Consider the following 278,865-nt stretch of genomic DNA (forward strand, 5'->3'; position numbering starts at 1 on the left):
TTTTCGGCTGAGGAGCAGCCTTCTAATTGTCAGGAAGACAGAGGTTCGGTTAGAGGCTGCTGATAGACCTGGGCCAATTGATAACTCCAATATTATGGATAGCAATAGTTGTGAAGACAATAGTCCAGATATTTGCAGAATGTTGGTTGAGGGGGTGGATTATGTTTTAGTTCCTCAAAAAGTTGGGGAAAATTGTTTGAATGGTAATATTTTTTACCTTTACTGCAAATATGATTGCTGCTTTTTTTTATCAGGAGAAGTGCGTAGCATGTCTAGATGAAAGAATGATTTAATGCACCTGTAGTCTTAAAAGGATGCAGATAACAATACATTTTATCTTCATTGTTGTATTTTCAAGGAGTCACATGATTAGCCATATTTTAGGACATGATGCAATTAGTGACAGGTTGTTCTAGGGGTTTAAGGCTACGCAATTTCTGATGTTGGACTCTTTTAGTCTCTTTCTAATGGGCATTCAAGGGGCATGGCCAACTTTCTCTCAAAAACTAACTATTGGGGTGGGAGAATGAACCCACTTAAATCCATCCTGGTTTTAGTTCTTAATGCTCAAAATTCACATCAAACATTCCACTAAAAAAAAAAAAAAGACACATCAAACCTAAGGATGTCTTCGACAAATTGTGCGGGTACTAATCAAGTTTTCTTCTTAGATGATTAATATTGCTTGAGTTCTAGGATTAACTGCTTAACTACAACTGTCTAGGTACAAAGGTGGACCAGCATTACCAAGGAAGCTGATTTCACAGGGTATTGGGCACAAGCAATACAATGTTGAGGTTTACCCGCTTTGTCTAAAAGTGACTGATGCTAGAGATGACAGCATGTCAATAGTAAAAATGAGCAAAAAGGTAGAAACTGTTTCATTGTAGGCTCTTTTGTTCTTAGTTTCTTCACTCTGATTCTTAGAAAAATGGCTGCTTTGGACTCTGCGGATGTCACAGCATGCTTACTGTATGAAGTGGTTATATCTATCTGAAAAATTGCATTTTTCTTACATGTATTTGAGATTTATATCATAGATCATCTTGTGCACTGCTATTAAAGCATGAATTAAGTTTTGACGGATGAATATTTTAAGAGCATGGTCTACATGATATGATTTTTTTGATTTGGTGTACAAGGCCTTTTACTTATGTTGAATCTTGAAACACAAGACTGCCGATTGAATAATTTTTCCATCTGGTCTGGATTTTTTCTCTTTCTTCTAAATGAGTAAATTATTAGAATAAATAGATTATCATTGTGGTTCTTATCTTAGTTACATGTGATGTATTTCAGGCTACCATAAATGAGCTTTATGAGACTGTGTGCAAACTGAGAGGGGTGGAGCGACAAAAGGTGCTTTCTTCCTTGCTTTCTTTCTGGCAAGTGTTTTTGTGTGTGTGTGTGTGTGTAATTTGTTACAAAAATCTTATAGTGCGAACCATGTAGCGGTCTTTCTTAGTGGGATAAGGCTTCTTGTTATTATTATAGAATGTTACAGTTCCTCATACTTTGTTTATTTGATTTTGTTGGTTTCAAATAATATTAACAGGCCTGTATTTGGGACTACTTCAATAAGGAAAAGAGTTCATTGCTGAATTTCTCAGACCGGACATTGGAGGATGCAAATTTGTTGATGGACCATGATGTAAGTAGCCTGGAGATATGTTTCCCTTCACAATTTATTTTGACTTGGTAATGAAACTAAATCTGATTTGTGTTATATGATTGGTTTGTGTATGTCCTGTAAATGATATGATATTCCCTATCATTTGAGTCGTGCATTTTTATGCCATTTGAATCTATGTTTGAAAGCCAAAATCTCCTTTAATCAGAAATGAAGGGGAAAAGATAACGAGATATGGAAAATATTTTGGTTTTGGTTCCTCTGTAGAAGTTCTTTTCTTCCTATTGATTCTATAGAAGTTGTAATGCTCCTGATTTTACTTTTGCTCACAGATTCTTCTGGAAGTCCCACTTGACAGGGATCAGTCTTCTCATTCTGGCATTGAGTCAATGGGAAAGGATTTAGCTTTGGTACCATTAGAACCTTCAAGGTCATCTGTGTCAATTGCCGGGGGACCTACTATAACAAATGGTCATTCCGCTGGATCTAGTAACTATTTGTATCCGGGAACCTCTTTAAACTCAACATCAATGGATATGGATCATAAACATGATGTTTTAGAGGAGAAAAGAATGGACTGGCAGGATTGCAGAACCTGGGCAATACATGCTTCATGAATAGTGCTATTCAATGTCTCGTCCATACTCCACCTCTTGCCAAATATTTCCTGCAAGATTACAGTGAGGAGATCAATGTGGACAATCCTTTGGGAATGCATGTAGGTGATTGTTTCCACATGCTTTTGGTCACATCAGTGTCCTATGATTTCATGAAATGTTGAATAAAATGGTTTTGTTCCAATACACTATCACATTCTGAATTCTAACATATATAGCTGATGCGCAGGGTGAGTTAGCCATTGCATTTGGTGAATTGTTGAGAAAACTGTGGTCCTCTGGTCGGAGTGCTGTTCCACCCCGTGCATTTAAGGGAAAACTGGCTCGATTTGCTCCGCAATTCAGTGGTTACAATCAGCATGATTCTCAGGTTGGTTTTCTCGAGAGAAAAAGAAAAGAACTGGGAGAAATTCAAGCAAACTTTTTTTGGTTGATAATTTTGATAGTATGAGAAAGAAACAATTGCAAATAAAATGTTGTGCCCCTCTTCGTTTGGTAAATTTCAAATATTCAAGACACATATCTCGTCATGAAACATAAGCCAGAAGGTTCCTTTCGTTACATTTTCTATGTACTTGATTCAGTTGAATTGCCTTTTTCTAAGAAAATGTTTTCTGCCGTCTGTTGTACCTTGAGTATTGGAGAAGTCATTTATTTAGTTTTAGAGGCTCTTTTAATCTGTGTTTCTCTGTTTTTTAAGAATTAGAGTGCAATTACTTTCGGAAAGGTCTGATGTACCCTGGTTTTGCTATTAGACCATCACATATTGTGAAAACACGGTTTTGGTCTTTCTCCCTTTCTTCGTAAGTATTACCCATGCTGGAATAGACCTTTAATGATAAAGTTACTGAGGATTAGCTATATTTTGTGGAAAAATTGGCAGTTATTGGCCATGCATGTGTGATGCTGTAGTGGTTTTTGATGCTGACAGGGTAACGTTTTCAAATAAAAGCTTAAGGTATTATTTGGGATGTTTGCTGGATATTGTTGGGTGGTTTGATTCTGTTGACTGGTTGCTAAACGACCAAGTGACTGGAGGGTTGAGAAACTCAGTGAATTTGATTTTCCCTTGATTGCCCTTATGTTTGAGAAATAAATTGTGTTCGAATGTGTCTTCCCTTGAGAACTTAGTCAGCACTAAGTTAGGTGGTCTAAATGAAATGCAATTACTGATTGAATTTTAGCCCTTTTCTTTAATTTTTTTTTTTTTTAAAGTTTCCTATATCTTTTCAATGTAGAAATACTTCTTGGTCATCCTGTCAACTACTGGGCTTAAAATTTCAAACAAGAGTGTTATTTAATGATTATTCTTTGGTTTAAATATAGCCATGATTTCATCTTGCCATAATTGTGCTGTCTTTCTTCAGGAATTACTTGCCTTTTTATTGGATGGGCTGCATGAAGATTTGAATCGTGTGAAACAAAAGCCTTATATTGAAATGAAGGACTCAGATGGTAGGCCAGATGAAGAAGTTGCATATGAGTGTTGGAAAAATCACATTGCTCGGAATGATTCATTGATTGTTGATGTATGCCAAGTGAGTGCTTCTATCTATCCCCCCAATTTATTATCTAAATTGCAGCTGCCTTCTCAAAGAAGCAGAAAATACATCAATTATGTTTTTAGTCACTTGTGATTTCTTTTAGCATCTACTTTTCTGTACCTTTGTTCGTGGTCCTTATTTTGTAGATTTCACTGTGATTTGCATCCTTCTCTAGAATCTGTGAATTTGATTTGGGCGACAAACCTTGTTAATTTTTAATTAGTTCTGTTAAGCTTGACAAGATAAAGTTTGAAGCGCATGCAGGATGCCTTTGCTAAGGCTCATTATAATTGTTATTTGGCGATACTATGTTCAGGGTCAATACAAGTCAACGCTGGTCTGTCCTGTCTGTGGCAAAGTCTCAATCACTTTTGATCCCTTTATGTACTTATCTCTGCCACTGCCTTCTACCATTACAAGAACTATGACATTGACAGTCTTCTATGGTGATGGAAGTGGTCTTCCAATGCCATACACCGTGACAGTTTTAAAACACGGTTCCTGTAGAGATCTTTGCCATGCTTTGAGCACTGCGTGTTGCTTGAAGAGTGATGAGATGCTTTTGCTTGCAGAGGTAATACATCTTGAAAAATCATGTTTAGTTTTGGATCTATGTATGGCATCGGTTCTATTGTTTGATGTTGCATATGCCTTGCTCTTAGGTTTACGATCACAAGATTTATAGATACCTGGAGAACCTGTTGGAACCACTGGCTACAATAAAGGATGATGAACATATTGTGGCTTACCGATTGAAAAAAGGAGCTCAGAAAACAAAACTAGAAATAATTCATCGATATCTAGATAGGTAAGCTTACTATTTTGGTGCATGGTTTCACATTGTTCTCTTGAAATATCATAAAGCTCTGGATTCGTTACCATTTAATGGTATTTTTTTATCGTCTGAAATAAAGTAATTGTTGATTCAAACCAAAAACTTTGAGGAGATATTTATCTAGGTTATATTAACTGAAAGGCTTTCACTTTGATCCTCGAGTGTTTATGCTGTGATAATGTGATATAATGTGGATATTCAGTTATACATAGTCATTTTGTTATATAATGTTGTTGGGAGCCAAAGTTGATTTTGATTTCTCAAAATGCAAAAGGAACTGATCTTGTAATTTTTCAGAACTTCTAATTTTTAATAATTCTGGTATGCTCGTTCCAAATAGCCTCTTTGTGAGAGCAGAAACTGTTATTCAATCTGGAAGGTGGTCATGGCAGATGAATGCTACCTGCCCCTTTCTTTGTGAGAGCAGAAACTGTTATTCAATCATCTTTCACGGCAGCATGTGTCTTGAAAATAAGGATTTCTGGGCAAATAGGAAACAAAATTGAAGTAGTTAATTTTCTAATGCATTATGGTGAGACAATGAGCGTACAGATGTGGTACCTGCCTTCATTAATATGCATCTCCTATCCTTCATTATATTTCTTAAAACTGCAATCTGTTGGAAGATTATTTTCCTAGAATATTTATAATGCGCTGCTTAGGGTCACCGTTGCTGGGTGTTTTAAGCTCTACAGATTCTTGTAGGTGCCATTGTATGATTGAAGTTGATACTTGCTACTCAGGATTTCTCATGGGACTCTAACCACAAACATATGCTTATGAGGCTTAATGAGAGAGAGAGGAGAGGGAGAGGGATGTTTTCCATAGCATGACTGCAGAACTGAATGTTAGAGAGATTTCACTGACTTGTTCCTGATGCATTTGCAAAGCATATGCTTTCATTACTTTATTCTTGGTTGATCTAAATGCTTCAATTACCCAGATGTTCGCTGGACAATACCAAGGGTGGAGAGAGGAAGCTCTTTGGAACTCCCTTGGTGACTTATTTGGCAGAGGAGCCTCTATATGGGGCCAACATTGAGACCTATGTTGACAGAATGCTGTTGCCTCTAAGAAGAGCTTATTCTTCTAACTCTCATAACGAAAAGGAAAATGGTTTCTTAGCAGGTGGTGGTAATCAAGTAAATGAATCCAATACGGAATGTGTACCAAGGTACCAGACAAGTGACGGCCAAAAAAAACCGGGGAATCCCAGTGGGGAGATGTCTTTCCAGCTTGTTTTATCTTCAGATAGACCTTTGAGCTGTGCTCTCATAGAGAAGGATTCTCCTATAAAACCTGGTCCAATTATTAGAGTTTTTCTTGACTGGACTGATAAAGAACATGAGTTATATGATGCCAGCTATCTCAGGGATCTGCCTGAGGTTCACAAGACAGGCTTTACTGTGAAAAAAACCCGGCAAGAAGCCATTTCTTTATTTTCATGCTTGGAGGCATTTTTAACTGAAGAGCCTTTGGGCCCTGATGACATGTGGTAAGAGGGGCTAAATTTCCTTTAATTGGACCTTCATGTGATAACGAGCTTTTGGAAAATATATTCATCTAACCTATCCTTAAAATATTTAATCAGGTACTGTCCTAGATGCAAGGAGCACAGACAAGCTACCAAGAAACTAGACTTGTGGAAATTGCCAGATATACTCGTATTTCACTTAAAGAGATTCTCATACAGCAGATATTTGAAAAACAAACTCGACACATTTGTAAATTTTCCCATCCACAATCTCAATTTGACCAAATACGTGAAAAGCAATGATGGACAGTCTTGCGTTTATGACCTTTACGCAATCAGCAACCATTATGGAGGCCTAGGGGGTGGGCACTACACTGCCTACGCAAAGGTAAGTGATCTCTTGATTTTTAATCCTACTGGATTTTGTGAAGGTTATTGCTTTTCTAACCTGTGTCATTACACCCGTTTGGTATGCTTTATTTGACGCCGCTTTTCACTAAATCAATCTTGTACAGTTGATCGATGAAAACCGATGGTATCATTTCGATGACAGTCATGTCACCCCGGTGGCTGAAGCGGAAATTAAATCTTCAGCCGCTTATGTGTTATTTTATCAAAGAGTAGCCTCAACGGAGGGGGAGACATCTAAGGGTCACACAATTTCTTGAAGGCAATGACTGATGACTCTGCGTTATTCCCTGATTTTCCTCCTTGTCAGGATGTTGGAACTTATGCCAGTCAGAGCATAGTTTTCTGGTGCATAGTTATGTCGTTATTCAGTGCAAACTGGGTCGCCTAGATCCTGAAGACACAGTACCATTGCGCTAGGCATGGCGGTTAGTAAAATTTTTTTGGCGAGGATCCAGCCAAAACATGGAGGGTTGGTGTAGGATTAATCATCTATTCCTGTATGATTGACAGAATTTCTAGTTAGAAAAATTTTGGCAGCCTACGAAATTGCTCATTGATTGATTTTCTGGTATTTCATTTGATTGTATGGGGCAAAATATGATTATCGCTGTTATAACAAGCATACCCTGAATGTAGCTTCGCGTTTGAGGAAGAATTTGTACCAAACTTTTCCTTATTCTTGGTTTTGGGGAATCTGTAACCGAACATATGTTAGCCTACTTACAATGCATGTGAGATAAGCAGCATCTAATGTGCTATTTCTGTTGGTTAATATAAAAAAATTAATAAATTACTTAATTATTAATATATATTACATGATTTTTTTAAGGCAGTTGTATATTATTATATTATATATGAATTAAGGTAGTTGTATATTGTTATATTATATATGAATTTATAGATGAGCCGATTTAGTTAGGAGAAAAATGAACTTCAAAGTAATTGAATAATTTTTTTGATCTCTTCCAATTAATCATTTGAGTTTTATATTAATGAGTTGAATTATTTAATTTGAGTCTAAAGGTGCCTTGGGACAAATGCCGCAACCGATGTTCCCTTAAAGGGGACTGTGCGTGTCTCGAGATGGCACAGACAGACGAACTCAGAATTTAAGGAGTTGAACTGATAGGTTCGAACAAACAAAAAACTTGAGTCATGATGATACCTAAGAGAAGTTAGAAGATGCTGAAAGAAGATTAGATTAAATATTTAACAATATTTTAACATAATTTGTGCTCTTAAATTGTGGAACGAAAAGCTGACTTATTTAGCAAAATGTTTGATGATAACTGAGTCAAAAATGAGTAATACTTTTTATTTTCACAAGCGTAACAAGCTATTAACTGAAGCAGATCCCCCCCCCCCACCTGGACAATTGAAGGAGAATACGCTATCAACCGCTTTAGTTGCTCGGCAGTGATATGAGAATATTTTGTGCTGTGTCGGGCCATGAAGTCCAAAGCATGCTTTTCGAGGAACGTTTGTTTCAATAGAGCTAGAGAACTCAGCCACAACTTGGGAGTTGGGATTATAACTGATTTAGGGAAATATCTAGGGGTTTCCCTGCTCCATAAAAGAGTGACAAAGGCTATGTATTTCCTTGTCACTCAGCGTGTTCGTGCCCGGCTAGCTTCTTGGAAGAGCAACTTTCTCTCAATGGCAGGACGATCAACACTTATTAAGTCAGTTATCTTCGTACTTCCAAGTTACTATATGTAGACAATGCTTCTTCCCAAATGTGTCCTTAAAGAAATAGAGAAAGCAAGCAGGAAGTTTTTATGGAACCAAAATCCGACAGGGCAGAAAATGCATTTAATCTTGTGGGACAGAATTAAACAGGATAAGATGAATGGAGGGCTAGGAATGAAAGATCTTCAAAGGCAGAATATCACTTTTATTATGAAGCTGTATTGGGGAATCCTTATTAAGCCTGGAGCACTGTGGGTGCAATGCTTGAGAAATAAATATAAATGTAGTGATGGAATGTACCCTGTGGTTTGCAAAAAACAGAATGCCTCAACAATTTGGAATAGCATCGCAAAAGTGTGGGACCAATTCTATCAAGGTGTGGGGTGGCGCATTGAAAGCAGCAATCAAACCCACTTCTGGTGGGATCTATGGACACCGATAGAAATACCACTGATACACCTAGCAGGAAGAAATATAGCAAACATTACTCCTGGTGAAAAGGTGAGCCAATTCATCCTCCCTAACGGTCTTTGGAACATACATAGGTGGAGGGACTTCTTCCCATGAAGTTGTTGCAATGCTAGAGAAGATGAAGGTACCGAGTAGCAGTGAGGAAGACAAATTCAATTGGTGACCAGCTATTGATGGGAATTTCAGTGTTAAGACTGCCTACAATATGGTTTTCAAAAATGCTCACACAGATATTAGAGCTCAGTGGAAGACAATTTGGAAACTTCCGGTGCCAGAGAAAATGAAATTTTTCATTGGGCAAGCAATTCAAGAGAGACTTCCTACCAATGCACTTCAAAAACAAAGAGGCATCCAAACTAGTGAAGAGTGTCCTTTTGAGTGTTTAAGGGAGGAAAACACTTTACATATTCTAAGAGATTATGAAATTGCCAGAGAAGTCTGGATGAAGGAGAACCTTTCAAAAGGAGCGGGAAATACGTACTTCTCAAAGTGGATATGGGCCAAGGTCTCTACCACAACATGCTGGCTCATTTGGAAGAACAGATGCAGAGGTGTACTTGAAGGTTGACGATACTCAGCCAAGGAAGTTAGGCACACAATACTCTACTAGTTAATGGAGACTACGGAAAGAGAAAGACTACAGCACATAATTTTTAGTCCTACAGTGAATAGCGAAGAAACTTGGAGGCCCCCACCAGAAGGCTTTGTGAGACCTGACGTAGATGGCTTAGTTAGTCAAAGATACATCAAGTAGATGGTGCATAGGTTTTCAGAGACGACTGGGACTCCTCCCACTGACTGCGACTGAATTGATGGCCTTGCTAAAAGGTCTGCAGATGTATAAACAGCAAGGATTCAGCAAGATCATGGTTTTCATTGATTCTATAGAAGCCATTAGGCTGATTGAAACTGAAGGAGGAGCAAATCACTTTTTGCATACTGAGATAGCCGAGATCAAAGAACTAATCTATTCATATTGGGATATTAGCATCAAATATGCACCAAGGAATGCACTCTAATATGCAAATCTAATGGCCAAAAAGGCACCACTCATATATGAAGAAATGGTCTATTAGCAAAACCCCCCATAGGAGTGCTTAACACGACTACAAGACGATATGGCTTTAGCTAATATGTCAGCTACAAACTATTAAATCAAGTTTTCTTGCCTTGTATTATTCAAGAAGAAGAAGAAGAAGGCGGAAGCGTGCTAGCAAACTTTTTTGTGGGTTACTCCAGTGTGGGCAAGGGAAAGCTCAATCACTAGAGGCTTGAAACCGGAGTCTACCTGGACGATGATGAAGGCTATAATTCAAATATGGATGATGGATCATTGATCAGTGCATGTTAACGGCAATTTTTGATGATGTTAGCACTTATTTAACAGCAGGGATTTTGAAAGTTTAAGGAGTCAATAAAAAACAAAGTGTAGGGACTTAATTCAAAATTGAGGTAAATTATAATGACCTCCAAATTCATTTTCACTTAAATTAATAGTACAAAGTAAATTTAAAAATGTAACACTAGACTCCCTCCCATCCATGGCCCCAAAAAAAAAAAAAACTCTGATTGTAAAATGGAAGTCAATAATAAATAAATAAAAGCAGTACAACATTATTTTACTTCTAAGACCCAGACTCGTGGCAAGGTATAACTGCAAAGTCTAAGTATCTGGAGGCCCAAATCATGATGACGCAGACTTCCATTATGAATCCAAGTGGGCAACGAATCCAATGACGAGTTAGTCGCGCCTTGTTACCCGGGCTTGATAAAGTTCAAGAACACCACCAGTAGCGTACAAGCAAAGGAAAGATGACAGTATGGCTCCTCCCTCTCTCTCCTCCATTCTGACTCACCACTTTACTCTCTCTCTTCTTTTTCCACCGCCAACACTAACACTGCTATTTCTTTTTCCGTTTTTTTTTCCCCAGATTCTGACAGCTGGATTATGGAAAAGAATGTTCACAACCTGTAAAAGATCAGCTTCAGCATCGCCCATGGCAGCAAAAAGGATACAGGCCAAAACAAATGGTAACTCTCCTGAAACAGTTCAAGCAAACATAAATGTCAGTCCAAGAAATTTGCAGTTTCGGTATCAAGAAGTGATCTGATTCATCTGAGATAGATATAACAAAAAAAATTAGTATGACAGAACGGGAAACTCTGTTTCATTTTGACTCAACGATCATCAACTTCGTCACATGGGGGTGGGTGGTTTTGTTTTACCAAATCTTATCGACACTTCCGACCTAAGACACATGTCCACAATTACGCTCCATTCAACATCTGATTTAAATGGTAAGGCATATACGTAGGACCACTAGTCAGTAGTCTCTACGACACGTACCTAACAGTGCCATGTGCTACAGAGCCTAGAGAAAAAGTGAACCAAAAGAAAGGAAAGGAAGCGAAAGGGGAATCGAATCCTGCCTAGTTTTTTGCTTTGAAAATTAAAATAATTAAAAAATGGCAAGCAACTGAACGAACCTGAGCGGAGGAAATGGCCATGTAACCGGTGGAGGAAGTGGTAGGCAACGGCGGAGTGCCTGAATCAGGGGTGGTGGTGGTGGAGGAGGAGGAGGAGGATCCGGCAGGAGAAGTGGGGGAGGAGGAGGAGGAAGTGTTGGTAGAGACGTCACTTCCAGATAAGCCGAGGGAATACGCCGGAGTGCCATCGGGATTAAAAAGACCGTAATTCCTCTCGGAAGTCGGTCCGGGCTTCATATTCTCATTGAAGAGCGCAAAGACGTAAATATTCAAATCGCTGTTAGGCTTCATGGGCGTTCCCTTCTTCTGGTTGTGCGCAATGAGCTTGATCAGATTGCCATTATATTTCTTGGCATTCTCCGGGGTGGCGCCGGCTTCGTCATCGTCTCCTTTGGAAGGCCAGCCAGTCTCTGAAATATGAACTGACAACTTGCCGTAACCCAAAGATGCCAGGGCTGAGTAAACAGCATCAATCTGGGCAAACAACATGTTATCGTAATGCAGATTCGAGGAAGGATCCACAACCCCTTCATTAGGCTGAAACAGTACAAAATCAAGGTCCACTTGCTTGGGATTGGCCTTGTAGGCGAAGTAAGGGTATGCATTTATGAGAAAAGGAGATCCAGTTTTGGCGTGGAAGCTCAAGATGGGAGTGAGGCATGAAGTGAGATCGGAACGAAATGCTCCGGCGGAAGGTGGGTAAGAGGTTTCCAGAACCGCCAGAGAGTGCGTGGTGGTCACCGATACCTGCTTGTCAAGCCCGAGATTGACGAGCGCCGTGTGAACACCCTGCATCGCTGGAAGCAGGCTGTGGCTGAGAGAAGTATCGTTGAAGGTTAAAACCTCGTTTCCCACGAAGATGCAAGTGATCTTGGTGTCCGGCAAGTATGGTTGCACGTTTGATTTAATCCAGGCTTGAGCTTGCTTTGGATCTTGCATCTTTGATAGGTACTCATTCCCCAGCCCTACCATGAATTCAACTCCAGTATTAGCAAATGCACGAAGCACACGCGGATCCGCGTCGTATAGCTTCACCTTGGTGGCGCCGACCGACTTTATCAGCGGCACCACCTCGTCCGGCGAAGGCAGATTGTTTCCTATTTGTCCATAGTTGATCCCAACTGCAGCCACCATTTCCATTTCTGCAAGCACAAATCCTACACTCACCCATGAAAAAATCAACAATGAGATTAACCTTTTCACACGCATAAACGCATCAAACCAAATCATTTACCTTATCTTCGATCACATTACCTGAGATCAAAATTCCTACCGTCCAACAAGAGCTGCCAAGGAATCTAGCAAACTCCATGGATCTTTATTTTGTAGAAAGGCAACAATGAATTGAATGAGTACTATAAATGGGAAAAGAAACAGACACACAACGGTCAAGACGGAAATTGGCAAGATCAGTGAGTACGACAAATCTTCCTAATCTCTTCAATGAGAATTGATCATGAACAACTTAGATGTACTGATCACTGACGTGAATGTGAGACTGGAGAGCAATACTAGTGCCTCTGTCTCTGTCTCTCGGACCCCTCCCACACACACAGCTTGACAGACAGAGACAGAGTAGTTGCAAGTTATAACTAAAACTACGGAAGGTGAAATATTAATAGAATAAGAATAACATTAATTAAATTGTTCAGAAACAGATGCTGAAGGGAAGGAACCAATGAGACTGCCAATCTAATCTGTCTCTGGTTCAGAAAGAAGAAACTTAAGGAGAACAAATTCCCTTAGTCTGATATTATTGTTTAGCGCTCCATGATAAGATATTTTAGGCTCCTGAGAGGCGGCTATTAACAGGAAATTCGGAGTTTAGGATGCTGATCATGTTGACGTGGTTGTGATGGACGGTGATGATGACGACCATCATAATCATAATTGTAACAATGGAGGTTTGGACGCTGCTCCAGTGGGACCCAATCAATTTGTTCCCTCACCACTTTCACATGATCGTCATTTCTCAGATCAAGCCGGCTGTTTACGCTTCCTTTTTTTCTCTTTTTTTTCCTGCCTTTTTGATTGGGTATAACTATTTTTGGGCCATCATATTATTTAATACTCCTTTACAGTTAAGAAACTTGGTCCTGGAGTCCATGGATCATCAGCATCATTATGCTATAATCACTTTGAGTATGTGCGAGGATGGTGCATCTCGCACCGCCTCAAGCCCTCCAGAGTAACTTCTTTCCTTGTTCTTGTATGTTTAGATGAATCCATAGCTGTTCCCAATAAAGCTATATTGTAATTTGTATCCATAAATTTCTAGCTGCTTATTAGCATGAAGCTTTATTTGTACGTTGGATCTGATTAGCTTAGCATTGGAATTCTCTAGTTGTTTACTGTGCTCCCCTCTTTCTGGATTGGGTTTAAAACTAGTTGGCATCAAATGCGAGATTAAAATAAGGCACACATCATATCTTAAAAATAGAGCAACTCTGCAAAACGTACCAGTTCTTAATTCACTTCCAAAAGACCTTACAGCTCCAAGAAAGCACACGACAGCTAGTAATAGCTTTATCCTTTGCTAAGGCCAAAAAAAAAAGAAAAAAGAAAAGAAAAGAAAAGAAAACCCCTTACTGGTTCACCAACCTAAGAACTCGGCGGTGGTGAATTATGGATGGCTAATTATGGCTATATTACTTACAAGTCAAAATGGTAAAGGGCCCGGGGGGGGGGGGGGACGATGCAGTTCAAGGAGTGGCAACGTTTTCCTTAGCAAGTGGAGCAATCTCCGCGCCATCAATTCCAGGTTCGCTGCCAGCTACCTCCATGCTCAGTAGCAGCTTCTCCCATTGCTTGGCTGGTTCCTGTATCACACATTTCAACTGTTAGTTAGAACTTGGATGAAATATGACTCATTTTCCTGATTTGGTTCTGTGATTTGATCACAACACTGACCTTCCATGAAAAGTCCTGGGCCATGCAGTTCTGGATCATCTCCTTCATGACAGGTGTACCGTAGGCCTTGAGGGCTCTTGTGACTGTAGATGCTACCTTGTCCACGTCAGCTGGATCGACGGTATCACACTGTAGAAAACTCAAGGGTTAATAGTCCATTATTTTCACCCCCATCATCAAGAGACAAGGGAATTTGTTTCACTTACTTCTACGTGGAATAGTCCCATGTGGAATCCAGTGTGCCCTTCTTTTACAGTGTCAACAAGTCCACCAGTTGAGGAAACAATGGGCACCTGTTGTGATGCGGCAAACATGAGTGTATAATTAAACATGGAACAGACTGAGAGATGAGATTGATCAGGAGAAAGACATAACAGCCCTACCGTTCCATATGGCATAGAGTGCAACTGAATGAGACCACATGGCTCAAATCTACTTGGGATAATAATGAAATCAGCTCCAGCAATAATCTTGTGAGCCAGGGAGCGTTGAATTTTGCCACTCCTATAGCCTTGTCCGGATACTTCACCTCTAGTTGCTCAAGTTCTGCCTCCATGGGCCTCTTCCCAGTTCCCTGAAGAAATTAGGGACATTTATCATCAGCATTGGCAGTATCAGTACTACGGATGAATATAAACGAATAAGGAGGGTTGTTATTATTATTATTATTATTTTTGGAGGAAGAGAATCTAATGACTTACAAGAACTACGATCTGAACATTCTGATTGATGAACTTGGGGATGGCAGCTGATAGAATGTCTGAACCTTTCTGCTCTTCTAGCCTACCAATGAACCCTATCAAAGGGATGTTCCTATCAACGGGCAAGCCAACTTCTGCTTGAAGGGCTTCCTTCAACAGAGCTTTTGCTTCCATGACCTAAACAGGACAATTATGATGAGCACTGATTTCCTCTGCTCATGACAATTGTGAAGGCAAAAAAATCAGAGGAGGAACTCACAGTTGTTGCATCGTATTTCAAGCCAGTGTACTTGTCAGTTCCTGGGTTCCATTCTTGAATATCCATGCCATTAACAATACCAGTAATGCCAGTTTTACGAATAATGTTGTCCAACTCCACACCCCGTTCTACTCCTGAGATAAGCTCCTGAGCATAGTATGGGCTTACAGTCAAGACTCGGTCTGACTCTAGTATTCCAGCTTTCATCCAGTTAATTTTCCTTCCCTTCGCAGGCTTATCGTATCTGTCAAAGAAAAAATAACCCAAAAAAAAAATGAAAAGAAAAGAAATCAGCACATTTGGTGATAGAATAGTTTACTAGTTATATAAACACAGCATTAAGACCCTTGTTCCAATGAATGTATTGAGAAGTTTTACGTATCGTACCCATCAATAAAGTCAAAGGAGCTCTTGAATTCATTGGGTAAATTGAGAAGAGCAAAGTCGGCAAATGCGTGTCTGCCCTGGTAAGCTATGTTGTGAATACAGAAGACAACCTACCAAGATTGACCAAGGATAGTTAGATTGCACAGAAGTGAAGGGTAAAAAGGTCCAAATGGGAAAATATATATTTGATATAAAATATTCCCTGAGAAGAAAGGAACCCTTACCTTTGCATTTTGGTAAATCCCCCTTGATTTGTACATTGATTTCAAGTAGCATGGAAGAAGAGCACTGTGCCAATCGTTAGCAACAAAGACTACATCTTCCCCTGCAGGACGATAGGAAAAGCTTGTAAACTTCTTTCAGTGATTTATCATAAATCAAAGTTAATAAGGTCAAGGAATCAACAAGGAATGCGCACCATATGGTCCTGAGAAGTATTTACTGCTGTTTAAGTTCAGAACCCTAGGTGCCTCAAGTGCAGCCTGAAATTTATTAAACATTTTTATATAATGAGATGTAGAGTCCAGATGAAGCCAAATACAAGTAGCACTAAACCTATAGTAAGATAGTATAACCATGAAACTCTTAAATTGCATTCTTTCCTCAACATAGAGGTCTATTTTATGAATGTACTCTGCAACCAACGTGATAAAATTAACCCAAAATCGAGTGATCGTATCCACTGCAGTGGGACTAAATACTGAAAGAGAGAGTAGGAATTTATCTCTTTCTTCCCACACCAACGTCAGCTGTTGGGATAATGCAATTCAAATCTGTGCAGCGATATTAAACTCTTGCCTATGCATAGAATAACTTAAGTTTACATCATTTACGAGGTTAGTCAAACGCATTATTAGAGTCGAACCATAGAGACGGCACACAACTCAGAGTAGATTGAAAATAGTGCAACTATGCAGGGGCAATGCAAGCATCAGAACATGATTAGGGGTACAAATCATAAGTTCATAACATATATAATGTGTTAAGCAAAATAATGACCAAGTGAAATATAAGCTAGACGACTTTTGGGCACTTGTCCAAAGAAAAAGTATGGTTTACCATGAAGAATATTAAGAAAGTAAAATTTTTTAAAGGGCATGGTACCTGGCACAACAAGCTAAATCTCAGCTGGTTATCCTTGTAATCCAGTCCAGTCCTGGGACCATAGAGCTTGGACCCGGTTTTGCCCCAGACCTTTCAAATTTGAAATGAGGGAAACATCAATTGAACTGTTCCAGGCATACCAGTCCTGAACCCCATAAATTTTGGTATCACGAAAAATGGTTGATGACAGTAAAATAACTCAAATAACCTTCTCCAAGAACATAGGATGATCAACGAAAACACGGTCCACACCTCGCTTGTAGCAGTGGAAAAATCGGACAGTTTCGTATTTATCTCCAACCTTGATCTGAAAATTGTGTGTGCATAAGTAAAATCATGAACGAGAACATAAGTTAGAAAGCACCAAATGGGCCTAAATATTTACCTCAACTAAGACACTCGTGTCCCATGCGTCTTTGTACTGGTCATAACGGGGTGACACAGTCATAACACGGTGTCCTTTTGCCTGTTTTCATTTGCATAAAGCTTGATCATGAGAATATACATAAATAATCACAGTGAACAAATAGAATGAAATGGGAAGACAGAGAGATTGAAAACTGAAGGAAATCAATTACGGCCAAAGCTGGTGGAAGTCCCCCAACAACATCACCAAGACCACCGGTTTTGCTCCAGGGTCCAACCTCAGCTGCCACGAACACCAAATTCATCCCATGGCCACACAAAATTTTCCCAACAGGCTGTTCTTGATCCTTGCCAGACTCATCTTTGTTCATTCTTGCATTAGCTTTGATTGCATGGGTTCGAACCTTAAGCACGTTCAGAGATCTCAACCCATCATGGGTCACAGCCTGGTTGTAAGCACCAACAAGACATGAATTTGCTTTGGCCTCTGTTTTCTGGCTTCCTTGTTGCCTCAAGCAGGGGCTTCTGGATATTAAAAAGGAGGATCCAGTGAAGGTTGCCATGGATGATATCGTGAATGCGGATCAAGAAGCCTTCTGCAAAAAATAAAAATACAGATTAACAATGATGCATTCTTTAGCAGAGCAAGGAACTCGAGGGGTATAGTATAGCAGTAGTGATGAAAGGCAAGAAAAAATCGAACGATAATAATCGTAGTGATGCAATATAATGGTTGTGATGAACAAATGAAGGAGGGGGGGGGGGATACTAGAACAGTACGTTAAGCCTGAGGTGCAAGAGTGATCAGCGTAACAAGTAACAAAGGTTTAATATTTGTAAATAATGAAGTGAATGAGATTTCAAATATGTGATTCAATTAACATGAAACGAACCCCAGAATCGCAGATTACAAGAGAAGATAGGATCAGACCTGCAACTGCAAGATAATGTAGCTCTGCTGAATGACTCAGGAGAGTATGGAAACGGAAGCTGTGAAAGGTGAACGGCCTCAAACAAGTGTCTTTGCCTCACTCCCACTCACTCACCCTCTCCCACCTCATGAAAGATCCTCCTTTTGTAGAGCCCAGTACCTCGACACGTCCACTCGTGAGTGGTTTTATGATAGGCAGCCTCAAACGTATTTCTCTTATTTCAGTAATTACTTGACTCACAATTAGGACAATCATAATTATAATTCATGGGAATATGCTAAAATGCAAATAAAATATCTCTTTTTTTCTCAATCCCAACCCATTTCCACTGGTCTGCTCACGTGGGCGTGGGACTGTGGCGTTCAACAATTTGCGTACTAACAAGTCTATTCGCGCCCTTAAAAATCTGATTTCTTTTTTTAATGTTCAAGGCGAAAATCAAGTGGCCTTCGATGTGTGACTTGAACGATTCTCAAAAATCAACAACCCCTCACTTAATTTGTTTTGCGATTCCCAAGAAGGAAAATGAAAAATTGCAAAAACCTAGAGAGAAGACGACAAAGTGGTAGGGCCCTCCGCCTCAGGAACGGACGGCAAGAGTGAAGCGAAGGGGAAAGTGGGGGGCCCACTTCCCGCAACATCATAAGAAAGGGACGCCAGAAATCCCACTCATGAATAGCCCCTGCTCTAAGTCTAATTTTCCAAAAATCTGAATTTTGATGGGCTATTTATTTTTCTTATTTTTTGCGGATCGCAGCACAATTTGGCAGAGACAGCCAAATAATTATAATAATACAAACAAAAGAAAGAATACAATGCATTACAAGCTAGAATATGGGACGCACAGAGCAGCGGCTACCTTTAAGCTAAGGGCGCTTGACAATACTAAAAAGTGTTTATAAAAAGTATTTTTTTATAAAATGAAACAAATTTTTTTGTATAGTTATTTTGTCTACTGTAACCAAACACCCTCAAGACTCTTTACCTTAGGCTCACATGAATTATAAGTTCATTTAAGTTATAGATATTTAAGTTTCATTTCTGTGAAGGACATATTAGTTAGTACAAGAAGTATCAAAACATATGAAAAGTATGAATTTAATTAAATGTAAGATATTATAGAAAAATAATTTTTAATATAAAAAATTTTAGGTATAAGATCACACTTTTATTTGATTTGTTTTGTGTATTAGTAGTTTTTAATACATATAAGACCATTTTTTCTTCTGCTCAGTAAAAAAAAAAAGTGATAATATATATATAATTTGAACCCCCACAATTTTAGATCATGATGAGTTGAAAAAAACTATGTGACACGGATGATCTTAATTTATTTTCATAATTGAAGATATTAAAAGAAGTGTTAACAAAAAAATAATAATAAGCAAAAAAAAAATAATACTTCAATGGATATATGATATAATATAAAAAAATTAAATTATTTTTTAAATGCATATATTGATTATAGGATGATATTGATGATATTTGAGTTGAGAGAATTTTTAAATTGTCAAAATTTCACCTAAGATCAACTATATTAGAATATTAGGGAAAATTTGAATAGATTAAGTGTAATATTTATTAAGAATAAAATTTTAGAATTATTGTGTTACAAAAATTGATGAATGATTAAGTGTAATATTTACTTATTCGGTCTCCAAATTTGTAGACATAAGACTCGGACACAGAGGGATTGAGGGATCTTCGCCGGGAAAAAAGATCCAATCATGCTGTATTATGATTTTCCATAACAATAGTTTTTATATTCACAGTTAAAAAGATATCAGTGTTCTTTAGTTCTTTCAACTGAAATTTTGCTTCACAAATAAGCAACAACATCTTTAATTTTCAAAATGATCATCAAGGCTGCATCAGCTCTTTAGAAGCTGACAGCCATTTATAGTTTATACTAGATTATTGTACACTATTTTTGCTCTAAAAATATGAAATGACTTTCACGTTACCTCTGGAGAGATTTTATTTCATTTTATTTTCCACCCCAAGATGCATAAGATATTTGAAATTAATGGTATAGTATAAAGGAAGGGCCAACAGAAGCATCATGAGATTTCAGACATTAAAATCAAAGATCTTTTCCTTATCACGAGCAGTAAATTGACATCACTTCAAATTTAGACCATTACTAAAACATAAAACCAAAAAAAAAAAGACATTTCAGCATTCAGTCAGCATTTTGTTTCTTTCAAAATACATAAATAGGCGCAAATGTTAACAAGAAAATATATATTATAATCTTGCCACCGACTAGTTTTGGCAGTAAAAGTGGAATGGAGCATGCATAGTAATCAAATTTGAACTCTCCGAAATCCTTAACAAACGATATATACAGAGACATGTGAGGCATTCAAAATCTAATGGACGGTCTCAATCTACTTCTGCCTCTTCTGCGGCGTAAGATCTCCGTTCCTTTGCCTCTGAATGCAATCCTCATAACGAGATTGCGACCCAAAAATTTAAATACTCTGAACTGCTCTTTGATAATCCAACGCCAAAATAACAATATACAGAAAAGAAAGTGTCTGGAGTAAAACAAATATTGATGTTATTCCTGAAGTGTGAGATACCTTCAATTACAAAAACAATATACAAGCTCCCTTCCTGCACTTAAAAGCTGCCTGCCCATATGAAATAAAACTAATGTAGAAAAAACAATGCCAACGAGCAGTTTCCTGAAGGCAATAAATTAGGTGTGTTTCCCTTTTCCTTCGGCAATATGACTTGAACGCTCCTTTCCAGTGATGCAGAATGCATTCTGCATTGCAACTTCACAAGCCTCTTCCAATTTTGGCAAACCTCCTGGCAACTCCAAATATGACTGCCTTAGTCAAGAGACCTCGATCAAGGGTGCACGCAAGAGCAATAGCTCCCCCAACAACTAGAAGCTTCGGTATGGTCTTCCCAACTGGTTTGCTAGAAGAGTCTTGATTCTCAATCTCCAGCATATTGTTGTTACTACTGCTTGTGCTTTCCAGATATCTCAGATAGTCTGCACTTACTTTTGTGTTGATATTAGCCATGCAGGCAGAAGGAGATAATGGAGCACCTGAAGCCCTCTCTTTCTGATACGTTCGTAGTCCAGGGTCAATCTTCTTCACAGCTCCCCACATTCCCTGACGAACTCCAAGCTTAGCTATTTCCCAGGGTATACCCATATCTTCATGGTGAAACAATAACACTTCACATGCAGTCATCTCACCAGTTTTCTTTGATTCAACTGATCCATATATTAAACAGAGGCAGATATTAGTCCTCATAGCATTTTAAAATCAATATAGCAGCAAACAAATACAGACCTTAAAACTGTTATAGTCATCCCAGACCCAGACCCTAAGGCCTCCTATGACAAAAATATAAAAAAGATTGCTCCCCTGTTCCGTCACTTTGAAAAATAAAAAAAACACTACCATTGAGTTCAAGTTAGATTGCAGGGGTTCAAGGTCTGATTAGGTTTTGAAAATAAATTGTAGGGGTTCATGCATCAAGGAAATTCAAGGGAGATTGAAGTATCTAACACATATTCATTCGCTTCCATGGGCAAGATCTCTGTTTCAGAAAGAAGTTTGTCTTTTTAATCCAATAATCAAGAATTGAAAACAAACAATGCCCTGTAGTAATGTTTCCAAACAAATATTGGTAACCTTTTCAAAAATCATAGTTGATTATTTTAGTAACAAAAAAAAAAAAACTCTATCTAATCTTAAATATAAAAACTAGATCACTAATTCACGGGTTTTAAGGAAAATACAAGTATTATGAAAAATAGTTGAGTTCATTACTTGTGAAAAACTGTTTGTTAGTTTCTTTAAAATACCCCTTTAATCATTTAGATTGAAAACTACCTTTAATGATGGAAACATCTCTTTATTATGTGCAATCATTAAGGATAGCATGAAAAATATATATATATATATATAAATTTAGGAGACAAAGTAAATTACAGTCTTACATTTAAAACCAAAATAAACCCCTCAACTAGCTCTTATATTTAAAATTAGAGGGATTTTTTTTTTTTTTGGGAAAAAATAGCAATAGTATAGATCTCTAAGATACATGTAACATCTTACCTGCACGAATACACCAGCTAGAATAGTATAGATCAACTCGTTTAGGTTTGTTACGTCTAGGCACAGAGGGGTATGGTACTCCCTGAATAAAGAAGGAACGCCCCTAGTTAATCTCACAACTAGGCAACATTTAGATATAATATCTAGGAAGAATGTGCACAAATATATAAAATTATCTACAACTCTCTTCACCACAATGAGAGACATAAAATATAGTTCCATAAGAAACATTCTTCTCAATTGTTTTGTTATTTTCTTTTAAAAAACTGTCTCTTTGCAGCAAAATGAAAATGCAATTTACAACGGAACAGCCTATAAAACCAAAAGCTGTGTGCATTTCCGTAAATCATTCTATAGCAATTTCTTTTCCCAACATAACTGAACACTTGGTCCACCTTGGTCTCCTAAAATCATTGAGAGCACATCAGACTATCAGGTGCACTGAGACAAAATTATGAATTAATATCAAGGATTACCAAGCAACATCAATATCATAATCATTCTTCCCATTTTTATGAGAAAAAACACCTTTTAGAAAAAACTCAAGCATTCTAATATACCATCTGAAGTTTTCACATTGTTCACTTCTAAAAACTTCAAACCATTCTTTTCATGAAAAATACAGCATACGTAATAAATGCAATTTATTTAGATACAGATATATTCTATTATCGTTAATCATAGAATGACCACTTTTTGATGAAATTTCATAAACAGCAAGACATACTATCATATTCGTATTCATATTTTGGCATTAATAGTGTTTCCACAACTTGTTTCATAAAAATTAATGATAGCTTTTCTTCTCATAATTCCTAAGCATGGCTCGTTCATCTAAACATAAGCAATTGTCAAACTCAGTTGAGAGCTATTTTCCTTCTGCATGTTAAAACAGAAAGTTAAACTTGAAGCTGCAGATAAGCATGGAAGACTTCTAGTCACTAGAACCAGTAAAGCGCCATCATAAACACTTAGGAGTGTAGGCTATGGAGGATGGAAAAAAGAAATGCTATTGGACAAGTAATTTTCTAGTTTATAAGTGTTCTTAATGTCCCCAAATGGGGGCGAAAAACCGTTAAGTAGAATATGTAGTGGCTATTATATATCTCTCCTTTCTATTTTCCAATGAAGAAAGAAAGAATTTCCGTTAATTCAACCAAACAACCTCTTAAAGTGAAGCTCCAAGAAGTAAGACTTTGAGAAGCATTTACATACCTTTGTTACACAGTAGTAAGATTGTCCTGATTCCCAAATTCGACGACCTATCACATATTCTCTATCACTACAAAAAAAGGGAAACTGCAACACGAACAAAACAGGAACATATCAGCCACATGCCTAAGAGGCAACTGAAACCATCAAAGATATAAGGAAGCAGTGTGCTGACCTTGCGCACCCAGTGCACTACCATTGTTCCGGTAACTTTGCATTCTTCTAATGTTGTAGCATGTATAAGCATGTCATCCCACTTCGATCGGAATTCATCATCCCAGAAGAAATCTCTAACCAAGTCAGGAGTTGCATCTTCAAACACAGTCCTGCTGCGATACTGGGGAGGTCCATTCTAACAAAGGGAAATTCAATCAATCATATGGGATCCAACAAAAGGGGAAAAAGAAAGGCTACTGGTCGAAACCATTAAAAAGCAAACTAGAACAATCGAATAGCTACCTCTGGATCTCTCCTCCAAGCTTGATAGCTCATGCGTGGGGTAGAACGGTCCATCATCTGAATCCAAGCATGGCCTCCATCTTTTTCCTCAACCAGCTTGCATAAATGCTCCAAATCTTGTTCTGTCAAGAGAGATTTATCTTTTTCAACCTGCGACGAACTGGCCAATTGGGACTCAGCGGTTAGGGAAAAGAAATCTCACTTCCATCAAATGAAATAGGCGCCATTAAAATTGAGTGAACTACAAAGAAGAAAGCAAACCTGCACTCAGGGGAAGAAGACTCCTCCTGATACCCAACATTGGAAGGCCAGGCAATGAAACCAGGCAACTTAGTCTTGAACAAATTTAAGCTGGGAATTGAGGCGAAACGCGTGGACAAGGAGGAAGATGAAGAATTATTGTCATTTGGAACCAAGCTATCTAACATGTCCCTGCCAAAATTAGCCCATTTGGGTTTCCATGCCCAACCAACCAGAACACCAACAATAACCGCAATCCAGAGTGAAGCAATAAAAATAAAGAGGTCGCCCAATATATCGACCACTGAGGATTTCGCCAAAATTCCCAGCAAAGCCGAAAGCAAAGCCATAGATGACAGCACTACTACCGGAAAAAACCAGAGAGGGGGAGGGGCGAATGAAAAATTTAGGAGAAGGGGGGAGAAAAAGAGAAAGAAAAATCACCTGCTTGAAAGGAAAAAGCAGGGATGAAGAAGAAAGGAGGGAAGAGGATGAAAAAAAGAGCCCCAAGAACCAATGTCCACTCGAATTAGAGAGAGGAAATCAGAGAAATGAGATATAAGGGATAGATATGGAGGCTGTGAAGAAGCAGCAGCAGCAGAATCAGGGTGAATGAAGAAGACGACGGAAATTGGGTCAGTAACACGGATAAGGAGGATCAGATGGGAGGTTGCGAGCCGCTTTGGTGGGATTAGCGTAGGCCCCGCTAGATATGCCTTTTATTTCTTTTTATATTATTTCATGCTTCATATTTTATCTTACTTATTTAATTGATTTTTTTGTCCGTTCTTCATTTTTCCTAAAAAAGAAATTTATGTTTTTAATTCCTATTTTGCTCTATCCTCTATCCGTCAATTCTACGTCATTTCCTTGAAATAATTATCGTGCTTGAAAGTTAAATATGAGTCGTTTGTAAAAGTCTCAATTAAGAAGGCTGTATATTTTGGCAAAAAAATTAAAGTTCCTCATATATATATATATATATTCTTATAATATAATGGGCTCCGACCCCGAGCCTTTTTTCATTTTTCACGTTTTCTGACTTGGCATGATATAACGCACATGATTAGGTTGAAGACTTAAAATATATTTTTGTTGTTTAATTTATTTCAAAATATATTTTATTTTCCTCCCTTGCTTCATCTTATTTTGATTCATTTTCTTAGCTTATAATAATCATTCAATTAGAAACCAATCGTTGGCTCAAACTTTATTTTAGATTTATAATAAATAAACTTAATTTCTCAAAATAGTTTTCTGAGTTAGAAGCCGAGAATAGAGTTTTAAAATATCATTCTTTTGCAAGTTAAGAGTCTCAAATTAAAAGGTTTTTTTCCCTTAAAAATTATGATTATCAGTCTGTCCAGCCTTATTTATAAATTTTAAATTTAGGAAGGAGTGCGATCTATTTTATAAGTTTTGATTTGAATTTGTTTTAGTATTTAATACATCTTTTTCTTATTTTTTATACTCTCTCCTATCGTATTTTCCAACACATTCTTTTTTATCTTTTTTTTCATTTATTAAAAAACATATTTTAAAATGAAAATATATTCTTAACCTACTTATTATTTTTAAGTAATTTTATCTAATCGTTCGTTATCTATGAATGAGTTATTTAAAACTTATAATAAAAATTAGATAGAATATTATTTTATTAGGCATAGGCATCCTCCAATTCTGTTCAAGACATTCGAATTTGTGAATCCCATTACCAGACCCAACCTCGTCATCACCATCCTCCTCCCATAGAAAAGTTAATGGGCTCCGACCTCGTGCTTTTTTGTTAGGTATGATTGCAATGGGGCCCGACCCGATGCCTAACTTCCGAGTTCCGACCTTTTCTTTTCTTCCGTGTTCTTTTTGCTGGTTACCTTCTTTATTCTTTTTCCCGTGCCTTTCATTTTTCACGTTTTCTGGCTTTTTCCATTTGACCAACGCGCGATTTCCGACTTCCGGTTGATACAATCAACGTTGTTAGGCTAAGTTATTTTTCTTTTTGCTTAATTCATTTTAAGATATAATGTTTATCTCTTAATTTTATTTCACTTCAATCACAACCACCACTTTCTTTACCCATAAAAATCATTTAGTTATTTCCGTTTTCATAATCTCCAAGGTTGGAATTGCAGTTTTAAGTTTACAGTACATGGCAACTAATTATAATAAATAAATTTAAATTCGCAAAAGGTTATTAGAATTAAGTCAAATATAAACTATAAAATCCACGAAGTGGTTTATTTTGGAGGCTGAAATCTAGTTGTTGCAGATCACTGCACTTCATGACCAGAAACGTGAAAAAGCAGCGGCTTTGAACAGAAACTAAACTGCTTCATCTGTTGGTCTAAAAGGAAAAGCCGTCATCTTAACTGAAATTTTATAAGCTCATAATCAATTCTTTTCTTTTCTTTTCTTTTCTTTTTTTTTAAGGAGCAAAAATGTGGCATAGGAATAGGATGAGGCTAAATCACAAAACCATATTTCATCCAAATGGACAAAAGGCATAATTGATAACAGATGATAATAGGGTTTTTTAATTAAAAAACTTGAGTTGCCAGATAGCTGCATCCCCTTCTCCACAAAGTTGATGTACCTCCCCCATTCTTTCTGCTGATTTACAGATCCCATTACAGCTCCAATCAAATGATGCACCACATGGATTTGCTGCTTCTGCCTTCCATTCACAATCTATCATTCAAACATCACAAACTTTCTCTTACTTACCACTCTTATATCATCATGCATCTCACTAAGCCCTTGGATGAGCCCAAGAACATAGCATTTTCAAGTGTCTGTCAAGTTTCAAATCCTAATTTAACTTTACTAAACTTAGATAATGAATGGTGGTACGTAACATCTCATGCCCCACGTTTGCACTGAAGACTCTTATTAGGTACGTACTTAATATATGAAGTCCTCCTTCTCCATTGTAAAACACAGGTTATACACACCTTTTGATTGGTAAAGTTTCATTTCTCAAAGACTCAAACAAGTGGTTTAATAAGGTGGTGCATAAATGTATAGACAAGAGGACTTATAATCAAGTATCATACCAGGAGTCCCACAGCAGAGGCTTCGCTCATCAATATGCTCGACATCTAGACCAATGAACCATGAACCAAGAGAGACGTCCTCATTTGCATATTTGTGAAGTATATGCCTGAAAGGAGAGCAACCAATGATCTTATACACAATAAGGCTGCAAGCACCAATAGAAGTGAACCTACCCATTAGCTGAAATGTAGGTTGCTAAATCTTTCGAGATCACGTATATTTGCCCAGCTGCATGCCTGAAATACTTGTTTCCCTCTTCTCCAAATTTCCAGTGCTCAGGTTCATGGTACTTGACGCTTCTGCATAGTTTCAAGGGTGGTTATAAATGGCATGCATGATCAATAATGGAAGTTCATATGCTGCTAGCTTACTTAGTTGCAAGGACAAGTCCAGACTTCATACAACCAATATAAACACGTGGTTTGGACCTATGGCGTGCCAACATTGACCCAATCACACCTGCAAAATGTTGCAAGTTCCTGAGAATCCCCATAGACACTTGCAAGTTCTTCTCAAATTGCAAAGAATTACACACATTGCAAAAACACTAACCTAGATTTACATGTACATCATCATCAACTTTAATGTAGAATTCAGCATCCCACTTAGCAACAGCTGTTGAAAAGAATGTTTGAGTTTTGGAGGATAATGTGTGGTATCCCTCCATGTGGCTCTGTATCAAAACCATGTAATTTTTTTGTCCGATTATTTAGACTGAAGAAAATATGAAAACTTTCTTAAAATTACAAAATGGAACAACCAACCTCTAACCTAGATCTGTCAAAAGAACAGCAACAGCTATAAGCCAAGAACATAGGGGCCATTTTGCTCCATATGAAAAGAAATTATGCTTTTTCTTATTATTGGATCAACAATAACTGCTGTTAATTGACTTGTAAAAGGATTTATATATAGCCTTTCATTCATCAGGTGGATCTTCTACCAAATAAACACGAGATAATAGGTCAATAATGTCAACAGAGGCTAGCATACCAGTCGCAAGAAATCCTTGCTCTTACCATCTTCTTCGTCAATAGCCTGATCTAAAACACCACCTGGAGTTGCGCTGCCAGTGCCAACCAGAAACCGTGATCCAATAGTAATAATAATAAAGTTCCATGACACAGGAAAGTAAGTATAGTATTGTTTCCTGCATGCAGTATAGTGCATACCAACCTGTGACCAATGACAAACCGGATTATAATTTTCTTCTCTATTTCCAGCTTACTCAGTTCCTTTCCTGAGTGATTAAATATAGTATGTTATTATTTTGCTTCAGCAGTTATTCAGGCAAATATCAGACATTTTTGCTCTAAGGATAGAAGTGAACCTTGGGGCATCCATGTTTTTCTGATTGAGTCCCTCCGCTTTCTGCCACTAAAAGCAGTAATAATTCCCATAACAAAGAATATTTTCCTCTCATCCTTAATTTGCTCTCCTTCTGAACTTGCAAAAATAGGATATTGTTCTTTGTGCTTATTTTTGGCAGCTCTGGCAGCAGCTAGTTGCATCTCTAATGAGGACATTGTTTTGTCCAGTTGCCTGTGTTTAACAACATGAACTGTTATAGTGATCATTTCAAGTATAAATTCTAAGAAATTTTACTGACAAACAGTAATATATGCTTATCTGCTACATATATCAGCTTTTACTATTGACATTTACATGATAACGTCACGTGTCTGTGAAACTCGAGAAAAGATGTCCCCTGCTTGAACAGATGTCTCCTGTAATATCAATTGGGATAGTAAGATGCAAAGCCTATGCATATCATAACTCTATAACTTGGATGGTTATCTTTCTCACTCTGACTTGCCTCGTTACAGTTGACCAAGGGATGCAAAGCTCTTGAGTGGTAAGTTTCCCTAATTGATGTCTCCTTGACTAGTTTAACTGAGTGATCACCATCCCAGAACCTGTGAATCACAATACAAATGAACAGCTCTGTAGCCTACGCTCTGAAATAAAGAAATTAAGGAATAGAGGAGTTCATCCTAAAAGAGCAGCATTTACATTCAGACACTCAAAAGTTTAAGAGTTTCTGCACATTGAAATTGGCAAATATATATCAATTGTACGTCTGTAAGGAATTTCCATAAGGAGACTAAACTTATGTACAATAACATGAAAAGGAACTGTGTTTGAGGAAGCTATCTAGCAATAGCATTCATTAGCAATCAGTTCATAGAGTCAAACATATCATAATCAACAAGCAATTGAGGAAACCTTGATGGAGAATGACTTCAAATATTGAGTGGACTGAAAAGTCAATTACACTAGCATTTATCATGCATCACTATGACCACCTGGTCACCCAGTCATGCGTAATGACTCAAACATCAAACAAATTACTAAATTATAAAAAGAATGGAGGAAGAGATGGAAAAAATATACACACTTGGCAAATCATTGTTTTATCATAAATTCACTCTTTTTCTGGTCCTATCGTTTGAGTTTTCTGGCAATGATGTCATCCTCTAGTGTTTTATTTTCTGTTATGTCCCTTCTCTGGAATCGTTTTCACCATGTCCACCGAAAAAAATTGATTTACTGATATGTAAAACAAGTGCAATGAATTAATAGCATCACAATGATGTTATTCATGCTCTTCTCTGACACAAATTTCCACAATGAAACCCAATTTGTAAGAACTCCAAAATTCTAAAACCCCAAGTCACTCAACTAATGGAAGATGGTGGAGTTAAGAGGAAAAGCTCATATTGGAATTTATCATGTACAATCCGAATAGGAAACCTACAGAACTCATAAGTAGTGTGTGGGTTTCACCCGTTACTTTGAAGACTCATCTTACAAAATACTATCTCGAATCCTAATTATAAAACCTCATTTGTAGACGACAAACAAGGTCTTATAATTAGGATGGGAGATAGTAGCTTGTTAGGAATTAGTAGCACCATAAGTTCATAAAATGCCAGAAATCCAATTTAAACATAAGCAGATATCAAACAAAAGATGAACATTAAGGATAACATTAACACCTCAAAAAATAGTTTCTGGGGATACAGTTATAAAGTTCTTATATTTTTGGAAATGGTGACGAGTGTAATCTCCTTTCCTTGATAATGTTGCTTCTGATTCAGTTCCTTAATATTGTTAAACATCATAACATGTCATGACAAAGATGGCTGTTGATAAAGTCTAGATATTCACAAAACACGAGATAATTCCTCTACAGATTTTCATTAAATTGAATCAAATATGAGTTTCTTTCTTATTTATGCATTGCATCTAAATGGTCTAATTATTAATTTTTGCACATTGCTGTCAATGTCATTATGCACGTGAAACACTGAGTTGCAGCGTAAGCACTTTGTTGCAACTTTATTGTGTCTTATGAGTTATGAAGTATTTATGTTCACATGGTCCATATTAGAAGGACTCTGAGTTCTCTGAGTAGCCTCTGGTGTGATATCACGTGAGTTTGGAAGCGTTGTACCTACCATGCGTCTGAGGCTGAAATCTCCTGTAAACGTTCAACACCAGAGGTATTGAAGATCTGGTGTATTGTTCGGTACATTTCAATGTGTGGGTTTATTTGGTCTACGGCTCTCAACTCGCAATTCGCAACAGACACAGTAAAAATACAACAATATTTACTTCCACTTCATAAAAATGAGACCAATACAACTAGACGCATTTAATTTTAACTAAAAACATCTCTAGCTATAGGGCCATAAGAATCCAAGGTACTGCTAACCAGGAACCAAAGAAATTTGTGCAGCAAATGACTTCGATATCAGCAGGATCCAGGTGCTTAAGTAAAATATCAATTATAGTAACGAGAAAGATCAAATATCAATGACCTTCAAAGCCGCAAATTGAAGGACAAAACATCCTGGTATATGCATTTGCCAACCGATTTCTCGCTCATGAGAGCTCGAAAACTGTACCCACTAGACCAACACTCAATAATTAAGTAAATGAGCCAGGATAGGAAATCAGTTCAGCTTCAGCTTAAAATCGAAAGCTTCAGAATTGTTCTCTATCGTATTCTTCAGACTTCCAACCGATCCAGTTCATGAATACAGACACTCTCAAGTATATGCATAATGAAGCTAAGCAAAGGAATACACAACTGATTTTGGGGGAAACAGTATAACACCAGAAGGTAAGAACCCGAGCTGGAGAAACAAAGAATCCAAAAGTTCAAGACTTTCGTACCAGATCTTGGCGGTTTCATGGGGAGAGATTGAAGCTGAGAGCTAACCTGTTGACGACAAGAAAACCCAGGAAGAAGCTGGCAATGCAAGAAAATGAAACCCATCTCGTCGAGAAGCCATTGCCGACCTTGTGTTGTCTGCTCAATCCCATCTGAACCAGAAAGCTTAAACTTTAAGGTAGCTTCCTCTTCAGCCTTCTGAGCGTAGTGACGAGCATCACAAGGATAAACTGGAGAATCACATTAGAGCAAAACATAAAGCGGAATGAGCTAAATGTTCGAAATGCACAGTTTTAACTTTTAAGCATCAAAAGATGGAAAGATGCATGCTAGCTCAGACTTCGATTCAAACTGCCGTGAGAGGATCCACATTTTATATTGATACGTCTTGATCGGTGATCACGCATCAGTCATCAGTACAAAATTCCAAAACAAGATCATGGGGGAATTAATAATTTAACGGGAATAATATAATATTATTACCAAAAATGGCTAGAAGCAATATACCATTTTAATTATACCTTTCTCAAGGTTACATCTTTCTTTATAATCCTAGTCTATCTAAGGAAACTGTTTTCTCCTTCAAATCATCGCGATCGTGCTCTCGCCTTCTGGTTCGAATTTATTTGACTCACGAGAAATATAATAATAACAATTATTATTATTAATTAGAGCAGCAAAATCTTTCCTCAAACTTCAGTCACCCACCCTTTCGGCCTTTCCTTTTTATTTTCTCCCTGTTTTAATCTTTTTCCCCCCTTATTTTTTTGGCCTGCACTATTTTGATCATGTTTGCAATCATCTTTGTCTCCTCTTTTTCTTTTTAATAAAACATCTCTTCTTTACTGTGGACATGAGACTTATTTTATCAATTTTTTCACATTCTGTATATATTTTTTCATCCTCCAAAACATGACCCGTGTCTTGTAAAATGTTCCGTGAGCCCTGTGCTGACATGACGTTATTGACTTATTCTCATTGTTATTATAACGAAAATCCATTGTTTTTGGGAAAAAAAATCTTAAAAAATGATTGTTAAATTTTAAAATTTTAAATCAGTATTAGTTACTAAGTCATAAAAAAATAATTACATTCAAAAAGCAAATAATAACATATTTTTATAATAATTTCTTATTTAAAATTTTAAAATTCAACAGTTTTTTAGGAGTTTTCCTTGTTTTATTTATCAAGAGTTTGTTTGGAATTATGATTTGAGCTTTCCAAAATAATTATTCAATCATGATTTGTAAAATAAATTACAAAAGTTTTGCCTTAACTTAATGAGAATTTTTTTTTTGGACCAATGAATGAGAAGATTAAAATACCTCTCTTGTACAAGTACCAAAAATTTCAATCATACTTCAATTAAGAGATAAAGTGCAATTTCCTTTAGTCGGCCATGAGATAAACTGTAATTTCATCCATTAGTAGTTATTGCTTTGGGATAACAGCAACAGAAAAACTATTTCGAAGATATCTACACTATTTTGTGATTTTTAATTTGGTACCATGTGTTTTTTTTCCTAAGGAATTTTTTAATTTTACTCCATTAACATTGTTAATCCTTACACAAAGACTATCAATACTATATAGCAAAGTTTCAAAAGCTATTAAGCTAACATTGCTAAAAGAGCAAAATTAAATGATTTAATTGAAAAAAACCAAGTAGATACCAAATTCAAAATAAAAAAAAGTATAGGTACATCTAATATAATTATTGGCAGATTTTTATTTTATTATCAATTAATGTGATTGTTAATTTTTTTATAAAATATCTAATATCTAATGTAATTAAGTAAAATTTAAGTACTATCGGATATATATGGAGCTCTCTCAAAAAAAAATTTCGAATGGACTGTTGATCATTTAAAGAGCTACATTTTAGTTTGTGCCATTTTATACATACCATATTTAGGCTAACAATAATTTAGTGTGTCTTCTATTAATTTCGATTTGATTTTTTTTTTCAAACTTTATGTTATATAAAATAAACTTTTGATGCAAATGAATCTATTTGTTATTATTAATTCATTGTCCTCAATAATCCTTTTTTTAATGAAAAAGAGATATTTATATAAGAATATACCAATGATAATTGTCCCCTATCTAAAAAAGTATTCAGACTATAAAACACTTTTTTATTCTGACAAAAGTGTAATATTTCTTTTTCTTTTTTTTTTTTAACCTGACTGATAAGTTATATATATTCCTATATCTAATAATTATACACAGACACATATTTAAATAAATATTTTTAAAATTTTAATAAGTTAAATCTACGATTTTCAATACAAAATAATTTCTTTCGTAATTATGAACATAAATATTACTACTAGTATTATGTTTTAAATTTAATTTAGTGGAGGACTTGAAGCATTGAATTTGGCAGCGTAACTGCGCAAGAGAATGGTGGGTTAACTGGTTTCATTCAGGCCCAGGAGCCTCAGGAGGGAGACGATAGGATAAGGGCGTTTTATCCAAATTGATCGATTGCGTTCTCTGTTACGCGAGAATCACCCGTCTTCTTCCTCTCAACGGTTCAATGTCGTCAATTCACCTTACCTGTCAACGCCCTCTTCCTTCACTGAGCTACTCTTCTTCTTCGTCTACCATATTCTCTTTCAGCCCCACCAATGTTTCTCTGCAGTTCTACAATAAAAGACGCTCTCTTCCCACTCTCCTGCCACTTCCCCGGCGACTCAGTGTTGTCGCCATGGCTCCGCCTAAGCCCGGTGGGAAGGCCAAGAAAGGTACCACTCTTTTCTTTGCCCTAATCCACCCCCTGCTTCTCTTCTAACCGAACAGTGCTTTGCGTCTCTCTTAGTGATTGGAGTGATAAAGCTAGCTCTTGAGGCTGGGAAGGCCACGCCTGCTCCTCCCGTTGGTCCTGCACTTGGTTCCAAAGGTGTCAACATTATGGGCTTCTGTAAGGATTATAATGCCAGGACTGCTGACAAGGCCGGTTATGTCATTCCTGTGGAAATCACTGTCTACGATGTGTGTTTATCTGCTCTCCTACCTTATTTGTTTGGTTGCCTTTGGAATTTTTCCCTGATGGGGTGTCTTTCTATTTCTTTTATTTTCTTGTTTCTTCACGATTATACTATTTTCTCGCAGGATAAAAGCTTTACCTTCATATTGAAGACACCGCCAGCTTCAGTTCTGCTTCTTAAGGCAGCAGGTATGATGTTTAACAATGCCCGGAAGCTGTTTGATGCCGTGTATCTTATTGTACTTTATCTGTTGTTATTGCTTTAGCTACCATTTCTTTGAAATTTCAATGTCCTATTGTTATATTGTGAGCTATACCAAGTGAACAAGCATCCGGCTATTTTTAACTTATATATGGAACAGTTTGATACCTTACAAAGAAAGGCTTAGTTAAAGAAGCTTTATATTCTGAGCCCAGCCTAGCAGTTTCCTGGGTAATGAGACATTGTCGATCTTAGCTTTGTGGTATGGATTATATATTTGTTGCCCATTGTTCTTTTTCATATTATGGATAATAGGTTATTGTAGGTAATTGGGTAGAAAGAGAAAATAGTTGGTTGTTTTCTTTTCACGGGAACTGATAGATTGGATTTGGTATCATAGATTAATGATGTTGGTTGGCTATGTAGGGGTGGAAAAGGGTTCGAAAGACCCCAAGATGCAAAAGGTGGGAAAGGTCACAATTGATCAAGTGCGTGCAATTGCTACTGAAAAGTTGCCAGATTTGAATTGCACAACTATTGAATCAGCCATGAGGATTATAGCAGGCACTGCAGCAAATATGGGAATTGATGTTGACCCTCCTCTTCTTGAACCCAAAAAGAAGGAAATCCTGTTATAAGGCCACATTTCAATGCTTGATTTACTACTACTTCACAGAAGTCACTAGCACGGCTAGATCACTCAAGATATTTAGTGTATTGTCTCCTTCCAAAGAGCTTTTCGCAAGTGATGGTGCCTGTCTCTCTGTTAATCTTCCCTTGCCCAGTCATTACAACTCTGTTTTGTCACAGTAAATGAGAGAGCCGTAACCAATTTTCTCAATATTTAGCCGGCGTAAATTTTTCAGTTCTTTCAATCCAGACGTTGTAGTTGTTGTGGTGTTATACTTAAATTTAAACAATGTCCTTGCAAAGAATTTCTTCTCCGCCTTCTCTTCCATTCTCTTAATCACATAATTGAACTTTAAATGTTAAATAAGTTCAACTCCAAACAATAATCACATAAGTGAACAATGTAATGAATAAAAGTTCTTAATTGGGGTCGCATTTTCCGATGTAGTTGGTCCTTTCCAGTCATCTTGGTAATTGCTGGGGTAATCAAGAACAGGAATAGAGTTCGCTTCTGTGCACGACCAGAATATGCGCTTGGCCTAGCTTAATACCACAAAATGGACTGACTTGGAAAGGTTATTGTTATGTGATTATCGTAAGAGGATTGACTCTAAACATTAAAATAACCAAAACCTTAGGCTCTTTTATGCGGAAGCGAAGAGGAATTGTGTATGTTTCAAACAAAACGTGATTGAAGTCAATTTCACTGAAGCCATTTGCAGGAGGTTGACGTTGAGGAAGACTTGAAAGGGAAACAATCCAATTTTACTAGCCGAAAGGCGAGAAAAGCACAAAACCTATTGAATCCCAGACGTGGAATAGAAACTAACGGTGCTTACAAGGAGGAAAAAAGGGGGAAATTAAGGGTGAAGCAAGCAGCTCAATCTCAAGGTTTAGTGAAGCCATTAGGCCAAATTCAATCCAATGTTGAATGATAAATAACACAACACGCTTTTAATCAGGATGTCAAATTCATGCCTTGTAAACGAATAGTTGATACCACCAGACCGAGTTTTTTTTTCAGGAAAAAAAAAAATTGTCTCGGATATATAAGGGGAAGCAAAAGCATTAAAAAGGCCATTCTACAACCAAAACTAAAATTTTTGTTAGCGCAATCTCGCTTGACAAATGTAACGCCTATGCTGATTGTCCCAAGTCCTGGAAGTTTCAGTCTAACCAAACTGGAATTACACTTCCACAAGAATCGAAGAGTACTTAGCCGTCATATAATCAAATCTCAATGTGAAGGATAAATTATGAAAAGGATTACACATCAGTATTGACCACATACTGAGCAACTCTCGTTTTTTAACAAGGGTGCCTTCTCTTTTATCGAGGTCCAGAAAATAAGGCTTTGCTAATTATGCCCGTGGCCTCAATATATCGTTCCACACATCTAGAGACGCAACTGCTTTCGCTTCCACTTAAGCTTGACCCTGGTTTTGTGATGCACTTCTCAAAACACTTCCCCCTCACTGTCTGCAAAATCAATAACAATTCGAACATAAATGGCAGTTAAGCAAATCATCTTTGGATAAAATTGTTGCCCAAAGCAGCACTCAATTATCAACCAACATTTGTAGCATTGTAGGACCTTCTTAGTCCATAGCATTGCTCTTCCCTTGCAAATATATGAAAAGATCCTATTATTTTCCCAAAGGCACTCTCTTTTAGTTAGGAATAAGCTATATTACCACAAAATAATTTCATGACAAATTTGTGAGAAGTAATGAAAAAGAGCGTGATAAAAAATAACTGCACAAACTTATCCTCATTCGAATAATTGCAGTCAAATAGATTAATGTTGATTTTTGTCATCAATGATATTCACAGAAGCATCACCTTAATAACCAGTTATTCTGGGTAATAATACCATTGCACGAGCCTCGTTCAACAAGATGAAAATGCCACGGTGCAATCCTTTGTGGTTAGACCAATATATCCTCATTAACAGTGGCAGCAGGTAAATTAATTTTCTAAGTTGGCACTTGAATACTTGATATAAATCTGGTTGGTGTCTAACCAAATTCTCCAGCTTTAGAACATACATATAGAGAGAGAGCGAGAGAGAGCACTTTTCGTGCGAAACAATTTAAACAGCATACGATATCTACGCAAATCAAATTTGATGGGTCTCAGAAGCTAGCTAATTAGGTTAGAGAACCATTCCATTTAAATTCCCCATTGAGCATCATAAAGAAACTAAGGTATTCCATACTACTTTCAGACTTCATCAATTGGCCTCCTTAGAAAGGGGGCCTCCCATTAACTATCTATCTCATTCAAATCTCACACTAAACTTTTGACATATGGTTATCATATTACTAACTGAAGGATGAGAATACTTAATTAAAAAAAAAAGTAAGAGAATTTTTATGGATCAAAAATATATTCTTTCTGTAAAATAGACGCTCGTGTGTCATCACTTGACATTGGTTATACATTTTTTATATAAACAAAAGCGTGAAATTATTTCAAATATACTCGTTGAGCTCAATATCAATGTAATTATTCAGTTATGGCCCGCATGTTGTATCGACTATGAGGACACTATATCCAATAAATCAAGCAGAGTGGTTCACAATGTTTTGCAGCCACATTTGAGGGGAATATGAGTTCATTGTTTCATAAACAATGAACGAACAACCAGAAAAAGAAAGAGCAACGATCATTTGAATAGAAAAGGCACAGCAAGAGAGAGAGAGGGAGGGAGGGAGAAGAAACCTCGAGGAATTCTTCGGCATAGGCCTGAGCGAGCTGTGTCTTGAGCTGGTCTTTGAAATCCTCAGAGTTGAAATGGGACGATGATCCACTCGAGGGACTTGAGAATGAATCCATTTGCTTCGCTTCTCTCTCAAGTCAATCTTCCGCCCAACCCCTCTGCCTCCACCGCTTTACCACTGAGCTAACCTAGCAGCAAGCTCTTCCTGATTTTGTTCTACGAATTGGTTCATCCGACCCTCAAATTAATCAACAAGCTGGCCTCAATCTAGAATGGGCCTAGGCCCACAAATTATTAGGCCGGTTTGATTTCACTTTTCTATTTTATGTTCATACAACGCGCACGGGACTACTCAAGATGTTCTGGTGATCAATGGGGCATTATCATCCGTGAACCCTCTTACCCTCTGTTTAATAATATCATATTGAGGGGATAATTTTGTGGGTGAAAGACATATAAGAACCAAAAAGATAAAAGAATATCAAAATGATTTCTTAAATTGTTTTAATTTTTATGAAATTTTTAGGAGCTATTTTAAAATTATTTTTTTTCAAATGACCTAATTGTCCTCATATAAATGTATGGATATGGATATGAAATTTAATCCCGCCGTCTTTTGGTCCCAAAAAATTTTATGATCGGTAATTTGTTGATATTTCTTAATAATATAGTAGAAAATATTATATCAAACAACTTAAATTATATTACCTCCAATTCTAATTATAAGACCTCATTTGTAGACTATAAACTATAAACGAGATCTTATAATTAGGACCAGAGGTTGTATGTATTTCTCGTCTTTATTGATTGCATAACCAGAAATTTTCAATACACGGATGGATTGTCATTATTTTTGGTCAAACAAATAGCAGCATCATCAATATTAGATTGAGTGTTTGATTTAAGGTATTTTGAGGAAATATGTTGAAGAAATTTTATCTTGTAAAACGACTTCTTTTTTTTTTGGGAGAGATCGCCAAAATGAGTCTGATGCAATTTCACGTGATGAATATTGCTCCATAGTTTTCCTCCACATCCCTTGAACCGAATAATAATTACTACTAGTGGACATGACCTCAAATGCTTGGACCACTTCTTATTTGGACGGTAACCATTATCTCCGCACTACCCTTGACTCACAAACCATCTTCATCACTAATAAAATCATATATGAAAAATAAATACGTTTACATCACTTCTAGTTCTATTTCATGTTAATTACTACCTCATATTCTAATTATAAGATCTCGTTTGCAGACTACAAATGAAGTCTTATAATTAAGATCGAAGTTAGTACATAAATCATTTTTTATTTCAAAACTAATGCTTTAATTTTTTTTTTTTTTGGTCAAAAAACTAATGCTTTAATCTTACGTTTTATCATTCTTAACAAGATATCCTTAGAAGATTCTGAAAAGCAATTGGAATCCTAGTAACTTGACTTTGCCTATTTTCACTAAACTGAAAAGATGGACAGAAAGGAACTTAACTTTAACATGGAAATAAGCTTCACATATAAGTAAGAAAAACTTTCGAACAGAAGCTCTCAAGTCTTTCTCTCTTAAATCTCAGCCTCTGCAACGCAGTGCAGGAATCCATATCCATTTTTCATAACATAGTTGTTTTCTGATCACTACGAAACCCTAAGTCCATTACATGAAGAAGCTCAGTAGTCAAGTGGTGGCGGGTTTGGCCGAGAAAAAAGCAAGAGCCCCAACCAGGGGTGCATTGATATAAGTCGCCGGCTCCGATTGCTGATAGTTGTTGCGATCATCAGAGAACCGGTCGGAACTGTCGGGTCCTCCGACGATGGCTCCGACCAACAGATTAGGATTAGGAGAAGAAGAATGGAAGTACTGAAAGCCGTCATCGCAGGAAATACGTTGAGGGTGATCACGAATGGAAGGCACAGAAGAACCCCTGTGGTGAATATTCTTCGGATACCTATCTCCAAAACCCACCATGTACGACATTTTCTCCGGATTATCCCCTAAAATGTAATCAACTTGCTTTCTAGCCAGCCCAACGAGGCTCTGTGCCGTCACGGTGGAGCCACCACACCGCACTCCGATGGAACTCGAACCCAGATACTTTGCGTATGTCAAGAGCACCAAGCTCGTAGATGTAACATACTGCAGATTGCTCTCGCTGCCTTTGTAAAGAAGCCCACCTGCAAAATCATCACTTCAATTACTTCTCTCTGAGTTTAAACCAACTTCAAAAACAATATACATATCAGCAATGGCTCTTCTTCAGACCTGGGGTGTACTGAGCCTGGAAGCCTGGTGATCCTGGTACTAGTGAGCAAATGTAATTGTCAGCGTGTGCTTTATATAGTTCAAGTTCTTGAGTGTTCTTCTCCAAGAACTCCTGTGACAGTATTTGTGTATGTTAGCAATTAGCACTGAGCCGCAGATGAAGAACAAGAAAGAAAATTAAGCTCAGGAAATACCTGGGAAAGCAATACTTTGGTTCCTGCTCGCTTGTCATCCCAACTGAAGGAGTAAGTATCATCATCTGCACCTAATACGTGCCCATTGGACTGTATATAATTCATGAAGGAACTAATTCCAGAGGCTTTGTAAATCCACGAAGCACCCCACAGAAGCTCATCCTGATCACAATGCATAGTCATATACATATTATTGAACGCTTAAGACGAGGTTGCGTTGAGAGTGAGACGATAACCAGGCAGGTATTGAACTTACATGATATCCAGAGTAAGAGCAATAGAATGGACAGACCACGGAGTTAAGAGAGTCACTATAAGATCCCCTGTAACGGTCTGCAAAATCGAAGACCTGAAAAGAGCGTCACGAGATGAGACGTGGATACATACATACATGCATACATATATATAAGCATGGCAATTATAAGCAGGGATGGAAGGATGGAAGTCAAATAGTACTTTGATGGCTGCTTGAAGTAGTTTGGAGGAATATGAAGGGTCGGATTGCTTGAAGACTAAAGAAGAAGCTGCTAAAGCAGCAGCAGTCTCAGCTGCTACGTCTGATCCTGGGCTTTGAGGTGTCACTTTGTACACGTTTCTTGGAGTGTCCATGTCTTCAGGCCTTTCCCAACACTTATGATCCATGTTAGGATCTCCTACCTGCCAACCCACAACTATGCTTGATACATTTCTATCACTTGTTCATTCTTAAACAAAGCGCGCGTGTATAAATATGTATATATTCTCTGCAATAAGTGGGGCTCTCTTACTTGGACGTATAAGGTATCAGGAGTGGAAGTGGCTGCTTTAAGCAGATAATCAGAGCTCCACTTGACAGCAGCTCTGGCATTTTCAATCTGATCCCCCATTGAGCTTCCGAATTCAATCACACTCCATGCCAATAACGTAGTGGTGAATGCCATTGGAAGTCCAAACTTGACGTTATCGCCAGCATCATAATAACCTCCCACCAAGTTCACCTGAACCAACGAATCAAACGTGTCTTAATCTCACAATATATATCACACCAAGTGTTTTTTACTCAAGAGATTACAGAATATAAGGAATATATGTATATATAGACACAGACATGATAGGAAGAACCATCGGACAAGGCAGAATCACCCCTCCAAGTGAGGTGCTGGTTGGAGGGTAATTTGCCAGAACGCTGGCCTTCAAAGAAGAGAATGGATTTCTTAAGGGCGTCAGAGTATTGCTGGGAAGTGAATGCATGAGCAGGTGAAGCTAGTAAAGTGGACAGAATCATGAAGCAGAGGCACAGCCACATTGTGGAGAGAGAAGGAGGAGAAGGAGAAGAAGAAGACAACATTGTATAGAAGTGTGTGAAGAAGATTATATGCATCTGATGATTCGAATTGAATATTGGTGAGAGGGCGAGGCATGCAATTTATAGGGAAGAAGAAGCTGAAGGAAGTTGGATGGCAGGTAAAGTGGCCGTTACAACTCTGCCATTGATTGGTTACAGTTAACGGAATCAACTGCGCCAAACAGGGCTGGATCTAATATGTTTCTGAGGGTTGAATTAAGTGAGCCCGCGCAAGCATACCAGATTCCTTTCTGATAAGGACAAGTAAAAATAAGCGCATGGGAACTGTTCTTGATGCTTATTACATGGAAAGACTATTAAAGTTTGAGTCTTTAGAAATTATATATGTTTTAGTGACCAAGTCACGGGGCACACTTAAGAGACTATGAAGTCACATGAGGGTATGATCGGTCAAGTTGATGAAGGGAACGAGTTTTCTAAACAAAGGGGTAGGCCTGCAAGAACTTTGTTGAAAAAGCAGAGAACAAGGCTGAATTAGATAATCCTTAATGTGTACCATGTGATAAGGATGTACTCACATGTATTTGTGGATTTTTTCCTTATTCCTTTTCGGTGGGGCTGCGAATTGCTGCCAAAAAGAGAGAATAATGCGCCTTAATTTTTGGCTTATTCTAAATTCTCCTTTTTGGCTCCTTCATTTCCTCCTAATTCCGGCACATTGACTCTGTCTCAAAGTTTGTTGTAACTATCAAGTTTGGCTTTATTTATGCATTAAAATCTGCAAATGCAGAGCTACACGCAGTGGAAAAATGACAGTACATGCCTTAATTTGGGACTTTTAATGAATCTTGTTTACATTTTTCGTCGTCGTCTTCTTTTTTCTCCCCCTTAAATTCAATACTAAACCTGTCAGTACATGTTTGTGTTAATTATTTTGTTATATAACCTCCACAAAGCCTGCTCAGAGACTGCCCTTTCTCCCCTCTGAACAACTACTCCCTCCTCCTCTCTGTTTCGTTAGTTACGGAGTTTCTTTCTTCATTGGATTTTCAAATATGCTTTGAAACCCTTCATTATTAAAGTAATCATAAATAGTATTAAATGCCCAAGGAGTGGCGTTGTTGTATTGCAAAGCCTAAAATGAATCCGAATTTTAATTTATAAAATCATCTTATTTTTCATTGGGGAATTACTTTTTCCCAAACTTGCCGATTCCATTGTCTCTCAACTATTCCCATCCCATGCTTATAGGCCATGCCTCCTTCGTCACGCCATTCATGTTAGTCATTACTTACACCAAAAGTCAACCATCGTCCAAAAGAATAAAAGCGAAATTACTTGAAAATTTATTTCCAGCTCCACGCCTGAATTTAAGCACATAATGTAACAAGTAACCTCTCTAACATGAGAATGTTATTTAACCACATAAGTCTTGTCAACAGCTAATTGTCTTAGTGACAACACCATCCGTCATCTTTAAACAAAACTTAACATTAATATCTTTGTGTGTGTCTTTAATTATATTATATTAAAAAACCACACAAATCTTGTATGCTTAAACCACATTACTTAAAGCTTTGTTAAATATTGATCTTTGATTCGTAATATAAAATCCACTTTGAATAAGATTTCTTTTAGAAAAAATGACAAAAAATACTTATTAAATTTTAAAATGATAAATAAGTCATTTTGATAGACTTTGACTTGTTAAACCCACTGCAAGAATAGTTAACACGATTTATTTATCTTTTTCAAATTGAAGAGATAATTTTCTGTCATTTTTTTTTTATTTTTACAGATGAATCTTTTTATAAAATGACATCTAATTCTTAAGATTCTTTTTAGTGCAAGGATCGGAGGTATTACTATACTTTATAGAGTTTAGTAATTACAGCCTCCGCGATGTAATGCAGGAATTCGTATCCATTTTTCATAATGTAGGTGTTTTTTCATTACTACAGAATCCTAAAGTCCGTACATGAATGCGTAATCAAGTGGCGGCGGCTTCGGCGTTGGCTGAGAAAAAAGCGAGAACTCCGACCATGGGTGCGTTGATACAAGTCGCAATCTCGGATTGCTGATAGTTATAGCGATTATCAGAGAACCGGTCGGAACTGTCGGGTCCTCCGACGATGGCTCCGACCAGCAGATTGGGGTTAGGAGAAGAAGAATGGTAGTAGTACTGATATCCGTCGATGCAGGAAACACGTTGAGGGTGATCGTGAATGGACGGTATAGAAGAACCCCTATGATGAATTTTCTTTGGATACCTATCCCCAAAACCCACCATGTACGACATTTTCTTCGGATTATCCCCTAAAATATAATCAACTTGCTTTCTGGCCAGTCCGACGAGGCTCTGAGCCGTCACAGTGGAGCCGCCACACAGCACTCCGGTGGAGCTCGAACTCAGATACTTTGCGTATGTCAAGAGCAGCAAGCTCGTCGATGTAACATATTGCATATTGCCCGTGCTGCCTTTGTAAAGAAGCCCACCTGCAAAACTCATTAATTATTTCAATTACTTCTCTTAAGCTTAGTACATCAATTCCCACCTGCAAACTCGTTAATTATTTCAATTACTTCTCTTAAGCTCAATAAATCAATTCCCACCTGCAAAACTCGTTAATTATTTCAATTACTTCTCTTAAGCTTAATAAATCAATTTGTAAAATCATGAGTGCTTCTTCTTCAGACCTGGGGTGTACTGAGCCTGGGAACCTGGTGATCCGGGCATTAGTGAACATATATAACTGTCAGCGTGTGCTTTATATAGTTCAAGTTCTTGAGTGTTCTTCTGCAAGAATTCCTGTCACAGTATTTGTGTATGTTATCAGTATTGAGTCATAATTATATAAAGAAAAAGAAAGGAAACTAATTAAGCTGGATAATTAAGTACCTGGGAGAGCAATACTTTAGTTCCTCCTCGCTTGTCATCCCAACCAAAGGAGAAGGTACCATCATCTGCCTCTAACACGTCGCTGTTGGACAGTAAATAATTCATATAGGAACTAATTCCAGAGGCTTTGTAAATCCATGTCGCACCCCACAGAAGCTCGTCCTGATCACAGCGCACATATATGTATGTGTGTGTGTGTTAGGAAATGTTTGAGACAGAGTTGGGTTAAGACTTGAGAGGGAGACGAAGCATGTATTTATTATTGAACTTACATGATATCCAGAGTAAGAACAATAGAATGGACAGACCACGGAATTAAGGGACTTACTATAAGATCCCCTGTAACGTTCTGCAAAATCAAAAACCTGAAAAGTGTGTCACGTGCATGCAAATGACGGAGAATTGGAAGTATGGGATACCAAATCCCATGTTGAGTAGAACGAAATATTCAACGCGATATTTGAGTGGGTTGGTTATTCCACCTCAATAGTTATAGCTTTTGGGATAGAATTCCAATCCCACTTAAGTACCCATCAGGAAAAAATAAAAAATAAATGAGAAGGTGAGTGTTGATATTTACTTGAATGGCTGCTTGAAGTAGTTTGGAGGAATATGCAGGGTCGGATTGTTTGAAGACTAAAGAAGAAGCTGCTAATGCAGCAGCAGTTTCAGCTGCTACATCTGATCCTGGGCTTTGAGGGTTCACCATGTACACGTCTCTAGGAGTGTCCATGTCTTCAGGCCTTTGCCAACACTTGTGATCCGTGTTAGCCTCTCCCACCTACGCAGCAACAATTCCATGTAATTTAATTTTCCATCACTTTGTTCATTGTTAACAATCTATCTACGTATTTGGTTGGTAACTGAGTACAATGGTGACGTGTAATTCATGTAATTAACCCCACCAAGTAGATAAGGTTTCTCATTCACTTACTTGGACATATAATGTTTCAGGAGTGGAAGTGGCTGCTTTAAGCAGATAATCAGTGCCCCATCTGATAGCAGCTCTGGCATTTTCAATCTGATCCTGCATTGAGCTTCCAAACTCAATCACACTCCATGCCAATAAAGTAGTGGTAAATGCCATTGGAAGCCCAAACTTAACGTTGTCCCCAGCATCATAATAACCACCCACCAAGTCCACCTGAACCATCGAATCAGATGTGTCTTAGTTTCACAATACAAATCACCAAGTTTTTTGACTCGAGAGACCAGAAAATAGAAAGAATATATATATAGAGACACAGACGTGGTAGGGAGAGCCATCGGACAAGGCGGAATCACCCCTCCAAGTGAGGTTCTGGTTGGAGGGTAATTTGCCAGAACGCTGGCCTTCAAAGAAGAGAATGGATTTCTGAAGAGCGTCACGGTATTGCTGGGAAGAGAATGCTGCGTGAGCAGGTGAAGCAGAGAGGATTACGAAGCAGAGGCATAGGCACATCGACATTGTGGAGGGAGAGGAAGAAGCAGAAGCAGAAGCAGACAATGTCAGTGAATAAACTATAAGTATATGGTTTGCAGAGAATATTCCTATTCATGAGATGGTGATGAGGAATTGAATTAATTGAATTTATAGGAAGTTGGAAAGGCAGATAAAATCCTAAAGGCTTAAATTAGTTCCCTACTTTGTGACCCTGAACAATCGGGTATACCACATTACTTCAATTCGATTTTGGTATGACAGAAGAGGTAAAGCAAAGATTATTTAGTACTCTTATGGTGTTGTTTTTTGTTCAATTATTCGCTAAAATAATATGGCGTGACAATAGAGGCAAACGAGTACCCCGCCCCGCAAGAATGATAAATGTTCTCTTAAATTATTATTACCAGACCCATTCTTCTTCTGTTTCGTTTTGAAAAATAATTCTTTTTTTCAAAACAATTTCGAAAGAAGCCATCAGTAACGGATGGTAAGGGCTTGGCTTCTCATTGATTGGGCTGCCACAAAAAGTTTGGTAGCTTGCAGGCCAACACTTCCATTTTTAGTCTATAAAATCGTTTTTTTCCCCCTCCTCTTTACCAAAAAAAATCGTTTTTTCCCTTTTGTTCTTTTTAATCACGGAATTACTTTCTCTCTAAGCTTGCCTATTTTTAATGACACATAGGCCATAGTTGAAACTTGAAAGAAAGAGCCTCAATTCATTGCCCCATGGGTATCTGCGAGTCCAGACCCATATATTATTGGGTGCCATATCTCAATTATTTCTGATGCTCATAGGCCACGCCTCCTTCATTATTCTGAAGGACGTCAAGTCATATTATCAAACACCAAAAGTCAATTAATCACCACCCAAGAAAATTAACCTAATAATATATTTCCGGAACTTAAATGCGCATAATGAAGTAAGAAAAGTCCAAACTTATACACCACCGGACTTCACAGTATAATCACAATTACCCGATTCTACAGATGAAGGATCCATTTGCTGCCAATCATTCAGTTGGGTCATGCTTATTTGGGCTATAACTTAACTAAGAAAAATGAACCTAGATATGTAATCCCATCACATGTAAATTAGATATTAAACGATGAGAAAAACTTGTGTACGCAGAATTCAGTTCCTTGAAGCAGACAAGCATCATCACTAAACCACAGTGACAAAACCTCATATATCTCTTTATGTTACATATATACAAATGGATAAAACAAAAACAAAAAACAAAAAAAAGACCAGACATGTGCCAGTGGATAATGCTTTACAGTATGATTACAATATATGATGCTGAATATTAAGGCTCATCTATTTGTGACTGTAATAACTATTTGAAAGAGAAGAAGAAGAAGAAGAAGAACCAGATATGTAGTTGCAATGTATATGATATTTCGTGATGCATGACTCAACTGGGAATATGTGCTCATGCTTGTAGTTTAGGACAGAGAGGAGAGTTTGGATTTGCCACAGAGCCTGCAAGTTATTAGTCAGATTTGTAAGTAAGTTAATTTCTGATTGATATCACAAAAGGAGGGTTATACTCACAGATTTCAGCATAACAGGGTTGTTTAGAAACTGGATCCTCTTCAAATGGAGGTGGAACTTGGCCATACACCATCTCACAACTCATATCTTCAAAATCTGATATCAAATTAGCCAGGCTTCATTTTGGGAGTCCAAAAATCCAATCAACATTATTACTCCCTCCAGTCTTTTATATCAGACAGAAAAAATGGATAGTTCTATACTCCTCTGGTCTTATTTATAAGGCACTTTCAACATGTTTCACACAGACCAAGAAAACCTTAAACTGTATTAACTATTCATTAAAATATAGCAACTTTCCAATTTTATCTATATTTAATATATACATATTTCAAAAAAAATAACTATCTACACTATAATAAATAAAGAATAATATAGTACATTCATGGTAAAAATTTAATGAAGTGACCTATTAGACAAAAAAACACCTTCTCTCTTTATCCTATAAATAGGACCAGAGGAGTATATATTAGTCACCTAATGGAGGATTAATTAAGTTTTCCAAGATTGTCACTCTTTTCAATTTTTTCCAAGTACACTTAATCATGAATGAGGATTTTTTCCCCACTTCATGCTTTCAAATAGAGGTAATGTGGATTTTTTTTTTTTTTTTCATTTACAGACAAAGTTAATAACTTAACCACTTGTCTTTAGTTCTAATGAGGGTTTAGACGAGACTTATATAAAGACCAGGGAGGGAGTAATTAGCATTCAAACCTTAAAAAAGGGAGTTTCACAACGTACTAGGGATCATTGTTAGTGGAAGTCCAAACTCATTAGTGAAAAATCTTGGGTAGGAATTTTGCACATATTGACACACATGCCAACGCAGCCACTGTTCTCTAGGTACCTTGAATTTGATAAGAAGAATAGAAGAACTATTATTAAGGGCTTCAATCTTTATACAAATTAACAGCTGCTACTAATTTTATTTTCACTTGATTCCCATACCTGCACTTCTTTATATGCACACCACTTTTCTGCTTCACCCCATTTACCTCTACTTCAATAACCTAAATGCATCTCAAGAAGTTGAATATCAGTGACAGCACCGTACAGAGTCGTAAGAGAGGGAAACCTAGGATGACTTGAAATAATTAAAAACCATGCAATAAGATCAAAGAATCAGCCAATAGTCCAAATTTTGTTACACCAAGGCCTTGATAAAGATACGTGCGTATCATAGAGTATATGTCTCAAATAACCCAGCCAAATCGACGAATTTCAAATCAAGTTTACTAATCTAGTTTTGGCACAAACATTTCATGATAAAGCATCACCACTTGATGAAGCAAACGTCAAAAGATTTGATAAAGCATCCCCACTTGATGAAGCAAACGACAAAAGATTAACTACTCCCCCAAAATTAGAAAGAAAAAAGAAAGTTATAGTTTCAGCTTCACAAAAAGCATGATCCTAAACAGAAAACCATGAGTCTGACACTGCTTAAAGCACCGAAAAGACACATTAGTAATTAGCAACCTTTGGTTAATCAGCGTTTAGCTTCAAAGTAAGATATAAAAACCAAAAGAACTAAAAGATGTAACAACAACTACATCAACATCAACAAGAACTTGCAGGCATGTTGAATCCAGAATGGTATGATGATGAGGCAGAGAGAGGAAATAACCTCAGAAGGGCCGACGAGCCAGTGGAAGAAAGGGACAGTCAAAGCAGCATTGAACTCCGCAGCCCACTTAGTGGGTGGGAATAATTTCCTGAACTAGAGTAACACAGTTAACCAGAAGACTTCACAGAAGAAGCTAGAAAGAAAGCACAGTGAAATAAGAAGAAAAGGGAAGGGAATTGGAACCTGAGCAGGCACCAGGAGGAAGCATGGACAAGAGAACCTCTCTGACCACCTTGCTGCTGCTGAAGACGAGACCTTCCCTGCATGACCCGCCTCGACACATCCACGAATGACTCGTAGTCATAGTCCCACTCTTTCTTATTTTTGTTATCAGTACTGGGCTTTCGGGGAGCGAACTTTTCCATCTTGCGAGCAAACAGAGTCATGAATGCCTTCTCGAAAATGCCGTCATTGTAACGAGTCTTTTGTCCCAGGGGAGCCGGTTCGCCTGATGGCTCGGCAATCCCACACCGAACCACGCCCACCGGTTTCATCCCTTGCCGATGGGGATATCGGCCGGCACGAGTAGGGCCGGTTAGCTGTACTCCATGGAAGCTTAGAATCGCCATGAATTCCGACTGCTCAGTTTCACACCACTCTGCGTTCGGAAGTGGGAAGCCCACGTTTAGATAGGCTTCCACCTGTCACCAACGCTCGATTTTTAACCACACAAAATATTTCTTCTCTTTCAACGCCACGCAGCTACCACGTTCCCAGCTAAACCAACCTCACGTTTCCCGTTCTTCTCTTTTTCTTTCCCAGTACTTCTTCCTAATTCGAGCAGCTTTCATATTGGGCCTCCATCGTCACAAATCCACACACTATCAAAACTCAAAAGATGGGCTTCTTTTTTTAGATTTCAATATGCACCATTTTTTCAGCTCATGAAAAGAAAAGTCTTGCTTGCGAAACCCATATCAGTTTGTAGAACCCAATCCACTTATTTTATGAGCCCAATCAACAGGTCCAGTACCACGGCCAGTCGCCGCCCACAACCGGGCAATAACTGAAGAGAAGATTGCCTCGTTTTGCGGCAATCTCTGCCTCTGATCAAATCCGATGGTCCCGACAGGCTACTCACAGTCGTTGATTATTAAGGACTTTGCTGATGCCAAATGATGTCCAGAGGATAGGTTGCTAATTACTACGATCTTTAATAAGACCCTATTTGACTTTTATTTTGGTCTTAAATATAAGACCGAATCCACTTTGTCTCTCATATTTATACATTTTTTTCCAAGGAACCCTTTACAATAATAGTTTTAGTCAATATAATTGATTAGTAAAGATATTTTAAGGAAACAACACCTATTTAGGACAAATAACTAACTCAACTTACTTCCTTAATCTCCTCAAATTAGTTAATTGGTTCTATAATTAGAACTAGAGGTGGTATTATTTATGAAATATGATGTAGTATATTAAAAGAGATTTATCTCAACTTGTATAAAATACTTATAAATCACATATCTAAACAAGCCTAAAGAGGTGACGTCTAACTTCCACTCTTCTTGTTGGCTTGAGTGCCCATTGATAACATTAAAAAAAAAAAAAAAGGTCAAAATGAGTGCTTCTGTTTTAGAGAAAATTCATCATTTGATGATTTGGTCCTCATAATTTCTGAATTTTTTGACCATCAATACATAGAAAGCTCAAGTATATATCTTCGCTTTAAATTCAATCATGAAACGATATATTAACAATAAGGAGCAGTTTTATAATGAACCCATGCATAATATAATGCTGCATCCAATTTATTTGTAAAAAATAATTTATTAATAAATGTAAACTATAAGTTGTTCCTTATAAATAGGTTATAGGAGGTAACGCTTCAGTGAAAACTAACGGGTGTTTAGAATGATAAGATTGATTAGCATGCTAAGAAAATTAAATCTTGTGAATAGGAATATGTATATGTGTATTAAGAGATGGCCTGGCTATCCCATTTGAACCTACATGCATGCTCGAATTTCAATCAAAGTGGTTAATTATTAGCATTAGCACTAATTAACATAAAAACTATAAGTTATTCTATGTAGTTATTTGTTACAGAAGGTAAGGATAAAAACATACTAGACTTTGACCAAATAGGCTCGAGCCTGTTACAGGAATTCAAGTTTGAGCTCAGATAAAATAAATTTTAAAAAAATTAATCACGCCAAATCTATAGGATATTTCAAGCTAAGCTTTAGATTTAAAAGCCTAGCCTATTTATCTTAAAAGTTTTCTAAATAGGCTTCAGGATTGACTTATTAGGCTTTAGGATTGCTAAACATGTCAGGCCATATTAGGCTCCTATTGGCTATTAGGAATCTAGTCTTCTTCCATTCCACAGAGAGAGAGAGAGAGAGCTATATATAATTATTAGGAGGGGAATGCATTAATGGAGGAAGAAGAATAAGCGAAGTGGGAGAAGGGATTAAAAAGAGTGTTAGATTGGAAGAAGAGCATGTGTGGAGATGGAGGAGGCACATGGGCTCGTTACCAGAAAAGCAAAAAACAACAAAACAGACAGATGCATATGGTTAGTAATGTTAGGGAAGAATGAACGAACAACACTATACAATGAGACCAATAAAAAAAAGACAAACAATTACAGAAATTCTTGGAGATATTAAGGACAGCCAGCCAGCCAGCCACACACAGCCTCCTCGTAATAACTCACCGCTCATTTAAAACAGAACAGTGATGAATCAAATCAAAATATCCAAATATATAGTACTATGCATGCATGCAGTTGCGCAGTATCAATAAATAATAACAGCAATTCATTCACACACAGTCAACGTCCACGTCCACATCCACGTCCACGTCAGCAATATCGAAAGTTCTCTCCGTCTTTACCAGAAGCCCTTGCTTACAACTTGCTCATGTCCTCACTATATAAGTCATCTTTAGAAACAGTTTTTTTATCCCAAATACAATTCATCCACAGCCTCATATTCATTACTTTTTTGTGTGTCCCATTTTACTCTCGTCACTAGTTAATTGAGGGTTAAAATTGAAAAGTTCCAATCACATCGTTTAAAGAGGTCAGAGTTGGAAAAGCCTATCGATTTAAAACAAAGTAATTGACTTAACTGCCATGTTACACTTAGCATGCGAGAATTAGTCAGAAGTGCCCTACAATAAGGATAAGAGGAATTACGAGACAGAAAGAGCGGGCATTGGAAAGAAAAAGTCTAAATATAAGCAGAAATCCAAAAAGATATTGTGATTTCTAAGCAATGGTAGAGGCGCGTGTATATATACATACTTCCGATCTTAATTATAAGATCTCGTTTATAACTTATAAACAAAATCTTATAATTAGTATCAGGGTTAGTATATATCAACGATGGGCTCAGTGTGATTCTTCATTGTTCCTATGATCTTTCATATTGTTGAGTGGGCATTCATGTGTGAGTCACGAGGGACTACTTTGACTCTATCCTTCTGCACCAATTAAACAACATCGCATAATTCTCCGATCAATGACCAAACTCATCTGTGATGTGTCTCTGTTTGCTTGGGGCGCCTAACCCTCTATTGACTTTTCCAACCGCTTTATTCCCTATTTATTATTTATCAGTGCGGTACTGTGTGCTCTGAAGTTACCATGCATGACTCTTTTAATTACTTCTTCACAGTAGCAAGATTCATTTTTGGTAATGTGATTAATGCGACTCCCATTAATTTCACGGTCATTATCAGTCACTACCATCATGTGTACTAATAACTGAGGGCCAAACTGTTCGGTGGTTTTTTTCCCCCCCTCCCTATTCACAGTTGAACGTGCAAGAGTCTGAGAGGCTCCTTTGCTTGGATTGGACGGCCCGGGGATCCAATTAAGGTCGTTGGGACATTTTCAAAACAAACATATGTGCCGCTCATCATCGCATCATTCATAAATCCAAATTCATTACATTCACACTTTAGTGGACAAGAGTATAACCTTAAATTATCACTTCATGAAAATTACTACTATTGTTATCTTGGTTTGACTTTTAGAAATACATTACTACAAAAAGAGAAGGGAAAAAACAACGAATCAATAACAAAATTTGTAAATTTCATCACAAAAGAGACCATTACTAATTAAATAGTGACAGAATTTCATTGCTAAACTGATTCATTACAAGAATTCCATTGTTAAATTTTGTTGCTAATTCGTTATTTTTTATACTATATATATTCAAAGGTCTTTGTTGTATACTAAAAAAAAATTCACCATCAATCAAATTTGCACTCAAAAACTGTAATGGATAGAGGCTAATTAAGCTTGAAAGAAATTGTTGGCACTAAGGCCTAGCACTCTCTAACTTAATAGGTCCCAAAGTAATTCCTCATTTCATTGTTATAAAACAATTCTAAAATGTGAGATGGGTGCATAGTTTCAGATTTAAAATTTTTAATATGTAATTTTTTCAATGATACATTTATTTTTTCAAATAAACATTAGTTTAGTTATAAGATTATTTAGTTTGAATTTTGTATATGTTAAAATAAAAATTTAATTGAAATATATACAAAAATTAAATTTAATCTAGACCATCCAAAATTAACGTGGATGGTCCAAATTAAGATGAGCATTTCATTCTCATCATTGTAATGAGTATGAAATGTGCTCCCTTAAACATTTGGTAATTGCAAACATATCAATAAAAAAATATCCAGCTATCCTCATAAGAGAAGATGTAGAAGAAAATCATATTAACTTGGATTAAAATGCATCTAGCACCTTATCAGGTGCATCCCGTATCCTGAAATATTTTGTGATACATCTAATGATTAGAAGTATTTTTTTGAGGTGCGTCCAGCACCCTGACGTACTTTTTTAATGCATCTAGCCTAAAATAATTTTTTTAGATATGTCCAACACCCTAAAATATTTTTTTGTACATCCAGTTAGATATACAAAAAAATATTTTAGGGTGTTGGACGCACCTGAAAAATATTTCAAGGTGCTGAACGCATTACAAAACACTTCAAGGTGCTAGGTGCACTCAAGAAAATATTTTGAGGTCCTGAATACACCTTAATCCCATTAATTTTGATGAGATATAAGTCATTAAGCAGCTTATGCTTGTAATTAATCATGGCCACGCTTACAATTCTCTACTATGTAAGGCTGATTGTATATAATACCACCTCCAATCCTTAATACAAGAACTAATTGACTAATCTGAATAGCTTAGAAAATTTTAATAAGTTACTTATTTGTAATAATTAGGTGTTGTCTTTCATAGAATGTCCTTGCTAATTATGTGCATTAGCTATAACTATCATTTAATGGAATCCTTAAAATATGAAACTATTACAAAACTACTTTTAGAAAAATAGATAAATATGACAGATAAAATGGATTGGCAAGGACCGAAGGTGATACAAGATTAGTTAATGAAACAAATTAAGCATGTCTAGATAATGAGGGAATGATTTAAATTTGTCAATTAAGGCCTAACATCCAATGATCATGATGACATATGCATAGAAATACATGTGTGTGCAAGCTACATTAAATATTACATCCGATCTTTAACACAAAATCTACTTAACTCATTTAGTAAGTTAAAAAAACTAAGTTACTTATTTTTAAAAAATGTATGCTGACTTCCCTAAAATGCTCTCTCAAATCATTTGCATTGAAACTACCACTTGATGCAAACTTTGTTAACACATGCAATTAATAGGAATATATTAATAAAATATTGATAAATATGGGGGCATTAATATCTTATATTTAGGACCAAACCAAACATTTAACCAACTCTTATATACTCCTTCGGTTCTTAATATAAGAGTTAATTAAAGAGTTGATATTAGTCCTATATATAAAACCCATTTCACATGTTTATCAAAAAAATTTCAAGTTAACCTTAGTGATATTTCTCAAACAATAATCAAGTGGGAGAGGAAATGAGGAAATTAAGAAAAATGCTTAGGTGTTTTAGAAAAAACATATCATATTAACTAATTTAATTAACATTCTTAACCTATTCAAATTAAGTAATTAAATCTAAAAAAAATTACTACCCAGTCCTAAATATAAGACCTATTTTGTAGTGTAATTTACATTACAAAATCGATTTTATATTTAAGACCGGAAGAATAGCACATATCACGGACCGGGTGTAGTATTTTGAAATGAGCAAGATGACATACCGAAGATTCAGGCCAATGAAAATACTGTATCCTTTACCCAAAACCATTCCTCAGTTTCCCCGTTTTGCAGGTTTAATTTCTGTCTTCTTTCTTCTGTTCAAAATAAATATAAATACATATAGTCAAGTCAATGATCAACGTTGAGGTGTGATTATGAGATTATTAATTACTTGCCTAATTAACTGGCTGGATCATCAACTTGCATATCATTTTTTAATGACCAAAATATAAAAAATCTCCCCAAACTTTATGCCACTTCTATGCATAATCTTCCCTCACTTTTAAAAATTTAAATTAAGAATCCTAATGTTTCATATTTTGATTATCAAACCCATTTTATTAAAATAACAGTTTTTGCCATGTCAAAAATTTAATATTTTTTATTATATATCACATCATTTAAAAAATAACACTTAGCATTTGACCTATACTTTTAAGTGTTTTTTCAATACTTAAAATAAAATACTTAAATACTAAGAAAATATAAAATATTTAAGTACTTAAAAAATATTTGAAATATTTATTTGACTAAGTCATTTTTAAATAAAAAAGTATAAATTATTTAAAATTACTGGTCAAATGTCAAGTGTTATGTTTTAAATGACATGACATATAATAGAAAAAATATAAAACTTTGATAAGGTAGATACTGTTAACTTTAACGGTAATTTTAACAGTAATGAGGTTAATAATCAAAATAAAAAAGATTCAAATTTTTAATTTAAATTTTTAAAAATCAGAAAAGTTATACAAAATTGACTCAAAATGTAAGAGTGTTTTGCGTATTTGAACCATTTTTAATTATTGTACAAAGTCATCATCGAAATTGATCCAACCTAGCTAGGAAAAAAAATAAAGAGTGTTCCAGCCCGTTACGTCTCTGCTAAAGCTAGATTAGCACAATTCCCTAACTAGTGAAATATTCTAAATCATAATTAAGAAACCTAATACTTTACCACATCTTGCATAATTTGTATATTAGTATATAAATATAAATGTACTTATATAGGAGGAAAGAGAGTATTTTATATATTATATAATTTTCAACCTCAACACCCTCGTAATTAAACCTTATTAACTCCATACATCCTAGATATTTTGCTTCTTATCTCTCATATGACAAAAGGAATTTACGCATCCATTATGCTCATGGAAGTCAAATTCACAACCTCGTACTTCAGTACTCATAGAGAAATTTTTTTGGTCATTTTTCACCAATAGAAAGAACCCAAGTGCCCATTATATCTACGAAGATTGAACTCGCAACCTTAAATAACACTTAAAGAGATATTTAACATTAATTGGGCAGATGTATGTTCAGAAATCAGAATATGAGTTTGGGAAAACCAAACAAATTAAAGTTATGGTTAGCTTAACTGGAACCTAAATTTAGGCCCTGTAAACAGCAACCTGATCCAAAACATGAATATAATAGAAGGTAAAGCGATGAATAACGAGTGGATTAAAGACAAAATGGCTAGAGGAGATCAAATTGCATTTCTTTTCAGAGCGAGAAATAAAAATCTTGGAACTCTTCCTTTTGTCTGGGTGTCTCTGTACCTTCGTAACGCATTTCTTCTCCAACAAACCAATTCCCAACCTCATCCGATTATTAAAAAGTTAATCCTTTTTGCATCATCGATATCAAACCTTTTCCAGATATTCCCAGGCAAGTAATGTCCCATAGATTCATTGTTTGCTCCCCTATCCCCTTAATGACAATTCCCTCCTTTCTACGCAATATATTTTAAGATTAATGACAACATTGTTTTACATGTGCTCCAATGTGCTTGTGTTTGAAAATGTGTTGAATTTGGCCAAAACCATGTTTTAACCATAATAGCGTGAGAATAGTTTTGTCTCGTAATAAGTTGTTAAATTGATTTGGCAACGTGGCATCAAACAAGTTAAAAAGCCTTGTACTATGATTTGTAGATCGTCTTATTAAAATTTTCGAAAAACCAGACGGGTTAAAACCATTAGGGGAAAAAAAGCCTAAATGAAACCATCAGCAATCATCAAATGATCTTTACTATCAGTCTAGATGGCATCTATATATGAAGTAAGCCTGATTAATTAAATAACCATTTTTTCTTTTGGGCCAAAACCTGATGATCGAACTACCTGATTAACGTGCCTTTTTGTTAAATCTTTCTAAAAACATGATGTGAGGTAATAATCTAATCACTTATAGCTAAACATTACTTGGTGCAAAGTGAATCTAACCACTTGACAAAGTCCATATTAGGAGCTGTGAAAAAAAGTTACGCATGTAATACTTCATATAAGTGCATGTGTAATTTTCGTCACACCATGTAACAGCTATTATTATGCCTAGCTACAGGTTAGCTAGCCTCTCCATGACCTAAAACTTTATATATATTCTCGAATTTTTTTAAATAATATGGTAAGAGTTAAAGGGCATGTAGTCTAATGGTATTGACATTTTCTTATAAGTAAAAAGTCATGGATTCAATCCTGTTTATAACTTCAAATAGTTAGTGTTTATCCTTTCAGTTAAAAAAAAAAACAATATGAAAAGAAAGTTATCAATAAAAACCAAAAAAATGCAAAGAAAGAGTAAAAGACTACCGAATCTTTCATCAGCAATGGTGAGTTTCAAAAAAGACTCGCAAATGAACAAGAAAAATCCGTTAGGCTCGTCAATCAATATTCTATCCCGCTTGTATCTGACTAGCCCAGCATCTTACAATGAAGAACGCCTTATAACGTGTATTATACAAACATCTGTACGAACACGCATAGGGGTGGTAACATGTCAGATCATGTTAGGTTGTGTTTAACAGGCCACTCTTGTTTACTAACAAGCTGGTCTAAGCTTAGTTTGTGACCTGTTATAGATTTTTTTTTTTTTGAAACGGAGCTTGATCTGTATAAACTATAAAGGCTTGGCTTAGCCTAAGCCTATTTAAAAAACTTGTAATTTTAAAATTTTCAATTTCAAATGCAGAAAAAAAATACATAGACTAATAAAAAAGGTCAAATATACATACTACATACTAATTATTTTTATTATTATTTTGATTTAATTTTAATATCATAAATAATATTTTAAATCTTAATTACGGTTAATATTATTGAAAACAGATTATAAGTATATACTAAAATTTGAAATAAAACTAGATATAAGTATAAAATAAAAATTAAAATTAAAATAAATAAACTGGCAAGCCTAACAAGCTTAATAGGATTTTGAAATGACTAGACCTGACTTATTAGGCTAAACAAGCCATCAAAAAATCTAAGCCTTTTTCTCTTTTGAAACAGTCAGGTTATGGCCTCTGATAGGCCGCTTGACCTGTTCCGTCCTTAGCCATACAGTCTGATTTTAAATATAAAAATTAGTTTGTGGTGCAAATATCACACATAACCCTAGGTCCTCACTCTATCAGATACGCTTCTTGTTAGTCTCATCTCTTGTGCTATTTGAGGTCTGCTATTGCTAATTTCCAATAATTACATGGAGACGACCACTCTGTTGTACAAGCAAATTAATTATCTTTCTGTACTTCTGTTGTTATTAAGAGATCAGAATATTCTGTATATGTGAAAAATTAAATAAGTAGAATTACTTTAACATAACAGTGCGAGGATGGGAGGACAAAGAAATTTGATGAGTTGAAAATAAAGTGAGGGATAACCCTTTAAAAAAAAAAAAAAATGAGGCGCTGTACATTCTGAACAATCCATGTGTCGTTGTATTTCCCGGTAAAATTAAAGAGAAATATCCAAGAAATAGAACATGAAAGAAAAGTCTTTGTAGTTTGACGAAAAGCCTTTAAAACAGTGGCAGGAGTTTGAGAGGAAGAAGAGTGGTAATTAAATCGGTACCTAAAGGCATGGTGGTTCATGTGGCAAACACAGATTGCATTGAATGGCAGAGGGTGGAATTATTATATTGACCCATTTAATAATCTTGAATTTACGTAACCGTTGATATTAATGAGGTAGGCTTTTGTTTTTGCCCTGCGTCGATGAATTGCAGGTCAAGAAAATCAGTAGGAATGAAAAACGGTGGCCTATATATAATTTCAAATTGGCAAGAAAGTGACTAATTCCGTGGGATTTGGCTAACTTTATTAATATGTTAATTTGCTTTATTGCTTTTATCACTTTCTAAGATTCGTGGGTCATGTAAAAACATTTAGCCAACCCATAATAGTGTCCTTCTCCAGAGAGAGAGAGGGAGAGAGGAGGTTCAACCACCAACTACTTTTTTTTTATTGGCCAACAAATGTTAAATACATGTGTTTGTGTTATGCGTGGTGTTGCGGTGGTGTATTTGGGTTTTGGCTTTTGCCTCTAAGTTTTAAGAAAGGCATTTCCACACGCTTTGATCAGAAACCTCGAAACACGGGCATGGGTAGTGTACGAGTGTAAGAGACGAAGAAGCCCTCCTCTATCTCTTCCCTTCATTAAGCTTTCTGGAACAAACAGAACGGTACTAAGCACCCTCCACACCCACACACACAGTACACACTGTTAGAATTATATGAGAAAATGGGGGACACGGCGAGGAGGATTGTAGCATCAAGTGGGAGAGTGATAAACAAAGGAGTGAGCTGGTTTGTGTTTTGTATTCTTGATCTTCTAGATATTGTACTTTGTGTGGTGTTTAAGGTGGTGGATTTGGTGGTGGAGGGAGAATGGAAGCCTTGTTATTGCTCGTCGGGATCTGCGAAGGAAGCCATCAGAAGCGGAGGAGGTAATATCTTGGTGTCGGAGCACGGCGGCGAGTCGAAGATCCTGTCTCTGACGACCTCCTCGAAGATATTGCAGCTTGAGGATATCTCCGACACCCTCTTCTCTCGTCCTTCCTTGGTGTCTCAGTTGAAACGCCTCCACATTGATTCCTCTCATAAGAACAGCAATACATCGTTCACCGTCAACTCCACCATCGTCGAGATGCTCGGAAGAAGACAGCACGGCCAACACCCCGCCACCGCCAGATGGTCCGACTGTGATTGCACGCTATGCACAGGTTGGATCTCTCCTTCTTCCAAAGGCAAACTCTTCGTCAGAACTCAAGGACCCATCATGACCACAGGTTCAAAACATAAATATCAAATATTTTTCTATTTACTGATTAGAGTAGTCGGAGTTGACTGATAAGTGTGTATGTGTGAATGATCAGGGGGGATGAGAAGAGGAGAAGATGTGTTGTTTATACATGGATTTATATCGTCGTCGTTGTTCTGGGCGGAGACATTGTTTCCGAACTTCTCCGGCAAGGTGAAGTCGAGTTATAGGTTGTTTGCGGTTGATCTGCTTGGGTTTGGAAGAAGTCCGAAGCCAAGTGAGTCGCTATACACACTGAGAGAGCATTTAGAGATGATTGAGACGTCGGTGTTAGAGCCTTACAAGCTTCAATCGTTCCACATTGTGGCTCATTCTCTGGGATGCATCCTCGCGCTGGCCCTCGCCGTTAAATACCCTCGTTCCGTCAAGTCCCTCACCCTCCTTGCCCCTGTATCTCTCTCTCTCTCTTACTTTTTTCCGTTCATTTAATACATCTTTGTTTGTTTCTCTCTCATGTTTCATTAATTAAATCTGTGATGTTTCAGCCATTTTATCCGGTGCCGAAGGCGTCGGCGGCGCAGGCGACGCAGTATGTAATGAGCAGAGTGGCGCCGCGGCGCGTGTGGCCGCCGATCGCGTTCGGGGCGTCCATGGCGTGCTGGTACGAGCACATTACGCGATTGATTTGCTTCGTCATCTGCAAGAACCACCGCCTGTGGGAATTTCTCACCAAACTCATCACCCGAAACAGGTCATCTACTATAAACTGTCACTTTTCCGCCTTTCTGCTTACGCGCATTTTGGTTCTTTTTTTTTTTTTTTTCCCCCCCCCTAGTCCTCGTATCACTTCAATTTGACCATCTCTACCAACGATGCTAAATATGTTTCAGAAATTATCTAGGCGATCCAACGGCCACAAATTTATAAACAATTGAACTACACTGATTTTGATTCTTTTCGCTACATATCCTCTCAGAGGTAACATCTTACAATAATTCGAAAAAGAAAATTGATGAGAAGTTTCTATTTAAAAATTTCATTCGCTAGACTCACTCATCTTTTTTTTTTGGCTTAATATGAATTTTGATCATTTAAGTTTGTTCTTATTTTGGATTTGTTTTCTCAAGTTTCAAACTATAAGTTTTGATGCCTCAAGTTTCTTTTTATCTAGGATATTGGTTCCTATAATTTAATAAAAACTCACATCATTTTGTTTCTTGAGAGACAAAAACTTATGATTTAAAATTTGAGAGGCCAAAAACAAAATAAAGACAAATTTAAAAGATCAAAGATTATATTAACTTTTTCTTTGCCAACCATTCGCTAGACTTATAATGTTTTTATACAAGAAAGTATTAGTATTGTATAGGATTTCAAATACAGAAAGTACCGGTACTTGAATTCATGTCATTTCGGCCACTAAAATTTTCAAACAAGTAGTTTTTTCAACAACAAAAAAAAAAAGAAATTGACACATATATAGAAAAGATGTGCCTAAACTTAGAGCCAAGATTAAAAGTACACATTACCCTTCCTATATTTCTATTGTCTTATCTCATATGTGGTCTTAAAATTTTATAGATGAGAACTAATTAATCCCCAATGAGAAGCCAAGCAAATTATGCATGTCAAAGAACTAAAAAGATTGATGCAAAAATCTCACACCACACACACACACACACACAATTTGGATTAAATTTGGGTGGTGAAGTGTGTGTGGATATAGGAGGGGAATAGTGTAGGAATTAAATAGAGGAGAGTTAATACAAGCATGAGGGCCACACTGTCTTATCATGGAGAAGGATGGGAATTAAGGTGGAGACAGAGATGGGGTACCATGGGAAGTGCAAGTCAAAAAAGAATAGAAAAAGGTGGCAATTTTGATCTTGACAATAGCATAGGTGGCATTTAATTGGCCTGATTATGATTATTACTATTATGAGACTGATTCTGACACCGCGTTTTGGGTGGTTTGATTTATAATTCATGAATCGTAACCACAGGTTAAGGACATTCTTAATGGAAGGTTTCTTCTGTCACACTCACAACGCAGCCTGGCACACCCTTCACAACATCATATGTGGCACCGCCGGCAAGATGGAAGCCTATTTGGACGCCGTGAGGGACAACCTTAACTGTAAAGTCACCGTCTTTCACGGCAAAGACGACGAGCTCATCCCTCCCGAATGTAGCCACGAGCTCCAGACAAGAATCCCTCGTGCCAACGTTAATGTCATCGATAACAAGGACCACATTACCATCGTTGTTGGTCGACAGCAAGTTTTCGCTCAAGAACTCGAGCAAATCTGGACCACCACTTGATCGTCGTCATCATTAAACTCACCAAACCTAGCTATCTCCATCTCCAATTGTGGCAATATATCACTACGCATCTCTTTCTTTCTTTCTTTTTCCTGTTCATTTTTCTTGTTCTCTATATTGTTCTCTTACAGCTAAGCTAGCGTCTGAGTGATCTCCAAGATGTGATGGGTGCCAGCTACTGCAATATATAATAGGCTTGCAACCAATTAAAGAAGGAAACAATAATGAATGAATATGCGTTGGAAATATATCTATCTATTTTGTTTTGAGTAGCTCTACCTTTATTTAACTGCTTTATCACATGGAAATCCAAAAATGGATGCGACCATATCACACGTTGGTAGGTCGAATGAGTATTTATTAGCGCCCATTTTGTGTTTGTTGAAAGTCATGGCCATAACATTTATTCATGTACACGCCTCCACACCAACCCAGTATTAAAAATTGAGCGTTATGGTTCAGACACATCAAAGAACTACTATATATGTACCTGATTGTGTCAATGTCAATCTGTACACTCTTGTCATTCATAGATTCAAACCCTGTTCACCAACATCCAGCGACCATTTCTGTTTCATAAATCATATGTAACTGAATGCTGCGAGGTCATTTAATTGTATCAGCAACCACCTGCAGGTTTACAATTTACTTTAGTTTACTGTTATATGTAGTTGTAACTTACTGCATTATTGTTACTTGTGATTCTGATGATGCTACTTTATTATCCATTGAAACTTTTTTTCCTTCCCCTTAAGGTTAAGGGTTCTGGTTTATGGTTTTAATTATGGGCCTGTACGCTGTACAGTACTTTGAAGTCAGGTTGGTCGTTGGCGTGTGTGGTTTGGGTCAAATTTTGTCAGATTCTAGTCACCCACGTTGGACAATTTCCAATCCGGAGGCTAATAAAAATCGTTAGGTAACCTTACACAGAAGACATGCAGCATTCAACACGTGGCACACCTTATTGTGGTTTTTGTACTATTTTACATCAATCTCGTCATTGTCCCTACGTCCGGTAGTTAAAAGTCTAACATATTTAAATCAGATCCTAATGCTCGTACATAATACATTAATAATCATCTCTAATCAGTACTTTTACAGGTATGTTTTTATTAATACGCCTGAAAATTAGAATGCTGCCGCCATATATATATATATATATATATATATATATATGTATGTATGTATGTATGCTCTTTTTCAACCTCCATATTTTCAAATCAGCCCACTAGTTTGTTAATAACTTGACATCTACATGAACTATTTCTGCTGCGATTGTAAATAATGCTGTGTTTTTTCAAGAACAGAACAGAGCAGAGATAGAAATAGGCAAGCAATGAAATGAAGAGGGGTTTAAACAACTTTTTGTTCGTACCATTAAGATTACAAGACGATTAGTCTTGAAAAGTAAATGTAGGTAGAGGGACCTGAAAGAAGAAGAGGAAGAAGAGAAGAGGGGATTTAATTGTTGGTGGGGAGGGGATGTTGGTGAAGAAAGGAGATAGGGTTTTGGAGAAGATGAGACCACTTTAAATTCAAACCTACCTAGCTCCCCTTCCAATTGGGGCAATGTGTCACACACGTTTTGGTTCGAATGAATATTTATTAGTGCCCACTTTGTGATTGCCCCAAGTTATGGCCATTCCTACCATTTACTCATCTTCTTGTCTTCTTGCCTACGCCTAACCATTTATTAATGGTTTTGTTTTTGTTTTTCCATAAAAGAAAAAGAACAAATGGTTGGCATCACGAAGCTCTCGGGCTGCATCTGGCTCATTCCTTGCTCCAACCCATCTTATTAATCCATTCACCCATAACGGTCATGTGTATTTATTGTAATTTTTGCTCTTGCTAATGTTCCTACTTCCTAGTGCCTCCCCAAATATGATAGATAATTTTGTTAGTACATGTTCTAAATATAATACGCATTTCATGATTATACAATCTTCCATACTTAATATAAGAGCTACATAATTAATTTTAAAAAAATTAGTTAAGTTAGTTAATTGTAACAAGTATATATTGATTTTTCTAAATTACCCTGTTTGATCATGCATATTAGAACTACCCGTTGATGAATTCCCTTACAATCGATAAAGATATTTTGAAAAAAAAAAATTTGAAAGACAAAATACATTGAGATCTTATATTTAGAACCAAATTTAACTCCCAACTATTTTTTACATTCAAGGCTAGAAGTAGTATAAATTTTTTAAAAAAATTCTTTTAGAAAGAAAAATAATGTGTACTCTTACACAAACAATCACTAAAAATCTCATAACAAGTATTAAAATGCTTCTATTATCTTATGCTATTTCAGAATTTATCTTCTTATAAAATTTTTTAGTGATTAAATCCATTATAGGGGATTGTGCCATAATATTCCCTTGTAAAAAATATTTTTTTAAGTACAGCTATCTTCTTTTTAGAAGCAATTATGTTCGAGATATTATCGAACATTAAATATGAGCACATCTCTTAATAAGGATTCGAACATTAATTCACCATATCATGAAAGACTAACTCATTTCGCTAGACCTAACCTGTTAGTAAAAACACATCATTTTCTAATGGTTTGCTCCCCAACCTTAATAAAAGATATTTACAAAAGATACTTATTTCATTAGAAATAGATAGATTAGAAAACAAATCAGACAAAAATAAATTCCTTAATCTATGTATAAGTATAATTATCTACTATATTTAGGGATGATTCTCACATTTGTATCCATTGTAGAATTTTTGTTTTGGCATTTTTGTTTTCTTTTAGATTTTATTATCGATATATATAATTAAAAAAAATTAAAAGTTTCACAATTGAGGACAGATCTAAGCATGCATGCATTATGTTGGATATCGAGCCAATATTGTCGAACACGAGAGAAATTGAGCGTGGATGTGTAGGTTATAATAGAATAATTCACATAACTTCTGTAAAAAATAAAATTTGCTAAATTATACTTAAAATGTTTATTGTTGCAAAAATAACATTCCTGCCTTTATAATAGTCAATATACCTTATAAAATATAACTTTGAATTTAATTTTTATCGTTTGGCAAAAAAAGTAATTTTTATCAATAAAATTAAATTTTCAAAAAACATATTACTATAATGTTTCAATATGATTATTAGGCAACAAAGTAACTGAGTAGGTTATTTATACTCCTCCGATCTTTAATATAAGACCCATTTAACTAATTTGATTATATTAAAGAAGTTAGGTAAATTAGTTAATTATAAGCAAAGTGATACATTTTTTCTAAAACACCATAATCATCTTCTTTAATACCCCTTTATCTCTTCCACTTGATTATAGTTGAGAGAGTATCTATAGGGGTACTTTAAAAAAAAATAATAAATATGATAAATGAATCTTATATTTAGGATCAAAACTAACTCAAAAATTGAGACTTATATTAGGACTGTTCATCAAGCCCGCTAGCCCGGTATGTCCGCCCGAGCCCGCAAGAAAATGGCCCTGCCCAGCCCGGAAAAAAAATAGCCCAAAGAAAAATGGGCATTTTGGGCTGGGCATATTATGGGCAGGGCAGGGCTGCGGGCATGGTATGCTGCCCTGCCCATTTGGCCCTGCCCGTGATATATATATATATTTATAATTCTTTTTTTTTGCCAAAAATACTTATAATAATATATAATATATAATATATATTATTCTCCCCTCTTTTATTTGCCATAAATACATTTAGTGGTATGCGTAATTCTTCCTTCTTAGTATCTTTTTAATTTTTTTTACTTTGGTTTAGTATCTTTTAGTTTGTTTTTATTGTTGGTTGTCTTGCAAAGATGCAAAAGCAAGCTCACTTTAGTGTTATATTAAAAGATATATCAATTTAAGACAAAGCAAAGTTATTGATTTGTTGAATTTATTGTTTATTCAAGTATTTATTTCTTTATAATTGTTATAAGATACCTTTACTTTAACTAAAAAAATTTTCACCAAGGTATCACTATTTGGGCTTGGAAGCCCACCCTGCCCAGCCCGTTATTGCCCAACCCGAAAATGGTTAGGGTTTCTATGGGCAGGGCAGGGCAGCGGGCCGCAAAATGCAGCCCGCTCATTTTTCGGGCTGGGCATCGGGCAGGGGGCATGCCCTGCCCAGCCCTGCCCATGAACACCCCTAACTTATATTAAGGATCGGAGGAGTACTGTAAAAGAATCAGGCAAATTGATAAAACGCAGAGTTTTATTGCGTTTAGACGCTTTTGCCTCAGAATTATCGGATCCCTCTGGCGTTCGGTTTCTGCTCCAGCCTCCAGACCTTACCTTCAGTTCATCACCATCCAGCCTCTGCCTTAGACATCGCCGCCAGTGCTCGCCGTCGTCCCGTGCTTCTCCGGCCCTTCAGGTTTGCCGTCGTTCCTTTCTTTGTCCATATTTTTTTTCCGCTGCTGTTCTGTATCTATTTGGCTCTCTCTGATTGTACGTCACCAAAATAAAATCCCATCTGTTTTTAATCCGAATTTGAATCTGAAAGCTACGTACTTCTCTACGTGGAAGTTGATATTCTCTATGTGCTTATGAGCTTATGAGCTTTGGTGGTTCTTCTCAGTTTACTGATTGATTTTTTTTTTTCCAGTCCTTCTTGTTTTTTGGTAGCTTCTCACTTTGCTTGCTTTAGTTGCTTATACACGGCCATCATCATTTTTTGAAATTTCCGTTCGGCTTGAATCACCGTATAATGTGGGCTGCCTGGCAATTTGTTACATCCGACCTGTTGTGTAGTGCCTTTTTCTTTTTTTCTTTCTTTTTCGTGTGGTTTGGTAACTTCATTGAAAGGGGAAACCCCTTGAATTTTCCGGATTTCATGTTGTAATCGTTTTCACTCTGTTCGTCCTCAAAAACGCATGATTTGAGGCTGGTATGGTATGTTTTATCCTTATCAGTAAATTTAGCTCAGAACCCAAGAATGCCACTTTTTGAATGTGAATATATTTATGATAGATTGATCGTTCAATTTAGTAAAATTTCTAGCATGTTGCTCTTACCGATTGACTATTTAGTGTGTGTTTTGTGTGTGTGTGTGTGTGTGTGTGTGTGTGTTTTAATTGTGCGCCAAAATTCATCATATAAACTTTCAATCCCTTTGGAAATGCTAAACTTTATCTGTAGTCATCCAATGGTGTTCAATGTTTGAATCTTTATTTTCGATAGCTGAACTCATGATTTTTAGAGATAATCATTTTTATATCTTGATATCTTGTGGATTTGATAATGCATGCTGGCTTTGTATGAAATTGGGTTTTTCTCTTTGAAGACATTGTTCAGATGATATGTCACGGCTTGATTTGTTTGTATTAAAATTTAGTCTGAAGCTGTTTTACTACTCACAATGTTTGTACTGAATCCTTATGTTTGTTGGTGTTGGTTCCAGAAAATTCAATCAATTTTTAGATTTGGCCTCTGGAGTTAAATCATAAACGTCTGTAATTGTGTCCTTATAGTTTGGAACTTTTAATTCTAAATAGATCCCTGTTATTCACATTTCCTATCTTGGCATTCTCTTTTGCTTGTCCTCAAGTATCTCCGTTTCCTTTGGGTGTGGGACTGGTCTTGCTTAAGGTATTAAGGTCCTGTTTGGTACTAAACATTAAAAATGAGGGATAGGACTAGGATTGCAATTGAAAAAAAATTATTAAAAAAGTTTTTAATATGAATAATTGCTTGTTATATGGGATTAGACAAACCCATGGAAATAAGATTGGGAAATACCACTTCCTCTCATGGTATTCCTCAATCTCACATACACGAGCTTGTCTAATTCCATGTAACAAGCAATTTCTCATGCTAAACACTATTTTCTCAATCTTAATCCCAATCCTTATCCATCATTTTCAATACTTCATACCAAACGGTAGCAAAAGGTGACCCTCCCTAAAATTGTTTATTATGTGGGATCTAGCCCCAATCATTGCAAAGACCTCTCAAATGTTGCGCTCAAGCTTGCTTGCCATTCAAACCACTCTTTGTGGGACTATCTGGAGATTCTAAATATGCATGATCCTATGCCAAGTCTCCTACTCACACGTCCACGCCCTTGTGGATTTAAGTATAGTCAGTCCCATTAGATAAAGTATACTAGTCTCAATTCTACTTGAACTATAGTTCAGAAGAATACGTGTCTCAATTCTGCTATTAGTTTGCTTTACTATGAATACTGTAAAAAATGGCATGGGGTTGGTGTCATCCACAAAATTTGATGACACACTAACAAAAATTTACAGACAGAGACCACTGAAAATTTTTAAAGCTGTTTAAACTCAAGCTATTAACCTGTATACATGGACCATATTGAGAATTGGATGAAACTTAATGGATCAACAAAGTAGTTTAAGCCCAAAATAAATGAAGCCTTGGATGATCATAAAGAGAGGTCTTTGATTCTATTTTTGGACAGAATAGGCCAATAAAGAATGGGTGACAAGAAGAAGAAGGCTCAAATGTTTGTTCGGCTTGTCTCAGCTGCTGGGACTGGATTCTTCTATGTCAAGAGGAAACCTAGGACGTTCACAGAGAAGCTTGAGTTTCGGAAGTTTGACCCTAGGGTTAATCGTCATGTTCTGTTTACAGAAGCAAAAATGAAGTGACAAAGATACCTAGCAAATTGCTGCTGCATTTTGTGGACTTTTTGCAGTTTATATTAGATATGTAATCTTATAAACTTTTCTACCATTCCGCCTCATTTCCTTTGAATTCAGATTGACTTTGAGTCCTTGTTATTGCTTAATGCTAAGGGGTTTCCAGTTTCCACTTCTTGCTGCTTGTGCTTAAATTTAGATCTTTTTAGACTTGAGGGAACTTGTACGTTGAGTTCCTTAATAATTATGTATTATCATCAAAATGTAACTCCTTTATGTACAGTTTCCCCTTATTAACTATTTCTTCTGGGAACCACTGAATATATATCCAAAAAATTTTGTGGCGCTAGCGCATGCCTACTTTGTGATGCTGCTTTCTTTTCTGCCATTATAACTAGTATAATATGCTCTGGTGTTTAAACAAGAAGCAAACGCCAGATCCATTCAGATTAACTGGGCTTCTTTTAACATATTGATCTCCTTGACATTGTTCCTCTTTCCTATCATTTCCATGTCATGATTTCAATTTTGGGTCTGTAGTCACGTTAGCGTTTTGCGTTGGTGATGTGTTGGGATTGGCGTGTTGTGGCTTGGCTTAAATTTTGTCAGATCCTCGTTACCCACTTTGGAGAATTTCCGTGTGGATATAAATTTGGAGGTGTAAACCTAGCTTTGCAAGTCTAATATCCATTTTGAATGCTTAAACCTCAATTTTCTTTAAATACAGAGTAGAGTTGATTTTGTAAATTAAGCTTTTCTAATGTCGTTTAAGAAACAAATAGAAAAACAGGCACCACAACTGGTCAGGTGACCTAACAATGAAGACAGGCTGATGCACCGCTCACCCGTTCGTGACTCGACACGTGACTCGGCATCAAGAGATTTCAATATTCCACATCGATGTGGATGGGATCGTTGCCTCATCTCCAAATGTGTATGATTTGGACAGGACTGGACTTATATTGCAATGCCCATACGCAGTCCATAAGTCAATCATTATATAATTAGGACAAGACTAATTGAGCATATGTCAATTATTTGACATTACGTTAGATTTATACAATTATTCTCTGGGATCTTCATTTTTTTTTAATTAAAAAAGATCAAAACTGAAAACTTATCCTCACCAAAGTATCCCTGTAGTAATTTTAAAAATGGAAAATGTTATCCCCCACTTCTAACCGTGTAAAAAGGCTTGTTTAGAATAACCTATAAACAGTTTTTTAATCATAACTTGAAAAATACGGAATAAGTATGTAAGATAAATTTTATTTCAATTTATGTGAAATGTGTTTACGAGTACTTAAATAAGCAAATCCAATCAATATTGACTACTCATTTTGTTTCAAACCTACTGAGAGGTCATCAATATTTTTAACTTTATCTTTCTTTAAGGACATGAAAATACTAGCAAACCATATTAAACTATTAATTGGATGGGTTCCCGGTTTGAAGGGTTGACATGTTTGTGTGTGCGTGTATTTAATTGTATTATATAAAACAAACCCATATTAGTAATTCTACTATACTCTTACGAGTATATATTTTAGGAGAAAAGATATTAATCACCTTTAAAAATTCGTAAAACGCCTTATATAAACAACTAATTATATTTCAGTCAAGAAAAATAAAAACTCCCATTATATTTGAAACGGAGGTAGCACTAAATTTGACACTAGCGCACCTAAATTCTTTTTTTTTTCGTGATTTTTAAATTAGTTTAAGTTGTAACAAAGTTACAAAAGTTTTTTTATTTTCAATAAAAATTTTAAAACGTAGCAATGTTGTCCCACTCCAATAAAAAATCAACTTTAATTGTTAAAATATTAATATTGATCCGTAACATTTGTAATGCTAAGAGACAATATTATTCTATTTTAACACTTTCAGAATAATCTTGGACTTGAGAAATTTTTTAGGACAACATTATTCTCAAGTGAAAAAGTCCGAGAAAAAATTTGGGCCTTGACTCTTTTAGATTTTTTGTCCCTCTATTATTTCAGAAAAGCTTGCACAGATCTCTCTATCTTTATCCTCGACCCTATGATTGGTTACTAAACTTGGTTCTAGCACTAATGAATTTCCTTCTCGTGACTATAACATCTGTTTCATAATATAATAAATACTCCTCTAATTCTTAATATAAGACATATTTAACTAATTTAATTAGATTAAAAAAGTTAGATAAGTTAGTTAATTATAAAAAATATGACATATTCTTCCTAAAATACCATAATCATTTTTCTTAATATCCTTCCTCCCTCACTTATTTGATTGTGGTTGAGGGAGTATCTATAGGGGTAATTTAGAAAAAACTGATAAATATAAAAAATAGATGTTCTATTTAAGATCAAAATTAACTTAACAATTTGATCATATATTAAGGATAGGAGAAATAGTTTGGAGGTTGCAAGGTCACGAAGAAAGTTTGGGGGTTGAGTTTGTTTATAAAGATAATATTTTAATTCATTTTGTCTCTCATTCTTATTATTTTATTTTTCAAAATATCTCTACTAATTGGAGTTTGCATCAAAGGATAACTTCAATGCAGAAAATTGAAAAGAATATTTTAAGGAAACAAATACGTGTTCTTGATAAATAACTAATTTAATTAGTTTTTTTAATTTATCCAAGTTAGTTAAATAGCTCTTCAATTCAAAATAATATTAAATTTATGTCGTAAACACTTGTGTAAAATATATACACACACACCAATGATGGTTGGGTTTAGCAAAATAGGCTAATCCCGTACAGAGTAACGAAACAAAGTTTAAATACCTATTGAAAAAGATAACAACATTTAATATACCACAGTGCCTCGAATATGATGAGAATACGGGTGTCTACCAATATAATATATATATATATATATATATATATATAGTCATTATTTCTTGATCCAGTCCCTCCGAGTTAGCACAAGAAAATATTTAAATTTGAGTTTTGCGCTAATAATGCCTTTTCAACTTAATGGTATGAAAGCTACTTTAAAAGTAAAAGATTAAAGGTTTAATCTCGTTTTTGTAACATCGTTCGTTGATGCTTGCCCCTCTGGTCCTTAATATAAGATCTTGTTTGACTTTTATTTTGATCCTAAATATAAGATCCCAATCCACTTCGTCTCTCATATTTATGTATTTTTTTTTCAAAATAGTCCTTCTAACAATAGTAGTTCTACCCGATACACTTGATTAGTAAGGATATTTTAGGAAAGACAAAACTTATTTATTACAAATAACTAACTCAACTTATTTTTTTAATCTGTTCAAATTAGTCAACTAACTCTTATAATTAGAACCGGAGGTAGTACAAAAAAAATATATTAGTGTGTTTGAAAACAAAAGGAGGGTGTAACGCCCGAAGGTTTACACAGTACGAAACCAACATAATGTTTAATAAGCAGCATTTAGTTAATTTTTTTCCTTCCAAATCAGTCAAATTAGTCAGCTCGAAATCTCTCCTCTTTTCTTCTCATCTTTTTTTCTTTTTTTTTTTCCCTAACCATTGAACTAACATATTTCAACATGTTAAATTTTATAAACTATTTATTTGAAAAATTTACAAAAAATTTAATACATTTACAAACTATTAGAATTAAATTTTAATAGAGTTGTAATTTATTATTTATTTTTATAATTTAATATTTTAATAATATGTGTTAAAAAGATTTAAATATCAACTATTAAAATATTAATTCTATAGTTAGAAGTAAAAGAAAAAAGAAGAGGATAGGGAGAAAAGAAGAGAGATTTGAGCCACTAAACGAGCAACATTTACAAGGCAACAATTTTATGCGCCGCGGCAATAATCGCATGCACAAGGGACGCAGGAGACGCCACACCAATCCGTCCTCAATAATTTTCATCTACACACTAAAAAAAAAAAAAAAAAAGGGGAAACTTGGCTATTCTAACAGAGTACTCACCGAGATGATGAGTTCTAAATCTGGTTCCATAGTGCATGGGATGGGAGGTATTCCAGTGCCGTTCGGCGTCATATCATCACACGTCACTCAGTTTATTTTATAGCGTATAATATTTTATACCAAACGGGCCTTATCTCCGGGTTATCATACCCTTATTTTATACGTTATACCAAACTGGAGGCCCTGGGTATCGATGAGAAGGAGGAGGAAGAAGAAGAAGGATGATTCAATTCTTGCTCAGGAGGCCATGTTCTTGAAGAAGATACACTGCTTTTTCAAGCTGAGACCATCTCTGCTCCAAAGTCCCCACATATCCAACAGACAACCTCACCAGCCCCGGCGAGATTCCGGCGACGCTCTGTTCCTCAGAACTCAGCTCACTACTCGTACTGCTTCCAGAGCACGACATGAGGGTCTCGTAGTACCCCAAGCTAACGGCAATAAAGCCGAACTGAGCATGGTTCTGCAGGATGTTCATGAAGCGGTTGGCCCTCTCCTCTGTTTCCATGTCCACGCAGAAAAGTCCGCCATAGCCATACTCCTTGTTGGCCATCGACTTCAGAAGATGATGCTGCGGGTGGTCTTCCAATCCTGGGTAGATCACCCTCAGGCCCAGTTTCTTCAGCCTGGTGGCGAAGGCCAGAGCTCTGGCACAGTGTTCCTTCATGCGAAGGCCCAGGTGTGGGATTCTTTCAGAAAGCTCGAACGCCACCTTGGGGTTCATAGTCGGACCCAGAAGCATGAGAGCCCCTTGGTGCAGATCCATCATCGAATTCACAAACCATGCTGGTCCACACACAGCCCCTGCGCCAGTCATCGATAGTAATATAAACTACGTAATATATATATGCACTGTTGCTTCACGAGGACAACAACTGTAAATTTAGAAGTGAAAAAAATGGAGGGTGTGGTAACTGGTAAGAGATCAGGATGGATATAAGGATGAGGGATGAGGGAGACTGGACATACCTGCGATTATGTCGGCCGCACCGCTGATGAACTTGGTGATACTATGAACCACCACGTCGGCCCCAAGACGAGCCGGTGAAAGCACCATGGGGGTGAATGTGTTGTCCACCACCACTTTCACTCCCTTGTCGTGAGCCATCCTACTCAGCTCCGGTATGTTGGCCACCGTCAGAGTGGGATTCGATATGGCCTCGAAGAACAGCGCTTTGGTTTTGCCCTCCACGATGGCATTCTTCACGGCGGACACATCACCGATGTTCACAAATGTGGTGGTGATGTTGCAGGCCCTGGGAAGGAAGTGGGTCAACAGGGCGTGGGTTCCGCCGTACAAGGCCGTGGAAGCCACTATGTGCCCGCCGGAGCTGCAAAGCTGCAGCAGCACCGACGAGATTGCCGACATGCCACTGGCGGTGCAGTAGGCGGCCTCTGTGCCTTCAAGGGCGGCCATCAGACGGCCGAGGTTTAAGACGGTGGGATTAAAGTGACGGCTGTAGATGAAGAAGTCGCGATCAGGGCCGAGCTCGCCGGCGAACATGCGGCGCATGGTCTCCGGCTCCATGACGGTGAAGGTCGCGGAGGCCTCGATGGACATGTTCACTCCGCCATGCTCTCCGAACTCATGGCGAGCTCTTGCTAATGCAGCAGCAGGGTCCCACTCCCAGTCCAACGGCGGCGACGCCGCCACCATGCCGAATTTCTTCTGGAAGATAGCTGGCAGATCATCTGTCTCCTCCACGGCGGCGCTGCTGCCCTTCCATACGGCGCCACCAGCTCCCAAAAAGCCCGGGCTTTTTGTGTCCGCCATGATGTCTACGTACAATTACTTTTAATTTGGATTGGATTTGAGATGAGAGGAATCGGAGGATACGATATGCATATATATTGCGCGCGAAAAGGTCATTATAAGAAATAAAAAGGATTGAAAAAATAAAGCCCAACATTGGTTATACGGTAAAAAAGCACTCAGCACCGATTTTTTTTTAGCTACAATTTTACTCACCATCTTTTCTTTGATGTAATTTTACTCATTTATAACTGTCCTCTAATTTCTGTTAGCACAAACATGTTTTTTTTTGGATAAAATGGCACTCAGCACCCTGATCTTTTTTTAGTGCAATTTTACTCACCTTTTTTTTGGGTATAATTTTACCCATTTGTAACAGTCCTTTAAAGTCTTCTCGAATATGTATTCGAGAAAATCACCAATTCTCTAATATATATTCAAAAAAAACAATTCAGAAAAAAATAATTTTAATGTTGACCACGAGTTGAAAGTTAGCTCAGGGTGACATTGTTACGAAATTTATACTTTCAGGGCGATATTGAGACTCAAAAAACTTCCAGACACCCATAGCTTCTACATGAACACTTCTGGGATAAAAATGCACCTTATCCCAATTGATTGAGGTCTAACTAAAGACTGTAATTGGGATAAGGTGCATTTTTGTCCTAGAAGTATTCATGTAGGAGTTATGGGTATCCGAAAGTTTTTTGGGTCAATTGATTGAGGTCTAGCTAAAGACTGTAATTGGGATAGAGTGCATTTTTACCCGGAAGTGCTCATATAGGAGCTATGGGTGTTCAGAAGTTTTTTGGGTCTCAATATCGTTCTGGAAGTGTAAATTTCGTAACAATATCGCCCTGAGCTAACTTTCAATTCAGTTAACGTTAAAATTACCTTTATCCAAACTGTTTTCATAAATAAATCTTAAGGAACTAGTCTTCTCAAATACATATTTGAAACTGGACTTTTTTTATTAAAAAAAAAACATGTTTATGTTAACAGACGTCGGAGGACCATTGCAAATGGGTAAAATTGCATCCCAAAAAAAAAGATGGTGAGTAAAATTACACTAACAAAAAGATTAGGATGTTGGGTGCTCTTGAAATAAAAGATTGAGGTGCTGGGTGCTTTTTTACACTTGGTTATGTTATGGTATTTCTTGGGTGTATGTATATGGGATAAAATGTTTAAATATTCTGAAAAGTATCCATGAAAAAATCCTCATTATCTAAAAGCTTTTTTTTTGTTCTTATGTATCATAAAAGTTTATTTTTGCAGCAAAAATACCTTAATCATTTTTTGTCATTAAGTTTGACGGTTAAATTTTGTGGTTTGACAAGTATCTTTAATAGTCAAATTTAACAGTAAATAACAGTTCAGGGTAGAAATGCTGCAAAATAAAAATGCCAAGGTATATAAAAGCCAAAAAAATTCAGATACTGGGTATTCCTTCATAGATACTCCCTTTGGTCCTATATATAAGTTTCAAATAACCGAGTCACGTTTAACGAATTAGTAATTAAAATTAGTTTAAAATAATAAATAGATGAGAAATATAATTTTTTTAAAATTTGCCCTTGTTTATCAAAAGAGTAAATGAGAGAGGCAATACTGAGTAAAGAGAATACATGGGGTTAATATTAATAAGAGAGAGGGAGCACTAAATATAATCAACCAAGAGGAAAATAGGAAAAAAAAATAAATATTCAGGCAACCTAAAAGATAAAACTTATATTTTAAACAAGACTCTTTTCCAAAAATAAAACTTATACATAATAACGAAGGAAGTACTACATTAACACCTGATCCCTGTATATATTCAAATTCAAAGTACTAATCATTCATCTAGCAAGTGTATATTTGTCACTTTATGATTGGCCATTAGAGTGTTGGTTTTGTCGCCGCATCGATCCTCGACCAAATAACACCCGCAAATCACGATTTAGTAAAGTGAAGGATGTGAATTAAATCCCATAACATGTTTAATTAGTATGTGGGGAGCCGTTGCTTTCTTATCCTTTCAATTCACCGGCCGCATGCAATCGAATTTAATTTGCCGGCACGTAACAGCCATATTCATTGTCAAAAGCTTCATCACTTCTCTGCTGACTCCCCACGTAACTATCTTCTCATCAATATTTTATCCCATTCACAATCAACTCAGTAACAATCACAAATTGCACGGTCCAAAAATTTCTGGGCCCTAAGGGGATGAATTGAATAAGGAAGTTGCCAAGAACTAGTTGTCCAAATACTGATAATGCCACTCGTCACGTTTGGATGATTTCTTGCATTCGAAAGCGAGCTAGTGAACTAACTCAACATGGCCAAAAACACAAACATATAATAAAAGGGCAAGAAAAAGCAACCACAATGACAATTCAACGTATCATCAGCAATCCCGAGCTCTAATGTATGCTTGATCTCTGCAACCAGATGATAATGGAGCTTGATAATTGAAGACGATGAGTGTCCCCGACATATTCAAACTTGGACGTCTTGATCGGCCTAGCTAACCTAGTGAGGGTTCCCCGTGGGGTTTTGAAAGCCAGCCATTGCATGAGTGAGATGGTGGGTTTGGTGCAACCACATAATTAAGAGGCAATGAAGGAGAATGTGTGAACTTCACTATAATAACGTAAACGAACCCGGCCAAAAAGAAAACTTTAAAAATTGAAAAATTGCGTACAGGGACGTATCCACAAAAAATTGTTGTTAAAACCACATACTAATGTTGTAATGGGTTCTTATTTATAATTTTTTATTTTTAAAGTCTTTTTTTATAATTTTTCTAAAAAAATTAAAACACAACAAAAATTAATAAATAAGAGCACTTCAAGATGACTAAGTGGTTGCTGATGAAATTAAAGATTCATACTTCGCAAAAGCTCCTTCAAATCAGAACAAGAGCATGAGGCTCATCCAGTGGACGATACCTTCTCCAGGTGATTGTTCTTGAAGAAGTTGTGGTCACTTTCCAAGAAAACCCCAAAAAGAAAAAAAAAAAAAGAAAGAAAGAAAACCAGGATTTTTGTCCCGCTGTTGCCATCAATTTTGCTAGCTAGAAACATCATAGCCCTCTTGCACCAAACTTTTACAACTACTTCTAAGAATTTAATTTACTGTTTGTTCGTATGAAAAAATGGAGGAGAATGAAGGGAAGAAAAATTCTAATGAAATCAATTTGAAAACTTAAAAAGAAGTGAGGTTATAAAATTTCAATAAACAGAATATATAAGGTGAAAGAGTAAGAAAAATTAATTAAAAACTTTTAACTTTATTTTTTGAACTCATTAAAAAATTTCTCTTCTTTCCTCCCCTTCAATTTACTCTTATCAAACAGATCCTGAAGAAACAATACTAACATAGGTGCCGTTTCTATTTATGGCCAGAACAGATTTCCAGGTGCCATCTCCAAGAACAAGTGCCTAACCATTAACCATATGAGGGAAGCACAACGTAAGTCGTGTATTTATTCTAGATCGGAAATCATTATGCTTTACTTTGGGAATTTGTAGGCGACATTAATCATTTCAGTAGACCCCAATTTGATATATTTATTATTTAATTTTAATGATTGCTTGCTATATTTTAATAATAATAATGTAATTATATGATTAATTAATTTATATATAAAATATGAACTCTTAGTCCTGGCTGGCGTATAATCCAATTCAGTGCCGTTTATTTATGGTTGCAAATTCCCCTTGGCGGGTCTTTGTCTGGAAAATAACTCCTCACTCCATAGACGGTTTATTGTCCTATTCTGAAAGGTACAAGCACAGCCAAAGTAGTAAAGATGCAAACCACATTTGAAGAACTGACGTGCTAATCGTTAATGCTATACTAAATTATTGATACGACTTGGTTTGGGGAAATTGTACTAAACAACCAAATTTTGAATTAATTATTAAGAAGTTTCTCCAATTTATTATTCATTCATGTAATACAAATTCTCTAGCATTTTCTGTTCCCTGCTGCACCATCCACTTATAATTAATTGGTTCTAAGTCCACACAGGTGAATTTTAACTAATTTATCTTATTCTTAATCCATTCAAATTTATTTAAACTTAATCCTACTCCTACACCATTATTCAAGCATGCCCCTTTAACCTTCTTTAACTCCATTAAGCCTCCTTACACAGTCTCCATCTTATGATGGATCTTCATGACACTACATCCACTTCAAGAAGCCTTCATTCTGCGAATGATTTTGTGGCCTACTGGCATATGTAAATTCTCCTATAAGTAGGAGGCTGTAGGTTGATCCTCTCATCTTTTTTGCTAAACATAGGTATTCTTCTATTAGAGATAATTTTAATTGAGGTATAGTTGATCACTAAATATAGACACATCTTCCAAAAGAAATTTGAATTTTGATTTATCACATTGTGAAGGACTAGTTTTTTTACTAGATCCAACCCTATTAGTAGGTTTATCCCATTTATAACTTTGTTAGCATCCATCCCTCTAATTCCTTAAAAAAAAAAAAACGAAAGAAAAGAAAAGCTTTCACTCTTGATGACTTGAGCCTCCCAATGGATCTTGAGTTTGGGCCTGCTCCCTTGTAATTTGCAAGTGATTTTTGGACTGTTTTGAGCTCTCCTTTATTTTGGGCGACAATCCTCTTTTTTACCCAAAAAACTTGTTATGGGAAGTGGGTTAGGAGAACATTGTATCTAATAATATGGGTTAAACTAACAGGTCTAACTTCACTATAAAAAAAATTGACTTTCAGCGGCGACAAAGAGTCACCACTAAAAAGTCGTTGCCGTAGCGACAGCGGTTGAAAACTTTCAGCGGCGACCTGAAAGCTAGTTACGGCGGCAACAATATGTCGTTGCCACATCACCACTCTCATACCATGTCACCCCTCCCTGCCATGTCATTGCCCAAATATTTTCACGTTAAATATGTCTTCTTCAAGGTTCAAATTTGTAACCACCTCTTTTCATGTCTAATCGTCTTACCGTGGATGTGGATTGAATTTGTTTATTATTATTATAAAATAAAATATATATTATTAGATTAGAAAGTCACCGCTGAAAGTTAGACATTTAGCGGCGACACTAATAGTCACCGCTGAAAGTATGCCTTTCAACAATGAAAAAAAAACCACAAAAAGTGAACTTTCTTTTGTCGCTGCAGAAAGTAGGAAAAAAACCCGCAAAAAGTGGACTTTCAGTAACGACAAAAAAAGTCGCGACAGAAAGTAGACGTTCAACGGCGATTTTTTTTGTCGTCGCCTAAAGTCTATTTTTTTGTAGTGCTTGTAAAAAATGATTAGTTAGGGTTGATTAAAAGCCAACTCAGCAACTCACTAGTAAAAGAGCATTTTTAACCCACATTGTTAGGCCCACAACTCGCTTCAAGTTGGCGCGAGTTAACTTGCATTTATTTTTTAATTATTATAATTATCGTATTATATATTATATTCTATCTAAAAATTTAAAAAGATACCCGTATAATTTATTTGGTGTTTTTAATCAAACATTTTAAGAAAAAACAAAAATCTGTTATAGTTTTTTTGAATATTGTATAAAAAATAGAAAAAATTTAGAAACAAAAAATAAATAATTATTAATAAGTTATTGGGTCAAGATTAGCTAAAAGTCAAATCCAGCTACAAATAAGTTTTTCTAACTTGGCCCATATAGGCCTAATCCATCCCCTATTAACCATCCCTAGATAATATGGACAGGCACCACCTTTGACTTAACTGCCGTATGAGATACTGCCTTGAGCACCGCATTGTACATCGCCTATTCTAATATCAGTCATATTGTTACTTGAGATGACATTATTTATTTGAAAAATATCTTTTAATTTTATCAGGAAAAAAGGTCCTTAATCATTATAGTTTAGGCGTCCAATTTTGTAGTTTCTTAACGTTGCACCCGTCCATCCCTTAAAATTGTTCAGGCCGTTAGAAATTTGCATAAGGGACAAGAACAGAGTTGTTGTTGTTGTTATTTTTTAACGCTTGCCATATGGCTAAGATAGGAAATGGTGTTTCTAGTGATAGACGAATGTGTAATGCGCAAGAACTTGTCCTCGGGAGGGAAATAATAGCGAGAAACGGCTATTAATATGCAAGAGCTTGCTTTTGATTGGCGAGTTTTTTTTCTTTTTTAATTAGCTAGTTGATGAGCTAATAAGCAACCAATACAATGATTAGTAACTGGTTCGAGAGGATGATCAACCATAAATTCTGAACAAAAATGATACTCTTTTGGTCCTAAATATAACATGTTTATACACATTAATATAAGGCTCTTATATTTAGGACCGAGGAGCATATTTGATGTCAGGAAAAAAAAAAAACCTGTTAACTTTAATGAAGCGGCAGAGGCTATGACACACAAGCAATGACATACTTATCGCATAAACGCGTTATGTTCAGACAGGAGACCAAATAAAAAAATAATATAGATAGATACTTTCTCGAATTATTAATATAAAAACTGGTTGTTAACTTGAATAGTTTTTCAGCTCAAAAAAAAAAACTTGAATAGTTTGAAAAAAATAGTTAATTTAATTATTTATAATAAATAAGTGTTATTTTTTTTTAAATACCCTTACTAATTATATGTCATTTAATATAACATTTAAAATGTACATGTACTATAAGTACTACCTTAATAAAAATAAATTAGATTAAAATCTTATATTTAGTATCAAATTAAAAATTCAACTAGCTCTTAATTTAGTATAAGAGTAAATAAAAAGTTTCATGCTTCTTCAATCTTTTCTGTTCAACGAAATTAACGATCTGAAACTCTGTTTCATAATGGATACGTGAAATATTAAAAGGTTATATGCTTTTGTTGGTTCCTATGCTTGTTTACAAGAGTATACAGAGACTTCATGAAAACCGTTTATTAAATGAATATTAAAACAAGGTTTAGTGGCTTTGTAAGTTCCATGATGATATGATCGATATTTATGAATGCCCTATATTTGCGAGCCACTCCTCTGGTTTCAAAATCTGTATATGACCTATTGTTCGTTGTGATCGTCGGATTAGTGCTCTGTTCTTTTAACAACAGAACAGAGATAAATTCAATCCTATGGGAAATCCAACGCGTTGTGTTTCAAATTCTTCCATCGCATCATTTATCTGAATCAATCAAGGGGTTAATAGCCGCATCACAATAAGCAATCAGAGAACTTGACGAGTTTAGAGGCAACGGGTAAACTTGATGAGTTCGCAACTGAAGTTCAGCAGGGGATTAAAATACAGTGATTGTGGAGAAAGAGAACGATGTTTCTACTTACAGAGGTATATGGAGGAGGAGGAGGAGGAAGAAGAAGACGAGTTAATTCTTGATGGGGAGGCCATACTCATGGAGAACAGAGAGAGCCTTTTCAAGCTGAGACCATTTTTGATCCAAAGTCCCGACATATCCCACCGACATCCTTACCAGACCCGGCGAGATTCCGGCGAGGGCTTTTTCCTCCGGGCTCATCTCACTGCTCGTGCTGCTTCCAGAACACGACATTAGTGTTTCGTAGTAGCCCAAGCTAACGGCCATGAACCCGAACTGCGCGTGGTTCTGGAGGATGTTCATGAAGCGGTTGGCCCTCTCCTCTGTTTCCATGTCCACGCAGAGAAGTCCGCCATACCCATACTCCTTGTTGGCCATGGACTTGAGAAGATGATGCTGCGGGTGATCTTCCAATCCTGGGTAGATCACCCTCAGGCCCAGCTTCTTCAGCCTGGTGGCGAAGGCCAGAGCTCTGGCACAGTGTTCCTTCATTCGAAGACCCAAGTGGGGGATTCTCTCAGAGAGCTCAAAAGCCACCTTGGGGTTCATGGTCGGACCCAGAAGCATGAGAGCCCCTTGGTGCAGATCCATCATGGAATTCACCAGCCATGCCGGTCCACATACAGCTCCTGCGCCAATTCCATTCATTTTCATTAGTTATTATTACCATTCATTCATTCCTTCCTCCTCTATTTTAACCCGAAAAAGGAACACTATAACTCCTTGCTCTTACAGGAAGATATACCTTGTCTTACTTCCTTATTCCCCCCTGCTCATACTTTGCTTTTAGCAGAAAATTAGAAGAACAAAAAAGAAAAGAAATGTCTTCCCGACTTATTGGTGAAAATTGGGAAGGATAAGAATTAAAAATGACGGTGAGAATCTGAAATGATTCTGGAAAATTGAATTAATGACTGGAATAAACCGTGCAGGTGAATTGTTGGCCCACAATAAGTGAAAATGGAGGGAGTGGTAATTGGTAACAGGGGGGAAGAGGGATAAGGATGAATTAAGGATACTGGACATACCTGCGATCATGTCGGCCCCACCGCTGATGAACTTGGTGATACTGTGAACCACCACGTCGGCACCAAGACGAGCTGGTGAAAGCACCATGGGGGCGAATGTATTGTCCACCACCACTTTCACCCCCTTCTCGTGAGCCACCCCGCTCAGCTCCGGTATGTTTGCCACCGTCAAGGTTGGATTCGATATGGACTCGAAGTACAACACCTTGGTCTTGCCCTCCACGATGGCATTCTTCACGGCGGAAACATCACCGATGTTCACAAATGTGGTGGTGATGTTGCAGGCCCTGGGGAGGAAGTGGGTCAACAGGGCGTGGGTTCCGCCGTACAGGGCCGTGGAAGCCACTATGTGCCCGCCGGAGCTGCAAAGCTGCAGCAGCACCGACGAGATTGCCGACATGCCACTGGCGGTGCAGTAGGCGGCCTCTGTACCTTCAAGGGCGGCCATCAGACGTCCGAGGTTTAAGACGGTGGGGTTAAAGTGACGGCTGTAGATGAAGAAGTCGCGATCAGGACCGAGCTCTCCGGCGAACATGCGGCGCATGGTCTCCGGTTCCATGACGGTGAAGGTCGCGGAGGCCTCGATGGACATGTTCACGCCACCATGTTCTCCGAATTCATGGCGAGCGCTTGCTAATGCGGCGGCCGGGTCCCCATTCCACTGCGGTGCCGCCCCGGTGTTGGATTTTTTCAGGGAGATCGCAGGTTGAGCATCCTTCTCGTCGACGGCGCCTGTGCCGCGCTTGCTTCCGGTGCCACCAGCCACCAAAAAGCTTGGGCTTCGCGTGTCTGCCATGGATTCCCTGTATTTCAAGTTTAGATTTGAACAGAGAACAAAGGACTACGCATATAAATATACACGCAGTGATCAAATTGGTAAATTAAAGATCAAAATGGTTGAAATATCTGGGAGGAAGGACCAAGATTTCAGGATGATTGAAGATTTTAAAATATGCAAAAAGATTTGAAATATTTTCAAGAATTTTTATCAATGATGGTTGAAACTTGCTACGCATTGATAAACATGAAAACTTCCAGCTAGACTCGGTATTTTAATCAATTTCTGTTAGGGCAGATGATTTTATTTAAAACTCATTTTCATGTATATTTTATCAAAATTAAGAAAAAAATCTTAAATTTTATTAAATTTATCTTATATTTAATAATTTTTAAATTTTATTTCTATTTAATATATAAAATTCTCATAAACAAAATCATAACACAATTAAGAATAAAATTGCATTTAACAGGATAAAAATCTTTTATAAATATAGCAGAAAAAAGTTTTTCTCCCCAACTTATAAATATGCTAAGAGAATTATACATATTGCGCGAAAAGAAAAAAATTATTTGAAAAGGAATTAAAAATAAGGCTCAAAATTGGTCATATTTCGGTTTTCCTTGATATCATTAATTAGAGTTGGGTGCTACTTATGCCAGCTAATTACTTGTCCAACATTAGATAATTGGCCGTGGGCATTAAAGTCTTAATCTTCACGACACATACTCCAACAAATTACAGCCGTACTCTTAATTCAGTACGATTTGTCGTCTATATTCAGTATTCACGTAACAGCCCCTCTAAGCTTCGCAAGTTACCATACGTTTTTCCCTGCCTGGGGTCATTTTCTGAAAAATGTAAAGTGTGATTTATTTTATACATTTTAATTTGAAATTTATTTAAATATTTAAAAATAAAATTATATTATTTTTATTTTTAAGAATTTAGACAAACGAAGAAGGATCTGGAATAAAAGTGACGTGTCATGGGATGTGATTTGATTTTTGATTGGGAATTTATGATGCGCTTCGACCGGGTAGTGCATTTCCTTTTCGAATTAATTAACCAATTAATCTCCCACCATCACGACCTTATGAGACCCCATAATTCTCTCTTATCTTCGTCTCCCGTTTTCTATTTGTACTGATTTTTCTTTAATCTCATCATTAGCTTCCATCTTTTAAGTTTCCCTTTTATTCTGATAAGTATGTCCAAGCACGAGGATAAAAATAATACTGTCAGATCCATGATCTAACCAATGACAGTTAAGGAATTAGAGTATGGATTGTTATGATGACAAATTAATAATTGACATAATTATCACTTCAGATATCATTGTTTATTTGAAAAATGTTCTTTGGTCTTTTTTTTATATATATTTTAAAATGCCCTGTGAATATCTAGGGGAATAGTGAAAAATATTAAAGCATTTCATTTTTGAAATAATAATAGTCCATTTAAATAAAGATATTGAGTATAAATTAAATGGTTTTTTTTTGGGGGGGGATAATTTCACTTCAAGAAAAACATTAAAATAAAAATAATGAAACGAAGAGCCGTCAAATTCATTGAGGATACGTGGCCAATCTGCATGCATGGAATCTAATGCTTCTAGAGCAGGCCACACGACAAACCACCTAATTGTTTTATTTTATTTTATTTTTTATTTTTGTCAATATATGTGGGACCCATTTTCCCAACACAAACCATACAAGCACGTATTTTGCGGGGGGAAAAAAATCACATCAAATGCGTGAACTCAAATTTTTTAATCAAAATTATATTCGCAAAGATAAAGTTTAAACAAGACATCGAGATTTCAAAATATTATCATAAAATTTTTTAAAATCATGTATAAGATATTGCTATTCATATTTCAAACTGACAAAGTTAAATGGATGATGAGAATCATTAACCAATATATTATAAAAACCAAAATATTTTCGTACCATAAAAATAAAATTGACAATAATATAAGAAACTATGGCAAAAAAAAAAAAGACAATAATATAAGAAACATTTTTTATCCTCTAAAATGTTTTATTTTTTATTTTTATAAAAGCTAGAAAATGTAACCCCACCGTGGCTCATATTGATAAGTCATTGGGAAAGAAAGACGCTGAAAGTTAGATGGAGATTAGAGTGCCACGTCGTCTCAAACAGGTTTATCTTTTGGATGCAGGTTCTCATCATCTGCAAAGAAAACACGTGAACAAGTAAAGCTGCATGTCTGCTGTTTGTCGCATGCTAATCTTATACTGTTCTGATTTTTAATATAAAATCTATTTGACTGATTTAATTAAATTAAAAAAATTAGATAAATTAGTTAATCATAAAAAGATGATATGTTTTTTCTAAAACACTATAATCATCTTTTTTAATATTCTCTCTCCCTCTTCTACTTGATTATGATCGAGGAAGTATCCATAGAAATAATTTAAAAAAAAATAATAAATATGAAAAATAAATCTTATATTTAGGATCAAAATCAACTCAATAATTTAGTCTATATTAAAAACGGAGTGCTAGTGACATTCTTAAGTATTACTATAAGGCATAGCTTTACGGGAATTTGAATATTAAATTCCTATGCTGTAAAAAACCTAGCCCTTCCGTTAGATTCTTCGATCATACCCCTGTTGATTATTCCCTTATATTTTTATTACAACACGGTAAAACTGATATGAAGATCCTTAGATCTAATGACATGGCATCCCTTTCTTTGGGAAGAAGATCACAAATTTAAATCTCTGTTTGTATGCCGGATATCGTTGCGTGGTTCATTTGCTGAAGTTTAGAGTTCTAACGTGACACTGCCTTTGGCATTATGTTCTATGTGTGGAATTTCTTGACTGGAAAAAAATGCTCGTGTACCAAAAACCATCGGTAGCGGAAAAAAAATCTTCATTATAACAAGATACTACCTCCGTCCTAATTATAAGACTCAGTTGACTAATTTGAGGAGATTAAGAAGTAAGTTAAGTTAGTTATTTGTAATAAATAAGTGTTGTCATTCCTAAAGTATCCTTGCTAATTAAATGTATTGGATAGAACTATCATTATTACAAGGATTATCTTGAAAAAAAATGCATAAATATGAGAGACAAAATAGATTGAGATTTATAATTAGGACCAAACTAAAAGTCAACGGGGTCTTATATTAAGATCGGAGGTAGTATTAGCTAATAAAAAATTGGTGAAAGGTAATCAATTGATGCTTTTTTTCTGGTAAGCAATTAAATGTTAGTTTTGATATACTCAAACCCGTCAAATATACAAATTCAGGCATGTGATAGGCGACAAGTGTGGTGAGAAAAAATACATTTTTTAAATATCTTGTATTAAAAAAATATTAAAAAAGCTAAAAAAAAATGATAATGTATTAAAATACGTGGGGCTCAGTCGCATGGGGATAAAGATAGAGATTCCAAAACAGCAGGAGCTAGGTCCATTCCTTGGTGGGCCCTCGGCCCTATACCAGTGGGTCCTCCTCCAGTCCTTCTCAATGAACCCACACCGTCCTTCCAGTCTTCAACATTCTCATAACCTAAGCCACACGCGTCAATTGGGGGAAAATTGTAATATTTTAATTTGAACACCTAATATTACAGGTCAAAATCTCCGATGAATCATACTATACTACCTCTAATCTTTAATATAAGACTTTATTTAATTTTTATTTTAATCTTAAATATAAGATCCCAATCCATTTTGTTTCTCATATATATATTTTCAAAGTAGCCCTTCTAATAATAAGAGATCTAGTCAATACACTTGATTAGTAATGATATTTTAGGAAAAACAACTATTTAGGACAAATAACTAACTCAACTGACTTCCTTAATTTCCTCAGATTAGTTAACTGGCTCTTATAATTAGGACCAGAGGTAGTATTTTGTAAATATAATTACGTAAATTATGAACTGAGAATGATAAGTGTTAAACAACTAATGACAATAAATGTATTAGCAATATAAGTTTATAGCTTTTTTTTTTAAAAAAATGATATAAGGGCATTGTAGTCATTCAACTGTATTTACAAAATACTAGATCATATGTCACTTTCTCTCTTGAGATTTTGACCTCTTAGATGTCTGAATTAGGATATTACAGTTTCTAACTTTCTTTTTATATCATTTTCTCTTCATTAAATCCATATTCTCTCAACTAAGTTCACACTTCAATTCTATATATAAAATATACTATCTCTCATTTTTAATATAAAAACTAATTAAGTAATTTAAAAATATTAACAAAATTAATTAAATTAGTTATTTACAATAAACAAGTATTATCTTTTTTAAAATATTTTTGTTAAAATTTTTAATATGTGTAACTATTATAATAATTATCTTACAAAAATAAAACATATAAAAAATAAAGTATATGATGATATTATTTTAAAATCAATTTAAATATCAAATTAGTATTTATACTGAGGAGAGTAATAATTTTTGAAAACGTAAGCGAATAAAAAGATGATGATTTTGGTCAGACCGACACGTGGACCGTGGAATCTCGTGTCCATCTAAGGAATACGTGTAAAGTTATCCATCTAATCCTCATCCAAGAGTGAGGGCCCCCATCTTAAAGTGGGTCCCATTTCTCGTCCTTCCTCGGCGCTTTCTACTTTGTCTTGTCTTTCTTTTCCTTCCGTCTCCCTCAAAACTTCTTATAATCGCAACGTGTGGCTGTGTAAGGGCGCAAAAAAGCCGAATGGGGCCAGGTATGGGACCTAAAACTTAAAATGGACAAAACCAAGGGGCTGAATTCCGAAATTGATATAAACAATTTTTACAGCATATATATATACTCCCTTCGTTTCTCTTTTGTAATTTAATTTGTAAACAAAAAATTAATTAAAATTGATTAAATGTGAAAAAAATATAATTAGAACTCTATATAATTATAATTCTAACCCTAATCCCAACAGTAAAATATAACTTATATAAAAGTTAATAATATAAATTATTGCACTTTTTTTTTTTGGCCAAAGAATTATTACACGTATTTTAACAAACTAGAGCTTATATAAAAGTCGTAACTATTGAAGTTAAATAAATCCCTAAATACTCCTCATGTCTTAAATATAGGGTTCATTTTATAGTGTAAATTACACTACAAAATGAGTCCTATATTTAAGACCGGAGGAATATCAGGAGATCTGGGCAGATCATGATGATTTGTTTAACTTCTGGGTTCCATCTTCATAAAAAAGGGGGGAAAAAAAGTTGACTTCATTAAGCGAAAATATTGACAGCAACAATTTATTTTATTTCTTGACAGACCAACAAAGTCTAAAAAAGAAGGAAAAAACAATGTTTATGTTATTTAAAAAAATATTTAGTTCTTTATAAGCGCATTTGAGGTCAGACTAATCCAACACGCTGACGATTCATCCACCACGCAACGTGAGTTTGAGCAACGGATTTGTGCTAAGATCATCATCTCATTGTGAAAATTTCTAAATATTATAAAGCATTTCTCACCACTCAAATATATTTATAAATTGAACAAAATTTGTATATATTGATACCAGAATTTGTTTTTGTTTTAAAGCACGAGTCAATTACTTATATCAATTTGACCAAGTAATCCTTATCAAATACTTCCTCCTACTCCTCATTATAAGAGCTAGTTGACTAATTTAAAAAGATTAAGGAAGTTTGTCAAGTTAGTTATTTGTAATAAATACCACTTCTGATCTTTAATATAAGAGCTAGTTTAACTTTTAATTTGATCATAAATATAAGATCTTAATCTACTTTGTCTTTCATATTTATCTATTTTTTTAAAGTAACCATTATAGTAGTTGCACACGTTAAAGATTATAATCGAATGGTAGTTTTAACTAATATACATTATTATTAAGAGTATTTTAAAAAGACAATTTATTTATCACAAATAACCAATTTAATTAATTTTTTTAATATTATAAATTAGTCAGTTAAGTCTTATATTAAGGACTGAAGCAATAGGTATTGTTTTTTTTAAAATACGCTTGCTAATTATATATATTAGTTAGAATTACATTTCACATATATAACTACTATAAGAACTATTTTTTAAAAAATAAATATGAAAAAAAATTAGATTCTTATATTTAAAATTGACACTGATTTTTATATTAAGAATTAAAGAGAGCATGTAGTATATCGATTATCATCATCTAGAAATTGGTGCTGCCGTGAAAAATAAGCTGGCCAGCGATATGCGTGATCATTGTAAAATAAACAAATAAGTTATTGAAATGAAAGCAATTTTGTACGCTAGCTATTTTGACTAGTCATCGCAGATTCTGCAATCTCAGGTTAAAATTCATCTAACGGGTATTCTTTGTCATCGACATTGAACTTATTGAAAAAGTTAAACGAAACATCTAATTCATTCGACACCATATGACGTGATTGAAGGTACTTGTATTTAATCATATTATTGTATATTTTGTTTTTTGTTGTTTAGTGTTTCTAGGACTGTTTTGATATTATTGCGTGAAAAATATATCATAAGTTAAATATTATCTCCGTTTCTAATTATAAGAACTAGTTGACTAATTTAAAGAGATTAAAAAAATAAATTAAGTTAGCTATCTGTAACAAATACGTGTTGCCTTTTCTAAAATATTCTTATTAATCAAGTATATTAGTTAGAATTACTATTATTTGGAAGACTACCTTAAAAAAAATATAAATATGAGAGACAAAATGAATTGGGTTCTTACATTTAGGATTAAAATAAAAATCAGACGAGATTTTATATTAAGAATTGAAGGTAGTATATTGTTTCTGCTGATGAAATATTCATACTGCAAAACTACGATTGATGTTTCCCAAATAAAGTTACTAAATAGAACTTTTTTCCCAATTTCTTTGTATGGAAAACTATTAGATAATCTTGTTTTTATTATTATTAGCAGGAGCACCGGATGCATCCGAAGATACATTGCACCTAATTGTGGAGGAGTTGCGTGGGCTAAAAATGATTGGACCCCCTAAATTGACGGTGTTAGATTTAAAAACAAAAAAAAAAAGAATTTAAACGTTGGAAATAATATTTTATTGTTGAAAATTAATTTCTCAATTCAAAATCAATTTTGTCCGTCAAAATCCATATATTTGTCATTTGCTCCCTAACTTAACAGTGCTAACAAAGTTAATGCTATTAAACTCAAATTCAACTTATAAGATTATAAAAAACTAACACCTTGGACGGCAAAGTATAGGAATGAAACACAATAAAAAGAAAGTAGGATGACTAAAATCAAGACTTGTCAAAAGTATAATGATTGGAAGCAGGTTAAATCCTTGATCAGACAAACTTGTTCGTTATACCATTTTTTTCCCCCCTTGAAAAAAATGAGTTACACTATTCAAAGTCTGTGGATAGTTCGTTTTGCGTGTAAGTACTAAAATAAAAAAAAAAGAAATGGGAAAAGTATCAGAAAGTATATAATCAACAGTCACATGGCATTATTTTCTAACTAACTCAAGTGCGAACGCATCCAATAAATTCAAATACTAAATACTGAAATAGATATAATTTTTGTCATGACTTAAAGTAAGCACTTTTTTTCTTGAAAAATCATTATGCAATTTCACATAAATAATTTAATCACTAATAAATCTAATAAGTGAGCAGCACACCCATTGTTATTTCCTTTACCACGACTTTGCTATTATACACTGATAACTTCTTATAAGGCTTTTTAGTGATTAAATTGTTTATAGTTCTCTTTTTTCTTTCCTATAATTTTCTATAAAATAATAAAATTTACACGATCTGCAGCGGCCTGAATACAATGAAACTACCAATTGCTAGTAAATACGAGTTTTTTTGGGACAATTCGTAGTTGTTCAAAATGTGTATTATCCACATGTGAGTGCACATGAATACTCATCAAACGAGCTTTCAGTCAGAACTTGTATGTATGTGTATGTGCTGCTACGTGCAACTACTTTCCTTTCAGTTATAATGCACTTTGGAGTGACGTTTGCAATTGATGTGGTCCCTGTTCTCTCACAACATACCAATACACAGACTCATTCTCGCCCGTATACATAACAAGGCTATTAACTGGCAATTTGCCAAATGCTCTTAAAGTAGCACCAAACACCCTAATGTTATTTTTCAGTTGTATTAAACACCCTGATGTTATTTCTAGATGTTACTGAGAAATTACATTAGTGGTCGATGCTACTTTATCCTTATTAAATTTCAATAAAGGGGAAGATAATGGCTACGAGTTTAATACAGAATTCATGGGGTAGAAATGAGAACAGGGCAAGATCAAGTACTAAAATGCCTTTTCTGGTTTCTGTCCAGATGTTATCCGTAGCATTAAGATACACAAGGCACTATTATCTTGGCACGGTTGAGGAAATTTTCTTAAATCATGAGTCCTGACCACATGCAGCGGATAGACAAGTCAGAATATAGTTGTCCTCGGCAGCAGCATTCAGGGAACTCCGAATGGTATGATTACCAAGTATATTCTCAAGTATGCATGTAATGTGTAAAGACTGAAATGTTTACCAAAGTACTAAAATTACACTTCAAGGTGATGCGATGCCTCTTTGCTTTGACGATCGCCTTGTGGATTTAACCAAGATGTACCAGACTTAGCGGATGCACTCTCCAGATGTTGAAGAAAATCTATTACCAGAGGATCAGGCCAGGGTGATCCAAATGGAGCATGACCACCCGCAACCCAACCCAAATGGCCGCCTTTGGGTGTCACTATTAACAAGCAATTTGGGTTTTCCTGCCATTAAAAGTTAGACTAATATGAGCCAAAGCATAATTGATTTTTTTTAAAAGAAGAAAAAAAGAGACAGAGAACGAGGGAGAATACTGCTCCTTAAGCTACTATTTCAGAAAAAAAGATGATGACTAAGTGATGCATAGACTATTTGTTTCGATAAGAACCAGGATTAATTTACTTATTGACACTTTAGGTCGAGTGACTGAAGACACAAGGCCCAACTTTAACTGAGGAGGATGCTTGGAACAGATAAAACTGAGGGGTGAAGAAAAAGGGTGTCAAGGTATGCCCAACCAGAAAGTAACCAGGAAGGGATAAAAAATAAAATGGCCACAATTTCCACTCGATGCTTTGTATTCTCAACCGAGTACCATTGAATGAAAATCAAATCATGTTCATTCATATTCAATTTGACTCCGACTCCTATCTTAGTCAAGAATGATATCACTGAATTTTGTGAATTGTGCATACCTTGATATCTTCACGAGGGATTCCCCTAGAAGGAGCAATCGGATCGTTGGCAGCCTTAAATAAAAATAAAAAAACTTTTCATTTCTTGGAATAATACAAATATATTAGCACAGATTTAAAAAGTTGGTCCACAATCCAGATTTAAATAACTAATTTTTTTCCCCAGTCTATGCTTTCACCTGGATGCAGAGCAAAGGAGTTTGAACATGTTTTATTGAATCTGCGCTGCTGGAATTGGAGTAGTATTCATCCACTGACTTGAAACCAAAAGAAACTGCAACGCCACAAAGATGATTCCAAGCATAAAATCTACAATTATGATCCAAATAAGTAACATCAGATAAAGGTAACGAACAGGTTGCATACCACGGGTCAGTCCTTCATCATATTCCCTGATAGACTTGGCATTTTTCGCTAATTCAATGTTATATTCACCACCAATGTCCTCAAAGAGGAAAGCATGCCTGCAAAAAGTTGTTCGTAATATTGTCATGTCTAGTGGATGGATCTTCACATGAAGCTAAAACAACCATCTCTAAAGTATCAAAGGCCTATTACTTCTTGAAATTTTTGCGAAGACCTTTTGCGATGGCCTTGTCATAAACATTGTTGAAGCCCTTGTGGAAGTTATCATCTGTCAAAACCAAATTGAAAGGATTACACAACGCCACAGCACCAGAAAGAGGACAATTGTGGGATTCCTGAAAGTGGCAAACGACAACGATAATGATCATAGTCTGAAGTGATTGTGGAAAATACAATGCGCCAAAAATTAACTTAATACAACGTAGAAACGAAAGCAGATGATATTTAGGTTCCAGATATTAGCAGGAAAAAAATGCGTCCAGCAAATGCTGACCAAATAGATAAAATCAGAGTGCACAAAATTGCATTCTAGTTTATTATATTCAGCCAAATGTAAAATTGTGGTGACATTCTCCAAAATTTTATGGCAAGATGCCCACGGGGGAAAATAAGTCCTCAGATTTTAGTCCAAACCACAATTCAATTGCAAGATATTCATTAAGCCATTCAAATACTGTTTGTCTAGTATTTAGAATTAGCTAATCGCCTAATCGTTGGTACCAACCCCCCCTCCCCAAAAAAAAAGCTAGCTAAATCATTTAATGTTTATACCATAAAATAGGATTTGCCTTGTGAGTTTTCCAGTATATGGATTAAACATAAGGTCAGACGAAGGTTATGCTCTTCTGCTATTCTGGGTAAATGCAGCAAACAATAAATATTTCACCTGACCCAGATAACGAACAAGAAGGTTAGCCCCAAGTGACCAACCGACAGCATACACATTAGCATCAGGGTATAGGGCGTTGACGTGGGAGACTACCTCGCACAGATCTCCTAGAAACGAAGCTGAATAGAACTGCATATCATCAGTGCACAAATTCATCATTATATTTACGGCACAAATATTTCAGCAATAAAATGCAGATCAATGAAAAAGGTTGGTCTCGTTATTTGCATTGACGTTGGTGAAGACGGAAAAGGACTCGTACTGAAATCCTTTAAAGGTGCCCGTGTTCATCAACGTCTATTGTATTAAACGAAACACAAACCAAAGAAGAAGAGTTCAGGGGTGAAACAGAAAGCAAGAAAATTTTATGGACCTGTGGAGTGATAACAGGGCTACTTCCGCAGCCACGATTGTTGAAGACGACAACGCGCCATCCTTTATTTCGGGCTCTAACCAACATATGTCTCGCATAGGAAGCTTCACTGCCCCCAGTTAAACCTGGCTGCAAAACCTCCCATTTAAATTGCTAAGTATCCAAGCACAGAATATCTTCAGTCAACAGAGCAAAGTGGAAAAATGAACGAACCAGCAAAAGAAGGACGGGAGAATCGGGAGGCAAGAGTCGATCGTCGCCGGAAACCCAATCGAGAGCAACAACGCCGTCGTCTTTGGTGCGAATACACTGACGGCGGTATCTGACTTTCGGAGGAGACCTGAAAAAGGAGGCAAAAATGGTTTCTACATGACGATTCGAAGCGATGTAGGGGTAAGGAGTGTAAGGACGGGACAGGTAACCGAGAGAAGGGAGGAAGCGATCACGGGCACCTCCGATGACTTCAAAGGAGGAATCAGGCTGAGGAAGTGACATGGGGACGACGGCGAAGAAGAGAGGCGGAGGGAGGAGAACGGGATCGGCGACGAGGTAGGGAAAGCGAGAGTGGTGCGTAACTGCGTACCCCAACAAAAGGCATTACGAATGCCATTCTTCACGCTAATGCCGCCAACTGGACTATCTCTTTTTCCGGCCGAGAAAACCGCCCCATCTCTTATTCTATCATACTCATACCCTGCGGATCTAACTCCTCTGCTAACACAAGACATTGGCGCCAGCTACGACATAAAATGAACGAAAAGTGGAGGGAAAATGGGTTGACAGGCACTCCTTCTAATATTACATATAAATCATTTCTTATTAATTTATTGAAGTTAATATCCTAATATACTATTTCTGATCCATAATATAATAACTATTTTAAAAATAAATAAATAAATAAATATAAGAGATAAAATAAATTAGGATCTTGTGTTTAGAATTGAAATAAAATTCAAATTAACTCTTATATTAAGAAGCAGAGATAATAATACTTAAATCATTTTACTTTATCCTAAATTAGTGATATTATTAAAAATATATATACTTAAACACATGTTTTATCTAACACATATATAGTCCCTTGCCTAGTTATCTTACTCATAGAAAATTGCAAAAAGATAGAATTGAAACAATAAAATTAATATTTCATCTTTTTATACAAAGTGAAGCAATCAATAACTTTAAAAAGATATATACCTTCTTTTTTCATTTATAAGTTTTTTTTTCAACACGTTTCACGTAGATAAGAAAAATTTTGAACTCCATAAATGTTGCCTTTAAATTTAACAACTTTTAATTTTATTTCTATTTTTTGGTCAAAAAAAATTTTATTCCTATGAGAACAAAATAAATACAATAATTAATGAATGATAAAATTATATATTTATATGAAAAACTGAATTACGTAACTTATAAATAGAAACTTTTTTTTTCTCTTTACTATATTAATAGGACCAAAGCACTAGGTTTTAAAGGAGTGCAACTCCAATTTGTGTCATTAAATATATCTTAAATTGGTTTTAAAAAAAACTTAAATTTGTTCTTATTAAATTTTTTCTCTTTCTTTATATTTACAAATCATTATCACATATTTTTCTTTTTCCAACAGAATCATTAATAACCCTGTAACTTAAACTTAAAGATCAAACATTTCTCTTACATTAGTAATGTAATGGAATGTAGTGCAAAGAGGATTACATAAGTTTGATTGGTTGGTCCTGACAATGTTAAAAAAATAATAACTTATATATTAAATTTTGAAATCATAAAAATTTAAAGGACTGAAATACCCTTCTCCTTCTTTCCTTGCGCCTTCCCTTCCATCGCCCTAACCTCCTCATCTATTATCATAATCATGAACCAAAAATATAATCCAAGGTAAAATCCAAAACAAGAATAGAATTGCAAAATTATTGGGTCAAACCGGATTTGTAAAAGGCAAAGAAAGATGAGGATATGTGAAAAATGAATAAGGATTCAAATCTACAAACTGGAATGTGGAGGTAAAGGAGGTAGAGGGCCGTGGATTAGTGGGGAGGTCAATGATGAAGGTAAATCTGGGAAGAAAATGGTAACATAGAGCCAACGCTGCGAGTGGGAGAAGTTCAATGGAGTGAAGCCAAAACACCCATAGTAATAGAGCACGATAGTTGCTGTAGAGATGATAGAAGAAGTGTCCGTAGTTTGTGACTTTATTTTAAGGACAATAATGTATTTTTCTCACGTTGTAATTGTCATTCATAGCATCTAGCTATGTACTCTTCCGGTCCTTAATATAGGACCCAATAGTTGAGTTGGTTTTAGTCCTAAATATAAGACCCATTTCTCATATTTGTCAATTTTCTTTAAATTACCCCTATAGATACTCCCTCAACCATAATCAAGTAAAAGAGGGAGATGAGGTATTAAGAAAGATAGTTATAGTGTTTTAGGAAAAATGTGTTATATTTTTTATAATTAACTAACTTACCTAACTTTCTTAATCTAATCAAATTAGTTAAATGGGTCTTATATTAAGGACCGGAGGAGTAATATAGATCCAGCCTTATGAGAGGATTACAAAATGTAATCTTTTTTACATTATATGAGTACAACTAAACATCTGGATTAGTCTTTTGCATCATGATTATATATAATCCCCATTCATGCAATCTGACCAAAGGGGCTATTATAACATAACCGAGTGGCATCTAGCAGTTAACATGTAATGAAACGCGATGTCTCTAGCAAACTCTCATTTTTAGCGATCAGCAGCCTCTACTAAAATCAAAATGAGAAGGAAATGGTATCACCAAACAAATAGGAGCAGAATGAAACAGGTCTAATTAAACTAATTAGGAGCAGAATGAATCTAATTAAACTGATTAGGAGCAGTATACTTCGTATAAACTGAATTTTTACTGAGCAAATATCAAACGATTTGTTGGATGACTTGTTTAACTCGCAGGTATTCTATGCTGGCATTCTTAATTTCAGCTAATAATTTTTTGCTGCCGGCAATTTCAGCTAATAAATAACACTTTCATAGGTAACAATACTTACAAACTATTCGTACTATCCAGCTTGCAAGACGTCTTATGCCAGCATCCTTCATTTTCAAGTTGCTAGATATAATTTTTATTACTAAAACGCAATATCATTCGTTGGAGAGGCTCTTCCAACGAGCAAACTTCATTTTTTTTTTTCAAAGAAAGATTATTCATCATTTTCAAACTGCCACATAGAATTCCGGGCCAAAAAAGATTAGAAGATCGATTGAGCAAACTTTGAACTATTTGGTAGAAAATCCTGGTACACCATATAAACGAGATACTCTATCATAGGCCTTCTACCTATAATCTCCGAAGAACAGGCTCGGCCTAATGGTTTAACCAGCATTGTTCCAAGCATCAAAGAAAGGTCATTTGCCCTATAAAACATACAGTAACTAAATGAAACGGTCTGTCTAAAATGGTCCCAGTTAAATCTCACGCAGTGCTTCAAAACACGATATATATGTCTAGAAGAATTTGTTTTTATTAATCACCTTCACTGTAGAACAGCAAGTAAGCCTATTCCACTAACTGCTCTAATATATCATTTCACGGTAAGATAATGAGATATTATTCTACATACATATAAGTTTCTTTCAGATATTGACCAGCAATTGGCAAATGCTCTCAGAAATAAAAATAACATTATTAATTTTCAATACAAGGGCAGAATAAGGCCCCCGAGTTTGAATACAGGAATCATGAGATTGTGGGGCAGAAATAAGATGGGGATATGAAAACATGGCAAGAGACCCTATTCTCCCGACATGACTGAGGATTTTTTCCCCCCTTAAATACTGAGTCCTGACCACTGCATGCAGCGAACAAACAAATGAGAATATATTTGTCCCACGCAGCAGCATTAAGGGGACCCTGACCAATGGTATGATTATAAACTCTAAAGTATGTTCTCAAATATGTATACATAATGTATAAAAGAATGTTCACCAGCGTATTAAAACTACACTTCGAGGTGATGCAATGCCTCTTTGCTTTGATGAGATGTACCAGACTTGACGGGTCCTCTCTCCAGATATTGAAGAAAATCCATAACCAGAGGATCGGTCCAGGGGGATCCAAATGGAGCATCATCACCGGCAACCCAACCCAAATGGCCTCCTTTGGGGGTCACTATTAACAAGCAGTTTGGGTTTTCCTGACATTAAAAGTTAGAATTGATATCATAAGAGCCAAGGCATGATCGATTCAATAATTAAAGAATTATAAGCAAGAGATGGACAGAGTGAGAGACAGAGTTTATTAGAATGGGGTTTACTTAAAAAGCGGGTATAGAGTATCAAGAGAATATTGTTGCTTAAAAGCTACTGTTTCACAAATGACAACCAAGGTATGCAATTCCCTCTTTGTTTTGATGACAATCAGGATTAATTTACTCATTGACACTTTTGGTCGAGTGAAAACACAAGGCCCAACCTTAGAATGATGCTCAAACAGATGAAAATGAGGGTTGAAGAATAAGGGTGTCAATATATGCTCAGCAAAAGAATAGGGAGAGTGGGAAAATAAACAGCATGGCCACCATTTGCACTCCCTTCCTCAAAATCCTCTCTCACTTCAAAGTCAGAGAAAAATGAGATGTAAACAGAAGAGTATTTATTGTCTGAAAACCACAGTATCATACCAACTTGCAAATTATCTATCCAGTACCAATGAATGAAAATCAAACATTTTTCATTTCTAGTTATTTTGATTCCAGCTCCTATTTTATTTTCATGTATCCCTTATCACGTGTGTTTTTAATCAAGAGTGATAGCATTGATATTCTGAATCATGCATACCTTGATGTCTTCACGAGGAATTCCCCTAGCCGGAGCAATTGGATCATTGGCAGCCTAAAATTGAAAAAAAAACAAAAAAACAATACTATGAATAGTTCAAATATATTGGTTCAGAGTCATTAGGAAAAAATAATTTATTTTGACTAGTTCAAATATTACTTTTTCTCCCCCTTCATATGTGTGTGTGTGTGTGTGTGTGTGTGTGAAAGTTTCTAGGCTCCTTCTCCTTCCTTTGGCCTTGCATCTTGCACAGCATAAACTGTATAGAGGAGAACGATGTTTTCTTGTACTTATCTAATATTGGTCAGAAAAGGGAAAGAAGAAACTTGCACATTCCCACTATTATGTAATTAGTTGTCGACTCAAAAAATGATAACTTATGTAGTGCCGAAATAAAGCAGAAAACAGTGCAGGATTTTCTTTTAATTCAATTTTGTACTGCTTAATAACGCTAAAATCAGAAGCATATATAACTCTACTTTTTTCTAGTCAATATTTTCACCTGGATGCAGAGCAAAGGAGTTTGAACATTTTTTATTGAATCTGAGCTGCTTGAATTGGAGTAGTATTCATCCACTGACTTGAAACCAAAAGAAACTGCAAAGCCAAAGGGATTATTCCCGAGCATAAACACTCACAATAATAATCCAGGTAGATTCAATAATGACAAAGAACAAGGCTGCATACCACGGGTTAGTCCATCATCAAAGTCCCTGACAGACTTGGCATTCGCCACCAATTCAATGTTATATTCACCACCTACGTCTTCAAAGAGTAAAGCATGCCTGCAAAAAGTTGCCATGATATTGTCATGTCTAGTGGATGGATCATGGATCTATTCACTTGAAACTAAAACAACCATCTCTAACATATCAAAAGCCTACTTCTTGAAAATTTCACGAAGAGCTTTTGCAAGAGCCTTATCATAAACATTGTTGAAGCCTTTATGGAAGTCCTCATCGGCCAAAACCAAATTGAAAGGATTACACAGTGACACAGCGCCAGAAAGAGGACAAGCGTGGGATTCCTGAAAGTGGCAAATGACAAATATGATGATCATAATCTAAAGTAGAATTCAATGAATTATAAAATATATGATGCGCCAAAAATTAGATGATACGATGTAGAAATAAAAGCAGATATTTGGTTCCAGATAATAGCAGACAAAACACAAAGTACATTACTAGAAACGCTCACCAGACGACTAAAGTGAGAAGGTACTAAATTGCATTCCAGTTGATTGAGTTCAGCTAAATGCAAAATTTTAATGATATTCTTCAAATTATATGACAAGATGCCCACGGAGAACCACAATTTGATATTAAGACATCTATCAGGGCAATCAAATTCTTCATCTGAGTAGCACGAACAAGGTTTTAGAAGTACATGCTCCAAGCAGTTTAAATTGCTTGTTTAGTATTAAAAATTAGCTAATCGTTCACACTGGAAGAAAAATGGGCAATCGTTTTAAGAAACATTTAATGTTTCAAGAAACCATAAAAGAGGATCAGCTAATTGAGTTTTCCAGCCTAAGGCAGTAACTAGCACGGCTAAACCAATTTAGACGAAGGTTGTGCTCTTCTGCTATTATATAGATATCTTACCTGACCCAGATAACGAACAAGAATGTTTGCCCCAAGTGACCAACCGACGGCATATATGTTAGCTTCAGGGTACAGCGTATTGACATGGGAGACTACCTCGCGCATATCTCCTAGAAACGAAGCTGAATAGAACTGCATATCAGTGTACAGATTAATCATATATTTATGGCACAACTAAGTCAACAATAAAAAAGCATATCTTAGCATTAGTGATTGAAAAGGATAAAGTCTTAAAAAATGCAAAGTGTTTCTTCTTCTACAGTGTATAGTTGTTGACAAACACGGAAAGGAACCCAGCCTGAAATAGCAGCAATTTTTAGAAACGAAGCACAAGCCAGTGAAGCAGAGTCAAACATTATTAAAATTTTAAAGAAAGAAACAAAATGAAAATTATATGGACCTGTGGAGTGATAACAGGGCTATCTCCGCAGCCACGACTATTGAAGACAACAACACGCCATCCTTTACTTCGGGCTCTAATCAACATATGTCTCACATAGGAATCTTCACTGCCCCCGGTTAAACCTGGCTGCAAAACCCCGCATTTGAATTCCTAAACACTAAGCAAAGAATTTCTTCCGTCAATCGGCAAAAAAAAAAAAAAAAGAAAGTGAAGTATGAACGAACCAGCAAAATAAGGACGGGAGAATCAGGAGGCAAGAGTCGATCGTCGCCGGCAACCCAATCAAGAGCGACAGCACCGTCGTCTTTAGTGTGAATACACTGACGTCGGTACTTGACTGGAGGAACAGACCTGAAAAGGGCGGCAAAGATGGTCTCGACGTGGCGACTAGAAGCAATGAAGGGGAAATGAGGGTAAGGACGGGACAGGTAAGAGAGAGCAGGGAGGAAGAGGTCGCGGGCACCTCCGATGACTTCAAAGGAGGAATGAGGCTGTGGAAGTGCCATGGGCACGACGGCGGCAGGAGAAGAAGAAAGGCGGACGGAGGAGGAAGAAAACAGCGAGCGAGTGATCAGGCGAGAAGGCAGCGGCGGATGCTTTGGGAGCGGGGGGCGCCCCAAAATAGGCCTTGCCAATGCCATCCTTTACGCTTCTGCCAACTGGACCATCTCTGTTATTTTATCTTCCTCAGTACGCGAATTCTGCAGGACTCCGCAATCTTAATTCAATTCATGCTTCTCTTTTTGACCAACGGATAATAAATTTATTCAACCTATTTATCTGTATTTAATTTGATCCTAAACGGATAATAGGGTTCTTTTTCTTTTTTTTTTTAATCCTGGTTCCAGTTGTTTCTGCTTTGATTGTACTAGCTATGTTTTAGTTCGTAAATAGAAGTATGTTCTTTGGCAAACAAAAATTCCACTTTATCTTTCAAATTCGTAATATTTTTTAAAAAAATATCATTATTAATTGTAAGAATTTTTTTATTAAAAATAGTTCTAATACATGTAATTAAATAGAGTAATTTTAAAAAGTCAACATATGTTCGCTATATGGCCCTGTTTGGCAGAGCGGTAGAAATTCCCTATAAGCATGTTTCACATAAGTTGAGACGAAAATCATTTCACATACTTACTCCGTATTCCTTAAATCACTATTAAAAAGCAGCTTATAAGCTACTTATAAGCTATTCCAAACGGACTCAATAATTAACTAGCTTACCTGATTTTATTAATACTTGTTTGGCATTACTTATATAAACACGTTTTACATAAATTAAGACAAAACTCACCTCACATATTTACCTTATATTTTGTAAATTATGATTGAAAAGCTTTCTTATAAATCATTCCAGACGAGTCATTAATCTCTTTAAATCAGTTATCAAGCTTTTATATTAAAAACAAGAAACAGTATATAACAATTTGCTGGAAAAAAAAAATAACAGTTCAATTTAAATGCGTTTTTTTGCATTAACATCAACCCATCAATTTTCACTATATTTTGGATTAGTTTCTTCTTCTCAGATTGTGTGGCCGTTATTTCTAATGGGATTGGATGTGATTGCCGCGGCTGATAGTGGAGAGGCATGGCTGAAAACTATTGGGAAGCACTGATGCGGGATGCCTCATGTTCCACATGGCTCAATTATTTGAGGCTTTATCATGATTTATGAATGGGGGAAATGGCAAATAAAGACCTTTGAAAATATAAAATGGCAATTTGGGTACCTCAATTCACAAAATAGCTATCAGAGACCGGGTCCTAAATTGCAATTATGAAATGCAGGAGAAAAGTCAAAAATGTCATTCCCTTTCTCTTCTTTCCGTCTCATCCCCTCCCTCTTTTTCTTTCTTCTCTTTCTCTCTCTCTCTCTCTCTTCGTCCTTCTCTTTACTGCTACTGAATCAAGCTCAAAGCATAGCACTCTAGTCCTCACCTCAGCCACGTCTCTCACTTCAGAATTTAGAGGGAGAGAAAGGCGATGCTATGTTCTGATTCTTCCACCATAGCTCAAAACCCTATCTCCATTTCCACCTTCCATAGCCACAAACCTGGTGCAGCGAAGAAGGTTCTGTACCTTAGAATATTTGGTAAAGTTTCAGCTTGTACTATTATCTCTTGTAACAAAATAATATTGCGATGGTTTGTTGGATTTTGAATAGAAAATCTACTTTGAAATTATTATTCCTTGTCTCGGAGAGAGAAGGAACAGTGTAGCAAAGCATGTTGGAGCATTGTTTTATGCTTGTTTAAGATTATGTGTAATGCTTACAGAGTGTGATATTCTGCCCCTGCTTGAACTAAGTACCAAATCTGCAACATTATTTGATTCATCTTTTATCACCTTGGATATATCAGAACAGTTATGGAAGAAATCAAGAAATGAAAATTCATGATTAACTTTCATTAGTCAATTTATCAATTTCATGGAGAAAGTCAAAGGCTATTTTAATGTGTATGTGTCTTTTTATATATAGTTTGAACTTTTATGTGTTTACATACCCAGAAAACATACCAAGATCATATTGGATTTTGTCTTGCATACAGGACAATTCTTCCAAATGGAACAAGGTGTCAAGAAATTCTTTGAGAACTATGGTTAGATTAGGAAATACATTTCAATTTGATGGTGACAAGTTCATAATCTACTCCTCCTTAAAGAATGAAAGCTTGGATGATTCATTGCATGTGAATGAGGAAGGGAAGTCAACTTTATGATGGAATGTAAGACTCAAGATTGCATGAGGTGTAGCTCGTAATTAGTTTCCTTGTACAAGGGGTTCAACTCACTGAACTTGTCATTAATCTTACTAAACTTGTCATTTACTGCTTATCAGAAGTAGTTGCTGTCAGAAATCTGCAAATTTTAATTTCAACAGATAAATTTGAAATTGTATGAAACCTTATGGGAACTTGTTATTTGCTATACTCAATTTGTCATTTGTCATAGTAAACTCGTTACTTCGTAAATCAATGTGAAAATTCAGTCATTTTGACAGAGAAATTTGAAATTGTGTGAAAACCTGATGGAACTTGTCATTTGCCAAACTCAACTTATCATTTGCCATAGTAAACTTGTCACTTCATAAGTCAATATGAAAATTCAGTCATTTTAACGAAGAAATTTGAAATTGTATGAAAATCTCATAGGAACTTGTCATTTGCGAACTCAACTTGTTATTTGCCATAGTAAACTTGTCACTTCATAAATCAATGTGAAAATTCATTCATTTTTTTGAAATTATATGAAAACCTTATGGGGACTTGTCATTTGCCAAACTCAACTTGTTATTTGCCATAGTAAACTTGTCACTTCGTAAATCAATGTAGAAATTCAATCATTTTAATGGAGAAATTTGAAATTGTATGAAAACCTTATGGGAACTTGTCATTTGCCAAACTCAATTTGTTATTTGCCATAGTAAATTTGTCACTTCGTAAATCAACGTGAAAATTCTGTCATTTTGATAGAGAAATTTGAAATTGCATAAAAACCTTATGGAAACTTGTCATTTGCCAAATTCAACTTGTCATTTGTCATAGTTAACTTGTCACTTTATAAATCAATGTGGAAATTCAGTCATTTCAATAGAGAAATTTAAAATTGTATGAAATTCTTATGGGAACTTATCATTTGTCATATTCAACTTGTTATTTGTCATAGTAAACTTTTCACTTCGTAAATCAATATGAAAATTCAGTCATTTTAACAGAGAAATTTGAAATTGTATGAAAACCTTATGTGAACTTGTTATTTGTCAAACTCAACTTGTCATCTGCCATAGTAAACTTGTCATTTCATAAATCAATATAAAAATTTAGTCATTTTAACAGAGAAATTTGAAATTGTATGAAAACCTTATGGGAACTTGTCATTTGTCAAACTCAACTTGTCATCTACCATAGTAAACTTGTCATTTCATAAATCAATATGAAAATTTAGTCATTTTAACAGAGAAATTTGAAATTGTATGAAAACCTTATGAGAACTTGTTATTTATCATACTCAGCTTATCATTTGTCATAGTGAACTTATCACTTCTGATAAGGTTTTTATACAAGTTTACATTTCTCTTCGTAAATGATAATTTCCAGAATTCTTTGACAACAACCAGTTTTTTACAATGAAAGGAGGTAACAGTTGTTAATTCGAGTATATCAGTAGGAGATGAGGTTGTAGAATAAAGAGAGATTATGGAGAATGAGAGCTTTTATATGAAGAGTACTATATTAGGCTATTAGCATTACATGTTTTGCAGAAAATTAAATATGGAAGCTACACGGTTAACATGTTTTCATTTTTTCCATTGCAAATCAATGGGTTGGGAAAAACATAGAAGAACGTCACGGTTCTAGAGAAGAAGAATGAAATCGAAGGAGAGTAGAAGAAGGAAAGAGAAGAAAGAGGGGGGAGAGAGAGAGAGAAAGAAAGTCAGAAATTTACGTTTCCAGAGAGGGAGAGTAGGACAAAGAGAGAGAGGAAGAGAAGAAGGAAAGAGAAAGAAATGAGGTGCTGGAAGAAAGAGAAAAGGAAGGGCATTTTAGTCATTTGGGCTTCATTTCATAATTGCAATCTAGGACCCGGTCTCTGATGGCAATTTTATGAATTGAAGTACCCAAATTGCCATTTTATATTTTCAAGGGTCTTTATTTGCCATTTCCCCTTATGAATGGATGATTTCTTCTACCAAATTATCAAAGTTTTAATAGTAATGAGTCCACTTTTCGTCCCTTTGAACGATGTTATTGTTTTTTGGTCAAAAGATTTAAACGATGTCTGAATCATCAAATTAGCATAAGGATTCATGTATCTTGGATTTTTTTTTTAATTTTAATTCTCGTATATGCTTTTTAAATTTTTTTGAATAAAGTCCATTTATTTAAAAAGTAAAATGAGTATGTTAAAATGTAGACCTACCACATCTGAAAAATTTGAGTAAAACTCAAATTACTCAAATGATTAAGCTGGCTTAGAACAACAAAGATAGAAACCCAGCAATACAAACTGCAACAAAAGACAGAAATATATGTTATGGAGGTGTTTGGGTGATACCTCAAACCATGGTTTGGGAAAAAATCACCCAAACACCCTTAAAAAAACCAAAACCATGGTTTTGGGAAAAGCAAAAATTTTTTGCTTTTGGAAAAAAAAAAAGAGTGTGTGAGAGCCTATAGGATATGTATTTTGTTTTTTTTATAAACATATTTTTTTATAAATATATTTAATCTTATATCTTATAAATATATATACATATTAATTATTAATTAATTATATTATCTTATGTATTATTAATTATGTTAATAAAAAATATATTATTAACAATTTTATTCCTTCAAATTAAAATATATCATAAAATATTTTTTTTCTGTAATTATCATATTAACTTATGCCTTTTTTAGTAATTTGTACATGTAAAAAGTGCTTCTGGGAACAACTATCCAAACACTCTCACTTCTCAGAATCACTTTTTCACAAAATCTATTCTTCAAAAAATCTATTCTTCCCAGAATCTATTCTCCAGAAGCTATTCTCCAAACCATGGTTTGGTTATATCCAAACACCCTCTAAGACAAAAGTGGAAATTTTATTTTAATTTTTTAATCCGAGTTTAAACATTTGCCTGAGAATGGGATAGTATATGTATAACGTATGTGCTTAGCATGTGCACCCTATTAGTGAGGCCAATTAATCGGCATGTAATACTGAAATCTCTACTCTGTGGGTGCATTATGAATTACAGAATTAGTTTATCGGCCTCTTTTCAAGCATTGAAGAACTGAAAGGCTAAACATGGTGTATGCCTGCCTTCGATGTTACAGAACGCGAAGAACCAGGGATGCATATTCAGTGCACATCACTCTAGCTAGTGTGATCTAAATTTTATTAGAGTGCAGTGAATTTTATTTTAGAAATTATAAAAATCAAAATGTTAATAATTTTTAATGGGATTAATATAATTTTTAACTTTTCAAGTTTGCATTCATTTTGAATTTTACCCCTTAAATTTCAAACCACATGTCTTAATCCTTTAAGAGACAAAACATTCTAAGTTTTTATTAAATTATAAAGACTAATATTTTAAATAAAAAAATTAATAAATAAAAATTTATGATTTAAAATTTGAGAAATTAAAACTAAAATAAAAATAAATTGAAGAGGCTAAAACTTATATTAGCCCTAACCTGAAGCCAAGCACGCATTTAATATACTGTCATGTTGAGATTATGACGGCATCACCGCCATGTGTACATTGTGATGGATGATGCGGATTGCGGAAAAAATTAAGGGAGAATATTATTTGAGTCTTATGTACGGAAATATTAACACTTTGATCCCTTAAATAATGATGCTTCTAATTAAAAGAGTTAGTTGACTAATTTGAAGAGATTAAGGAAAAAAGTTAAGTTAGTTATTTGTAATAAATATATATTGTATTTCCTAAAATATCCTTACTAATCAAATATATCAGCTAGAACTATCATTGTTAAAAGGATTACATTGGGAAAAAAATACATAAATATAAGAGACAAAGTGGATTGGGGTCTTATATTTAGGACTAACATAAAAGTCAAACATGGTTCTATATTAAGGACCGGAGGTAATATTACTAATCCGTTTAAAATTGACAACTGGGAAATATTATACTACCTCCGGTCCTTAATATAAGACCCTGTTTGACTTTTATTTTGATTCTAAATATAAGACCTCAATTCACTTTGTTCTCATATTTATACATTTTTTTTCTAAAATAACCTTCTAACAATGATAGTTCAAGTCAATACACTTGATTAGTAATGATATTTTAGGAAAGACAACACCTATTTAGGACAAATAACTAACTCAACTTATTTTCTTAATCTCCTCAAATTAGTCAACTAGCTCTTATAATTAGGACCGGAGGTGGTATTAACAATTATTTTTTGGGAAGTATAAATCAAAATATTGGTAAAGCACTTTAAATGTCCTTTTGTCATACAAATGACCCATAGCAAGACATTTGTGTTTGCGTGAATGTTTTCTCTAAGTGTTACCTTAAAGGCTGCGTTTGGTTTTCGGAGGGAAGGGGAGGAAAGTTGATCCCCCCTTGTTTGGTTGGAAAATTTTTTAAGGGGAAAGGAGAGTTGCTCCCTTCCTCTCGCTTGGTTGGACATTTTTTAAAGAGGAAAGGGGCTCTCTTTCCCTCCTTTTTCTTTTTTAGTCTCTGCTCTAAAAGTGAGGTTTTTTAAAAGAAAGATGAGAGATAAAATTTTATATTTCAAAATTAACCTGAATGAAATAATTTAATTTCTCATTTACCCTTAATTTTTTTAATGCCTTGATATGCTATAATTGTGTGTGAGAGTTGACTTTCCACGGATAACAAGCCGCCATCACCAAGAAGTCAATCCAAATCGTCTTCAAAATTGTGAGTATTCTTTGATTATACATATTTATATCTTGACAAAATGAAAAAGTGGAAAAATTTATTTTAATTTTATAAGATTAAAATAGTTAATTTTTGATTAATTCCCTTCCTCTCTTTTTATAAACCAAACAAGGTATCATTAAAATTTCTCTCATTCTCCCCCTTCATTAAAATCACTTCCCTCCCTTCCCCTTGTCAAGCCAAACACAGGTAAAGGTAGCTCCATTTTTTATTTTTTTTAAAATCATCGTTACATTTTTTTAACTGTTTTATATTTCTTTTATTGTATTATGAGCTTTGGTATATACTTTTTATGTTCATGTTGATCATTGTGAAGAAAAATGTTATTCTTCCGTTTTTTTTTTTGGTTTTGAAATATTCTTCCATATTTTAGAGCAATGCATTACAACCACAAGGTAACAAATGACGCGCCAATTGCTAAAATAATAAGATAGTTGAAGGCATGATCTCTCTTATCATAAATATTTCATCACTTCCACATTTGAAGTTTGGTTCTGTTTCCCCCCAATACGATGATGGCTTTTGTTAGGAAAAATGTAACGAAATTAAAATCTTAACGATTTGACATAAAAATCTTTCAACGTTTTATTTGAGAGAATGAAGATCCACATAAAAAAAAAATATCGAAACAAAAAAGTCTCGAATGCATATAATATGCAAAGCATGCTGAAGAATACAAGAGAAAAGATCAATGACAGATTTAGAGCTAGAAAAAAGAAATTACGAAGAAAGAAATCCTATTAAAAAACAACGAGGGAAATTATAATTCCAGAAATCTACATCAAGCTTGAGAAGAAATTAAAGTACCAAAGCTTGAATCGCCAGATCTTCTGTCTCACCAATCTCACCTTATAGTTTATTAGAATTGTACAATGTGAGGTGACGAAAATTTTTTTTGCCAGCGGTGAGGTAATGAAATTTGCAAGTTTTACTCTTTCAAGCTTCACTTAATTCCAGACAAACAACAAATGATTTAGGGGGCGTTTGACATATAATTTTTTTTTTAAAAAAAATATTTTTATGTAAGTTAAAATAAAATTTTTCTCATATACTACTACCCCCGATCCTAATTATAAGAGCCAGTTGCTATTTTTGAAGAGATTAAAGAAATAAGATGAGTTAGTTATTTGTCCTAAATATGTGTTGTTTTTCCTAAAATATCCTTGTTAATCAAGTGTATTGATAGAACTATCATTGTTAGAAGGGTTACTTTTGAAAAAATGTATAAATATGAGAGACAAAGTGAATTGGGGTCTTATATTTAGGACAAAAATAAAAGTAAAACAGGGTCTTATAATAAGGACCGGAGGTAGTACTTAGTTTATATACTATAACATTATTTTTAAAATTATAATTTGATTTTTACTCATATATCTCCTTATGAGGTGTTTGGATAGAAACCAAACTATGGTTTTAGAAGTGCTTTTACGGTTTACGAAGTAAATATGTGGATGAATTTGTATCGTTTTGAGAAAAAGTACTTCTGAAACCATGGTTTAGAGTTTGTCAAACACCCCTTGGTGTTACGTTGGCAAATGCTTAATGTTGATTGAAACTTTGCAAACTGTTGGCCAAAAAAAAAACTTTGCAAACTATTAGGGGCTAACTTAAATAATGGAGAAAATTATAAGAAGTAATTTTACCCAATTTCAAACTCCTAGCAGGACCAACCTAAAAATCGTTGTAAAGGATGTCGATGAGGTTGTAATTACTGGTACTGATTGTCAATATTTCCATTATTTCGTAGCAAAGGAGGGCAAAAGAAGTTAATACAACATCACCAGTTTACGTTTTCGCGAGTTGAACGTGGTAAAGTGGTAAGAACTCAGAACAGTTCTCTGTCCCTCCGCTTTTGCAGAGGTATTGCACTGTTAGTTATCTCTCGGTGCTCTACCTTCTCATTCCGTCACTCTGTGCTTGTCAATTAGATCAGTCCGAAACTCCTCCGTTCATTTTTTCTACAGTAAAATTTGAATCTCGGAAAATGTCGTTGGAACCTGAATTGCAAAACGGACTCCAATCAGCGCATCATCCTCAATCTGAGGAAAATCCATCGTCAGAAATAGAACCACAACCGGCATCTCCAACCCATCAACAGCCACAGCCTGAACTGGAATCGGGATCAGAACCTAAAGCAGAAGCTGAACCAGTGAAGACCGATGTAGATCTCAAGTCCTCTGAAGCTTCACAAACCTCGATCCGCTCCAATGACGCCGATCACACCCACTCTGCCGAACCAACTTCACGCCCTGAGCTCCGAAAAGACGAAGGAAGTCGAACTTTCACTATGAGAGAATTGCTGAATGGATTGAAAAATGATTCTGAGCAAGACAGAGAAGATGCCAGCTCACCTTACAGGTTCCCCTTCTGTTGTTCAATTGATGCTCTCCTCAGCCATATTCTTTTGTTTATATATCGTCTTCTTTAGCCTTTGCTGTACCTGCGAGGAATTTCTCGACATTTAATCAATGTGTGCATACATTGACCGTGGAATGTGATGAAGAACTTAACCAATTGATTCTTATCTCAACATCACCCAATTACTATTCTGAATTTTGACGATGAAATCTCCTTGGGAGTTACCACACATTTACTATTACTATTGCAATAGAAAACTTTTTCACAGTAGCTCTTAAGTTTTTCACCTAATTATTAATTGGACTGCTACATAAATGATTTTTATGAATGAAGTTACTTTGAACTCTGCGTGGTTAATTCCTACAATATCAGTGTGAAGTTTTGGTTATTATTCTATTTCTGAATTCGTATTTACTGCTCCTTTTCGCATGGATAAATGCCTTATCGGTTTCATCCTTTTATGTTCAGCCATGCTACATCAAAAGCATATAAGTTTTAGGATTTTGAGAGTGCTTTTCTCTCTTATGGATGAAATTTAACTCTACATACTTCTGAAAATTTTTAGCCAAGAAAGTCCGCACCAACAGCAATCAGAACAGAACAATGCCGCAATGGCTTTGATAAATAGTGTTGTAGGTGTTGATGAGGAAGGTCGGTCCCGGCAACGTATTCTTACATTTGCTGCTAGGAGGTGCTGCAATCAGTTCTTATCTTCAACTCTCTACATTCATGCCAAAAAAGTTGTTAAAGACCAACATTTTATTTGGGAAATGCCGTCTTTATTGTGTTCATTTGGAGGTTTTCGTTTCTGATTATACTTTCAATTGATTTTTCTAGGTATGCTACTACAATTGAGAGAAATCCAGAAGATTATGATGCATTGTACAACTGGGCTTTGGTACTTCAGGTCTGATTGGCTTTCTTGTTCTGTTCCTTAGATATTGAAGTAATGTGCTATTTTCTTTTTACTGTACTTGCAGCGTGCTTGAATTTTAACAATTTATTACTCCCTCAAAGTTATACTTTCGTGGTATTTCACCCATATGCATAAGCGCACCATGGAAGATGAAGAGTGAATTTTGTATATTGTTTTTATTCGAGGTTTTTCATCTCTTTCTTCTCTTGAAGAAGAATATCTGTCGTTAAATATTTTTAACATTGTCTCACTGCACCATGTATATTCTCATAAAAATGATATTGCAACCTGAGTTGCATTGCATGCTAAGACCTCCTGTTTATGTTTTCCGATCATGGAAAAAACTACTTGATTGTGCTAACAATAGGGTCTATTTACTCCAAAGTTTATGTAAACTTCCCACTCAACCATCCCTGGTGTGCAGGAGAGTGCAGATAATGTCAGCCCAGATTCTACGTCACCTTCCAAAGACGCATTGCTTGAGGAAGCTTGTAAAAAATATGATGAGGCTACTCGTCTTTGTCCCACACTTCATGATGTATGTAAGGATATCCTCTGAAAATTCTTATCAAATGACTACAACCAAGCTACAATTGCTGTCTGGGCTGTCAGCCTATTTGCAGGATTAGTGCTTGATAAATCCTCGTCATGAGTTTCTATACAGCCAGGATGAGAAATATGTTCTCCCCCCCCCCCCCCCAACAAATCAAGCTATATTTGTATGTTCATGCGTAAATGGATTAGGATTTTCCCCCCTCACACTTGATGGTATACAGGCCTTCTACAACTGGGCTATAGCAATATCTGATAGAGCTAAAATGCGTGGCCGCACAAAGGAAGCTGAAGAGCTATGGAAACAGGTGAACAAATGATTGTTACCTTCTGTTATGATTTTATCTATACTTAACATTAGGGAAATGAGTACTGCTTTTGACCGCTCTTGCTATTGCTCAGTCTGATTATGGATGATGCTATAACATGTGTAAACTTGAGTTTATGTTCTTAGAATTCTATCTTTATTATGCTTGATATAACTGAGAGGCTCAGCATTAAACAACCTAATTTTTGTTGAATATTATATTTTGTATTTCAGGCTACAAGAAACTATGAAAAAGCAGTCCAACTCAACTGGAACAGTCCTCAGGTTCATCTCGATCAAACTTTCCTTAAGTTTCATTAAAAGCATGCTCATTTGCATGCCGAACCCTTGTTACAATCTGACATGGAATTTATTTCAGGCACTTAACAACTGGGGACTTGCTCTTCAGGTATTATAAGTTACCACATTGTTTATCTTAAAAGCGTTCCACCAAATTTTTTTTTTTTTTTGGTGCTGGTGGAATTGCTTGATTCTTAATATCTTAAATACGCTGCTGAATATATTATTGCTCATGATTTAAACATGAATCTCTTAACAATTTTAACTGCCAGCTGTGTATTTATTCAGATATTATTGTTTTATCAAATAGTGAATCGTAGTGATATAAAATTATACCTAGAAACCATGATCAGTAACTAATACAATGTAAATTTTACCAAGAATATCAGCTTAATTAATCAATTGAAAGTTTTTGTTGCCAGTTACCAATTAAAAGGGTCGGTCAACCAATTAGGTTATCGTGCACCTGTGCTTGCATGCCAACGTATGAATCAAGATTATGTCATAACCAATCAGTTCTGCTCTTTCTTTCTAACATTGTTAAATTACAGTCATTAGAAAAGCATCTTAATGTTCAGAACTTAAAAAAAAAAAAAAAAGCTCATAAATTTAAAATTAATGATTAAGCCTGAATTAAAGCTTTAAAATACAACTTGAAGATTACTATTTCCCACAATTAACAAAACTGAATCAAATTGGGGTTTCTGACTCATTTTTCCCTTGCTTACGGTCTATTTCCTGATACCCTGAGAATTATTTAATAGATCCCATGCTTGAAGCTGTTCTATAATTTCCATATATCATATTTTGTGTGGAAATTCTTAATATCTTTTTCTTTCTTTTTTCTTAACTGGTCCCCCACTTAGGAACTCAGTGCCATTGTTCCAGCACGAGACAAGCAGAAAATTGTTAGAACTGCTATAAGCAAGGTACGAATCCTTTTTATTTTTTCTCCTGTTTCCTTTTGTTTTCCCCCTTTTTTGGGGGTGGGGAAGGGGAAATAATCAGGTAAATATTATCAGTAAGCGATTTTTTGCTTATGATGCCTTGTTAATAAAATCTACTCTCTCGTCTGCCTTTTTAACTTATCCATATTCTTCAATGCAGTTCCGTGCGGCCATACAGTTGCAATTTGATTTCCATAGGGCAATTTACAATCTTGGAACTGTTCTGGTGAGATTGCTGCTGCTTCTCATAGTATATGTTTTATTGCCATGAATTGACCAGTAGTCGAGTTGAGAGTAAGTATTGCATGCATTGTATTTCTTTTTCAGTACGGATTAGCTGAGGACACTCTCAGAGCTGGGGGATCGGTCAGTGCTAAAGAAGTTTCACCAAATGAATTGTACAGCCAATCTGCCATATATATTGCCGCTGCTCATGCATTGAAACCGAATTATTCAGTAAGAAATTAATGTCTGCTTTTTTTTTTTCCCCCCGACGATTAGATGCTTTTTTCAGATTAAGAAAACTTGTTGATGAAGATAACATCCCTCATTTTTACAGTTAGCCTTTCATTTCTCATTTTGATATTTTTCCTTTTCAACTATGTAGCCTTATTTTATTTTTTTGTAACAGGTTTATAGCAGTGCCCTGCGGCTGGTGCGTTCTATGGTGAGTACAACATTTTTCTCTTAAACTGTTTTCAGAATACCTTTCAAGCTTGGACTGAAATGTCAATATGGAACAGGAGTTACTGTATTATTTGCCTTCAAATTGCTCCATTTTGAAGCTCCTTAATCCTTTCTCTTTAGAGAGTCATATTGGCCCTTATCTTCTCTATTGCTTCAAGTAGTTCATCTTGTCTCTCAAGACATATATATGTTGTTATAGCATACTGTTTGTGACCTATGAAGTTGTGTGGGTTGTTTGAATCATTTATTTGTTATCTGTACAATAAATTTGACACAACTCCATTTTGACAGCTGCCCCTACCGCATCTTAAAGTTGGATATTTGACTGCACCTCCTGCGGGGAAACCAATTGCACCTCATAATGACTGGAAGCGATCAGAATTCCTTTTGAATCATGAAAGACTTCAACAGGTAAGATATGATTGGCTTACAAATTGAAATCCTTGCTTTTGTCAGCCTTTTTTTTTTTTTTTAACCCCATATCACTGGAAATCTCTAACACAAGCTCCCTTTTTTTTTTTTGGCCAAAACACGTGCTCCTTTTAAATTAATTAAATTACATTCCTCCATTCAGATTTCTAGAAGTTCCTCCGACAGATCAACAGATATGGTGAATGGAGACAGGAAATTTGTCAGAGTAGATGTTGCAGATATTGTTTCTGTATCAGCGTGTGCTGATCTAACTTTACCACCTGGTGCAGGCCTCTGCATAGATACAGTTCATGGCCCCGTTTATTTGGTAAGAATAATTTATATTCACTTTGGAGTTGTTCCACACTATATAGATTTGTTGCTTCCCGCTCTCAAACTTTCCTGCACTGGTCAGGACCATGGTAATGTTTTAGATAATGTTGATTGAGGACGACATAGGTCAATTTTGCAATGATTAGGTCATAATTTTTATGATGAGTGCCCCATGTCTTCCTATCGAATAATCAATAATCCATTAATGAAAAGATCACTTTCATCCCCTTAACATTGCTATGATTTTATGTTGTATTCTTGGTTTTTTTTTTTTTTTTGGGGCGAAATGTTGTATTCTTAATTTTAATGCCCACGTGATATTTCACTTAGATCTGTTGATGCCTTTTCAGAAAAGGATTATTTCTTGTGATGGCTGGTTTTGTGTTGATAGAATACTTTTAACATGAGATTACTGTCTTTAAATGAGATGGCTATTACAAGAAATCTGTCCTCATTACATCTACATGGCATGAGTCCCTCTTATCATGAAATTTATGCAGCTACCCTAATATTCATGCAAAGCATCATTTCCCCTTGTATTCCTCTCCTTTTTCTTTTTTTTTTTGGTGAAATGTATTCCTCTCCTTTACTCATTGCTAAAGCACATCGGTAAATGTTCTATATCAAAACCTAATACTCTTTGATTTTTAATGTAAGAGCTACTCAACTAATTTGAATAGATTAAGAAAGTCAAATAAATTAGTTAATTATAACTAATATGATATGATCTTCCTAAGATATCCATGTATAATATTAGATTATATATTAGTTTATAAGGTAAATTAGCTTACAAAGAAATGATAAATATGAAAGATAAAATGAATTGAGATTTTATATTTATGGCTAGATTTAACCTCTAATTAGCTCCTATATTAGGGATTGGAGGGAATAGATTTTACAAGTTATGATCTAGCTGAAGTGTCTGAAATTTGCTCCAGTTAATACAATAAGCATAGTATTCCGCTCTGGTTTTAAGATATGCAGCTCTGAGACTCTTGTTCTCCCTTTTCGTGATTTACAAGGTTGCTGACTCATGGGAATCATTGGATGGATGGCTGGATGCAATTCTCCTAGTGTACACAATATATGTACGAGGCAAAAGTGACGTACTGGCAGGCATAATAACGGGATGAATATATCAGATTGTTTAATGTATTGGAAATCTGTTTTGACATTTATTATCTTCTTCGTTTTATCCTTTCTCTCCTATAAAAATAAGATCTACATGTTATGAGTTGAGTACTAGTTGTGAAAATCTAACTTGTGTATAATATTTGAATGTTGGGTGAAATCATTTCAATTCAAAATCGAGGTTACTAATGAATTAGCCTTCTGCAATTTCCCACTATTTTCTCTTTCCAGAATAGCCTATGTTATTCCTGGGTGCATGTTGCATTTGTATGTGTCCATGTGCAAACATGTTTGGTTGAAAAGTATGAAGAATTAATTAAACATTTTTAACTTCACTTTTTTTTTTAATTTTTTTGTTAAAATTAAATTTATTAAAATCGTCTCTGTCCATCTCTCTTCTATTCCCTCCCATCCAAACAGAACACAGAAACTTAGCAGACAAAAACAGAAGAAAGTAAACGGCCTGTATTAATTTTCTTACCTCGTACCAAAAAATTTCAAAAGCTCACACATTGAGAGTTTGTTAGTGTGTTGACCAACGGAGGATTGATCGGCATGAGTTCTTTTGACTTCCCCCTAACATTCGCAGCCGATGACACACGTCCCTGTCTGCCTAACTGCCTTGGGCAAATGGTACCACTATACGCTAGAAATAACGTCGTGTTTGGAATATTGGATTAATGCATTAATACATGAAAGAGAAAAATAGGGGGAGTAAACCTTGTTGGATTTGGTAGGAAGGTATTTCAATGATGAAGAGCTGAAAATATCATCAGCTACTATATCTCCAACTAATTTAACTATTTTACATCCATTTTTTATAAAAATAAAATAATTATAGCATATAACTCATCATTTTCATATTTTATAATTCAAAAGTTTCGCCTTATTTATTATGACGAGGCCAGGAATTATGTAGAAACTCATATGGCTCCTAAATTTCAAAACGCTATGAATATTTTGGTTTTTCTTATATAAAATACAAAAAATATTTTTCCCCTAATTATGTAGTTTAATATACTTATAGAAGTAGTATAATTTTTCCCAATTTTTATTTTAGTTTGAAGTAAGAATATACTCAAACTTTCATTTGACTAGAGGAGTGAAGACGGATTTTATTTTATTATACACAAAATAAGATACATAATATTTAGTATTACTAGTATATTATTTTAATTTATAATACAAATATTAGATTTTTTTTCCTGATTTGTTTGCCTTTTGGTGCACTACTATTTACTCACGAGTAACCAGGACAATATATTTTTATTATTAGAAAAATGCAATAAAAAATAATTTTCTAGATTCCCTATTTTTATTCTGTACCCATGCACTTAATCACTTCAATTTAAAAGTTAAAAAGTTTACTGGTCATATTGTCCTAAACGAGATTCGAAGACTTTATTGAAACTTTTTTCGGCCAATTGAAGATTTCAATACTTATCCGTACTAGTTGGCAAAGAGAGAAACAAAGGAAGCTCGCAAGGGTCCTAATCGGCCCTCGTGACGAGGGCTTACACGCGTCAAGATCTGGATGAGCGAGGAAGGCTGGGACACGTGAGGAGTTTGGAGCTTGTTGGCATGGCATAGGAAAGCAAGCAGCTAGCGAGTGGTTGTTGCGGTGGTGTTTCTGAATGATTAGTGATGGCGGTCAACGAAACGCATGCCTGATTCAGAAACATTCATAGATTGAGCTGAGAAAGATACGAAGAAGAACAAGAAGAAGAGCAAGTTTTTAAGTAGCAACCGTGTTACGGTCTTCTAGGGTGTATGGGAAGAATGGGAGGAAATCGCAGTAATTATTCTTCTAATCCTTCTGACTACAAGCTTCTCGAAGAGGTTGGTTTTGGTGCTAGCGCCACCGTTTACCGCGCGATCTATATTCCTCTCAATGAACTCGTCGCTGTCAAGTGTTTGGATCTCGATCGCATCAATTCCAATCTGGTTTGTTCTCTTCCCTCCTTTATCTAGTCTCGCATCACTGCTTCTTGTTTCTTGTTACAGATTACTACCATGCTTCAATGATTTTCCTCATGCCTTGAGTATTTTATAGCACCACAAATCAGATTTTAGGCTCTAAAGAAACAATCGATGCACCATCCATCTGTGTTTTAAATAGAAACTGTAGAGGAGGAAGCCATTACAGTGTCCTTTATATTTTGCATCTCACATTAATACTTCTTTAATTTGATTCTGTCGTATACATAAAGGTTTCCCTATTAATATATGTATGACCGGTCGGAACTTGTATTGATGATTATCTCTACTAGTCTCTAGCATGAGCAATGCTGTTCTGGATTAGTTGCATGAATCCTCATTTAGAACTTGAGCCAATTTCTTTGTAAGATCGTACCCTCGATTTTCTGTAAAATAAAATGCTTCTACAAATCTTCACTTGCATTCCATCTTGTTATTTCATTCATCTCTTCCTTTAATCTTTCTCTCTTCTTTAACTTAAATCAATCTCTGTATAAATACTACAAGAGCCACTGGTCCTCGTAATGCACTGCTTCTTTAAAGGGCACTTGTGTCCGTTTGTGTGCTTACTTTAGAGTCACTGTTGATCATTGCGCGGGGAGCAAAGTTGGTGGTTTACATCTCAAGAACATAAAAATTACTCCGTTGTTCTGTTTGGGCGTATTTGGTCCACCTAGTGAGAGATAAGGCTTGTTGTTGTTGTGGGCATATTTGGTAATGTTATAAACTGGTTTATTTGTTAATATTTTTTTAAAATATTCACGGGATATGTGAGTTGAGGAAAACTTAGTGATAGTGACACTAACAGACAGCTTTAGGCTTCATCAATTCGTGCTATATTGTTTATTTATTTTCATTTTGTTTTTTTTCCGCATATTATTTTGATTCATCGCTGAGATTGTTGTTTATTAGTTATTAAATACATGGTGAGTTTGATCTATCCATGGGTTTTGTTCTGTTTTTAATTTTCACTCCGATGAAATGCGAACCTTAATAGGATGACATACGGAGGGAGGCTCAAACTATGAGTTTGATAGATCACCCAAATGTCGTGAAGTCATATTGTTCATTTGTTGTTGAACGAAATCTTTGGGTGGTCATGCCATTCATGGATGAAGGTTCTTGTTTACACCTCATGAAGATAGCGTATCCTGATGGATTTGAAGAGGCAGCTATTGGATCTATTCTAAAAGAAACTCTTAAGGCATTGGAATACCTTCATCGACAAGGGCATATTCATCGTGATGTTAAGGTAACTGTAAATATGGTGTTAATATAGGATTTCTTCATTACTTCTGTTTTTTTCTCAGATGGTGACCTTAACTTGTATGGTCAACCCGTAATGCATTTTTTTAATATGATTTTTATTTCCACAGGCTGGAAACATTTTACTTGATAGTAAAGGGACTGTGAAGCTTGCTGACTTTGGTGTTTCAGCTTGCTTGTTTGATACTGGTGATAGGCAGCGTTCGAGAAATACTTTCGTAGGGACTCCTTGCTGGTAATATATGCTATCCATATGTCTTGAAAATGCCTTAGCACGATGCCCTTTGTTACATGGTTGGTTAGTTCGAATTAGTCAGCTTGTTAAGCTGTTAATTCTGTTAGGGGATCTTAATTGTATCCCTATTAGTATATTTAAAGAATAGTATATTTGCAAACCAATAATGTACTAAAATGTGATAATTTCATGTAAAGAATGTGAATGATATGAATAGTATATTTACAATTTACTCTACCAAAATCTATCACGCTGTTTACGTGTATCTATCCCTTTTTATACTAATAGGCATACAATTTAGATCTCCCAATAGAACTAATAGCCTATCCAACTAACCAATCGCACAATGCCCTTTGTGATATTTCTCCCATCCTTTCTTTTATAATTGATGTGTTACCGGTGTCCTTGGCCTTTGTTTTCAGGATGGCACCAGAGGTACTGCAACCAGGAAGTGGCTACAATTTCAAGTGAGTCATAAACCTGAATATTGATGTCATAACTGAAAACCATATTAAACCAAGATTTGGTCTGTTGTATAATGTTTCAAGAATGTATCCCGACAATTATCCTCCTAAATGACTTGATTCTCACATGTACTGGTTCTGATCTCATGCTTCAATGCTCCAGGACCTTAAGGTTTGGTTATTGTACTTGTATATTGGGCATGCTAAACTTCACTAAAGAAATTTATGCATTGGGTGGTTTGACTGGTGGTACTGGGATTTCTTGTTGTAATTGCCAGAAAAGGGATGTTGTTCTGTTAATCTGGAAGTTGGAATATTTATACATTCGTGTTAACATAATAAATGTTTGCATCTACTTAATTTACAAATCATTTTGTCTTCCTACCTTGACTAAATAGCGGACCAAGTTCATTCTTACTGATGAGATTATCTGATGCACAAATTATGGCAGAGCTGATATTTGGTCTTTTGGAATTACGGCACTGGAGTTGGCTCATGGTCATGCTCCTTTTTCAAAATATCCTCCGATGAAGGTATTTACTTCTAGTGGGCACTCAACTACACATGTCAGAAAACTTAAAACACAAGTTCTTGTACCATAATTCTTGGCATAGGACAATGATTTAACCTTTTTGTTTTTTCAATAGGTTCTTCTAATGACCATCCAAAATGCCCCTCCCGGACTCGATTATGATCGTGATAAAAAGTTCTCTAAGGTATTTGTGTTCTTTCTGGTATCATTGTTGCTCAGGACATTCATTATATTAATTTTTTTGGATCCATTAAGTAGTCATGACATGTGAGACTGAAGAGGGATTCAAATACGCAGCTGTGTTCTATCTTGTTCCTTATATATTTATACTCTAATTAAAGTATTTCCAGTTGTGATCAGTCTTTTAAGGAAATGGTTGCTATGTGCTTGGTCAAAGATCAAACAAAGAGGCCATCGGCAGAGAAGTTGTTGAAACACTCCTTCTTCAAAAACGCTAAGCCTCCTGAACTTTCTGTGAATAAACTATTTGCTGACTTACCACCACTCTGGAATCGTGTGAAAGCTCTTCAGGTTTTCCATCATAAATATGTTATTTCATGTTCTATGATTTCTTTCGTCTGTATGTTTGCTTGACTTTATTGGTATCTTGCAGCTTAAAGATGCAGCTGAACTAGCTCTGAAGAAAATGCCTTCTGCGGAACAAGAAGCATTATCACAGGTGAAAGCTGGAATGCAAACTTATAATTTGCTTTCATGTAGCACTTTCTTGGATAATAACTCATATGATCAATAGATCCTTTTTTCCCTTGCTCTTAAACTTAGTTTCTAGCTGTGTATGAAACATAACCTTTGGGTTTAATTGGGAGTCTTAAAGGGATGGACTGGATAGTTGTTAAGGGGGTGGAGTGGGATAGGAGAGACAATTCTATCCGCCCTTTGATAGTTTAATGAAAACGTGGATATTAATCTACTGCCCCTTGTCTGGACGTTAAAATGTTATTAATGTGGCGAGGTGGATTTGAAGGGCGACATTTCCAGCATTTATGTAAATGAAACTTAAAATAGAGAGGATTAGAGGTTGAGCTCCTGCTGAGCTGTCTAAGATGATTTATAGAATCTCAATTGAACATACCGAAGGTTATGAAGAACCCAAATCCATCCCAAGTTCTCCAATTCGGAGGGGTTGGAAAAATGGGCAGTGGTTTGGTTTGTGATGGGTTCCAACCCATCATAACCCTCATCATCCTATTGCCTTGGAATTAGAACACTTAACCCACCCCACACCACTCCCTACCTGCCTTTCGTGTCATGCCCTCTATAGCTTGATTAAAGCTAGCTGAACTAAACCGGAGCGTCTGGGTGATTTACACCTAGATGGGAGGCACCAGGCTGCTCTTATTTCCTGTTGGTCAATTTTGCTTGAAGAGGAGTTGGAGAGTATAAGTTAATAATTATAAAAATAAATGTATGTTTGGGGGGGGGGTTTGAGATCAATTGGTCCGCCGTCTCCCAAATTAAGATACCAAAAACGTCTTTCTTTTTGGCAGCTTCAGTTAACGTCCAATTTGACATGTATGTTTCTTTGTAGAGGGAGAGAGAGGGAGGGATCTGTAGTTGGAGAAATCTAATCTATCTATGCCTTTGTTCTTTTTAGAGTGAATATCAACGAGGGGTCAGTGCATGGAACTTTGATATTGATGATTTGAAAGCTCAAGCTTCATTGGTAGGGATGAATTTTTTTTTTTTTAAATTCTAAACTGATTAGTTCTTCTAATGTTTAATCTTTGTCTTTGAGTCTTGCTAGGTGAGGGATGATGATGATATTTTGGAGATGAGGGAAGAAGATGAAAACAAGTTCTTCACCAATTATAAGGTCGTGAGGAAAGCTTTGTGACAAAAAATAATTATTCCAGCTGTTTTCGGTTTTCTTTACCTGACTGTTCAGCTCTAATGTTTTTCATGACAGGATGCAAATGATTCCCAATCTGGTACAGGGAAAAAGAATTTAGATAATTTACCTCAGGATGAGTTCACATCGCTACCAGATAGTAATGATGTGAGACAGAGCGAGAGCTTGGACCAAAGGGGTAAGATTGTTGAAAGTAATCTTCCGGAACTTGGATCTTCTAAAAATATTATTTGGAAAAGAAATGGATCAGTTGCTGAGGCAACAGCATCCACGTTGGAGAAGGATATTGGGACAAGTAAGACTAGATCTCAATCATTGAAAAGTCGTCAGACCCAAAGTGGGCCACTGGTGCCAGGAACTGTGATTGGTCATTCTTTATCAGAAAGAGTGCGTACCTCAGAAAGGTACCTTTTATCTTATTATCTGTCACGCTGAATTAGTTAGGATTGTTTGTTGGTAGAAGGTTGTTGAGAAATAGGCTATGTATTCTATTAGATCACTTGCGTCCCACATAGCCTAAAAATAAGGGATGGAAAATATGCGTGCTCATTGTTGAATAATATTGCAATTGTTGTTTTCTTTTAGTCTGTACCAGAAAACGCACAATGACAATATTATTCAACAACACTCATACCACTGCCTCGTCCCTACTTACAGGCTACTGGATTGCAAGTGATCTGACAAAACACCAACTCCGTTATTTCTTAACAACTTATGCTAACAACTCATCCTAAGTAATACCATGTGACGGTATCTTCGTTTTTAAGCTTGTTTAAAGTGCTGGCCCAAAGAAATCAAGAGCCCTGATTTCTTATGCATATTGTTTACCATAATAACTATTATATTCATTCTTTCTTGTGTAGTTCTGCTGTGGATGAAGTTGAGTGTCAGGGAGATTACGTTGTTTTCTTTCACATTTTATTTCAAAGCTACTGGTTGATGGTTTGAAAGTTTTTCACTCCTAATATTTTAGTGGGGAAGTCTGATTTCTAGGAAGTTTTGTTTAGGTAATTGACTTTCACATGGAAGGAATGTGTTACGTTTCTGTAATCAGAAACGCAGAGAGAGGGAGAAAGAGAGAATTAAGAAGAATAGAGAGAGCAGAGAGGAAGGAGAGATTGAGGAACAGAGAGAATTGGGGATAATCCTGACTTTATTAACAATGCACATTACATTTGATTTAGTCTAGAGAGTATCCTTTTATAGGAAGGAAACGGAAAAAGGAAAATGTAACTAACTACTAACCAACCAACTAACTAACTAACACTACTACACCATCATGCAGAAAAGACTTAAAATCCTGAGTCTAACTCTAATGACCAAACTACCCTTCCTTAACTTACACGGATTATGATTACACAACAATGCCCTCCCCTTCAAAAGATCCTTGCCCTCAAGGATCCTGAATTACAAAGCTAGGAAACTGTTGTTGGAACTTAAAGAGGGGCATCCAGGATGCTTCTTCATCAGGTCGTCCCTTCCACTGAACTAAGATCTCAGTAATTAGTCGTTGTCTCTGCCTGCCCACCCTTTTATTTAAAATCTTCTCGGGTTCCTGGACTGTAGGGAGTTCAGGGAAATTCATTGGTGGGTGTCTAGGCTTGACCGAGGGGTCAGGACATAGCTTAAGTAGCGAAATGTGAAAAACAGAATGTATTCTCGTGTGGGGTGGAAGATCCAGCCTATAAGCGACTTTGCCAATCCTTTCCAAAATCTGATAGGGCCCAAAATACCGGGGTGCCAATTTTTGGGAACTTCTGGAGGCAGCAGAAATTTGCCTATAGGGTTGCAACTTTAAGAAAACCCACTGTCCCACAGCAAATTCTCTGTCAATCCTGTGAGAGTCAGCTCTTTGCTTCATGATGTTAGCAGCCCGGTGTAGATGGTGTTTAAGAACAGAGATCATTTCTTCCCTTGCAGAAAAACTTCGGTCAACTGCTTCAAGAACAGAATTATGAGGTAGGTAAGGAGAGTGAACCGGAGGTTTTTGACCATAGAGTAACTCATAAGGAGAAACCTTCGTAGAAGAGTGGAAGTTGGTGTTATACCACCATTCAGCCTGAGACAACCACCGACTCCAGTCCTTGGGTTTCTCCCAAGTCATGCACCTCAAGTAGGTCTCCAAACAGCGATTAAGAACTTCTGACTGACCATCAGTTTGAGGATGGTAGGAAGAAGATAATTTTTTATCAACACCCATTACCCTTAGGAATTCCTTCCAAAAGGCGCTTATAAAGATAGGATCCCGATCACTAATGATTTCTGCTGGGGCTCCATGTAATTTAAACACATGGTCCATGAATAACTGAGCCAAGGTAGATGCAGAATAGGGGTGAGAGAGAGAGATAAAATGAGCATATTTACTCATCCTATCAATAATGACCCATATAGCATCCTTCCCATGAGATTTAGGAAGCCCATCAATGAAGTCCATTGCAATACTTTCCCAAATCCTGCTAGGAATAGGCAATGGTTGTAGTAATCCAGGAGAAGCTGAAGTCTCATACTTGCATCTTGCACAGGTGTCACAGTGCTTGACATATTCAGTGATGTCATTGATCATTTTTTCCCACCAAAATAGGCTCTTAACCCGCTGATAAGTTGCTTGAATCCCCGAGTGCCCTCCTTGAGGACTAGTATGTAACCAATCTAAGATTTGTTGCCTAAGAAGTGGGTCTGAACCGATTACCAGCTTGCCTTTACGCCTCAATAAATGTCCATCCCAAACGAAATGACTCCAATGATCCCCATGATCCTGGAGTTTCTCTCTTAGAGAGGTGATGAAAGTATCACTCTGCCAGCTATTCTTGATCTTGTCCAGTAATTCAGGGGAGGCAGTATCAAAAGCCAGTTGCATTAACTCCTCTCTTGGCATCCTAGAAAGGGCATCTGCTGCATTATTATCATTCCCCCATTTATACTGAATCTCATAATCAAATCCTGCTAATTTAGAGACCCAATAACGTTGAAAAGGAGTGTGTAATTGTTGACCCAACAAATACTTAAGACTTTGTTGATCAGTCTTAATAACGAACTTGTTTCTTTCCAAGTATTGATGCCACTGGAGGACAGCAAGTACCACGGCCATTAACTCTTTCTCATACACCGAAAGTCTCTGGTGCTTAGGGGACAGACCCTTACTGAAAAAAGCTAACGGCTGCCCCTTTTGCATCAGGACTGCCCCTATACCAGTACCGCATGTATCAGCCTCCACCACAAGCTCCTTAGTGAAGTCAGGTAGGGAGAGTACTGGAGCAGAAGTGAGAGCCTCCTTGAGCGACCGAAAGGCTTGAGCAGCTTCCTCAGACCACTGAAAACTATTCTTCTTTAATAATGAAGTAAGGGGACGAGCTATGGTCCCATAGTTCCTTATAAAACGCCTATAATACCCTGCCAATCCGAGGAAGCCCCTTAATTGCTTCACACTAACTGGCTCAGCCCAATCCTTGACTGCCTGGATCTTCTTTGGGTCAGTTGAGACCGTCCCATGACCAATAATGTGCCCAAGGTACTCCACGGAGGTAGCAGCAAAGGTGCATTTTTCTTTTTTCACATAATACTGATTATCCCGTAAAATCTGAAGTACAGTCTTCAAATGGGAGGTGTGGTCTGCAAAAGTAGGACTGTAGATTAGTATATCATCAAAAAACACTAAAACAAACTTTCTTAAGTGAGGTCTGAAAATAGCATTCATAGCCCCCTGGAATGTAGCAGGGGCATTGGTCAAGCCAAATGGCATCACCAACCACTCATAATGCCCTGAATGTGTTATAAATGCTGTTTTATACACATCTTGAGGCTCCATTCGAATCTGGTGGTAACCAGCCCTTAGATCAAGCTTTGTGAACCACCTAGCCAGACTGAGCTCATCAAACAGGTCTTCCACCAAGGGAATAGGATATTGGTTCTTGACAGTCTTTTTATTAAGAGCACGGTAATCGATACACATGCGCCAAGACCTGTCCTTCTTCTTGACTAGTACTATAGGTGCTGAGAAAGGGGATGAGCTGTCTTGCAAGACTCCCGTGTGAAGTAACTCAGTAACCATTTTTTCAATAACGTCTTTTTGGGCTGCAGGATATCTGTATGGCTTCACATTAACCGGGTCAGTTCCTTCTTGTAAAAATTGGGTGGTTATGACCCTCCCTTAGAGGTGGCAGCTTCCGGGGCTCTTGAAAAATGTCCTGAAAGTCACTCAAAACATTATTTACTTGGGGAAGATAAGCATCATCAATGTGTAACAGTAAAACATTCCAACTCCCTGTCTTTAATGTGGACTAGCTGGAGCAAGAATTTCTGAGTTTCCTGGAGAAGGTGAGCCTCTGCAGCCTTAGGTTAAATGATCTTCCATGAAGTAGGAGGGGTTGCTTGAAGTTTGCAGATCTGGTTATCCTTCCAGAAGTACATAACCATCTTTTCATAGTCCCAAAAAGCATTTCGAATACTTTTGAGCCATTTGACCCCAAGGACCATGTCATAGGTATGTAAGTCCAGTATCCGGAAGTCAAATGTGAAATCTAGCCCCTGCATTCTCCATTTGAAATCTTTCCAAATGCCATGGACCTGTAACCTTCTTCCCCCTGCTACCTGCACATAAGAAGACGGTGCAGGATCAGTTTGCCAGCCAAGTCTTTTAGCAAATGACAAATCAAGGAAGTCGTGAGTACTCCCATTGTCAATTAAAACGTGTATCGGTCTCCTTCCCACGTGGCCCTGGAGTCTCATGGAATCTGCCTCATCGACTCCGGTGATAGCATGTAACGAAATTCGTGGGACTTCTTCATCATTGTTATCAGATTCCTCTTCCGGTTCAGCATCAGCATCTCCGTCAACCCCAATTTCAATAAAGTGGAGTTGGAGTTTCTGCCTCTGGGGACATTTATGATCCCTGGAAAATTTCTCGTGGCAATAGAAGCAAAGATTTTTTTGTCGATGCTCTGCCTCTTCTTCTGCGGTCAATGCTTTCTGAAGCCTCGGTAAGCTTTTAGTGTTGAAAGATTGGGTCTTGGGTGCGACCGTGAGACTTCTTTCCCTGTACTGAGTTCCATTTATAGTCGAATCCTCCTTACTCAGTGCAGAGGTGTAACGGAATGGAGGTGCCACCGCATTGACAGGTGTTGCCAACCGAAGCCCTTTGTCCGACCCTTTCTTGACATTCTGTCGATCCATCGTGAGTTCTTGTATGCGAGCAAGGCTTTTTGCCTCACGCATGGTCCTGGGCTTAAACATTCGGACCGGGCCCGCCAATTCTTCCTTTACGAGATTCAAGTATGTGTCGACTAATTGCGCTTCGGAGAACCCCACCTTCGCCGACACGAGATCGAATTCCTCATTGAAGTCCGCCAGCGTACCCTGGTGACGAAGACGCAAAAGGTCACCGATCGGCGACTCGTAAGCCGGTCCAAAACAATCCTTAAGAACGTCAACGTACTCCTCCCAGGTTGGCGGATTCGCACCCCACTGTTTCTCATTCGCCAGATGCCACTGGAACGCACGATCATCAAGGTGCAGACTTGCAATCTTGACCTTGGCTTCCTCTGGCGTCTCATCGAGCTCAAAGAAGCGTTCGCACTTTAGGATCCACGCCAGCACGTCGCTACGCGCAAACTTGGGAAATTCCATTTTCGTGAATTGGGTCGCACGCTGTCGCCCATTCCCAGTTCCGTTCGCCCGATGCCCATTGCGTGGTTGTTCGAGATTGCGGAGGGCCGTGTTCACCTCATCAATATTTCGAGCCATTGTCTGAATCTGTGTTGACAAATGAAAGACAGATTCTTGGAGCGTGGCAACGGTGCCTATCTGGTTTTCAACGACTTGAAGCCTCTCGTCCATGACTGGGTCGCTTGATCTTGATCGGGTGGTGACCATAAAGATTCAGGTGCACAGCGTAGGTCCGAGGAACAGGGGCTCTGATACCACTTGTTACGTTTCTGGAATCAGAAACGTAGAGAGAGGGAGAAAGAGAGAATTAAGAAGAATAGAGAGAGCAGAGAGGAAGGAGAGATTGAGGAACAGAGAGAATTGGGGATAATCCTGACTTTATTAACAATGCACATTACATTCGATTTAGTCTAGAGAGTATCCTTTTATAGGAAGGAAACGGAAAAAGGAAAATGTAACTAACTACTAACCAACCAACTAACTAACTAACACTACTACACCATCATGCAGAAAAGACTTAAAATCCTGAGTCTAACTCTAATGACCAAACTACCCTTCCTTAACTTACACGGATTATGATTACACAACAGAATGAAGACTATTTGCGAATGAGAATGCGAGTTAGGAAAAAATAATGCCTGGGGTGCTTTGTTCTTGCTGGATTTCAGCTAATAATATAGAAAATATTTTATCTGCCCTCTTAATTGCTTGTGGATACAAGTGCCAATTATAGAAATGACTTATGAAAATTAGTTAACATTTGATGACATATAGACAGTTCAGTTCATTCACATTTTGATAATATGAGATGAAGTAGATACGGAGTGCAGCCTCTGAAAAGAAATAGTTGTTTGAGAATCCTCTTTTTCCCTTTCACCTTTCTTTTAAACATATATTCATATTCATTGTAGGGAGTTTGTAATTTAAATTTTCAAATAAATGGACCAAATGTTGATTGCTTCTCTGTCTTACTGTCTGCTATTAGGTAACGGTGGTTACTATCATTGTCTTTTGCTTGATTAAATATGTTCTGCTTTTAGGTTTGAGAACGAAAATCAGCCATCATCAGGTGAGAAAGTTAACCGTGAAGCACGAAAAACTCCAAGCTTTAGTGGTCCTTTGATGCTGCCGAACCGAGCTTCAGCAAATAGTTTATCAGCTCCAATAAAATGTTCGGGAGGTATTGATTTTGCACTTGAGGTTATATGTTCAAGTGATAGCATTCCCAACGGCCAGTTCTCGTGAAATTCTGCTAGAGTATATTCTATTTATTCTGCTCGTTGCAGGATTCAGAGATTCCTTGGATGATAAGTCAAAGGCTAATCTTGTGCAGATTAAAGGGCGATTCTCAGTAACGTCAGAAAATTTAGATCTTGTGAAGGTATGCTTCAATCTTGTTATTTGTTTACCCTATATCATAAATTTGACTATCCATATAGCTGACACCATCTAGTGGGATAAAACTTATTTTTATTATTTAGTATAAATTTGACTGACCTGATGTTTTGCCATAGGATATTCCTTTAAGTTCAGTTCCTCGCCGATCTTCACAGGTTGGTTGATGGCTTTATTAATTAGTATTTTTACAGTCATGCCATATTTTCCCCCCAAGCTAATGTTCAGTTCCTGTCCAATTTAGGGATCACCACTGCGGAAATCTGCCAGTGTTGGTGATTGGATGGCAGATTTTAGACAAATGGTTTGTACATCAGTCATTTTCTCTAAACCTAGCTGCTAAATTTTTCGTCATTCTTATTGATGTGTACTTAGCCGCATCCCTGTTTTGAAGTTCCAGCCCTTGAAACAACTATTATGTAACTAGAAAGCGACTCTGTGCATTGCACAGGATTATGAAGTAAAACTAATAAAAAAAATTATCATATTCAACTTCTGATTTATCCGGTTGCCAAGAAAATTATGTATTATGTAGTTGCAGGCTGCTTATGTATCATTAAATATTCATTTAATGCATGAATATTAATGTAAAATATTGTCTGTCTTTGATTGAATATCATCTTATTCTCTTCAGCCAACTGGTCAGGCTGCCAAAGATTCTGCCGATACCAATATTCCTTCATCACTTTTTATGACTCACCTTCAGAATCTTTTCCAGCAGACAACTATTCAACAGGTGAGGGCAGTTGTGAACTGGTTTATAGTTTGGCTCTACTTGATTGAAGTCTCTTCATCTCAACATTAATCTTGCTGATTGATATTCTCATTGAAATTTTCTATTTCATTCCAGGATCTAATAATGAATTTGTTAAATAGCATGCAACCAGCTGAGGCGGTTGACGGTGAGGAAAAAAACTTCCCGTTTCAATCCATTGTAGTATGTATTGAATTATAAAAGACCAATCATTTTTTCAGCTTCTTTGAATGGAAAGTCGCCGCCGCCTGGGTATCGCAGTTCAGAGAACAATGGAATTGTGAGTAGCTTTTAATACAATTCAGCCGTTTCAATTGTTTGCTTGGTTACTTCTAATTACTAGTGACGTCTGCATTTCTTATCATTGATATATAATGATTTTCCCTGAAATCAAAGTTGCCATTGACCCTTTGAGTGGTTTCTAGGTTGACTCAGCAGCTTCAGAGAGGGAACGTCTGCTGCTGGACAAAATTGCAGAACTACAGGCCAGGTTACTTATAACAATTGGCAGAAGTTTTTATGAGTAGCCCTTTTCATTTGACATTAAAATGCCTATCTCACATCTTTCTCTTCTCGCTATCTCCACGAGTTACAGGTTTATCAATGTGTCAGAGGAGTTGACTGCTGAGAAGTTGAAACAGATACAGGTAAAAGGATGGGGTCGCTTTAGATCTAGCCGTACACCGTTTGTATTTTCTAAACTTGGCTATATGGAGGCGTTATTTTTCCATCATGCGTCTTTTAACCCTTGTGAATTAATATTTAGGTATAATCCTAAAATTCATGTTAAAAAGTTTCTGTAAATCTAAATGGCGACTCTGTTATTATTTTGAGCAGTTACAACAGCAGCTAAGATCTCTCTCCAGTCGGGATCATGGGGACATAAGAGAAGAAGTAGCATGAGAGGTGATGATTTGTGATATGCTTTGGTGATGCACATATACATCCGGGCACTGAGAGAAATTATACGTAAATGCATTGTTTCTCTCTGCTGGAGGGGGATCTCTTTTCTAAGGATACTGTGGTTGACCAAGTTAAATATCCTCAGGGATCCCGCCCATCTGGTGTTCAATAAGCATCTGTGAAGATATTCTGCTTAGCGAGTGCAAATAAGCAAAAATGATAGTCTGTCAGGTTAATCTTATTTTTGTTTCATTTTTAATTTTAGATGTAAATGAGCTTCTCGTCTCCTACATCATTCTGCAACCAGCCAAATTTGCAGATGAAGCATGCCTAGAATTGTCAGGATAAGAGAATTGTAGGGACGTAATCCCGGGGATATAAAGATGTCCCTACATATTGAACTGTAATAAGCTATTACTAACTATCGAATTTGAGCTTGTATAAAATTATTGTTCAATAACCAGCCCAATGATAGGCTGCATCTCGACTGAATTGCGATTTGGGCCAAACTATCTGAGTGATGTTGAAATGGGATCGATTATTCTTGCCATTTGCCAAGAACATCGTGATGGAGTATTTGAAGATACCGAATTGAGTTTGCCATGCAGTTTACTTGATGGTGCCCATCTTCAGTGAAGTTTTGAAGAAATTTGACCAATTTTTGGGTTGATTTTCATATCAATCGGCTTCGGGTATTTAAAGTGTTACAGCCGCATACAATCCTTCGATCCTTCATGTTTCAATTCTACAATTTCTATGGTTTTTTTTTTGCGTTGTTAATTCTTTCTGTTATTTCTCTCTTAAGCTTCTTTAGTCGCAACTTATGGTTTCAACTTTTTCACGCTTTCCTATTGTGTTTGCTGACTGAGAGAATGTCCCCATGTTCTCGCTACCATGCTTTTCTTCAAGTTCTTGCTGCTAGTAAACTTCATGTTTCTGAGTTTAGAGCCTATATCTCGCGCCATCAAGGAATGGTTTCAATTGTTCAGCAGTTTCAAAATCGCTTTCCTCATACATTTTCAGTCCACCACCGACTTAGTTCCATATGAGCTCCAATGGACCTTGGTTATTATACGAGGTTTTTAAATTGCATTAGTTCCATCAATAAGAGTTTAGTCTAGTAGAAAAGATTAGTCTCTTACAATGTGGTAAGTTAAGGTTTGAATCTGTATTAGGAAAGGTGTTCATATTATACCTATGCCTATTGAAAAGAAAAAATCGCATTTACTTCTTGGAGACCACATGTTGCATAACTTGCATTGAAGTACATCCACCTATCTCATTCCTCTCTAGGTTTGTGTTTAGGATCCTCCTTTTGACTATTATTACTCTTATTAGGTTGTGGTGTCTATTGGAGATGTTCTAGGAGATTTTATACAATAGGATTCTTCTAGTCCAAATCAAGATACACTATCTAATGGATAGGGTTGATAATATGGGTCAACCCGTGGGTTGGTCTATGGCGGGTTGATCCTATATGGGTCGGGTTGAAAGGGTTCATTTGAAAGCGGGTTAGTTTTTAGTCAATCTTAACCTGTCAATATTAATTAATTTATTTATTTTTGAAATTTTTCTTACTTTTTAATATTTTTTTATACAATATCCAAAAATAATAATAAAATTTTTGTTTTTTTAAAAATATTTGATTAAAAGTACCAAATAAATTATATATGTATTTTTTTAATTTTTTTGATAGGATATAATATATAATAATATAATTATAACAATTAAAAAAATTTTAAAAAAAATAGATGCGGGCCTCATGGTGCGGGTTCAAAAGATTTGTTTACTGGCAGGTTAGTTTTTGACCGAGCCTAACATGTCATTTTTGGCGGGTTGGTATCAATAGAGATGCCTTGAACGAATTTCCCGCATTTGCCATAGATGTTGGCATTATTAATCGTATTGGTCAAGGACTTCTTGTTCATTGAGAACCTTCTATGTAATATTATACTCCAAAAGTAAGGGAAGGAAGTGCATCCGCATGAATTATTTTTTTTATCACTTGCCTATGAGGAGGTGTTTGGATAAAAACCCAATCATAATTTCAAAAGTAATTTTACAGTATATGAAGTAAATATGTAGAAGAGTTTGTCTTGATTTGTGAAAAAATACTTTTCAGAAACACTTTTATGTGATGTGAAACACATACAATACTAAAACCTGACTCACTTGTATTATTCATTAATTATAAATAATACTGACTTATTTTTATAATTGTGTTTGGATTGTAGTTAGCAAATCCCAGAAAAAAATAAATGGAAAAACATGTCTTTGGCCGTTCCTTGCAAACCTGAGTGAACAGAAGTAGGAAGGACGGATTAGAAAGTGTGGATAGATTCGCGGGCAGCTGGATAAATGCGTCAGATCTTACAGTTTGTGGTTTGGTTGTATCTAATATTATACTACTGTGTATTTTGTTTGTCTCGAATCCATCCACACCACCACTCCCCAAAAGCACACAAACCAAGGTCCTAAAAGTTCAGAGGTTTATCTTCAAGCAATTCAATTTAGGAGTGCTGGGTGTGGAATCAATAAGTATATCAGTATACGATATAAGGTAACCTTAGTGCCTTCACACGATCCATTCCGTTCTTTTATTAGGCGATCACAGCTCCAAGGAATGGCCGCTGGCAGCAGCATCACCAAATCCTTGAAAGCTCGCCTCCGCTGCGGCGGGGAAACCCTCTATGGACTATTGCTTGCCAGCTTCTCGCCGACCTTGACTGAAATCGCCGGTCTGGCCGGTTATGACTTCGTTGTCATCGACCTTGCTCACGGCCACGGCGACATCGCCAATGCCCTCTCCTGTCTTCGCGCCCTGTGTTCCACTCAAACCCCTGCCATCATCCGGCTTCCGGAGAATTCCGAGACTTGGGCCAAAAAAGCCCTTGACCTGGGCCCACAAGGCCTCATTTTCCCGCTGGTCAACCACCCTGACTCCGCCCGAGCTGCCGTCTCCTATTCTCACTACCCTCCCAAGGGAGTGCGCGGCGCCGCTTTCCCCGCCGTCCGTGCCTCCAACTATGGCTTTGATCCTCAGTACTTAGCCAAATGCGAGAATGACTTGTTGGTAATGTGTGAGGTTGAGTCTGTGGATGCCCTTGATCGCATAAATGACATTGCTTCTGTGGAAGGGGTTGATTGCATCATGCTTGGCCCTTTTGGTGTGAGCCCCGACATGAATGAGTCCCTCAAGAACAAGCTCCTCCTGGCTGAGAAATCTTTGTTGGAGCTCAAGTGTGAGAGTGAGAAAGCCCCTTCTTTGGCCGCCTTGGCTGTGCCCCATGACCCTCCTCTTGATCTCAAGAGGCGTGGTTATGATATGGTGTGTACGGGTGTGGATGTCGCTCTGTTTAGGGATGCTGCCATTCGCAACATCAACATGTTCAAGAACTAGCCCTTTCTCGCCGATGTTGTTATCCATTCCCTTTTGGGACTCGGCTTTGAGATTGTATTGTGTTCCGTTCAATGAAGTGACTGTTGTAGAGCACCCTGTCAGTCTATGAAGTTGTGTAATGAATGCCTTCAATGCCTGCTTGTTTGTTGGTGTTTAGAAAGAATCAAACGCTACCTTATGTATTCACTGGATTGAGGTTCGTGTTTTAGAACGAATTCTATGTACTTGTATTGGTTGCGTATCGTCTGCCTGGAAGGTCCCTTTGGAACCCAACCACATTGGCCAACTGATATGCAACCGACAGCACAATACAACGACGCATAAGGAAAAAAAGCTGATATTTCTTCTTCGGTTCTTCCACCCAAGCGTACCAAATCCATATCCGTTGACCGCACCGCAAGATGGATTGTTTGGGTTGGGTAAGTCAAGCCCTCAATGAATAAAGAGCTCCATGGCTCACGGGCTCATAACTGTCCACTATATATACAATGTACTTTCTGATTTTACGAGGCTCTTTAAACTGTGTGTATAAAAAAAAGAAAAGGCTCTTAAACTGTTAGTTAGCGGTGCAATGGTGAGCTAAACTTAAAAAACGATGTAATTGACTGCGGTTAAATGCTAACCGACTCTTGTTACTGACTGGTGTGGGGTCCACAAAACCTGACATGTTAGATGAGGTGTTCTGAACATTGCCTATGTGGCATGCCACGTGTAACTCCAAGAAAAAACAAAAAAGGAGATCCAGACAAGACTTTTACACCTTCGCCTGGCTGCTACATCGGCAATGTGCGTCCTGTAGCAGATTGTAAGAAGAGTTTTAAGGTGAAAAAACTCCCTTTAATCCTTTAACGAATGACTAAAAAATACCATAGGATGTTTGTGGTAGCAAATATGTTTTGACCAAAACAAGTTTATAGCCTAGTTCTAGTGTAGTTTTTAATGATATATAGTTTGAAGAAGATGGGCGAAATTCCATTGTACAGAAGCATGTGATGTGGCTGGAGCCAGGTTGGAGTTGCCCTCTTCTTGAATCTCTCAGCTCAGCCACATCCCCACATGACACAGTCTGCTACATCCAGCATCCCATCCCAACTGGCCCATGTGACTCACCCCATTATTATTATTATTATTATCGTCACCATTCCTGCTTGGCAAATTTGTTTTCACGAATCATGATTGGAGGAGGGTATTAATGTAAATGCAAGTTCTAGGTGGTGGTCCCGTGCTGCTACCAATAAGATGTGCCTGCTTGATCTCAAAAACCAAAACAAGTAATTACAGGCGCCGAAGAAAGGAAGCAAAGATGGGAGGTCCGAGGGCTTTTGCCAGAAACAACATGTTCTTCATCATATGTCTGCTTACGTTGTTTCTCCAAACAAAGGTATTATGCGTAACGTACAAGGTTGGAGATTTAGATGGTTGGGGAATCCCCGCCTCTTCAAACCCAGACGTCTACACCAAATGGTCCAAACATCTCAATCTCAAGATCGGAGATTCCATCTGTAATAACATCTCATACATATTCCAATCCAAAGTTTCAGTTTTTCTTTGCTCACTTACTGATCATTGCTCATTGTAATTTATGCAGGGTTCTTGTATCCACCAAGTCAAGATTCAGTGATCCAAGTGACGGCTGAGTCTTACAAGAGTTGTAACCTTAAAGATCCCATACTGCACATGAACGACGGTAACTCCCTGTTCAACATAACTTCAAATGCAGTATACTACTTCACCAGTGGAGAAGCAGGGCATTGCCAGAAGAAGCAGAAGCTTCGTATTGTTGTTGGTGACGGTAAGGACGTTTTGCCGTCTGATGCTCCGACTGCTTCATTGACGGGAAACGCGGCCGACGCGCCTTCCTATCCCACTGTGTTTGGAAGCATTCCTGTTACGGCTTCTTCTTCTGCTCCTTCCTTGTCTTCTTCTTCTGTTTCCTGTCTTTTCTTCTTTCTGGGATTGGTCCTCTCTCTATTTCATTAGTCACTGTTCATTTCTTCTTTGATTATGCCACACTCATTTCTTTTCTTTTTTTCTTTTTAATTTATTTAAGGAATTCTTTTGGCAAATATATGATTTTGTTTGATGTAATCCTTTCTGGGGCATTGAAATGCGAAAGCGATCGTGGTTGGAGGGGTTTCTTGATCCACACTGGTTCCTTTTCTCTTTTACGTCTTTTTATCCAAAGTGGCCAATCTGGGGAAAAGCGGTAAAATCGGAAGAAATATTATGATTCTACACGGGTAAGGAAGGTGGGGGTATTTTCAAATCTGAAAAGATGGGTCCCACTCCCAAAATTGAGAATTACAAGGGCAGAGATGTTTCACGCGAGCATTGATACATAAGAGAAAGGGGGATGTCTCTAATTAATCTTAATTTATTATTGTATGGGCTTGCCGCTTGCCAGCTGGAAATGGCAAGCCATCTGACCATCTGCATCATGTTTCGTGTCGGTCACAAACACCTACGAGTATTATATAGCAGCATTTATGCACTAGCCCGGTGGATTTTTAATTTGATTTTAAATGTGAGTTGAAGCTATCTTATTTTTAATATTTCTCTATTTTTTTCTTAAATAATTTTCATAGTAATTACATATATTAAAACGTTTTTATTAATGGGTAATTCAAACACACGTAATTAATAATAGTATTTTAAGAAAAATAATATCTATTTACTATAAATAACTAATTTAAGTAACTTATTTAATCTCCTCAAATTAATCAACTAGATCTGATATTAAAGACATAAAATAATATTATTATTACTTCATGAACCATCAATCTGTATATGTATATGTATAATTACTTAGAAATTAGAAAAACATCATAAGATGAGCTCGTCCTATCCTCTTATCTCAAATCTGCTTTCGCTTAGTCTAGACCCTGAATATTCTATCTTAATAATTCAAACTCAAAGAAATGAACTTTTTACGAAACCCCCATTTTAAGGTTTTTTGTTTTGTTCTCTTTTCTGCTTCCTCTCCTACCCCTATGAGCTATGTGGACATGACCAAGAAACGCATTTGCTTCTTGGCTTTCAAACCTGAACCAAACCAGATGCTATAATTTTTGCAGAGCATACTCGATGTATTGCTTGATGATATTTACCGTGGAAGGAACAGTGAGTTGAGCGAGTGGGGGGTGGGTGAGGAGATTTAACAGAAAGTTATAATAGTGTTTATCTTATTTAATTATAGGAATTAATGGACCTAGTAAGAGAAAGTTAAAGGATCTAATGAAAACAAAAATTATAAGGACCTGATTCTAAACTAATAAAAATTATAAGAGTTTCTTAATTAGTTTTTTCTTTAAAAAATTCCTCTGCAAAATTTACTAGGGAACGTAATCCTCTTCCCATCCATAACAGTTATATATATATATATATATATATATACACACTCTTGTTTTCTTTTTCTTTTTCTTTTGTTTTTTGGTTTTTGCCCCTTCCGTTTTTTTTTTTTTTGGTCAAAAATAGTATGAGAGAGCTGTTGAAAGTTGTCTTCTCTAGAGAGCTGTTGAACTCTAATCTCTTCAGTTCTGTAGACAACTCAATCTGCGGTGAACCCTAGAACTTTCTCACTCGCTGTGCCCCCACCATCACCCGCCAAAGGTACTTCGCGTCTTCCATTGCCTTTCTAATGCTTGCTTTTTGTAAATCGCAATTCAATGATATTACTTTTATTCAGTGATCGATCTGAGAAACTGATTAATTTGAGCCCTATTCAAAAATCTTCATGCCTTCATGGTTTTGTGAATTTCGCTAATTACTCGCGCATTTTTTTAATAATAATTATCCGCGCATTCTGGATATTACATTACTTCCTTGTTTCCCGCGATATATATCCATGGATGATCTGAAAAATTCATGTTTCTGGTTGGTTAGAGTTTTGATTGCAACCCTACCTCTGTCAATCTGTTTCCATATCTTATTGTTGAATCATTATTATATCTACGTTAGTGACCTTTATCTTGCCCATTAGTATGATCCTTTCAAGTTTTACTTTTCACCTCAGAACAGATACTTGGTCTATTTGACTCAAAATTCAGAAAGTTGCATAGTATGTTGATGGATGTGTTAATTTTTTTTTTTCCTCTCGGTGCAATAATTTAACTAACATTCTTTTATCGCTTGTATTGGCACTGACTGATATTTCCACAGACCAAAGATATCGATTGAAGATAAAAGAATAGGGGTGAAAGCTGGTAAAGGATTGGATGGCGGAGTTTATTGGACCGAGACTGTACAGTTGCTGTAATTGTCGAAACCATGTTGCTCGTCATGATGATGCTATTTCAAAAGCTTTTCAGGTGAATTCAAGTTTTGAGCAGATCAATCTTTCGTTCTTCTCGTGTTTTCAATTTGATCTATACATAAGCAGTAGGCAATAGCTCTTCCTTCCATAATGATACAGCAAGTTCAGAACGTGAGAATCTGAGTTTAATTAAATTAGTTGCCGTCAGCATATGCTGGCTGCCTCAGTTAATTCTTAAGAAATATCAATGGTTTCAATAGGTTTCGTAAAGATGTTTTACTACCTCTTGTCCTAATTATAAGAGCTAGTTGACTAATTTGGAGAGATTAAGGAAGTAAGTTGAGTTAGTTATTTGTCCTAAATATGTATTGTCTTTCTTAAAATATCCTTGCTAATCGAGTGTATTGACTAGAACTGTTATTATTAGAAGGACTACTTTGAAAGAAAAAAAAAGTATAAATATGAGAGACAAAGTGAATTGGGGTCTTATATTTAGGATCAAAATAAAAGTCAAACAAGGTCTTATATTAAAGACCAGAGGTAGTACTAAATAAGGATGGTTGAAGATTGAAGATGCTTCTTATCATTTTCAGGGAAGAAATGGACGGGCTTTTTTGTTCTCCCATGCAATGAATGTTATGGTGGGGCCTAAAGAAGACCGGCAGCTTATGACAGGCCTCCACACGGTTGCTGATGTCTACTGTTGTGACTGCCGTGAGGTGCTGGGTTGGAAGTATGAACGTGCCTATGAGGAAACACAAAAGTATAAAGAAGGAAAGTACATTCTGGAGAAGTCCAAAATAGTCAGGGAAGACTGGTCATAAGTTAGTTGCCAATGCCAATGGTGTTTTGTGTCTGTCTCCATGATCTGTTAATGTGCAAAAATTTGAAATTTTAAAGATTAGATTCAATTATTGTTCTTGGTTTGTTCATTCTTTTGCTTTCTCTTGTAGTCTTGTACAAAATGATCAAAGACACAGACCATGCCAAATGTATGAAATGGGGATTTCTTCTGGTGCTGCCATTGTTATTTACCTTTTGGCTTCTGCAAAATATTTGTGAAAGTTGGGATTTTTCTGTTTGCTATTTAACTAGCACAGCTTCACTAAGTAACAATGTTTTGGAAGTTGAAACTATAAGCTTGAATTTGTCTGATATTCTCAACATCATACTGCATCCGCCTATTATGCATTTCTGATCTTTATTCCAATTAACGATTTGATTTTCTTTCTAGTTTTTGATGTATCCTCAAGTCAACTATTATCTCGATCCGTGGCTTCACTGTGCTTTATAGTCTCATGTTTCTCGACATTCATCTAATTCTTAACTCAAGGCCTGGAAATAAATTATTGTCAAACATTTCTTGGTCTAGGTTGATGGCAACCTCTCACGTGACAAATAGGCGCATCTCTTCGCTTGATATCCTCACAGAACAATAAGTTTTCAAATTTTTTAAATTATTCATCGCGTCTTTTTTTTTTTTTTAAACTTAGATTATAAAGATCATATTGAATCTTTGTTCTTTGAACCAATTATTGAAAGTACAATGCACAAATCAGATTCACTGTCCCTTCAAGATCATATTTCCCCTCCCTCCCCGAAACTTAGGTTGAAAATACATATTGTTGAGAAGATGTTTATATCATTCCACCATGCTTGTCAACAATTCCCAATCCATTAACAACCATAAAACCACATCCTCCAAAAAAAATTAAAAAAAAAAAAAACATCAGCAGGTATTGACAAAATGGAAAAAAAAAAAAACAAAAGCCTGGTTCCAACGAACCAAAATCAACTAACGTAGAATAATGGGGGAAAACAACTCGAAAGAAAAAAAGAATGGTTGTTTCCTAGCCCATCACATTACAAGTATTTTCTTCCTAGTAATCCATCTCCTTTTTGCGTTTTCTATTGCATCCTCCCTCGTCTTCGCAAGTTCAAGAAAGCATTGGCAGTACTGTGTATTTATTGTATCAAGCTCCTGTTGCAGCTCGTCACACTGATCTTTGTCTGCGAGAGAAAGAGAATTGATGCTTGACATGTCGAAGTTTTTGGGTTCATCGCCACACGAATCGATAGATGAGACAGTTGAGTTCTCTGAAACGTTAACTGAGTTCCCATCAGACCCACCGATGCTGACAAATCCATCACCATGAGCTCCCCTATTGCGTTCATCTTGATCACATAACCTGACATCTGAATTGGACCTTTTGGTAGTGGAGCCCTCATAGAATCCATCAAAGAAAGTACAATTAGGTTGTAAGTTTTTAGCATCTGAGACGACTGGAATCTCATCCTCAGCTGAAATGCCTGACATAAGTGATTCCTGTTTCTCTTGATCTTCATCAAGAACCTGTGAGTTAACATGATCCTCGTAACTATGGCACCTTAAAGATGATCCCCTCTTTAAAACTAGGTGAGAATGGCCATCCAAACAATCTGCTCCAGAACATAATTGTTGACGAGACACTCTCCAGTTAGGAACAAGCCTAACAGTCATGGTGTGTATTAGTTCAGCAATAACACTCACGTCCCCACCAGTGAGATCCAGATTTTCTACCATCTCCTCGGCAATGGAAATTGCTGTATCAGAATCAAGATAGAATGGAAAATGGATATTCCTCGCACGACCTAACAAATACATAAACATTTAGCATGATGTTGTGGCAGGTAAAATATATATATATATATATATATATATATAAGCACTCACCATTTGCCTCAGCAATGCGCAGACTAAGTGAAACTGTTCTGTCCGAAGCATTTTTCTGCCCTCGTAACCTGAATTCATTACTCTTATTCTTCGTAAGGAAATCTAGAGTTAATATTTGAGGAGTTTCTTCAGTAACTTTCAGACAGGAGCCAGGTAAAACATCCTTGACAGTCTGGTCTATCTCCATGGGACGTGGCTCAGTTGGTGGTGTTGTCACCAATTCTGTCATGTGATTGGGCAGCTGCAGTGCATGGTCGACCACCTTTGTGTTGTCAGTAGCAAGAAATGGATCCTTCAATAGCTCAGATGCAGGCAATCTCATAGAGGCTGGAACTAAACATTTCTCTATAAATTGTTTCACTTCTGGATCATTCACTTTACCGAGGGCAGCAGGCTTTATTCCCTGAAAGTAAGAAACTTATAAGTGTAACAGAAAACAAGACTAAGAAAAGATTTAAAGAACAGAATTAACAGTAGACTTACAGAGGTAACTTTCTTGTATATCTGTGCATGATTTTTGCATTCGCTATATGGGTACTCACAGGTAATCATTTCTAACATGCACATGCCAAAAGAATATATGTCAACAAGTTCATTATACTCTTCGTCATAAAGCTCAGGGGCCATGAATTCTGGCGTTCCTGCAAAGTGAAATTTAAAATAAGCATCAAGACCAAATTCTTCCTCTAAACATGGTTTAGTCCAGTTAGAAAAACAGGAAAAACTGAAGCATGTTACCAATGACACTCCGTGCAGTTGGTTGCTGTAGAACAGTTGCCAATCCAAGATCTCCAATCTTAACTTCTCCAGTATTACCATTAATAAAGATATTATCACATTTTAAATCTCTATGGATGATAGGAGGATCGTGGCTATGCAAATAGCATAGACCTTGAAGAATTTGCCTTGCCCAGTTCTTCATGGCCTTCAGTTCAACATTCTTATGCATTCTTCGATATCTGATCCATTACAAGCAAGAGCAAAATCAATGAATGCTAAGGCCAAACGCATCAGGGGGAAAACATTACCAAAAAAAAAAAAAAAGGTCAATAAACTTACCGTCTCAAACTCCCAGAGATGAATAACTCAGTTATCATGTTAATAGTCTTGTTCGTATCATCCACCCAGGAATTATAGAACTTGATGATGTTATCATGTTTCAATGACTTCAGGAGATGAACCTCAGAATATACCCTTTCCAATTGTTGTGGAGACTGCAAAACGTCCTCAATATCCACTTGGTTCCAGGCAACTTCTATCCCATCAACTTCATCGAATGCCTTATATCTATAATAACAATAAATAAAGGTAATTTAAATTAAGAAAGTTCCTTCATTCAAAAATTTTTTTAACTTAAATATCTAACTATGATTAAAACTAAAAGAAGATAGGTCTAAGGGCCATACACAGTCTTGAATGCTCCTTTCCCCAACATATCATCATACTGAAGATAGAAGCATAACAATGTATCAATAACACCACATGAGAAGTGAACGAGAGAGAGGTCGGCATTATAGAATTGATAACTCAGACTAATTTTGAAATATTTCAATAGAGAAGGCTTTGTTTTCAAAAGAAATAACATCCTCAACAGTCAATCACAAGCAATAAACGTCACCACATCTACTAGAATGAAAATTTTAGGGTTTTCCATTGAATTCTCAGTGTCAGGGTAACAGAGACGTAGAAACCTAGACTTGTCAATCCACATACCCGAATGTAACGTCCGGTAGGATCTTTCTCCACAACATCAGCATCATCGTTCTCAAACTTGCCAACAGACAAACCAACGCCGGAATCCATAGCTATCACAAATTTTTAAAAAACAAAAAAATCCCACGAAGAGAATAATTGATTTTATTTGACGCGCGAAACAACTAGCAAACCCTATCCGCTTTGATCCGAGTACGAGTCTGATGAAGAAAAAGCTGTTCAGAAAACGCCTCACAAGCAATTGCATAGGAATCGAATGTCGAACAAAAGTGGAATCGACATCCGACGAAGCAGAGAAGCGAAGATCCAAAATCCATGAAAGAATTTTGATTCCGCATGAAGGTAGACATCCTTATACCAGTCCAAGGTTCACCCATATCTCTATCTGCATCTTATGTTTGCGAAATCAAATTTTGTGTAGAGATTGATCTTCCACTCAAGACGCCCGGGACCAGGAACTGATGAAAGAACCTGGAGATCCAAAAAATAAACTTTCTTGCGTCCGGCAGCTATAAGATGGCAGAACGGAATACGCTGGCGTGCCCTGGGTTCCAATTTATACTAAAAACTGAAATACCGTATGCTTTATCCGTGTAATCCGTAATCCATCCATAATTAATCACTAATCTTCAACATTAATCAATAAAAGAGATTTATAATTTATCATAAAATAATCCATCAACAAAACAGAATAATTATCCGTCGTTTTTTCATTAAAAATATAATATTATGTATTTTTTTCAGATATATTATAAATGTATCAGACTATTATATTTCTTTGGTAAAAAAAAAAAAACCTGTTATATTGCGAATTATTTCCCAGGGAAGATGTTTCGGTTTTATTATAAAGTGTACTTTTTATTTTACCTGGTAATCTATTATTGTGTTTTTAGTAATATGTTTGCTGTATATATCACTTGTTAAACTTACAGATTTATTTATTTATTTATTAACGCAAATTCTACTGTATATGTCTTTAAAGTATGTTTGGATAATGTATAATCAATCACAGTGATCCAATTTTAAATCGGATTCAATTACAATTTTTCAAATTTAAGAATAAAGTTAAAAATCAAATCATCAGATAACTATATGAAGATCTTAATTATATTTTATACTGAGAATGTTTTATTTTTAGTTAAGAGTATTTTTGTTTCCTATGGTCAAATTTCTATTTTATGTAATAAACTATTTTTGCCGACGTAGTAAATTATTTTTTTAATATATAAGAATTATGCTATGCGGATAACAGAAACTAGAATAAATCTTAATAGGGCAACGATCTACTATAAATTTTGTCACATATGAATATCATGGTTTTATACATTATTTATATTTTATATTAATATTGGTGATTTATAATTTACAGTAATAATCAACAAAATCGGTGAACATGTTACGTACGTACACAATTTAGAATGTGCCTGGATAAGTAGTGACATAATAGATTTCGGATAGAATTAATTTATAAATTATGATTTTTTTTATTATAGATTTGGATGTAACTGATTCATAAGATTGATTTTGTGCCTACTTGGGATCAAAGTAAAAAAAATCAATTATTTATCTAAAAGTTTAGTTTTGGCAATTTCTGCTCAAACACTTATATTTTTAACTAAATTAAGTGTGAGACCTTTAACCAGATATTCATATTTTGATTTACTTTTGCCAGCAAATCTTCATATTTTGATTAAAATCAATATATGAGACTGTTTATAATTTTTTTCGCTTTTATTTTATCTCTGATATTTTCAACCAGTTTTTTTTTTCATTTATCTATTTTCAACTATTTTCTTCCTCTTCCCAACCTCACCCGGCTCCATGGAAACCGTTCAAGTTCACGAATTTACGTCCCTGTTGGATCACTGGTTTCAATAAAGAAAATCGGTTAATGAATCTATTTTGTTAAACAAAAAATCAATAATTCAAATTAGGCGTAGATTTTTGCCCCAGAAAACCAGTTCAAAGCTAAGGAATCGACATTATGAAGAACATTTTTTTAATATCATTATTGAATAATAATAATAATGGGATCATATTCTTTAAAATTTAAACCATTAACTTTTTAAAATTCATTTAATAATTATTAATATTAGTATAAAATAAAAACGATTGATTTTGCGTATTGCAGGGTGAGTGGGATTTTAATTGGATCAGACTCAAAGCGTAAAACAAAGAAAGGGATGGCCCCGACCGACCTGGATATTAAATATATAAATATGTATTACTTCCGGTTTTTAATATAAGACCTCGTTTAACTTTTATTTTAGTTTTAAATAGAAGACCACAATATATTTTATCCCTAATATTTATATATCTTTTTCAAGATAATCCTTCTAATAATGATAGTTCTAGCCAATACACTTGATTAGTAAGAATATTTTAAGAAAGACAACACATATTTATTACAAATAACTAACTTAACTTTATTTTTTAATCTCCTTAAATTAGTCAACTAATTTTTATAATTAGGATCGCAGATAGTACATTTATTTTAACTAAGTCCAACTCATGGTTAAGCAATTTCAAACTCGTAATAATCAAGTAATACGACCACAAATCAAGCACGATGTATAGTTGACCCTAAAACTAATAAAGGATAATGTCATGCGTTGGAAGTTGGAATGATTAGAGGCTCGTTAAGGTCAATGGTGCGGAATTTAAAAATTCAAAGATCCATACTTTCGCAATCATTTTGACTCAAAACTACTCTTCCTTGTATTTTGTTTTCATATTACCGAAACATATGGCTTCTTGTAGTTATATGCGATTCAACAACACTACAAAAAGAGGGGATCTCTAACAAAAGGATACCGACAAACAATTAGAAGAAAAAAGAGGGAGAGCTCTTTTAGATATAGAGCGAAATATTTCAACATGCAATAACTTTGAACTTATGAATAATCGAGATATTTTGGCCTGCTTACACGTTTTCCATCACATTTTTTTACTCAATCTACCTACTGATGATTTGCAAAAATAAAATGTGTTCAGAATTGTGCTAAAATTGTAAAATAACTTGTAAAATATTGTTTCTCGTATTGGTAGTTTGGTAGCCATTTTTTCATGCTCTATTAAATTAAATTACTAGTATAAAAATAAAAAATGCATTCAATCATTATCGGTATGATTGAAAAAACAAACTGTAATTAATACTTTAGTGGTGGCCAACAAGAAATAATATAATCAATTTCATTTTATTTTTTGACCAAGATCAATTGAAGTTTAGGCATATTATGAATTTATTACGATAATTCGTTAAACTAAACTCGTCAACCAATGGCCACACTAAAAGAAAGATGAATCTAAAACTTCAACAGAGGATCTCCGGGAAAACAAGAAGTGAGACTCAACTGACTTCTCCTGATGTGAACCCCAGTCGCTCTTTTTCTTTCTTGTTTCTTTCTAGGGCTTAAAAAAAAAAAAACTTTTTTCCCTTTCCGGTTTTTTTTTTAATAACAATAAAAACCTATCCCTTTCATGATCATAAACTAATTGGCAAGATATAATTTCTCACAAGGATCTCATGGTTAAAAACCATTCAGGTAGAGAGGAAAATGGAATGGCAGGAAACGGCTGTGATCCGACGGACATTGGCACCAGCAACCTCCACAAGTACAATTCTGAAACTCATGTACAAAGAAATAACTAAGGGAAGCTTCCTTAATTTCCAGATAGGCATGAGTGCGTGCACACAATTATATCATCATCATTCTAAATCCTCTGTATGGAAGGCTCTATGCAGACTAAATGAGAAATAAGATGAACGGAAGTTATACAGGGAAGCAGCAACAACATATTTTAAATTATAAGTGCTTCTCAAGCTGATTCTTTTTTTTTTTTTTCCCTCCCAATAACCATAGTTTTAACACCTGAGAATCTCCTATTTCTACGCCGAGCACTCTTCCGATTATTTAGCGAGTTTTCGCGTCATGAACTTAGCTCTACAAACAGGCTTCCTTGAGGATGCAGTCCGGCTTCCTCCAATGACAGAGTAAGCTTTTCTTGTCCGTAAACAACCCGAGGAAAATTGGACACCAGACTATAATCGTCAACTTCTAAACAACCCAATGAATCAACATAGTCGTATAATGACTGGATTGTCATGTTGCTGTGGAACCTCCTTTCCTTGCGCTCGCCATTTGGAAAGCGAATCAAAACCTAATTATAATTTTCAAAAATATCATTAGGTGAACTACAAATTATAATAAAATACGACTCTTATACAAAAGGGCATTGTAAATCAATTCAAAATCAAACGCATTAAAGGGACAACATAGCAGTAAAACAATATGTATTGTGCGGATCTCTGGACTACTGAACTTAGTCATAAACACAATATAGCCGAAAAACGGAAAAGTAGAGTACTAGCTCAACTTTGATAAACATTACCCGTGTAACATTAGGTCCTTTCTCAGGTTCTTCACCAAGCGACTGAGCTTTTTGCTGACGTAATTTAGCTAATGCAGCCTGCTTCTCTGCAGCTTCTCGGGCTGCCCTTTCTTGAGCCTCCTCTTCCTCCTTGCGCAGCTTCTCAGCTTCAGCAGCCTCCCTTTCAAGGCGTTCTTGTTCTTCTCTCCTTTGTCTTTCCCTAGCCTGTACATAAATATTATGAACATTAAACTGCCACTACAACAATTGCTTATCTTTCCAAGGTAAAAACATAAGACTGCTCTACAAGCAGCATACTTGATCAGCTTCAAGTGCAGCTCTATAAGCAGCATCTTGCTCCTCCCTTAAGCGAATATTGTTTTGTCTTTCTTCTGCTTCATGTCTTCCTGCAATAAGAACTGGGGCACTTTCTTCTAGCACTCTCTGCAGTATCGTAAGCATCTCCTCGGGAGATTTCGGGCCTTCAACCTGGAGAACATAGAAAAGATTGAATGGCCAGAAATCATTTTGATAAAAAAAAAATGCTTTATCAACTATTGTAAACTAGACACATGATTTTCATGAATATACCGAATTTGAATTCAATGAGATGAAGGATCAGTAACTGAAAATAGAATTTAGTTGAGGTCACTTGCCAGGCAAAGCATAGCAATTCATGAGAACAAGTATAGCAACTAAGGATGGCCAAGTAACAATCGATGAGGGGGAGAAAAAAAATCTTAACCAATGAAGGACTAAAATTAAATAACTTAAAGAACACAAAAGCAAAAACACAATTATGTACTCCAAGCCCACTAGACACACAGCTAAACAAGCAACCTACGAAGCACCAATACTTCGAAACCAGAGAACTTTAGCATTTGACGTGCCCTACTGATACAGATCAATTTAAAAAACTTATCGAGAGCACAAAGCAGAAAAACTATCATGAATTCCAAGCCTACCTGACAAACCAGCTAAACACATTTAACAGAAAAGGCTTTAAGGGATAAAATATTCAGATGTTAAGATATACGAAAATATATGCATCATGTAGATAACCAATTCATTAATCTAATTAACCGAAATGCCAGTAATACTGGCAAAATAACTGACCACATTTATAGGATAAGGCCCGTTATTTCAGTTATTGTTGAATCAAAATGCAAGAATACTGTCACAAACTCATAGACCTGATGAAGTTAAAACTTCAATATTACAGCACAGGACACATCATACAAACACGTACATAAAACTCATTTCTATATTTTCAATCGCAAATTGGCCAAAAAATATTTTCAATTGAGGATATATTTATAATTTATAACATTAATAATACATGTTCCCCAACTAAATCATACTACCTTCGATCCTTAATATAAGATCCACTTTAATGAAGAAATTGAACTACAAAGTGGGTCTCAGACTAAGGACAGGAGGTAGTATTACACATGACTAAACCCTTCACTTATTTTCCTATTTTAATTTTTATTGTCCAATTAAATAATTTCATAAATCCAGTGCCAAAAATCTGGTGAGGAGAAGATTTCAGGCCCTGTGAAGTTGTGTCACTATATAACAAAGCCATTTTTTTCTCTTGAATTGGATATGTTAGGACCCATATCCAGCATATATTTGTATTTCACGGGAGGGGCGATGTCAGATGAGGATCAGATGCTGAGACAAGCAAGAAAAATACCATACCAGTGATTCACCAATTAATCGAAAGTGGACCTTTACATCTAACCCGAAAGTTACCATTGTCAGTTTCTTTCAGTCATCATTTATCGTTAACAACAAATTTGCAATCTCACTCCATATAAAACTGAAGATTCTGGAACATTTACAAATTTCCACCATAATCCTATTTAACTTTTAGAGAACACTACCAACTCAATCCCACATAAATCTTCACACAGCTTCAATATCCCAACTGCTGCTTATGATTGAAGTCTGTCCAAATGATTTTAGACAGAATATATTTAGAACTAGCAAAGTTAATAGCTCAACGACAAAGTTCATAACTTCGTTAACAACTTAAAAGTTCAGTGACGACAAAGTTTTGGTAAGATCAGAAATTCTCAAAATGAATTTGCCCAGCTTCAATTTCTTGTTAATGTTTTTATAAAAGGTAAAATTCAGGACCAGTTAGTTCTCGTTTAGCTGCCTATGAATCATAGATACCATATCCGTTAAGGTCAGGTTAAAATTATCTTGCTAGGATTCGTACTTCAAAATTTACTTCAGTAATCTTCGATTAAAATATTGATAAAAGAAAAATATGTGGCCATTTTTGTTCTTTTTTTTTCAAAGAAAAGCAGATCAAACACTGATATGGCCAGCACAAAAACTACCCGTTGCAGTACCGTCCCCCTGTCCCCCCCAAAAAAAAAAAATGTGGCCTCATTCCTCTGAACCATAGGCTTACTCCATGGAAAAACAAAAAATGCATTTCATGACCATCTACAATTAGCAAACAAAAGATCTTGCCATATCACAATGAATAGATACTTAACCTAAGAAATTTTTTCTCACGGTTATTGATATGACCTACTATTCTAGCAATACAGTACTGAGAAAAATACAATAAAGAGCACTAATCTATTCGTTTTGCCCCACAAAAATCTCAATATGATGTGTTTGTAGGAACGTTACCAGTTAAAACGAAGAAAGAGGTTAAATAGAAGAATATATGAGCTTTAATCATAACAATATATTGAAAATTCAGACGCACGTTTGCTAGAAAAGAATCATAGGCTTAACTTCATATGTATTGACCAAGAAAACCCCAATTTGCAAGAGAAAGTCTCTAAAGAAAGTGAATCAGACATCCATCGTATTTTGCTAAGGATAAAAATGAAACCAGAAAATCCCCTTAATTTAGCATCTTTTAGCGAAACAATGCCCCTTCTCCCCTCTTCTTACCCATACTAAAGAATAAAAGGAGCTGGAGAAGAGAGCAAGGAAAATGATTCCCCCTCTGGTCTCTCTCCATCCCACTATCCTTGTTTTCTGACAATGGCAGAATCATTGCTAAGAAACGTATAAGAAGCTTTAGGTCATGTTATTGTGTTTGTCGCTTTGTCCTAACGAGGCAAAATCTCACAAACTAAAATCCCATCCGTTCTAATAGGACTAAAAAAAAATTAAGGATAATACCTGTTGAAGCAGCGCAATCCTCTGATTTGTTGCCGCCATGACTACAGCACAAAATGGAAATCGAGAAGCCTTCAAGCTGTTACTCATCTTAAAGCCTTCACTATTCCGAATACTACCTCCCCATGACACGAAGTTTTCATTCACAAACGCCACAAGTGCCTCGGAGCACAGAGTCCTCTCACAGAATAAAGGCGTATCCGGATGCTCCGGTGAATGCAAGTAAACAAACAGAAGTTTAAAAGCATTCCTTGACCTTTGCAAGGCGTCCATAAAGCCCTCGCTCGCAAAATTGGGCCGAGTAGCACCGTATTCCCTCTCAAACCCGGCCACAAAATCCATAGCCTCCGATGCTGCTGCCGAAAGAGGAAGCAAACGCGCCGAGGACTGATCGTTCCTAGGGGAACCAGAGCCCAACCCTATCATGCCAAGAGAATAGGAAAGCACACCACCGGCGGCCCATAAGCCGAGACCAATCGCGCCAGAAATCAAACCTAAACTACCCGAAATGACAGAAACCGGTAACTTAATAAGCTTCCAAGCCAAGCCAGGCGGAGAAGGCTCTGATTGTGGCATGGACTGTAACGAATCGACCCGAACGACAGAGGAGGAGGCGTCAATGTCGTCATCGTCGGCAGGTGAGGCGGCGGAAGTATCAGGGCGTGCGGTGCTGGAATTACCAGAGGTGAAGGTGGAGATCGCAAGCTCGAGGTCCCAGCCATGGGCAGCGAGAATCTCAGTGCATAAGTCGGGATCTTCTAGACCTGTGATCGCCTGGAAATACGCCAATTTATCGGCTGCATCAACCATATCGATTGGGATGAGAATGAATCAAAGATCACTTTACGGAATCAAGAAGAAGAGCGAATTGGAAAGAGCAAATTCCGAAGACGAATCGAATCCAGTTCCGATTCCAATTTCTGGGGTTTTCTTTCAACTTGCTTTCCCTACCACCGCTGGATTATGTGGATCTTTTTATTTTAACGACTGGGTTTTACTCTGCTCGGGCATTGTGGGGACTTACATTTTGGGACACCACATAACTGTCATCTCCCCTAATTTACATTTTGGGAAATCTGGTGAAAACCTGCGGCTTGTGGGCTTAATTTTAAATCTTCATTCTTGAAATAAAATTAAATAAAAGCAGTATGTCTACGCATTTCAAATTATATTCGGTCAAAAAACACATTTTATATTATACAATATACAAACAATTAAATATAATTATCTTAATTTTCGGCTATTCAAAGTGGGAAATCCTATAGATTTTAAGCTTTGTTATATAAAGATAATTCGTTGAATTAAAAAAATGAACATTTTGTCATATATTTCAGATTGTGAAATAACAAATAATTTCTCCAAAACAAATAAATTAATGACATGAAAATTAACCGCATAATTCTAAAATTTGGATAAATTATTTATCAAGTTTTAAATGCTGGAAATGTTACGCGCACATAGGAGAAAATTCAAGAGCATTATATATAATTTATGACCTAGCCTTAGTGTGTGTGTATTCTTCTGAGTAAAAAGGTTATTTCATTCAAAAGAATTGTACAGACAGGAAACATAGTGAAGCAGAATTTACAAAATCACTCTTGAAATAACGAAATTCTTCAGAGCGTAATCAACACGATATAATACGAAGATATGTTACCAAAAAAAAAGGCTATAATACGAACATAAGCTAAAATAGTCTTTGCTATATAAGTATCATTGGTTAAAAGGCGTGATTTTTAAGCTCTCACAGCTTCCAGCAAAGAACGCAAATGCCAATCATCTAAGAAATGTCTAGATTGGATGCTCGCCAAATTGTCAATATTCATATATATACATATATATATTTAATATTTAAAAAGAACCAGAGAAAACCTTTGTTGAATAATAATAATGATGCTCAATTTCTGGAAAGAAATTGAAATTTTCTGTATTATTCAAACTACATTGATGAAGTGTTTTCTGCTCTCTCGGAGGCAGCCAAGGAAGAGCAAGCTGTTTAAAGGGTGGAGTAAGGAGGAGAACAATTTGGCTAGTACAGGCAAAGACCTAAACAGTAGCTAGCTTACCTAATGTCTGTATATACAAAATCAGTATCAGCTTGATCAGTGGGAGAAGCTCTTGAATTGGAATGAACCTAATCTATAATTGATGTCATATGAATGGCTCCTAAAAACACCTATCACAGCAACAAGTAATTGAAACACTAGTTGAATTCACCAGTGCTCAAGGTGATTTGCTTTAGAAATCCTTATCAAGTCATGGCCATAGCAGGAAGTGTCATATCAGTTTTCTGATAATTATCCATTCCAGATGCATTTGTCTGCGGTAGAAGCTGAACTAGGTACCAAAATACGTCAATCCTTGTTACATGTCTGCTTGCCTGCACATCAATTTCAACCACTCTTTTAGATAAAAACAATACATCTCACATTCTTTTATGATTCTTAGGAATATCTAATTTAATTTACCTCAACAATGAAGCGTCCCCATAACTTGTTGTCCCTAATTTCCATCTTTCCTTTAAGAATGTTCAGTCCAAATCCACGGATTATTTCGGCTATCTCGAGGAACAAGCCCTGCTCCTCACAAAGCATCTGCACAGCAGACAAAATCATCTTTAGATTTATTTGAAGGAAGGATAATATTGTGTAAAGAGAAGCATCTATTCTCATTTCTTACCTCTATGAGCATTTGACCTGGTTGGTTCATGTCCTCCACTACAATCGGGCATGCCATTTTTTGACCTGCAACTTCAAACGCCCATGTAACTCCACCACAACCGCCACCCTTGATATCGGATTCTCCCATACTTTTGCTCTTTGCAACCGTACTGTTTGCCTCCTCTATGAGCTGCAAAATCCAAAATCCATGCGTATGAGATGATATGATAATGAAGAATGGTTTTATTCTTTTTCCACATGCAAAAATGGATTTGATTAATTACCTTAGGGCTTTCAGGCTCTTGCAGCTTGTCTGCATATTTTGTGACACTTTGTAAGAAAAGCATGTATTTGATGGTGCGATCCAACAAAGAGTCAATGCTACACTGTTACACCAGAACAATACATGTTACTATGTTACTCTCTCATTTAACTTACTATAACAATTGTGCAGTTAATTCTACAAATAATGCATGCAATAAATCGCAAAGGATAAATGGAGATAATGTTGAAATGAGAGAAATCGTTTTTTTTCATAATGACCACAGAAAAAAAATTCTAAAAGTGTCCTAGAGGCATTCTTCTGACTTCCTAGTACATGGTCAGTGATGTAACATTTACCTTTCCACCACTGGGGATGATCCCTCTCAACTCTTTAATACGGTCTTGGATCTGCTGGCGATCTTTTGGTCGGGGTCGAGTACTTTCTCCTGGCCTAGCCCTCTTCCTTGAGACCTTTGTGGATTCCTCTGGCTTTTGAGGAACAACCTTAACACCATTGAAGCAATGGCTATGGTCCATCCACGACCCTATCACCGACTTAGGAAATATCTCTTTCTTGTGTACAAGATGGTTTGTCTTGTCCAAATTAGAAACAGGATTAGTACTCCCGGATGAATCTGTCCTACGCCTTTTAGTAGTAGAAATCTGATCCTCAAAACTGGATCCACCATTCAAAAGCTCTTCAATGCCGAGCTCTGCGAACAATCCCTTCTTGGCGGCATGATTAGGTGTAACAGTATTCAACTCTGATTGGCGTCGAGATGAAGCAGTGTCAGTAGCAGATTTCACCATTGGTGCAATCATATTCCCCCAGCACTCACCAACAAAATCAAGGCCGGTATTGCTTTCAAAAGTATGCATAAGGGTAGGCGTTTGGTGTCCATCCGAGAAATTTTTTAGCAGATCACCACTTAAGGCAACAAAAGTGGGATTGAATTCTAAGGATTGAGAAAGAGAATTTTCCAATGTAGTGTTGTTTGTTGCACAGGTGCTATGTTCTGGAGAAGAAGTGAACCTCTGACAAAGATCATCCACAGAGCACAACTCAGATAAGTCCTCGGTTGACATCTTAGACGGTCCATGCAGTGTTTGAGCAAAAGGGTTGTGTTCCAGAGGATTCCCTAATTTATCTTGAAATGGTCCTCCTGGTCCAAGCATGAGTCCGTTCATGCTGTACAAAGAGGTCATTACTGAATCCTCAGCAGCAACATCTTGAGCCATTGATGAAGCCAAAGAAACTTCACTGCTCTGTGTGCCAAAACATGGGTTTTCACGCAAGAGTTAGGATTTAAGAGAACTTCAAAACTATCCTTCTCTGATAATCCTATTTGAGCTTCTGCGGCTGTTGTCAACTGATCGCTGAGACAAGAAGATTCCCCATGCAAGTTGGTCATTCCATCTTCTTGATTCTTAAAAGTGGAGAGGAGAGAATTATCCATGCCTGTTGAAAAACAAGCATTTCTCATTCCCCCATTGATGTTATTGTCATCTTCAGGGCTGAGATTCCAAGAACACAAGTTTTCAGAGGCCAACAATCCATTCAGATCATAATTTTCAAAATCCCAAGCTAAAACCATATTTGCTGTTGCGTCAACTGCATCGAAATTGTCCGTCTCCATGAACAGTCTTTGTGTTTGTTCCAAAATTTCCTCTCTCTCCGAGATCTGCAACACGCATAAGAGATAACTATTACTTAATGTAATTTCTTGATATAAAATCTGTCAAAAGTTCATGTGCTTTCACAGTACTAACCTTCTGTGTGGATCCAAGTTGTACTACTCCCAATGGTTTAACAGATATCACAGCTATAGTCTGCAAATCAGAATAAACGAATCAATATACAGATTCCATGACTCGGAAGAAGAAGACAGTTAGACATGCTATGTCCACTTGTCCATCTTATGTTCCTTTTGAACTTTTATGCTTCTTGTTTTATAGTACCTTGATCCCAGAGGAGAATTGTTGACGCAAGTCAGAATCAAGCTGCAGAGAGAGGCGGAAAAAAGACGTTATCAAGTAATTGTAGAAAAACAAATGAGCAGCTGACCAGGAGGATAATTGGTACCAACTCAGAGAGTTGGTGGGATAAAAATACATTTAGATACCTCACAATGATCTAGACCTCCAAAGACACCAGTTGAATTCCACTCTTGGGTTTGAGCATCTGAGAAAATCCATCTGCGAGTGCCAGTAAAAGCAACTTGACCAACAATTCTGGATAAGAAAAGAAATAGTGAGTTAGCCACTGTGTAAGCCTCTTTTTTTGCACAGGCATGCATTTAAACTTGTCAACTCCTGAACTCCATATTTATTGAAGCTACATTCAAGTTTCTGGAGAATGTGTCAACTGAAATTATATAACTGTCATCAGAAATAAAAGGAAAACAAATTATTCATTTCCCGTACCCTTCACCCAGGAAATGAAGCTGCGGAATCGTCTTAGTAATTTCGTGTCCCAGCTGGCCTTCGTAGTAAGCATCTTCCACAGACAGGAACCTGAAGGCATTTCAAAGTTGAAACACCAAATCAGAGGTAAGAATGAAATTTTTGTAGCATTTTTGACGCAGAGTTCTGAAACTCCTTTCATTCCATCAAGCAAATTTACAACGGGGAAAAGAAAACTGAAGGAAGAAAAATTGGAATGCCCATTAACTCCACCTTATTGTAAAGCAATAGCATGCAGAAGTGAATAAAAACTTGTAAGACACAAGAAAACCAAAAATAAAAAAGAATGGAGGGGTTGAAGAAAAAGAGGCTCACAAGGAATCAGGAGGATGAGAGCGCCAGAAAACGGCGTAAGACCAACCATGAGCGGAACAAAGACATTTGAGACTATTCCAAAGCGACGAACCCATCTGAGCTCCAACCATTTCGCTAATGCTTACTGTTATCTGCGGCAAATTGAGCCCATTCTCAAAACAAATACTGGTACTTATTTTCTTCACTCTTCAAAGGGACAATCAACGCCAAAATCACCACAAATCACTTCACTATTTCCTTTCTGAAAACGATAGAAAAACCAGCACAATGAAACGCAAGACGGCAAGAGTATGAAGTGAAGGTCTCGTAGTGGTCAAAGAGAAGAAATGGGATTAAGGAACTTGTTTGCAGGTTGCTATTAAATAGGAAGGAGAAGAAAGTGGGGTGCCAATGGGAGAGAGATAGGGTCTTAAGATTTATATACATAAAAAGAGATTTGGGTTTTGGCTTCTTTTTCCTCTCAGTTCTCCAATGATCGAATCTCAATCCTGTATGTATGTGTAATTACTAATTACGTATTAGTTGTCTTCAACAACAAAAAAAAACAAAGCTTGAAAAGAAGACAAGAGCATAAAATGAATCTGATACCCTCGCAACCTTAAAAAAGTCCAACAACAAATCTTTCGCATTTAATGTCTAAATATCTTTGTCTTCATTACATCCTACTGCGGGTCCCACACTAATCATTGTCTTCCTTTCCTTATTTTAGTGCCCCATTATTCCGCTTGATCCCTCTAATCACCGAATAATTCATTCTTCATGACTCCTAATATCCTCATCCATTCCAGAATGAAAAGCAAGCTTCTTTTTTTGTCATTTTTTCTCTGGCTTCCTTGAAATTCAATTCATTTGAAAACAAAGTCTTAAGACTTCAAACTTTATAATCAGGCTCGCAAACACTTAACGCTAGCATAGCGTGATCATGAGCAACAAATTATGCAGACTCCTTGTTTAATTTTTTTTTTTTTTGAAATCATATTCACCAAACTTCAAATTATTCGGTGCCCCTGATAATAATATGAATAAAAGGATGTGGTCATCATAGTAAATTATAGCGAGCAATGAGCATTTACTGTAAAATTAAAAGTATTGCATGAAGAAATTCTATATTAATACTGTCGCATATAATACATCGTCACTGTTGCATGTCCGTATCTGTAAAAACATTAATGACAATGATTTATAGGCATTAAACGAAAATCCCAGCTATAATTACTTGGGTGCCTCGGAATATATTACCGTATACTCACATAAAATCATCTGAAAAAAAGGCACTCACCAAAATAACCAAAAAAAGAAAAAAGGGAAGATAAGAAGAACAATAAAGAGAAAGAAAATGAAGAGCAGAGAGTAATGGGAGTTCACTTTATGAATGATTCAGCGAAAGAGGTGAGAGGTATGTTATGATGAAAGAGCTGTGAACTGTAGCTGTTCATTATGTCTTTGAAATTCAATTTTGGTGATGATAATGCATATTGAGCTCAGCAATTTTGTTCATATTGTAATTCAGTGCTAACAACAGGGTGAGCCACGTTATCCGATATTGCCACACCTTTTTACAAGAAGTAGGTGGTTCCTTGGTAGTACTAATCACTTCTGAGTTCTGAGAATGCCAGAATCCACTGATGTGCTTTATATGCAGAGTATCTCAACCAAACAAACCTCTCAACTCAATATTATTTGACTTGACTTACAAGGAGAATTTGACATATGAATTAGCTTATAAAGGAGGATGAATAGCACATAATAAAGTAGAAAAATGGGAAACTAATGAGACGATGTCACAATATAGAGAAAGAATAATAAATACAATAAAGTAGAAAAATGGTAAGTGGCTTATCAAAAAAAAAAAAAAAAGAATGGTAAGTAATGAAATGATGTTATTATGGAGGGAGGGAAAGCTTGTGGGAACTACTCGGAACAATCAATACTGTCCTTTTATTCATTACTCCTTAGTCATTTCTACTTCTCATGCCCAATACCAATATCCTTAATCCTTCTCATCCCCGGTACCAATATCATTAAACCTTCAAAGAATTTAAGATCTCTCATTTTATCATTGCGTATTTTTTTTTTATGGGATTAGGAGCATCTTCCATTGGTAGTAGCAACTAATATCTTTTGATCATGATTTAGAGAGTAAAAAGCATATCCATTTTAGTTAGATAGGTTATATTCACGAGAGTTGAAAATCAAATTATTGACCAACAAGCTATTGGTTAAGATGGTAAGCAATTTCACCATTATAAGGAGAAGAATACAAGTTCAAATTTCAAAAAACGCACTTGTTAGGAAGACTTTAATCTTAAAGTTTTCTGTCCAACAGAGATTAATCTCAAACCTAAAATAAATTAAGAATATTCTATATTATATCGAAATCCAAACCCTTGATCATTTACTGAATGGGACTTGGGGTCTCCAACACTCACACCACCTTGATTTGATTATCCACAAGTATTATTGATAGAGGGAGAGGGCAATGTATTAATACTTTCCTAGTTTTAAGAATCTAGGTTTGTTGGTTGCTACAACCTTTTACTCAATTGTTTGTTGTTGGGTGTGTCGTGGGATGTTGCGCTTTCCAAAAGGGAGAGCATGACATCATCCTGTGTTGTGGAATCATGATGGCTTTTGGGTCCATATTAAAATGAGCCATTGCAAATGCTACTCCTTAATAACCAAAGCATTTTGGATGACTTTGTTTTGTTGGCTCTCTTATATATGATTGGCATTTATATTGTGTGGGAACATATTGATGCCGTGTTAGTGTATTAGTAGGCAGGATTGTTGGGTGGGTGGGTTTGTCAGAAACCCCTCCACAAGAGAAAAAATTAAAGCCATTTGCAAGCAAGCCCCAAAAGTTACAACTTTACTCCCTCAAAAATATTTCCCTCTTCCTTTTTTGCCCCCCAATCCTTTATGATTTTGTCTCCTTCCTCATCATTCCCCTTCAATGCCAAGTCAACGCCACTACCTGTTTTTCTAATTAATTTTTCCTTTTAAAAAAGCTACAAAAAAAAAATCCTGCAAAGTTTTGTTCAGACGATCATGAAAAGAATGAGGATAAGAAAAAACTCAAACCCGCCGTTACCCTCAACAAAAGGTGCATGGTTTTTACCGTGATCAAATTATGAGTCAAATGGGTTATGATTAAGTTAATGTATTTTAAATTATACAGAATGATTTTTTCGGTTAGCCTGGCAACCGATAGAATTAAAAAGCAATATATCAAGCTAAATTATTTGGTTGGCACTCCAACATATGTACTTTCATTCATTCACTTCTAAGCAAGGGATTTATTTATAGGAGTATCAAGCTAGGCTACTTAACTCTTATAGTATCATTTTGTTTATTATTAATAAAAACAGTATGTTTCTTACTAGCCAGGCTGTCCTATCATCCATTCACTTCTAAGTAGGGCATTTATAGTAGCGAGATTTACTGTGAAGTGATGAGAAAAGAATAAAACTACTAAAAAATTTCATAACAATAGAGCAAATTTATAACAACAAGTTGCATTGTACAACATAGCAGGTGCTCACTCGTCATTGAGATTATTTAATGATTATCTTATCTTTTTGGGAATCTCATATAATTCTCTCTTTGTAGTAAATATAACACACTAATAGTTTAGTTACCCATAAGAAGTTCACGAAGGAACAAAAAACAGACCGAACACTAAATCGGTTAAGATAGTAGGTCAAGAATCAGTTGGCCGGATCGGAGTCAACTCGAGATCTAACCGGTCATATTAAAATAACATAATGTAATTAAAAATAACAAAATATAACAATATTAATAATCAGTAATAACAAAATATAAGGAAATATAACAATAGTTTGATTGTAACAATAACAAAGTATAACAACATTAAAAATTTTGATCTTTATGGTTCATCATTAACTAAAATTAATAATCATTGATACCAAAATCATTATTAAAATTCATTTAAATCTATAAAGGCTGAGATATTAGTAGCTAAATGAGAAAAATATGACCAATAACAACATAATCATTCAAACTAGTTCATTACCGGTTCACATCGGTTTTTACCAGTTTTTACCGGTTCGCACTAATTTAACCGGTTCGCTACTGGTTCAACTTCCTCTTGGTTTCGGTCTGATTTTTTATTCTTTACTATTATCTCCCTAGTGGTAATCAAGGAATGAGCTGTTTCTATTATTCCCCATAGGTTTAAAGGTTCAGCCGAGTCATATGCAGCTTTCTCATTTAAAAGCCTTTTTTACTTTATACTGATGCCATGTAGACTTCTCATGAGCTCAGCCAAAAGAGGGAAAAAATTTGATCAATTTTATAAATAATCTGTCCTTCCCTTTGAAATTCAAATGAGGTGTGTTGCCTGAGTGAAATGGCCGACGTGGAATCCAAGTGAAGGTCCTACAAATAATGGAAAAGAAACAACTAAGATTTGGTGAGGACTTTTCCAAATTGAAATGTGGAAATTAAGACATGCTTTGCCTTAAGAGAGCAAGGCATTGGGTCCTATTAATGTGGAATAGGACAGAAACTATTATGATCACTTATTATGCTATCCTCTCTTTTCCCATACGGTGCCACATGCACGCCATTGCCCTTTCACTTTCTCTGAATGTTGCGTTATGATTGGTTCATGTAAAATTATATAATATTTTTTTTCCAAGAAATAGGTAGTCAGTAAATTTATTTTGATATTAAATAAAATATTTTAATATATTTTATCACCTAAATTTATAATTCTCTTCAAATTACTTATATTGATTAGGTGATTTCCAACACAAATAAGGAAAATTATTATGAACTCACAGAGAGAATGAACAAAATTAACAATAAGAGCAATTTACATTGACAAGTTTTAGAATAACAAATGATAATTGTTCACTTATTATTAAATTTTATGATAATTATTTTATTTCAATGGAAGCTCATGGTGAGTTTTCCTCACAAATAATTAAAAAAAAGTATTTTAATAAAACCGGCCAATACACCAAAAGAAAAGAAAAAAGGAAAATACACATTCTAACGAACAATTAACTTAATTAATTTTTTTAATATATACAAATTAGTTATATAGCCTGCATGTTAGAAACCAGGAGGAGTAACATTTTTTAACAAGACCAAAGAATATTCTTCGCCATCAGACTCCTCCAGATCAAGCTTGTTTACTTTTGTATAATCAACACCGTATAATAATGGTGTGTTGTCGAGTCTTTTAACAAGTTATTTGACATTCATCCGTAAAAAAATCTGCGAATAATGCAGTGCTTTTTCTTTTTCTGCCAGCGTGACTAATGTATTGTTAACAACATATACAACAGCAATTAAGTTACCTGAAATCAATTATCAGTATGATTTTGTTAGCGAGAATTGTTATAAAATCCTAAATAAAGAATACGTAATTATTAAAAAGTTCTAATAACAATAGCGCAGCATGTAACGACAAATTTTAAAATAAAAATTGGAATTTTTTTTTATAATAATTTTGTTTTCTTGAAATCTCATGATTGTTCTCTCATTTTATTAAATTTTACGTCTTATATGGATCGCTCTCATTATTACGGTCCAAAAATATTGATCATTCGTCACAACTTTCATCTCGCAACAAATAAAAAGAGAACCATGATATCATGCAAAATTTAATCTTCTAATAATGCTAACAATAAAATCAAATTTAGAGGAAAAACGGCTATTTCAGTAGACGCAGCAACAAAATCGGATTTTAAAAAGATAGGTTCCCAAATATGTAAAGTTTATTAATCTTTTAGTTGTCAACAGGAATTGTCCTAATGCCATCCATTATGATTCTAAATTTGAGCCCAACGTTAAATGTGATATTCCTCCGGTTCTTAATATATAATCTAATTAAAGAGTTGATATTAATCCTATATGTAAGATCCATATCACAGGTTTATCACTTTTTGTATTAATTAATTTTATTAATATTCCTTTTAATAATAATCAAGTAAGAGAGGAAACAAAAATTAAGAAAGATAATTATAGTGTTTTAGAAAAAATATATTATATTAATTAATTTAACTAAAATATTTAATTTACTTAAATTAGTTTATTAAATTTTATATTCAGTAAGAGTAATGAGGATAATTTTTTTAGTACAAAAAAGTTTAGGTGAGTTAGATCCTGGGAACTCACCAAGGCCAAAGTATGCCTCCAAACTCAAAAAAAACTTATAGAGATACTTACAAATTACTCATCAATAAAATCTTTATATCGGTAATAAGATTCAGACTCATGATTTTATGGATTATGAGTCAATTCCTTACCAACTGAATCAGCTCTTATCTTTTGGTAGTAATTAGGATGAATTGGAAATGGAGATGCGATGAAATGAAAGGGATTGGATTTGAGCAAGGGGCCCACAGAGGGCCCAGGGCAAAGATTGTCGACAAAAAGTGGAACAGCAAAGCAATTGGGTCATATGGGTGTCGGGCTCCTTTGCCACAAAGAGTCCGATTATTGGATACACAAAGCTGCAACCACTAATGATATAAAGCCACACAAAAAAACAAAAAAAAAGAGCTCACTTTTTGGTTGGCACTTCGCGTGCCTCCCCCGCTCCTTGTTTCAGCCTTTCTCATTTTCTCACACAACACATATTGTGAATTTCTTCCCTTTTCTTTTTCCCTTTTTAGGAAGGAGTACGGCTTGCTGATATAATAAAGAAAGAATATACACACTTTTTTAATTACATATTATTTAATAATTAAAATTTAACCTGTAGAGATAATACTCCGATAAATAAGCTTATTATAAGAAATAATAATTAATTAGAGCTAAGAGTGTGAAACCTTATATTTATTGAGAATCAAACCCAAATCTTCAAATAAAACGGAGGGGATAGTACGTAACGAAAGAGGTGGTAAACAGAGCAACGATGTGCAGAAGAATTATGCAGGCAAAGCAACAATGGCGTAAAATTCTGAGCTGCGCAACCCGGGTCGGGCCGGGTGGATTTGATTGGGGTACCGAGCTTAAGTTGTTTTTGGTGGGGGATCAATGGTCAGCCCGCTTCGGCCCAGTCATCGCCATTTCCACGCCATCACTAATACTAGTATTATGTTCATATTTACATTCTCCCGAGTCCCGAGATCGAGAACGAAACTTAAAGAATTCTATGCATGCAAAAAAAAAAAAAAAAAAACATTCCCTTGCGGCTTGGCCCCACTCTTCCGCGCGTGAATGTTATTAACACTTCTCATGGATGATTATATAATTTTGGAATTGTTTGCTCGCAAAGTCCGATCTTACCCAAAAACCAAAAACTTGAAAAATATTCTTCTTATCCTTAATACAAGATATATTAACTAATTTGATTAGATCAAAAAGTTAGGTAAGTTAATTAATTATAAGAAATATCAAATATTTTTCCTAAAACACTATAATTATCTTTCTTAATATCTTCATTATGATTGGGGGAGTATCAATATGGATATTTAGAGAAAAACTGATAAATATGAAAAATGAGTTTTATATTTAGAACAAAAATTAACTTAACAATTAGATCCTATATTAAGGATAGGAAGAGTAACAAATTTTTATTTTTCTTTTCCTGCCTGTTCTGTTTTCTCCTCTTTTTTTTTTGGTTTTTGCTTTCTCCTTTATATATGAGGAACCCGTAGCATTTGACTTAAAAATTGAAAAGGGAATGTGATGGGTTTTATTTAAAATCTAAACATAAGTCATTTTCAGCTACTTGCAAAATTAAGGTGTTAATCAAAACCAAACTTACAAACAGTTCTTCAATAATAATTTACAGAATAACGAAATACGATATGAATATGTGAGAAGAATTTTATCTCGATTTAAGTAAAACATGTTAATAAACGAAGTGATACCAAATAAGAAAATTATACTATATGGATAAGCTATGACTATGCAACGCAAGGTCGAGATGACCAAGAATGTGTGTGTGGATAAGGAACATTTTTGTTCCCTTTTTACCTAGATACAATTTTAAGTTATCATCATACTTACATTCCACTCAATCTAAATTTCTTGCTTTGTCAAGAAATATTATTCATTCTCAATTCCATGTTTATACACTGCTTCAAATTTTGAAAGGAAAAGGAATAAAGGCTGCGACCGTGTCGAAGGTTGCGTAGAGTTTGGCTGAAATGGAGGGTTGACTAGGAATACTTAAGAGAAAAAGGAATCGGGACTATTACAGAAATCAACTTGGGTAATAGAAACAACGTTAGTTGTCCAACAAACCATAATAACCTAAAAAGTTTTTTTTTTTTTTTAAAGTAATGTTGAGTGAGTAGCTAGCACCATCTGCGTCACTTTATCATCACATATATATATACTCCTCCGGTCCTTAATATAAGATCCATTTAATTAATTTGATTAGATTAAGGAAGTTAGGTAAGTTAGTTTATAAGAAATATGACATGTGTTTTCCTAAAATACCATAATCATCTTCTTAATACATTCTCTCTCTTCTATTTGACTATGGTTGAGGGAGTATCTATAGGGGTAATTTAGAAAAAATTGATAAATATGAGAAATGGTTCTTATATTTAGGACCAAAACCAACTCAATAATTGGGTCCTATATTAAGGACGGAGGAGTAGATATATATATATCATGTGACCAAATTTAACTCTACTCGAGTTTTTAATAAAAAGACTCATTTGATTTTTATTTTGTTTCAAAATATAAGACCCTAATCTATTTTGTTTTTATATTTATTTATTGTTTCTTAAAATAGTTCTTGTATAATGGTAGATCTAGCCAATATGCTTAATTAGCAAGAATATTTTACGAAAAACAACACTTACTTATTACAAATAACTAACTAACTAGTTTTGTTACTATACTCAAATTAGTTAATTACTCTTCCCGTCCTAAATATAAGACCCCTATACTAGTATGTATTAGGATATTATATTTAGAACTGGAAGAGTAGCTTTTATTTTGAAGCCTGGAGGTAGTATTATTCTTCAAAATTCTCAACCAACGGTGTTGGGTTAGTGCTGAATACATAGCAACTGAAACAATAACCATCTGAGATCTGCAGACTAAAATGAACATATCATGTGCATCCTCCTTCTATACATACTATCTCAGGTTTTTAATATAAAAATTTATACATACTAGATTTGGTTTTTAATATAAGAATTTGTTTGTTTTTTATTTTGATCCTAAATATAAGATCCTAATTCAATTATCTCTCATAATTATTTATTTTTTTCAAGATAGTCTTTATAATAATAATAATAATTCTATCCAATACACTTAATTAGTTAGGATATTTTAAAAATAAAATATTTATTTATTACAAATAACTAATTTAGTTAGTTTTTTTTAATTTACTTGAACTAGTCAAGTAATTCTTATATTAATAACTGAAAGTAGTATAAATTAGATCTTATGTTTCCAAAATTCAACCTTGATGCAAAAATTATCCATATTTTTGCATCTTTAATTACTTTCGGCTTACCAGCAAAGAGAATCTGAAGCCAATTTGCAAATTTTTAATTCGCCCGCCAATGGAGCTAAGAAGGGGTGTTGTATTTACACGCGAAGGGGCCTAATTGGGTCACTTGTCAGATTTTGAGTCTCTTTTGTGCTTGTTTACAAATTATAAGATCACATTTGACCAATAAATTGGATGAATTTAATGGGGAAATATAGATGGTCTTATAGAGGTGGCGAATTATTGATTATGCAAATCCGGCTTGCAAGATTATATATTATACGCAAACGGGAGTGTCCTCGTCCTTCCCACCCTCAGCCTAGCCTGCATAATTATGACTCATCACCATAAACATTTTTTTCAGAAGCCAGTTAAAAAGTTAAATTTGATTTTAAATATAAGATCTAAATTTATTTTATCTCTTATAATCATTATTTTTATGCTGATTTATTAACTTATAAATTGATATATAATCTAATATTATGTAATATATTTTGAAAAGTCATGTTATGTTTATTATAATTAATTAATTGATTGATTTGATTTTTTTAATCTATCTAAATTAATTAGGTGACTCTTACATTGAGGAAGCATATTTTTTTATTTAAGGGAAAACAGATGGCATAGATTATAATCATAACCACTGACCAATTGCAGCATCAGTCTTGGGTGTTAAGCTTACGCCTATCAAAATTTTGAGTGGAGCTAGATTTATATAGGAGAATTAGAACTCTTGACCATTTACTTTTTTCCTTTTTTTACCAGCAAACTCTTGACCATTACATAATCCGGACCTTACTCTTCATCGTTGTTGCTTGAGTGGCCTTGGGTGACATATTTGCTTTTTCTTAATTTATAAAAAGTTAATACAAATTGGGTCTTTTAAATTTGCCCTCATTTTGATTTTGGTCTTTCAAGTTTTTAAACTATAAGTTTTGGTCTTTTAAGGGATAAAATAATCCAAGTTTTTATTAGATTATAGCTATCATTACCAAAATAAGGGCAAATTTATAGGATCAAAGATTATATTAACCTTTTATAAAATTATAAAATAAGGAAGCTTCATTATTTAAGGGGAAAATGACAAATAAAGAAGTTGGAAAATGCAATATTCCAAATTAGGCACTTAAGAGTTGAAAATGACAAAGAAGGAAGTAATGTCTAATATGGTATTTTGTAAATATAGTTAAATGAATAAAATGTCTTTATATCATATTTTTTAAAAAAATGATCAAACTTGTTATTAGCAGTATATATCTTGTCATTTATTATTTAACACTTGTTATTATCAGTTCAAAACTTGTCACTCCTTCAGTCCTAAATATAAAACTCATTTTGTAGTGTATATTTAGGACAGGAGGGAGTAATAAACTTTTTAATATAAGGTCATTTTAGTTATTTAACTATATTTTCCAAATATCAAATTAGGCACTACCTCCTTCTCTGTCATTCTCAACTTTGAGATGTTTGAATTGGGAAATAATAACTTCAAGATTCTTTTGATGGAATTTTTCCTTATTTAAGTGTCACACATGAGTAGTAGCCACAGTCAAATTAAAAAAAAAAAAAACTTTATGGATTAGAATTGAGTGTTTAAGTGAAAATTAAATCATGATTTTAAAAATAATTTTACGGAATTTTTTTATTTTGATTTATGTGAAAGTATTTTTTAAAAATACTTTTTCATCATACAAAACACCTCCTGAACGGCCTGCGTCTCATAAGAGTGTCGCTTCAACCTAAATGGCCCAAACCCAATTTTTGAATTTTGCAGAATACTTCCTAGGCAGCTCCTATGCGGGGGTGAAAATTAAGTGGATTTCTACAGTATAATAGACGTTCGGCCCAATTAAGAAAACCGGGATCCATGGTTTGTTATTGGACTTGGGTGTTTAGGAGTTGTTGTTTAATATTATGCCCGTTTGCCCTTTTTTTTTTAAAAAAAAAAAATTTTATACAATTTTCTTGTGCAAAAAATTATACGATTAAACATAGGGAAATTGACGAAAAACTGATTCATAAATGTCAAAATCCACATATGGTCACCTGTATAAGAAAAATTCTAATTTAGATATTGGTGATCAAGCTGAGATTTGCAAAATTACTGAAATAACCATAGTGCTCTTTATTATTTTTTTAAAAAAGAAAAATCAAACATCCTCACCGGTGGGTTGTTAGCGAGACATCTAGTGTTGACAGTGGTCGTCAAAGTTTAGGTGGGCTGTTAGTCACCGGAGCTTCAGTTGTCAGCATGGTATGGAAAACCGGACCGGACCGGCCGGTTCGGACCGGAAACCGGCGAACCGGCCAGGAAACCGGTCCGGTTCATCGTGTGAACTGGGGTCACAGCGAACCGGTACGACCCGGAGTGAACCGGGGTGAACCGGGAAAAAACCGGTTAACCCGACGGGTTGCTGGGTCGCACCGGGTTGTTTTTAAAAATTGGCCTGGACACAAAACGACGTCGTTTTTCCTTGGGTTGAATTTTTTTTTTTGTCAAAAGTCGATTCTGACCGATGACGCCAGAGCCCCCCTTACCCTGTCGCTTCGCTGCTTGCTCTGTTTTTCAGTTTTCGTGATTTTCCCTCGCAAATTTCTTTCTCTCCTTCTCTCCCCGTAAAACCATTTTCTTGCCCTAGCTTCCCTCTTCTGTCTCCGGCTCGCCACTTCTGCTTGCATTTTCAGAGTTCAGAGTGGTGGTAACTAACTTCGCCGTGGCTCATTCATGACGGGTTCGGGTTGACAGGGACAGAGTGCGATCGCCGTTCAGAGCTCCACCAACGTTCAGAGCTCCAGTGCCACCGTTCTGGTTTGCGATTTCTTTTCAGATTGTGAATGCGGTTTTGATTTTTTCTGTTAGACTTTAGAGTGCGATTGTGATTACCGTTCAGTTGCTTCGATTATGATTACCTCTCGTGAGCTCCGTTTCTTTCTTTTTCTTTCTGCTTGGGCCTGATGATAAGTAAACGTAATGGGAGAATCAACCAATGTAATAGCATTAATGTATTATAGCTTTCATCTGGATGATATAATTTGATCAGTTGAAGAGATTACGATGCTTCTGTTATACTGATGGATTTTACGAAGCAAATTGTTTAGCTAATATACTGATGGATTTTACGGTCTCTGTGATCATGAGAATTTTTGTGTTTGTCCATTTTACGGTCTCTGAGTCGAATGAAAACAGTATTGAAGGAAGGTAATTGAAAAATTGGCTGTCGTGCAAAATGGAAAGAAACTGGTTGTACACTTATGGTTTGTGAATTGCTGAAAAGAAGGAAGTTTGTTAATCTGTAGTTATGGATGAAACACACGCTTCCCTCACGCAAACTAAAAGGAAAAGTGTTGTCCAATGGTCGCCTTCGTTAGTTGAAATGGTCCCACCTGGAAGTCCATGGATTAACAAAGTCAATTCTCTCCCATATGACTTTGTATTTAACTATTTATTAATGGTCCTTATATATATACTTGTATTGGCCGAAAATATAAACGTATGATATTTTCTAAGTATTTGACTTTGCTTTTATGGTATTATCTCACCCCGTGAGTTGTGGCTTTTTGAGACATACATTTCAGATTGGCTCTACAAATATAGGATCTTCACACATATCCCTTAAGTGCCATGGTTCTGATCCTTTTACTATTGTGGAAACCTTAATACTAAGTAGATTTTATAAGTACTTTTACCATTGTTTTTTAAATGGTGAAGCTTGTTTTAACTTTGGTGATGAATGTTTGTAAATTGGAGTGCAGCTCGTTTAAGATTTTGAATGATAGATTTTGAATGATGTAGATAGATTGGTATTATTAATTTGTTTTGGTTTTATGATTTTGCTCTGACTCTGTTTTAGTATTTTATTAATTTGTAGTTTTTGTTGGATTATTTGTGCCGAGATTATTGATCATGGATGATACAAATATTGAAGCAAATGAGAATCCTATCCCCGCATCTGGTTCTACCAATAATCCCACTACCACTGCACCCTCACATGGGCCTGGTAAAACCGATCCTGCATGGGCATATGTTTCTCTTAAGAAAGAGGGAAAAGTAAATGTTTTTACTTGTCTCTTTTGTGCATCAAGTTACAGAGGAGGTGGGATAAATAGAATGAAACAACATCTAGCTGGTGTTTCTGGTCAAGTTTCTTCTTGTAAGAAAGTTCCTCATGATATAAGTGCAAGAATGAAAGAATCTTTACTAGGAGGGGCAAAGAAAAAACCTGTGAATCATGCAGAAGAGGACATTGAAATTAGGGAAATTGATGAACCAATTGCTTCACCTCAATTTAGAAAAGGCAATGTTGAGAGTAGTGGTAACAAGAGGAAAGCTTTTGAGACTGGGAGGGTTGATAATTACTTTGCTCCTAGAACAACTTCTCTTTCCCAACCAAGCCTGAAGAGTGTATTAGCAACTAAAGAAGCACAATATAATGCCAAGATGGTTATTGCTCAGTGGGCTATTGTTAATTGCATTCCATTTAATGCATTTGATTGTCCTCTTTTTCAAAAAGCTGTTGATGCTATTGCTGCAATTGGGCCTGGGTTTAAGGCCCCTAATGCTTATGATTTTAGAATTAACTTGTTGAAAGATTGGAAAAAAGAATGTCAGCTGCTGATTGAAAGTCATCGTGCAAAATGGAAAGAAAATGGTTGTACACTTATGGCTGATGGTTGGACTGATGTCAGACAAAGAACTTTGATCAATTTCTTAGTCTATTCCATACATGGTATGGTATTTGTGAAATCAATTGATGCTTCAGATGTTGTTAAAGATGCGAAAACTTTATTCTCATTGTTTTGTGAAGTTATTGAATGGGTTGGTCCTGAAAATCTAGTCCATGTGGTAACTGATAATGCTGCTAACTATGTAGCATGTGGCAGATTGATTAAAGAGAAATATAAAACTATTTTTTGGTCACCTTGTGCAGCCCATTGTTTGAATCTTGTTTTAAAAGATATTGCTTCATTGCCTCATGTGTCAACACTTGCAACAAAGGCATCTAAAATTACTATATTTGCATATAATCATACAATTTTCTTGTCATGGCTAAGGAAAAGACCTGATTGGAAGGAAATTGTCCGTCCTGGTGCGACAAGGTTTGCAACTACATTCATTACCTTGCATAGCATATACTTGCATAAACATGACTTGCAAGCTTTGGTGATTGATAAGCATTTTGTGGATCACAAGTTAGCAAGAACCGAAGCTGGGAGAACTTTTAGTGCAACCGTATTGGATAATCGGTTCTGGAATGAATGTTACCAAGTTGTGAAGATTGTGTCTCCGCTTATGAGACTTTTGAGGATTGTTGATTCAGATGAAAAACCTTCATTACCTTATGTCTTTGAGGGGATGCAAAGGGCTAAAAATGGAATCAAGGACATCTTTCATAGGAATAAGGAGCTATACAAACCTTATACTAGAATTATTCAAGCTCGATGGGATAGGCATTTGAAGCAAGAACTTCATGCAGCAGCTTATATGTTGAATCCTGCGTTCTTGTATAATCCAAGCTTGATCAAAAAGAACAGATTGCAAAAACATTTGATTGATGTCTTTGAGTCATTCTCTAATGAAAATCTTGACTATTGCACGATGATGCAGCAAGTGTTTATTTATAAAGATCGTAAGGACTCTTTTGATAGATTTTCATGTGAAAAGGCAGCTCAAAAACTAGATCCTCGTAAGTATATTTAATGTCATGTTTAAAAATGCCTGTTGACACATTTAATATCATATATATGAATGTAACTAAATATCTTTTATTTTATTGTCCAGATCAATGGTGGTCATTCTATGGGAGTTCTATTCCGGAATTGCAACAAGTTGCAATCCGTATTCTTAGCCAAACGTCTACTTCTTCTGGTTGCGAAAGAAATTGGAGCTTATTTGAGCGAATTCACACCAAAAGAAGAAATAGATTGGAACATGAAAGGCTAAATGATCTAGTTTTTACAAACTACAATCTGAGATTGAAGGATAGGTAATACTAAAAGCTATGATTTATGAATGCTTTTATTAAGTGTAGAATTCATTGATGCTAATTTCCTTGCATTTTCTCATTAAAGGGATATCTTGAACAAGAAGAAGACAAGTTATGATCCTATTGATTATGAATCAATTGATAAAGTTGAATTTTGGGTGGTTGAAGATCCAACTCCTGAATTTGATAATCTAGATGTAATGAATCTTGAAAGACTTGCCACCAGTGAAGATATCGCAACTGCATCAACTTTGGGGAACGAGAGGCATGATAAAGGTTTATAATTTATCTCTTCCATTAAGATTATATTCTTTTTCTTATACAAAAAGTCTATAACTAATTTTTCACATGACCATTAATAATTTGATTATTGTCATCTATAGGTGATGAAGATATACATATTGTTGAGCCTCCATCTTTGAATGATGATGATATTGCTCCAAGTTGTTTTGCCGGTCCTTCGACAGCTTCACCACCTCCTCCTAGTGTCTCAATGCCCATAGATTTAAATGAAGTTAATGATGACTTTGGTGTTGATAATTATTAGTTGGTTTGGTGATCAAATGATTGTAGGTGAAAATATTTTGTTAATCATATATCTATTTTAGTAGTTTTCTAGGATGAATATTTAGCATTTTGATGACATGGGTGGTAGTATGACAATGTGATGTTAATTTCTCATGTAAAGAATATTGGAACTTGAAAATACATTGTAAATATATGATTATTTTGTTAGTAATTCAAGGTACTAAGTAGATATTGAATTGTTGGATGGTATGATAAGAATTTAAAATATTTTTAATTTTTTTAATTTCTCACCGGTCTGACTCCCGGGTTGACTCCGAGCTAACCCACTAACCCTTGACCCACTGCCTTGACCGGTTCAGTTACCGGTCCGGTTTTCAGTACCTTGGTTGTCAGAACTATTTTTTTAGGAATTATTTTAAGTCTACTAATATGATTAACGAGTTCTTTAACATTATTAACAAGTTCAGCATAGCAGTTAATAACAAGCTTTTCCAGAAATTTAAAAAGTAACATTTTTATAACTTTAGCAATACAGTTAACAAGTCTTGTAACGATAGTAACAACTCTCATAGTGTCATTAACAAAATTTTCCTATGAAGGTCAATATTTTTAATATTCATTCTCAATAAAGCCCGTATAACAAAAATTTTATATTTATTAGGCTGTCACTATAGTTAAGAGAGTTGTTAATATCATTATATGACTTGTTATTAGAGTTGTTTATGACATTATGATAATTGTTAATATTGTTACATAACTAGCCATCAGAGCTTCAGTGACCTAAACTCCAATAGCCGCCACAAGCATCAGAGCTCCGGCGACCAGAGGGTGTTTGATATTTTTTTTCCTTTTAAAAAAATAGAAAGTAATATGGTCATTTTAGTAAATTTACAAATTCTAATTTAGTCACTTATAAGTTATACCTAAACTAAAACTTTACTCATCTAGGTTACTATTTAAATTTTATTATTTAACTATAATTTTTTCTGTCTTTCTTCCTTAAACATATAGATGCAGCATGCAGACAGACATAGATGGGACCTCATCCAATAGAGTGACTGGCACTATTACTGGGGGCAATTTTCTGTTGGACCCGTCCTGTATTTAAACTTTACTCTCATCTCTATTTCCAGCTCCCCTTTCACTTCTACGCTACTCTTCAAAAGCACTTTGATGGGACCAAACAGAGCCTTACTCTTGCTTTCCTTTCGCCAGATTTAGGTCTCCGATAGGCGATGCCCGGAGTCTAAGTCTAACCGAGCTCTTGCTAGTGCTCTTTTCTGGGTGTCAGAAACAAGTGGGCCCAGAAAGGTAGGACAGAGGATTAACATTCAGAGTCAAAAGTACTGATAAAGCTGAAAAATGATTTCAACTCGTACTATATAAAATATAAAAAGCCTTTCATTTGTTTGAGCAGTCAATTCAAAAGGCATGTAATTTCCCATGCATGCATAGCAGTTGACAACATTAAAAGTTTCTTCACCTCTCCTCCATCTCCAACTTAATTTTGCACCTTTTTTTCTTATCAAAATTAATAAGCTCTTGAGTTTCCCAGCCGACGAATCTCTTCAATCCAAACATTCTTCGAATACTTCCTACTTTGGGTTTCATAAGTTGATTTAATTAAGATCCAAATAATATATAGCACTCCTTCAGTCCTATTTATAATCCTAATCCACTTTCAGCCTGTTTCAAGCCAATCAACAAAAATATTAAACTTTACTAATTCTTATTTAAAATTTAACTACTTTTCAATTTTATGTTTATTTAGGGTGTGTTTGGATGAAACCAAACCGTGGTTTGGAAAAGTGATTTTGGAAAATAGATTCTGTAAAGAATAGATTTTGTAAAAAAGTGATTTTGAGAAGTGAGAGCGTTTGGATAGTTGTTATCAGAAGCACTTTTATATATACAAATTACTAAAAAAAAGACATAAGTTAATATGATAATTACAGAAAAATAGATTTTATGATATATTTTAATTTGAAGGAATAAAATTGTCAATAATATGTTTTTTACCAACATAATTAATAATACATAAGATAATATAATTAATAAATAATTAATGTGTATATATATTTATAAAATATAAGATTAAATATGTTTATAAAAAAATATGTTTATAAAAAAATAATAAGATACATATCATATAGGCCCTCACACTCTCTTTTTTTTCTCCAAAAGCAAAAAATTTTTGCTTTTTCCAAAACCATGGTTTTGACCCAAAACCATGGTTTTGGTTTTTGGAGGGGTTGTTTGGGTGATTTATTCCCCAAACCATGGTTTGGGGTGTCATCCAAACACACCCTTAATATATATTATACCTTATGCAAACAAAATCAACACATTAATAAATAAGGAGTAAAATTGCACATTCATAAAATTTTTTTTATTAATACCTTATAAATAGGATTAAAAAGTATTTTCTTTTTATTCAATAAATAAGACCAGAGGAGCATCCGTGTGTTTCCTAACAGGTTGTTTCCAACAATTCCATTTTCTGGGGACTGAGGAGGGAGGGGACCGATATTAACTCACCGTTCAAATAAACAAACATTACTGGAAAAGATTAATGCAAACTAAAGTTGACGAGAGAAAGATCGTACAACATAACCTAACTGTTCATATGCATTTAATAAGTGTATAGAGCTGTGGAATAGGAGTACGAATTTATGATTATGACTTAACGTCAACAAGTTTTTGTTTCTTTAAACGCACGCCTCTTCATCCCTCCTTCCTCTGCCGCATGTTAGTAGGTCCCATCCACTATACATGAGAAAGATACTCTTCCTCAACACCCACCACCACGTGCCCATCACCGACTTCTTCTTCTTCTTCCTCCTCCTCCTCCTCTTCTCTCTCTCTCTCTCTATATGTATATATGTATAATACTGTCCACTAGTCATCAATCAAGCTTTCTTTATTTTTCCTGAATCATATTACAGTATTCGCAATATCTAATCAAAGTTTGGTGACATAGAAAAGAAAAATGTACAGTTGGAGTTTTTCGAGCACTTTGCCCCAGCCCTCCCGAGTATTTAATATTATACTATATATATATGTACATGTACAGCCTAAACCACCATACAATCATCTCATCATTATGGCAATCTAATCCAACTAAAGCACAGATATTTTATGTTAACTATATTACCCCACACATACACTTTAATCTGACGTTTACTCTAAGTAATTTACAGTTCGTCTCAGTTTGCACCCTGGCTACACACTTGCTTCAACGCTAAAGCCGAACCACTTACTAATATATGTACTTGTATTTATACTACTTTTCTATACCAAAAGCCAACTAAAACCAAGAGAGATCATGAGCTATATATATATATATATATATAGCTGGCTGGTTAGCTCCCCTATATATCCATAGATTAATTTCATTCATCGCTGTCGAGGAGATGGAGAAGAGATTTGGGGCCGTCAGAGATCATGGATTCTGAAGTTGCCCAGAGCCTAGCAGCTTCGGTTGAACTGGATCCTAGTTTTGACATGGAAGCTTCGTTGCAGTCAGCAAAGTACTTGCCGGACACATTTAACAGCCTCGGATGCGTCGCCAAGTAACATGTCGTTGCTGCAGCCTACATTTGATTTGACACGACCCTCAGTCTCATATCATATGATATGATAAACAATATTAATGCCTGTACTGCGTTTTGTCATTTTCTACGGCTTATATATATATATATTTATATATATCTAACTTGGACGGACTATAGGATTACAGATTTGAAGTGTTACCTGGGGAATGGTTTTCAAGAATTTCGAAGTCAGCAAGAACGCTATATCTGCAGTATACAAAAAACTTCCAATGAACCATGGACACAGATTTTGAAATAATAGCAAATAAAAGGATCGGATGTAATCAATAAGTACTGTAATAAACCTGTAAGTAAGCCTTCACGTTCCCTGGTGAGCCTGGTCCTGACAATCCCCGGATGCACGCAATTCACTGTCACGTTGACTCCCATTTGCTGCACAAGATGAGAGATGTCATAAGATCAGATGTAATGATCAAATAATTAGTAAGTAACCAGACGGAGGAAGATGAGCAGGAAAAAATAACAAGAAGAGACCCTTTTTTTAATATAATAATATCAATCAATAATTGAGGGTTGATTTATTAATAGATAGATTGATGATGGACGGACCTGGAGTTTGAGAGCAAGATGCTTGGTGTGTAAGATGTTGGCGAGCTTAGACAGAGCATAAGCACGTGTGGCGTCGTAATGGCTGGCGGAAGACAAAGGCCAAATGAAACAAAGAGAAGTCAAACCCGATTTGTTTTTGTTTTTGTTTTTTTGTTTTGCCAATTATTAGTCTTCCACAAACTAACTACTGACTAGTCTTGTTCTGCGAGCACTTAATTGTGATTAGTTAATTACCTGCTGTCCAGGGTTATAAGAGCTAGATATCGGATAATGTCGCCGGAAAACCAGCCATGTACGTTGGAAGACACGTTCACGATCCGCCCTTGGATCCCCGTCTTCTCCGCCGTTTCCAACATCGTCTTCAACAACAAGTCCGTCAACAGAAAATGACCTGTGCCCACCGCCACCATGAATGAATAATACAACATACGTTTAATTACATTATTTGACAGATATGTAGTTTTTGATTTAATTACCTAGATAATTAGTGGCGAAGGTCATCTCAAATCCATCTTCGGAGATTGCGTGATGGTGCGCGAACTTTCCGGCGTTGTTTCTAGGGCGAAGAAGAAAATGGAGTATACAGTGAATAATAAATAAAAAGGAAGAAGGAAGGGAAAAAAGAAGAGATATATAGAGAGAGTGGTATTACATAAGAAGGTTGAGAGGTAAATGGAGGGAATGGAAGTGAGAAACGAAGGAGCGAACAGAGCTGAGAGAACTAAGATCGAGAGGCATCACAATGATGTCTGCGTTCGGAGACTCGGAGAGGATGCGAGCTTTGGTGTCCTCGGCGGCTTTCAGAGTTCGAGCCGGCAGAATTAATCTCACTCCTCGCTTCGCCAGAACCCTCGCCGTTTCAGCTCCGATTCCCGACGTCGCGCCTGCGTTAAAATCAATACTCATCAGTATTTGACGCAAAGAAAGGAGAACGAACGATAGAGAGAGAGGTTTTAGGAAAGTACCGGTAATGATGGCGGTGAGAGAGGAACAATGGGCGGAGGTGCTTTCTGTGACTTGTTCGGCGGTGGAGCTGGAGCCGAACCCGGAAGGTCCCGGCGAGCCGAATAGGTACTTGAGAGTGTCCACCATAGCCGATTCCGAGTGGGAGAAGCAAGAGAGAGATGAATTGAAGTGGTGTATAAGGATAGATGCACCTAACTGTGTGCATTAAATAAGTGTTAAAAAAGTTGAGAGTCGAGCGATTTGACCTTGTCCAGCTCTCTAATTATAGGATAACACTTGACTTCATTTTATTCAGATCCGATTCCGATGCGCTGTTTCTTTTTCAGTTATTAATTTAATTTAATTAATAATTAATCTCTCATGAAAGCCACTTTCATGGCTTTTTTCCCAGCTCTCTCTCGTTTTCCACCTCTCCTGAGTTGCTAATTAGCCCCATTATTATACTTTCTTCTCCTCCAAACACTACTCAAATATACGCATTTGTGTCACCCTCTCCTTCAAATAATACAAAAAGCTCTTCAACTTCTTCTTTGTGCTTCATCCCCAACCCACTTTCAGGTTCCAATTATATTCTCTCTCTTCTTCTTCTTCTCTATTTTATTGTAATTCTCCATTACACTTTTGATTTTATATCGTTTGAAGCCCCACGATTGATTAGAAAGAATCCCTGTAAAAACCCATGGATTGTTTACCTGAATCTCACGTGTGTTGGGTTGAGTTTCTTTTTCATTTTTTTTACTGTTTAATCTGTTTTGACCAGCTCTTAATCACTTAATCAAACATCTATTATCGGTCAATGCTCGATTCTCGTGTTCATCGGAATCCACTTCACTTCGTTCTTTTCCCTTCGTTCTCTCTCTTCACATTTATGACTTTCTTTTTCTCATTCATTTCTTTAATCCACCTCTACCTTCCCTCACTTAATTGAACTCCTTTTATAACTAAATATAAGATGTAGTCAAAATATTTGTTTTGATCAATCTTCTTTATCTCTTCCATTTCCTATTTTTTCTCCAAATTGTTCTCATTCATTTCACTTTTTTGGTTCCTCTCACATGTAATGTTATCTCATTTTAGGATATATTTTAAAAAGAGTGATACACATTATTTTCCACAATAATAATATATAACAAATTTAATCATTTTCTTAATGTTTTTGAACTATATAATTAATTAGTACTTCTTTCTAGTTCATAATTATAAGATAGAGAGAAAGTGTATAACTCACATCATTAAAATTATTGTATAATATACAAATTTATCCCAATTTATTGTTTGGTAAGCTGTGATTTTTTTTAAAAGAAAGTATACATATTAAATAAGAGTGAAATTGAAAAATATTAAATTTTAAGATAGAATTCATAACTTTTAGGGAAAATTGGTAAAAAAATCCTAGTTAAAATTTAATTGGCTAAAAGGACCTGAATTTGAGCAAGTGCAACTATGATCTGTGAATACAACATATCTTCCGTTGTGTGTAACATATCATCAATGATGTGCAACAATTATCAATATAGAAGTTATTTGCATATAACGGAAGATATGTTGCATACAGTAGAAGATATGTTGTATTCACGGATTACACTTGCACATACTCAAATTCAGGTCTTTTTGGACAATTAAATTTTCAAACAGGGATTTTTTACCAATTTTTTTCCTAACTTTTAAGGGTTTTTTAATTTCAATAAAATATGTTAAATGTTTCTTATAAATAAAATTTGAATAGTAAATATGATATTTAGCAAGGAAGGACTAATTAATGTTTATATTTGGAAACATCATATGACAATTATCTAAATATCCCATTCCCACCCAAAAATTAAGTGTTGAATTTCATCAAGAAGATTATCTTAGTAAGATCTGGTAAGTTTAGGGTGCTCATCAAGATGATGAGCACTAAAACTGATTTCTTACCATCCGGTGTTAAATATAAGATTTAGTGCAATTTATATTATAAATTAAATATTATATTTAGTAGTGTTAGGAGGCAGTATAACAACAACCAACAACTATATTATTTTATAGTAACTTTTTCCAAATCAAGAATCAGAAACTTTTACCCGTCAAAAAATTAAATTCTTCATGACTTTTACCTAAATGATATGGTACTCCATTTATTACACTTGAGTATAATTAAGGAGTACAAGATAATGAGGGGTATTTTAAGTTTATATATAATATACGCATATAACCTCTCCCAGTAGCTAAAAGTTGCTTTCTCTTTATTTTTTATTTTTTGTCTCCTGCTTGTAAACACAAACCCATCTGATAAATATATATATATATTTATATATATATAAAGCCATTTTTATAGCAATCCCAATCATCAATCATATCCTGAGCTTTGCTTTGGGTTGATTAGTTTGCCAACTTTATTTGACCAGTTTGGAATCAAGAGGACGATTAAATTCCATGAATCAATCAAGTTGCTTAAAAAATTGCATATATGGGGAATGGGATATGCCATTTACTTGCCACTCACTCATTCTATATAGGGTGGCTATATGTGTATCCTATAGTTTAAAGACTTCAACATTTGGTTTGTATTAATTATAATTTGTGATTGGGAGTGTGGCGTCATTTGAATGCTACAATTCTCCAATGATTGCCTCTCTTTTTCTTTTGTTTTTGGGTCGAATCTTAGAGGACCCGCATCCTTAGATTTAGAGCTTAAAGCTTTTCCAGTTTCTTAAATGACTCATTAAATATCATTCAGTGATACTAATCATCCTTCCACCTCTTCTTCCCTTGTGATTTGTTTATCATATTCTTCCTCGTTTCATGATTCATCTGACAATTGTTGATTGGTAAGACGGGGTTGGACGCATCTATCTCCACCAGAAAATGGACAAAAGAAAAGAGAAAGAAAAAGCAAGGGTATGAGTAATTGAAATTAAAAAACATATATAAAGGAGAGGAGCCTAACAATCGCATTAAATAATTAAAAGAATCCAAATTTGTTTCCAAAGATTTCAATTTCATCCATGTCATATGCGGTAGTGTTTTGCAGAGCAAAAAAAAGTGAGAGAGCCTAGATACTGCCCCAACGGGGATCACGCCATTTTTCTACTGTACTGCACAAGATCATGATAGAGACCCACCATTACCACTCTAGCTTTAGAACCTAAGCTTAAGTATGTGTGTGCCTATATATATATTCACTTAAATAGTGCCTTCCTAGTTCCTTCGATGATCTTTTCACTGAAGCACCAGAAACAGAAATACTTTCCGCCTTATTATAGATTTGTTTTCTTTAATATGAAACAACTTTCTGAATTCTGAACATTCATTTAATTTTTTTTGGGAAGTGGTGTTAAAGACAGCACTTGGTCTGGCTGTAGTGTGTTAAGCCAGAGACTTAAAAATGGAAGGGGACGATATAGTGTTGTGAAAACTACGTAGCACTCGGTGTTTAGTGATTCTGTGAAAGTTACAAGTATGATCACTAAGGGACCAAAACAGTGCCCATCCTTACCAAAACACAAGAGACGTAGCTTGGTCTATTTTGCATCTTTAATCATCCACAACCTTATTATAAGGAGCTAAGGAATTAGGACAGAGCTTCAATTATATTGCATAGTAGCTAGCATGAGCGTAATCAAAACAAGACAAGCAGAATAGAATGTTTGGTCAGTTTCAATTGCCAATATTGTCAATTTCTGAGGAAATCAATGAACAGTCAATATCGCGATCTTGAGGCCATCCAAACTCCTCCAAGAAAGCAAGCACCACTCCATTTGACCACCCAAAACCAGTCTGCATTGCATCCAAATCCCAATCAAACATTTGAAATAGTTCTCTTAAACCCAAAGCAAAATGTAAGATTTTGAGTTTTCTGTATATATATGGATACACATACCTGGGGCACATATAGTCCACCGCCTCCAAACTCTCCACAATGCTCCACATTATATTTTTCATGCATCACACCTGTTTTCTTGTAGGCCATATAGTTGGTTGTGATCCATCTCCTTGCAATTTCTTCCCCCAGTGAAGCTGCTTCTTTCAACCCAGATTTCACCAGACCTTCAACTATCATATGTTGAATTTGGGGCCAGCCATTTGGGAAGTCCCTGTATTAACAAAGTCTCAAGATTCATAACCTTAACATGCGAGAACCTTAATCTTTGATGCTGTCCTAAGTTCTAACTAACTTACCATTGTTGTCCTGAATTTGTCAAAGATGTCGCAACCCCAGCAGCACGAACCAGCCCACAAGTTTTGAGACTTTCAACAACGCTACCCACGATCGAAGAATCTTAAGAAATATATTTTTAAACAAAGGGTAAGCCAATGTTCTTGCAATTCTATGACCTTATTTTGTGATTCCCTTCCCAGAAAGTTACTATCCTTTGCCTTCATCTTCTCACATTTTTTCAAACATCTCATTTTAGTAAAATACCAGAACGAATATATAGACAACATAAGTTACCCCATCTCGCCATAAGTTCAATTAAAGCAATCATCATCTTTGGTTGAATCTATTCTCTTTTATTGTCCTGTCCCTTCATATCTTTTCACTTTTGTATCCAACGTCTCATTTAACGCAACGGCAGAAAAAGCAAAGGTTGAAACCATCTTCAACATCAAGACCTCTTGTTTTTATGATATGCTAATCTAAAAGACTGAAACTGTTCTTCACTCATTTGCGGACTCAAATGTCCATTCTGTGTTTGTTAAAATTTGGCATGCAAGGTCAGTAACCAAAATGACATTCTATAAAAAATGATATGATGGGGATAACAATGTCGAGTCAAGTCTTAAAGCCGTTCTTAATTTATCTCAACCATACAATGGAGAATATGTAGTACAAAATTCAGTCACATGAAATCAAATTTACCTGAGTAAAATGGTTCCATCCATAAAGGAGCAAAGTTGGAAGCAAATACATTGTGATTCTGCTGCTGATCTTCCCAGACTTGAACTCCCTAGAAGTACAAAAAATACAACTCAGAAGAATTACAGAGGGTAGAGAAATCACACAATGACAGATGTGTCCATGCAAAATCAGATTGACGAAATACCTGGCATGTACTATTTGTGAGCCAGTAATCAAGCCATTGTTTCATGTTTGCGTTCCAGAAAACAGAGTTGAGTGCCTTCTTTCTACTATCAGAAAGTTGCAGGAAGTGCTGAGCAGTGCTATTATCTCCAGTAACTTTTGCAAAAAATGCAATATTAAGTTCCATCTGAACAAACATGCATCACAGCACAAATCAGGCGGTTAAAAACCATAGATGCAGGATTTTGTTTTACTCATTGGTCTAAGACATACCCCAAGAATAAATGCATTTAGGTCAACAGGTATTACAGAAGTTGCAGCCACTGATGTAAATTCTAACGGATCTCTGCACCAAAAACAGCATCACAATCACATGATTGTTCGCAATTTGCATCATTTAGTAAGCTATGAGTAGAGCTGACCACTTTGAAGGTTACATGTGAGCCTCATAAACACTGTGAAATACAATAGAGTAATTACCTCAACCATCTTGTGCTGAAATCCCATCCTGATTCACAAGTTGAAGCCACTTCATGGTAAAAGTGTTGTTTTTCTGAAGCATCCGAGAACTTGGAAGCAAATCTCTTGTCCTGCACCATGCAATAGCCATAAGTTGCAATTCTAATTCCATGCCATTTATAAGCCAGTCCCAAAACAGTAAGGCATACCTTTACTGAACCCTCTGGCCTGGGTTTATTCCACATTGCATAGTAACGATTTAAGGTGTGAGTACAACCTTGAGGGTCCACAATGGTCACCGTATGTATTTCTACAAGATAAATAAAAGGTAAAACCAAAAAGTTTGAGGCAAGCCAAATAAAGAAAAATTTTATATCATAAAACATGGTTCAATCACCCATAATGAACCATGAAGTTCAGCATTTGAGGCATAAGTTGTGCTCATTATAATACCTGAATTCCAAAACTCATACTCTTTCCTCAGTGCAGGAAGCGATCTTTTGACCAGCTCTATATCACCAGTGGCATTGTAGATCTCATAAATCATAGCACTTAAAAGGGGAGGCTGGCTGCAAAAATCCAAAACAAAATTGTAGATGTAGTTGCTATCACCATATGAATACATTTCAAAATATACATACGAACATGACGTTAGCGTAAAATGAACACAGTAAAAATCATGCTGCAATATATTCTTTTCAAACCTTCCCACCATATTATTCTAAGATAATGAAACTGTATAATAAAACAACAAAGAAAGTATTCGTCATTTTCTTTACGTTGCTAAACTATTAGCATACAATTCAAGGAGAGGTTGAATAATTCCAGTATGAATCAGTCTGAAAACACTGGTTCAGCATATGAGACACCAACAGTCCTCTGGCATTACACTCTTAAGGTTCCATGAAGCACAAACAGCAGAAAAACAAGAAGAGCGGATGGGAAAACGATACCTCCTGTGGGTGTAGTAGGCTCTTGCACCATTAGGCACAAACCCGTATTCTTCTATCAAAGAAATAAGATTAGTCATCATTCCAGTGGCTGTCTTGTACATTTTACTCACCAGTAAGCCCCTGCACCTCAAAGTATAAAGAATAATGATCCTTTGTGACAATTTCGTACCCAAATGGCAATGTCCAAGAGATATACTGAAAAGATCTAGCTAAACCAAATCTAAAGTTGCTTTGGTATGATATGGAGATTTCTTCAAGATTTAGTGGAACGTAGACTTGAAAAGCTAAAAAGTATCTTGCTTGGTTTCAGTTTTCTGCTAACGTAACATCAAAGCTAATAAACAAAACCTGATTATCCAGTAGGAATCCCAGTAATAAACCTCACGAAAGCGTGAACCAGGGATGATGAAAGAAGCAGGCAGAGGAAGAAGAGTATGCAAATGGGGATGACTTTTGACCCTACTTGAAACTCTGCGACTCAAGTTCTTCCAAAGGGAATGGACTTTCAATGCCCATGCCCTCACCTCTGGATGCTCAACTTTGGGCAAGAATCCCTCTGGCTCTTCCACGTAATCCTCTGGTTCGTAGTACTCCATATCGTCATCCGCTCCATCCAAGTATTTTTCTATAAAATCATTCAACTCTATTGCTGGTACAAAGCCATTTGCAGACCTAGCAAGCTTATCAAATGCCTCCTCTGTCTCAGACAAGCTGAACTTCAACGACATGTCAACGTAGTTTTTTGGGTCGACGTTAGATCTGCCAAAGGTGTTAACTGCTGTTTCTTGGAGGCGTTCCAGAAAGGAGACGAGAGGGATTGAGGGTTTCACAAGCCTTGGGTCCAAAGGGGAAGCTGATGAAGAGTCTGTGACCGCCATAGAAATTGTTAGCGAGCACAGTAGATGAAGTTGAAAACATGATTTGTGAGGGGAGGGAAAAAATGGAATAGTTATTGGCAACCTGCCATACCTGAAGCAGACATGATGTAGGAATGCAGAGTCAGAGCAGAATCACAGTTTCGCGAAGCCTTGTTGGAAAATTACCAACCTTCTTCACGGCGCTGTGTACCTCTGCCCTCCACTCTCTTTAAACTCGGCTCGTCCAACATAGGACATCAAGAGTAATAAATTTATGTTTGGGTCAATTTTCCGACTGATATTGTATAACTTTTTTCTTGGAAGAATCGAAGTTTCACAGGAGCTAGCTACCAACTCGAACTCATGCCCATGTGTGTTCCAGCCAAAGCTTACCATGAGACACGGTGGAGCTAGCGATATTGTATAGTTTTTTAACTTGAAGTTTTTAAGGAAATCAATAAACTATTCTGTTCAGATTCACGAGCAGCTTTCAAGTACAAAGACTTTTTGCCCCTACACAAGTGCATGGGTTCTGACTGTGACAACCATTGAGAACCATTGGAAGTTGCTAGCCAACAAAATCGGCATCTAACCAAGTTTGAATGATGCTGATGTATTTACCCCCTAAATTTTAGGAAAAAATAATCATTTGGTCTTTCTATTTGTGGTTCGGTTATTCTATCTCAGCCCTTCGATCTTTGAATGTTAGACGCACCTCGATCCATGAATTTTGATTCCATTGAAGCTCACTCTAATCTTTATGATTTTCACTATTTAAAGTGTTCGTCTTTACATTTTAAAAAATAAAATTATAAGAACTAAAGTTTTTTTTAAAAAAAAAAACGTAGGGATTTATGTTTTAAATGGTTAAAGTATATGTATTGAGTTGTATCAAATTACAATTTAGAAATTAAATTACAATCAAGTTAAAATTATAGGGATATAAAGTTTTACCAAGTTAAAATTTAAAAAATGAGTTATAATTAAGGCAGCGTTATAAGAACCAAATAATTAATTTTTTTTTAAATTTAATTCACAGCAATTTAGTTAGTCTTAATTCATTGGATTAAAGAATGATAGAAATGAAGGTGTTTCAAGTTTTTAAAAAAAAAATTTATGGAATTGACTTGTTATGAGTGAAAAAAGTTTATAGAGATTGAATTGCTGTTAAATTTATAAAACTGAACTGATTATGATTTGATGATTGAAGAAATGTTCGATGAAGCAGATGAAAATTCTGTGATATTCACAGAAATTGTGATCAGAGGAATAGAGAGTCGGCCATTGTTGGCGCCTGCAGAGACAGCACTTGTCTGCAAACCAGCATCTCACCGTTGTCTGGACGTCAGAAGGAATAAATTTATGTTGTCTGTTAAAGTTTAAGTGCACCATTTTTACAATGGGTGAGGTATAAATTTGTTTTGAAAATTTTCATTTAGGAATAATATATTGTTCCAATGTCTTTTGAGTTTTTTTTAAGATCTAATATTACTTAGAAAGTGTTAAAATAGAATAATATTACCCTTTATTATTAAAAACATTAATAATCAATGTTAATATTTTAATAGTTAATGTTAGTTTTTAAACTGGATTAAACATCATTGCGGTATTTTAAAACTTCTAGATACATTGAATCCCAAAAAAAAACTTTCGGGATAATATTATTAGTCTTGACTCTTGAGTAAAAACTTTTAGAACAAATTTACATCTTAACTTTTTTTATAATTCTTTCAGTTATATATAAATTAATGTTATTCTATAATACTAAGTATACTTTTTTTTTTCTTTTTTGAAAAAGTCACTATATGATTAAAAAAAACATAATTATTCATGACAAGTGAATAATAGTGAATAATAAGTTCCAAATGTAAGAAATAACAATAAGAATTATACTGCTTAGTTAATACTCCTTCTGATCTTATTTATAAGTTTCAAATTTGAAAAAAGGTGTGATCCATTTTATAAGCTTCAATTTGAGATTTGTCTTAACATTTAATTTTTTTTTCCACTTTGCTCTTAATTATTTATTCTCTATCCTTTATTATATTCTCTCTTATCATATTTCTTCACACATTTCTTTTATCTTTTTCTCATTTATTATAAAAACATATTTGAAAAAAAACTATATTTCTAACTAATTTTAACTAATATTAATTCGTTATTTAAAGTTTATAATAAAGACTGGAGGGAGCACCAGGACTTTCATGTATTCCAAGGAATAGGTATACCGCAAACACACGCATCATACTACCACTTAACAATTCATCATCACAGCCCAATCCAAACACGACGAAACTTTCCAAGGCACGCAAGGATACGCATCCACCACTGATCATCGCTTTCTAACTCCGCACTCAAACCACAATCACAGGCAAAATTCGGTTTGGATTTCTCAACCTAATTCTCCATAATGACACTTTTATTTATTTATGGCTAAAATCTATAAAATTTTTCTAAATTTTAGGTCAATTATATATAACTTGTCTAACATTTTAAAATTTACAGCTAACCTTCTTGAAATTTTAATTTTTTTTTCCGTCAAACCCTCTCGTTATTTTTGGCATTTTGTTATTAAGTTTGACAAGGGAATGACATGACATCTGATATGAATTAAGAAATTTAAGCTATAATATCCAAAATTTCACTAAATTTTAGGTTACTTAAATGTAATCCCTGACATTTTAAAATTTAACATTAAACCACTTGCAGTTAACTTCCCCCCCTCATTTAATGCCCGACTGAAGCAACTCAAGCAAGTTCACTACCATCGCATGATGAATTGATCCTATCAACTTCTTCATATATTACATTATTAATATTTTTTGTTCTCTCTTTGTATGAAAAATAATATTTTTTTTTAATGTTTAAAACTAAAATGAGAAGAATGATAACATATATCATTTATCAATGTAAACTTTTAAACAAACTGAAAGAGCATGATTTTATTATGATTACAATTTGTTTATGCACTAACCTCTGCATTGTAGAAACCTTGTACAATAACCAAACAAAGAAAGAAGAAATTTAGATATAATAACAACTTACAATGGAATAAAAATTGGCAAGTGAAGAAGGCAGGGAGTCACTCAAAACTTCTTATTGCCTCCATTTTCCTTTAAAATAAAAAATAATTATCAACATAACTTATGTTCTAGTAAATCTATGAAGCCTGCTTTAATGCGCGCTTATCTTCCATTGCCATTGCCAGTACTTTTATTCTGAGCAGTCAATATTAAGATCTCGAGGCCATCCAAAATCCTCCAAGAGAGCAAGCACCACTCCGTTGGACCATCCAAAACCAGTCTGCATTGCAATAAATCCCAATCAAACATTTCAAAACTCTCCATCAAATCAAAAGCAAAGTTCGTGGGTGTAAGTGGGCTAGAACTTAGCTTCAAAAATTAGATATAAACAAGGGATAACCAACCCAATTAAATATCTTATTCGACATCCCGCAGTCCTCAATGACAATGTGGGACCTAAAATCCCATATTACACATACCTGAGGCACATATTCACCCCCACCTCCAAACTTCCCACAATGCTCCACATTATATTTTTCATGCATCAGCCCTGATTTCTTATAGGCAATATAGTTGGTTGTGATCCATCTCCTTGCAATTTCTTCAGCTAACGAGGCTGCTTCTTTCAACCCAGATTTCATCAGACCTTGTACCATCATATGTTGAAGTGGGGGCCAGCCATTTGGGAAGTCCCTGCAAACAAAGTCCAACCAGTGAGAACATTAACACGAACCTTAATCTCTAATGCTGTCCTAAGTTATAGCATACCATTGTTGTCCAGAATTCGTCAAAGAGGTTGCAATTCCGGCAGCACGAAGCAGCCCACTAGTTTTGAGGCTTTCAACAACGCTACTCGCAACTGAAGAGTCTTCAGAAATATGAAACATCGTAAGTAGCAACTTAAGCACAGTGTCTTGTAGTTGTATATTTCCAAAGGCCAGCTAAAATAAACATCTAAAGCCTAACCTACAGTCTCCACTAATTTACTATTTCTCCAAACATATTACTAGCCTGTCTTTCTTTCTCTTGAGCATTTATTGTTAGCATTCGGAACCATTTGATAGTTTGTTTTGACATGTCCCAGCAATTGATGACAACCGTTGATGAGAATGAACAAAGGGGAGCATAGCTAAGAGTCACAGTCTTGCAAAGTAGAAAATTCAACTGGGTCCTGTCTCATAGTTTAAAATGATAACAATGGCCTAAACATCCAGCCGACGAATCAAATTTACCTGAGTAAAATGGTTCCATCCACAATGGGACAAAATTGGAAGCAAACACATTGTGATTCTGCTGGCGAGCATCCCAGACTTGAGCTTCCTACAAGGATCAAAAAGGATGAGTCAGCAGAGTTGCAGTAAGCATAATGACAAACGTGTATATGCAGCAGTAGATAGAACATACCTGACATGTAGTACTTGTGAGCCAGTAATCAAGCCACTGTTTCATGTTTGTGTTCCAAAAAACAGAGTTGAAAGCCTTCTTTCTAGAATCAGCTAGTTGCAGGAAGTGCTGAGCAGTACTATTGTCTCCGATAACTTTAGCAAAATATGCAATATTAAGTTCCATCTGAACAACCATGCATCACAACACAAATCAGGCCCAGAACAAAGTTTTCGTTCAATTTAGTCATTGGTCTAAAACATACCCCGAGTATATAAGCATTTAGGTCAACAGGTATTACTGCTGTTGTAGCCAATGTGGTAAAATCTGACGGATCTCTGCACCAAAACAGCATCATGTTCACATGATTGTTTGTGTCATTTATCACCGGTAACAACTATTTGAAGAAGGTATTACCTTTGATGCTTAATATAAGAGAAATAAAACTAATTTGAAAATATTAAGAAAATTAGTTAAGTTGGTTATTTGTAACAAATGTGCGTTGGCCCTCCTAAACTATCATCTTTAATCTTGTATATTGGAACTATCCCTTGGTGGGAACCTCTTACAATTAATAAAGATATTTTGAAGAAAAATTATAGATTTAAGAGATAGAATAATCGAGGTCTTGTATTAGAATCAAATTCAATCTCCAATTAGTTCTTATATTAAAAACTAGTTGTAGTAACATGTTGCAACTAGTATTATGAGGTGCCATCACTACATACATCTCAGAATCTAGGCTTGTATCAGGCTGACTTTTTGTGACAGATGTATTCTGACAAATATTCTACCTCATCCATCTCGTACTAAAATCCCATCCTGATTCAGCAGCTGAAGCCACTTCACGGTAAAAGTGCTGTTTTTCTGAAACATTCAAAAGCTTGGAAGCAAATGCCTTGTCCTGCACCAAGGGATTTCCAACAGTCACGCACCAATTCCATTTCACTGATAATCCAGTTCAAAATAAAGTAACGCATGTCATGTACGTTTGTTGAAGACTCTGGCCTAGGTTTATTCCACATTGCATAATAACGATTTAAGGTGTGAGCACAACCTTGGACATCCACAATGGTCACCCTATGTATGTCTGCAAGATAATTAAAAAGAAAAAAAACCATGAATTTTGGATAAAAAAAGAAAAATTTATATCACAAACTATAATCCAATCACAGATAATAAACTATCAAGTCCAGGAGCTGAAGCACCAGTTGTGCTATGATACCTGAATTCCAAAATTCATATTCCTTCAATAGCGCAGGAAGCGATCTCTTGACCAATTCTATATCATCGGTGCTATTGTAAATCTCATAAATCATAGAACTTAAAAGGGGAGGTTGGCTGCAAAAATCATAATGAAGCTTGTAGTTGTTATTTCCTCTTGTGGGGAAAGAATTATAAGAAAACGAATACGTTTCGATACATACAATCTGAAAATAACATTAGGTAAAATGAATGCACAGTAAAAATCATTACCCAACTTATCCACCGAGTTATTTTAAGATTACAAGACTACACAATGAACCAGTAAAATAATTATCATTATTTACTTTACTTAACTATTAGCGTATAATTGAACGAATGGTAGAATAAACCCATTAAAAATTAGCATGCAAATACATGTTCAGCATCTACAACATCCTAAAATGAACTCCAGGTTTGGATTTTTACCACTCAACAACATATAATGATTTCGAAAGCGAATATGAAAAAAATTTAAGTACATAGAAATTTGCAATCCTCTGAAATTACTTTCCAGATCAACAACAAACAAGAACAGCAAGAAGAGTAAATGGGATAACAATACCTTCTGTTGGTGTAGTAGGCTCTTGCACCATTAAGCACAAATCCATATTCCTCTATTAAAGAAATAAGATTAGTGACGATTCCCGTGGCTGTCTTGTACATTTTGCTCGCCAGTAAGCCCCTGCATCTCAGAGCATAAGCAATGATCCTTGAGACAATTTCAACCAAATGTTGATGAGATAAGAAAGTAATGAACAAAATGAATACCTTTTTACTTAAAAGAAACTAGCGAAATTTATATAGTTACGCTTGGTATGAAATGGAGATTTCTCCAAGCTCCTCGGGAAAGTAGACTTGGAAAGATAGATAGTTTTCTTCGGGATCCAATTTTCAGAAAATTTAAGTAACATATTTCAAAATACAGTGATGGTAATTCATTTTTCCCAGAGTATTTCGTTTAATATTTGATTTGATCTCACTTTTTAGTTTTTACAGATTCCCAAGGTTTTTTTTTCCTGGGATTGAATTAGGAGGGCAAATCCTTACAGAATAAAAACTAAGACGATAAAGAAACCTGATTATCCAGTAGGAATCCCAGTAATAAACCTCGTGAAAGCGTGAGCCAGGAATGATGAAAGAAGCAGGCAGAGGAAGAAGAGTATGCAAATGGGGATGGCTTTTGACCCCACTCGATACTCTGCGACTCAGGTTTTTCCAAAGGGAATGGACCTTCAGTGCCCATGCCCTGACCTCTGGATCATCAACTTTTGGCAGGAATCCCTCTGGCTCTTCTACATAATCCTCTGGTTCGTAGTACACCACGTCGTCCCCTGCACCATCAAAGTATCTTTCTATAAAACCATTCAACTCGTCGGCTGGTACGGAGCCATTAGCAAACCTAGCAAGTTTATCAAATGCCTCCTCGGTCTCCGACAAGCTGAACTTCAAGGGCAAATCCACGTATGTTTTCGGATCGAATTTAGATTTTCCCAAAGTGGCTAAAGCGGTTTCCTGTACGCGTTCGAGGAAGGAGACAAGTGGGGTTGAGGGCTTCACGAGGTCAGGGTCCAAAGAACAAGCGGGTGAAGATTCTGCGACAGCCACAATGATTGCTAGTGAGCATAGTAGATGAAGTTGAAAATTTTGTCTGCGAAAAAAGAATAGAAGGTCAGCCATTGTTGGGGGCAAACCTGCGATGCGAGGAGCAGGCATGTTTAACGACTTGAAGAGTCAGAGAAGCGTCTCAATTCTGCGAAGCCGCCAATTGGCTTCTTCCTTGAAAACTCCCAACGTCCCTCTCTTCAATGCTGTGTCCGTGTGTCGTGTCCTTACTGTCTGTTTCCTTCCATTTGTCTAATGTTCATTGGCTACTGCTCTTTATTTCCGAATGAAAAAGCTTTTGCCTTGGCGCTTGCAGCAGATGGTTCTTCACGCATCCAAGACCAGTTAAGGGCATTATTGTTTAATGACTCTTTTGAGGAGGCCAGGTTAAATAATGGGAGAATCGCATTCGTGCAAAGGGATTGGTACGCGTTAGTTATGTCTTTAATTAATTGAAATTAAATTCTTCTGTGCAATTACTAAAATAACCTTTTTTTTTAAAAAAAAAAAGGAAAGAAACTCACGAATGTCGTCAAAGATGAGGGTAACTGTGGTCATGGGTTTGAAAATGAACATTTGTTCCCCCAAAATATTTTTTGCTATTAAACAAGCAAGGCTTTTTACTTTTCCTATGTATAGTCATTTTTTTTAACTAAAAACAATCATATTTAACATATTATTGAATACTAAATTTAAACATTTCTTTCAATAAAAATTCAAGCATTTGATTATACAACTAGTTTCTAGAATATTAATAAGTTGTAATTTAAATTTTGATTTGATTTTACAACTTATTCTCTGAATATTGATAAGTTATTATTCAGATTCTAACAAGATCATTTGAGTGATTTTTAAATATTGACGAGCTGAAATTCGGATTTTAGCAATTTGTTTCTTGAACGTTGACAGGCTACAGTTTGGATTTTGATAAAAATTTCTCAAGGGACTTTTAGACAACACTATTCACAACTCATTCATTGAATATTGACAAATTGTTCTTTGAATTTTGACAACTTTACTATGAAAAATTGACAAAAATTCTTTCGCAACCAACAACTTCCATAGAAAGACTTGGAAACTAAATTATAATATGTGTGTGTATTATTTTATAAGATAACCAAGTGGTTTTGTTTATTGAATGGTGAAAAGTGTTTTTGGCAAGCCAATGGATCACAAATTCAAATACCCTTTACCACTTTAGCATTGTCGACCACAGTTGACCCGGCCCGGTGGCGGCCTCCTTCAACAGTGGTTTCAGTGGTGACGGTGGCGACTGTGAAGTGTTTTTTACTCTTGTTTTTGGTTTTTTTTTTTTTTTTTTACAAAAGGAAGGCCATTTTGGTGATTACACTGCAAAATTTTATTTTGATTGAGGATCTTGGATTTGCATTGACATTCGAGAGTTGTTGGGGCCCCTCATTTTGTTAACTCTGTGGAAGGACCCTAAATGAGATGCTCTCTTAAATAAATATTGGTGAAATTTTAGAGATATATTCTAGTTTTGGTGAAGTAACAAGAGTCAATTTATCTAAATTTTTTATTTACCAAAAAAATATTGGAGAGATTTGATGGCAATAACTTAACTTACACTGCATGTTTTTTTTTTTTTGTATTAGTTTTTCGAAATGTTTATTTTACAAGTAATTGTAACTTGTCACATATCCCATGTGAAATCACATAAGCTAATATTCAGGAGACGTCCGCGTAATGCACAAGCTAGTTACCGAATATATACCTATGCAATGCACAGGGTCAGCATTCTAGTCAAATTACACTGTTTGTTATAACTTATGAACTGTACAGTAATACTACCTCGATTCTTAATTATAAGACTCAGTTGACTTATTTGAGGAGATTAAGGAAGTAAGTTAAGTTAGTTATTTGTAATAAATAAGTATTGTCATTCCTAAAATATCCTTGCTAGTTAAGTGTATTGGCTAGAACTATCATTATTAGAAGAACTATCTTGGAAAAAAATACATAAATATGAGAGACAAAATGGATTGGGGTCTTATAATTAGGACCAAACAAAAAGTCAAATGGGATATTATATTAAGGACCGGAGGTAGTATCAACTTTTTTATATTTATGATTAATAATTTTATGAAAGTCATCATTGTATTCCCTATATTTTCACTAACCACGTGCATGTTTGGTTTTAGAGTAAAATATACAGATGCTCCTATATTTTATCTTCACCATGGATTTTTATTTTTATTTTTAAAACCTATTATGTTTTTCAGATTCCACTCTCCCCCACCCTAACCTTTAATTAATTGCTAAGTTACATATTTTAAACTACAATATCCCAATTTAAACATAGATACTATTATTTAAGATTCATTTATTAAAAAAATATTTTAATTTCTGTGTTTTAAATTTTTTAATGATAACTTAAATTTCCAATTCATTTAAGCTTATTTATTTTGTAATCTTTATTTTTTAATGTTTAAATATATAATTCAGCTAAACTAATATTTCAAAAAAATAGGATTTAATGTAATAAGACATAAATTAATCAATATAATTAATGCTTTTTTTAAAATCTTATTAATTTTTATACAATAATTTTTGAAAAACATATTTATTTAAATATCACCCTACTTAATTATTCAAATTTCTTTAAATTTTGGGGGAGAGAACAGAATTCGATTAGGAGGGTAAACTGATAATTTTTAAATTTTCAACATAATGACAAATAATAAATAAATTAAGTATTTTAGAATTTCTAACGAAATATTCTTAGTGTTAAACATTGGCTAAAGTGCATTTTACTCTTGATTTTATATTGATTTTGGAGCAAAATAATACAAGAGTGACATGTGAGTTATAAAAAAAAATCACTTGCAATGGGGGAAAAAAACAACGAAGTTTTTTTTTTTTTTTATACCAGAGAACACCTAAGTTAATCTTCTGAATCCACAAGATTTATGGGTCGGGTCAGTTCGTCAAGGGCCATGGGATGCCCGATTATTCCGGATCCATTATGAGACATACTATCTACAAGTGCAAAACATGCCAAACCCTCCGCCTGATTTTTTTCAGGTACATGTAATTTTTTTTAGACATATTGGAGAATATCTTCGAGTCAGAATTTGAATTTTGATTTATTACGTTATGAAAACTAATTTCTTCGACCCAACCTGCTAGTGACCCTCCGTCTGGTTGTATGTCAGACTTTCCTGCAGAATTTGCGAATCCTTTTCTCGTTATGTTGGCAGATTTTTCTATTGTGTTTTTTGGACCTAACCCAATTCACATATTAAAAGGATTCTTAAAAAATTTCAATTCCCTAAAATACCATTGACACCGACTACCTAATTAATTAGTTAATTTTATGTATATATGCAGTCGCAATAATAACCAAGTAAATCTAACTCTCTGGTAAAAAAAGAAAGAAAAAAAGACAATAAAATACCCTTAAAATTACTAAATGACAACTTATGGTAGGTAAATTTCAAATCCCAATTTAGACCCCAGGTACATTTTGAAATTTTTAAATCTTGTAAAATGACAACATTGTCCTTACTGTTAGTGACTACTTCCATATAGCTATTGACTACACAAGCGTAGTAAATCGCATTACTAGAGTAATCAATAGTTTAGCAAGAGTAGTCATCAGAATTTCAAAATAAATGTAGTCAATACATAAGAAAAAGTAGTCACTAGAACTCCCCTGACCAGTCACCGGAGTTCTGGTAATGTATCATTAGAGTTTAAAAATACATGTAGTCAATAGCTAAAAAAGAATAGTCAATATATAAAAAAGAGTAGTCATCGGAACTCCAGCAACCGGTCGCCGGAGCTCCGGTGGTTGGTCGCCGGCAGGGTCACCGGCGTCAGAGCTCCGACGGCCGAAATTACTGATGTGGCAGTATTTAAAAAAAAAGTAAAGGGCATTTGTGTAATTTTATAAAATTTGAAAATTTCAAAATGGTATCTGGGGTCTGACTTGCAATTTTAAAATTTACCTACCATCTTTTGTCATTTAGCAATTCTGAGGGTATTTTAGTGTCTTTTTCCCAAAAAAAAAACGTAAATCTAACAAAACTGGGGGAAAAAAAATCTTAGGCTCATCGGAATATTTGATACATATAATCCTCATAAAATAATATAAGAAGATTCCAACGCTCTAGACTAGAATAATAAAACTGAACTTCATAGGAAAAACACAAAGCACAATGGCACGATGAGCAAAACAGGTGTTGAGATGTGTTGTTACTCAGCCTCATTCAAACTTGAAGCCAGAATAGTTTTATTTTCTACCACAATGGAGCTCACTGGCAGGTTTGCCCTAATAGAAGACAGGTTATATTACTCGCGGGGGGTACTCTGTTTTACTGGTGGTAAAATGCATCCCCACAACACAGACTCGCTCACCAAGATATCCAAATCTAAAGGCATATCCTTGCCCTCTCACCGAATATACATATACACATGCATGCGTGTGTATCCTTAGTATAGAATGTTTGGAAGTTAGGCATCAAATAAAACACAAGTGTCCGAAATGGGGATAATATATTTAATTAAAAAGGGGGGGAAAAAAACAAGAAAAGTTCAAGAAACCAAGATAGACTAGAAATGGCGTGGCAGTGAAAGATTATAATTCTAGTAGAGGCAAATGAGTTTTCATAAAGTTATTCGGTTAAGTGCCTAATGTTATGTTTAGTACGAAACATTAGAAAAAAAAATAGAAATTATGATTGAGATTGAAAGAAGTATGTTAAAAGAGTTTTTAGTATAAATAATTGCTTATTACTTGAGATTGGACAAATTCATACACGTGGGATTAAGGAATACCATAAGAGGAAGTAGTATTCTTCAATTCCACCTACATGGGATTGCTTAATCCCATATAACAAGAAATTACTTATACTAAATACTCTTTAATGATATTTTTAATCCTAATCATAATCCTTATCCCTCATTTTCAATGTTTCATGACAAACAGGACCTAAGTGGTTTATTTGTCTTTAGGCAGTAAATAAAGAAGCAGAGCACAGACAACAGCAGTCCTGGGATTCCGGACGCAGGAGTAGGGACCAGGGAAGCCCAAGACAGCGACTAAAAGCAGAAATTCAGCTTCCTGGTTGACCGAAAAAGCTAACTCGAATTAATATTCCCATTCACTCTCACTATTTTGCTGATTTCAAAGCAAACTCAAACTTAACTCCGGCAAATCCTACCTCCCTCCCACTACCGAGAAACCTCTTATAATCCGTGCGAAAGAAGAATTCTCCGTGAGTATGAAGTTGAGCAAGTGAAACTAGATCATGGAAACTCCTACGTCTTCAAGAAAGCAAGCCAAACATCTTCAGGAGCCCAAGGGTAGAGTTTTGAAGGAGAAGAGAGCAAAGCTTTATATTATCCGACGGTGCATAGTCATGCTTCTCTGTTGGAAGGAGAATGGAGATTAAGCAAACCGGTAAAACGCCCACTTACGTTTCTACTCTTCATCTAGTGTTATATTCAAGGGTCTAATAGTAGTTATAAAGCTGTAAAATAGTTCTGTCTAAAAAACTAGGACGCTGGAATTACACCTGCCAGAGAAGCTCTAAATGACGAATATGAAGGAAGAATTTACACCTAGCAATAGCAAGTGCATGGTAGCATCTTTTATCTCCTCTAACTCTTTCTGTTTCAGTAAGTGACGATTTCCTACCTAGCAAAGCAAACTACACATTCAAAGGTACAATATCGAGTGATTCACACACTTAAACACATGTAATAGGTTAAGCAAGGAAAGAGGCTTAGAATGAATCCTAAAAAAGCAAAGGGGATAAAGATATCAACTCATAATACAATCATATTGCATGCTCTAAATTTGCAACATCTTAGAGAAATACCTCCTCTCATCAGAGACATTCGCTTCCAAAATTCAGCAACTCCATAACCAGAGTAAAGGTTATTTTGCCCGACTACTTTTCCTAGGCTAATAATCAGAATAAAAGTCAACTTCTCCAAGAATTAACTTTCAATCTCAGGGCATATTCTGAAACTTTAGTCTATTTTGGGAACTGAGTTTTTGCCCACTTCTTTTTCAGCCTCCAACTGTTTCATATGCACACTTAGCACAAATATATAAAAAAGTACATGATCTAACATCCTGAGCCTCTAACTAAAACCATTTTTACCAGGTTACTCACTTTTCAATATGTTGTTGCGAGCAAAGTGAAGCTAACTAATCATAAGATAGATATGTTCCTATCATAAAAGGATATTCAATCACCAGAGTCAAATTGCTGGCCCAATAATTTGAAGTTAGTTTATTTTCCCACCACACTTTTGAAGCAACTCCAGCCAAACTTCTCGCCCCAGTTCTACTATAATTCTCACCATGGTTAGTATCACCATTTGAAAACCAGACCCAATGGCTTCAGGGGACAAATATAAGAGGGAAAAACAGCTTTTCATATTTCTCGTTAATAAATTCCTACCAGACTGGTGTTCGTCATCCCTAGTCAAATTCAAACTTCGCAAATTACACAAGTCCAATTCAAATAAATAAATCATGTCATATCATTCTATTCTAGTGACCTAGCCTAGCGAAAAGACTCCCCAAATTACGTAACATATGTCCACGTCCACATTTGAAGATAGATTAAAACGCGTAAAGTTCTAGAATTAGATTCATGAGACACAGACCCCACAAAAAAGTATAAAGAAAAAAAATTAATGATATAGAAGTTCCTTGCGCTGGCTCATGACATTGGTTCCAACCCAAGGCTGGATCAGGAAGGAAAGGTTCAGAAACAATCATGAAATCAAATGTATTAACTATAATGGAGAACGAATCGAATGATAGTCATGAATGTACATAGCAGCAACAATCATGAAATAAACGATTGATTCATTAAAGATACAAGATGATGATCCGCAGCGGTAATACGACGAAAATCAGGAATATCGACTTCATAATCACATGACAACACAGAATTGGATATATGCATGTATTTATAACTATAATTCACACTCCACCAGAAGATGAGCTTAGAATGAATGGACCCCTTACTTCTACATAAAAGGGAAAGACGTATACAGGAAGGAGGAGGTTGTCTCAAACGGGAAGGTCAGAAACGTCCTTGACCTGAGGACCAGTAGATTTGGCGGCGGAGGCGGAATTTTGGATCTCAACAGCATCGTCATCATCGGCATCACAGTCGGCATCATGGGTGGAGACGTTGACGCAGGAGAAGCGTTCCAGGGAGGAGAAGAAAGCCGACGAAAGTGTGGAACCCAACCAGAGAGTCATCTGATCGATCTTCTCCCTCGACATGATGCTGTTGTTGGTATTCTCCATCCTTCGCCACGGAATCAGATCGAAATTGATCCAATCTTCTTCGAAGCTAAGTTTTCTTGTGTCGGCCAAAAATGAAGCAAGATCTGGTGTGTACTAAATTAGTAAATTACTCCTTTGCCCAGGCCTGTCGTACTCATTCATTCCATTTTATCTTTCCCAACTCTTTCTTCTTTTTTTTCTTCATTCCTGCCTCACCAACCAACTACTCATTCATCTCGTCCCATATTGGCGTCCGCTTCCTGCATTTTTTTAAAAATTAATCTTTTACTCTTTTTAGTCTTTTAACTTTTAACCATTTATAAGCTAACTTAGTGCAATTCAATTCTTAAATTTTTTACTTAATTAAAATTCAAGCCTTATTTTTTTTTCTCATTTTTCAGAAAATAATCCTTCTCCAACTCATAACTCAGTCATCTTTTGGCTGCCAAGTCACCATCCCTCATCTTCAAGACTTCAACCTCCCTCCTGAAACTTTTCTCGAGAAAAGATATGGAAAAAAAAAACCCTGCACGCCATAATAGCATTCTTAGCTAGAAAGGAAGAGACCCATCACGCCTGTCTTAATTTGATTCCTTCTACTTAATTTAATGGAGTAAACAATTTAGAGCTGTTACGAGGAACAGACTCGACCAAGAAGTTCGACTGAAAAAAAAAAAAAGGGGGGTCACATGTCGGGTTTGGAACGCTGAGAAAACCGAAGATAATTTATATACCTCGTATTATTAATATAAGACCTCGTTTGACTTTTATTTTGGTTTTAAATAAAAGATCTCAATTCACTTTGTCTTTTATATTTATCTATTTTTTTTTAAAATAGTCCTTGTAATAATAGTAGTTATAGTGAATGCACTTGATTAATAAGAATATTTTAAAGAAAGACAGTATATATTTATTACAAATAACTAATTTAATTAATTTACTTAAATTAGTCAACTAATTTTTATATTAAGAACTAGTACATATTTACAGCTAACAAGCAATGGGAAACAAGGAACAATAGACCAATAGGCAAGTGATATGCGTATATGTATATTCTAAAATCATAAATATTCTTCTGATATTTAATATAAGACCTATTTAGTTAAATAGATTAAAAAATTTAGATAAGTTATTTAATTAGAATAAATATGATATTATTTTTATAAAATACTCTAATTATCTTTTTTAATATCCTCACTCCTTTGTTAAAAAAGTATCAATAAGAGTAATTTTAAAAATAATTAATAAATATAACTTAGAATCAAGATTTCCCCTAAGCTCATACATCAATAGTATGAGGTAATTATTAATATTCCTTTTTATTATATATCTTTATTTATATTTATTAGTGATTTTTTATGATTATGGAAGATTATTTGTTTCATTTTGAGGACATAATATTTAAAATATATGAATTAATATATTAACAACTAGCATGATCACAGTTCTATCATGATCTAATCATAATTAGTAGTTTGACCAATTCTGGCTCTTTTAAATTAGCAATAGAAAAAATAATTTATTTCTAATCTGACTTTTAAACAAATAAGATTAGGTAAAAATTACATTGGATAATGTGATTTATAGATGAATTGACTTTTATAAAAAATAGTTTGTAAAGTAAAAAAATTATTTAGATTATAATTAAATAAGTAAGTTTATTTTACAAAACGATCAAAATGGATAAATGAAAAGGTTATATTCAATTAATAAAATATATTTAAATTAGAAATAATATTAATGTGAAAATTTTTAACCAAATAATATTACATAATTAATTGGATGATGTATTCTATATAATTTATGTAAATATAAAATGAAAAATAATATTAAAAATTAAAAATATTATAACAACCGTTAATTTTAGAATATTGAAAAAAATAACTAAACAAAGAACATATAAAAAGTATAAGAACAATAAGGACAAAAATGTCTTTTAATTTCAAAAAACTATTTTTACACAAGTCTTAAATAAGTTTTAGGTGCTTTCATAATAGTGTTTTAAAAAACAGCTTTTAACCCATAAGTCACATTGGCCAAATGCTATAACAAACAACTCTCAAGTTTACAGACTGACTTATTACACTTGTAACTTAATTTTTCCCTCCAAAATGCCATGCCAAACAGACTGTCTATTCTTAGTCTGATTTTCATAGCATTGGAGATAAGCAGCCATTAAATTTGAGAACAAGACATGCCTTTCATCTTTCAATCCTCACGGAGGAATTAAGTCACATCACATCGATTATTAAGCATGTCGCCATAAATTATAATACCAACATCCGTCAGCTCAACAGTTAATTTAAAGTTTCCACTAATATGAATTTTATCTGGCAAATCACCACCCATTATCATCGTCGTAACGCCAAACAGAGCAAAATTACAGTATTACAAAAACTTTTCTTCCTGGGATGAATAGGTTGCAGCTGTTCAAAACTCAACCTATGGCTGTGAACATTATCAAAAGTGAAAAGGTAATGACAAAAATATATAAAATGGGAAACTCAACTGAATGTGTCATGTTACCATTTCCCATCTACGGCAATGTGAGATCACACCATAAATATTTGTAAATGGCTGCACGCCACAAAAATTGTTTACCAACTCACTCTCCTATGATGACTGGAGTATCCTCTTATAATCTTGGAAAGTGCCTTGGAATGGGCTAACTCTTCCTTGGGAGACAGCCCATAGCTCCTCCACACTTCCCGATATTAGGTGCTCATCGTGACTCACCTGCCAAAAAGCAGACATTGATTTGCGCGGCAAAATTGTCAGTGGCAGTCTAAATGATAGTGAATCATCGATTGCAATTAACACAATTGGGAGTCTGAGGAGAACTGACGACCATATACATACCATTAGAATGCCTCCTTGGAACATCACAAGACCTTGAATTAGCGCCTCAACAGCATCCAAGTCCTACATAACACATTTTCAGTCAATTTGTGGGTTGTACAAGTTATGTTTTCTTAATACAGAAGTCGCAATCCGGATTTTATTAGTTTCTTTCCAAGAATCAATATCTTAATAGTATTTTTATCTTGTCATCTGATGAGGTGCCACAGCACCCCACCGTCACAATCAAGTACTTTAAAGATTGAAAAAAATTGTTTACAATACTTATTAACGGTATCATAACTATATGGTTTCATGATCGCTTCAGTTCATCAGTCTAATCTCAAGTTCAACCTAAGTTTTCAAAGGCAGCCGAGTAGATCCTCCTTGACAAGAGCGCATGGATCTTATAAACATATAACATTTACATGGGATTTCCACATGTCACACAACCCCAACAAACATTAAACACAAACAGCAACAGAGAAGAACAAGGATAGAAGATATAGAGTGAGTGAGCGGAAGACAATGGTCCAAGCAATAGTGGACATGGTGGGAGAATGAGGTGATCACCTCTTATTCCACAATTACGTAATGGGTAGTTATTTCAGATAGTGCTTAGGAGTTTATTTGGTTCAGCTATACATTTCCCGTATAAATAGATGTAGGGTGTTGTAATAGTGGGTGACCTTTTGATACATTTGTCTTTTTGCAGGACTTCCTCCAATGGTTTATTCGAGTAACTGATTTTTTTCCAGATTCTGGCATTAAACACTTCCAATAGACAACATTCTGCTCGTTCCATCTCTTAAATTCAACCCGATCAAGCTGAATAATAATGACGCTAAATGGGAAAAAGCCTGAAAACTCACTCTAGAATCCGTAAATTTCGCTCCAACAAGACGTAAGAGACAACTAGTTGCCTTTTTATCTTAGCTGAAAAAGTGACCTACCAAGAAGCAAACAAACAAGGGAAGATTGGAGAGGCTGTAACGTACCAGGTGATTGGAAGGTTCATCAAGCAATATTATGTGTGGTTTCTTGAAAGTTATCTTTGCAAATGCAACCCTGCTTTTTTGTCCCCCTAGTATAGCATTAAGAAATATACTCAGCAATAAAAACAAAATGACACCTCCGAATATCAGTAATGCCCTGCAACAATTAATTCAGCTGCCCTAACACTTATCACAATTATCAAATATCAATAGAACATTTCAAAGGAGAAAGAATCATGATACAAGACTAGTCCTATGCACGCAGGACCTGACAGTGTATACATTGGCTGAAGCGCAAGATTTCCAGTTACACCAAAAGAGCCCAAGTGAGCTCGAAGCTTCTGTTCAGGAACACCCTGGAGAAAGTCCATATAAAAGAATTCATTGACACCCTCAAGTCAGAAGCGCAGGTACTACGTAGCATAAAAACCGCCATTTTATCAGCCCAAAGGCCATGTAGATTTGATCTGAGCCCTACAAATAGGTAAACTGTCTACAAAACAACAAAATATGCAACCAAAATAGGCACTTATGCATTTCTTTATGGGAAAAATTGAGAGAATGATGTTTTCTATTGCTCTAACCAAATTATTTCAACCATCTTTGTGCTTGTCCCATGAAATAAATACTGATTAGAAGAGAAGAGGCTGCGGCTGTAGTCAACTTCTAGAACATAGAAGAGATGCCCAAAGAAACAATCTTAGATTTAATTATTCCATACGGCAAGAACTTACAGGATAGCAGCGCATCATATACAGAAGGGGATTTGAAGACAAGTCTAGTCCATCAACGTGATGCTGACTGAAGACTGCTATGCGAACCTGTGGCCAGGAAAAGCATGTGAATGCCAATAAATAAGTTTAAGGGAAGAAAAGACAGCTTAGCAGAGCAAGAAGAGACTCTTGCTGTCCAGACAAACGTTCAGCAACTCTTTTTACTATAAAAATTGAGAAGTGAGAACAGTACAATATGGTCCTGCCCAATCAAAAGAGAGAAATAGGAAAAGACAAAATCACTAGATTATTAATTTTCCTCAAATTTACCTTCTTGGATCATTATACACAACTTATGTCTGATTGTTATAAACCAAATATAGACTTGAACTTCATGCTGACTTGCTCAGAGCCAAAATGAAAGTTAAGCCAACAATGTCTAATGGGAGTGTTGCAATTTTTTGGACATGATATAAATAAGCAATATTTATCACTAGAAAAGATATGCGCTAACAATTGCCCATGTCATATAATACCTTGGCAGAGCGAAAAACTGTCCCAGAAATGGGTTGTAGTTCCCCTGCAATTAACTTGAGTATGGTAGATTTTCCAATACCATTGGGCCCAACCACTGCATAAGCAAATAGAACACAATCTATAATATTGAAAAAACAAAATGAAGAAGCTGTCCTATTATTATATAGAAACATTCTCCTATACCACAAATCTACTTACTACTAGTTTGTCAAGAAATACAATACAGCATATGAAGTCATGCAATCATAAACATGAACACTGGCAAGTGCTAATATGAATAGCATAGAATATCTCAAATGAACAGAGTATTCAAAATTTCATAGCGCTAAAGCTTTCCTAGGATAAGCTATCTTACTTGCAATACGGCTGTCAAGATCAATCCCAAAATTCAAATTCTTAAATAGAATTGGGCCCCCAGGGTAACCAAATGATGCATCACTGCAATTACATGTGAAAGTTGAAAATAAGTTTCCATTGGAAATTAATAAGGCAAAAAGCATTGTCAAACATTACAGCTGGATTCATGTCATGCATACGCATAAGTGAGAGAGAGGAAGGGAATTACATCCTACCTAAAACTTATTATTGGTGCACCAGGTCTATCATCTGGCGTTGGGAACTCAAACTTGTAGCTGCAACCCACCAGACAAAGAACGTTGTAATAAAACTGAAAGAAAGATAATAAGGAAGCATGTTTTGCTACAATGAGCAAGAAAATAATGGCAGTTCATACTCAGGATCATTGATAATTTCATCCACACGACCCATCCGGTCTAAAGCCTGCAAAAGTTGTAAAAAGAGAAAGCATTTCAGATGCTTGAATATAAATGATTGTCTAATTAAAAACTTAGAATAAACTAAACCATGAAGCTGGGGAAAATGAGGCATGGGAGAGACATCAACTTATGACTTTCTAGCATTTTATTTTTATACTATAGGTAGTTAAACAGATAATAACAAAATGTTACCTTGATTCTTGATTGAACAAGCGATGCTCTCTTGGCATTATAACGGAACTTGTCAATGAAAGACTGGCAGCAAAGCAAAATACCACATGTCAAATACAAACTAGAAAAAAATGACAGGCATGCACAACAAGTTCTGCTGCATATCACCCAAAAAAAAATTGTTCTGCATACAAAGGTTAAGCAACCTTTAGTTAAGATCATAGAAAGAGAACCTAATGCAATATCACATTCTTCTATTCTATGAATAAACAATAATGGACAGAAGAAATCAGAAAGGCAATCACGCCATCACCGCAGAATTATATATTCCAACATTACTGCTGCACAAAAACAAATTTTAACTTCTAAATCACAAGCTGTCTAACAGATATAACGACTTGGTTTCACAAATTTTTTTAAGGACAAATACTAGAAGGAAAAAGAATATGGAGAGAGAGAGGGAGAGGGAAACCTGCATATGAGATCTTGCACGTTCATTTGCCTCCACTGCTTTTTGCTGGTTTTTAAGCTGTTCTTCTCGAGTCTTCTCAAAGTTATCATAATCCCCTTTATAAGTAGTCAACTTCTTAGCTTGTAGGTGAATTATGTCAGTCACCACCTAAGATACAGTTTTGATCACAAGAAATGCAAAACGATTGATCTAGTCAAGTCCAGAGAAAATACATTGATCAACCAAGCAACAAATGATCAAAGTAAGATGCAGAAGCATATTACCGTGTTCAAAAATTCTCTAGCATGAGAAACAACTATGAACGTTTTTGGCCACTTAACCAAGTAAGACTCCAGCCATAAGACAGCATGAAGATCAAGATGGTTCTGAAATAAAATTGAATTATATTAAATTTTTCTCAAGATCAATTAATTATGGCATGAAGCAGTATATACAGATGGCAGAGTTCACCGTAGGTTCATCAAGAAGCAACAAGTCAGGTTCTATAAATAGTGCACGAGCAAGAGCTATTCGCATCCGCCATCCTCCAGAGAAAGTTTTTGTCGCCCTCTTTTGCATCTCAGGAGAGAAGCTTAGGCCCTAACAATATTCTTCATCAGCGAGATAATAAATTCAAGCAACACAAAAGGCAGATAAACATAAATATTAATTTTTCATTTCAACTGTACGTATGCACTTCTCCATAACCCTGGTATTTCATTTTGTACTTGAGAGGCACAATACCAATTATTTTGCTTCAGTAATTATGAAAACCAAAGGAAGGTGAACATTTACAGTTTCATGCAGGAAGATTAGCATTACAAATGGTAATAACATGACCAAACACTGCCACTTCTTCTAATCACATAATCCTAATCAATGAAGACAGGACAGATTTTATTGCATAGAAGAGAATTAGTAATACGATGCCTATTATCATAATCCGCATCATTCCAAATAACTGTGGATCATCCATTAATTAGTCTGGGATTGTGCATGCGCAAAGTAACAACAATAAATCTAGTTTTATATAAAATCAACAAAAAGGATACATACTTTGAAATGTGATCAATCTTAATCTTTGATGTATGGCACATAACAGTTAAGCTAATGTCTCTTCCAGACAAGTGGAGAGATTGATCAGTCCTTGTTAATTGCTTGAAATATCACGCCCATTTCTTTTTGTTGCCCTTTGATTCTTGTTTCCTTTTTATTGAAATCATACTTTTTGCAACAATATTTTTAAAAAATATCAATTTCTTAGTTGCTGATAAGCAGAGCTGGTCAGTAGTTGAATTGGAAACTTCAACCAATTAATAAATCAAGCCATTTAAGAACTCACTGCAAGTATTGAAGCTGCACGTGACTCTGCAGAGTAAGCATCAATTAACTCAAGCCTCTTGTAGATTTCCTCAAGTCTCTGTGAAATGGCATCATTGCTCTTGACAGCCACATCCCCGGATTCCAACTCTCTCTGGCAGGGAAAAAACACAACGTTGTCAGTTGCTGCAATTTTCAGGGCATACGGAAGTTTTAAATTATTTTTAAAAAAAAGCTCAACTGATGATTTATGTGCTTTTAGGAGTAATAATAAATAAGTAATTGCTTGTTTGCTGTTACTAGTTACTTAGCCATTGCTTTAGGATTTAGTTGGTCAGGCTTCAGTTAGAAGTTTAACTGCATGTTACTGAGAGTCCCTCTATTATTTCAGATTGGTTTAAGTATGAGCCAGAAGAGTTCAGAAGGCTGCTGCCGAATCTCTCCAATGAATTTCTATTGAGCAATGTTTATGTAGAGTCTTCATAGCTCATACCAAGAAGGAAAAGAATGTACACAACCTGTTGGGCAAGTAATCGAGCTTCTTCTTCCAGAAGTTGAGTTCTCTCAATATCAGAATTGAGAACACACTGCAACGCTGTTGTATCATCACCAACTACCTCTTGTTCCACATGCAATATCTGACAATTATAAGGTATGCCATCAATGGCATGCATAGCCATATGCCTGAGGAATGTTGTTTTCCCAGTACCGTTTCTTCCAATAAGACCTGCATATTTGAGCAGCGTATAAAAAAAACAAAAGCAAGTCTTCATAGTCACTCAATCACATAACAATGAAAAGTAGTTATGCATTTGTCAACTTGCATACATCAAGTTAGCTGGGACTTGGGAATGATATTACGCCAATAATAAAATTCTTTCAAGTCTGGCTCTGGCAGAGATGATAGATAGCCAAGAAGCACAGACAATTTACATGGATATGAACATGGCAAATTGGCAATACAGTAAAAGTCCTGAAGTGTCCAAGTACCTATGGAAGTTCTGTGCAATGTTTGATACAAAGAAAATTTCATAAGTTTAAATTTTAAATGGCTATTAATACTTAAAAGACCTAAATGAATGTATCTCTGAGTATACACGTTGAGACAAATGAACTCTTGTGAGCCAGGAGGGTTGGTCCGACTGGTTCGATAAGGGGAGGGCAAGGCGCCGCGTACCCACCAGGTCTAGGGCTCGAATCCTGGGAAGTCCCTTCACTAGGGCGACTCCGGATTAGTCAGTTACCCAAAAGGTGCTGGACACCGGAGGAGTTATACTCAAAAAAAAAAAAGAACTCTTGTGATTAAATCCCAAATAACTCCGTATAATTATTGACATTCACAAGAAATTTTTTATGTTTGCTTCAATCTAATTTAGTTTGAAAATCACTGTAGACTTCAACATGCTGCAATTAAATAGATAGTCCAATTGAACACGCCAGTTTTAACCAGATATTTAGACTTAAACATTAAAGAAATAACATCAAAAGGTGTAGTTGGTAAGACTTTGTCACTGCCAGCAAGGGATATATAATGAAACTAATCTGCATAATTAAGTCGACAGCAAGAAGAAAAAGGTAAACCTTACATACATAAGAAACTGTAGATATCAAAGTGTAAATAAAACTCAGAAAGCAGAAACCAGGTATTTAAACTTTCCGTGTAGACTGTAAAGCATATCTATTTCTTGTTGTTCTTAGTACACAATTATTGACGCAAGGAAGGCTGAAAAATTTACCATAATGTCTTCCGAATGAGAGTGTGATTGAACCCTCCTCAATGAGATCACGGCCACCAACAGAAATATTGAAGTTCTCCATGTGAATGTCCTTGACAGCGGGTCCACCACTGTTATCATGCCTAACACATACAACGGGCATCCCTTCTCGTGCTGCTTCCATTTCTGCTAGATGCATTTGGTACTGTGCCTGTGTAAGTAAACGACATTATAAACAACAGCAGAATTAGCCAACAATAGAGGTAATCTATAGCATCAGTTTATAAAGTGATCCAGTTCAATTTCAGTCAAAATCTGCTTCTCTAATTGTCTATGATTATACCAAAAAATGCCAAACAATGCTAATAGGCCAGGTTCTAATTTAAAAGTTTACCTCCCTTTGGCGTTCCTCCTTCCTCTTTCTTCTTTCTAGCTTCACACGGTCACGTTCAGTTAGCAAAGGACCATCAGTAGGCTCACGCTTCTTCTTAGGAGCTACCCCATCATCCATTCCGTCATTCATTCTGAAGGGTGCTGCAAGGCTTCGCACGGTTGGTTTGGCTTTGACCAACCCATGCTTTCCAAATTTTTCAGACATTTTGCTACATACCTAGAGCAATTCAGCAATTTGTAGGGGAACTAAGAAACCGGAAGACGGCCAGGTAAAAGAAGTAATAAGGCTAGCGCAACCCAGCTTCAAAGATAAAGCAGAGAGGCCAAAACGCTTTAAATTTCTCAATAATAGCCCATTAGCTCACCGCCCCGGCTCGAAGTTTTCAAGATAATATATCATGCTACAATTTATAAGCAACTAAATGGAGTGTATGTGAGTGCAGAAATTACAGTGCGACACTCAGAGAAGTCGTCGACACAGCCGGCACCCACAAGTAGCTCCCCAAGAAAATCGAAGACGCCTTCTCCATCATCTCCAAAATCAAAGTCATCATCTGCGAGGACGTTGATAATGTAATCAACAATCGGCTGATCCACATCCTGAACCCGTCGTCCCAGCACCTCGTGCACCACTGAGCTCGCTACTTCTGTCATCTTCTTAGGCGGTTCGAGATGTCCCGCTACCACGCCCACAGCGCCAACGGTTTCGGAGGCAATGCGCGGGTACGACTATGAGCCACCCTCTCCCGGTGTGGGGGATTTTCTTTTTTTTGGGTAAAGTTCTCTCCCATGTTTTGGGCTTCTCTAACGATAGTGCATGATGGGCCTTTAGGCCTATTCAGTTTAAGATGAAGTTAGTTTGGTTTGGTTTAACCAACGGGAGTTAGGTCTAGCGGAAGGGACTAGTCCCTCACAACGTGACGAATCAAGGTTTGAATCTCCGCTGAGAGAAGTGCTCATATTTAGTGACCGACAATAACTCGAATAGTATTGCTTCTAATAAGAGGATACGTATGTTTTCGCAAAAAAAGTTTGATTTGGTTTTGGAGTTGGTTTGATTGGTTTGGGTGATGTTAAACTAGAATAATTTTTTAATTTTTATAGAAGAAATGTGGTAATTTTTAATGAACTTTATTTGAATTCATGTTCACTTTCTAGAATAAAAATTAAAATTAATAAAATTTCAAATTTATATCGTTCATTTGATTGAATGAAAAATTACAACAATATTAACTATTTCCACGGAAATTAGGTGTGAATTCAAATTTGTCGCCCAAACAGTTACATCGAAATTTCAATGCATTTCTCTTTCTGATAAGAGATGAGAAGAGAGAAGTAAGAAACGGTGCCAAGAAATGCATTGAGTCTTTCCTTATAATAAATATAATTCCCACAATTTCATATGTACCTTGCAAGAGTTTTTTTATTAGTGATATTTTTTTTTTGATGAGTTTAGTGATATTAATTTCACGCATTCTTGTATATCTTGCAAGAGTTTTTTTTATATATATTTGAGAATGATTAAAAGCTTTTTTAATTAAAAATGGGTGTAAACCAGTTTGCACGAGGAGACTACGACCTTCTCCATACCCAAAATATTTTTACCACCACAGCAATGCGTGAATCATACGATGATTTGAATCTTGACTACTGTTTATATTCTAAATTGTATGTATCCTCCATTTTAATACGCTTTAGGCCCACTAAAAAATTTTCCCAAAATTATTGAAATTTTTTTACTTTAAAAATTATGGGGACATCTTAAAATTATCTTCATTAAACCGTATCTTCGTGTTGATTATGTTTATCTTTAATCCCTCACCTCCATTCCCTTAATTCTATATGAAAAAATTTGGAGAAAATTCATCTAATGCAAAATATTAGATAATTTTAATATTAAAATGCATAAATATATCATAAAGTTCCGAGTAAGTAGATAATAAATTACTTTTATAATGACAAACAAATATAAAACAGTTTTTAATTTTATAAAATTGTAAGCAAGAAATTACCCTTCATGCAATTTTTAGATGGGGGAATTTCACTGTAGGACCGCAGAAGGCAAATAATTTTAAAGAACCCCCAAAACTTTCTGAAACCTCACTACAGGACCAAGGGACCAATCTGATATTAATTTTTAGAGTGAGATTACAATAATACCCCTCCCTTTTTATTTTATTAAAAAATAAATATTTACCGGAGTTACTGTTCCGGCCACCGGAGGTCGGAGGTCCGGCCACCGACGCTCAGGTGGCCGCCGTCGGGGTCCGGTCACCGGTGGCCGGAACAGTAACTCCGGCGGGACCTCCGGTGGCCGGAGTTTTTTTGTTTAAAACAAAGTGGCCAAGGGAGGGTTTGAACCCAGGACCCCTTGGCACACCAAAAGAGTTGTAACCACCAAGCCAAGCAACCCATTCAATCATAAAATGCAAATAAAACTACATATAACAAAATAAACGCAACAGTCCAAATGTAAGTGAACAAGTGAAATTAGACGATTTACAAGTGGAATTCAGAAATTTGCAACAAAAGTTAGGCAATTTACAAATAACATAATAGAAGTCATAACCCAAAATGCAAGTGTTTAGGTGCAAATGAGCAAGTAAAATTTGAAGATTTACAATAAAAGTTTATGAATTTACAACCCAAATTTGGCAAACACAAGAGAATTCACAACCTAAAATGTAAGTGTTTGAATGTAAGTGAACAAGTGAAATTAGACGATTTACAAATGTAATTCAGCAATTTACAACAAAAATTAGACAATTTACAAATAACATAATAGAAGTCATAACCCCAAATGCAAGTGTTTAAGTGCAAATGAGCAAGTGAAATTTGAAGATTTACAATAAAAGTTTATGGATTTACAACCCAAATTTGGCAAACACAAGAGAATTCACAACCCAAAATGTAAGTGTTTGAATGTAAGTGAACAAGTGAAATTAGACGATTTATAAGTGTAATTCAGCAATTTACAACAAAAATTAGACAATTTACAAATAACATAATAGAAGTCATACCCTCAAATGCAAGTGTTTAAGTGCAAATGAGCAAGTGAAATTTGAAGATTTACAATAAAATTTTATGAATTTACAACCCAAATTTGGTAAACACAAGAGAATTCACAATCCAAAATGTAAGTGTTTGAGTGTAAGTGAACAAGTGAAATTAGACGATTTACAAGTGGAATTCAGAAATTTGCAACAAAAGTTAGGCAATTTACAAATAACATAATAGAAGTCATAACCAAAAATGCAAGTGTTTAGGTGCAAATGAGCAAGTAAAATTTGAAGATTTACAATAAAAGTTTATGGATTTACAACCCAAATTTGGTAAACACAAGAGAATTCACAACCCAAAATGCAAGTGTTTGAGTGTAAGTGAACAAGTGAAATTAGACGATTTACAAGTGGAATTTAAAAATTTACAACAAAAATTAGACAATTTACAAATAACATAATAGAAGTCATAACCCCAAATGCAAGTGTTTAAGTGTAAATGAGCAAGTGAAATTGTCGAATTTCACTTGCAAATCTATAAACTTTTGTTGTAAATCTTCAAATTTTATTTGCTCATTTACACTTAAACGCTTGTATTTGAGATTATGAGTTCCATTATGTTATTTGTAAATTGCCTAATTTTTGTTGTAAATTGCTGAATTCCACTTATAAATCGTCTAATTTCACTTGTTCACTTACACTCAAACACTTGCATTTTGGGTTGTGAATTCTCTTGTGTTTACCAAATTTGGGTTGTAAATCCATAAACTTTTATTGTAAATCTTCAAATTTTACTTGCTCATTTGCACCTAAACACTTGCATTTTTGGTTATGACTTCTATTATGTTATTTGTAAATTGCCTAACTTTTGTTGCAAATTTCTGAATTCCACTTGTAAATCGTCTAATTTCACTTATTCACTTACATTTGGACTGTTGCGTTTATTTTGTTATATGTAGTTTTATTTGCATTTTATAATTGAATGAGTTGCTTGGCTTGGTGGTTACAACTCTTTTGGTGTGCCAAGGGGTCCTGGATTCAAACCATCCTTTGGCCACTTTGTTTTAAACAAAAAAACTCCGGCCACCGGAGGTCCCGCCGGAGTTACTGTTTCGGCCACCGGTGACCGGACCCCGACGACAGCCACCTGAGCGCCGGTGGCCGAGCCTCCGACCTCCGGTGGCCGGAACAGTAACTCCGGTAAATATTTATTTTTTAATAAAATAAAAAGGGAGGGGTATTATTGTAATCTCACTCTAAAAATTAATATCAGATTGGTCCCTTGGTCCTACAGTGAGGTTTCAGAAAGTTTTGGGGGCTCTTTGATATTAATTGTCTTCTGCGGTCCTACAGTGAAATTTTCCCTTTTTAGATTATGTACAAATCATTTTTTAATCTAAAAGACTAAAAGTCATTTATCTTTTGGAAAAAATCAGCCCTCCTTCACCAAAAAAAAAAAAAAACCAGCGAAGAGACCTATACGCTTAATCCGTTATTGACACGGGCACACGACCGAGATCCGGTCATGGACACGTGTCAAGTGTATGATCACCAGTGTCAAAGTCCAAGGGCGCGCGTGTGGAACGACATGAATCAAAACCCGTCCAAGGGTCCAGGAGCTCCAAAAGGCTTTGGTTCCATTAGAACTTCGTGGGATGAAAGCAAAGGAGAAAGAAAACGATATATAAGGAATCCAAACTAATCCTTTACATCGCAATATTCATCCGTCTCGCGTGCTCCAATTCTTTTGAGAAAACCATATCTTTCACCATTTCAGATATCTCGTTTCCATCGAGGATGAGGCTGTTGAAGGTGGCAACTTGCAATCTCAATCAATGGGCTATGGACTTCGACTGTAACACTAAGCACATTAAAGAGTCCATAGCCAAGGCTAAAGAAGCCGGCGCTGTCATTAGGCTCGGACCTGAGCTGGAGGTTACTGGTTATGGCTGTGAAGATCATTTCTTGGAGCTCGACACTGTCACCCATGCGTAAGTGATTCCTTTACTGAAATTTGCTCCGAAATTATTGAAATTTTGAGGTCACTGCGTATTTTCTTCCGTTATTACAGTATAAGTACTGCTTATTGGGTCTGAACTGCAATGGCTGAAATTCCACCCACTCTTACCCTTAATCCTCAAGGATTATGCAAGAAAATCTCAAACTTTTGTCCCACGGAAAGCTTTTACGTCTGTCTTTATTAATGCCGGGAGTGAATTTGATTTGGTTGCAGATGGGAATGCTTAAAAGACATCTTGCTCGGTGATTGGACAGATGACATATTTTGTAGCATTGGTATGCCGATCATCAAAGGGTCGGAGCGGTACAATTGTCAGGTTTTATGTTTGAATCGAAAGATTATTATGATACGACCAAAGATGTCCCTCGCAAATGATGGCAACTATAGAGAGCTTAGATGGTTTACGGCATGGAAGCGAAGAGATCAACTTGAGGAATTTCAGCTTCCCAACGAAATTGCTGAGGCATTGGGTCAAGAGTCAGTTCCTTTTGGCTACGGATTCATTCAGTTTCAAGACACGTAAGTTTTAGCAAGTCACAAGCTCTATTTCCATTAGTTTAGTTACATATATTTCTGTCAAAAATTTTGAACAACTCCTGTTTTCTCTCGTTCTCCTCCTCCATTGTTTTTATATGTTTTAAAAAGATACGCAGTTGTCGGAGCTAGTGAAATCATGCTTGTCGTTTTTATGTAAAGGCCAATCGGCAGCTAATGTGGAAGTATTGAGTGATTGATAAATGAGTATTAAATGGGGTTTGAGATGCACCTTACCAACTCTGGTTGGACTCTAATCAATATGAAAAATAAAACTAATGGCAAAATATAGTCAAGAATAGTGCAACTCATTATTCTCTGTAATGCACGAGACCTGTATTTGGTTTGCTTTGATCCTCATAAGAATTTTGTCTCTGTATATTACTTTCTTTCACTTTTTTTGGCTTTTTAATCTGGCGTGTAAATCAACAAAGCAACCATGCAAGCTCCATACTTATCTACACTTTAATACACTTATAAGCTAATAAGCTTTTAGATCAATGTTGGGGCAGCAGATATCGATTATAGCATTCCTTCATGTTTTGGCTTCGTCCAACGTCTAGTCAAATGCTTACCAGTGCTACAATTTACTTCACAGGGCAATAGCAGCTGAAATTTGTGAGGAACTCTTTTCTCCAATTGCCCCTCATGCTGAGCTTGCATTAAATGGTGTTGAAGTATTTCTGAATGCAAGTGGAAGTCACCACCAACTCAGAAAGCTTGATGTCCGCCTCCGTGCTTTTATAGGTGCCACTCATACACGTGGAGGGGTTTACATGTATAGCAACCACCAAGGATGTGACGGTGGTCGCCTTTATTATGGTAGAAAATATTTCTCTTTTTCTGTGCTTCTGCCCTTGGTTTATTAGAGGGAAATACCTAAAACATTTTGTCGGTGTAAATACTTGCTTAACTTAGCAGTTGGTTTGTTGAATTCTTTGGGGAGTTGCACTCGTATACTGTCAGTTGCATAAAATTTAACTTTTCAAACGAAGAACTTGATGGTCAATCTGTATCTCTGATTTATTTGTAACAGATGGATGTGCTTGTGTTGTGGTGAATGGAGATGTTGTTGCTCAGGGTTCACAATTTTCTTTGAAGGACGTTGAGATTGTGGCTGCTCAAATAGATCTTGATGCGGTATATAATCATGAATTTATTCTATATGTTGTGTTTCCATGTACAAATGCACAGGTGGGCAATTTAGGTTTCCATTATGGACAGTAGATTTGATCGCTTAACTTGTTTGTTTATTGGTAGGTTGCCAGCCTTAGAGGGTCTATCAGTACCTTTCAAGAGCAAGCAAGTTGTAAAACCAGGGTTCCTTCAGTGGCAGTAGCATACAATCTTTGTCGGCCTTTCAACCTGAAAGTGACGCTTTCCATTCCACATAAGGTCTGTATCTTGTCAAAAGCAATAAATTTTTGATAGTTCAGAAGCGAGCTTTCCTGAAACTTATAAACTGTAGATGTCTTATATTCTGCTTTCATTCAATGAGTTAGTCAGTTATCTATTTTATTTAATGCCGAATCCGGCATCTCTTAGGAACATTGTAATTTAGGCAGTCAGCCTCTTAACTGTAATGGAATTTATGTTCAATAGATCAAGTATCACTCTCCAGAAGAGGAAATAGCATTTGGGCCTGGTTGCTGGTTATGGGACTACTTGAGAAGAAGTGGAGCGTCTGGTTTCCTGCTTCCTCTATCTGGTGGGGCAGATAGTTCCTCTGTTGCTGCTATTGTTGGTTGCATGTGCCAACTTGTAGTGAAAGGTTAGATCTAATGAAATGACAGCTGCAATCAAATTATGGCTTACCTTTCACCTTTCTGCTACCAATTAACTTGTGATTGTATAAGTTGCTGTATATTGCATATGTAATGTCATATGACTGCTTATATTGGTCTGAAGAAATGCTTCAAACAGTAGTCTCGCTTCAGGGCATGACCACTAATAGGTCATTTGCAATTAGCTGACGGTGCAATAGTTGTAGTAGTAGGCCTGCCTATTGTGATTTCCTATATTGGACTCCTTAAAAATTGCTTGAGCACAGAAGATAATAGGATGCCTTTTGTATTCCTGCTGAATATTCAGCTTCATGCAAGGAACTTAAATGTCATTTCATGGCCTATTATAATGTACGGCTTCTTTTTTAATAAGCACAGCAGAGGTGGAATATAAAACTAGTTTTCACTTTAAAATGTCAAATTATATTGTTGGAACGTTATTGGTAAGTGGTTCATATTTTTGTGCAGAAATTGCAAATGGGGATGAACAGGTTAAAGCTGATGCTATACGAATAGGAAATTATAAAGATGGGCAATTTCCTACTGACAGCAGAGAATTTGCTAAACGAGTATTCTATACTGTATTTATGGGATCTGAAAATAGGTAAGTGCATGTGCATAAATTTTATGTTTCGCACTCTGGCATCCTTTGAACAAATTACCATCCATTTTCTTCACTAAATATTCCATCAATATTTATATAAAGGCCAGTTACCCCCATTTATGGTTTTGGTATTATTTTCCTTTTGTTGGTTTTTTTTTCCTTTTCTTTTTTTCCATCATTCTCATTTAGTTTTTCATGAGGTTGAGTTTGAACGAACTGTTAAAAAGTGTTGATGCATATTTATAGAATTACAGAAGTTGAGCTACTATACTGCTGGGATCTTCTTTTCAATATTTGAAAACGTTTTTTTATTTTTTTATTTTGAAGGATGCTTAAAAGCATAAACTTTTTCAGTTTAAAGATCCTGAGTTGAAATTTGAGCATGTTATATGGCAATTCATTACTTGAAAGGAGAAACAATTTATGTTCTCACAGTGGAAAGGGATTTTTTCAGCACTTCTGAGGAGTAGTATATTCATACATATATACAACTTTGCAGCGAAAGGTAGAGTAAAAAGAAATCTAGCTGCAAATGCTAGGACTTGTTTCACATTAATTACATCATACGAGTTCCTTCTCTTCTCTATCATCTTGTTGTCAACAGAAGGCTGCCTTCTAATGATCTATTGAGTTCATTTGAGGAGTATTTCCCTCCCAATATGTGCTGCACTAAGAGATTTCCTCCTTACAGTTCTGACGCCACCAGATTGCGGGCAAAGATGCTGGCTGATGAAATTGGCTCATGGCACCTTGATGTTAACATTGATGGGGTTGTATCTGCCTTTTTATCATTGTTTCAAACACTTACAGGAAAGAGACCACGTTATAAGGTAAATGAAGCATGAAACGATTGATTATAACAGTAATATTTCCTGAATAGCTAGCACAAGAAGAAACTGCAGGAATGAAATTATTGATCTTTGCAAAATATGTTGCCATGAAATACGGCTACAAGTCTTTGACCAAATCATTCTTTTTACTTTGATCTTTTGGCTTCTGCTTCTTCTTTATAAATTTTATTTTAAGTAGTAGGCTGACTTTGCAATGACAGAACCATGTATGGTGTGTGGGTGGTATGTCAAATAATTGATTTCTGCATCCAAACATAGCTTCAGTCAGACTAGTAAAGTAGCTCTTACTGACGTCTTTTTTTAAGGAATGTTGCTGTTTATACTGATTACAGTTGGGAAGCCTTTAACATATTTTTTGTTGCATTGTATAGCTATAAATAATTACATTCGTTTTGTTTCTGCAGGTAGATGGTGGATCTAATATAGAGAATTTAAGCTTACAAAACATCCAAGCTCGAATCAGAATGGTGCTAGCTTTCATGCTAGCGTCTCTGTTGCCTTGGGTTCACAGCAAACCTGGATTTTATCTTGTTTTGGGAAGCTCCAATGTGGATGAGGGGTTGCGTGGTTACTTAACAAAGGTATCTCCACAATCTCACAATCTAAAGACTTTTAAGTTTGTTAATACTACACTTAAATTCCTCACGTCTGTGATCAATCACATCTTAGTTATCAAAATCTTATTTATTCATACAGTACGATTGCAGCTCAGCAGATATAAACCCCATTGGAAGTATAAGCAAACAGGATCTGCGGACGTTCTTGCGTTGGGCATCCATCCATCTTGGTTATTCATCTTTGAAAGATATTGAAGCAGCTCCGCCCACAGCTGAACTGGAGCCTATACGTTCAAACTACAGTCAGGTAATGTTCTGTTGCACCTCTTGGTCTTGATCTTGAATCTCTTGACCAATTTGAAATTCAAATTTTTCATAACAAAAGTTTGCAGTGCCTTGTTTGGTCAATTATTATCGTGTATGCAAAAAAATAGGGGGAGATTTTATATATATATATATATATATATATATATATATATATAAAGAGCAAAACACTTTACCCGACCTGACATTTTCTGGTAGAGACTTTTGCCCGTTTAATCTAACATTTCTATACTTCTATTATTGATTTCAACAAATGCAAGCACTATAATTAGTGAAGCATTGGCTTGTTTGAGGAATAATTGGACTTAACCGTACTTCTTTCTCTTCATTTGTTTTTATGCATATTTATTGAAAGATAAATGATTGATTGTTCATGTTCACTTGGTCAATATTTGGGAATATGTCATTGTTAACACCTGATTGGTTGTTTAATAGCTTGATGAAGTGGATATGGGAATGACTTACGAGGAACTCTCTGTTTATGGAAGGCTACGGAAAATTTTCCGCTGTGGTCCAGTTTCCATGTTTCAGGTATAATTTGTATTTCTCCTTTTTTGTCTCGCTTTTGATCTGGTATAAGATAATAAGCTGTCAGTTGTTTAGTTTACCACCTAAATAAATGTGATAAGGAACCAAAAATATATGAAACAGGTGATATTTTGAGTTTTCGACCGATTACTGTCCCATTTATTTGAGTAGATGGCAAGCCCAATGTATTTTGGATTTTTTATTTTTTTGGGGCCAACAATGTGTTTTCGATATTTAGACTTCTGGACAATACACTAAGACTGCAGGTAAGTGGTTTCACTTACTAGTCTTTCAGAAGCTCTTCCGAATTGGTTAAGTTACTTCATGGTCAGAAATTTCTTGACCTTGAAATTCTATGAAAGTTTGACATAACCAAAATCTAGGTGCAAACTGCAAAGGCTTGCTTTATTAACTTCTAGTCAGAATTAAAATACTTTTTAATGGTCAAATTTTTTTATTTTAAGGAAAAAATATTGCTCACCTACTTATAGACTCTTACAAGCAGACTAGTTATTTAATCCAAAGTGCAGTTCACTTGATCTGCAATTAAACTCAACAGTGTGTGCACATTCTATCTGTAATACAATTATGCTGACAGACTAAATCTTCAATGCAAGTCGAAGGATATGATTGTTTACCTTAGGATAGACAGCTAGTGACAAGACAATGCAATTTGTGAGTGAAGCATCCCTAAAATCCTACTAGGTAAAGTGAGATTCACACCATTTATCTCAAGTCCCTTGCGATCAATATCTAAATTGTCATAACTTCACTGCTTGCTTGATTTACCCTAATGGATAGTAATAACTGGTGGCTATAAAATTAGAATATCAATAAAGATTGTGGGGTCTAGTGTTGCCCATCTGATGATTCAGCCATAACTTACTGGTTTCTTTAATCTGTTTCAGAATCTATGCTATAGATGGGGTGCCAGACTGACTCCATCACAAGTGGCTGAGAAAGTAAAACACTTTTTCAAGTATTATTCTATAAATCGACACAAAATGACTGTATTGACGCCCTCCTATCATGCTGAGGTATGCTGTTATTATCTATTAACGGGTAAAAAGAATCCAGTTTCCCCTCTTATAATCTGATTGCCCCAAGTTATTTATTTTAACTTTTTGTTGGCTAAGTATGAAGTATATAACGCTACATTTAACTGGCAGAGTTATTCGCCAGAGGATAACAGGTTTGATCTTCGCCAATTTCTGTATAATGCAAGATGGCCATATCAATTTCGCAAAATTGATGAAATTGTTTGTGAGTTGGATGGTGACAAGGTTGCTGTTCAAGAACCCAGAGACCATGAAGCTATGGCAATTGCATCAGATGGTGTGGGTGGGATGGGAGTTATAGCAGCAGGTTCAGGCAATCCCAGTGTTGGGATTTGATCAAATACTTAACCCTCCCGCTCAAATACAAGAGCATTCGGCTACAAATTAGGTGCAGAGATTTTGTCTTTAACGTTTATATGTATAATAATGATATCATTCATTCTTCCATTAAATTGGAAGAACAAAAATCTCTGAGATTGTTTTGGTGGTGGGGAAGCTGGGGTTTGAATAAAGAACGGATCCTACTCTTCTATGTCAATTCTTGTATTTATTTCGTGAATTTAATCCTCAAAAAGGCAATTGTACTCATCAAATCAATTTGATGATATTCTTGGTAATAGATCTATGTGACTTACGTAGACCGTTGTTGGAACTGGGAGTTAGTGATTATTAAGTTTTCTTATACGAATTTGGATCGTTTGGAGTCATTTTCAATTTTTACTCTTTATTTCATCTTTTCAAAACAAGAAATAAACCCTATTGCGGTACAGGTGAGAAATTCTTCTTTAACTTTTCAATGAAAATTTCATTTTCAACTTCGACTTGCCGCTGAGTCTGTAGTATAAAACTGAAATGGCGATTTTTCCCATCCTGCAAATTTTGGTCTAGAAGAACCTTGTTAAGGTGGAAATATTGATATTCATTCTCATGCAGTGGTTGCAATAATTCTTGACAATATTAGGTTATACTACTTTTGGTATTTAATATAAATTCTTGTTTGACTTTTATTTTGGTCTTAAATATAAAACTCCAATCTATTTTGTCTATTATATTTATGTATTTTTTTCAAGACTATCCTTTTAATAATAGTAATTCTAGTCAATATAATTGATTAGTGAGAATATTTTAGGAAAGACAATATCTATTTATTATAAATAATTAATTTAACTTATTTTTTTAATCTTCTCAAATTAGTCAATCAAGTCTTGTAGTTAAGACCAGAGGTGGTAATTTATTAAACTCTAATCTATTTTGTCTATCATATTTATGCATTTTTTTAAGACTATCCTTCTAATAATAGTAATTCTAGTCAATATAATTGATTAGTGAGAATATTTTAAGAAAGACAGTATCTATTTATTATAAATAATTAATTTAACTTGTTTCTTTAATCTTCTCAAATTAATCAATTAAGTCTTATAATTAAGACTAGAGGTAGTAATTTATTAAACTCGATGAGCTCGAAGAGTAATAAAGATGCTAATAGCTAGAGAGGTAAGAGGTTGGCTTGCAATTACCAGGTCATTATCCCATCCTGAGAATTTCAAAATCAACGAGATAATCAAAATTTTATGACAGTAAATATTCTCCCTAAATCAAATACCATTCAAGTAGGCAAACATATAATCTCGCATTCATTTGTAGCTTCATAACATTACAGAATAGGAATTAGAAAGAAAAGCATTATTTGCTGCATGCTTTTGGAGAGACATTTAATTGTTGCCTTAGAGCTTGCTCTTAAATAGGCAGATAAACGCATTAGATTTGTTAGCTCATTGCATGGATGCATAGCCAGATCTTTTAGCACGTCACCTTTGAGATGCATAAATCTTTCCGGGGTACTTGAGAAATCTAATGCATTTATCTAATTCTGCACTTACTTAAGATGCCAGTACCAAGTTCAAAGAACATCAAACTCGGCCACGGAAAAAAAATAGGATATCCTTCGTAACCAGTTTAAAAAGGGATTTTATAATTCTTGAGGCAAATTTACTCTCACGCTACTTCGATCGAAACCCCATTTTGATCAGGAAACAACTCATTACCGAATAGATGGATAGCGAGACACCAAAATCCACTGTGCGGAGAGAGAACAGGCAGGCCGGAGAAACCAGCATTGCCATTGGGAGAAGGACAAAATAGCCCTTAACGTTGCAGTTGGTTTTGTGTGAAAGTAAAAATCACTTAGATACTTAAAATTTCATGCCATCAATCCCCCCTTTTTGGTTTAGCGTGACATGGGATGATAATTTAAAGATGCAAAAGTTGATCATTAGAATATAGTGTGAGCATATTATTTTTCTACCGACCCAAACGTCCATCATTTACCAAACAGAAATCATTGTAAAATATATAATGGGAAAAACTTGTCTCGGGATTATCTATGAATTAATCACTCCGAATGGGGAAAAAATAGCTTAATTATGAAATTAACTAGTACGCGCTTTATACTGGCAGACACTTCAGGTAAAACCAGCGAGAGAGACCGACCATTTTGAAGTACCTTTTGTCATAGAAGTTAAAGAAACCAACAAACCAAAACAAGATACAAGTAATTCTGGGAAGTATCTAGGCCTCCAAAAAGGCAGGGATAGGGGGAAAATTATCCTCAGTTCCCACCATCAGAAAAATAGACTCTTCATCTAAGCTATGTCTCTAGAGAAAATCCACTAAAACATGTCTAGAGCTCATCGTGAGAATCATCCTCATCGCCGGAGGCACCATCAGGGGCTCCACCTGACCTCTGGTAGACTGCGGTGATGATTGGATTGCAAACAGCTTCAACCTCCTTGAGCTTCTCTTCATAGTCTTCTTTCTCTGCGTTCTGGTTGTCGTCCAACCATTCAAGGGCCTCTTTCACCGCCGTCTCAATTTTCTCCTTCTCATCAGCCTCCAACTTGTCGGCCAGCTTGTCTTTGTCATTAATCTGGTTCTTCATGTTATATACGTATGTTTCAATGCTGTTACGAGCATCAATCTTCTCCTTGACCTTCTTGTCTTCCTCTGCGAATTCTTCTGCTTCACGAACCATTCTGTCGATTTCCTCCTGGCTCAGTCGCCCCTTCTCATTTGTGATGGTAATCTTCTCAGATTTTCCAGTGCCCTTATCTTCTGCCTTGACATTCAGGATACCATTTGCATCCACTTCGAATGTCACTTCAATTTGAGGGGTGCCTCTGTTGAAATGTCATAGATAATAATATAAATAAATTTCCAAAATCACTTGAACAAATTTCAAAGCAAGAGCGTAGTGAAAGCAGGAAGCAGACCTTGGAGCAGGCGGGATTCCAGACAAGTCAAACTTCCCAAGCAACCGACAATCCTTTGTGAGGCTCCTCTCACCTTCGAATACCTAATCATGGATATAACATTACAATTAAGTCCAATTCATGGATCTTTCACCCAGTTAAGCATACTAAACTAAGGAGATATATCTGTTCGTGGGAAGGAGAGCAGTTGACTAAGGAAGCAATACCTGAATGGAGACGGTCGTCTGCTGATCCTGGTAGGTGGTAAAAACCTGAGATTTCTTGGTGGGGATCACAGTGTTTCTGGGAATCAACTTTGTCATCACTCCACCAACAGTTTCAATTCCAAGGGTGAGTGGTGCCACATCCAGGAGAAGGATATCTGTGTCAAGCATAAGATGTTATTTTCTTGGTCAGCATTAATTAAATTATGACATTTAGCAGTAATCAAACACTAAGAGAATCAGGAGAAAGGACTAACTTACCTTTGGTTTCCTCACCACCCTCTCCACTCAAGATACTTCCTTGTACTGCAGCACCATAGGCAACTGCCTCATCAGGGTTGACACCCTTGTTGGGCTCCTTTCCATCAAAGTAATCCTTCAAAAGCTGTTGTACCTTTGGAATTCTGGTGCTGCCACCAACAAGAACAATCTCATCGATCTGACGCTTTTCCAAGCCAGCATCTTCCATAGCTTTCTTCACGGGTCCCATGGTCTTTCGGAACAAGTCATTGTTCAACTCCTCAAAACGAGCCCTAGTGAGTGGCTCAGAAAAGTCAACACCATCAAAGAGCGACTCAATTTCCACACGGACTTGGTGCTGGCTGCTAAGAGCTCTCTTTGCACGCTCACTCTCTCTCCTCAACTTTCCAAGAGCTCTGTTGTCCTTGCTAATATCCTTTCCATGCTTCTTCTTGATCAATTTGATGAAATACTCCATTATCCTCTGATCAAAGTCCTCACCTAATAATGGAAAAGGAAGGAGTGTTAAATACAAATAGCAGCGTTGACAACTGAATAAGACGGAATTCCAAAAACAAGACGCATTTATATTTTCATCGTGCGCTTGAGGAAGAGTGCTCACCTCCAAGATGAGTATCTCCATTTGTAGCAAGTACTTCAAAAACACCATTATCAATGGTCAAAATACTGACATCAAATGTACCACCTCCAAGATCAAAGACAAGGATATTCTTCTCGCCACCCTTCTTGTCTAATCCATAGGCAATGGCGGCAGCAGTGGGCTCATTAATAATTCTTGCAACATTCAGTCCAGCAATGACACCAGCATCCTTGGTTGCCTGCCTTTGAGCGTCATTGAAATAAGCTGCACATTTGAAAGGAAAACAAAATGACCAAAATCAGATAAAAATAAGCAGGAAGAGTGCTGAAATGTATGGAAAGAGAAATTGTTGCAACTTGCTCCACTAACCAGGGACAGTGACCACAGCATCCTTAATTTTCTTCCCAAGGAATGCTTCAGCGGTTTCCTTCATTTTACCCAGAATCATAGCGCTAATTTCCTCAGGGCTGAAAACCTTAGTCTCCCCATCCTTGACTTTTACCTGGATGTAGGGCTTTCCATCCTTGTTCACAATCTTATAAGGAACAAGCTTCATATCTCTCTGAACTTCTTTATCTTCAAACCTGTAAAACAGTCTGCATCAGTAACTTTATTCTCTCAGATTAATTATAACGTAGCAACAAGTGGATAACATACTTTCTTCCGATAAGTCTCTTGACATCGAAGATAGTCCTCTCTGGGTTGACAGCTGCTTGATTCTTCGCGGCTTCCCCAATCAATCTTTCACTGTCAGTGAAAGCAACCCATGATGGGGTGATACGGTTACCTTGATCATTGGCTATGATTTCAACATGGCCATTCTTGTAAACACCGACACAGGAATAAGTTGTTCCAAGGTCTATCCCGATAACTGTTCCTAATTTGGTTGCTTCCTCTTTTGCAATGGAAATTGCAAACAAACATCCTGCGGTGCACATTCTTCATGTTAAATACAGCACTTGATAATGAATTTGATTTTAGTCATAATCACGTCATTCACTCCAAAGAAATTTCTGTCGAACAGTCAATTGCTTGAACGTGTAATAAAATTAAATGCAGGAGAGCATGCAGTTATCGAAGTCAGAGAAATGGCATTGCACAAAAAGGTATCAATGAGGATGCATGATAAATGTTCAGCCTCAACTTGAAGAAAGTTGGCTATAAGCATGGAAAACCAGACCATTCAAACATCTTCGACGATACTGATTTGGCTCTCAGAGATTCATTATTGCTTTTTATCGAAATACCAACCACACAGTTAATTATGTGAATTTTGAACATGACTGCAGAAATGAATACAGTTCTAACCATCTATCCTATTAAGCAAAAAGACGTAATCCAAGTCCCTATTAACGATCAAGTTCAATTCATCATCATAGTAATGACTAAACTAAACTATGAGATCTCTAAACTCGAAAAGAACGAGTTAATCTAACACTCCTTCTAGTCGAAATAACAGCAAATCTTGCCATTGAACTAAATGGACATATTTTATGAATGGTAAACAACCAAATACAAGATCTCGTTAAATTTGCAGAGCCATGATGGTAAAGTAAGGTCACCAATCAAGGACTGACAGAAATTCGTACAGACTAAAAAACTATCGTCAATAACGTAAATTAAGTGGACGATCAAGGTCAACAGGAAGCGAGATCTGCCGCATTTTTCAGCATCAAAATGCCAAATGAATAAACCAAAACCAACAACGTAGTATCAGATCTAAACCAGGAAAGGTATTACGTACCAAAGGAAATAATGGCCAGAACGATCAGAGATCCCCGTGCCCACGAGCGAGACATGGTGTCCTCCTCTCTGCGGGAATCACGTTGTGTGTAAGCACTCTGCGATTCAAATGAAGACAGTTGAGGTGTTTTCGATTCTGAGTAGTGGCCTCGGCGCTTCGAGATGCGCTCTTTCGGGCTATAGTTCTAATGCCAAGTTAGAGTAATTCGTTTGGGTCGCTTAGGCTCTTTATAAAGCGGGATTAACGTCTCGAGCCCGACTCTCCCGAACATGAGGCCCTGCGTCAAACATAAAAGCAATGCATTCGGACATGTCACTCGTGCTGACGTGGACCAATCAGAAGTCGTGGTATTGCTGTTTCCGCCAATAATATTTTTTCCGGTGTTGGGAACGTATCTGCCGTTCATCATAGAGATGTGACGTGGCTTCTGGATCTGGTGTGGGGAATATTGCTGTGTGCACGCACCATTGACACCAAATTTGATACAGTTTGCCATATATTTTTTCCCTAAAAAAACACATTTTAAAATATATGTAGAATATTATTTTTCCTTAAAAAATAAAATATTTTAAATCGAGAGGGAAAATAGTTAAAATGTTTTATGACTTATAAGAAAATTAACAATATTCACTTTTTGTTCTTAGTGAGAGGCACTTTGTCTTAAACCATTCTCCATACTATTATCATCTTGACCATTATAAAAAAACATATATATTGAACCTATTGAGATAGGGAATTTTCTTTTTATCTCCCTTTTTTAAAGCCTTTTTCGTCCACGCCAGGTCACGGTGGAGGACTTCTAATATAGTTGTTCAGTGGTAATAAAAGCTAATGGACATAACTTAGAACTCAAGGCAAGGAAGTAGAAACAGCTTCTTCACACTTTCATCAAAAACCCTTAAATTCCATTTTTACCCCCTCTTCCTTTCTTCCTTTCTTACCGTTTCCGCTTTCCAGAAAATATGTTCCAGAATATCAACACGTATAAAAGAGGCCATTTTTTCACCAAAAACAAATAGAGGCCATTTGGGTTTGGTCTCTGATCAACCATCTTCTTCGTCCTGTCTACTTGCTCGAGATGCTTAGCTGGTGAGATTGGAGTGGGCTAGTTTTTATCTTTTATCGCATCTAATTTATCCATAACCTTCTCCGTTGTAAGTATAATCCTCAATATAAAAATTAAATAAATAATTTGATAATATTAAAAAAATTAATTAGGTTAATTATTTATCACACTCTTCAAGTATATTGGAGTGAGAACCCTCCGCAATAAATAGGAATATTTATGGAGAAATAGAAGATAAAGTGAATTAAAATCTTATATTTTAAACTAAATCTAACTTCTAGCTAATTTTTATATGAAGAACCGAAGGTTGAACTGTTAAATTTATTCTACTGCAAAAAGGCTGTGATTTAGTGTTAGCAGTCTCTTTTTGGTAATTTTATTTTTATAAACATAGCTATCCTCCTATTCTCGAGATTAAATAACAATGATATGATAAAGCTAGGGGATAAGAAAAATACGTCAAGTAAATAATAATGACTTAAAGGTGATTAAAACGACAAAACAAGTCATCAGAGTGTTCGTGAAATTAAGCCCAGCGTCGAATCATATCATCTATGCACCAACAACGTTATCCAAGGATGTACCAAAAAAAAAACAAAAACGTTATCCAGGTATGAGCTCAGCTGCAACTGATGCCAAAAAAAGTAACAGGGCCGCTGGCCCCAAAAAAAAAGCAACAGGGCTAATTAAAATAAAAATAACTCTGAATCCAACTGAGCCCAGTAACATAAATAATATTAACAGAATCATACCAACAAGCGTCAATTTGTTGTGAATGTGATCATAATTTATGGATATTCATGACATTCTAAAATTCAAAATTTAATTAATTACAATTTTCATAAATCATCTTATCTTATCTTTCACTTGCATTCGTGGGTCAAACTTATCAGATGCACGAACATTTACATTCATTCGTCAAATACATGAAGGATTTTTTTTACTTTTGTAAACTGTTCATTATAATACTACCTCCCGTCATTAAATAAATATTAATATATTGTCTTTTTAACTAATTCAAAAAAAAAGAGATAGTTAAAATATTTATTTGTAATTATTATGTCGAGAATTTGTGATGGATTTGCAGAAATGCTCCGCCACTTAATGATTGGAATAACTTGAAAATACGTTGTACTCGCTTGAGAAATTTAGTATAGTTTTAGGTAATAAATTTTACAATAAGAGATTTTTCAGTGATTTTTTCTTAATTTTATTGACATAAATGATAAGACGTGGGACCCATCGATTTTAATATAATGTATTGACATAAATGATAAGACGTGCGACCCATTTATCATATTTATCAATTTTCTCTGAACTACCCCTATAGATACTCTTTTAACCATAATTAAGTAGAAGAGAAGGAAGGGGTATTAAGAAAGATGATTATGGTGTTTTAAGAAAAACATGTCACATTTCTTATAATTAACTAACTTACCTAACTTCCTTAATCTAATCAAATTAGTTAAATAGATCTTATATTAAGGACCGGAGGAGTATTAACTAATAACGAAAGAACCATGGGATCCATCAAACTTGCTTCCTGCTCATATTCATGATCCAGCTCATCGGATAACATTACCCATCTTACTGTTTTACATAGGTATTGGGCTATTGGCACTGAAATGATGATCCAGAAATCTATGAATAAATGATGTATTAAAAAAGAAAGAAAGAAAGAAAGAAATCTAGGAATAAAGGGCCGTTCAAATTCTTGTGCAAAACAAATAACATTAAATAAAAGTGAACAAGAAATTCTTCCCGTTCCTCTTCTTTGAAATTTTCTCTTGCCAGCATCAAATCTTCATGTTTTCATTGGTTTTATAACACAATTTATTTAGTATGCAAATTCCTGTATCATCGCGTCCCCGCAAAAAAAATAAATAAATAAATGATGACTGAAAGGTGGGCTTCCAATTCCTGCAGTTTGGTCTTGATATTCCTCTAATTTTTTAAAATTGATTCTATAAATATTTTCTCAACAATAATCAAATATGAGAAGAAAAGAGAAAGGAAACTCAAAAATATAATTATGATGATTTAGGAGGAAAAAGACATATCATATTAACTCATTTAAAATTAATGTTTTGGGTCTTGTGAAGCCCAATGGGGGTACAATAAGAACGTTGTTCTAGGCCTTGCGAAGCAAAGGTGGTCCCTTTGTCTCCGACGGTACTTTGAGCAGGGCTCACTGCTCTCGTGCTCATCATCATCAATCATAGATTTTCCTGAACAAAATGAACTTAATACACCAATGAGGGAATTGAGTCTAATATAAAAAAAAAAATTAATCTCTACAACGTGGTGAACTAAAGTTTAAATTCCCTTCAAAAGTGTTTCAATAAGAGGAAATCTCGGTCTTAAAAAAAAAACTGTTTTTTTGACTAAAACATAAATATCCTTCTATTGAAAGTGATTCTATTCGAAATACTACCAGGTACTAAATGTTGGCATCTGTCTCAATAAGAATTTAAATTTTAATTTGTCACGTTATTAAAAATTAGTCTTCTTGTTTTTTTTTAAAAAATGATATCACATCACCAAATAGATATGGCTAGCAATCTATTTTCGGGTTTGGTATACCTGCTTTCATAAGCCCAATAACCTACAATTTCACCAACGGTTTATATCAATTTTAAGCTGCAAACCAATCACGTCACAATTCCAACAAAACAAAGGAGAGAGAAAACGAAGTAATCCCTCGATATTTAACATCACATCATATTTTTAATATAAAAACTAATTGATTAATTTAGATAGATTAAAAAAATTAATTAAGTCAGTTATTCATGATAAATGGATGTTGTCCTTTTTAAAATACATTTACTAATTATGTGTGTTAACTAGAATTATTATTTAATGAAACTTTGAATATGTATAACTACTATAAGGACTAACATAAAATAAATAAATAAATATAAATAATAGAACTGATCAGAATCTTATATTTAGAACAACTAATTGTCAAACTAACTTTTACATTAATAATTGAAGGTTGTTCCCAACTTCTAGACAGCATAACATGCCTAATTATAAAACAAGTTCAAATGCCAAAAAAACACTTATGTAAAAAGAGCTTTAACCTTAAATACTCTCGAGTCCATCATAATTAGTCTTAGATTTAAAGTGATTTGGGAATATCTTAAATTAAAATAAAAAATATGAATGCAAAATTGATTTTCCCACACCTAATTAAAAAACGACTTAAAATTGAATCTCTCGCAAACAGTTGGGATAAAATCTGAAGGAGCTTCTGTGTTTTGGGTCCTGTGAAGCCCAATAGGGGTCTTAAAATGAACGTGGTTCTTAGCCTTGTGAGGCAAAGGGGATCCTTGTTTCCAACAATAAATTGGACCAGTCAGTAAAAAAATCATCGCTAATCCGTAAGATTCGAATCTCACTGTTAATTTGTAGGCAATTTGTATATCCCTCGGTACATCGCAGCATTTAATACCCAACCTCTGGGTTGATAAGACATGCCTAACCATTAAACAAGTTCAAATGCTAAAAAACGTTCTTGAACTTTAACATTAAATATTCTCGATCCGATAATAATTAATTTCACATTTAAAACGATTTGAGAATATCTTAAATTCACATGAAAATAATGAGTGCAGGATTGATTTTTCAACACCTAATTAGAAAAAAAGGACTAAAATTGAATATCTCGCAAACAGTAAACTTAGATTTTTTTCCCTCGCAAACAGTAAACTTAGATTTTTTCCCCCCACAATTTACACTTTTCCCCATCTTAATCTTTGTGTTTGGATAAGAACTGAAGTGATTTTAGACCATGGATTTTCTCAAAAGCTTATCAATCCAGCTTCTTCCTATACCATAATTATACCTTTTCAAACTGTAGTTTTTAGTTCGTTAATCACTTTATTTTGTTTTGGGTATTTGGATAAAATATTGTTTTTACTTGAAAAAGTGATTTTGAAATGGTTAGGAGATATTTTTGAACTAGCTTTTTAAAAATGATCTTATGAAGATGAATTTTATCTTGACTTATGTAAAAATATTTTTTTTAAGTGTTTCTGAAGCTTTCGAATCCTTCCTTGAGCCAATTTTTAGAATAAGATTTTTAGATTTTTATTGAAGGTAATTTTTAAATATAAAAAATATTTTTGACTTATATTAAAATTTTGAGAGAAAAAAATCAAGTAAATTCAATAAATTAACTTTTTGGGGCAGAGGATCAATGAACCTGTAGTCTTAACCATTTCAAATCACATGATTCGACGAAGCAGGGAGTAGAGAGAGGATCCCGGTGGGGAGCTTGTCCAATCTTGGCGGTCGGAACAACGAACTCATCCGCTTGAAAGAAATGGAAACAAATTAAATAACGGTTTCTGGTATACACTATACAATCTTCCCTCTTCTTCGCAGTTGAGGGGCACAGAGTAGTGTGAAAATTGTGAATGCTGTAATCTTCCACACCTGCCGCACTCTGCTCCCTCTGTAACTTCTCTATCACTTCAAACGCACACTTTTCTTTTTCTTCATATTTGCAGACTCCGTTTGAAACCCTAGCTTCCAATGGCGATTGCTTCTCACTCGACTCCGAGCTTTTCACCTTCTTTCTGCTCCACTCGGACCCAAATCACTCGCTTCTCGCGCTTTCCCTCCGTCACCTTGTCTCAGTCTCGTTCAAATCAAACTCGCTCTTTAACTCGTCGACTTATATCGTCTCGGCTCAATTCGTCTAAATTCTCCGATGCTGATGGCTTTGTCTCGCCTGGCAATGGAGATTCCCCCTACGAACTCCAACACGATTTTTCGCCTCAGCGTCAGAGGAGAGGATCGCCGGTGTATGTCACGCTTCCGTTAGATGCCGTGGGCCCAGAGGGACGAGTCTTGAGGCCGAAAACTATGACTGTCTCGTTCAGGGCGCTCGCATCCGCTGGAGTGGAAGGCGTGGTTTTGGAGATTTGGTGGGGTTTAGTTGAGAGGAATGAGCCTATGGTTTATAATTGGAACGGCTATTGGCAGCTCGTCAAGCTGGCTGGGACGTGCGGCCTGAAGGTTCGAGTTGTTCTTGCGTTTCATCAGTGTGGCACGGATCCTGCTGATCGTAATTGGTATGTGTTCATTGACTTGATTCTATTGATAAGGTTGGGGTGTCTCGTCATTCAGAATATTTTAATTTTAGAATATAAATGATGCTTCTGGAATGTTTCTCTGGAGATTTAGAATATAAATAATAATGTGGTGGAATTACAACTGTATCGTCATTGTAGTGAATAGTTTGCATTTGATAGCGAGGAATCAAAGATTTTGGGATAGCTTTGGTTACAAAATGGATTATATTTTAATTTTTACTGTAATTCCCTAGCTCGTGCTGCCGGGAGAGATGGTTACTTTATTGTCTGAGTATGTTTGGAAACAGGGAAGCAAAGTATGACCTGTGAAGTCTTTCAGTTTCTCCTGCATCTGGTTTGCAGGTTGTATGAGCAATTTGTTGCTGTTAAATTTATCGGTTTATCGCCCTCCCTGGGGAGCAGCTTCAATTCTCATCATTGGACCTCTGCTTTGATCAATTTTCATACTTAATAGGCTCCTTTTTCAGCTGGAAGAAAAGGAAAACAACAAAGGGAGAATAAAATTAAGTATTACCAGTTCACATTTTACATTTCCCCTTGTTTGACCATTTTTATAATTTTCTTAGAAATGATACATTTGGTGGCTGTTCACCGGTCACACTGACTGGATCTTGCGAATCTTTAGATTTTAATGTTTGATTGACATTATAGTTAAATTAGCATTTAATAGTGGGTAGGAAGACAATAACTGTAACCCAAGGCTTTTTAATTGATGTTGTATGACTGCTGTCACTGGGTTAGTTGTGATATAGAAGTGGACTGTTTTAAGGTTTACTCTTCATGGCAACTTCTTTCAATTATTTTCTTGTTTCCAATTCACGAACCTTATACTCCGGAAGTTTTTTCCCTGTGCAGGATACCTCTTCCTCTGTGGGTGATTGATGAGATAAAAAAAGATCCAGGATTAGTATATTCAGATAGGTTTGGGACAATAAGTACTGAATACATTTCACTTGGATGTGACACACTTCCTGTGCTCTGTGGACGATCTCCAATTCAGGCATATGCTGATTTTATGAGGAACTTCAGGGACGCCTTCAGGCCTTACTTTGGTATTATCATAACAGTAAGCTTCTACCAAAACACTCTGGGATGTTAATCTGACAAAGATTCAGGTTCCCTCCTATTAGGGACAGATGCTTATCGTAGTTTGTTCATTGTGTAGGGAATACAGATTGGTATGGGTCCTGGTGGTGAATTAAGATATCCTCTCTCTCCTTCCCAGTTAATCCATGCTAGGCATACAGAATTTGGAGAATTTCAGTGCTATGATAAGGTGGGTCAGAAATTATGCTTCTGCAGTTCTGCTGTAAACTTTTCAGGTTCTAGTTAACACATTTATGTGTTTTGGGTAAATTTGGCATGACCGATTCACATTCCTCATCTTTTTTAGGTTCCTCTTTTTCTTTTTTCTTTTTTTTTTTGCTTCTTCCTTTTCCTTTTTGGGCGTCCATGAATCGCATTTTTTCAACTGACAGTCATCCTTTTTTCTTGGCTACCTGTCAGTATATGATTGCATCACTAAATGCTTGTGCAAGAGATATTGGTATGCATGCATGGGGACAAGGTGCTCCGCATGGCACTGGAAGTTTCAGGCACAATTTGTTTACTACTAGTGAGTATAGCCCCTGGAACACGCCACAGGGTAAGTTTTTTCTTGAGTGGTACTCGGGGATGCTGCTACTGCATGGAGAAAGAATCTGTAGGGAGGCTGAAACTATATTTAGGGGTACAGAAGTCAGCATGTCAGCAAAAGTGGCTGCTATTCACTGGCACTATCTGACTGATTCCCATCCATCGGAGTTAACCGCAGGATATTACAATACTTCTGAGAGGGACGGGTACTTACCCATTGCTCTTATGTTTAGTAAGTATGGATTTGGTATATGCTGCTCATGCTTTGAAATGCAAGATGCAGTAGAAAATAAGAGAAACCCAGTTGGCAGCCCGGAAGGTTTTCTTAGACAGCTGGTGTTGGCTGCTAGGCTCTGTGACATACAACTGGAAGGTCAAAATTTTTCGTCCAATTTCAATGATATGGCATTCGAGCAGGTGCTGAAGATGTCAAAGTTATACACACAAGGGGTGGAAAAGCGTCCCTTCTCTTTCAACTTTGTGAGAATGGGCGGGAAAATGTTTGAATCTCGTTTTTGGGACCGATTCACTCGTTTTGTGAGGCAAATGTCAGATGGGAAAATTTTACGAGCCAGACTAAATTCTGTTGGTGACGTGCGTCTTAAGTCCTTGACTAGGGCTGCAGAAGTTGGACTGTATTACTAGCACTGCTAATCCAGGTTCCGCCTGCTGATATCAAGGATGCATATAATCTGATGAGTTCGGATATAGTGTCGTAAAATGTGTACTGTTTAGTAAATGCCTATTCTTCACATGGTTCCTCAATTGCTTTTGCCGCAAATAGTTGCTTTTACAAAGTACCAATTTACGTTGCCTTCCTGATTTTGTAAATGGGGGGCATATTATTCATCAGCTTGTTCCCGCATTGCAAATAATTGAGATAGAATATTGGAAAAAATCTGTGTAATCCGTATCCCATACATAAAAGCATAACCTCCCAGCTTCTTTCTTCCCAACAGGTTTGACCAGTCTTAAAGATTCGAGGGTCAGAATTGCAACTATCGTCTTCTTTTTGCTCCTTGTTGAACTGTATCCAGGTTAGCATATTCGCTCATCTTTGTGCACATGCGAAAATAAGCTAAACGGCATGATAAAGTCAGCTAAAGCAGATTCTTCTACCCATTTGGTCGATCGTTTGCGGATCTATGGGGATCTCGTAAGTCGTAACCCAATCGAGTGAGGTAAAGTAATTGAATGGTTGTTTCTCGTAGTCGTATGTACGTATCAAATTACATAATTATTGGATGCAATGATGCATTATTCTATGGTGATTTATAGTACTGTTTATAGGAAGTATGTTGACATTTATGTGGCAGTTTTTTTTGGGAGAATGATACCTTCCAAATTCCAAAATTTATATTAAATGACTGTTAGATTCTCAAAAAATTGTGAAAAAAGAAGAAGAAAAAAGTTAAGTCAAAGTGTCAAACAGTTGTAAATACAAGTAACAATTGCAAATAAAAAATTAATGACAGATTTGTGCAACGAGATGCCCCCTGGACTTCATTTTGCTCCGCTGGCTGATTCCCAGCTTTTTTACTTCTTGCAATGCAGGACAGACTTTTATTGCTTTCCGCTCTACCGGGAAAAGAATAAAGAAAAAGTGTCATAATTTGCAATGGTTGTATCAATGTTTTTACGAATTCCACTTGTCATTAAATGATTAAATTTAAGTTTTGGGAGGTAGTTATCATTCGTTCTATTTTTTTTTTTTGTTAATAAGCTATGTGACAACATATGATCCAATAAAATTATGAAAACTTTGCATTGATTGCATCATTAAATTAAGTGAGTGAACGGATAAAATCGTAGAAATCTAGTAGAACAGGGGGAAAAGCCAGTATAAAAGCAAGTTATTCATTGCAGAAGGGACATTACAGATAGGCAATGATATGACAAAAGGGGTTAATCGATTTAATTAGTTGTAATGAATGCTTAAGAATGGCAAAGTTAGGAAGTCACCTTCATGGTAAGTGCAGTGGGTTCCAAGATGTGACCAGCTCCATCCAAGTATTTTCAATCATTAATCTTTAATATCTGTAACTTTATTTGTTCCTCTGGTTATACCTTAAAAAACGAAGTTTTAAAAAGTTAACAATCCCTGCATGACTGATCTAAACTAGATGATTCATACATCACATGAAATCTTGTAATTAAACCGTTGTAATCGCAACCCATTAATGTCCACTGTGTGAGGGTATAACTGAACTTGACCCTCTTCTTGATATCAGATAACAGAAGATTTCCTGAAGACAATCGTGCTTGACAAATAATGCGGGATTATCAAATACCAAACTCAGTTCTAAAAGCCTCCTATAACTTGAATAAAAGGTTTGAAATAATATATATACACACTACCTCCGATTTTCAATATAAGAGCTAGTTGACAAATTTGATTATATTAAAAAAATTAATAAAGTTAGTTATTTGTAATAGATAGACATTGTTTACTAGAATATTTTTGTTAATCATATATATTAATTATAACTATCATTTGAAACATTTAACATATGCAACTATAATGGCTAACTTAAAAATAAATAAATACAAAAAATAGAACTAAATTGAATATCAAACTAACTCTTATATTAAGGAGTAGATGTCGTATATAATAGGGAGGAGGAGAATAACAGGGAGCATGATGGATGGAATAGGGATATTTTTTTCCCTTGACATGTCAAACAAAACGAGATTTTTTTTAAAAAAAAAATTAAGATTCTCTACTCCTTCTATTTATTTTTTATCAATATTTTACGAACAAATCATGTTAATGATTGCTTAACCTGTAGGAGAGAAAATGCAGCTGTCTAACTCGTTAAAAACGGGCAACTAGCAACCACCACACGAGTACGTACGCTAATTAAGCTCTCATATGTACTAATATAAATCTCAACGTGCAATTTAATACGAATTAAATATTTGACTTCCAGCGTGCAATTATTATTATCATGGCAAAAATTAAGCTACGAGTCTACCACCTATCTGTTCAATTGCAAAAGCGATGATAAATACAATTGGATTTCAGAACACTGACCCCATCATCTCACTTTAGCTTTATGATCTCTAATTACAATCGATCTTGGCCTTTTTTTTTCAAGAGTAAATCATTTCCCAACCCAAACATGTCTGTTTCTTCTATGCAGAGAGAGAAAATAATATTAAGTACTTCCAAAGGCTCTAATCTTAAATATAAAATGAAATTTATAGTACAATTCGCACTAGATTTTACATTTAGGATTCAAAACAGTATCATAATTTCAAATCTGTAATGCATGGGTAGATTGGGATGGTGAAGTTAAGGGGGGAAATAAAACTTCTAATTAAGAAATGTGGGAGTGTGTGTCTCTAATTAACAAATGCAACTAAATGAGGAATGATATGATAATTAGTTGAACAATAATTGATGTTGGTCTGCCTTTTACTTTACTATTCATTTGTGTGTTGGAGGGATGAATGGCCCCCCTTGTCAATGACGTATTTACGTCTGCCCTCTCTCCAATCTACCCAACCAAACTCACAAGCCAAGAATATCCAATCGGTACACCTCTTTTCAATCAATTAATTTTTTTTTTTAAAAGAAACTTCACATGATATCGGACGATCGCTCCTTCTCAGCCAATTTTAATTTGTTTATAAACAAATTTAAAATGGCATAAAATATGATTTTCATCTTTATTTTATCTTATTTTTAATTCATATTTTATGAATTAATTAACGATTAATTAGGAAGTCAAAACTGTTCGTCACAGAATTAAAAATTTATCAAAAGCGTACCATTAAGGTTTCTATGAACAGAAAAGCTTCTGAGAGTTATCTGATGGTATTTGAATTTGACCTTTTAATATTGTATATCAAATAATTATGAGAAATATAATTGATATTGATATAAAATATGAATAACCAAAATTAACCTAATTATCAAAACTAAAATATTTAAGGGAGATATTTTCCAAGACCCATGGAGAAGGGGGAAAACGTATGAAATGGTTGTTTTTTTTTTTTTTTGACCGGCGTATGAAATGGTTGTTGATTTTTGGCTTTTTGCCGTTCACGACTGTGTGATCCCCATTCCCCTCGCCGACGGAAGGATACCGAAGGGAGAGTGGTGGAATTACCAAAACGACCCGGCACAGTACAATTAATGACATGTTCAGGTGAAAGTGAAGCCGTGAAACCTCCATCATACTTTGATAGCAGAGACATCTGATCTGCAAAACCCAAACCTCACAAATTTGGTTGAGAATGGTGCAATGTTCTAATCCATACTTTTATTAACCTCAGACTCATAATCCTCACCTATTTGTTTATTTATTTATATTTATTCCTCCCTGTCCTATATTTAAATTTAATTGAATTAAAGAGTTTCATTTGTCTGCCTGCTCAGCTTTTTTATAGATTTCAGTTCACTGAAACTCACAGTCTTCCGTGCCTCTGATCTGATCCCATTTTCGGTTTTCGACTTCTTCTTCCTCGATCACGGCCGCCATGCCTGGTTTAGTATCCGTCAAAACGCCGCAGGACGCTGCTCCGCTTCGAATCTCAGTGCCGGAAGCTCAGACCCCTCAGAGATCTGACTCCTCTAACGTTAAAACTCCGTCGCCTCTTCCTAAGAAGCCGCCTTCTCCTTCACCTTCCCGGGTCAAACCCTCGCCGGATCGCAAGAAGAAGCTCCCTGATTCCCCTAACCCAGCTCTTTCTGAGGCTTCCCTTGACAACCCCGATCTTGGTCCCTTCCTTCTCAAGCTCGCTCGAGATACCATCGCCTCCGGCGAAGGTCCTGCCAAGGCTCTTGACTATGCAATTCGGGCCTCCAAATCTTTCGAGCGATGTGCTGTCGAAGGGGAGCCCAGTTTGGACCTCGCCATGAGTTTGCATGTCCTGGCAGCTATATACTGTAGCTTAGGCAGGTTCGAGGAGGCTGTGCCAGTGCTCGAGCGGGCGATCCAGGTTCCCGATGTCTCCAGGGGTGCGGATCACGCTCTTGCTGCTTTCTCTGGTTATATGCAACTGGGGGATACCTTCTCTATGCTTGGGCAAGTCGACAAGTCGATCTCATCCTATGACGAAGGCCTGAAAATTCAGATCGAAGCATTGGGTGAGACGGATCCAAGAGTCGGAGAAACTTGCAGGTATGTGAGTTTTCGCGCCTCATATTAAATCTCCCATTTGACGCGCTTCCCGTGAAATTTGCTTAACATCTTTGTATGATAATTATACGTGCGAGCAATTATGAAATTGAATTTCATAGCTGTAAATTTATGTGGATTACCAAAACCCTTTTGATGTCTTAAACTGTGTTTTATTGTCACCTGAAAAACTCAACTATTTGACTTCCCCTGTCTGTATTTGACTATTTGTCCGCTTGTTACCGAGCATTCTTCGTAAGTATTTATAACGAAAAGTCACCAGAGGATATATCAACTATGTTGAAATTAATCTCGAATAGTTGCATCATCTGGGAGATGTCTGTCCCCGCAATCCACTATTGTGTGTTTCTTCAGGTCTGCTTTTGGTCTAAAGACTGGATGTGCAAGGAATGTAGTAAATTGATATATTCTAGACACATATATCTGCCATTCCTATCATTAACTTTGTTCGGTGTTTTTGACCCGCACTTGGGGATAAATGTTGCTGTAAGATGCCTGTTCAGTTGTAATATGAAGCTCGAATTTTTAAATGACTTTCCTTAGTTTATTAAAATTGTGTTTTATATGCCAGATACTTAGCTGAGGCCAACGTTCAAGCAATGCAGTTTGATAAAGCAGAGGAACTGTGCAAAAAAACTCTTGAGATTCATCGAGCACATAGTGAACCAGCATCTCTTGAAGAGGCAGCAGATAGAAGGCTTATAGCACTTGTATGCGAGGCAAAGGGAGATTATGAGTCAGCTCTTGAGCACCTTGTCCTTGCCAGCATGGCAATGATTGCAAATGGACAAGACAATGAAGTTGCTTCTATTGATGTCAGTATTGGAAACATCTATATGTCTCTTTGTCGCTTTGATGAAGCTATCTTCTCCTACCAGAAGGCCCTTACTGTCTTCAAATCATCAAAGGGGGAAAACCATCCTTCAGTGGCATCTGTCTTTGTCCGCCTTGCTGATTTGTACCACAGAACTGGAAAATTAAGAGAGTCCAAATCTTATTGTGAAAATGCTCTAAGAATATACTCAAAGCCTGTTCCGGGAACAACACCAGAAGAGATAGCTAATGGGTTGACAGAAGTTTCAGCCATTTTTGAATCTGTAGATGAGCCTGAAGAGGCTCTGAAACTCCTGCAAAAGGCAATGAAGTTGTTGGAGGATAAACCAGGACAGCAGGGCACAATTGCTGGCATAGAAGCACGAATGGGTGTGATGTTTTACATGATTGGCAGGTATGAAGAAGCAAGGAACTCTTTTGAGAGTGCTGTGGCAAAACTTAGAGCCAGTGGGGAAAGGAAGTCTGCATTTTTTGGGGTTGTTTTGAACCAGATGGGATTGGCATGTGTGCAATTATTCAAGATAGACGAGGCTGCTGAATTATTTGAAGAAGCAAGGGCGATTCTTGAACAGGAGTGTGGTCCATGCCATCAAGATACTCTTGGAGTATACAGCAATCTTGCAGCAACTTACGATGCTATGGGAAGGTGATATCATTTTTACAATATCCTTGCTTTGTTAAATAAGTGTTTTCTTAAGTTATTCATATTTGCCGGTTTAAAGTAATCTACCTCTAGTTGATTTCATCTTTAATTTAAAGTTTATCAAGGATGGTATCGTGATATATGATAGCCTTACGAGAGTCAAGTCAGCAAACTAAGCAGTGTGATTTTTTGGGTAGCATATGCTTTGCTGGATGGTTGCGGAACTTGCGCATCTGCGTGAACTAAATGATGTATTCCCCCAGGCCACACAAAAAAGAAAAGAGGGGGGGGGGGGTCTTCCAAAACTGGAACATTAAAAGAATTTTTTGAGACGTATTTTTGCGTGAGATGTGTCCTTGGGAACTTCAAGTTTGGAAGCCTTTGGATTTTGATGTCATCTAATTTTCTGATTTTGAAGCTGATGATTGTGTCCGTTTTCATCATTATTGGTTTTATACTCATAATTCAAGACTCTGTTAATCATTGATCTGTTGCTCGGTGGTCCGGTTGTCTCATCTTATGTACCTGGCTTCCACTGTGGGCATGAAGCTGGATTTATTGTACTTCTGATGTTTTGTCTGTGGTCTAATTTATTAGTGGAATACAGCTCTTTGAAATGAGTTTACTGTGGATTCTTTGATGCTGAACCATACGTCTTTAGTTCCTAACCAATTTGATGGTGTTCTTCAGAGTGGGAGATGCGATTGAGATCTTGGAGTATGTCCTTAAATTGAGGGAAGAAAAGCTGGGAATAGCAAATCCTGATTTTGAAGATGAGAAGCGAAGGCTGGCTGAGCTTCTGAAAGAAGCAGGCAAGACACGGGACAGAAAAGCGAAATCTCTGGAAAACCTCATTGATCCCAGCTCAAAGAGGACAAGGAAGGAGGGGGCAAAGAGGTGGCCGGGCTTGGGCTTTAGAATTTAAGTAGACTTTCACACCTATATATGCAATGCACGTTCTGTAACATAGAATATCTTGTATAGGTTTAAAGATGTAATCTGAGAGCTTTCCTGTTTCTTGTTCTTTGGCGCATTTGTTTTACTTATTTCATTGTTTAATCAAATGATTGTGTTGTGACCTTGTAGCTGTACCACAGAATCCCTCCGCCGTTCTCCTTTCCGGCAAGAAAAAGTTTGGGAGAGAATTTTATTCGAGTGAATATGCTGATAAGGCCTTGTTTATTTTGTTCTCTTTTCTTTGTCCCTTGGTTGTCCACATTGGTAACAAAATTGGATCTATTGAAGTAATTGATGGGATGGAGTATACTATTTAGATTATCCGGATTTTGGTGACATGTTATGTCCATCCATTGATTTTCCAGCAGCTACTGTACACACGATAGCTACGCGATCCGCTACTGATCACTAAGAGGTAGAGGCAATAATACCTCTACTATACGTGATGGAATCATTGCTCATTCCCCACTTTATTTTCATTTCCCTAAATGAAGGGACGTCAAAATATCATGGAAGGTCTATTTTCAAAATTTTGAGAATATAAATTTTGGGTCATTTTTTTTTCCCCAAATTGAATGAGTGATTGGAACGAGAGCTTTATTCTATCAATAAACAAGTATATAAAAATGGTAGTAATTGACTAATTTCTTTCCATTCCCCCATAACCACACCGGATGAGACATAAATATCTGATGATAAGATAAATGTTGTTGGCGGCAGCAAAGGAGGAACAACAAATCCGGTTCGAGTCGCGTCACAAGGACACTGTCCTTGAGAGATATTCCGCAGCCCCTCGGTGTAACAGGTAGCGGCACTCCCCAGGATCAAACGAACCCTTCCTGCGAAGCAAGGTAGCAGAACAGCGAAAGCGATTGTAACAGGAAACACAGCGGGAGAGAAGAGGAAGAGGATGGAACAGTGTATCTTCACGCTGCCTGGACAGTCCCTTATATAGGCGCGAATGGCCACATCCCGGAGGACGCATCCCTCTGTTTCGCCGAGCGGGTACGACCGAAGCAACGTAAGGTTCCGTTGGAGACGGAACGACGCGAACGTTGGTGCACACAACGTTCGCCTACACCCCGCGAGACGCGTCCGGTCGGCCACAAAACGAAACAGTAAGCCTCTTGACTTTTAACAGGTCCAAAATAAGGCTTTTCTGGTAAGCATAATTTTATTAAAAAATATTCAACAAAGTTTAAAATAATTTTCGTAAAATGAGGCTTTACCGCGTTTAATTCACGCGCAGGGGGGGAAATCGCCGGTTTACAACTGCGTTTCCCTCCTGGTGGCCTGTTGTTGTGTGCGCGAGGCCCACTTCCCTCTTGGCCCATTTACCCCCCCAAGGATGCTTGATCTCATTTATACACTTAGACTTCTTCTCATCTTTCCCATGTGGGACTTTATTTGACACACATATTGCATTATTTCACAACAATCCCCCACATGTGTCAAATAAAGAGCCAGAGTTACACACATGGGTATAATCATTGTATCTAGTGGTTCTTGCGACTATGAACTAGACCTAGACTGATAACACTTAGTACACAGAGATGCCAGTGAAGCCTGCTTCTATGAACTGTCATCTCTTCGGCGTGTACTAGAGGCATTAAAAGTCAGATTATACCCCCACATTTCCGCTGTTAACGACGGTTTTGCGCGTTATAACGGCCGTGCGCGTGCCTGGTGCATAACGAATGCTCTAGAGATTTTGCCATGATCTCATAGGAGCGGCCCCACTCCACATTCGTAGAGGTGATTTCATTTAAGTGTACCTGCACTGAATACACCATCCCGTAGGATTTGAAATCATTAAGAGCTTTGCTCAACCCTCCAATATGCAATCTAGCACTTTCTCACACATCATAGGAAGGGACTAGTAATTTTGGTTTAGTGCTAGCAGTACTAACGAGCGACTTGTTCTTACCCATTGAACCTTCTTCATGGGATCACCAATCACAAAGGTTGGGTTGCCATCGCTGTCGTAATCATACTGGCTTTAGTCCCATTCCCCTCGATGTTTCGATAATTTGTTTCCTCCCTAGGGGTTTTGTTAATGGATCTGCTAGGTTCATTTCTGACCTCACAAAATCGATTGAGATCACCTCGTCCTTTAGCAGCTGCCTTAAAATATTGTGTCTCAATCGAATGTGTCTGCTTTTGCCATTAAATGTTTTATTTTTGGCCGTGGCTATTGATGCCTGGTTATCACAGTGTAATGATATTGATGGCGTTGGCTTGTCTCCCAATGGGATATTTGCTAAGAAGTTTTTCAACCACTCAGCCTCTGTACCAGCCAATTCCATAGCAACTAACTCAGAATCCCTTGAGGATCGAGTTATGATGCTTTGTTTGGCTGACTTCCAAGTGACAGCTCCACCACCAAATGTAAAAACATAACCGCTAGTGGACTTTGTCTCGTCTGAATCTGAGATCCAATTAGCATCACTGTATCCTTCTAATACAGCGGGAAATCCACTATATAGTATACCATAATTCATGGTACCCTTCAGATATCGTAATAATCTCTTCAGAGCTTCCCAATGTTCACTGCCTGGACAGTGAGTATATCTGCTCAATCTGCACACAGCATATGCTATGTCTGGCCTGGTATAATTCATCAAGTGCAACAGACTCCCAATAATCTGTGCATACATAGATTGAGCAATCGGATCTCCTTTATGCTTCTTTAGATGCACACTAGCATCATAAGGGGTACTCAAAGGAGTTTCATCATAATGTTCAAACTTTCTCAGTATTTTCTCAACATAATGTTCCTGAGAAAGTAAGATGCCATTTTCATTTCTTGTGATTTTAACACCTAGGATTATTTTTGCTTCACCCAGATCTTTCATATCAAAATTTGAATTAAGAAACATTTTTGTTTCAAGCACCACATTCATACTGGTTCCAAAAATAAGCATATCATCCACATATAAACAAATAATCACACAATCATTATTCATAACTTTGGTATAAACACATCTTTCTACTTCGACAGTAGAGAAACCACCACTCATTAAAACTTGATCTAACTTCTCATGCCATTGTTTGGGTGCTTGTTTTAAGCCATATAGAGATTTTACTAACTTACATACTTTGTTTTCTTGCCCAGGAACAGCACACCCTTCAGGTTGTACCATATAAATTTCCTCTTCTAAATCACCATTTAGAAATGCTGTTTTGACATCCATTTGATGTATAAATAGCTTATGAATTGATGCTAAAGCAATAAGGATTCTAACAGATGATATCCTTGTAACAGGAGAGAATGTATCAAAATAATCAATATTTTCCTTTTGGGTAAAACCCTTAGCTACAAGCCGTGCTTTGTATTTATCTATGGTTCCATCAGGAAAATATTTTTTCCTAAAGACCCATTTGCAACCTATAGGTTTTGCTCCTGAAGGCAAGTCTACCAAAACCCAAGTTTTATTTTTATTTAAGGAGTCTATTTCATCTTTAATTGCTTCTTTCCAAAGCTCTGCATCCGGAGAAGAGATTGCTTCATAAAAGTTTCTAGGTTCATTTTGTACTAAAAATGTGTAAAAATCATCTCCAAAGGATGTTTCCTTTCTCTGTCTTTTACTTCTCCGTAATTCTTCAGTCAAAACTTGATTTGTTTTTTCTTGGAAAGAGGCAGAAGGATTTTCAACACCTTTGGGAATATGCTCAACTTTTAATGGAAAAATGTTTTCAAAAAATTCAGCATCCTTTGTTTCAGTAATTGTGTTTTGGTTCAAAACAAAACTAAAAAACGATAAGCAGCACTTTGTTGAGCATAACCAATAAACATACAGTCAACAGTTTTAGAACCAATTTTCCTTTTCTTAAAATCAGGCAATAAAACTTTTGCAAGGCACCCCCACACTTTCAAATATTTAAGATTAGGTACAAAACCTTTCCACAACTCATAAGGTGTTTTGTTAGTTTTCCTATGAGGTATTCTATTTTGTAAAAAGCAAGCAGATAACAAGGCTTCACCCCATAAGTTATCAGGTGCACCAGAACTCACAAGCAAAGCATTCATCATCTCTTTTAAAGTTCTATTTTTCTTTTTTGCAACTCCATTAGATTCAGGTGAGTAAGGAGGTGTTACTTCATGTATTATTCCCTCTTTTTCACAAAAATCATTTAGTAATAAATATTCTCCTCCTCTATCAGATCTAACTCTTTTAATTTTCCTATTTAGTTGATTTTCTACCTCTGCCTTATATAAGATAAATTTTTCAAAGGCTTCATCTTTATTTCTTAACAGGTACACCCTAGTGTATCTAGAATAATCATCAATGAAAGTGATATAGTATCTTTTACCACCTCTAGTCTCTGTTTGTTTCAAATCACCTAAATCAGTATGTATTAATGACAATAACTCAGTCTCTCTTTGTGTAGGAAAATGTGATTTTTTCGTCATTTTGGTTTCTGCACAAATTTCGCATTTACCAATATTATTACTTTTAGTTTCAGAAATTAATTTAAGGTGTTGCAACCTTTTGATGTATTTCCTATTAATATGCCCTAATCTAGCATGCCATAGATCATAAGAATCAACCAAGTAAACAGAAGAAGATGCATTATCATTCATATCGACACTCAGTACAAAGAGACCTTGATTACAGTAACCCTTCCCCACAAGAACATTGTTCTTTGTCATCACAATTTTGTCAGACTCAAATGACACTTTCACCCCAGCCTTTCCCAAGAGAGCCACAGAAATTAAATTTGCTCTCATATCGGGCACGTACAGAACATCATTTAGCACTAGAGACTTCCCAGATGTGAGTTTCAGCACCACTTTTCCTTTCCCTGAACCTTTGCAGTTCGGGAGTCAGCGAGATAAATTTGATCTTCCCCTTCTTCGAAGGAGGTATACATTTCCTTGTTTGCACATATGTGCTTGGTAGCCCCAGAGTCTACCACCCATTTTCTCACATCAGAGATGAGGAGGGCCTGAGAAAGCATTGCAGCAATTACTTCATCATTGTCGCTGTCATCTCCTTCAACCAAATTCACATTTGGCTTGGGAGGATTTTCATCCTTTTGAAAACTTCCCTTAGCCCTCTTCCTGCACTGTGCTGCATAATGTCCAGGTTTGCCACAAACAAAACAATTGCCCTTCTTCTTGAATTTGGAGTTAGTGCCTTTGGGTTTGTAATCAGGTTTCTTATTTTTCTGTTTCTTTGAGTTAGGGTCGTACCTCTTGTTGCGTGGTTTTGTTTCCACTAGGTTTGCTTTGGCAGCCGTCTCTTTCTCTTTCGCTGCTTGTATTGTCCTTCTGTTGGTATCTTCAATGATGATGTGAGTGATCAAGCCGGTAAGCGACAATTGTTTCTGTTTATGCTTGAGTTGTTGTTTGTAGTTGTTCCATGAGGTTGGTAGCTTTTCAATCAGGACCCCAGCGATGAACTCGTCAGGAAGATTGATCTTTTCAGCCCGAAGTTCCTCCAGTAATTTGTGGTATTCATTGATTTGAAGCTTGATGTCTTTGTCATCGGTCATCTCCCACCTATAGAAGTTTCCGACCACAAATTTCTGCTTCCCAGCGTCCTCAGCAGTATATTTGAGAACCAATGATTCCCATATTTGCTTGGCCTCTTTGTAGACGCTGTAGATGTCAAACAGATCATTAGAGAGTGTACTGATCAAGGTGTGCCTGCATACTTTGTTGGCCTGGTGCCACATATCCTTCTGTCCTTGATCAGCATCTGCAGCAGGTTCTGATTGAGTTAGCGCATTGACAACTCCATGCATGTCCAGAATTGTGTAGACACGTTCTTGCCACCGCCTAAAGTTGCTTCCATCAAACATTTCTATCTTGGATGTGTCAGGGAATGGCCTAGGAAGCGGTATGGCTGCCGGGACGTTCAGGGGAACGCTGACAGGAACAGCACTGGAGCCAGCAGCGTCGTTGTTTGCAGCCATTGTTCAGGATATCTCTCAAGATTGTTGGCGGCAGCAAAGGAGGAACAGCAAATCCGGTTCGAGTCGCGTCACAAGGACACTGTCCTTGAGAGATATTCCGCAGCCCCTCGGTGTAACAGGTAGCGGCACTCCCCAGGATCAAACGAACCCTTCCTGCGAAGCAAGGTAGCAGAACAGCGAAAGCGATTGTAACAGGAGAACACAGCGGGAGAGAAGAGGAAGAGGATGGAACAGTGTATCTTCACGCTGCCTGGACAGTCCCTTATATAGGCGCGAATGGCCACATCCCCGGAGGACGCATCCCTCTGTTTCGCCGAGCGGGTACGACCGAAGCAACGTAAGGTTCCGTTGGAGACGGAACGACGCGAACGTTGGTGCACACAACGTTCGCCTACACCCCGCGAGACGCGTCCAGTCGGCCACAAAACGAAACAGTAAGCCTCTTGACTTTTAACAGGTCCAAAATAAGGCTTTTCTGGTAAGCATAATTTTATTAAAAAATATTCAACAAAGTTTAAAATAATTTTCGTAAAATGAGGCTTTACCGCGTTTAAATCACGCACAGGGGGGGAAATCGCCGGTTTACAACTGCGTTTCCCTCCTGGTGGCCTGTTGTTGTGTGCGCGAGGCCCACTTCCCTCTTGGCCCATTTACCCCCCCCAAGGATGCTTGATCTCACTTATACACTTAGACTTCTTCTCATCTTTCCCATGTGGGACTTTATTTGACACACATATTGCATTATTTCACAACAAATGTCAACAACAAAAACGACAAATATATGCGCCACAATATACATATGAAGATGGTGGTAGAACATCAACCCTGTAAATGCCACAATCTCTTTAATTTAATAAAGAGCTTCGGCATAAACAAGAGAAAACTAATGATGGATCATGGAGGTAAAGGTGAATTTGTGTTGTGTTTTAAAAAAATTTCAATATATTTCTATAATTAATTTAATTTATCTGAAAATGTATCTTTTTCCACCGATTGCCAACTAACCATTGACTAACCAAAATTTTATCGAGTTTGTCTTGATCTTATTTTATTTATTTTGTCGTTTTGTAGGTTCATGGGAGGGTTTTCAATTGATGTCGAAACTAAACACGAGACAAGTTTAATGAAAGTTTACATCGGGGTTAGTGGATTTTCTAGAAAGATGCCACCCGCGTTAGCTATCTTTATTCCTGGCCGGTGGAGGCTGGAGGGTATGTCTATTTATTTAATTTAAACAGATAGCGAAAGATGTCAACAATTTTACGGACACATAATAGAAATCATTATTTCAATTGTTAAAAAAAAACTCATATTAATTATTATTTATAATTCATTTTAAATTATATAATATTCAAAGACCATTCTATTGCTCGCAATTTAAAATCAATAAAACATGCAAAATTCTATCCCTTACAAAATTGGATTAATTTTTTTTTTTCAAATGAAAGATTAGAGTACTTCTCTAATCATTTTATAATATGCTTCCACTTCTGATGTGTTTCATTATAATTGAAAAAAATAAAAATTTATTAACTATCTTAAAATTTAATAGCCTTCCAACTCTACCCTCACTTAACATATATATATTCCAAGAAAATAATAATATATGAAATAATATATTAGGAATAAATTTGTATATTCACAGGAAGAATTTAATGAGACGAATTGTATCAACAATTAAGAAACTTAATTTTAACTGATTAACATGGATTTTTTTCTTTCATATATTTTATACTCCTTTTGTCTTAAATGTAATACCTATTTTGTAGTGTAATTTACACTACCAAATGAGTTTTATATTTAAAACAAAAGAAGTATTAAAATATGTTATGACTTATGAATAAAACTTTCAAACTGAATTCCCTCTAACCAAATATTTAGAAGTGGGAATTAGGGAATGTGATAGTAAAGATCTTTTCAGTTCTTACAGTAAAAGTGGTGTTTTAAAAGTGTAATTTTTAGTTACAGTTAATCGGAATCCTAAGTGAAATAAAAAGAAAAACTACGTTTTTCTAATCCAAATGGTTCATACTTGCACTTGTATCACCATTATCAATTCCCTTAGGGATAAAGTAAAACCACAAATCACATTGTTATGATTGTTATAGTTGCAGCGCAGGTTCGAAAATGCCAAACACAATGGGAGCCTCCCTCAAGGCCATGAAAGAACAAGGGTGAAATCACAGTAGAATCTCAACAAAGGAACAAAATTACCAAAAACAACCCAGTAACAATGGAACAGCTTACAATGATAAGTTTAAGTATATGAAATAACAACTACTTATTTGTTATTGGGATTTACTGGTAATTATTTTTTTTTTCCTTGAGATCTCATTGCAATTTTCACAGAGAACAAAACCCGTATGCTTTATTGAATCAAAAAGTCAAAATTATATATCATGTACTGCTTAGACAAGTAAGTTATTTAGATCCTCTCTCAAAAGCTCTTGGAGTTGAATTATAAACTTGGAAATTAATTATAAAGAGACTGTGTCTTCATATCACTGGCAGCTTAATTCACTATTGTGATGAATCTGGAATCAGAATTGCTTCCTGTTATCCTGCTTTGGCCGACAACCTCACCCAACATTATCTCATATTCCCAAAATTCAGTATCTGTCATCCACGTCACACACCCACGTGTCAATATCTGTTGGTTCCATTGGACCACGCGCCTTATATATAATTGGATTCGCCTCGTGGTCTAATCTGATTACTCAAATGTTTAGAGATGGTTTGGTCTAACAGTTGCCATTTTTGTTTCTCAATTATATATTCCCACTTTTCAGTTGAAGGCTGTGCATGAACAGAAAGCCGACTTCAACGATCATCCATCTTTTTATGTCCCACACGCACAAGAAAAAAACCAAATCAAAGATCTCTCCTTTGATCAAATCAATAATCACACATCAAAGGGGATTAATAAATTGTGAAGCTTTTCTTTTGCAGAATCATCGGTTTAGATAGAGGGAGTGGGACATATGATCAGATTTCAAAGTTATGTCCTCGTTCATGAACGGTAATAAGTTAGGTTTTAGCATAAAGTTCCGCAAAAATTGGTGTACTGGTCGTATATATGCTTCTGTGATAGTGAGAAAATTTGTTGATATGATGATTCTGAGGAAAAAAAGCTTGCATTTCCATTTTCTGAGGAGGAATTAAACTTTTGGATCATAGAGAGATAAGATATTAAATTCAGTTGTTACACTGCTGAAGAAGGTAACTAATTAAATTACCTTATTTTAAGAAAACATGTTGATGCAGCGTCAGAATCAAAGGCAGGCAGAAATTTAATTTGTCAGAATTGGAATCATGGGATTTCTGAAATGATCAGAATATGTTCATTATGAATTGATCATTTGCCCGTTTGAATTTGAAGTCTTGCCATTATATATTCATTTTGGACACCTACATAACACTATATGGTAACAAAGACTGGCTAGCTCCATCAATATTTTTTAACTTATTGTTTCTTGTAAGCTTACTCTGGTGTTATATAATCAATGGCCTTCTTGGTTTAAGTGGAATAAGCAATTTAAAATCCCACCAAAAAAAAAAGCTCAACTCTTTCAAACACATGATTATCTACTACTGTTATCTCAACTCATTTCTTTACTTCTTTTTATCTTTGCTTTTGTGTGTGTGTTTTTTTTTTCGGTTTTCAAAGTCCATATACTTACAGTGTTTTGTCATATTATTATATGCATTAATTTCCAAAAGAAATACACTTTTTCCCTTTTAATTTAATTAACTATAGGTTTCTCCACCATTTTGGGTTCCACGTCTTATAACGGCGGCCATGTTAATAATTTGACAAGGACAAAATAATTCTTTAAGAAACAGAATGTGTATGAAGCCGCCCGCTCAAAGTCCTATATTTCAACATCATAGTGTACTTAGGCTCTAAATAGAGAGGATTTGTGTCTGCAATAACTTTCTTCTCAACCAAAACATAAGGGATATCGGATAACTTCCATGAATTTTAATTTGTTGACAGTTCAATATCATATGGCTGAATTATTGATTACTCGTTCCACGGAAAAAATCTAATTCATTCGATTATTTAACTCAAGACTTAGTCAATATCAATCAATTATTTATCTGAATCACATATATTAAAAAGTTGTTGAAGTTAATATGGCTGATGGTCTTACCACAATGTTCCAACGTTATTTGCAATTAAAATCATTAAATGATGTGTGGGTCTTTCTTTTACTAAAAGTGAAAACATTTTATTTCTAATAAGGAGAATATCCATAAAAAAAATTTACAAATGCTTTAAACATTCTGTCATATAGGCTTGCAAATGCTTTAAATATTTCTTACAAATGCTTTAAATATTTTGTAATATAGTGGTGTATATTAACAATCATAATAACTGTTAGACTGTAGTGTCTTGTTAGAACTAGAAGTTTTTTCAGTTTTAAATGTAAGAGACACTTATTAGAGAAATTTTATAATTTTATTTACAATATTTCAATTTTTTATGCTTCATTAATTAATTTTTTTCAAACATAAAATACAAGAGTGAATTAAATTTTGTCTTCTTTCTTTATGATGGGTGTCTTAGAAAAATTATTACAAAATTCTGACATATTAATGACAAATGATTAATTCAATTGATTTTCTTAATTTATATAAATTAGTTAACTAGTTTTAAAAGATTGGAGTGAGTATTTTATTTAACTCAATCTTGTGCAATGCGATCATTGTAGAATTGATTGTCTATATTATACTACCTCCGGTCCTTAATATAAGATCCGGTTTGACTTTTAGTTTGGTCCTAATTATAAGACCCAAATCCATTTTGTCTCTCATATTTATACATTTTTTCCAAGATAGTTCTTCTAATAATAATAGTTCTTACCAACACACTTAATTAGCAAGGATATTTTAGAAATGACAACACTTATTTGTTACAAATAACTAACTTAACTTACTTTCTTAATCTCTTCAAATTAGTTAACTGGGTCTTATAATTAGGACCGGAGGTAGTATATAATTTCTCTTTATTAGGCTTCCTACTCCCACTGTGTGCACACTCATATATGATGATAATTGAACGACTCAGCAAAATTTATCATATTGTCTTTTGCTTTCCTCCTTAATTGACTTCCTTCTCGAGCTTTCTTTTTCTAAGCTTTAGTCATTCTAGCACTTTGGGCATAATAAAAAGAAGAAATTAAAAACATAAAATTGTTATAATAGCATATCTATACTTAGAATTTCTGCCCCTCCCCCTCCTCGTTTCTGCATTTTCAGATAAAACTGATATATTGGATTTTGCTATTCTGAGTAGACCTTTCAATTAACCACGTTCAGCAAGTTGTTTTTCTTGGTTTGGAAGTTTGCTATAGCCAGGTAAGTGATAAATCTTTTGAACAGTGAAGCCTAAATCGCTCTCTAAAGTCTCCATCAATCTGATGTAACAAAACCAGTAGTGTATAGGATTATTGTCTTAAGATTTTTTTTTGGGCTAAAGTATGGGTATTCTTTTATTGGAGGCAATTTTATTTAAGACGTGTGGGCATCTCTCCTTGTAAAAATTTGAAACTTGATTCACCACATTGTAAATGATTAACCCTTTCATTAGACTCAATCCTTATTAGTTTTGTCTCAAGATTCTCAATGACAAATGGAAGAGATAATTAAGGGAACCCAACAGAAAAAATATGGTCTTTCTAGGTGTTGGAATATATTAATGGTTATTACACACATATATATAGTGGCACATTATTACAATTCACTTTTCAGCTCGCAAATTAAAAGTGAGATTCTCGGAAAAATAGTTGTCATCAATGTGTGAAAAATCTACCTGGATTTCTACTTTCTGCTGTTTGTATCCAATGATTAATTCTGTATATATGGAATCTGAGTGTGCATGGTAAGAGAAATTAAAATTTGCATTCACTTCTGAAGTGATGAGTCAAAGGAAAATAGAGCCACACACTTGAAGTTATAGTACTCCTCCGATCCTTAATATAAGACTCAATTCTTGAGTTAGTTTTCGTCCTAAATATAAGACCTATTTCTCATATTTTTCAATTTTCTCTAAATTACCCCTATGGATACTCCCCCAACCATAATCAAGTAGAAGAGGGAAAGAGGGTATTAAGAAATATGATTATGGTGTTTTAGGAAAAATGTGTCACTTTTCGTATAATTAACTAACTTACCTAACTTCTTTAATCTAATCAAATTAGTGAAATGGGTCTATATTAAGGACCGGAGGAGTATTTAACTATTTATATTTATACTTCATCTGTCCCTGATCACAAGTCTCAGTTTTCGGATTTAATTTGTTGTATATATGAATTTTGTCTTAGCTTAATAAAGATGCGCTTTTGAATAATAAATTATTATAGTTAATGTAAATTTTTCAAATATGAAGTTTGAAATCTCTACCTTACTTAAAACAACATTGTTTTTTCTGAAAAAAAACCTTTTTACTTCACATTAGATTGAAGGATAAATATGCAATTTTACCCATATCTTAGCGTTTAATATCCTGATTTTTTAATAGTACAATACTTATGATCTTATTTTTTATGTAACCAGCATCTTGATGTTATATTTTTAGTTACGTGTAACACTGTGCTAGATTTATTATAAATAAAATTAGGACGCTAGATGCACTAAAATAAAAAGACCATGTGTAAAATTGGACAAACAAAAAATGGGATAAAAATATTGAGTAGAGAGTTTAGCTGAGAAATAAAACCAGGGTAAAATTTTACTTTTACCCTGAACTGAATTTCATGATAAATCTAGTTCCGTGGGAGTGGGCATTGAGAGAGATTGACCCGTAAGCATGCAAGTAATTAGCATGAAGCAAGCAACGAGAAGACGTAGTAAAATTGAGTGAAGTCGCTTTCTGGAGAAATGTGAGATGACCTCAAACACAGTGCCAAGCTGGTAAGTGCCAAAGAAACCATTACGCCTCTATATATAAGTTTCACAAGCCCCAACCCTACATGTCATGCATATATATCATCTACCACCTTTCCTCCCCTGCCACCAAACTCCATTTAGCCGGTCAAAAAAAAAAAAACTCCATTTAAATCCCTCTCTCTCTCTCTCTCTCTCTCTCTCTCTCTCTCACCCCGACTCCATCACTCTCTTACTTCTTATTCACTCTTCACTTTCATTAACCCCCCCCCCAAAAGTTCTCCTCTCTCAGTCTTCATAAGCTTGCCGCCGGCGGCCACCATGACTGCTGCTGCTGCAGAGGTTGCTCGAACTGTCGTCGGCATCTTAGGTCCGTTCTTTAACTCCTTCCTTTTAATTCTCATCGTTTAATTTGTGTCTATATCAAACCTTTAATTTAATTCCCCTTGTGTCGTAATCCTCCGGTCCTAATATTAGTGTGTATAAAGATTTTATATTTCGAAGTGAAAAAGTATTTTACTGAGAGATTTTGATTACTTGTGTTGTGTGTGCATGTTTTTATTACCTTAATTTTCAGGAAACATCATCTCCGGCTTCCTGTTCTTGTCTCCAGTGTAAGATTCATTTCTCTCTTTCACTGCTTAGCTTATCATCATCTTCCTTCCCTGCAAATGGAGGTCAACATTTTATGCTATTTTTTTTCTTTTGATTTTATTTTGAAAATTTAGTTATACTTCAATATTAATTGAAAACTTTTAAGATCACTGAGACTCAGTCCCCTTTAAGATGCATGCATTTATTATTAATTTATCACTTTTCATTTGCATACTAGAGATTGTATGTAAAGTGAAAAAGATGAGAGAATAACAATTAAATTCTAGTTGTATTCTCAATTTATAATTAGATTTTCATTTGCATATGTTTAAATTGAGATTTAATACTTTCAGTCCCCTTTAAGATGGATATGATATTTTGATATCAAATGTGATATTTTTTTTTCTTTTTTGATTCGCATGTTGCTAATTACTATACATGATCTAATTCAAATTAGACACGAACACATCGCACAATAGTGGAGTGTCGTTCTAGCGGCTGATTTGATTTGACTGGGAAAATCTCTGGGCCAGCATATGTTTCAATTGGCCGGTGTTGAAGACAGGACAAGTGTCATTTTGATCTCTTTGATTGCATACTATAGCATAATTACAGCAGAAACATTTTTCATATATAGCAATAATCATCTTGAACTAACGTAATTGATAGACACTAGATAAGATAATAAGGGCTGGCCTGGGTTTGTCTAAATAGTTCTATTTATGAGTTATTTTTAATATATTATACTCCGCCGATTCTTAATATAAGATCTATTTAATTAATTTGATTATATTACAGAAGTTAGGTAAGATAGTTAATTATAAGAAATATGATATATTTTTTCTAAAACACCATAATCATCTTTCTTAATATCCTCCCTCCCTCTTCTACTTGATTATGGTTGATAGAGTGTCGATAGAGATAATTTAGAAAAAATTGATAAATATGAGAAATAAATATTATATTTAAGATCGAAATTAATTCAATAATTAAGTCTTATATTAAGTACTGGAAGAGTATTAAAATTGAGAACAAATTTTTAAATGATAATTTTCTATAGTCAAAAAATTAGATAGAATAAATGTTTAATCTTATAATTAGTTCAGTCATTCTATTATATATGCATAAATAGTATCATCATGTGTGAGGCTGAAAATAATGTTGAAAATGAAAGGAATATTGAATGCGCAAACACAGGCCAACGTTTGTGGGAATATGGAAGAAAGGGTCGGTACAGGAATTCTCGCCGGTGCCGTACTTAGCGACGCTGGTTAACTGTATGGTTTGGACGCTGTACGGCCTTCCGATCGTCCACCCTCACAGCATCCTTGTCGTCACCATTAACGGCTCCGGCGTTGTGATCGAGATCGTCTTCATCGCCCTCTTCCTCATCTATTCTCCTCCCAGAAAGCGAGTCAAGGTCCTCGCCTGGTTCATCCTCGAGCTCATCTTCATCGCTACTCTTACCGTCCTCACTTTAACTCTCGCTCATTCTCACAAGAAACGCTCCGCCATCGTCGGAACCCTCTGCATTATCTTCAACATCATGATGTACGCTTCTCCTTTAGCGGTCATGGTTCGTTCTCCATCAACTCTTAACAATTGTTCTCCATCGATCTCTTATACATACATACGTACATACATATATATATATATCACTTGACTAATGCGTTATCAACTTTGAATTGATTGAGCAGAAATTGGTGATCACCACGAAGAGCGTTGAATTCATGCCCTTCTTCATCTCTCTCGCCGCCTTTGGAAACGGCGTCGCTTGGACCACTTACGCTCTTATTCGTTTTGATCCTTTTGTCACTGTAAATAAATCTCTCTTTCTTCCCTCTCAAAATTCACACACACGCACACACATATATATATATCAAAGTTATAAACAAATGTTGAAGTATATATACTGGTGTTTGTTTCTGATTAATGCTCAGGTGCCGAATGGGCTTGGGACGTTATTGGCGGTGGCTCAGCTTATTCTGTATGCTACCTATTACAAGAACACAAAGCGGTTGTTGGCTGCGAGGAAGGCCAAAGGATCAGAGATGAATAATCTGTCGGAAGTTGTCGTCGGAAATGGAAGCCGAGGCCCCGACAAGATTGAGGCTGCTCCCAAATAATATGATTAACAGGGAGACGTCTGTTATATATAAAAATATAATAATCCTGCTGGATTTTAGGTGGCCAAATTAGAGCATGAGTCTTTTGTTGTCCCACCATTATTTTCTAATCTCTCTACTGCTTTAATCCCCTCCAGATTTAGCTTTGATGAGTATGAGGTTTTGTGGTCCTCAGTCTGAACGCTGAGGAAGGAAAATAAAATAAAGGAAAGCGTGCATGTTCGTATCTGCTTCCAACTCCAAAGATATATTGACTCGTGATTTAAGTTCTAATTGGAAGAAAAAACAGTTTTATTAGCCTCTATGTTGTGGAATGAACTCCACCGATAATATGATCTTTTGCCATTAACAAGTAACTGCACTTCCAATGGGTTTATAAACTCTAGTCCTATGAGGTAATAATAATAAGCTGCGTTTGAGCAAACAAGTCTAGTCCGAAGGGAAGTTGTTTCCCCTCAGATCATTGCAATTACGAACGGGTTTGGATTAAATTTGATGGTTTTTAAAAGTGAAAATTCAGAGTTGATATGAAGATGCAGATGAAAGAAACGTGGTCTGATGCAGATGAGGCATGTAATATGTAATTCGACCAACTAGTACCTTGTGAAAGATGAGTTATTTACAAAATTTGAAAACAAATTTTATTGCATGTTTTTGCACAATTGAGCATTACCAAAATGCGCAATAAAAATTTTAGATTAAATTGTTTTATTGTATTAAGTTGGAGCTTCGTTAAGCATGACAACAATTATTTTACCTAAGGACTACAACGTTTAGTGTTTTGTTTTTTTTTTGGGCCTGAACTAAAACGTTTAGTTGAATGAGTTCTCCGTCAAAATTAATGGGAAAACTTGCTTGAGGAAGCATCAAAGCTTGACATGAAGACGGCTAGAGTGCGGTTAAATCTCTTTGACGTTACTCTATGGATTATGCCAGTTAAGAAGACAAGGGGAAAAAAGCAGGGAAATTACTGAAAATTACTCAATTGTAAAAGTTTATTACCCAAATATATCCAAGGACTCAAATTCATGAGCAAAGGCAACTCATCTTTCATAGGTACAACTCTTCCTCGACTGTGTATAATGTAGTCTTATATTTTTTAAGATAATTCTCACATAGTTAACGAATAGCTACACATAATAAAAAGAAGTTGTACCTGAATTGTTAGACAAATTTTAGATGCCTTTAGATAGATTTTGCAATCAAGAATTTTTTAGTGATTTTCCCAAAGGGAAGCTGTAAATTGGCTCCAGTCACCGGAATACACTCATTCATTAGTTCGATTTGTGTCTCAGTCGCTGCTGGGACTAGGGATTTTAGCAAATTCAAGGCTTTTTGTGAGGGTACTGAAGCTATAAACTTGATTCTGAGAGTCTAGAGTATCAGCCATCCCAGTGAAGATCTTATAGATGAGCATTAGCAGTCATTTAGGCGCGAATTTGTCTATTGTCATTAATTTTAAGCAAAGCGATGCTAATTACTGTGCATCCGCTCCTACTGGATTTGATGTATCCCGATATCAGGGCTCTGGAAACCGGAATCAGATAGATCGGGCTAAATTTACGTGCTAATTATTAATCATCAAGTTGAATATTCCCAGGGCTCTATGTCTGTGTGCACGTGTGCGTGCGCATAAGTCCCAGTACCATATCTTTGACGGCTCAATCTCTGACTTCGATATATTCACCAAAAAAATAAAAAATCTGACTTTGATATGACCCAAATGTTATAAACATCATCAAATGTTAGGATTAAAATGATGAAGAAGAATCCAACTTATGATAGCCAATTGGCCTCTTACACCTACCAAGAGGAAAGATCACAAGAAGCATACAATCATCAATGAACTTTATCAATACTCAAGTTAATGATCATAACGGACACGTTCCTCCGCTCAGGAGGGAAATGAACGTTGAATATATGCAGAAACTACCTACCAGGTTGCGCTGCAATACTACATAAAAAACGCAATAACAAGCTTCAACCATTCAACTCAGAGATCCATAATCCTCATTATATAAGTGGGATTTGGGATCGACAGGGTTCAATAAATCACACTAGTCAATGGATGAAGTAATAGATTTGCTATAACTTTTGCAAGCTAAACCCCTTTCAGAAGAATAGGATAGACACGCCCATTGTAAAACATCCTGCTGCCACCCAAGGGCTCAAACGTTCACCTGCACAATGTCATGTCACAAAGCTAATCATTTACCTATAGCAAAAGAAGGCTTGGGCCTTCAGCCGCTAGAAATTCAACAAACTTTTCACACTTAAATAAAAACAGGACTTCCCAAGAAGAAAACAAAAATAAAGAGCAAAGCAAACCAAGAAATAATGAATGTTCCTAGAATTGACGCGCATGCAAATACGGCTACTACTAAAAGCATGCTTAGGGGTCTTGAATAGCACAAGTGGCATTACATTTTTGGGCGGTAGAGATAGCTGCTGTTACGGGTGAATAAAACCAAACCATAACTGAACATTGAACTGAACTTAATTTGGTTTTTTAGGTTCGTCTAATTTGGTTTTTTTTTTCAGTTAATTATTTCGATTATTTCAGTTATCGGTGTTCAATTTGATGTCTCTTAAAATATTTCGGTTATAACCAAATAACCGAAATTTATTTTTTAAAAAAAACTATTTTTTTAATTTTTTAATCTTTCTCTATTTTCTTTCTTTTTGACCGGCCTCCCTATTTTTCTTTTCTTTTTTTGACCAGCCTCCCTTGTTATTAAGAAAAATACTTACATAAGTCGTGTTTGCCACTTCACCTCCATCACTCCCTGTCTCTCTCCCACAGTCTTTCTCTTTCACTCCCCTCTCTAAAGCCCTAGATCTTGGCATCTTGCAGCTTGCCGACCTCCTTCTCTCCTTTCTCCTTCTTCAACCTTTGTCCTTACAAGTTCATATCTCCACTCCTTGGCCGCCGCAAAGTTCAAACTCACAACTGACATCGCAGATTTGTAGTCGCCAGTCGACACTCACATTCCAGTGTCCTCCCTCCTTGGCTGTTGATTCCAGTCGAAATCCCCCGATTTTCTTGCATTCAGTCTTCACTATTGTGAGGTAAGACATATACATATGAAAATTTCAGCTTGCATTAGCCTCTCTCTTGCATTTGGTCCATTAGGAGTTGATTTGGGCGGCATGGATTGATTCAACAGTGCTTAGGGGTTAACATTATTCAAAGAAAAGCACCTTTTCTTGGGCATGGGCATTGAAAATTTAGAGAATGATGTTTCAAAAAGTGGAATATGGTTTGCGAAAGAGTACAAGAAAGATAGGTGAAGGTAGTTGAACTGATCTATGTCAATGCGCATGGCCATTGGTCAAGTTTTTATTTGGGGCTCTTTTGATGTATCATTATGTGCCTCTTGCCCTCTTTTCTACTTTCTAGTTTGCCCATTTTCCCCCAATCCCTCCTTTTGGCTCAGATTTTATTTCCTTCCCAAACTTTTTTCAGTGGATTTTCTTTTTCTGACAAAATTAACCCGTAAGCACATAACCTAAAAACGACAAATGACTTGCGAGAATGCCTCTAATAATTTTGATTGTTTAGTCAGCTCAATTAATCTTTTTATACCTCATAAATTACGACCAATTTGCTAATTATTATTTATATGAAATGTGTGCGCCTGCAAAATCAAGTCAAACACAACCTCTACATTATCTTGTATGCAATGTGTGCAACATATTAATATTAAGTATACAAAATAATCTAAAATAAACGTATGTTATCTTGTATAAAGCTCATAGAAATTTGATGATGTGATTCATTTGACTTATAAATTAATAGTGTTATAATTTTGATATTGACTTATAATGGTACTTTGTGCCATGTGATATGTTGTAACTGGTATTTTTATTCAGTGAGATGTCTTCTCAAACTATGGGTGATGCTCAAGCTGGGGATTTGCAAACAATTGCATTGGAGGCAACTGTTAATATATTGTAGATACAACATGGAAAAGACTTAAGAGTAAATAAATTTTTACTATTGATTTGTTTGTTTTTCTTTTTCTCAAGTTGCGCACTCTTTAAGTATCTTCCTTAATTGGGCAGCTGCAGGTTTTATGTTGTATGTAAGGAGAGCTTGGGGACTAGTTGGATTTATTCAGACTTTTGTTATGCTGTACTTCAAAATTTTGAATGTTAATGTTGATGTGCTGGTAGTTTGTTTGTTTAGACTTTTATTATGTTTGAATTTAAATTTGTTATCAATTTATATGCTCTTTTGGATCTTTTGTGGGCTTTCAGATAGATTATTAGTGTTTGGACTTTTATTATGTTGTACAAGCTACTGTCATATTGCTTGGAACAGAAAAGGCCCAAAAAAAGCCCACTAACCGAACCGAATTTATTTTGGTTAATTCGGTTCGGTTAGTTGTTGCACTTCGGTTTTGGTTTGGTTTCATAAATATGCACATTTCGGTTATTCAGTTAATTAAGTTATCACTGTTAACCAAACCAAATAATCGAATGCTCACCCCAAGCTGATGTAATGATCTATCTTTTATAGGACAAAGCACAAGAGAGCAAACACTAAACAACGTTAAAGTCAAGTGCAATAACAAGCAAAACAATAACTGGCCATATTGAACTATTCGAGATTGAAGTCAATATAACTGACTATTATAGGCATGGCTAGAGAAATCATAAAAACGAACCTATTCTAGCCGCCTTCCAAAAGAATCCCCGAAACCTGCAAGGTGACACCAAAAAATGGTTTATTAAAATCTAAAATTTATACATGCAACTGTACTGATTAACTTAAACAAATACATGATTTTTGCATAATTGGAATCCAAAAGGTACAAGAAGGAACGCTAAAAGTAAAGTATCCCAAGCTAAAACCACTTATTTTTATTGAGTTGCATGTAAAGGGATATACAACACCAAAAATCAAGTGGCCATCCTATCAAGGACATAACCAAGACGAGAGACCGGTGATATCAAAGCCAGCAGCAGCTCTTAAATCTGCAAGTGACATGGCGTTCCCACTACTTCAATTTGTAGGCCTATTTTAAGGGTCAAACTACCGACATGGGCATGGTTCAAGTGTATAAAATTTCAGTGAAAAAAACAAAGGTAAACCAGATTATCTAAAACATGCATGCCATTTCCCCACCCTTACTTTCCAGGGTAGGTTCTCGTCAGACCCAAATTAAAGTACAATAAAAATATTATGTTGCAGGTAATCCGAATCCAAAACAGAAAAGAACATACATAGGCATGATGCATTTTTCTTGTTTCTTGATTAGATGTTGTAATTTAAGAAGGGAAAAGTAACTTTTGGATGCCTTTCAATTCTAGATTGAAAAGATACGGACTCCTGTGCATACGAACAAGTCTCAAGGCATGAATTGTACATTTCATGGGCTGCAAATAGCACAATTTGCTACAGATTTTACATATTATATTGATATTGATTAATCGATTCCTTGCTTGTATTAAGAAAGATGGAAATTTAAATTTTGAGGCAACTCAATCTAATAAATTAGAAAATTGAAATGGTGCTCTACAATGTTCATCACTGTGTCCAGGAAGGCTGATTTTATTGAAATCAACTTCACCAGTCACCAATAGCATTGTCACAAAGATGTGCATTGGATATTGCTCTTCATTGATTTTTGCCAGTGGGGTTTGATTCTGGAGGAATAAAAAGACCGGCAATACATATTCTGTGCCTCCTTTTGACCTTCTCACTTGTTCATCTAGCTCTTGCATGATTTCTCATGTGACTTGTCCCCATCCCCCCCCCCCCAATTTCTCTTTTCTTCATGTATTGGGTCAATGTTAACTTGTTGCTCCCTCTACTCAATAGAGGGATCAGTAGACTGCAGTGCTTGATTTTTGGGTCCTTTAGAGATAAAGAATGGCAGTGCTGCATGCATGGGAGGTGGCAATTAAAGCGTTGTAGGACCTTAACCATTGCTGCAGTGTACGAGTCTTACCTGATGACTTTGGTTGATGCTTTGTATGAGAAAATCTGACTCCACTGCACTCGAGTGGACCTCCTTTAATCTCACATTACATTTATAATTTATGTATATACTAGCCTTGTATACCTAAGCCAATGAACTATATTCCTCAAATCCTGCGATTATGGAGCCTTTCTCAAGATTCCTCTCTTCTTACCAGCACCATCCTCACTCTGTCACCTATGTCATCCACCATAGCTCACTAGTGTTGTTGTCTCCAGCAACTTGCATCATTCTTTTCTTGCACTCAAGTGTTTCTGACATTTGATCTCAAGCATTTCTCAAGAATTTAAGGTATTAATTTCATTCATTCACCTCCTGCTTTATTCCTGCTGTTGCACTATTGAGAAAAAATCCCTCACATAATAACTCTCTCTCACATTTCCTCCGCTTTGGATTCTCTCTCCTTCATAGAACAGACATCCTATTCAGATGGACTAAGATTGATTATGGCAAACAAAATAAAAGGAGAAAACTCCCTCCGAAGTCAAAATCCCCAAGGAAGGGGAAAGGGTTAAATCCTAGAATCCATTCATTCCTCTCCCTTTAACTTCATCATGTGGCTGTGAGCATGAGGAGAATGGAGTATGACTTTGTTTTAGTATCTATTTGGATGAAAATCTGGTTGATCTTCAGGTAGAATGATCCAACGGAAGTAAATTTAGTCTGTACAAGTGACACATTTTTCACACCTTGAAAACCCCCTCTCCTTGTTTTTATTTAACAAGATGATTAAAATTCCTATGTTCCCTTGCTTTTATTTGCAATTAAGTTTAATTGGATTTTTTCCCTTTAAAGGCCACCCATCCATTCAAACTGATATAGGCCAAATTGATTAGTTCAATTTCAAACAAGATGAATAGATTACTTTCAGTATGATAATTCAAGCCATTCAACTAGAAGAATTTGCTTGGTGGTGGAAACAAGACTGTCCCAATCAAGCCATTGCCCACCCTTAGACGGTTAGAAACTCCAATAGAGTTACACTGGAAATTTAAAGGATGGAAACTACATTCAACTAAGTGTAGTAAAGAATTTGATGCAGCTGAATGTTTGAAAAATGAGTCACATTATTCAAATCTTATGAAGAGTGTCTTTCTATGAATTATATAAGTATATTGAATTATTGATAAGATGATATATTGATGATGATGATTTAGGGGCACATCTCCGGAAAAGTTGAAATTGGCAACGGGTCAATGAAAGCATACAAACGAGAGCAAAAGAAAGCATACCCAGTTTTCTGTTCAAGTATGGTGGGAAACTGCATCTTTAGAAACGTGCACGTACAAATCACCAACAGTACCACCGTCAGAAAGGAGTGGAAATTAAAAAGAGCTGACTGAGACCGTTAAAACGAAGGAAAAAAAAATGAACTTGTAAATGCCAGCCACAGATTGAATGATACGAAATTGAAAACAAAATGAGACAGAGTAAGTTAGAAGTGGCATTACCATGCCTGAGAAGGTGGATTTAAAATTGATCTGATGCTTCCTTCAATACCGCCTATTGTCTCCCACTGGATCTGCAGGGACGGTCGGGAAAAAACCAGAAGAAATTAATTAAAAGTTGAACTTTTTATTATTAACGGAATCGTAGGATTAGTTCTATAGGCTTATGAGTTAGGACAGATTCCTTTCGCCTCAACACACCGATCACGGAAAATATAATTCCCTGCCGACAGGCAAGGGCACAGGCCCCTACCACTGAATTCAGAAGAAGAGAAGCATGAGAATGTAATTTAAGAGAGCGATTCCCTTGTTCCCACTTTGCTTAATATTTCTGCACCTCGTGTAAATCCCCGTTTGTTGAATGATTCTAGAATTTTAAAGGTGTTAGATGACTAACCAGAAACTCAACTGATGGAGGACGAAGGAGCTGCCGCCTGAACTCCGCCGTTGTGCCGCAGGGTCCGTCGATCTAGTGGGTGTGCCGTAGGCTGCTCGTAGCCGGTGTCCCTAGACCGGAGATGCTTGGCGGGGAACCGAAGGAACGAGAAATGCCGGAACTTCCAGTACTGGTTCGCGGATCGAAAATTTGTCACTGGGTAATTTGTTTTTTAAATTGAGCTCGAGCAATATCATGGATTATTTGTTCATGATCAGTTGGGTTGGATTGGGCAATTAGGTTGCTGCAGCGGGTTGGATCTGAGGCAACAATTTTGGCCCAAAAAGAAAATGATTTTGAACTGGCACTTCAACTCCTTGTGTCTAGCAAAAACGGTTAATCCTTCACAATATAATAGATTAAGGTTTGAATATCTATTAGAAGAGGCATCCACATTTAGTGTTCGATGATACCTCGAATAAAATTACTTCTAATAAGAGGATACCTATGTTTAGGAGTGTTCATAAAGCCTGGTTGCCCGCAATGCCCATAAAAAAATAAAAAAAAACCCAGCCCGCCTTAAAAAAATGGCCCAAAAAAAAATATTAGGCATGTTTAGGTCGGGCAGATTGTCCAGCAGGGCTAGGCATCGCCGCATCGGGCACGGTATACTGCCCTGTCTGCAAAAACATATATAATTTTATTTATACATATTTCATTCGTCTCATTTATCTCCTAAATTAAACTCATTATCGCATCAGTATTCAGTGTTTATTAAACTTATTTATTTTTGAATGATTTTGAGAGTTAGATGTCTTCTCATTTATTATGATATGTATGACAATTCTTTTTTTTTTAATGCAAACATCATGACCATTAGCAATTTGTATATTGACAGATAAGTAATTATATATCGTTTATTTTGAACATAACTTTGATGGCCTATGAAAGGATGATCGAGTTATTTTTTAAATTTGTTTTGCTTCTTCTTTTTCTAAAATTGCCGTCTCTTTGTTTGGTTAAAATTAAAAGTTGATCAAGATACTTTATAAATTTATGAAACCAAAACAAAGTTTTTTTTTAAATATAACTGATTACATCCTCTCATAAGTATTTGGGAGTTATGGGGAAAAATATTAGTATTTGGTTAAGAAATTTTAAAAACTAAAAAAGCAATTAAGTTTAATAAAATATACTAACAATATTTTTTTATCATAGTCTACTCCTCTTAGTCATTATAAAATGTAGCTTCATAGTGTATTAATTAGTAATAACTAAGTTAAAGCCAAATTGTCATTGTAATATAAAGTTATATTAGATTATTTATAGAGACATAAATAATTAGTTAATTGATATAATATATTGATTTATTGGGTATGGAAGTCCGCCCTATCCAACCCGCATTTGCTCCATCCAAACTTACTAGGGCTTTTCATGGATAAGACTGGGCAACGGGTTGTATTTTTCAACCCGTTTATTTTTCAAGCTACACATCGGGCAAGAGTCTTGCCTTGTCCAGCTCTGCCCATGTGCAACCCTACCTATGCTTTTGAGGGGAAAAATCTCCTTAGCATAATACAATAGCTGGTTTTATATTCAGTTTTATAATAACCTAATTTACTTTATTTATCATATTTATTTATTTATTTTTAACATAATTATTGTAATAGTTACACATATTAAAAATTTTATCAAATAATAATTCTAGTAAATACATTTAATTAATAAGATATTTTAAAAAATAATACTTATTTATTATAAATAATTAGTTTAACTAATTTTTTCAATTTACTCAAATTAATCGATTACTCTTTATTATTTTCTTAACAGTGAACTTTTTTTTTAATCGCAAAGGAAAATTAAATCACCGAAACCGCGTCGTCTGCTACAAAATTCCACACACTCAAACAGGCCCTTAAACACGACTTTAATCTTCCCGCCTCCTGCGGTCTTCCTCCGCGCGCGAAGAAGCTTTATCCCTTCAAATTTCCAAATCTTGATCATTAGGTGCAGAAGTATCGCAAAAGATGGGGAATGTGAAACGATGGACTGTGACCTATACGAAGCACATCAAGCAAAAACGCAAAAAGTACCAAGATGGTTTTCTAGAACTCGAGAGTTCAACTAACAAGGTATTCTAACTACGATTTTCTACCATGTCTTCAATTACGTCCTGGATCGGACGAACGGTGACGGCATTTTCTACCTACACTTATTACCTCTATTTTTATTTTACCATATTTTATATTTCGATTTCCAATGCTTTTTGGAGCCCTTCTTATTATTACTACTCTTATGCAGAATTTGGCAAGTTTCGAGTAACAAAATCTATATGCAGGTTATGCTTTATGATGAGTGCGACAATCTCTTGGAACGTAGGCTACTGAAGAGCGATGAAACTGTCACGTCTGGTGAAACTCTGGTGTTCAATGGCTACCTTGTTGACATCGGTGATCCTGAGGGAGATAATAACCCTATTTCTGATTCAAATGTTGATAAAGCACATAAGAATATTGCACGGGGATCTAATAGGTTGAATGGGTCAAACATTAGAACTTCAGCAGGTAAAAGCTGTCTGATCTTTCTTAAAAAATTTATATCACTAATTACAAAGGGGAATAAAAGATTTATCGCATTGTTTTGTTTTGGAAATATCAACATTTTAACTTCTGCCTTCTTCATTTATTTTTCCATTCAATCACTTGTTTATCGTTTTATGATATAGGCGACAGTAAAATTAACGTAAAGGAGAGCAAAGCACATCATGCTCTCAGCCCATCACAAAAGATTATTAAAGGTTGACTTGCTTTGATTCATACAACTTCTCATTGGTGGTCCATTTGTTTTTGCTTCTCAGAATTTCTTCGGAAGTGCTTAGAGCTCTTATTTGCTTATTCTATATTTCCATGCACTCACACACGCACGCACAAGATCCACTTGCACATTGGTTTGGGACTTTTGTGATGGGTTGAAATGGCCTAAACTGACTATTCCTATCAAATGCAGCATGCTCTATAGGCACTTGCTTCTCTTGGATAAGTATACTTATTTTCCACTGCTATCGTTATATGGATATTTTTACATATTAACTCATTCTTTGTAAAAACTCGTGCTTATGCAGTTGTTTTCCGCAAGTAACTGTGATGGTAAACTAGCAGTAGTTACTTTATGAATTCTTACCACAGCATAGTGGTATATGCATAATAATTGTTAAAATTGCAGAGTTTAAGAAGAGAGAGCTTCTTAAGTATGGATCACCAAAGATCAGTCCGGAAACAACAAAACCCAACACATCAGGTTAGTCTCTCAATGCAAATACACCTTCTATTTGCTTATATACTTTGCTTTCTTTCTTTCTTTCTTTCTTTTTTGCCAGCATCTAGTTTGCTTTCTTTATAGTGTCTTACCATGTCTCAAAATAACGGGTCAGAACTAAGCTGAATAAATTCCACTCTACTCTCACCTTTTAAAGTTTAAGTACAAATAAATCGACAGCTAATTATAAGACTTTTTTTTTCGTGCAAATAACTCTCAATCTTCTTTTAGGAAATCATTTGATCTCTTGTTCCATTTTCGTGACAATTTTATCTGCTAATTGTTTAACACTTCCACGCTTTCAATTTTCTAATTAGAGTGGCAGGTTTTGTACACTACACAAGTCACTCAAAAGGCAAAGAAGTACCACGATGGTTTTCTGAAACTTGTGGTTTCTGGATCCAATAGTAGACAGGTTCACTTCTACACGTATATCCTTCTCTAAAAGTAATGCTTTCTTACAATCCCCAAAAAAAAAAAAAAGCGCTTTCTTCTGACCCAAGTAGATGGCTGGTGAGGGAGGGCATTTAGTAAATGCATTATTTTATAATTTCGTTATCTCGTCCGCTCCCTCGCCAACTCCAATATTATGATCAAAAGTCCGATATAATCACATACATAGTTGCAGCCAAAATTGGATATTCAGCATAATGAATGCTCGCATTCCCCCTTTTTGTTTATATCTTAGGTAATGCTGTTTGATGCAAGCAAGAAACTTCTAGATAGCAAATTCCTCAAGAAAGATGACATAATTAAACCAGGCGAATCACTTGCATTTGATGCATATTTGGTTGACATTGGTGATAATCAAGGAAATAATGACCCAGAATCCAATGATCAAGGTGAAAAAAGCACAGATACTGAGGAAATCAGGAAGATGCACCGGCAGCAATCTTGTCATTACACCCATGTAACTGCAAGAAAAAGCGGTTAGTTGACTTGATCCGGGAAATTTTTTAGCTGGCTACTCCGTGGTGTGCTATTTTTTCTGATTTCTGATTTCTTTTTCCCTTTCATAATATTTACAGATATAATTTGCCTTTTACCTTCCCAATCGATTCTTAATATCTTAGACTGTAAACTGCATTACCTATTCTCATGCTGATGGCTTCTGATATAATTATCTTTTGCATTCCTTTTTGTGTGTGAGCTTTACTTTGTAACTGTACTTGCTAGCTCAAGCTTTTCGGTTTGTCTTACGTGAGAGGAAGGCTATAACCTGCTCAAGGAAGGAAGAAATATTAAAAAGGGTGTGGGGAGCAGAGTGTGCTTGTCTGTGGTTCGTAATTACTCTATTTACTGGTGATCAAAGATAGGAGATTTAAATGAGAGAATATTCTATTTTGATTCTATTTACAAAAACGTTCTTTTAGTCTTTTTAGTACACCTGATTTTACAATTGAAGTTTGATCATCTCTCTACAGAATGCTATTAGTAATATTGTATTTGCTGGCTTTTGAATAAAAATTACCAAGGAGAGTTGAATGTAAACTCTGTTTTCAGTTTGAAGTAAGACATAGATTGCAATCATAAGATGTTTAAAGCTCTAAGTTTTATTGCACTGTTGTACAGTGTACTTATCCTTGCTTGTTTGTGTTATAATTGCTTCCTTTGTGGTTTATGTTCGTCAATTTCTCTGTAGTAGGCTGGCTGCGGTTATGTTTATAACTATATTCTCCATTTTTTAATTTTCATTTTCCCCTCTTCGTTTAAAGGCCCCTCAAATATCTCTTTAATTTTCAATTTAGAGTGGCTGGTGTTATATTCAACGAGGTCCAATAAAAAATCCAAGACTTACCACGATGGTTTCTTGCAACTTGAAATTTTTGGATCTCGGGGGAGACAGGTTAGTTTTAACTCTTCTTATAGGTTTCTGCTTGGTCTCTTTAAATTGTCCTTCCTTTTCTCCAACCCATCAGTGTCTTCATATGTTGTCAATTTGTTTCGCTTCCTGTTTAATTTCAATATTGAATCGTCAACTATAAATTCTACAGCTTTTTTGGATTAGTGGACTGAACACCAGGATACTATTAGTCTTGCTTCGTTTGATGCTCACTTCTTTTCAGGTTGTCCTGTGTGATTTGAACAAAACACCAATAGAGCGCCGGTTCTTGAAGAAAGATGAAGTTATAAGGCCTGGTGAATCAATATACTTCGATGGCCATTTTGTCGATGTACGAGATCCCAAAGAAAGCCATCAATGTCCAATGAATTCTGATGAGAAAGGAACTGGGGATAATTTTGGTCAGAGGAAACAAGGATACGAACAAAACGGCTATCTAAAGGCCAACCCAGTTGTCGTCAAAGGTCAGCATTTGACTTAATTTTTTCTCATATTTTTAGTGGTCTTATTTTGTGCTAAATTTTTTATATTTTTCCCTTTTATGTTCTTTGGCCTTACTCGGCAGTGGAGCCTAACAGTAAAGCTTATTTAGCAAAAGAAGCAAATTCGAACTCCCTCTGCTCTGGGTCAGACGTGATCGAATCAAGCAGGATAGTCCCACAAATCAAGCCTTTACGTGACAGTGCGTATTGTCTTGTCATTCTGCTTTTAATTGTGTGACATTCTTCTCTTTTTTTCGTATTTAATTATCTTATCATAGATCCTTTATTTGTATGTGTTTTCTCTATGCTTGATTGAATGTGTCTTGGAATCATGTAGGTTCCTGATTTCAAATTCATGACGTAGCTTCCAGATAGACTTGATTTGTTCATGCTTTATTGTTTGACATTGTTATTTCAAAGAGATGCCGGGGGTAACAGCCGACCTGTGTCTTTGTGATTCATTGCATGGGCATGGGTTCAAATTCTAGCGACCAAAAAGGGCCAAAAAAAAAAAAGATATTCCCGGGGTTTTGTTCTTTCAACTGTGACATGATAGACAGAGGTTCACTGACTCGTATAAAATTAGGAAAGGGATTTATCATTCAGTAAAAACTGCGTGACCTTCAATGGAATTGGAGCATGTATCTTAGATGTAGGCTTGACATGCCTTTGATGTCACAAGAATCTCTTTTTCGTCTTATTGACCGGCTCTGCTCTTATTCGTTGCTTTATTATACTTACATGTGATTGATTTCTGCTACTTCGGCAGCCCATCAAATACTGTCTCTTCTACAAAAGCGTCCGGCTCCGAAGAGCAAAATTACAGGTTAGACAGGAAACACGACCGGCGAACGAGCTATCTACAAGCCATAAGGATCATGATAATGCAACTATTTCTTTTAAACGGCGAAAATAATACAATGACATTGGGTTATTATAGGTAGTGGACCAACAATTGCCTCAGCACACAGTCACAATTCATCTGAAAATTTTCGAGACAGGGAATCCATTGAGACTGTGGAGTCTTCCAAAGGCAAGTGAAGATGGAGTTTGTGAATTTCCAGCATACTAATTTTGTGATCTTTCAGACGAGATTTCTTGAAACTTTTTTAAGATGCTCATGGCTATTTGTTGATTCTGCGTAAAGTAGATTCTGCAGCAGCAAGTGGTGGTGTCAGTTTGCAATTCACCGATAAAATCGGAAATTCCCACCAGGTCTAGTTTCAAATTTATTTATTATTACCTCGAGTGCCACCGCGTCATTTATCCCATAGCTGAGCCCTATGGCGGAATAGAGATCATATGGTTGAGAATTTTTTATATCTAGATCACAGAATGTTCAAGCATACTCAAAAGTCAACATGATGGGTTGTATTTTCCAAGTTTCCTTTTCCTTGTTTTGAAATAGGTTTCCATGAGAAGCCCAAAAAAAGTTTAGGTGAAGAATTTTTGTTTTATATTGGGATAAGCCTTCGGTTATCTTGAATTGACGTGTTTCGTTTGCAATTTTTTTGTAGCCCGAACCATGCAAGGAAGCCCAGACAAATACGAGTGAGGCAGTCTTTGATTTTTCCAAGTCAAGTTCGGGTGCTAATTCATCTTGTTCTGTTACCAGCAAAGGTAAGAGTGATGAGGAGTTCTCGCGTACAACGGATATGAATGATTGCCCAAGCTTTGGCCTCGGGTTTTGACAGGTAATGCATTGGAATTTTAAGTGTTTGTGTTATTTTCTTGTTGCCATATCCAAGACCATTCTACTTACTCTCTTGCTTGCAGTCGTTTGATGCGAAAACACTTGCCCAATCATTTTTAAATTGGAGATATAGTGAAGGACACCGAAATCTTGAATTATCATGCGATTTAGTAGGCAAACAAATATTTGTGAAGCTTAGCAAAAGGAAATAAATTTAACTTTTTTTTGGGACTGGAAAATAAATATAACTAATTGAATCTAGTAATAATTGTGCATGTGATGTTGTTTTAAAAGAGACTGAGAGTGGAAATAAAATGAATATTTTTATGCCTGGTAAATCGCGACTTCAATCTCGTTCCCATTAAGCAGCTTAAACTGTACCTGATGTTTCGTCATCTTTGGGAAAATGAACTCACATTATTTGAGCCATTTCCCGCTGACATAGAAGCTGAGCATGAGTGATTACTGGAAACGATAGGGCCCAAATAACATGAATTAAGGGCATAGGAGAGACCAAACAAAATATGATTCTGATTATATTTAATTATGCCCTTCACTTGTACTTGATTGTAATATGGACCGTCCATTTCAGATGCCTTTTATGAATATATTGGAGAGATGCTGCTTTTGACACTTCGTGGGAATATGGTTCTGTGCGATTATGGTTAAATATAAGACGCATCACTCTGTTTGGGTGGAAGCCTGATATCGTACAAAGTTACATTTTATAAAAGATGAAACAAGAGGAAAAATTGGGTTTTTAATATAATATAATTACATTTTGTGCCACTCTTTACAAATGTACGAATAAGTTATGCTAAAACACTTAATGATGGGAGTTATTCTGGGGTCATAACAAGGATGAGGCTAACATAACACATGCAAAGTAGGATGGCATCTGATTTTTACCCATCTTCACAGAACGTATGCCCATTAACTTTCTTGAGGGTATTCGATGAGAAATTAAAAAGGAAAATTACGTACAGGTTCCATAGAAGGTAATTTATTACTTTGAGGTCTTACGAAATGTCAAAATCACTGACAGGTCCCAAGGGACCTCAGAATAATATTTTTGATTTGTAAAATGACATTACTGCCCTTCATATTCTAGATTCACATTTGTTCTGTCATTGCGATTTACAATATCAGTAGTGACTATTAACAACCCAATGAAAGTGCGTTAACAACCTTAGCAGTATCCGTTAACAACTTACTTTATAAAATCATATAACCTCCACATAAGAGTGAATTATAACCAAATAGTATAATATAACAACTTTAATACTAAAATGGGAAGCTTTTTGATATCATTAAGAATTTTAACTAGATCCAATAGGATTATAGTAATATTTTAATGCGAAGATCCATTTACAACTTCAACAGCGACTATTAATAACCGAATGAGAAGGTATTAATAACCTAAGCAGTATCCGTTAACAACTTATTTTATAGAATTATATAACCTCTGCATAAAAGTAAATTATAATCAAATAGTATAATACAACAACTTTAACACTAAAATGGGAAGCTTTTTGATATCACTAAGAATTTTAACTAAACCCAATAGGATTATAGCAACATTTTAATGCAAAGATTCATTTACAACCTCAATGGTGAGTATTAATAACCCAAAGAGAGCTGTTGACAATCTAGGCAGTATCTGTTAACAACTGAATTTATAAGATAATATAACCTCTAACAACTATATAATATTAACTTTAAGACTATTTAGTTATAATTTAGTTAGTTATAGTTAGAAGTTATATTATCCGATAAAGTTAGTTGTTAACGGACACTGCTAAGGTTGTTAACAGTTCTCCTTAGGTTATTAATACTTACTATTAAGGTTGTAAATGGATTTTCGCATTAAAATGTTGCTATAATCCTATTGGGTTTAGTTAAAATTTTTAATGATATCAAAAAGCTTCCCATTTTAGTGTTAAAGTTGTTGTATTATACTATTTGGTTATAATTTACTCTTATGCGGAGGTTATATAATTCTATAAAGTAAGTTGTTAACGGATACTGCTTAGGTTGTTAATACCCTCTTATTCAGTTGTTAATAGTCGTTGTTAAGGTTGTAAATGGATCTTCGCATTAAAATATTACTATAATCCTATTGGATCTAGTTAAAATTCTTAATGATATCAAAAAGCTTCCCATTTTAGTGTTAAAGTTGTTGTATTATACTATTTGGTTATAATTTACTCTTATGTGGAGGTTATATGATTTTATAAAGTAAGTTGTTAACGGATACTGCTAGGGTTGTTAACGCCCTCTCATTGGGTTGTTAATAGTCGCTGTTAAGGTTGTAAATCGCAATGACAGAGTAAATGTGAATATGGAATATGAGGGGCAGTAATGTCATTTTACAAATCGAAAATATTACTCTGAGGTCCCTTGGGACCTGTCAGTGATTTTGACATTTCATGGGACCTCAGAGTAATAAATTGCCTTCTGTGGGACCTGTACGTAATTTTTCCAAATTAAAATTCGGAAAAAAAAAATCACGTCATCGATTTTTAACTCGGTATCTTTGTATTTTTTTTCCTTAATTAAATATGCTAATTTTAATCTGTTAACATCGCTCTATTTGTACTGTTAATTATAAAAGTTAATTATGCTAATAAAGTAAAATTACGGTATTTAATTAAGAGAGAAAAATATCTAAATATCAAATTAAAAATTAATAAAAATAATAGATGCCTCCAAAATGGTTTTTCTTTACAATCATTGGCTTTTCATGTTGTATACCATTATCCGCATAACTGGGATTGTTACCTTTGAATGTATGAACGCATTGTCCCACCTCATTATTTTTGTTTCGCAGTTACGATCAGCAATTCAACATGTGATACATGTAAATGTGGAAGCTGTTATTTCTGGGGATTGCAAGTGCGGTGAAAGTTGGGGCACTTTGATAAAATAAATGTGACAAATAAGATAGCTGTGAGTATGATGTGACGTTGGAGTTTTGGATCTGATCCCAATCCCCAACCCCACTTTGTATGTGCGCGCGTGGGAGAGATGCTTCCGCATCCACTAACAACAGTAGGATAGATATCCAAGTCCAACCTTGATTCTTCACAAGATGTCGAGGAAGCAAAAGTTGCACCAATTTTGTAACTACCTCAGTTGGAATTAGGCGGCCCGAGGTAAAATCATATAAAAAGATCTCTGTAGCAATTAAGAAGCCGAAAGCCTTTTCTTTTTTAGGAGAAAGTTCACACATCAAGCAACTTTATATCTCTCTCGAAAATCCCCCATGCAACTTGATGAACTTTCTGAGATCGTTTTTAATCTCGTTAACATGGTTATATTCCTTATGTAACATGGAGCTAAAGTCTGAAAGATGAGATCTGATATTTTTGTCTTATGTTTTCCTCTTGGTTATTCTTCTGGAACCCAAACAAGTAAACATTGCGAAAGGGGGCTCGTTAGCTTTTATTCGGGTTACAGAAAGCTCTTGTCAATTAAACGTAAGGTTTAATGCTGCATCCTAAGCCTACTTTTCAGTGCAAAGTTACTGGAGCAATATGTCTTATTGTTCTCCACTTCCTCACCAAGCGGGAGAGAAGGATAAGTTCTTTGTTTATTATAATCAGTAATGGTCCACGCTAATTAATCGTCTTATAAGATCACTAATTAAATACTCTTCCCGTTATTAATATAAGACTTATTTAATTAATTTGATTGGATTAAGGAAGTTAGGTAAATTAGTTAATTATAAAAAATATGACATGTTTTTTCTAAAACACTATAATCATCTTTCTTAATATTCTCCCTCAATCTTCTACTTAATTATGGTTGAGAGAATGTTCGTATGGGTAATTTAAAAAAAATTAATAAATATAATAAATGGGTCTTATATTTAGGATCAAAATCAACTCAGTAATTAGGTCTTATATTAATAATCGGAGAAGTAATATGATCACTTATAATTATGGGCTGGAGGACTAAATTTGTACGATAATGATAACGACAGGCGTGTTTGACAAACAAGCATACCCTGAAATCAAAACAAAAAATTAGATGTGTATGGTACCCAACAATCACTCTCTCTCCCTTTTAGCAGTAGCAATGATTTTTTTTTTTGGAAAAATTAGTAGTAACAAAGATTTTTGTGGGATACATACGGAATTTTTAATAGTATCCTTTCTTATCTGTATAATAATAAATAATCAGAAAGCAAGATTTTGTGAGACAGTTAGCACTGAGAGAATGTGGTAAAATAATTGGGCCCCTGGTGATAGAATCAAGACAACTGGGCTTAAAATACAAAGAGGGGTGAGGGTCCATTTCTAAGTGGAGGGTCATGAACATGTTCCATCATTTGAAAAAGAACAGAATTTGTACCATCCATCAAACTATTCTACTTGCTACCAGCAGGCAATTACATCATTGAATTAAATAATTGATCCCAGCAAGGATTTTAGATACATGAACTTGTGCCGTTCTTCTGAAATCGTCGCAGCATTTTTTTGTGTCAAAAGACAGAGAAACAAGAATAGCAGAAGCGGAATATATGAAGAGGAAGATGATGATGATGATGAGTATTGAGTAGGTAAAGTGAGAGAAGTAGGAATCACAATGGCTGTCCCTCAAACTCCAACCACATCTCCAAATCTGTATCCACAAGAACTTCAGTTAAAACTATATCAGGCCTTCATTTTCTCAATTCCAATCCTATTTTCCATCATTCTCTTTCTCTTGTTTTATTTGTTCTACCTCAAGCGCAGAGCTTCCTCTCTCTCTTCCCCTCCCCACTTTCTTCCCACCACTGCTCCTTCAACTACCTATCATTCCACCGTAAGTCTCACTCTTCATCCCTCTTTCTCTCTGTTATATCATTTGTATCTCTATACATATGCCTTTACTCAATTCTGGGGATTTCAATTCATATATTGGTGCCTCAATCTCCCTATATTGTTTTGGCAGCCTTGTCGCTTGGATCTGACGCTTCAGTTCCTCGACACTCTTCCAAAAGTTTTATTTGATGAAGAATTAAAAGAAAAAGATTCACAGTGAGTGTTTCCAATCTTAACTTTCTTCTCTTTTCTTTGTTTATCTTCCTTGATAGATTCCTGTTCTTCTTTTGCTATTGGCGCTAAAACAGCATGAACACCAGCTAGATGCTTCTTGTGATATCCTATCGCATGCATAGAATTGATTGAAAGCCCTTGATATGATGTCTAATGGAGGAGACATGTCTTTGAGATTAGTTCGATCGATGTTATTAGGAACCGTTGCTCTTTGAAAGATGCGAAAACATTAATTAACAGTATCTTCAATTGAATTCTCAATTTCTTTCTCTCTTTTCTTATTTTCTTTTTCCATCAGAATCTCACATTTACGGCATCTACTATTTTCACAAAAAGAGCTACAGCAAAAGGAAATTAAAAAAAAGATAAGTGGAATATATGAACAATGACATCTCTTGGGTTTCAGCGGACGAAAGAAAAGATCAACCTGTCTGAATGTGACCTAAGTGGAATAAAGAATCCTCCTCCGTAGAACTTGTGGATATAAAAAATAAATAAAGTAATATTACTTCCGGTCTTTAATGTAAGA

The 278,865-nt window shown here is 35.8% G+C and overlaps 38 protein-coding genes and 1 long non-coding RNA gene across 46 annotated transcripts in view; 17 read left to right on the forward strand and 22 right to left on the reverse strand.

Annotated features, from left to right (window-relative positions):
* Positions 1 to 53: 53 nt before the first annotated feature.
* Positions 54 to 7,269, forward strand: LOC114731633 (ubiquitin carboxyl-terminal hydrolase 10-like; the record flags this gene model as incomplete). The annotated part of the gene is given in 14 exon segments (XM_028918847.1): positions 54 to 179; positions 182 to 203; positions 725 to 869; positions 1,300 to 1,359; positions 1,556 to 1,651; positions 1,963 to 2,185; positions 2,188 to 2,348; positions 2,477 to 2,617; positions 3,615 to 3,785; positions 4,108 to 4,365; positions 4,454 to 4,599; positions 5,570 to 6,121; positions 6,218 to 6,488; positions 6,616 to 7,269. Coding segments are annotated over 14 exon segments (2,525 nt in total), but the record flags the coding sequence as incomplete, so codon positions are not given.
* A 2,821-nt stretch (positions 7,270 to 10,090) lies between these two features.
* Positions 10,091 to 12,936, reverse strand: LOC114731627 (glucan endo-1,3-beta-glucosidase 11). 3 transcript variants are annotated; one of them, XM_028918840.1, is made up of 3 exons: positions 12,413 to 12,936; positions 11,159 to 12,315; positions 10,091 to 10,711 (listed from the first exon to the last, which is right to left on the reverse strand). In XM_028918840.1, the coding sequence occupies exons 1-3, from the start codon at positions 12,468 to 12,470 to the stop codon at positions 10,634 to 10,636; spliced, it is 1,293 nt and encodes a 430-aa protein (XP_028774673.1). In that variant the 5' UTR covers positions 12,471 to 12,936; the 3' UTR covers positions 10,091 to 10,633. The 3 variants fall into 3 exon arrangements, with proteins under 3 accessions (XP_028774673.1, XP_028774674.1, XP_028774672.1); XM_028918841.1 differs by having other exon boundaries at positions 11,159 to 12,300; positions 12,393 to 12,936; XM_028918839.1 differs by having other exon boundaries at positions 11,159 to 12,936.
* A 648-nt stretch (positions 12,937 to 13,584) lies between these two features.
* LOC114731626 (granule-bound starch synthase 1, chloroplastic/amyloplastic-like) lies at positions 13,585 to 17,998 on the reverse strand. Its single transcript, XM_028918838.1, is given in 15 exon segments — positions 13,585 to 13,977; positions 14,069 to 14,197; positions 14,275 to 14,361; positions 14,452 to 14,549; positions 14,552 to 14,642; positions 14,770 to 14,946; positions 15,029 to 15,272; positions 15,416 to 15,525; positions 15,640 to 15,740; positions 15,834 to 15,897; positions 16,520 to 16,609; positions 16,728 to 16,826; positions 16,905 to 16,985; positions 17,098 to 17,481; positions 17,817 to 17,998. Coding segments are annotated over 14 exon segments (1,839 nt in total). The 5' UTR covers positions 17,449 to 17,481; positions 17,817 to 17,998; the 3' UTR covers positions 13,585 to 13,860.
* A 2,292-nt stretch (positions 17,999 to 20,290) lies between these two features.
* Positions 20,291 to 24,443, reverse strand: LOC114731634 (uncharacterized). The gene is made up of 6 exons (XM_028918848.1): positions 23,835 to 24,443; positions 23,574 to 23,733; positions 23,290 to 23,466; positions 23,118 to 23,201; positions 21,903 to 21,984; positions 20,291 to 21,052 (listed from the first exon to the last, which is right to left on the reverse strand). Exons 1-6 carry the CDS (start codon positions 24,161 to 24,163, stop codon positions 20,604 to 20,606), a joined length of 1,281 nt encoding a protein of 426 aa, XP_028774681.1. The 5' UTR covers positions 24,164 to 24,443; the 3' UTR covers positions 20,291 to 20,603.
* A 1,815-nt stretch (positions 24,444 to 26,258) lies between these two features.
* Positions 26,259 to 31,199, reverse strand: LOC114731659 (beta-1,6-galactosyltransferase GALT31A-like). The gene is made up of 11 exons (XM_028918879.1): positions 31,096 to 31,199; positions 28,684 to 28,783; positions 28,533 to 28,594; positions 28,198 to 28,409; positions 28,044 to 28,107; positions 27,861 to 27,933; positions 27,420 to 27,540; positions 27,239 to 27,326; positions 27,041 to 27,166; positions 26,867 to 26,973; positions 26,259 to 26,501 (listed from the first exon to the last, which is right to left on the reverse strand). The coding sequence occupies exons 1-11, from the start codon at positions 31,197 to 31,199 to the stop codon at positions 26,347 to 26,349; spliced, it is 1,212 nt and encodes a 403-aa protein (XP_028774712.1). The 3' UTR covers positions 26,259 to 26,346.
* Positions 31,200 to 33,434: 2,235 nt separating this feature from the next.
* LOC114731648 (50S ribosomal protein L11, chloroplastic-like) lies at positions 33,435 to 35,179 on the forward strand. The gene is made up of 4 exons (XM_028918866.1): positions 33,435 to 33,797; positions 33,872 to 34,044; positions 34,165 to 34,228; positions 34,668 to 35,179. Exons 1-4 carry the CDS (start codon positions 33,590 to 33,592, stop codon positions 34,877 to 34,879), a joined length of 657 nt encoding a protein of 218 aa, XP_028774699.1. The 5' UTR covers positions 33,435 to 33,589; the 3' UTR covers positions 34,880 to 35,179.
* Positions 35,180 to 35,939: 760 nt separating this feature from the next.
* LOC114731651 (mitochondrial import inner membrane translocase subunit Tim13-like) lies at positions 35,940 to 37,794 on the reverse strand. The gene is made up of 2 exons (XM_028918869.1): positions 37,596 to 37,794; positions 35,940 to 36,350 (listed from the first exon to the last, which is right to left on the reverse strand). Exons 1-2 carry the CDS (start codon positions 37,707 to 37,709, stop codon positions 36,201 to 36,203), a joined length of 264 nt encoding a protein of 87 aa, XP_028774702.1. The 5' UTR covers positions 37,710 to 37,794; the 3' UTR covers positions 35,940 to 36,200.
* A 1,391-nt stretch (positions 37,795 to 39,185) lies between these two features.
* LOC114731635 (endoglucanase 1-like) lies at positions 39,186 to 41,534 on the reverse strand. Its single transcript, XM_028918849.1, has 7 exons — positions 41,133 to 41,534; positions 40,813 to 41,022; positions 40,502 to 40,702; positions 40,302 to 40,394; positions 40,046 to 40,207; positions 39,852 to 39,963; positions 39,186 to 39,763 (listed from the first exon to the last, which is right to left on the reverse strand). Exons 1-7 carry the CDS (start codon positions 41,403 to 41,405, stop codon positions 39,267 to 39,269), a joined length of 1,548 nt encoding a protein of 515 aa, XP_028774682.1. The 5' UTR covers positions 41,406 to 41,534; the 3' UTR covers positions 39,186 to 39,266.
* A 1,731-nt stretch (positions 41,535 to 43,265) lies between these two features.
* On the reverse strand, positions 43,266 to 45,685 carry LOC114731657 (endoglucanase 1-like). Its single transcript, XM_028918876.1, has 7 exons — positions 45,479 to 45,685; positions 45,164 to 45,373; positions 44,810 to 45,010; positions 44,502 to 44,594; positions 44,230 to 44,391; positions 44,028 to 44,139; positions 43,266 to 43,826 (listed from the first exon to the last, which is right to left on the reverse strand). The coding sequence occupies exons 1-7, from the start codon at positions 45,674 to 45,676 to the stop codon at positions 43,321 to 43,323; spliced, it is 1,482 nt and encodes a 493-aa protein (XP_028774709.1). The 5' UTR covers positions 45,677 to 45,685; the 3' UTR covers positions 43,266 to 43,320.
* Positions 45,686 to 46,723: 1,038 nt separating this feature from the next.
* LOC114731658 (beta-carotene isomerase D27, chloroplastic-like) lies at positions 46,724 to 49,431 on the reverse strand. Its single transcript, XM_028918878.1, is given in 9 exon segments — positions 46,724 to 47,135; positions 47,208 to 47,303; positions 47,952 to 47,996; positions 47,999 to 48,057; positions 48,159 to 48,220; positions 48,838 to 48,930; positions 49,021 to 49,030; positions 49,032 to 49,069; positions 49,071 to 49,431. Coding segments are annotated over 9 exon segments (789 nt in total). The 5' UTR covers positions 49,407 to 49,431; the 3' UTR covers positions 46,724 to 47,085.
* A 9,891-nt stretch (positions 49,432 to 59,322) lies between these two features.
* Positions 59,323 to 62,591, forward strand: LOC114731650 (probable lysophospholipase BODYGUARD 3). Its single transcript, XM_028918868.1, has 4 exons — positions 59,323 to 60,049; positions 60,137 to 60,471; positions 60,567 to 60,772; positions 62,025 to 62,591. Exons 1-4 carry the CDS (start codon positions 59,503 to 59,505, stop codon positions 62,341 to 62,343), a joined length of 1,407 nt encoding a protein of 468 aa, XP_028774701.1. The 5' UTR covers positions 59,323 to 59,502; the 3' UTR covers positions 62,344 to 62,591.
* Positions 62,592 to 66,573: 3,982 nt separating this feature from the next.
* Positions 66,574 to 69,235, forward strand: LOC114731649 (50S ribosomal protein L33). Its single transcript, XM_028918867.1, has 2 exons — positions 66,574 to 66,711; positions 68,761 to 69,235. The coding sequence occupies exon 2, from the start codon at positions 68,777 to 68,779 to the stop codon at positions 68,948 to 68,950; it is 174 nt and encodes a 57-aa protein (XP_028774700.1). The 5' UTR covers positions 66,574 to 66,711; positions 68,761 to 68,776; the 3' UTR covers positions 68,951 to 69,235.
* A 3,496-nt stretch (positions 69,236 to 72,731) lies between these two features.
* On the reverse strand, positions 72,732 to 74,640 carry LOC114731644 (methionine gamma-lyase-like). The gene is made up of 2 exons (XM_028918861.1): positions 73,836 to 74,640; positions 72,732 to 73,670 (listed from the first exon to the last, which is right to left on the reverse strand). Exons 1-2 carry the CDS (start codon positions 74,638 to 74,640, stop codon positions 73,093 to 73,095), a joined length of 1,383 nt encoding a protein of 460 aa, XP_028774694.1. The 3' UTR covers positions 72,732 to 73,092.
* Positions 74,641 to 81,476: 6,836 nt separating this feature from the next.
* Positions 81,477 to 84,377, reverse strand: LOC114731643 (methionine gamma-lyase). 2 transcript variants are annotated; one of them, XM_028918860.1, is made up of 3 exons: positions 84,313 to 84,377; positions 82,918 to 83,601; positions 81,477 to 82,518 (listed from the first exon to the last, which is right to left on the reverse strand). In XM_028918860.1, the coding sequence occupies exons 1-3, from the start codon at positions 84,326 to 84,328 to the stop codon at positions 81,941 to 81,943; spliced, it is 1,278 nt and encodes a 425-aa protein (XP_028774693.1). In that variant the 5' UTR covers positions 84,329 to 84,377; the 3' UTR covers positions 81,477 to 81,940. The 2 variants fall into 2 exon arrangements, with proteins under 2 accessions (XP_028774693.1, XP_028774692.1); XM_028918859.1 differs by lacking the exon at positions 84,313 to 84,377 and having other exon boundaries at positions 82,918 to 83,894.
* A 7,590-nt stretch (positions 84,378 to 91,967) lies between these two features.
* LOC114731640 (embryogenesis-associated protein EMB8-like) lies at positions 91,968 to 95,237 on the reverse strand. Its single transcript, XM_028918855.1, has 8 exons — positions 94,772 to 95,237; positions 94,559 to 94,687; positions 94,183 to 94,314; positions 93,489 to 93,631; positions 93,297 to 93,394; positions 93,110 to 93,204; positions 92,931 to 92,984; positions 91,968 to 92,459 (listed from the first exon to the last, which is right to left on the reverse strand). The coding sequence occupies exons 1-8, from the start codon at positions 95,051 to 95,053 to the stop codon at positions 92,244 to 92,246; spliced, it is 1,149 nt and encodes a 382-aa protein (XP_028774688.1). The 5' UTR covers positions 95,054 to 95,237; the 3' UTR covers positions 91,968 to 92,243.
* A 2,947-nt stretch (positions 95,238 to 98,184) lies between these two features.
* Positions 98,185 to 102,086, reverse strand: LOC114731639 (embryogenesis-associated protein EMB8-like). The gene is made up of 8 exons (XM_028918854.1): positions 101,621 to 102,086; positions 101,394 to 101,522; positions 100,994 to 101,125; positions 100,274 to 100,416; positions 100,077 to 100,174; positions 99,892 to 99,986; positions 99,390 to 99,443; positions 98,185 to 98,746 (listed from the first exon to the last, which is right to left on the reverse strand). Exons 1-8 carry the CDS (start codon positions 102,035 to 102,037, stop codon positions 98,552 to 98,554), a joined length of 1,263 nt encoding a protein of 420 aa, XP_028774687.1. The 5' UTR covers positions 102,038 to 102,086; the 3' UTR covers positions 98,185 to 98,551.
* Positions 102,087 to 110,611: 8,525 nt separating this feature from the next.
* On the forward strand, positions 110,612 to 116,971 carry LOC114731637 (protein HLB1). 2 transcript variants are annotated; one of them, XM_028918852.1, is made up of 15 exons: positions 110,612 to 110,688; positions 110,793 to 111,186; positions 111,752 to 111,877; positions 112,024 to 112,093; positions 112,527 to 112,640; positions 112,879 to 112,962; positions 113,196 to 113,246; positions 113,341 to 113,370; positions 114,128 to 114,190; positions 114,369 to 114,434; positions 114,536 to 114,664; positions 114,840 to 114,875; positions 115,187 to 115,306; positions 115,470 to 115,634; positions 116,662 to 116,971. In XM_028918852.1, exons 2-15 carry the CDS (start codon positions 110,813 to 110,815, stop codon positions 116,770 to 116,772), a joined length of 1,539 nt encoding a protein of 512 aa, XP_028774685.1. In that variant the 5' UTR covers positions 110,612 to 110,688; positions 110,793 to 110,812; the 3' UTR covers positions 116,773 to 116,971. The 2 variants fall into 2 exon arrangements, with proteins under 2 accessions (XP_028774685.1, XP_028774686.1); XM_028918853.1 differs by having other exon boundaries at positions 110,628 to 110,645.
* Positions 116,972 to 118,293: 1,322 nt separating this feature from the next.
* On the forward strand, positions 118,294 to 132,388 carry LOC114731636 (serine/threonine-protein kinase fray2). Of its 2 annotated transcripts, none has more exons than XM_028918851.1 (21): positions 118,294 to 118,714; positions 119,745 to 119,999; positions 120,124 to 120,248; positions 120,671 to 120,715; positions 121,164 to 121,245; positions 121,360 to 121,428; positions 121,605 to 121,775; positions 121,858 to 121,923; positions 122,860 to 122,928; positions 123,010 to 123,078; positions 123,172 to 123,518; positions 129,816 to 129,955; positions 130,062 to 130,156; positions 130,290 to 130,328; positions 130,415 to 130,474; positions 130,817 to 130,906; positions 131,021 to 131,072; positions 131,146 to 131,204; positions 131,350 to 131,414; positions 131,520 to 131,571; positions 131,762 to 132,388. In XM_028918851.1, the coding sequence occupies exons 1-21, from the start codon at positions 118,541 to 118,543 to the stop codon at positions 131,825 to 131,827; spliced, it is 2,190 nt and encodes a 729-aa protein (XP_028774684.1). In that variant the 5' UTR covers positions 118,294 to 118,540; the 3' UTR covers positions 131,828 to 132,388. The 2 variants fall into 2 exon arrangements, with proteins under 2 accessions (XP_028774684.1, XP_028774683.1); XM_028918850.1 differs by having other exon boundaries at positions 118,295 to 118,714; positions 130,805 to 130,906.
* Positions 132,389 to 134,154: 1,766 nt separating this feature from the next.
* Positions 134,155 to 135,411, forward strand: LOC114731641 (2-keto-3-deoxy-L-rhamnonate aldolase-like). The gene is made up of 2 exons (XM_028918856.1): positions 134,155 to 134,298; positions 134,432 to 135,411. Exons 1-2 carry the CDS (start codon positions 134,186 to 134,188, stop codon positions 135,225 to 135,227), a joined length of 909 nt encoding a protein of 302 aa, XP_028774689.1. The 5' UTR covers positions 134,155 to 134,185; the 3' UTR covers positions 135,228 to 135,411.
* Positions 135,412 to 135,494: 83 nt separating this feature from the next.
* LOC114731660 (mavicyanin-like) lies at positions 135,495 to 137,207 on the forward strand. The gene is made up of 3 exons (XM_028918880.1): positions 135,495 to 135,646; positions 136,439 to 136,729; positions 136,816 to 137,207. Exons 2-3 carry the CDS (start codon positions 136,531 to 136,533, stop codon positions 137,205 to 137,207), a joined length of 591 nt encoding a protein of 196 aa, XP_028774713.1. The 5' UTR covers positions 135,495 to 135,646; positions 136,439 to 136,530.
* Positions 137,208 to 138,718: 1,511 nt separating this feature from the next.
* LOC114731653 (protein yippee-like At4g27745) lies at positions 138,719 to 140,479 on the forward strand. 3 transcript variants are annotated; one of them, XM_028918873.1, is made up of 3 exons: positions 138,719 to 138,832; positions 139,403 to 139,534; positions 140,073 to 140,479. In XM_028918873.1, exons 2-3 carry the CDS (start codon positions 139,442 to 139,444, stop codon positions 140,301 to 140,303), a joined length of 324 nt encoding a protein of 107 aa, XP_028774706.1. In that variant the 5' UTR covers positions 138,719 to 138,832; positions 139,403 to 139,441; the 3' UTR covers positions 140,304 to 140,479. The 3 variants fall into 3 exon arrangements, with proteins under 3 accessions (XP_028774706.1, XP_028774704.1, XP_028774705.1); XM_028918871.1 differs by having other exon boundaries at positions 138,724 to 138,836; positions 139,386 to 139,534; XM_028918872.1 differs by lacking the exon at positions 138,719 to 138,832 and having other exon boundaries at positions 138,866 to 139,534.
* A 620-nt stretch (positions 140,480 to 141,099) lies between these two features.
* LOC114731629 (serine/threonine-protein kinase WNK8-like) lies at positions 141,100 to 144,426 on the reverse strand. The gene is given in 8 exon segments (XM_028918842.1): positions 141,100 to 141,370; positions 141,373 to 142,110; positions 142,193 to 142,595; positions 142,676 to 142,833; positions 142,931 to 143,151; positions 143,252 to 143,479; positions 143,599 to 143,636; positions 143,906 to 144,426. Coding segments are annotated over 8 exon segments (1,917 nt in total). The 5' UTR covers positions 143,996 to 144,426; the 3' UTR covers positions 141,100 to 141,329.
* Positions 144,427 to 147,540: 3,114 nt separating this feature from the next.
* On the reverse strand, positions 147,541 to 152,471 carry LOC114731630 (plant UBX domain-containing protein 10). Its single transcript, XM_028918843.1, has 4 exons — positions 151,436 to 152,471; positions 148,595 to 148,765; positions 148,298 to 148,501; positions 147,541 to 148,066 (listed from the first exon to the last, which is right to left on the reverse strand). The coding sequence occupies exons 1-4, from the start codon at positions 152,240 to 152,242 to the stop codon at positions 147,836 to 147,838; spliced, it is 1,413 nt and encodes a 470-aa protein (XP_028774676.1). The 5' UTR covers positions 152,243 to 152,471; the 3' UTR covers positions 147,541 to 147,835.
* Positions 152,472 to 153,337: 866 nt separating this feature from the next.
* LOC114731661 (transcription factor bHLH155) lies at positions 153,338 to 157,374 on the reverse strand. Its single transcript, XM_028918881.1, has 11 exons — positions 157,135 to 157,374; positions 156,781 to 156,870; positions 156,480 to 156,588; positions 156,316 to 156,357; positions 156,127 to 156,186; positions 155,566 to 156,038; positions 154,714 to 155,389; positions 154,377 to 154,478; positions 154,112 to 154,282; positions 153,901 to 154,026; positions 153,338 to 153,812 (listed from the first exon to the last, which is right to left on the reverse strand). Exons 1-11 carry the CDS (start codon positions 157,242 to 157,244, stop codon positions 153,684 to 153,686), a joined length of 2,088 nt encoding a protein of 695 aa, XP_028774714.1. The 5' UTR covers positions 157,245 to 157,374; the 3' UTR covers positions 153,338 to 153,683.
* Positions 157,375 to 168,818: 11,444 nt separating this feature from the next.
* Positions 168,819 to 173,098, forward strand: LOC114731662 (uncharacterized). Its single transcript, XM_028918882.1, has 6 exons — positions 168,819 to 168,923; positions 169,314 to 169,407; positions 170,437 to 172,251; positions 172,347 to 172,551; positions 172,637 to 172,827; positions 172,935 to 173,098. The coding sequence occupies exons 1-6, from the start codon at positions 168,819 to 168,821 to the stop codon at positions 173,096 to 173,098; spliced, it is 2,574 nt and encodes an 857-aa protein (XP_028774715.1).
* A 3,319-nt stretch (positions 173,099 to 176,417) lies between these two features.
* LOC114731656 (short-chain dehydrogenase TIC 32, chloroplastic-like) lies at positions 176,418 to 178,334 on the reverse strand. Its single transcript, XM_028918875.1, has 8 exons — positions 178,208 to 178,334; positions 177,895 to 178,126; positions 177,719 to 177,798; positions 177,477 to 177,633; positions 177,243 to 177,324; positions 176,978 to 177,065; positions 176,833 to 176,879; positions 176,418 to 176,672 (listed from the first exon to the last, which is right to left on the reverse strand). Exons 1-8 carry the CDS (start codon positions 178,332 to 178,334, stop codon positions 176,472 to 176,474), a joined length of 1,014 nt encoding a protein of 337 aa, XP_028774708.1. The 3' UTR covers positions 176,418 to 176,471.
* Positions 178,335 to 181,650: 3,316 nt separating this feature from the next.
* On the reverse strand, positions 181,651 to 185,461 carry LOC114731663 (trehalase; the record flags this gene model as incomplete). Its single annotated transcript, XM_028918883.1, has 11 exons — positions 181,651 to 181,964; positions 182,068 to 182,281; positions 182,367 to 182,466; positions 183,049 to 183,136; positions 183,233 to 183,397; positions 183,484 to 183,556; positions 183,691 to 183,800; positions 183,879 to 183,979; positions 184,123 to 184,238; positions 184,623 to 184,742; positions 184,971 to 185,461. Coding segments are annotated over 11 exons (1,698 nt in total), but the record flags the coding sequence as incomplete, so codon positions are not given.
* A 2,894-nt stretch (positions 185,462 to 188,355) lies between these two features.
* Positions 188,356 to 192,814, reverse strand: LOC114731642 (probable trehalase). The gene is made up of 11 exons (XM_028918858.1): positions 192,206 to 192,814; positions 191,693 to 191,812; positions 191,111 to 191,226; positions 190,875 to 190,975; positions 190,680 to 190,789; positions 190,151 to 190,223; positions 189,907 to 190,071; positions 189,735 to 189,822; positions 189,271 to 189,370; positions 188,982 to 189,195; positions 188,356 to 188,782 (listed from the first exon to the last, which is right to left on the reverse strand). The coding sequence occupies exons 1-11, from the start codon at positions 192,805 to 192,807 to the stop codon at positions 188,693 to 188,695; spliced, it is 1,779 nt and encodes a 592-aa protein (XP_028774691.1). The 5' UTR covers positions 192,808 to 192,814; the 3' UTR covers positions 188,356 to 188,692.
* A 6,663-nt stretch (positions 192,815 to 199,477) lies between these two features.
* LOC114731655 (uncharacterized) lies at positions 199,478 to 200,123 on the reverse strand. The gene has a single exon (XM_028918874.1). The coding sequence runs from the start codon at positions 200,030 to 200,032 to the stop codon at positions 199,790 to 199,792; it is 243 nt and encodes an 80-aa protein (XP_028774707.1). The 5' UTR covers positions 200,033 to 200,123; the 3' UTR covers positions 199,478 to 199,789.
* A 2,178-nt stretch (positions 200,124 to 202,301) lies between these two features.
* On the reverse strand, positions 202,302 to 210,641 carry LOC114731632 (ABC transporter F family member 3). Its single transcript, XM_028918846.1, has 18 exons — positions 210,371 to 210,641; positions 209,922 to 210,137; positions 209,549 to 209,738; positions 208,331 to 208,539; positions 207,835 to 207,966; positions 206,964 to 207,092; positions 206,777 to 206,878; positions 206,514 to 206,660; positions 206,063 to 206,125; positions 205,828 to 205,874; positions 205,667 to 205,726; positions 205,450 to 205,532; positions 205,094 to 205,188; positions 204,579 to 204,665; positions 204,113 to 204,200; positions 203,848 to 203,933; positions 202,871 to 202,933; positions 202,302 to 202,747 (listed from the first exon to the last, which is right to left on the reverse strand). The coding sequence occupies exons 1-18, from the start codon at positions 210,572 to 210,574 to the stop codon at positions 202,625 to 202,627; spliced, it is 2,124 nt and encodes a 707-aa protein (XP_028774679.1). The 5' UTR covers positions 210,575 to 210,641; the 3' UTR covers positions 202,302 to 202,624.
* A 3,878-nt stretch (positions 210,642 to 214,519) lies between these two features.
* Positions 214,520 to 221,831, forward strand: LOC114731631 (glutamine-dependent NAD(+) synthetase). The gene is made up of 13 exons (XM_028918844.1): positions 214,520 to 214,910; positions 215,153 to 215,458; positions 216,072 to 216,295; positions 216,510 to 216,613; positions 216,734 to 216,868; positions 217,076 to 217,244; positions 217,726 to 217,861; positions 218,553 to 218,691; positions 219,117 to 219,293; positions 219,409 to 219,576; positions 220,029 to 220,124; positions 221,030 to 221,158; positions 221,291 to 221,831. The coding sequence occupies exons 1-13, from the start codon at positions 214,717 to 214,719 to the stop codon at positions 221,513 to 221,515; spliced, it is 2,202 nt and encodes a 733-aa protein (XP_028774677.1). The 5' UTR covers positions 214,520 to 214,716; the 3' UTR covers positions 221,516 to 221,831.
* Positions 221,832 to 223,567: 1,736 nt separating this feature from the next.
* LOC114731645 (luminal-binding protein 5) lies at positions 223,568 to 227,486 on the reverse strand. The gene is made up of 8 exons (XM_028918862.1): positions 227,237 to 227,486; positions 226,150 to 226,417; positions 225,862 to 226,076; positions 225,514 to 225,756; positions 224,913 to 225,392; positions 224,655 to 224,809; positions 224,449 to 224,531; positions 223,568 to 224,355 (listed from the first exon to the last, which is right to left on the reverse strand). Exons 1-8 carry the CDS (start codon positions 227,289 to 227,291, stop codon positions 223,860 to 223,862), a joined length of 1,995 nt encoding a protein of 664 aa, XP_028774695.1. The 5' UTR covers positions 227,292 to 227,486; the 3' UTR covers positions 223,568 to 223,859.
* Positions 227,487 to 232,539: 5,053 nt separating this feature from the next.
* Positions 232,540 to 236,040, forward strand: LOC114731647 (beta-amylase 3, chloroplastic-like). The gene is made up of 4 exons (XM_028918864.1): positions 232,540 to 233,383; positions 234,260 to 234,470; positions 234,570 to 234,680; positions 234,911 to 236,040. The coding sequence occupies exons 1-4, from the start codon at positions 232,842 to 232,844 to the stop codon at positions 235,682 to 235,684; spliced, it is 1,638 nt and encodes a 545-aa protein (XP_028774697.1). The 5' UTR covers positions 232,540 to 232,841; the 3' UTR covers positions 235,685 to 236,040.
* A 3,121-nt stretch (positions 236,041 to 239,161) lies between these two features.
* On the forward strand, positions 239,162 to 242,754 carry LOC114731646 (protein KINESIN LIGHT CHAIN-RELATED 1-like). Its single transcript, XM_028918863.1, has 3 exons — positions 239,162 to 240,168; positions 240,758 to 241,666; positions 242,354 to 242,754. Exons 1-3 carry the CDS (start codon positions 239,525 to 239,527, stop codon positions 242,586 to 242,588), a joined length of 1,788 nt encoding a protein of 595 aa, XP_028774696.1. The 5' UTR covers positions 239,162 to 239,524; the 3' UTR covers positions 242,589 to 242,754.
* A 12,997-nt stretch (positions 242,755 to 255,751) lies between these two features.
* LOC114731625 (bidirectional sugar transporter SWEET4-like) lies at positions 255,752 to 258,382 on the forward strand. The gene is made up of 5 exons (XM_028918837.1): positions 255,752 to 255,800; positions 256,008 to 256,044; positions 257,222 to 257,600; positions 257,722 to 257,841; positions 257,965 to 258,382. The coding sequence occupies exons 1-5, from the start codon at positions 255,752 to 255,754 to the stop codon at positions 258,148 to 258,150; spliced, it is 771 nt and encodes a 256-aa protein (XP_028774670.1). The 3' UTR covers positions 258,151 to 258,382.
* Positions 258,383 to 259,874: 1,492 nt separating this feature from the next.
* LOC114731667 (protein kish) lies at positions 259,875 to 266,160 on the reverse strand. Its single transcript, XM_028918886.1, has 5 exons — positions 265,983 to 266,160; positions 265,589 to 265,659; positions 265,370 to 265,476; positions 262,821 to 262,855; positions 259,875 to 260,330 (listed from the first exon to the last, which is right to left on the reverse strand). Exons 2-5 carry the CDS (start codon positions 265,589 to 265,591, stop codon positions 260,263 to 260,265), a joined length of 213 nt encoding a protein of 70 aa, XP_028774719.1. The 5' UTR covers positions 265,592 to 265,659; positions 265,983 to 266,160; the 3' UTR covers positions 259,875 to 260,262.
* Positions 266,161 to 268,352: 2,192 nt separating this feature from the next.
* On the forward strand, positions 268,353 to 269,619 carry LOC114731668 (uncharacterized). The gene is made up of 4 exons (XR_003738927.1): positions 268,353 to 268,525; positions 268,687 to 268,758; positions 269,184 to 269,258; positions 269,594 to 269,619. It is a non-coding gene; the product is annotated as an uncharacterized LOC114731668 (long non-coding RNA).
* A 7-nt stretch (positions 269,620 to 269,626) lies between these two features.
* LOC114731664 (uncharacterized) lies at positions 269,627 to 272,642 on the forward strand. The gene is made up of 7 exons (XM_028918884.1): positions 269,627 to 269,691; positions 269,965 to 270,205; positions 271,025 to 271,122; positions 271,343 to 271,583; positions 271,685 to 271,801; positions 272,371 to 272,427; positions 272,542 to 272,642. Exons 2-7 carry the CDS (start codon positions 269,968 to 269,970, stop codon positions 272,640 to 272,642), a joined length of 852 nt encoding a protein of 283 aa, XP_028774717.1. The 5' UTR covers positions 269,627 to 269,691; positions 269,965 to 269,967.
* Positions 272,643 to 277,673: 5,031 nt separating this feature from the next.
* Positions 277,674 to 278,865, forward strand: part of LOC114731652 (probable E3 ubiquitin-protein ligase RHA4A) — a 2,564-nt gene continuing 1,372 nt past the window's right edge. The window contains exons 1-2 of the mRNA XM_028918870.1: positions 277,674 to 278,103; positions 278,233 to 278,318. Of these exons, the coding sequence (XP_028774703.1) occupies positions 277,885 to 278,103; positions 278,233 to 278,318 (305 nt within the window). The 5' untranslated portion in view covers positions 277,674 to 277,884. The remainder of the gene's footprint in view (positions 278,104 to 278,232; positions 278,319 to 278,865) is intronic.

This window comes from Neltuma alba, unplaced genomic scaffold (genome assembly GCF_004799145.2).
Source record: "Neltuma alba isolate B1F8T4 unplaced genomic scaffold, ASM479914v2 tig00012839_pilon, whole genome shotgun sequence".
Taxonomy (NCBI): Eukaryota; Viridiplantae; Streptophyta; class Magnoliopsida; order Fabales; family Fabaceae; genus Neltuma; species Neltuma alba.

Excerpts from the sequence above, each read along its gene's own strand:
- LOC114731627 (XM_028918839.1), bottom strand. The coding sequence starts at position 12,388 with ATGATTTGGTTTGATGCGTTTATGCGTGTGAAAAGGTTAATCTCATTG. Across the intron at positions 10,712-11,158 it reads TGGCCATTTCCTCCGCTCAG|GAGAGTTACCATTTGTTTTG; the intron begins GTTCGTTCAGTT and ends GAACTGTTTCAG.
- LOC114731634 (XM_028918848.1), bottom strand. The coding sequence starts at position 24,163 with ATGGCTTTGCTTTCGGCTTTGCTGGGAATTTTGGCGAAATCCTCAGTG. Across the intron at positions 23,734-23,834 it reads TCTTCTTCCCCTGAGTGCAG|TTCGTCGCAGGTTGAAAAAG; the intron begins GTTTGCTTTCTT and ends CCAATTGGCCAG. Across the intron at positions 23,467-23,573 it reads CTTGGAGGAGAGATCCAGAG|AATGGACCTCCCCAGTATCG; the intron begins GTAGCTATTCGA and ends TCCCTTTGTTAG.
- LOC114731659 (XM_028918879.1), bottom strand. The coding sequence starts at position 31,199 with ATGGGATTGAGCAGACAACACAAGGTCGGCAATGGCTTCTCGACGAGA. Across the intron at positions 28,595-28,683 it reads CCTTGGTCAACTGTAACGAG|GAGACATCTGTTCAAGCAGG; the intron begins GCAAGTCAGAGT and ends TTGATATTACAG. Across the intron at positions 27,541-27,860 it reads GCAAGGATTTCTTGCGACTG|AGCCACATGGAGGGATACCA; the intron begins GTATGCTAGCCT and ends GTTTTGATACAG.
- LOC114731648 (XM_028918866.1), top strand. The coding sequence starts at position 33,590 with ATGTCGTCAATTCACCTTACCTGTCAACGCCCTCTTCCTTCACTGAGC. Across the intron at positions 33,798-33,871 it reads CGGTGGGAAGGCCAAGAAAG|TGATTGGAGTGATAAAGCTA; the intron begins GTACCACTCTTT and ends CGTCTCTCTTAG. Across the intron at positions 34,045-34,164 it reads TGGAAATCACTGTCTACGAT|GATAAAAGCTTTACCTTCAT; the intron begins GTGTGTTTATCT and ends ATTTTCTCGCAG.
- LOC114731651 (XM_028918869.1), bottom strand. The coding sequence starts at position 37,709 with ATGGATTCATTCTCAAGTCCCTCGAGTGGATCATCGTCCCATTTCAAC. Across the intron at positions 36,351-37,595 it reads ATGCCGAAGAATTCCTCGAG|ACAGTGAGGGGGAAGTGTTT; the intron begins GTTTCTTCTCCC and ends TTGATTTTGCAG.
- LOC114731635 (XM_028918849.1), bottom strand. The coding sequence starts at position 41,405 with ATGCATATAATCTTCTTCACACACTTCTATACAATGTTGTCTTCTTCT. Across the intron at positions 40,208-40,301 it reads GCTCTTACTCTGGATATCAT|GATGAGCTTCTGTGGGGTGC; the intron begins GTAAGTTCAATA and ends CATTGTGATCAG. Across the intron at positions 39,764-39,851 it reads CCAGGCTCAGTACACCCCAG|GTGGGCTTCTTTACAAAGGC; the intron begins GTCTGAAGAAGA and ends ATGATTTTGCAG.
- LOC114731657 (XM_028918876.1), bottom strand. The coding sequence starts at position 45,676 with ATGTCGATGTGCCTATGCCTCTGCTTCGTAATCCTCTCTGCTTCACCT. Across the intron at positions 44,392-44,501 it reads GTTCTTACTCTGGATATCAT|GACGAGCTTCTGTGGGGTGC; the intron begins GTAAGTTCAATA and ends CGCTGTGATCAG. Across the intron at positions 44,140-44,229 it reads CTAAAGTATTGCTCTCCCAG|GAATTCTTGCAGAAGAACAC; the intron begins GTACTTAATTAT and ends ATACTGTGACAG.
- LOC114731650 (XM_028918868.1), top strand. The coding sequence starts at position 59,503 with ATGGGGGACACGGCGAGGAGGATTGTAGCATCAAGTGGGAGAGTGATA. Across the intron at positions 60,472-60,566 it reads CCCTCACCCTCCTTGCCCCT|CCATTTTATCCGGTGCCGAA; the intron begins GTATCTCTCTCT and ends GTGATGTTTCAG. Across the intron at positions 60,773-62,024 it reads AAACTCATCACCCGAAACAG|GTTAAGGACATTCTTAATGG; the intron begins GTCATCTACTAT and ends TCGTAACCACAG.
- LOC114731649 (XM_028918867.1), top strand. The coding sequence starts at position 68,777 with ATGGGTGACAAGAAGAAGAAGGCTCAAATGTTTGTTCGGCTTGTCTCA.
- LOC114731644 (XM_028918861.1), bottom strand. The coding sequence starts at position 74,640 with ATGGCGGACACAAAAAGCCCGGGCTTTTTGGGAGCTGGTGGCGCCGTA. Across the intron at positions 73,671-73,835 it reads TGCGGCCGACATAATCGCAG|GGGCTGTGTGTGGACCAGCA; the intron begins GTATGTCCAGTC and ends TGACTGGCGCAG.
- LOC114731643 (XM_028918859.1), bottom strand. The coding sequence starts at position 83,713 with ATGGCAGACACGCGAAGCCCAAGCTTTTTGGTGGCTGGTGGCACCGGA. Across the intron at positions 82,519-82,917 it reads TGGGGCCGACATGATCGCAG|GAGCTGTATGTGGACCGGCA; the intron begins GTATGTCCAGTA and ends GAATTGGCGCAG.
- LOC114731640 (XM_028918855.1), bottom strand. The coding sequence starts at position 95,053 with ATGTCACTTCCTCAGCCTGATTCCTCCTTTGAAGTCATCGGAGGTGCC. Across the intron at positions 93,632-94,182 it reads TTGTTCGTTATCTGGGTCAG|GAATCCCACAATTGTCCTCT; the intron begins GTGAAATATTTA and ends TGCCACTTTCAG. Across the intron at positions 92,985-93,109 it reads CTCCTTTGCTCTGCATCCAG|GCTGCCAACGATCCGATTGC; the intron begins GTGAAAGCATAG and ends TTTTTATTTAAG.
- LOC114731639 (XM_028918854.1), bottom strand. The coding sequence starts at position 102,037 with ATGGCATTGGCAAGGCCTATTTTGGGGCGCCCCCCGCTCCCAAAGCAT. Across the intron at positions 101,523-101,620 it reads CTCCCGTCCTTATTTTGCTG|CCAGGTTTAACCGGGGGCAG; the intron begins GTTCGTTCATAC and ends GGGGTTTTGCAG. Across the intron at positions 100,417-100,993 it reads TTGTTCGTTATCTGGGTCAG|GAATCCCACGCTTGTCCTCT; the intron begins GTAAGATATCTA and ends TGCCACTTTCAG.
- LOC114731637 (XM_028918852.1), top strand. The coding sequence starts at position 110,813 with ATGTCGTTGGAACCTGAATTGCAAAACGGACTCCAATCAGCGCATCAT. Across the intron at positions 111,878-112,023 it reads CTTACATTTGCTGCTAGGAG|GTATGCTACTACAATTGAGA; the intron begins GTGCTGCAATCA and ends TGATTTTTCTAG. Across the intron at positions 115,307-115,469 it reads ATCATGAAAGACTTCAACAG|ATTTCTAGAAGTTCCTCCGA; the intron begins GTAAGATATGAT and ends TCCTCCATTCAG.
- LOC114731636 (XM_028918850.1), top strand. The coding sequence starts at position 118,541 with ATGGGAAGAATGGGAGGAAATCGCAGTAATTATTCTTCTAATCCTTCT. Across the intron at positions 120,249-120,670 it reads TTCGTAGGGACTCCTTGCTG|GATGGCACCAGAGGTACTGC; the intron begins GTAATATATGCT and ends CTTTGTTTTCAG. Across the intron at positions 120,716-121,163 it reads GGAAGTGGCTACAATTTCAA|AGCTGATATTTGGTCTTTTG; the intron begins GTGAGTCATAAA and ends AAATTATGGCAG.
- LOC114731641 (XM_028918856.1), top strand. The coding sequence starts at position 134,186 with ATGCGTCAGATCTTACAGTTTGTGGTTTGGTTGTATCTAATATTATAC. Across the intron at positions 134,299-134,431 it reads CCAAAAGCACACAAACCAAG|GCGATCACAGCTCCAAGGAA; the intron begins GTCCTAAAAGTT and ends TTCTTTTATTAG.
- LOC114731660 (XM_028918880.1), top strand. The coding sequence starts at position 136,531 with ATGGGAGGTCCGAGGGCTTTTGCCAGAAACAACATGTTCTTCATCATA. Across the intron at positions 136,730-136,815 it reads CAAGATCGGAGATTCCATCT|GGTTCTTGTATCCACCAAGT; the intron begins GTAATAACATCT and ends TAATTTATGCAG.
- LOC114731653 (XM_028918873.1), top strand. The coding sequence starts at position 139,442 with ATGGCGGAGTTTATTGGACCGAGACTGTACAGTTGCTGTAATTGTCGA. Across the intron at positions 139,535-140,072 it reads CTATTTCAAAAGCTTTTCAG|GGAAGAAATGGACGGGCTTT; the intron begins GTGAATTCAAGT and ends TATCATTTTCAG.
- LOC114731630 (XM_028918843.1), bottom strand. The coding sequence starts at position 152,242 with ATGGTTGATGCAGCCGATAAATTGGCGTATTTCCAGGCGATCACAGGT. Across the intron at positions 148,502-148,594 it reads CTGCACTTGAAGCTGATCAA|GCTAGGGAAAGACAAAGGAG; the intron begins GTATGCTGCTTG and ends ATTTATGTACAG. Across the intron at positions 148,067-148,297 it reads AAGGACCTAATGTTACACGG|GTTTTGATTCGCTTTCCAAA; the intron begins GTAATGTTTATC and ends AATTATAATTAG.
- LOC114731661 (XM_028918881.1), bottom strand. The coding sequence starts at position 157,244 with ATGGTTGGAGCTCAGATGGGTTCGTCGCTTTGGAATAGTCTCAAATGT. Across the intron at positions 156,871-157,134 it reads TCTCATCCTCCTGATTCCTT|GTTCCTGTCTGTGGAAGATG; the intron begins GTGAGCCTCTTT and ends AAATGCCTTCAG. Across the intron at positions 155,390-155,565 it reads ATGTTGCTGCTGAGGATTCA|GTTCACTTCTTCTCCAGAAC; the intron begins GTAATGACCTCT and ends TCTTTGTCAGAG.
- LOC114731662 (XM_028918882.1), top strand. The coding sequence starts at position 168,819 with ATGGTATGGAAAACCGGACCGGACCGGCCGGTTCGGACCGGAAACCGG. Across the intron at positions 172,252-172,346 it reads AGCTCAAAAACTAGATCCTC|ATCAATGGTGGTCATTCTAT; the intron begins GTAAGTATATTT and ends TTTATTGTCCAG. Across the intron at positions 172,828-172,934 it reads GAACGAGAGGCATGATAAAG|GTGATGAAGATATACATATT; the intron begins GTTTATAATTTA and ends TGTCATCTATAG.
- LOC114731656 (XM_028918875.1), bottom strand. The coding sequence starts at position 178,334 with ATGGTGGACACTCTCAAGTACCTATTCGGCTCGCCGGGACCTTCCGGG. Across the intron at positions 177,799-177,894 it reads TTACCTCTCAACCTTCTTAT|AAACAACGCCGGAAAGTTCG; the intron begins GTAATACCACTC and ends TCTTCGCCCTAG. Across the intron at positions 176,880-176,977 it reads ACGTGAAGGCTTACTTACAG|ATATAGCGTTCTTGCTGACT; the intron begins GTTTATTACAGT and ends TGTATACTGCAG.
- LOC114731642 (XM_028918858.1), bottom strand. The coding sequence starts at position 192,807 with ATGGCTGACCTTCTATTCTTTTTTCGCAGACAAAATTTTCAACTTCAT. Across the intron at positions 190,224-190,679 it reads TTTAGTACGAGATGGATGAG|AGATCCGTCAGATTTTACCA; the intron begins GTAGAATATTTG and ends GTTTTGGTGCAG. Across the intron at positions 190,072-190,150 it reads TAAATGCTTATATACTCGGG|ATGGAACTTAATATTGCATA; the intron begins GTATGTTTTAGA and ends ATGGTTGTTCAG.
- LOC114731655 (XM_028918874.1), bottom strand. The coding sequence starts at position 200,032 with ATGGAGAATACCAACAACAGCATCATGTCGAGGGAGAAGATCGATCAG.
- LOC114731632 (XM_028918846.1), bottom strand. The coding sequence starts at position 210,574 with ATGACAGAAGTAGCGAGCTCAGTGGTGCACGAGGTGCTGGGACGACGG. Across the intron at positions 207,093-207,834 it reads GTGCAGCTTCAATACTTGCA|GGCCTAAGCTTCTCTCCTGA; the intron begins GTGAGTTCTTAA and ends GAATATTGTTAG. Across the intron at positions 203,934-204,112 it reads GCCAATGTATACACTGTCAG|GGGGACAAAAAAGCAGGGTT; the intron begins GTCCTGCGTGCA and ends ATGCTATACTAG.
- LOC114731631 (XM_028918844.1), top strand. The coding sequence starts at position 214,717 with ATGAGGCTGTTGAAGGTGGCAACTTGCAATCTCAATCAATGGGCTATG. Across the intron at positions 215,459-216,071 it reads TTCATTCAGTTTCAAGACAC|GGCAATAGCAGCTGAAATTT; the intron begins GTAAGTTTTAGC and ends TTTACTTCACAG. Across the intron at positions 218,692-219,116 it reads GAAAGAGACCACGTTATAAG|GTAGATGGTGGATCTAATAT; the intron begins GTAAATGAAGCA and ends TTGTTTCTGCAG.
- LOC114731645 (XM_028918862.1), bottom strand. The coding sequence starts at position 227,291 with ATGTCTCGCTCGTGGGCACGGGGATCTCTGATCGTTCTGGCCATTATT. Across the intron at positions 226,077-226,149 it reads AAGAGACTTATCGGAAGAAA|GTTTGAAGATAAAGAAGTTC; the intron begins GTATGTTATCCA and ends ACTGTTTTACAG. Across the intron at positions 225,757-225,861 it reads TGCTGTGGTCACTGTCCCTG|CTTATTTCAATGACGCTCAA; the intron begins GTTAGTGGAGCA and ends TCAAATGTGCAG.
- LOC114731647 (XM_028918864.1), top strand. The coding sequence starts at position 232,842 with ATGGCGATTGCTTCTCACTCGACTCCGAGCTTTTCACCTTCTTTCTGC. Across the intron at positions 234,471-234,569 it reads ACTTTGGTATTATCATAACA|GGAATACAGATTGGTATGGG; the intron begins GTAAGCTTCTAC and ends TTCATTGTGTAG. Across the intron at positions 234,681-234,910 it reads AATTTCAGTGCTATGATAAG|TATATGATTGCATCACTAAA; the intron begins GTGGGTCAGAAA and ends GCTACCTGTCAG.
- LOC114731646 (XM_028918863.1), top strand. The coding sequence starts at position 239,525 with ATGCCTGGTTTAGTATCCGTCAAAACGCCGCAGGACGCTGCTCCGCTT. Across the intron at positions 240,169-240,757 it reads AGAGTCGGAGAAACTTGCAG|ATACTTAGCTGAGGCCAACG; the intron begins GTATGTGAGTTT and ends TTTATATGCCAG. Across the intron at positions 241,667-242,353 it reads ACTTACGATGCTATGGGAAG|AGTGGGAGATGCGATTGAGA; the intron begins GTGATATCATTT and ends GGTGTTCTTCAG.
- LOC114731625 (XM_028918837.1), top strand. The coding sequence starts at position 255,752 with ATGACTGCTGCTGCTGCAGAGGTTGCTCGAACTGTCGTCGGCATCTTA. Across the intron at positions 257,601-257,721 it reads CTTCTCCTTTAGCGGTCATG|AAATTGGTGATCACCACGAA; the intron begins GTTCGTTCTCCA and ends TTGATTGAGCAG. Across the intron at positions 257,842-257,964 it reads GTTTTGATCCTTTTGTCACT|GTGCCGAATGGGCTTGGGAC; the intron begins GTAAATAAATCT and ends ATTAATGCTCAG.
- LOC114731667 (XM_028918886.1), bottom strand. Across the intron at positions 262,856-265,369 it reads ATACTTGAACAGAAAACTGG|GTTTCGGGGATTCTTTTGGA; the intron begins GTATGCTTTCTT and ends GTCACCTTGCAG. Across the intron at positions 260,331-262,820 it reads TTGGAAGGCGGCTAGAATAG|GTGAACGTTTGAGCCCTTGG; the intron begins GTTCGTTTTTAT and ends GACATTGTGCAG.
- LOC114731664 (XM_028918884.1), top strand. The coding sequence starts at position 269,968 with ATGCTGTTTGATGCAAGCAAGAAACTTCTAGATAGCAAATTCCTCAAG. Across the intron at positions 270,206-271,024 it reads TGTAACTGCAAGAAAAAGCG|AGTGGCTGGTGTTATATTCA; the intron begins GTTAGTTGACTT and ends TTTTCAATTTAG. Across the intron at positions 272,428-272,541 it reads TCCGAAGAGCAAAATTACAG|GTAGTGGACCAACAATTGCC; the intron begins GTTAGACAGGAA and ends GGGTTATTATAG.